A 288,358-nucleotide genomic window follows, 5' to 3' on the forward strand; every position below is an offset into this window, starting at 1 on the left:
ACCAATATGGAATAATTTCCATCAAGAAGTATTTCTTTCTCTCCTGGTTTTGTTTGTTCATTCATTCATTCATTCATTCATTCACCAAATATGTATCTCTGTGCCACATACTTTTCTAGGTGCTGGGAATTCAACAGTGGAATAAAACACACAAATCCTTGGGTATGTGGTGCTCACCTTAGAAATCCCTGCAATGGTTTAATTTAGTTGTTTTTAATTTACCATACATTAAAAACAAAACAAAACAAAGCCAAAGAACTTTCTGTAGGCTTTGGAGAATAGTTATCACTTGTTCAATAATTGATTGGATCCTCAATTTTTCTTTCCATGAAAGTGGGAATGCAATCCTGGAATGCTAGCAATGCCAGGTTTGAAAGAGTTCTGAAGGTATTTTTTTCTTTCTTTCTTTTTTACCCAGAAGGGTGTCCTGACCTGAGAACCACATAATCACAAATAAATGAAATCTGAATATTACAGACTGGAAATTATTATTTTCTTTCAATGGTCTTTTTCTTCTGGGAGCTATAGAAACCGTAGGGCACTCACTGAAAGGCAATTCACTTTATTTTTTAGAGTAAGTATCAAAAAATAAAAAAAAAATTTCCAAACAAAGCAAAGGAATAGGAAAAACAAATATCCTGAAATAACTTCCTTGCTTCCAATATGCTCCTACCATACCACAAGAAAATTAATGAACAGTAGTCACTTTAAATGGTTGAATTCACTTTAAAAGGTTGAATATACGCTTCTTGACATATTTATCTGCTCTCTGTAAAAGGCTGAGAAGCCTCCTTTGAGGACATTGAGAATGGAGTGGCATCTTTCTGGCCAGATAGACCAAGGACACTCTTGTTTGGAGGAGGGGATGGACGGAATGGAACCTGCAGACTGTCTTGGCTACTAGATGCTTAAATTCAGTGCACTCTGTTCTCTGGGAAAAGCATCATGAAAGCTCTGGAGAGTTTGGGCTCAGGAATCGTCCTGGCCGCTAGGGGGCATTCAGAACCTGATATTCCAACACCACCCGGTGATTGCCATTTTCTGCTGGGTTAGAGCCCGGCAGTTTCAAACAGTGTTGGTTTAATGATGTCCTCAAAGCAAGGTGGGTAGAGTCAAGAATCCCAGAATGCTAGAGCTGTAAGCAAATTGACAAACTTGGGCTCATCTCCCACAATAAAATGTGCAGGCCATTCATTGATTCCACAGATACTTATTGCATGCCATTTATGTACCAAGAGCTGAACTAGATTCTGGGAATACAACCTCCGACAATGTGAAGCCTTAGCTCTGCAGAAGCTCAGCTCGCTGTCTGGTTGTTTTTTTTTTTTCATAGACAAAAGGCAAATGGCAAGTTGTGCTGGTCCTACATGGTCCCAAATCCAGGGTCGTGAGGTTGTTTTCTTACAGTGAGGAGTAAGCTCTTGGAATTAATATCATAATATTGACAGTTTCAAATGAAAGAATATATGTCTCAGTGAATGGGATTTAGGAAAGTAGGCTTTTGATGCCTTTGAGATTATAGCTAAACTTTGGAACAGCACTGTGGAAGCAACTATGTAATGTCATGGTGAATCCTAAGCCACGAGTCACTATTTTGCTGTGTAAACTTGGAGGAATTGTTCAGCCTTTCTGGACTCAAGTTTCCTTGGTGGCTCTCAGAGTGGCCAGGACACTAAAACTGTTACCAATATGAAACTAAGTGAAATGGAAGGAAGTTATGTTATGGGGCATTTCACCAGTGCAGAATACCAATTGAGATTTTTTTGACCCCTTTTTTATGTCTTTACAACTAGTTGTTGTTTCATGTAGCTCCTCTGCCACTTCCCTTATTTTGAGACACAGGGTCTAGATTATGTTTAAAACTAATTTTGGATCCCAGAAGCGAATAATTATCCAACTGAAGGATCATAATTTTATTTTATTTCTCACAGTATTTTGGAGGAGTTGAGTGTGTAAGTGGATGGTATGTTACAGCTTGTTGCTTTCCAAAAAAAAAAAAAAAAGCAGAATTGGATGAGGGAAGAATTCTGGGACCCCTCCCTACCCACCTTCCCGACCCCAGCCCTACAGCCAGAAGGTGTCATTTATAGGACAAATTCAAAAAGTTTTGCAAGACTGCCTATGCTCCAAGGCGCTGAAGGGTAATGACCAGTTATAGACATACATCCCCTGGGATGTATGGGTATCTGCTAGGATGATTTGGGTTATTTCTAAATTGTTGAGCATTAATTCATGCAGGGAAATCCTGCCTCCCAATACTGATGCTGATCCAACCTAGCAATTTTTAGGTTCTTGTGCTTTCCTAGACTAGATCTTAGAAGAACAGAAGTACTCTCTGCTACAGCTGAACGTAGAATGCTTCTTCTAATCTCCAGGTAAAGTGCAGTATTTATTGTTTCAGAAGAATAGATGTGATAGGATAAGGACTGAGCTGGTCTATAATCTGCCCTCTTTTAAATTTTATCTGATATTTGCCCAGCAGCAGTGCTGATTAGAGTAATCTTTATCAAGAACCAAAGAAAGAAATTTGATTATATAATTTGAACACCCAGGCTTTGTGAGGTAGAAAAAAGACCTTTGAACTGGAATTAAATTGACCTGGGAAACAAAAAAAATAGAAGACCTGGGTTCCCAAAGCTATCATCGCCTTACTATGTAACTACCAGGCATGCACTTTTAATAATTATGATAATTTGGAAAGGGCACACCTGGCCGGAAATCCTATGCCCCTTGCTGTGCAACTTACGCAAGTCACATAATTTCCTTGATCCTGTTTTCTCATGTATAAAGTAACATTATACCTACCGTACTTCCCTTATTGGGTTGTTTTGGAAATCATATTGTTATCATGTGTAGATGTGTTGTTTAAATTATGTGCTGTATAGATGCAGGTTTTCATTATGGTAGTTTTGCCTTGTCTAATGAGATGAGATCAGATGAAATCTGTCTCACCTGATCTCTAAAATTCTCCATTCTCCTTGCCTTGACCCTGCTGAGCACTTGCTTTTGTCAGCTGGGACACTTCTGGTTTTATCTGCTTTGCCTGCCCTTCCCTGCCATGACATGCAGACAGGAGTTTCTGAGAATGAGATCCTATTGTCAATTTTGTGTGTGTGTGTGTGTGTGTGTGCCTTTGGTTTTAAAAATGCACTCATTGTCCAGGCCTCTTGGTGCTGAGTTACCATAACAAAGCCTAATTACCTATTGGCAGATATTTGAGACATGCTAGCTTGAAACTCAAGGATCTTTGCCTGCAGCTAACATGTCTTCCTGTAAACACCTACCTACCTGTGGGGATTGTTCATATGCCTTATTTCAACCTTCAAAGTTGGTGACTTAAGGACCTAAAAATATAGTTCTCAAACAACAACAAAACCCACAACAAACAAGCAGCCAAAATAAGAGGCTTTAGAACATTTACAATATTCTTGCTCCAACGGTGGTGTCCTCTTCCTTTCATTTTTGGTTAATAGTAGATCCTTGACCTACTCTCACTGCATTCCAATTAGTTTCAGACTGTAGTGCAGTTACTTTGTTGAGTCAGATGATCAGATTTTAGAAAGGGGTTCAGTCCAAACTTTCAGGACTCAAGCAACATAAGTTTTGAGGACAAGGAAAAGGGAGTTTATAGAAGCAGAAGAGATGGGTGGGTGGGTTGGTAAGAAAGAAAAGGGAAGAAATCTTACTGAGAAAAGAAGAAAAGAAAGAAATGGAGGAGGAAAAGGGGAATGAAAGAACCAGGATGGGGTAAGAGGGAGGAAGGGAAGTGTCCAGGGAGAAGCCTTTATCCCCAGCTCCCCACTGGGACTGAGCAGAAACAAATGTTTCAGAGCAAAGTCAGTATGCCTGGATGTCCCTTAGATGCTTCTACTGAGCGGGCTCTGGTACTGCCAGGAACTCAAGCCTCCAGAGTCACCAGTTTTCTACCTACACGAGGTCCAGTGAACCAACTTCCCGCTGCCATCAATGTTCCAAATGGCAGTGGCAGCCATGGCCTGCACCCCTAAAAGCAGTGCAGCCCACTTCTCCTCTTTTTGAGGGCTGGGGCATCACCTGCTTACTTAGGGTTTGAGGGAAGGCAAGGAAGTCCTATGAGGAAGATGCTGGCAAAGAGAACTTCCAGCTCCCTTTATCTAGGGAGAGGCTGTGATAGAGTGAAGTGGGCAGGGAACAAGTCATTAGAAGACATGAGTTCAGGTCCCCACTCTGCCACTTAGTTGCTGAGTGGCTTCGAGGCAAGGCTCAGTTTTCTTATCTGCAAGACAGATCGCCACCTTTGCACTAACTTCATGGCTTATTGTAATGGTTTATTGAGATATGGATGGAACGAACCCCTAGAGTGCCTTGTGTCCCTCTTAGAACACTGCCCGCTGCCTGAGGTTGAAATATTTGAAGAGCTTATCTCCTTTGGTCAGTGATGTGCTCATTGAGAGCAGGATACTTCAGATTTGTCATCTGGCATCATTCCCGACACATAGCAGGTATAAGTATCTACAATAAATATCTTATAAATAAATCAGTTTGGAATGTGAAGATTTTCTTTTAGCAATCCCAGTAGGTAGATCTCTAAAAATCCTAATGTCAGCTCTGGAACCGATCTGGCTACTATTTATGTTTGATGTGGCAAGTGTGAGCTTGGTGCTATATTGGCGTAATTTATATTCCCCCAGAGATTCAGAAACAGCCAGGGACTATTTGCACATCCCCAAGTTTTACATTTGAAATTAAGGAATGAATTTAATTTTAACTATTTTTTAGGTTAAGAACTATTATATTATTTTAAAAAACAATCCATTATTATGAAGAAATGAAATATATGATGATACCACTTAAATATATCATAGAAAATTACTTGTTCCGTATATCTACAAATATCCATATATGTACATCATATATGTAATATTGCAACTTACTAATGTGAAATTTCATTCCACTTCCAGCAAATGTATACAAAGGCAACCATATAGTACTTAAATGTACTATAGATTTATGTTTATATTTTTGAATAGTTCCATTTCTCCTTTGAGTGGGAATGCCATGATTTCCTTAGTCATTCTATTGTTCAACATTTTGGTTGTTGCTAACTTTTTACTGGTAAACAAACATTCTCTCTTGAGTAATAAAGTAATTATTATTGCTGTTTGAAAAAATAAAGCTAAAGCACTTCCTTGAGTGCCTATTACGTGCCAACGCTGTATCAGGCACTTTACCTACGGTGTTTCAGTTAATTTTCCCAGCCCATAAAGTGGGTGTTATTTCCTCTTCCTACACCAAGAAGCTGAAGGCTAGAGAAGTTAGCAGCTTGGCTGAGGTCACACAGCCAGTGAGTAGCAGAGCCAGGATTTTACTCAGGGTCTGCCTAACTCCAAAGCCCCTGCTCCTTCCAACCATGAAACTCTTGGGAGCAGGATTGTAAAGTCAAAAGGAATAACTAGCTTTAGGGCACTACCTACATTCTTCTGTGTTGCTTCCCTAAAGCTTTTTGCTTTTGTATAAAGCCCCACTCCCCTGACAATACTATTTTCCCCATAACTTTGTCTAACCTTATTTTTTATGCTGAGAAGCCTCAAAGACCCACATCCATTTTCTTCATTACCTTATCTGTGCTATTTTTAAAATCAAGTCCATCTTGAGCTTGAGCTATTCCCCACCTGAAAGAAGCATCGATTATAGCACAGTGTGCCCTGAGCTCGCCCGGGCTTGGATTGTCACCACTCACCTGAAGACGGATTGCAAATGTTTTCCTCATCCCTACCCTCCCGACCAGCAATGGAGAGAAATGACAGTCCCTACCTTAGTCCTCCCCCCGCCCCTCCCACACACTTTTTCCCATTCCTTTCAGCACTCTGAGAAAGGTAGCAAAGCGTATTCTGTCTAAATGAGAGCTCAGGGGCCTATGCTTTCTTTCAGATCTTCCCCATGTTTCCTTCATTGCATTAACGGCAGTGTCTAGGCAATGTTTTTGATTAGAGGATTGATCACAGGAAGGAAATGTAATCGGGGGCCAGGGGAATGATAGGAAGCCTTTTACAGTACTCAGGGACCATTTACACGTCCCAGTTTTTTCTTTTGAAATTAAGGAATGCATTTAGTCTTCTACTACACACATGGGAATGGATCAGAAAGTGAACATGGGGTTCACTTCAATTTGTCTTCTTTCCAAAGAGCTGCAGAACACATATGATGAAGGAGGCTCCTTCAGATTCTTCAATGCGTAGTTCTTTTCCTTGCATGTCTTTATTTTATTACTCGTCTAACCATACACTGGATAAAGAGGGTGACGGTCTCAAGGTTTTTACAATCACACAGTCATAAGATAAAAGCTATATAGTTATACAGTTATTATCAAAAATCAAGGCTATTGGGTTACAGTTCAACAATTTCAGGTATTTCTTCTAGTCATTCTAATACACTAGAAACTAAAAAGAAATATCTACATAATGATTCAGTAGTCATTATCATCTGTTAAATCACAACTTCTCAGTTGCAACTCCTCCCTCTCATTTGATCATTCTCTCAATCTTCAGTGATATTTGGGCAATGATCATTCTAACTTCTACATGCTGAAAAAGGGTGCCAACATTATGGGGTAGAAGAATGAAACTGGTTGATATTCTTGGAGAGACTGGTACCTCTGGGTTTCAGGGCTTATGTGGCATAGGAATAATCTGGAGGCTTTAAGTTTCTGAAAAAATAAACTTAATTAGTAAAACTTTTATAGAGTCTTAGATAGAGCCCAGGGTATTCTTTAGGGTTTTCAGGAATGCTATTGGTTGGGACTTGGCATACTGTGGCAATTTGCAATACCTGACTGACTGAAGCTTGCATAAGAGTAACCTTCAGAATGACCTCTTGACTCTATTTGAAATCTCTTAGCCATGGAAACTTCATGTTGTTTCACTTCTTTTCCCCCTTTTGGTCAAGAAAGCATTGTCAGTTCCACTATGCCAAGGCCAGTTTCATCCCTGGGAGTCATGTCCCACGTTGCCAAGGAGACTTGTGCCCCTGGGAGTGATGTCCCATTAGAGGGGAGGGTAGTGAGTTTATTTGCAGTTTGGCTTAGAGAGAGGCCATATCTGAGCAAAAAAGAGGTTTTCTGGGGATGACTCTTAAGCATAATAATAAGTAGGCTCAGCTTTGCCGTTACAGAAATAAGTTCCTTGAGAGCAAGACTCAAGATCGAAGGCTTGGCTTATCAAATTGGGAGTCCCTAATGTTTGAGAGAATACCAGGGATTCCCCAGGTGGGGAAGTTTAATAGTTCCACATTTTTCCTCCAGTCCCTCAAGGGATTTTGCAATTTTTTTTTTTTAATTTTTGGCCCAAATTACTCTGGAATTTATCAAGGTATTACATTAACCTGTGCAGAATAACAAGATCTCATTCCCTATTCTAGTTTCCATGTAATTAGGTTGTTTAAATAGACTGACCAGACAGGTTAAGTTAGATACTATGTGTATTGGTTAGGATTCTCTAGGAAAACAGAACCAACAAGAGATATTTGTAAATAAAAATTTTTTAAAAGTGTCTCATGCAACTGTTGGGATGCATGAGTCCAGATTCCATAGGGCAGGATGCATGAGTCCAAATTCTGTAGGGCAGGCAGTGAACTGGCAACTCCGATGAAGGTATTCGATGACCTCCTCAGGAAATTCTGCCTAGCCAAAGAAGAAGTGAAAGTTCTATCTCTTCTCCCTTAAAAGTTTTCAACCAATTGGATTGAATCCAGCTGACTAAATTCTCTCATTGTGGAAGACACACCCTTACTTGATGTAATCAGCCACAGATGCAGCCAATTGACTGATGATTTAATAAACCAGCCTTCTGGTTTATTAACCAGCCACAAATGTCGTTGTAGTAATGATTAGTCCAGTGCTTGTCTGACCAGACACCTGGGCACCATCACCTGACCAAGTTGATACATAAACCTAACCATCACAGTATGCCACAGAAAATTGAAATTTTGTATAAAATAAACATCTCTTCCTTTGATCTCACACAGAAGTTGAAGTTTTAAAATACAAACAATATCATCCTTTACCCTGTATTCTGATTTACCTTAGTCCAAACCAGATCTGCTTCGTTCATATCTCTAATTGACGTCTGATCTCTTTTTCAGCTTCTTTAACAGTTGCTGTATGAAGTAACACTGACTTTCAGAGCTGCAGAGCTCTAACTCTGAGTCTCAGGTGTCACACAGATACCCGAAGTTCCAGGAAACTATCAGGTTATACACAAGAGCCCAGCATCACAGAATTTAGAAATAACAGTTAAAACTCAGGAATAAATGTGACTGCTGTAAGAGCTTATAATCTAGGCCCTGATTTTCTTATAAGCATTTTCTAAATGAAGCTATTTTCAGAAATAAAAACATTTGACAGTTGACTTATATTGGGGTCATCAGCCACCAACCATAGCAGAAATTTGGTCCTGTCTAACCTTTACATATTTTCCAGGGTTATGTTAAGTACCAGTTAGGACATAATTTAAATGCTTGCCTTGCTTCTTTCTCTCTCTTTTATAAACAGTTTTGTTCACACACCATACAATCCATCCTAAGTGTACAATAAGTGGCTGTTGATAAAATCACATAGTTATGCATTCACCACTACAGTCAATATGAGAACATTCTCATTTCTTCCAAAGAAAACGCATAGGTCTTAACCTGAGAGGTAAACGGATCCTCCATGGGTAGACCTCCAGAGGTCATCCAGTGACCGCCCCCCCACTTCCCAACTTCCAAGAAGGGGGGCTGCTGCTCCATCAGAGATGCGGTAGTTCCTGATGGGAAGCAGTTCTCTGGCCTTCTCTGACTCACACTTTTCAGTTGAGTCTTCTGTAGTCTCATGGGTGGCTAGTATGCCAGAAAGGACTGTTTCTGCAGAACTAAGAGTAAGGAAAAAGTGATTGTTCTGAGAAGATATAGTTCAATTCAGCATTGTTCATCTCCAACCTTGTCTAATAAAAACAAGTGGATATTATTTGTGCAATGGGTGGCCTTAGAAAGGAAAACTTAGAAGAAAGTGTCAGTAGTCTTACGTATCTATTATTGTTATTATCACTATTATTATTATTATTTCTAGTACTTATTGAGCACTTACTGTGTGTGATAAGCTCTCTCCACACCTTATCTCATTGTATTCTTCCAACAACCTTCTGCGGTAGTAGGACCAGTTTTGCATATAGAGGCCTAACTCCTTCACTTATTGCAAAGCTTTTTTCACATATGACAAAGAATTAGGTCCCATGGATGACTTCATTATCTTCTCAATCAGTGTCCTGGAGAGCCAGGGTCTATTTGATCTTGGGATGAAGCTCTGTATTATCAATGTCCTGCAGGGCCAGTTAGGTCTTTGTCAAGTGAAGCTCCTTTTTATCTGTTAGGTCTTTGATCTGGGTGGGATGCACTTACCAGCCCATTAATTCTTCTGCCAAGATTCTTTTTGGGTAAATAAATGGCATTAGGTTCTCAGACACTTTAAAAAAAAACCTACTCAGCTCTTCCTTCTAATCTTTGTTTTAAAAATTTCACAGTAACTTTCCCTGTTAGACACCGTTTAATTAACTAACATTTGCTTTAAGTCTTCATCGGTGAAAGAGTGACTTTGAGGCTTGCTTTTAGTGTTTCTTATTTTGGCTCCATACTGCCTCAAGAATGTTCTAGCTATCGTGTACACATACATAGCCTCTGTGCAAAAACACATTATCTGCTATTACTGTAGCTCAGCCAAGGATTAAATTGGTATCTTATTACTGGGTTTTTAAAAATTTCCTATTGCATCAGTTTCTTAAAAGTTTTAGAAATAAATAAAAATGGTTTAACTTTGGCTCAAAGTGGATTTTCCCCTGCAGCTGATTTTAAAGTAATATATAGCTTAATATAAAAACTAGCATTCTGAATACAGTTAGTCTTCAAAGTGGATTAGGGTTGTTGTGCTTTGGGCATTTCCAAGGCATTTGTTACAGTACATTGCATTAGCTTTACCAGTTCCTTCCCCTGTAATGAAAGTGATGGAAAGATCACCACTTGAATAGAAGAACCAAATGCTATCTTTTAACTTCTTTTGAGTGTGATGGAGATGATAACTGAAGGGCAAAACCATTCCCATTGTAAGGAAGCAAGGAAGCATTCTCTAGTTCCTTTAGAAAAGGCAAGTACAGAAATCTGAGATGCTGACAAGCCCATCAGTTCTATTCATACTAGTCATAATTATAACAGTAATGATCATCGTTGTCCCAATTTTTACCATTTTCCACCCCCCCCTCTCTGCAGGCCTTAAAATAAACAAACCTGGAATTTAAGCTATTCACTTGACCTCAGTCTTTATCCACCTTTCTTTGTGAGGGGGGAACTCCTAAAATGATAAATGGATTTCATATATGCAGCCTCAGTGGCAGTATGGAAATAAAGGTGGATCTCTACAGCAAACCATGTTGTGTTCCTGATGTGTCCTCGTAACTAGACATCCGTGCTGCCTGGATGTATTAGTGATGAGTGTGTGATGCTTAGACATGTGAGTGCAGACCTAAAAAGAATACAACAGGGGACTTTTCTTAGCTTTTATGGTGTATGAGGGACTGTGCTAAGGGCTGTACGTGGATTATCTTCTCTCTGACAACAAGCCCATGAGATAAGTGCTATTGATATCAACCTGATTTTTCACACGGATTAGCAAATAATGGGCCCACTATTTGTGCCCAGGCATTCTGATTTTAGACCCTTGCTTTTAACTCATAGGGCATGCTGCCTCCCCATAAGTGAGGAAATAAATGAATATGACAAGCGTAATATAATTGAAAAGTACACCTAAGTGTCAGGAGCATACAAACATGTCTGCCAGCCTGAAAAGTTCATATATCCAGGTTTTATATCTGCATTTCTATATGTATCTTTATTTCCAACAGGCCATGTGACAGATATTAAGAATTCATGTTTGTACAACTAAGTGCTGATAATGTGAGATATGGATGGATTATGGAGGAGAAACCATATGCTATGTGAACTTAGGAACCCGTTACTTTATAAGACAAGTCCTTAATCCTGAGGCTTGCTCTTGTGAAACTTACGTTTGTAAAGGGGAGGCTATGCCTAGCAGTCACCTCAACAGAACCTCTTTTGTTGCTTAAATGTGGACTTCCTCTCTCTAAGCACAACTCTGCAAAAAAAAAAAAAAAAAAAAAAAAGAATCTATGTTTTTTTTGTGTGCAAGTCACAGGCAGTGGTTGTATGGAATAGGTGCATGAAGAGGTTATCATATCGTGTACTGAGATGTCAACATCAAAGACTGAGATAAACTCCACCCCAGAGGGGACGGAGCCAACTATGTGAGACCATAAGATCCGGGGTCAGATCATCCAGTTTGAAACCCAGCCCAGCTGCTCATTAATGTGTGTCTTTAAATGACCTTTCCAAGCTTCTTTTTTTTTTTTCATTTGAATATGAGGATAACAGCTAACTCACTGGGTTGATTTGAAGATTAATTTAGATAATGCCTGGTTCATAATGAGTGAGCAGTAAATGTTAGCTAGTCTTATTATTATTGTATTTGAGTATTGGTCTAATTTATAAATCCTTTCCTCACCTTCAGTGTAGAACCTGTGTATGTAAGTTGCTCTTTGTAACATTCCGCCTCAGAAAACAAGCGAATTGCTCCTGGAATCTGGGCCACACTTCTTCATTTATGGTCCTCCATGCCCATAAAATGAAAAACAAATTGTTTTGACAATGTGCTGTAGTCCCAGGTAGGGCATTAGAGGGTACTGTCAGTAAAACAGTAACAGAGGAAGGATGAAGTAGTTTGGCCTTTAAAAGTATGTAGTAACTTCTGTAAATCTAAAACTGCTAATCTATATATATAATATATATAATGTACTATATATAAAGGACACAGTGATGTTTCTGGATTAATTCAATCTGATCATTGTTTGTGCCAGACTAAGCAGGGTAACAAAAGTGGGCATAGAGTAGGACTTCTTGGGTCTATTTCCTCATCTATAGAATGCAGAGGTTGGCTTCCTCAAAGGTATTTTTCAGATTTGAAACTCGGACTGAATGAACAGACATGGAGGGGGAATTAAATATTGTCTTAATATCTGCTTTATAATCAGAATTAGCAGACATTCCTTAGGCAAATATAGAAGAGGATGGTTATTTTCTGGAGGGCTGGGCAGCACCAGAGCTCAAGTCTGGCTGAGTTTCCCAAAGGAAAGTTGTAGGTGAAAGAGGATTGACTAAAATCCAGTTCAGAGTATTTTCTTAAGAGTTAATAGATCAACAGCTGTTTCCAAGTGCATTTTTTTGTTCCTTCCTTTAATTGCTCCCTGAAGATCCATAGTCCAAACACCCTTACCTAAGAAACCTGAGCTTTTAGGTAATCAGGAATGAGTGTTCTGGGCAAAGAGCATTACAGTCCCAGGTTACTTCTCCTGAGACCTCCTATGTGATGTGGGCTGAGTGTGACATGCTAATCCAAGGGAAATTATGACCACAGTCAGGGTCCCTAGGGAAACTGCAGGGCTGTGGCAGATGATATTCTTCAGTCTTTGTCGCTCCAGAAGGGCTTTGCAGTAGAGGAGCAATCTCTAGAGAGTTTGAGGCTGGGAAGCTAATTACACTGGGTGCCTCTTCCAACCTGCCGACACTGTTCCCTGTTCTGCCCAGTCTCCCGCCTTCATTTTTCCTTTCATGGTCATTTACTGAGCATACATGTGATGTGAGCAGTGAGCTCAGGAACAGGATGACAAAAATGATTGGGGATGACAAAAATGAATGGGACATAAATCCTGCTTTTACAGCAGTTACCATCTAAGGCAAGGTGGAAAATGCATATTGATAATTATGATACAAGGTGAAAAATGATGCATTGGAAAGAGGTATTGGTAAAGTACTCTGAGGTTTTTTGTTTTTTTGCACTAGCAAAGATTGATTTAAATGAATATCAAGGACATTCTTAAAGAAGAGAAGTTGTGAAAGGCAATCAGAAGAGCAAGAGCATGTAGGGGAAAACTCATTAAACCTTAGACCTGCAAGTGCCTTCCAAGGTCATCTGGTCTCAACCTCATTGTCCTCAATGGGTTCAGTCTCTTCTTGAATACCTCCAGTGACGGGGAACTCACCATTTGTTTTTGTATTAACAGTGTTATCTCCTCAGAAACAATATAATATTAGATGTCTGGTCCCTGAAAGGAGTGGGGGATGGATCTCTAAGAATGGATGTGTATGCCTGTGTGTGTGTATGGGGCAGGGCAGTGGCCTGGATTTGAAATATTCTAGTGGGGATTTCCCTGAAGGACATATGGGACCAATGAGTGCTGACTGGTTGTTCTTTGAGTTAAGCTGGGCAGATTTTATTATGGTGGGGATGGAGCCTAATGTCCTGGTTCCAAGGTCCAAGGATACAGGAGGCAAACTTGCTCAGAATGAGATCACATGTGCAAGCCTTCAAGAAGGGAGACTTTGCTCTGGCTAGGAAGATTTAAGCTGCCGTGTCACTGAGTCCTGAAAACAAGTTAGATCTACCATCGGAAGCTAAATTAAAGCCTTAAGACCAGAGAGAAGCTACATTTAAAGGCCTTTTAGTGTTTACTAAGCTACAATTTCAGCAGGAGTTGGCAAGCCTCATTTTAAGCAAACCAACCTCGTAGACTCTTGTGCCAGCCCATTTGTAAAAGGCCAGCAGTTTCTCCTCTGTGTATTTGAAGCCCCTGCTTGGAGTGTGGACAATCTTCAGGAATAGGAACCTTGACGCGTCAGGATTACAGAGCTCAGCTGACTTGCCTCAGATCTACAGGTAGACTTCTTAACAGGTAAGAAGTATTAGAGGAATTAGGTAAAAAGTAGCAACAGGGCTACGCTTGTATCATTAGTTGAAAATGAGAAACTGCTTATGTGACCAGAACATGCCAGGAAAACGTATTTCCTGCTATAATTTCTAGCAAGGGAGTTCTAAATATTTGGGATAGCATTTCTTTTTAAAATATTTAGAATTCAAAAGGAACTCCCAAGGAAACTGGGATTAGCTTTGTGGTATGATTTGGTAAGGAACAAACAGAAATTGATTGAATTAAATAGGGAAACAAAGTATATCAGTTTGCAGAACTGCAGCCTCCAATAATAATATACCACAAATTACAAATCAAAGTTTTCACAAAAATAACGGAGAGAACCAGTTTGAATGGTAGCCGAAAAAAATATATTTTACAGAAAGTAGAGCTCAAATAATAGTGAAGTGGAGAGAACACTGGTTTCGGATTCAGAATACCTGGACTTAAACCACATCTCTGATGCCTAAAGTTCCTAATCTCTCTAAGTCTCAGTTTCCTCAACTGTAAAGTAGGAAAAAGTGACACTTACATCATCAGATTATTATGAGGCTTACATGAGAAACTATGATTCCTGGCTCCGTAAATCTTAGGTGAATCTGGAAAATTTTAGGACATTGAAACATTTTAATCAATGCCTGACTGAAGCAGATATTTCATTTGGTTCATGTCCTGGTTTTCACATATTTGTTTTGAACTGAAAGGATAAAAGCATGTAAGTTGGTTATTTACAGATATACTTTTATTAAGTAGTGGTGGTCTTGAAAAACTGTATGAATGAAGTAATATTTAAAATGCATATGGAGAAGAATTTCTCACATAAAGAAACTCTATTTGTGCAAAGCAAAAAGGCCTTTCTGAAAGCAAATAGCTGTTCTCTTATATCTTTTGTGCAATTCTTAATGTTCACATGTTGGGATTAGTTCTAGAGAGGCATTTGGGTTTGATTAACTTTGTGCTCTGTGTGGGCTTTGGCAGGAGTTAGGTGCACACAGAATGGATGTGGACAAAAGCCGAATGACAGGACTCCTAAGTGCAATTTGTTTTCTAATTATTCTTTGAGGTCAAGGTACTACTTCCAAATTCATAAAGGTAAGCATTAAGGTAGAGTTTCACTTACACAAAATAATTTCAGTTTCCACCTTCTGACCTTGGTCAAAGATTTATCCTGCTCACACCTCAGTTTCTCACCTGTGACAGACTGGAGGAAGGCTGGCCATTGGACTAAATATCTAATGTCCCTTCCAGGCCTATAATTCTGTCACCCAAGGAAGGCCTATTGCTTATAAAAATTTCTGTTTGTCAGAGAGAGTTAGTATGCTTTCCAAACATCCAGGGAGTGGGTGAAGATACAGAAAGTGGGGCTCACTTTTTTCCTGGAAATATGGAGAACAAGGTCACTCTGTGATCAGTGACTTTTTTCATGTGTGTTTGGAACCTCAGTTATTCAGTAGAAGGCTTCTTCATGGACTGTGCCTTATTCAAGTTTATAAATGGAATAAAAGTGTTTGTACATGTAAAGAAAATCTATTTTAATGAATCCCTTTTATAAAACAAATGATTTGTATTACATGAATGATCATTCCAAACTGATGTATTTTTAAGTCTGGATTTTCGTGAGAAAATGAGAGCAGTGGGCCAGAATCTCTTAGCACCTAGAAGAAGGGAGCTGGGGATCAAGCATGGATGCCTGCCACTTGGGACAGTTTCAGGGCAGAGTGCAGCCCCGGGACAGGCAAAACAGACTGTTCCTGAAAAGTGGAAACATCGGATAGTATGACTTTTATAGAGGCCAGAGCTCACGCCAAAAGTGGAATGGTATAGGGATGAATTATTGTCAGTTACTCCCTCCAGATGCATTCCTTGCAGAAAGATAAATGACTCATGAGGCCGTGGGTAGCTTTGCCCTGAGCTGGATTCCAGGGACAGCCAATGGAAATTCTCCTTGAACCCCAGCCTTCTTCAGTTCCTTCCTGTGTTATTACAAAACAATTTTTTTTTTTTTTTTTTTTTTTTTTTTTTTTTTTTTTTTGCTTGAAATGGTACCTAAAGGCTGAATATCCCTCTGGTGCTTGGCAAACACACTGTCATATCCCTTCATAATTGGCCAACCACTTCTAGTCTGACTTTGACAGTTTCAGCATTACTTCTCAGGGTAATAAGTGATCATGGTACTACTCAACCTTAGATGTGACTGGTGCACACTGCTGAAACATCTCTACCTCTCTGAATCTTGGTTTGCTTGTCTGTAAAAGGTGCCCACTGTTTTCTGATTAAGGAAGGTAGAATGGCCTGAGTTCCTGTCAGAAATAAAAACCGAAGGTGTTTGCTTTTTCAATTAAAAGGAATAATTTCCTAATGTCCTTCTCCTTGAGTGACCTAAACTTCCAGCTCTTTCTGTCTTGGTCTCTGCATCCAAAGACCTTTATAATCTGTGAAGCTTCACCTTTTTGTTATGTGATCTTAGTAAAAGATGTAGGTAGCATGTAGGTTCCCTGTGCCTCAATTTTCTAATCTGTGAAACAGAAGGAATGGGGTAGATAAAGTGATGGTTGCACCAGATCTTTGACATCTCCACTCCATCATTCTGGAATTTTGTGATCACAAGAATGTAAGGTCCTCAAGGGCACAGACTTCTTTTTGTGCCCCCACATTTTCCAGCGGCTAGAACAGAGTGTACCCCATAAATGTATGCTGACTAAATGAATGAAAGAAGATTTATAGTAGATACACTGTCTTCCACTTACCCCCCACCCAACTGAACGCTGTGCTCCAGTCAAACCATTCTTTTGGTAATTCCGAGAACACACCATGCTTGCTCTTACACCTCAGTGCCTTTGCTTGTGTGGTTCCCTCTGCCTGGAAACGTGCCCACCTTGGTCTATCTGGAAAACTCCACTCACCTTCAAACCTTCGCTGAGAACTGTATTGCCTGTGAAGTTCTCTGTAGATCAGGAGCATTCTTCTCTGTGTTCACACTGCATTTTGTGCCTCTTTCTATTGAAGTGGATTTTCTTACCAAATTGAACTTCTTGCGTTGGTTTTCTTCCACCATTCCCCTCCCTACCCAACCCTGGTGCAGATTTGATGCAACTGAAGCCAAGTTCATCTTTGATAGGCATTCAAAAAATGTTTTCAGGAATAAATGAATAGTTTTACCAGAAACTTTATAGAAACCCTTCAGTTTCATATTGTGCTTGAAGTCTGGGCATATGAAATACTTTTTAATTGATTTGCTAAATTACCAGGTACACTACCAAGCTTCAATTTTGTTAGTAGATACATGTAGAGCTCCATTTTAAGTGACATAATCACACAGTCACATTTTGTTTCTCTGACACAGAACATTGACCAACAATAAAACACACAAAGATTAAACACACACACACACACACACACACACACACACAAACCCTTATCCACGTCCTCCAAATGTCATTCACCACTATAACTCCTGGCCTTAGAACAGTGATGAGCACATAGTAGATGTTCAGTAACTATTTGAGAATGAATAAATTTCTCTCACTCCTTTCACTGCCTAATTTCTGGAAAGAGCAGTCTAATTTTGTGGACTCCATTTATTCATTCCCTATTTAATCTTTAACCCATAGCAATTTCATTTCTTCTCTTGCCACTCCACTGAAATTGTTCTCTTAAAGGTCATCATTGACTGTTCCGGTTTGCCAATGCTGCCATTATGCAAAATACCAGAAATGCATTGGCTTTTATAAAGGGGGTTTATTTGGCTACAAATTTACAGTTCTAAGGCCATCAACAAAATGATACCTTCACTGAAGGATGGCCGAAGGTGTCCGGAAAACCTCTGTTAGCTGGGAAAGCACATGGCTGGTGTCTGTTGATCCCGGGTTGTTTTCCAGCTCCCCTCTCAGCTCTTGTGTGTCTTTGGTTCTTTCTTCCGGGATGTTTCTCTCTAAATGCCTGGGGGGCCTGTTTTAGCATATCCCAGGGCAAACTCTCGGCTTCATCTCTTAGCTAAATGTCCTTCTGTCTGCATCTCCAAGTATCTCTAAGCATCAGTGACAGCAAGTGTCTGGGCCTGTGTGGCTCTTTTCAAAGGACTCCAGTAAACTAATCAAGACCCACCCTGAATGGGCGGGGCCACACCTCCATGGAAATTATCTAATCAAAGGTATTACCCACATTTGGGTGAGCCACATCTTCATGGAAACACTCAATCAAAATATTCCACCCAACAAGATTGGATTAAAAGATCATGGCTTTGTGGGGTCCATAATATATCCAAACCGGCACAACGACCTAATTATAAAATCTAATGGAATTATCTCAGTCTTCGTCCTGCCTGACTTCATTATGGCATTTGGCATCATTTATCTTTTTGAAATGTGGTATAATTGGAAAAGCATGTGTTGTAGAGTAAAGTAGAAAGTAGTTTAAATTTATGCTTCTCTTCCACTTACTAGCTGTGTTAACTTGGGTAAGTCCATTTTAAAGTCTCGTGCTCCTAAAATGGGACTTCTCTTCTGATAGCTATGTCTTAGGGCTGTTGTGGGGGTGGAATGGGATTTTATGCATGAAGCACTTAGCACGTTGCCTGGCTTACTGTAGCCATTCAATAATTTTGGCTCCTTTCCCCTCTTGACTTCTGAATCATTGCTCTCTCTTGATTTTCTTCCAACCCATCTCACTGAATAAAACTTTATAGGGCTCTTTACTCCCTCTTTTTTTCCTTGCCTGTTCCTCTCATCCCACATTTTTCCCTCGCCCCATTTCAGACTTTCTCTGTCTCTCACCTGACTATTTGCCATGCATATAGTTGATATTTAAAAAATATTGACTGAATGAATGGACAGTGCCTTAACTCGCCTCTGTACTTCCTATCCTCCACTTCTCCAGTATGTATTTTGCACTGTCAACAGAGTCGATGTCACTCAAATCAGGTCCATAATGCCACCTCCTACCCCGCCCCAAACAAAACAAAACCAAAAAGCCAAACTTGAATAACGTTCCTTTGTCTGAAGAATAAAATCTAAGACATTCAACACTCTCTACAATCTGACCCTCTTATTTGTCCAGCCTCATCTCCTATTATGTCCTTCCATGTGTCCTGACATCTTTCTCTCTTGCCAAAAACTCTCCACGAGGTTTCATTCCTCACTGCCTCGAATCATGCTGTTCTTTTATTCCAGAATGCCCTATTCTTCTTTTCTATTGAAATTCATACTTTAAGGCTTGACTTCATAAAGCCTGCCCAGACCATCTCTTTCTCTCCAGTTAAAATTTATCCATCTTTCTACTCATGGGTTATATTTTGCACTTATTTAATTCTGCCTTGTGAGAGTGTGTGTTCCAAGGCAGCAACTGGGTCTTATTTATCTTGCTATATCTCCAGCACTTCCCCGGTAAGGTGCCTTACAAACAGTGCTCCAGCTTAACAACTAGTTATAGAATTAAACCGAATTGAAAATTTTGTTTTCTATCAAGGGTATCATAAAGGAGACTTAATTAAGTATAATAATGGCCAACATTTATAGAGCACTATTCTAAGAGCCCTGCATGTATCAACTCATTTAATGCTGACCACAGCCCCAGGAGGAAGATGCTAGTGAAGATCTTGATTTTGATCAGGAAACCAAAGACTGAAAGTTAAGTAAGTTACCCCAAAGCAAGCAACTACTAAGTGGTGAAAGGGTTCTTAAACTGAGATTGAGTGGCTTTGGCCTGTGCACTTAATCACTAGTTCATAGGGCCTGATAATATTTGCAAAGCATCTGAGGAAAGCAGCATGAAACACAGAGCAGACTACCTGCCCTCCCTGGTATATTGGAAGCAAGGGGATGGATGGGGGTGACCTCGAGGTCTTTTCCAGCTCTGGTTTGCACAATGGCTGTCCTTGTAAGACATAGAGGACGAGATGATCTCTCTCTCTCTCTGTCTCAATATCCTGATTTCAATAACAGGGACAGTCAAGTGTTGTGCAAAACATTCTTAAGCCTCTGGATGAGCAGTTAAACTGGGGAGGCTTATCTGGTGACAGGCCTTCTTCTGCAGTGACGTCATTGCTCACCCTGGCCCCTGCCGAGGGCGAGCTGAACCTGAACGCTCCCCGACCTTGTGCCTTCCCCACAGCTGAGCGCTCTGTTCTCAGGAACTGAGGCACCATCAGAGTCTCATGGCGTTTTCTTCCTGTTCCCTCCAAAGGAGAAGCTGGACTTTGTGGCTGTTCAGCTGTGTTTTTTATTCAGATTGTGTTTAAGCAGCCGCAACCTCCTCCTCCACCCTCCTCCTGTAACCACACAACCTCAGTGGCGTTTTCCTCTGACACTTCTGAAGGAGCTAGTTCCTGCACAGGGAAATGACGTAGCGGTTAGTGAAAAGAATAGAAGGAGACCCAAAATTCAGGGGCTAATGCTCCTTCTCTCCAATTCTTTCTCCTGTCCCATCCTCCCCTCCACCTGTTTTCCCCATTTCCACTCTAGAGATTGATCCCTGTACTTCTCTTTCACCATGCAAGATATTAAACCTGTTTGTGGGTCTCAGGGAGTTGCTTAGTACCTGGTAATCAAAATGCCTGTAGTCAGAAATACTTCCGCCCAAATAGTCTTTGTTTTAGGCATAAGTGAATTGCTTTTGTTTTAAAGAGGGGCAGCCTGGACTTATGGACCTACAGTGGTAGAGTGGGGGACTGGGCCTTTAAGAGATAATCTCTTTCCTGCCACGGCCTCTAACTAGGCTCCAGTTACCTTTAAGGATCTGCAGAGAAAGCCATTCTAACCATCCTTGGCCATGCATTCCAGTCTTTAACTGGCCTTAGCCTTGGTAAATGTTTACCATTTACTCTGAGTCCCCACCCCCAACCCCCTGCCCTGTGGGCCCTGCACAAACTCATTTCCTTTTGTTCAGCACCTCAGCACCAGAAAGAGAGCCAGAGAGTACTATCTGGCCATCCTTCATTTTGTGTTTGATACAGTTAATAACCTTGCTCTCACAGCATCCTCCACTTTTCTATAGTAATTCTATAGTAATGCCCGCTGCCTGTTTTCTGTTTTTTTGTTTGTTTATTTTTGCCTTGTACATGGGTCAGTCCTGGTGTTTGGCCTTGAGAAAGAGATTTTGTGTCCCACCTTTGAGGCTGGGGACTCTCTGTTTTGTAGAGACACTCCGGCCTGTGCTCTCGGGGGTGGCCTGCCCCAGCATCCCTGGGGCAGGTGGGAAGGGTGCAGTCAGTGGGTGCTGGGGCATTCCACCTCCGGTTCATCTGGATATAAGCCCAGGAGAAATCCAGCCTCACAGCTGCTATTTTTCACTTACGTTCCCTCTAAGAAGTTTTGCTTGAATGATGGACTCCCAGTTTGCGGGTCTCTAGAAGTAATAGACAGGTGTTGGGTGTCTTGTGTCAATAGGAAAACGGAGCCGGACAGCCAAGAATAAAGAACAGTTGCTTGGTAATATGAGCTCATTTCATTTAAAGTCAGAGGCCTGGCTGTGGGGTGGGGAAAGGGGTGGCTTGGTGGTTCTGGCTACCTCTGTCTGGGGGGCCAAAGGTGAAGTCAGTTTCCCAGGGAACAGTGGAGTCCCCTGAGAACCAAGTATGGGAGAAAAGTGGAGAGGGGGGATTTGGGGAGAGAATACAATAGCTGCCATTCTGAAGGAGGTCAGCTTTTGTCCTGACCCCCAGACACCAGCTGCTCTGGGAAATTGTTTTTCAAAACTGCGCCTCCGTTTCCCCACCTGTAAGATAACTGAAGGAATTGAGTAGCTATATGTAACCCAACTGAAGTCAAGGCTGATAAATTTCTGGTGCTACAGGGGCCCTGCTTTTCAGAACTGATGCATTTGATTACAATTTGGTGACCTCTCACTGGCTTTCAGTTCTGACTTTGTCATTGATTAGCTCTGTGACCTTGGAGATATTACTGAATCTCTCTGTTTCTTACTTTAAACAATTATAAAATGAGGGTAGTAATGATAACATCAGTTCTACCTCACTCCTAGCATCACTGGGAAGATAAAATATTAAGTATGAAAGTCCTTTAAAAAAGTGTAAAGGTCACTGTACAATTAAAAAGTGCAGGATACTGGGCAGAATCAAAGGAGGGAGAGACTGGGTTTTTCCCTCATTGAGCTTACAGTCTTCACAGGAATGATAGTCTGCGGTTTGGGGCATTGCACTTTTCAAAGCACTGTGCTACTTATTGACTTACCTGATAGTGCCATAGTAAACAAGCGAATGGGACCTGCCAGGGGAGACTGGGGATGTGTTCTGAATAGGTCTTAATGGATGAAAAGGATCTGGCTGGATGGAAAGAAGGGCACTGGAGGCGGAAGTGAGCCAGGTCCCTGTCAGAGACCTCCCCAGGTGTCTGCTTCCCAATCAAGTGAGACCATTTCAGATTGGTTTGGAGGATGTTTTCCCTCAGGCCAGGTGAAATGTAAATGATCATTCTCAACCCACTGCTGTGCCCAAGGTTTAAATTAAATCTCATAGGATTTCAGGTCCAGAATCTACTGTGGGCGGGAAGAGTGGCTGGAGGAAAGTGTGTGGGAAGAGGGAGCCCATGGCTTTTCTTCCTTTTAAGAAACATACATTTAAATTCAGGGTGCCCACAGTAAACTGAAAAAGAGCTGCTCCCCTTGTTAAACCGCCCTTTAAACCCCAGAATATCCATCTCATCTTTTGGCCCTGGCCCTGTGGACCCTCTTTTCATTTATTTATTTGGCCTCCAAGTGACCATAGTGTCCCAGGTCCTTTTCCCTTTAAATTCGTGAAACCCTGGCTTCCTTCTTCAGCAGCCCACCCAGCAGGCGGCTCCTTGAACTGGGCAATTATCAGATCCTCTGCAAAGCCCTTGTCCTTGGAGGAAATCCAAGACAGTGAACAACTCTGTGAAGCCTTGGCTTAGCTCCGGATTCTGGAGTTTGGGGTTGTTGCCCAGTCTCCTCAGCAATTCCCTGGGCCGGAAGGGGTGTCCTGCTCCTCTGTTGCCAGGCCCGGCACCTGAGGTGAAGGGGTTTCCCCTTTCCTTGCTGCATCCGGGAGTTAAAATGGAGTGATACCAAACCAGCCCTGAGAGAGCCAGTGGCCGGATCTGGAGAAGAGCCAGAGACACGAAGGGTTCCAGGGAGTCATTTACGGGTGGACCTGGCCTTGGCTTCTTGGTCATGGTATCTCTCTCCCCGAGCAAGACTTAACTTCCGTCAGCTTCACGGCCACTTGGAGGTTGTGTAACATCAGGATGCCTTGAGCATTCTGTCCCCACTGTGGCCCCCTCCACCACCATGCGTCAGATGCAGGGCTGAGTCTATCAGACCTGATCTATCAGGGCCAACTGTCATGCTTGATATCTTGCTTGGGCTGTGGGGACACGTTTTCTTACGGTGAATTCTTGTGGTCTTTAGAGATGTGATTTTTCCTCAGCCTTCGAGAACTTGGGAAATGATCACCTGACCTTCATCCTAGCACAGGAGCTGGGCATAGGCACCCATCTAGAAATTTGACTCAGAGAGGGGGCAGAGAAGAGTAGGATTGTGAGCTTCATGGTGTCACCGTTTGCCTTTTCCTTTTTCACCGAAAATTTGTGTTCCTTCTGGAGTACTTGAAGGTTGCCTGCCCTACTTTGATTCCCTTTTGCTGAACTTACTGGAGAGATGAATGCCCTGGGCTGGGGATGGAAGAGGATGAGTGACTTAGCTTCTGTTCTGGAAGCTGGCTGACAGTGCCTCAGAAGAGTGGATCTGTTCTAGGTCCAACCTTGGTCTAGAGAGTGTGGGTTAGCACATCTTGGGTCACTCCTGGGATTGACCCAGCCTTTTTAGGTTCCATCATGTGGGGACACTCTGAAATTTTTGTTACCCAGTCCCTGCCCCTTGCAGGCCGAAGCAGAATTGAATCAGCCCCCAGGAACGTAAAGGGGTACTCACGACTCCCTGGGGTTTTGTTGGATGCATTTCCTTGTGGGTGCTCTCCCACACCTCTAGTTTCATTCTTTGCTTCGGAAAGGTTTATGGAATTGACAGGATCACTCAACATGTACAGATGTCCCTTTTCCTTACTGTTCCTGTTTGTCCTCTGTCTCTAGACCCTATCATCTGTCTGTCCTTGATATGTCATGTCTGGTGTCCTCAGCTTATTCCACCAGAGAACTGTCCTCTCTTGCTAGCTTGTCATTTTGGAAGCAGCCGCTGGGAACCTTGCCTTCTCTCCCTGACTATAATCCCTGCCTCCCCCTCCCCGCCCCCAACCTGCATTTCCAAATAATTCAAAGAAAGCACCTCTCCTAAGAGAAGAGATTCAGCAGAAAAGCCCCCTAGTTTGGGGGGGAGAGTGAAAACTAAATTCACCGACCTCCCCCCCCTACACCCTCCCCTCCGAGGAAGAAGCAGGGAGTTAGGCTATTGAGAGCTCCCTGGCCAATCATGGCTTTGAGAAAGTTTGGTTTGTGATCCTATTTCATTAGGCTGATTGGAGCAGCCTTTACTCAGAGGTAGAGCCCTCCCCCAAGGGATTCCGGGTACAGTTACACTCGCTGTGACCGTGCATGTTCTTTCTGCACAGAAATGACCTCCCCTTACCCCCCTGCTAGCCCCCTCGGCTCCTCCTCCTTTTTTTTTGTTTTTATCCAGTGTCTCGCTTCCTTTCTCTCTCTTTCCCTCTCCTTCCTCCTACTCTCTACTTCCCTGCAGCGCCAAGTCGGCTCCCCTACCTGGTCTGCCGAACGCAAACCGCTGAGAGTTTGCTGAGCTGCCCCTTGGGGCGCCGGGCTACCGAGTTCCGCTCAGGCAAAGACGCAAGCCAGCGAGGGAGCGCAGCGGAAGAAAAACAAGCAACAAGCGGGCGCGCAAGGGGAGCCCCAGGAGGGCAGCGGGTGGCTGGCAGGCGACTTGCGCCCAGCCCACGTGGCCTCGCCGGCTGCGGACCGGGCGAGCCGGCGCCAACAGCCGAGGACAACTGCCCAGGAAAGTTAGACGCCCCGCGCCGCCGCGCCGCGTACCCTCCCTTCCCTTCCCTTCCTCGCGGCGTTCCAGGAAAAGGAACTTGCTCTTCTTGTCGTTTGAACGCGTTTCCTAACGTGAGAGGGGAAGGAAGCGTGTGCAGCGGGCGAAGGGTGGGAAGGCGGAGACGCGAGCCGCACTGCTAGCGGAGCGAGCAAGAGGGAGCGCGGAGGCGCGGGGAACCCATGCCGGCCGCCAACATGATGGAGAACCTCCAGCCGCCCGCCCTGCAGGTGCCCGAGCTGCAGGGCGCGCCCGACGGCAGCCCGGTCTGGTCCAGCTCGTCGACTCCCACGCTCCGCCGCCGGCGATTCAAGATGCGCCGCATGAAGAACGTGCAGGAGCAGAGCCTGGAGGTTGGCCTCGCCCGGGATTTGCCCGGCGTCCTGGCCCCTGGCAAGGAGCTCCTGCAGCTGCCGTCAATCGAGATTACGCCCTCCAGCGACGAGGACACCCCGTGGTCCAACTGCTCCACACCCAGCGCTTCCCCGCGCCGAAAACGCTTCCTCCTCCGCAAGTGGCTGAGGGTGAGGGAGCGGAAAGAGTGCTGTGAAAGCAGGTACGTCCCTGGTCCGCCCCCTGCCTTCTTCCCTGTCCTTCCTCTCCGCTCCCGCAGAGCCGTCCAGGTCCCCAGGGCATCGTGGCGGGAAACCTCGGGGAGGAATGCCCAAGGCTTCCCCAGAGTCACATCTCTGCTCCGCGCTGGTACCAGGGCCAGGGGAGCCGTAGCTTCCACACTTGCCATCTATCTCCGCAACTCAGAACCAAGGGCCAGCGACTTACTATAAATGCATTTCATAGGGTTGCCCCTCATTTGATCTTCACAGCAAAATGAATAATAAAAATAGTAGTTGCTAGTCTTTGTTGAACCCTTACCATGTGCTGGCCACTGTACAGAGTCCTCACAAAAACTCTCCGAGGGTAGGTGCTATTGTTATTCCCATTTTACAGATAGAGATAGCAGACAGTGAGAGAGGTTAAGTAGCTCCTCGTTTAAAGTTGTATTTCTGGACTCCATCTCAATTTTTTTTTTCTTTTAACCTTTGGCCATCCCAGGTTGCCTTTCCTGGCATACATGTATAGACGAAGTGGTGGAGTGTTCACGTTAAGTGAGTGGGTTGCTACCACTGGACAGTCTTTAGGCATCTAGGGCCTGATCCACACCACTGTGGTTTGTGCCAGCTTCTTTTTTATTTTTTGCCTTGGTAAACGTGACACCTGAACAGCGGGGGAAGTTTGCTTTCCCTACAAAGAGGATTGGTATAGAAAATGATAGGGTGGTCCCACACAGCCTTGATCACAGTGGGGCTTCAGGGAGTTTGGTTTAATTGCCAAGCCCATGACCTGACTGGGGAGTTGGCTCATTGTTGTGGTGTGTCCTGTCCATTTACTTTTAGATGCCAGGACCCTGTCTCTGAACAACTCTGGTTTGTGCTCTTGTGTGGGAAAACTGAGCAATAGACCATCTTCCCCAGAACTCTTCCCATTCCATTCAGTTTCATTCACTTTGATTCAACAAGTATTTGTTGAATGTTCTTGTGAGCTTAGCCGGGAACTACCTAAAAGTGATGGTTGTTGAGGAGAGGGTGACGGGAGGGCTACATAGAGGGAGGGGATGTGGAAGTCGAGAAGGAGGATGGAAGGAAGATGTATAAGAAATGAAGACATGCGAGTTTCACTCTTATGAAAGTGATGGGACCATGGAAAGAATAATACCATGCCAGGTATACAAGAAACCAGGAGGCTGGAGAAGTGAAGACTTCTAGGAGGAAGAGGCTCAAACTATGAAAAATATACTTAGGTGGTCAAAATCAGCAGGAAAAGTATGGGATGAGTGGGATGAGATCAGTTAAGGGGGTCAGTATGGGCAAAGGGAAAGAAACAGGGTGAGCTGTGCATCTTTGAGGGGTGTGTGGGGGTCGGGGTGGGGGAGGATGTGGAAGAATTGGACCAGGAATGCAGAAGAACGTTCTAAGCCCTCGAGGGTTTCTCTTTTCTCGTTGCAATGACTGGATATGTATATCGCTGCAGGAACAGATCTAGAGCTTTGTTCTGGGATTTTTTCATGGACCTTTGGGATAACAGTTCTTTCTGATCTGGTAGTTCATCCTGCTGCCTTTTCCATAGAGAAGGCAAGCTTGGCGGGAGCTAATCTTGGACTAAAATAGTTTGTTATGATTTGCCAGCCTTCCTCAAGTATCAGAGACTCTGTAGGAGAATCTTCTGGCTGTGAGATTCTGCCATGTACATTGAGGGCAAAGTATGGGGAAATGAGCCTTGCCTTGCCAGCCAGGGTGGGGAGAGGGGTGAATTTCATTAGATTTAAGGAAGGTTTTCCTGGTTTGGGGAAGTGTCTAATGGTGTGGTGGAATCTTTTTTGTTGTTGTTGGGGGAGGGCATACCCTTAAAATCAGGATGAATTTTCTCCTAGGTATAGTTTAAGGCAGTTCTTCTAAATGGGCTTGTCAGATTTTAGAAGAATGTATATAGAGAGATGTAGAAAAAGCCAGACTCTTGATTCAAACCCAAATTTGTCTGACTCAGCTCTCCTCTTCACCATTATTTTATACTTCCTCCTGTTGGAAGTGATCTGTGTTGTGGCTAAAACAAAAACCCATCATTCTTAGGCATTAGAAATGGAAGGCTTCTCTTTTTGAAAGAAAAGAAGCAGTCAGGAATTGTATAAAAATGTAGCTTATGAGGGGTGACAGTGGGATTGGGAAAGCCATAAGGACCACACTCCCCTTTGTCTAGTTTATGGATGGATGAGTAGAAAAATAGGGGAAGGAAACAGACAGACAGACAGACAGACAAAGGTACCCAGTGTTCTTTTTTACTTTAATTGCTCTTTTTCACTGTAATTATTATTTTTGTTATTTTTGTGTGTGTGCTAATGAAGGTGTCAGGGATTGATTTAGGTGATGAATGTACAACTATGTAATGGTACTGTGAACAATCAAATGTACAATTTGTTTTGTAAAAAAAATAAATAGATAAAAAATAAAACCACCACAAACTAAAAAAAAAGAGGGAGTCAGGGGATCAGGTTCTTGTGGATGCCCAACAAGTTTGCCAGAGAAGCACTTACCATTTAGTGGCAGTAGAGTGAAAAGACTGTTGGCACTAAGGTCTGGAGATTTAGGTTTAAGTATGAGTTCTATCAGTTATTAGCTATGGAACTGGGTACACCTCACTTTACCTCTGTGAGTTTTGCCTTCGTCTGTGGAAGAGGATATCTGAGGGTTAACGTGAGGTCTAAAGGGTAATACATGTGAAAATGTTCTGTAAACGTCCCCTTGCTGTGTGAGGGTGAAGCATTACTGCCACTGTTCTGTCTGAGTGTCTCACTTGGAGTGGAGTGTGCTTGAGGATGAGGTTTGCATCCTCACGTGTCCTGGAGCAGCACCTGGGACTCCTCACACATCCCACTATTTGGAAATGAGCCCTGGAAAATGGCTCTGCTTCAGCTTCGGTGGGGGAGTGGGGGATTAGCATACCAGGCCCAGCAGGGCCTCTTTCCTTTTCATGATCCCCACCCCCAAATCTGCTCTCCACAACAGAGAAAAATACTTTTCCGGCTTGCCCTGGAATTCAATCAGATGTGGTAGAAGTCAAGGGGCCAAGAGGGGCAGATTTCCACCTGCAAAAAATTGAAAATATAAAGGGCATCAGGAGACTCCTTTCTTCTCCTTAACCCGAGAAAGGAGAGGAGAAAATGGTGAAGTCAGCAGGAGTGGGTTTGGAGATCCAAGGACCCAGGAGGACAGCACTGAAATGCTGTAAGACCGATCTTGTCTCGTTCATCTCTTAAAGCCCCTCAAGGTGATCCACCAGTGTTTGTTGACAAATAAAGTAATAATGTGTGAATGAGTGATGCCTTTTCTCTTCTGTCTGGAGTGGAATTCTCCTTATTCATGAGTCAAGGAAAATTTCCTGGAGGAGAGGAGTCCAGAGCTGAGTTTTCTTAGGAGAACCAAATGCCCATTTGTGACGCCATTCTAGGTGCGTGGGCTTGAAGATGGGGATGGATGACCAAGTGTGGTCTTGGTGTGGAATATGGAGAACGGAGGCAGTGAGCTGATGGGCTGACAGACTGATTGTGATTTATGCTGAGAAGTTTGAATTTCAATTAGTCAGTCAACAAAGGTATATTGAGACCCTATCTGGAGAGTGCTTCATATACAAGAAGGATTCAACTCAATGGGAAGCCACTGTAAGTTCCAGAACCTGGGAGAGACACGCCCAGGGTGGTATTTGAGGAAGATAATTCTTGCTGTTCTGTGTGAGCTGGATGGACATGTGACAGGGTGAAGACCAGCAACCTTGCACTGTCCTTCCAGTGCTCTAACTAGAAATTGTTGTCTTAGCCACCATTTACTGTAAGATGGCACAGTTTCTTGCTGACCATGTGGCCCTGCAAGCCCAGTGAATAATGGTGGATGAAGTTGATGGGACAAGTTCTTAGAATTAGTACCTGCATATCTCCCTAAGTCCTTGGCTATATAACTTGTGGTGATTGTTCAAAACCCAAACTGTGGACCAAAGCCCTCACGGACCAGCTGGATTATGATCAGAAGTCAGATATTGGACTGAGCCACATTTTCCCTGCAGGGAGAAGGGAAAGCAGACCAGGGACAAGTGGGTTGGTGCAGAAGACCCACTGCAGGTTCTCTTTCCAATGGTCAGGGAAGACCTCTTTGCTTCTCTCTCCCCAGGGGACTTCCTTATCATTGCCCTTTGCCCCCACCTTTCCCCCTAGCTGCTCGGGCCCCTATTGTGTATAACATCCTTACCCTATCATGACTGCTCGCAGTCCAGCAGGCTGGCAGCACGTGGGTGGGTATTTTCAACCTGGAGCCTCAGGCTTCTGCTTGGCTCCCCGTCTAGCCCCTCTCCCTGCCCAGTTCTGCCCAGCCTGGTAGGTGAGGTCATCTCTCTGGTGCCAGCCTAGCTGGCGTGTGGGTTTGCAGGTGATGAATATACATCATCAATATATTTAATCTTGCTCCTTCATCCTCTTCCTCTGACCTTTGGGGGGAGACTGGCTTCCGGTCTGAGCTCAGTTTCCAGGGCGCAGGGTGATTATACCCATTGGCAGATAGGTGGCTGTCCGTAGCTCCCTCCCCTAAGGGAGACCCTGGCACTTGGGAGTAGCACAGGGAGTGTGGGAGAAAGAAAACCCATTTCTTTCTTAACACAAAGCAACAAGCATATGCAAAAGAGAGCTGGGATTTGTCTGCACATTAAGACGTAATCTGCACTGCATAGGGTTAATTAGCTGAAAACTCTCCCAGACCCAGAGTTCCTGGAGGGCGGGGACTGCATCTTACCACAGCCAAGTTTACTGCCAGGCGCCTTCAATGCATTATTACATTTAATCCTCACAACAAACCCTTGAGGTAGATTTTATAGCCGAGGCACCTGATGTTTAGAGATTAACCTGCTCCAGGTCAAACAGCTAGTAAGAAGCAAGGCTGAGATTTGAATCATATTATTCTGATTGAAAAGCCTTCCGATTCCTTATGGGTAGGCTGTATTATCTGCACAGGGTCTGGAATCCTGGCCCTTTGGTGTTTGTGAATGTGCAGGTGTGGAAGGGGGAGCTTCTGAAGGCTGGTGGGGAACAGGGAAGGAGGGTGGGTGGCCCCAAGGAGAAGGGTGGCGGGTTGCAGGAAGTCACAGCGCTGAAGGCAATGCTGATTTGGCCTGGGTGGAATGCTCCATGAGAGGCCGTCAGCCTGTGGCTAGAGAGGTGGTTTCCTGAGTAAAACAACTTGTGGAAACTGAGAAGGTGGCGAGGTGGAGCCTGGTGGGCTGATTCACGCCATCCAGTTTCCTCTGTGGGAGCTGGTATTTGGAGAGTTTCCATAGTGTTTGTGCCCTCAGCAGGTACCAGTTCTGTGTGGGGCGAGACCGAGAGGAACACAGGGCGCGTTGACAGGTGATAATTCTGCCCTGCCTGGTTAGTTTCTCCCAGGTACTATCTCTCCGCCATTTGCTATGCTGGTCGCTGATAATTGCTTCTAGGGTAACTCAGAAGTTTTCATTAAGGCTTCTGGATGGCTAGACTGCTGGTGGGGAATTTCCTTCCTGACCTAGTGGAGGAGCTGCTGGGCCCTGAAACATGTGTTGCATGTGTTCAGATACAGAGCCAGGCTGGCCTGGGGAGCCCGGAGGTGGTTGCTGGGTTGCTGTGTGAACAAGAGCTTTATGAAGTCTGAGGGCTTTTCCTGGGGCCTCTTCCCTCTGGGGATTCTTTTCTCCATGGCCCAAATCAGTGGGTCGACTCGCCCAGGGGCTGTTGTAACTTGAAGTGAAGAAAGACACACCAGTGACGTTGGTGCCTGGAAGAAGCTTCCTTCTCTCAGAGGAGATGATAGAGCTTCCATCAGGAATCTGTAACAGAAAAATCATATGTGGGCTTTCAAGTTGGAGAAGGGAGGCAGGATGGAGATGTTTCGAATCGGTGAAAAGAGTTGTCAGGGAGTGGCCTACCACCCCTGCCCCCCACGCTGCAAGGACAGTCACAGGCCACCTCCTAAAGAGAGTTCTGATTTCAAATATTCTCCTCTGTGTTCAGATCATGCGTCTGGGCCTTCGTATCACATAATATGGTCCAAAATCATCACCTAGAATTTGTGGGTTGTTCCATTGATAAGACTCCAGTGGTGGAAGGAGAGAGGGACTGAGAAAACCAAGGCTTTTCATCTGAGGCCCTGATGCATATTTTTTGATTAATGGTGTGAAGCTCTTTCTTTTGCATCCTTCACACATACACTGATTGTGTGAAGACTTGGGTTGTGCCACCTGATTTGAGGATGAGATAAAGAAAGAAGGGGATTTGGCAAGTCACACCTCAGAGCTAGGTTACTGGCTGGAATTCAGGCCTTGGAGTAAGGTCTAGGCTGCCTTCTATGTAACCTCTCACATCTCTGGAGCATCCATCCCAGCCCATCGCTGCAGTAATCCTGTGTGCCTGTGCCAGCCTGGCACCTCTGACCATGGGCCTGGCTTTTCAGTCTTGCTGCTTCTGGTTGGCAAGTTTAGCCAGGAAATGAGGGGGCTTCATGAATAGTTAACAACCCATTTGTCTTTTTGCTTTTCTTTTGCAGCAACTGTGCAAAAAGAATTCACCTGGGGGCTCAGTTTGGGGTCAGGTGAGTGAGGGTAACCCTTGCAATATATGCCCCAACAATTAGGAAAATATGGAAAGATAATGGACTCTTAGTTTAGTGACACATTTTTAAGACTCTCCAAGGATCCTCCAGCTTGTTGTCTTAAAAATAACTTTTAAGTCAATGCATATTGTGTGTGTAGTAAAATAACTAGTTAATTTAAACATCTTGGATAGTAGGGAAGAGGAAAAAAAGTTCACAATTTTTTGAATGCCAACCCAACCATTCGTAGCATGTTTGGGGTATTAACTCCCCATATTTTTTTCTCTTTTAGAGTTCCTTTTTAATTGAGAGGCTTTTCTCTTTCGTTGCTCTTCTGTGCCTTGTATTCACAGAATATAAGGGAGAACCTAAGTCCGTAGGGTGAGGACAGATAAAGTCTGTGAAATAAAAGCGGAAAAAATGAATTTTAGAAACACCATTTCTGGATGAGCCATCAGGATGAGATGTGTCTGCAATGTGGGTATAAGACCCCTGTCAGGGTGTTTGAGCCCCTTAGCCTCATGGCTTATCTTCTCCAGCCCCCAAGTTTGTGAGATAATGACAAGCTGACCCCTCGGAGTAACCTGTCTTGATCCGGCGAGTGTGTGTTTTCTGTCTGGGTCATTACACTCTGAAGCTCTTTCTGACCTTTTTGCTGATTCTCAGGGTCGGTTGGAATGGCAGCAATAAAGGTTTCTCTGAACAGGGTGGAGCTTCTCCAGGGGACAGTATGCCCTTAGCTTGGGTTCAACATGTGCTTTCTCTACCCGTGTCCTTGATGAACCGTGGCTTCCCGACATGTGAAAATCTCATTTTTTTTAGAGACCCCTAGAAAAGAGGTTTTCCCCACCCCTCTAGGCCACTTCTTTCCACATTTTCAACCCCATGGTATTGAGAAAGTTCTACCTGTGATCTAGCTGTCATCCCCCACTGTACAATTCAAGCTCATTTTCTCTTGTTTGGTCCTCAGTGAAGGTGGAAGAGTAGCTGGTCATAATCCTTTGAGAATATTCCTTCAGAGACTCATTTTTAGTAACTTGGGCTGTTGCTTCCAATTCTGGGGAGCGTCCTGAGTTTGTACTGGCCAGTCCTTGAGTCTGGCTCCAGTGGGGTCTGCGGAACCCTGCAGACTTATTGGATGAGGTGTCAGCCAGTACCTTAGAGGATGGAGCGAGTCTTCGAGTTGGCAGAGTGGAAAGCGGCCTGCCTATTTCTAGTTATTAGAAACACTGAAAGATCCCTCTCTTTTTGAAGTGCCTCCTTCTTGCTTGGATTGCTTCCTAAAATGCCTCTACCAGTCAGCATGCCTTTTGTTTCACAGCCAGAGAGATGAGGCTGAAAAAGGAGATAACTCAGAGGAGGTCATTCTCACAGTTCAACAAATATTTATTGGGCACCTCCAAGGAGTCTGACCCCGTGCTAAGTGTTTGGATGCAAAAGACCCTTCCTTTGAGAAGCTCACAGCCTAATGTGGGAGATCAGTAGAATCTAGTATTCACACTAAAACATTAAAAAAAAAAAAAAAATCTCAGGAAAGGATATGCTGGGAGGGAGAGAAGAGAAAGTTCCCTTAGGTTTCACCAGTGTATGTATTACCTTCACTTTACTCAGCTGCCACCTGTCAGCTTCTCCAGTTGTGGTTTGCATCTGTCTCAGAGAATCCAGTCTTCAGGGTGGGTGGGATTTGTGAGGTCATTTCACCCATGAGGAAGAGGAGGACTCCAAGGCCACGAGGCTGGTCAGGGTAGAGAAGGATCTAGAATGCAAGTCTCTTGCGACCCGAGTAAGTGTTCAGTCCACCATATGTCCTGGGAGCCCATCTTTGCCCAGATCTTCCATCATTGAGCCCAGGTAGCACAAGGAGGGCCTTGGCCACCAGAGCTGCTCTAAGCTGTGGTCTGAGGAACCCTGGATGAAGGCTCTGGGTCTACTGACTTTCTTGCTGTGTGTTTCTGGGCTGGTTACTTGATCTCTCTGGACCTCCCTGTCTTTCCCTTTGGTAAAATGGAGAGTTTAAATCACTTCTTCATTTTGTCAGGCAAAATTAAGTAGCAGTCCAGGAAGTGTTATGCTAACATTGTTATTAGTTAATAGAAGTAAAGAGCATTTTAGAGGTTTTGGAGGTCTCCAAGTCTCCTCTGGTCAGTGTAAGCTGGAACACTGGGTCTTTGCTTCTCTGATTATTTATGAGCTGTCACCTTTCTGATCTATTGATGGGTCCTGAAAAACGGCACATAAACCTAGTTTTTATAATTTATGGGCTTCTCTTCTCTCTCTGTCCCTTCACTGTTGGTCTGCCTAAGTTCTGATGCCAGGTTTCTTATTTATCCTTTTTGTCCTCCTCCTTCTTACTTACTATCCTTTGGTTATTTCATCCACTCTCAAGGCTTTAATTATTCCTGTATGATGATGACTCTCATATTTATACCTCAAACCTCATCTCTTTCCTAAGCCTTAGGCACCCAGCACCAGCTGGCTAATGGGCATTTCTAATGGAATGTTCTTTAAAACTCAGCCTGTCCATCCACAATTGAGCTCATCATCTTTTCCTCCAAACCAGCTTCTCCCACTGTCTGTTGCACTGGGGGGATTGGGAACCCTCCTTTCCACAAGGCTTTCTTCCCCTGGGAGAGAATGTTCTTCAGGCCTGTCTTCTCATCTCCGTGCCCCTCTCCAGGCCTGTCTGTTACACAGGCATCCTCCTCATTCACCTCCCTGGTGACATTTGCAGCCAGGGTGGTCTTTGTGATCTCACTTCTGCTTCCACCTCCTGCTTCATTTATTGCTGCTCCTTCGACTCTTTGCCTCCACCCAGATTAACCTTGCAGTTCCTTGAAGGGGATGCTGTCTTTGATCTCCGGGTTCTTCACACTCATGGTTCCTTCAGACTGATTCCCCTTTTATAACAATGATCCACTTTGCCACCCTGAGTCCTTCTTCCCCTTTGGGTCTCCTCTTAGTTACCCTTTCCTCTGGGAAGTAGTTCCTGACTCATCTATTTATTCTACCCATGCTAGCATCCTGCACTGAATTGGGGTCCTTGGCCACATTGTCTACCCTACTAGATCCTAAACTGGGAAGGCAAGGCCAGTGTTTGTTTTGTTCAGTGCCTGCTAAGCTCTGGGTATGGAACAGAGTAGTAGCTCAGTAAACAAGCATTCAGGGAATGAATGGAAAGTCAAATGAAGGGAATCTGATTTTCATGGAATTCTATTTGTAAGTTACTTTGCGAAGCAAGAAGCCCCCTTGAAGCTGAATAATTATCCCCTTGTGTGCCAGTTAAGTAAATCTGGGTTATTATTTATTGACTTTTTTGTCTGTTAATTAAGCCTGTTAGTTTCTTTTCTGTGTTTTTCTTTGTGCTGTGTTTCCCTATCAGACTGAAGTGCTTAGAGACCAGACACTATGCTATTCTTCTAAGGGTGGTTTCTATTCATTGGAGCTGATTTTGGCATAGTCAGGTGGAGAGTAACTGACCTTCTTCAAAAGGAGGCTCCAGAGAGCCCGGGCACATTGGGAACAATATTTTGACTGATGATTGACCCAGGAGCCTGGTACGGTCTGCAGATAGTAGTTAGCCTCTCCCCTCCAGAAGCTCCCCCAAAGACCTCTGGCAGCTTTAAAGGATGCTTTTATTTTTGGAGCTGTGGTTGCCATAACAACACAAACCTTTTTCTAGCCTTCTGATTCCAGGTCAGGGCAACAGTTGTTCCTCCTGCAGGAGAGGATTTTGGGGTAGATATCTCCTTCCACCCTGTTTTTTTTCTTTTTTTTAATTAGTATTGTTAATCCAACAAATACTTACTGACCACATACCATGTCTGGTACTGTTCTAGAAGCCAGAAACAAGAGTAAACAAAATCAATAGTTTCTACCCTACTAGAGCTTACATCCTAGTGGGCATGGACGGACAGGAAACAAATTAACAATGCAATGTGGCTCCCCATTTATTTAAAAGCTAAAGTTATTTGGGCACATCCCTGAAATGGAATTAGTTTGTTTTCTAACAATCAGGAGTTGTAGAGATAGTGTCTTCTACCCTGCTTTGGAGACAGAGATGGGATGAGGGAGGGTTTAGCGGCTGAATGTTGGGAAACTGTCTCCCCTCGTCCCCTGCCTCCCATTGGAGTGGACATTTTGGAATGCAGATTCATGTGTTCCTCTGACATCTTGCAAGACCTTGGGAGACTGTGGTATTTAGCCCTGTCTCTGCCTGCAGCTGTCAGATGCCAGAGCAGTTGTTGTGGTGTTTCGCTTCTTCCCCTGCTTGGCCCCAGGAGAAGCCAGGAGCCAAAGGGCTGCCCACAGAAATGGCCCTTTATTGTCCATTGTAATGACAGCCTTGAAGTCAGGCAGCAAATAACTGTTTATTGCATCACCATATATTGTGGAGCCTTGAACTAGTTCAAGGCGGGGGTGTGGGGAGTGGGAGGACAGAGGAAAGAGGTGACAGTGACACCTGCTTTTGAGAGCTTAAGTCAAGTGGCAGGGAATGGTCATTGCCCACATGGACACAAATGAAAACAATGCTTACAATAGCAGTTTATCATGATCTCTTAATTTAGGCAACACTTTATCCTTTTTAAAGTGCTTTTTCCAGGCTATGGGCTCCTGGAGGCAGGGACAGAATATAATTATTCTTTGTATTTTCCCCAGCACTTAACACAGTGCCAGTCACATTCCAGGCCTTCCAATAACTTGTTTATGTCATGACAATTCATTACCGCATTTGTTCCTGCATCCTATGGGGGAGATGTAATGAGTGTGTCCATTTGGCACATAAGGAAATTGAAACTCTGAAACATGCCTACATTCATGAAAAAATAAGGAATTATAGAAGTGACTCAAAAAGAAGTTGTGCCATGTCACTTTAAATTCAGGACTTTTTCTATACTGTACAGTACATGTATATATCTGACACTATGCCAAAGTTTATATGTTGGTGCTGACAATTTGGGTAATTAAAATCCACAGGAAATGGAAAATAAAAGACCAAACACTATAACCAGCTATTTCAACATGTCTTCCCTTCTTCCCTCTTTTACAGCTGCAGGTCCTGTGAAAAGCTTTGACTGGATTTTGCTTTTCCGTATTTCCTCTTCCCATTCTTGGAAGGGACAAATTAAACGTCAAAGCTGCAGAGAGAGGAGGGGACAGATTTGGCAAATACTTATTGCTTGTCTACCACATCCTGACCCCTGAGCTTTGGCTGGCCTTTGCCCTTGAAGTGCTTGGTCTAGTTCATTTATTGTTCATTCGTTCATCTGTTCAACAATACATTTTATTGAGCATCTATTAGGCAATCAACCCAAATCCTACAAATAAATGTAAAATTTAAAAAATGTGACCAGTGCATTCAAAGAGAGGAGAGCAATAACTTGTATTTGGTGATCCTGGTAGTTGGCCTGATCTAATTGTGAAGGGCATCCTCTCTACTAGAAGACCTTCCTTAGTAAGTGGAGTTGGGTGGACATTTCATCTTGGAAAGCAGAAGCTGTTTATTCTCAAAACAGGGCCTAGTTCATTCATTTCAACAGCATGGGCACAGATGGCCTGTGTTTTGTTGAATGGAGAATCACAGGATAACCGTGTCTTTCTCTTTTCTTCTTTCTGGTAGATGAGGGACCATTTAACTTCCTGTAGTTTCCCCAGCAGAGGACAGGCAGGGGAAAGAAAAGCAGTAGCCTGGGAGGATTAATATGAAACAGTTGGGACCAAATAACTCCACCCTGCCACCCTACCCCCCCACTCCCACCCCCTAATCCAGGGTGCAGAAATGCACACACACACACACACACACACACACACATATATTATACAAATTCTTTTTAAACCTGGCTATCTCTAGGGGCAAGGACAGGCTAGGTGCTTTTTGGTCATGGGATAGTGACTTCCACTCTAAATCAGCAAGAAATTCATATTTGCCTACTGAATATCGATATTTTTCTTGAGGTCAACAACTTGTCTTGATGTCAGATCTGTCTGCCTCACCTCAGGAAGACTTACTGACTTTGCCTGCTCTATTTTAGGTGAGGATGAGGTAAACCCAGCTAGGGATGAGTAATGGGGCATCTAGAGGCCCATGTGGCCACTGATTATGAATTTGAGAGTGATTGGGAACAGTTGAGAAACAGAATCTGCCTCTGCCTCTTACTGCCAGGGCATTTGCAAAATGCGTTCATCACCTAACCCTACCTCTAACAAGAGCGGTGTCAATGAATTCCCGGCCGCTGAGTGTGACTTCTATTCCAGCACGATTTCAGCCTGCTTCCGTGGAGCAGAGTTCCGCCTGGAACATGTTTTCTTCCCTCAGGCTGCTTTGCATCATCAGTTTCCTCCTATGTAAGTCGGGGATCATGATAATACCTACCTTGTAGGTTGGTTTGAAGATGAAATAATAAAGGGCTACACTGTCTCAAAGGGCCTGGTGCACGGTAGCTGCATGGTGTTTTTGTTGTTTCCTTTTATTCTCCCCTTTAAATGTAAAGGACTGTTGTATTTTTGTACTGGTGTCACTGGAGAGCCAGAGCTTATCTGATCTGTGGGATAGACTCTGGGGTTTGCAATTGGCTCTCCTTATCAGCCCCTTTGCTGGGATTGGTGGATCTGGAAAATAAATAGTGGTTCAGAGAGTGTTTGGGCTGTGTGTGATCAACTAAGGCAGCTGGTGCAGGCTCCCCAGGGCACTTCTGGAGCCTGATCCCACCTCTCCCATGGGTATGGGAGGGTGATGTGTAACCAGCCATGGGGGTGTTGCACACGTCTTGCCGGATGCTGAATTTCCTGTGATATGGCTTCATGAATCTTTAGTTTCTGCTCAGTCACTACTGCAGTAATGTTCTGTGGGTGGACTTTAAATGAAAGGAGGGGAGAATCATTTTCTGAGTTTGAGATGAGTGACATTCCTTGGCATGAGGTGTAATTAGGAGTGAAGATGCTCTTGGTGCTAAGGAGAAGATGCTGAGTGAGAACTTCTGGAAAAATGAGAAGAACTTGTAAAACAGAACCAAGGGAAGATTTAAAGACAGTCTTTAAGAGATGGTTATGGCAAGATGGCGGCATAAGGCAGTGTGGAATTTTGTTAGTCCCCTAGAACAACTAGAAAATAGCCAGGAACACCTAGTAAATAATCTGGAACAAATGTTAGGGGGACTTCTGTGACCAGACAACATCGTACACCTGTCTGGAATGGGTGGAATGGCTGAGATCACAGCATAGAACTGTAAGTAAAGCTCCCTAAACTGCATAGATGCCACCCCTCCCACACTGGCATGGCTGCTTTGCCTCATCAGTTTCTTCCTATATACATCAGGGATCATGATTTGGAACATGTGGGGAAAAGAAACAGTCCCTGCAGGGAGTACAGGAATGTAACTCAACTGTGCTCCAACTGCAGTTTTAATTAACAAATTTGGACTACTGAATACAAGCTACGAGCACAGATAAATCCAGAGCAAGCAGGAAAGGAACCCGGAGGTTTCTCCCGGCAGAGAGGAGGCAGGGGTGATGGTAAAAAAAGTACATAAATAAATAAAAACAGAGGCTTTTGGAGTTGCCTGAGCTCAGACCACTAGAAAAGGGCTGTATCCTAAGAAGGGGGCACATACAACTGGGCACCAACTCCAGTTCTTGCCTGATGAACTGGAGGTCTGGGGACTGGCTCCGAAAGGGGACTTCTTGCTTTTCTGCTGTTTTTCTCTCATTCTAAGTAGCTCATTAGAGAAAGTCTCTGGCAGTGTCAGCACTGACCCAGGCAAGGGTGGAGTTAAGATAGAGAGTTAAAGGAAAAATTCAAGAATAGGAGATAATTCCATGAAGGGATTATTTTCCTAAGAAAAGGAGGGGCAGTGGGGCCCAGCTAAAGTGGCAGCCCTCCCTCAGAGAACTCAGACCCCAGGACCTGGGGAAAAAAAAAAAAAAAAGAGTTTAAGCTTGGCTTCTGACACCCTTGGCCCCTGGCTGGGACAAGGTCCGCTGAAAATTAAAGGCACCACACTTCTTTATGCCAATGGGGAGCTGCGGGCTGACAAGCACCACCTGCTGGGCAGGAAAGGAAAAGCACAGACTCTACAGGCCTCACAGTAGTCTGACAACTGACTGGATCTCATCCTCAGGGAAACCTGATATAGATTACACCCTCCTGAGACCAGGGCCCATCTGGTCTGGGAAAATCTAATTGGGGTAAACAAGGAAACCAGATGCCTAGACAACAAAAAATTATGAATAACACTAAGAAAAATGAAGCTATGGCTCAGTCAAAGGAACAAGCTTACGATTCAAATGAGATACAGGAGTTGAAACAGCCAATTAAAGATCTTCAAACAGATATGCTAAATCAATTCAAAAATCAAATCAACGAGTTGAGGGAAGATATGGCAAAAGAGATGAAGGATGCAAAGAAGACATTGGGTGAACGTAAGAAAGAACTCGAAAGTTTGAAAAAACAGAACTTTTGGGAAAGAAAGGCACAATACAAGAGATGAAAAACAAAATGGAGACATACAACAGCAGATTTGAAGAAGCAGAAGAAAGTATTCATGAACTAGATAACAGGACATCTGAAATCCTACACACAAAAGAACATATAAGGAAAAGAATGAAAAAATATGAACAGGGTCTCAGGGAATTGAATGACAACATAAAGTATATGAATGTATGTGTTGTGGGTGTCCCAGAAGGAGAAGAGAAGGGGAAAGGGGCAGAAAGAATAATGGAGGAAATAATCACTGAAAATTTCCCATCTCTTGTGAAAGACATAAAATTACAGATCCAAGAAGCACAGCATACCCTAAACAGAATAGATCTGAGTAGACCAACTCCAAGACACTTAATAATCAGATTTTCAAATGTCAAAGACAAAGAGAGAATTTTGAAAGCAGCAAGAGAAAAGCAATCCATCACATACAAAGGAAGCTTGAGAAGACTAGGTGCGGATTTCTCAGTAGAAACCATGGAGGCAAGAAGGCAGTGGTATGATATATTTAAGATACTGAAAGAGAAGAACTGCCAACCAAGAATTCTATATCTGGCAAAACTGTCCTTTAAAAATGAGGGAGAATTTTAAATATTTTCAGACAGACAGACGCAAACAGAGAGAGTTTGTGGACAAGATACCTGCTCTGCAAGAAATACTAAAAGAAGCACTACAGGCAGATAGGAAAAGACAGGAGAGAAAGGTTTGAAGAAGAGTGTAGAAATAATATTAGTAAGGGTAAAAAGAAGGAGAAAGGAAAAAAATAATAAAATATGACATATAAAATCCAAAAGACAAAATGGTAGACAGTAGAAATTATGTTGAGTGAAAATTAGCCAGAAACAAAAGGATGGATACTGTATGGTTGCACTAATATGAACTAATATTGATGAGCAAAATTTGAGAGTTGAGATCACAGGTTCTCAGGAGATAGAAAGAGGTTGGAGATCGGTCATTTGATGCTGAAGGAGTACATAAAGTTCAACAGGATTGACTGTATAGATCCAGAATTAGAATGGCTAGCATAATACTGTGTGATGGTAGCAGAATATTGTAAGTACTCTGAACAAAGATGAGTGTGAGTATGGTTAAAAGAGGAAGGCTAGGGGCAGAAGGAAAGATAGGAGATAAAGACTGGAATTATGTAACTTAGTGAAAACTAGAGTGGTCAGTGATGGTGATTAAATGAACAAATATAAGAATGTTTTTAAATGAGGGAGAACTAATGAATGTTAACATTGCAAGATGTTGAAAATTGGATGGTATAGGGGAAAATACAATCAATGCAAACTATGGTATATAGTTAATGGTAACATTGTAAGATGCTTCCACTAATTGTAACAGACAATACACCAAAGCTAAATGTCTATAAGAGGGGGATATAAGGGAGTGATATGGGATTCTTGGTGGTGATGTTGTCTGACCTTTTCATTGTGTTTTATTTTATTTTTATTTCTCTTCTATCTTTTATATTTTTATTCTTTATTTGTTTTCTTCTTTTCCTCTTTCTTTGCAGAAGAAATGGAAATGTCCTCATATAGATTGTGGTGGTGAATGCATAATTATGTGATCATACCAGGAATCATTGATTGTTTACTTAGGATGGATTATATGGTGTGTGAATAAAATTGTTTAAAAAATAAACAGAGGGATACAAGTGCTGGAGAAAATGTGGAGAGAGGGATGTACCTATTCCCTGTTGGTAGGAAGTAGAATGGCACAGCCCAGCTGGAGGGCAGTGTGGTGGTTCCACAGGAAGCTAACTATGGGGTTTTCATAAGGTCCTGCAACCCTGTTATTGGGTATATACTTGGACATGAGTGGACATTGCATATTGGTATTTATGGCAGTCATGTTCACCATTCGTTGATGGATGGAGGTGGCCTAAAGGTACATTGACTGATAAATGGAATGGTCAATTGTAGTGTAGTCATGCAATGAAATACTGAGCGGCAGCAAGATGAAATGAAATCGTGAGGTATGCACCTAGGTGAATGGACCTTGAGAACAGTATGTTGAGTGAAATAAGCCAGAATCAAAAAGACAGCGGACTAACTATTGTGCAGACTCTTGAGAATTGAATCTGAGAGCATGGGTTATCAGGGGAAGACTTATGTTAAAGATTCCTAGATTTTAAGCTCTTACAGTAGTCTCATTTATTTATGAGTTGTAATGGTTCTCTCTAAATTCTGAGATGCTGAGCTGTTTGTCTGTAAACCTGGTCTGTCCCTGGAACTTTGGGTATCTGTGTGATGCCTGAGACTCAGAGCTGGAGTTCGACAGCTGTGAATATCAGTATTACCCCATACAGCAACTGTTGAAGAGAGTGAGAAAGAGATCAGACTTCAATTAGAGATATGAGTGAAATGGACTTGATTAGAACTAAGGTAAACCAAACTAAAGGGAAAAGGATGATATTGACTGTGTTCTAAAACCTCAGCTTCTGAGGACTTTTATTTTGTCAGGGACTGGATCCGGGGGTAGCCTGCCACTAGAGTGGGAGATGGGCACCAGTCTCAGCAGCATGGAGAGAACTACTCATGGATCTTCACCTCAGGCCGGTCCAGGTGCCAACAACCTCAAGATTCTTGAATCCATATGTAGTAGGTTCCATCATTTTCACAGGGGTGGTGATCCTGGCAGTGACCATAGCTCTACTTATCCACCTTTTAGCTTTTGATAGAAAACCTTATGTTTACTGTAGCAGCGTTCAAATCCTAAATGTTAACTGTAGCACTCAGTTAAATTCACCGGCTACATAAGAATACAAGAATTTGAGTGGAAAAATTGAATCTGTGGCAAGAGGGTAGTGATGTGATAGCAGATATTGTCATGATGTTTCGAGTCACTAGAAGTAACAGTGGAGCAGCACTGAAAAGCAGAATTGAATCTATTTTGCACCAAGGGCTAAATAACTTTGGAAGTTTGGAAGTAAACCCTTCAACTGAGTTAACATCAATTACTGTCCAAGATGCAGCAAATATTTTCACCAGTGAATGTGGGGCTGGCCCAGACCTAATGACATTTTCTGAGCAGAGTATCATAGGAGGCACTGATGCTGGGGAAGGAGACTGGCCGTGGCAAGTCAGTTTGCAGCGCAATGACATTCAGGTCTGTGGAGGCTCCCTGATCAGTAACATGTGGATCCTGACAGCTGCTCACTGCTTCAAAAGCTCCTCTAATCCTCGTCAATGGATTGTCGCCTTTGGTATTTCCACAATAACTCATACTATGAGAATAAGAGTAAGGAGAATTGTGATCCATGACAATTATTATCCTACAACTCGTGAAAATGATATTGCACTAATGCAACTTGACAGAATAGTCACCTTTACCAGAAATATCCATACGGTGTGTCTCCCAGTGGCTACCCAAAATATTCAACCTGGTTCTATCGCTTACGTAACAGGATGGGGATCTCAAGAATATGGTGGCAACACAGTTACAGACTTACAGCAAGTACAGGTCAGAATAATAAGTAGTAGTGTATGTAATGCACCAACTAGTTATAATGGAGGCATCTTGCCTGGAATGCTGTGTGCTGGATTACCTAATGGTGGAGCAGATGCTTGCCAGGGTGATTCTGATGGCCCACTAGTGCAAGAAGACTCCCGGCGGCTTTGGTTCCAAGTGGGGGTAGTAAGCTGGGGGTTCCAGTGTGGTCTGCCTCATAGGCCAGGAGCGTACACACGAGTGACTCCCTACCATAACTGGATTAACCAGCAAACTGGGATCTAGTTCAATAAATGCAACTCTGTTGCAAAGTCTGAATGCAGGTGTGCTAAAATGCCAAAGATTTACTTTTCAACTGAAACAGACAGTGAATTGTCTTGTTACAACAGCCTGTTGCATAAATGTTGTTTATAAAACTCCATTTAATCTTTCTTTATTATTACGGCTCTTAGGTTTTCTTGAGATGCTGTATGAATGTTGCACAGTACTGTGACTGTGTAATAGGGGAAACATATTAAGCTGGTTACAGAATTAGCAATTTTATTATAGTTGTGATAAGTGCTAGTAGTGAGAAAAACAGGTTCCTTAAGAGTGTATATTAGAAGAAGCTGGACAAATCCAAAAGGTCAGAGGAGTCTTCTTGAGGAAGAACTGAGGAAAGCGCAGAAACTTGCCAAGGAAGAAGTGGAGAATATCATTCAAGACAGAAAGGAAACCATGAAGCAAGAAAAATGCTATTTATCCAAGCTACTGGTTGCTCAATATTTTATAGGTGGTGTGAATCCTAAAAATAGTTACGGGAAATCATTGTACAGTCTTATAGCAATATTAATTACACATACAACACACTTACATAGAACTAACTGATGAATCTTGGCTATTTAAGTTCAAAGCTAAAATAGTTTACTCCTCAACTGAGACTTGAATAATTATAAATAGCTTCATGATGAGTTTTATCAAAAATATCCTTCTTATATAAAAAGGAGAAAAATTCGTCTCCTCCGTGGCAATGCTGAGGAAGTAACCTACAGAACCTTCTCAGGGACCTTACAACTACATTAGGTTCTTTTTAAGGACCCAATAATAATAAATTTAAGAACTAAAGAATCTATCATTTCTGGAAGAATTCCCAAAACCAACTTCCTGCCAGAGGCAGTAATTTAGAAAATTTGAGGAAACTCAAAAGTGAAATCCGAATAATGAATTGAAAGTTAATGAGGAAAAAAATAGAAAAAAAGGAAGCTTTGGTTTAAAGAAATCAATTAAATAGTTTAATGTCAATAAAATTTTCTTGAAGAGAGAAGGAACTTTCTTTTCTTACACAAATACACACCCCAAAGAGCATAAATTAAATAAAATCCATTAAAATTTAATGGCACAACAATTTATATAGCCTGAATCATCAGTGTTACTGAGTTTAATGGGATCCTAACACAGCTAAAGCTGAGTTATACACGGTCATGTATGTGTCAGGGCTTCCTCCTTCTAAAAGTTAACTCACTATACCTGAGGATCTGAATAGCTATTATAATGAAATTTCTTGTATTTCATAATTTAAAATTGTGAAGAGATGCACACTGAAGCCATTCTCTTTTAAGGAAAAGAAGTTGTACATTTAACTCTTGGTGAGATGTAGAAATTAATCTTTGATACACTTTATTTCAAATAAAACTCTTTTAAAATGTTTAAAACAACAACAACAACCACCACCTCAGCTTCTGTGTGAGACCAAAGGAAGTGATGTTTATTTGATGCAAAATCTGTATTTTCTGTAGCACACTATATAATTTAAATTGTATGTTCAGTTTATTCAAACACCATGATTACATGGAACCTTGAATAGGGGGTGAAATCTGGTTGGTTTGTACAGGTTAGTGTGAAACCCTGATATATCCCTGAGTAATCTGGGCAGAGAATAAAACGTATTTGCAAAGTCCCCTTGAGGGACTTGGTAAAAATGTGGAAATATTAAACTTCCTTGCCTGGGGAATTCCTGATTTTCTTGCAAGTATTGGGGAATACAGTTGTAGTAGGCCAAGCCTTCAATCCTGGGGCTTGCCCTTATGAACCTTGTTACTGCAAAGGAGAGGCTAAGTCTCACCACCTAAGAGTCACTGCCAGAGAACCTCTTTTGTTGCTCAGATGTGGCCTCTCTAAGCCCACTCAGCTGGTAAACTCACTGCCCTCCCTGATATGCGGGGTGTGACTCCCAGGGATGAGCCTGGACCTGGCATCATGGGATTGAGAAGGTCTTCCTGACCAAAAAGGGGAAGAGAAATGAAACAAAATAAAGTTTCAGTGGCTGAGAGATTTGAAATGGAATCAAGAGGTCATTCTGGAGGTTATTCTTATGTGTTATATAAATATCCCTTTTTAGTTTTTAGGGTATTAGAATAGTTAGAAGGAAATATCTGAAATTTGAACTGCAATCCAGTATCCTTGATTCTTGAAGATTATCATATAACTATATAGCTTATATGGTGTGACTCTGTGATTGTGAAAACCTTGTGGCTCTTATTCCCTTTATCTAGTGTATGGACAGATGAGTAGAAAGAAGGGGGACAAAAAGTAAATGAATAATTGGGGGGGAAGGAGTATAAGAGTTTTGAGTGTTCCTTTTTACTTTTATTTTTATTCTTATTATTTTTATTATTTCTGGGGGTAATTAGAATATTCAAAAAATTGATTGTTGTGAGGACGAGGACTGTGCAAATATATGATGATACTGTGAGCAATTGATTGTATACTTTGGATGATTTTATGGTATGTGACTATTATACCAATGAGATTGCATAAAAATTTTTAAAAAAGAAAAAAAAAGTGGTAGTTACGAGGCACTGGTGGGATTTGGATTGGTTTTTGGTGCCCTCTGCAATACTTATTCCATCTTTGGTGGGACTGCATTTATAGGTACATGCAATTCTTATGTCTTGAGAAGTGCTTTAATTTTCTATATTGAAATAATATTTTATGGGCAGTTAGTCTTTTACTCTATAGAGCATTGTGATCTGTTTTTATCCCTATCACCATCAACAATGTGCCAGTTTGAATGTATCATGTCCCCCAAAACACCATTATCTTTGATGCAATCTTGTGTGGGCAGACCTATTAGTGTTGATTAGATTGTAATTCTTTGATTGTTTCCATGGAGATGCGACCCACCCAACTGTAGGTGATAACTTTGATTAGATAATTTCCATGGAGGTGTGGCCCTGCCCATTCAGTGTGGTCCTTGATTAGTTTACTGGAGCACTATATAAGCTCAGACAGAAGGAGGGAGCTTGCTACAGCCAAGAGAGACACATTGAAGAATGCACAAGAGCTGAGAGAGAAGCTGCAGTTTATAGAAACGTTTTGGAGACGGCCTTTGAAAGCAGACTTTTGCTCCAGAGAAGCTAAGAAAGGATACAATGCCCCAAGAGCAACAAAGAGTGACATTTTTGAGGAGCTGCAGTCTAGAGAGGAACGTCCTGGGAGAATGCCATTTTGAAACCAGAACTCTGGAGCAGACACCAGCCATGTGCCTTCCCAGCTAAGAGGTTTTCCAGACACCATTGGCCATCCTCCAGTGAAGGTACCCAATTGCTGATGTGTTACCTTGGACACTTAATGGTCTTAAGACTGTAACTGTGTAACCAAATAAACCCCCTTTATAAAAGCCAGTCCATCTCTGGTGTTTTGCCAACAGCAGCATTAGCAAACCACGACAATTTTGGTACCAGAGAAGTGGGGTGCTGCTAAGTTTGCAAATACCAAACATGCTGGAATGGCTTTTTAAATGGATAAGGGGAAGATTCTGGAAGAATTGTGAGGAGCTTGATAGAAAAGGCCTAGAGTGCCTGGAAGAGACTGTTCATAGAAATATGGCCTCTAAAGATGCTTCTAATGAGGCCTTGAGCAGATGTGTCATTGCCATCTGGAAGAAAGGTGATCTTTGTTTTAAAGTGGCAGAGAATTTGGCAAAATTGAGTCCTGGTGTTGGATGGAAGGCAGAATTTGAAAACAATGACCTGGGATACTTAGCTGAAGCGATTTCGAGAACTAAATATCTAAAGTGTGGCCTGGCTTCTCCTTGAAGCTTATAGTAAAATGTGAGCAGAGAGACAAACTTAGAACTCAACTCTTGTGTACAAAGAAACCAGAAATTGATGGCCTGAAAAACTCTGGGCTTCTAGGTGGTGGAACCCCAGAGGTTATAGCCCCACATGAGGATTTAACCAGACAGGGAACTTGGCCGCCATTTCAGTACAAGCCAGGATTGGAAATGGAGTTATCCAGAAAGGATTTGTGGAAAGTCCTACTGTCTGACGGTTTTGACCCCGAGTGCTTCATGCCAAGCCAACGAGATTTTTGAGAGAACTCAGTAGCCAGTAGACTGGAGGGGACAGAGGAACAAATTGAAGGAAAAATGTCTTCAGAGACAGAACCATGGAGATTGAGGTCTGTAGTCAAGAAGTCTTAGGCAGCGAGAGCGGAGTGGCCCACATGTTTGGAAAGGGTGAGTTTGCCCTGGAGATCAAGGGCGGGCCTTCCGCCTGGATGCTCACAAAGAGTGTTGCCACCCCAGGCCTCAGAGATGGTGGAGCACATTCCCCAGGTATTAGGGAGAGCCTGGCCACCACCCCACTGTTCAGAGAGGGTAGAGCCTTTGCCCCAGAGAGGTAGAGTCTGGGTGGCACCCCGATGTTTGAGGAGGATGGGGCTGAGAAGAAGGTGGTCTCCCCAATGTGTGGATATGTTGGAGCACTCCCTCCAGCATTTGGAGAGAAAAGGTCTGCTGCAAAGGCCCTCGGGAAGTCTGGGAAAGCCATTCTCTCAAGCCTCAAGGATGCAACGTTGTTCTGTAAATGACTCTCAGACTTTGAAATCTAATGGAGTTTGCCCTGTGGGTTTTAGGAATTGTTTTGGTCGCTTAAACCCTGTTTTCCTTACGGCAATGGGAATGTTTATCTTGTGAATGTCCCTCCTTTGTATATTGGCAGCAGATAATGGTGTTCTGAGTTTCACAGTTCCTCAGCTAGAGGGAATTTTGCCTTAGGACAGACCACACCTGTAACTGATTTGATAGTTACTGAAAGCATTTTAATTTCTGTGATATCATGATGGGATGAATGTATATTGTATATGGAAAGATCATGTCATTTTGGGGTCCAGGGGGTGGAATGTGCCAGTTTGAATGTATTATGTCACCCAGAATGCCATTATCTTTGATGCAGTCTTGTGTGGACAGACATATTAGTGTTGATTAGATTGTAATTCTTTGATTGAGTGTTTCCATGGAGATGTGACCCACCCAACTGTAGGTGATAACTCTGATTAGATAATTTCCTTGGAGGTGTGGCCCTGCCCATTCAGTGTGGTCCTTGATTAGTTTACTGGAGCACTATATAAGCTCAGACAGAAGGAGTGAGCTTGCTACAGCCAAGAGGGACACTTTGAAGACACGGGAGCTGAGAGAGACTGCAGCTTACAGAAACATTTTGGAGATGGCCTTTGAAAGCATACTTCTGCTCCGGAGAAGCTAAGAAAGGATAAAATGCACCAAGAGCAAGAAAGAGTGACATTTTTGAGGAGCTGCAGCCTAGAGAGGAACGTCTTGGGAGAAAGCCATTTTGAAACCAGAATCTGGAGCAGATGCCAGCCACATACCTTACCAGCTAAGAGGTTTTCCAGACGCCCATTGGCCATCCTCCAGTGAAGGTACCTTGTTGATATGTTACCTTGGACTCTTTATGGCCTTAAGACTGTAACTGTGTAACCAAATAAACCCCCTTTTATAAAAGCCAATCCATCTCTGGTGTTTTGCAAATGGCAGCATTAGCAAACTGAACAAACAATCACTATTTTTTAAATTTGTGCTGAGCATAAGATGTGTAAAAGCCGTTCTTAATATTTCAGAAAGTAAAAAAGGAAACATTTAAGTTCACTCCTCTTCCAATAGATTAAGATATAGAATGAAGCAAAAAGATATTTGACTAAACTATAATCTGTGTTTTCCTTATGATGAGTTAGAGACTAATTTCAAAGATTTCTTTAGCATCTTCTTCTGAATTCTCTTCTAAATGAAAAATATGCTGTGGACCTTTCTGATTAATGCATTCACACTCGCACAGTTGTTGTTCTGTAAGTATTTGTTATGCATTCAGTCATTGTGGTGTAGTTGGTAAGGTCATGGACTCTTGTGTGAGCTACGTGGGTTCAGGTCCCAACCCTGACACTTACATTAGTGTGAACCTAACGTGTTATTTAGCTTTTTGAGACTCTTCTCCTTTGCCCTCGGTTTTATTGTCTTCATAGTACTTTTTACTTTTGAAATGATCCTATTCTTTTATTTATGATCTTTCTCCTATCTCTGCATCCCTCCTGCTAAGTCACAAGCATTCAAGGTCCTTGGGAGCAGGGGCCTTGCCTTTTCTGTTCACTACTATATCCCCAGTGCTTATAACAGAGCCCGGTTCATGGAAAGTACTGGGAAACAGAACACGGGACATGCATTTTACGGGATGGATAGCCATTAGCAGTTATCTTCATCAAGAGCAGTAGCGCCAGGGGGGCTAAGAAAAAAATTTAAGATGCCTTCTCTATTCTCTAGGAGTCCACGTTCTTGTCCCAGAAGGGCAGCCCGGTGTTGTGGGACAAGCGAGGCTGAGGGTCGGCCAACTTGAGCATTATTCTTTGCCGTGCTTTCTATGGCCTTTGGTTTCCTGTTCTGAAAGGGAAAGAATTTGACCAGATAATCTTTTAGGCCACTCCTTGTTCTAAGGGTTGGTTTGATCCATGATTTTATTAATAGAGTTATAGACTCATAAAATGTTAGAGTCTGGAACCAGGATGGCAATAAAAGGCAGCTGGGGTCAAAAAGAGCTATGCAGGAGGTAAGCCAGGAAGCCACATTCGTGTATCTCTCTGCCTGTTAATTGCCTTTCCAGGCCTCTAAACCACATTTGTTATCAGGTTGTCACTCTCCCCTCACCCCACCCCACCCATGTCCAGCCAGTGCCTCCTCACTGGTTCAATTCTCACATCTTAGGGCAGCCGTCAGCTCTCTTCTCTGCCAGTCTGTGAGTCTTCCACTTTCCTTTCAAACTCATTTTCCTGGAAGAGTTCCTCTTAGCTTCATTGCATGTTTAAGGGTAGAAGCAGCCTTTGAGTTAGTCTAGCACTCTGTCCATTTGACAGATAAGCAAACTGAGGTTCAGAATGATGAAATGACTTGCTCTGTGTCCTACAGAGTCAGTGGCAGAACCAGAGCTAGATCCACACTTTCTGGCCCTGGCTCCAGTGCTATGGCTCACTGCACTCTATTTTCCACATATTTTTATTTTTAATAGATGAGTGCTCCCTTATGCGTGACTCCAAGATGAGTATATACGTATTCTATCTAGAAGCCAGTGGGAGTTTCCTGAACTTATGCCCAGGGCTTTTCTTTCCTTCGTCATTCACTCCAGCAACCCTCCTGCTCTCATCCCAAGGTACAAGGTTCACTGGAGATTTGCTATAGACTTGTCTTACCATTAAGTGATGATGGTGGTAGTAATTAACCCATCAGCCGGTATTTATTACTTACCTAACATTGTTTTATACTGTGCTGAGGTTGTGGGGTTACCAAAGAAGAAGACAGAACTTCCCACAAGAGCTGGTAAGCAGAAGAGGTAGAACACCCTGGATTTCTCTCTCTCCTTCCCCACCATCCTGTATAGTCAGGCACCTCCTAAGTTCCTCCCTTGTTGGTTCTCTGCGTCCTCAGACCTTTACCTTAGCTGGTGCCTTCATCATCTCTGCTCTTTTGAGAAAGCTTCTTTATTGGCCTCCCTCTTACCCCTCTAGTTTCTTTTAATAAGCACATCAACCCCCTGTTCCAATTTCTTCTGGGCCTCCTCATCACCTACAGGCTGAAGTCTAATCCTATCTCTGGGACACACGAGGCCATTCATGATGCAGACTTTGCTTACTTGTCCACAGTCGTCTCTTGCCATTGCCACCTCAGCCTGTACCCCTAGCAATATGGAGCTCATGGTCCTTGACTCACATGCATCGCTTTCCACGCTTCTGTTTCTTGGCATTTGGAATGTTATCTGCCTAGTAAAATTTTACTCATTGTTTAAATCTCACCTCAAATGCTTCCTCTTCTGTGAAGCCCTATAGAGTTTCCTACAGAGGCAGGTGTTCTTTCTCTGTTCTGTCTACTGTCCTTTGTATATACATTTCTCCTTCCTACCCTCAGGAAGCAATTATTGAACTGTATGTAATCCTATTATTTAATTAAATGTCTCTTTCTTCACTAGAGAGTAAACTCCTTAAGGATGGAATGATATCTTTCTCTCTCCCTTTTGAAATCTTTTGTTTCCCCTCAAATGAAGCCTGGCACATAGTAGGTGCTTCATAAATGCTTGTTGAATGAGAGGTGTGATCTCATTAAGTACTATTTTAAAATTAAGCCAAGATTTGTTTGTACAGGTTAGTGTGAAGCCCTGATATATCCCAGAGTAATGGGGGCAGAGAATAAAAAAGTATTAGCAAAGCCCCCTTGAGGGACTGGGGGAAAGTGTGGAAATATTAAACTTACCCTCCTGGGGAATTCCTTATATTCTCACAAGCATTGGGGGCTACCAATTTAGTAGGCCGAATCCTCAATCTTGGGGCTTGCCCTTATGAAGTTTGTTACTGCAAAGGAGAGGCTAAGCTTACTTACAATTGTGCCTAAGAGTCACCCCCAGAGAACCTCTTTTGTTGCTCAGATTTGGCCCTCTCTTTCTCTGTAAGCCCACGTGGTAGGTGGACTCACTGCCCTCCCCCCTATATGGGACATGACTCCCAGGGGTGTAAATCTCCCTGGCAATGTGGAACATAACTTCCGGGATGAGTCTGGACCCAGCATCGTGGGATTGAGAAAGCCTTCTTGGACCAAAAGAGGCAAGAAAAATGAAACAAAATAAAGCTTCAGTGGCTGAGAGATTTCAAATGGAATTGAGAGGTCTTTCTGGTGATTATTCTTATGCATTATATAGATATCGCACTTTAGTTTTTAGTGTGTTGCAATAGCTAGAAGGTAATACCTGAAACTGCTGAACTGCAATCCAGTAGCCTTGATTCTTGAAGATGATTACATAACTATGTAGCTTACATGGGGTGATGATGTGATTGTGAAAACCTTATAGCTCCCACTCCCTTTATCTAGTGTATGCACAAATGAGTAGAAAAATGGGGACAAAAAAATAAATGAATAATAGGTGGGAATGGAGGGGATGAGATGTTTTTGATGTTCTTTTGTACTTTTATTTTTATTATTTTTTTGGAGTAATGAAAATGTTCAAAAATTGTTGTGATGACTGCACAGCTATATGATGATACCGTGAACAACTGATTGTACACTTTGGATGATTGTATGGTATGTGACTATATCTCAATAAAATTGCACAAAAAAAATTAAGCCAAGAGAGGAATGCTTCTTTTTTCCTCCAAAGAGGAGGAATCATTTCAAATGCTGTAGAAATGTCAGAAAGAATTAGGGTTGGAAATAAAGGACATTAGGCAGTCATTGGTGACGTTTGATAAGGGAGCTGTTTGTGTCGAGCAGTAGAGATGGAAGCTTGATTGCAGGGAATGAAGAAGTGAATAGAGAGGAAATAGGTGCAGCTTGTGTAGATCACTAGTTTGAGAAGTGGGGTAATGAAAGGCAGGAAGAAAAGGCGAGTAACTTTAAGACTGGAAATATGATGAAACCAGAAATAGCTGCCCTCTTGGGAAACTGGCCATCACAAACACCAGCTTACCTTATCGAAATGAGACATCGCTCACCCACCTGAGGTCAGGAATGGAGCCTGGCCATCCCAATATCATTCATTACCTTCTCACTAAAATTGTCCTTGAGAAGGAAATGGACATAAAGAAGAGTTTGAAGGAAATCACTCTTTTAATCTATAGGATGCACGGTATCCTAGATAAGGAAACAGTAATAGGCCAGTGTTTCTTCCTTCTCATCATACCCGAGTTACTACCGAAATGTGAATAATGAGCAGAAAAATCAGAAGAGAAAGGGAGCTTTTGAGTGATAAGGACATGTAGGGTGGGCTACTTTTTTTTTTTGGTTATAACTTTTTTTAAAATTCAGTTTTACTGAGATATATTCACATACCATACAATTATCCATGGTGTACAATCAGCTGTTCACAGTACCATCGTATAGTTATGCATACATCACCCCAATCTATTTTTGAACATTTTCCTTATACCAGAAAGAATCAGAATCAGAATAAAAAATAAAAATAAAAAAGAACACTCTAATCATCCCCCCCATTCCACCCTATTTTTCATTTAGTTTTTGTCCCCATTTTTCTACTCATCCATCCACACACTCGATAAAGGGGGTGCGATCCACAAGGTTTTCACAATCACACTGTCACCCCTTGTAAGCTAAATTTTTATACATTCGTCTTCAAGAGTCGAGGCTACTGGGTTGGAGTTTGGTAGTTTCAGGTATTTACTTCCAGCTATTCCAATACATTAAAACCTAAAAAGTGTTATCTATATAGTGTGTAAGAATGTCCACCAGAGTGACCTCTCGACTCCATTTGGAATCTCTCAGCCACTGAAGCTTTATTTCGTTTCATTTCACTTCCCCCTTTTGGTCAAGAAGATGTTCTCAATCCAACGATGCTGGGTCCAGATTGATCCCCGGGAGTCATATCTTGCATTGCCAGGGAGATTTACACCCCTGGGAGTCAGGTTGAGTGGGATACTATTAAGTTTCAACTTTGCAGGCAATTACAGTTAGGGAATTGGTGATTGAAGTGAAGTTTCTTCTGCCTCGTCCTCTGTGGTTTCATAATTTCCCCCCAACTCTGAGTCAGCTCCCTTAGCCCGTGTTACCCACAGACAATCACGCTGATGTTCTTAGCCCAGCAGGGGTAATGCAGAGCATTCAGACAACACACCAGTGCATGTGCCTGCTTGGCCATGAACTTGGAAAAGGACTTGCTGGCGGTCATATTAAGGGAGACTGTTCAGGTTGGCAAGAACACGACTTCGTAGATTGATGATTACAGTCATCTGCCCTCGGAGTTAAGTGAGGGATATTTGGTTACAACAAATGGTATACTTGTATTCTGTATATAAAGAAATCGAGAAGAGCAGAATGAAGTTTGAATAAAAAAAAAGAAGAATATTATTTTCCTTAAATACTGACTTACAGTGCAATAGTATGGGGAAAATATAGTAGATGCTCAGTAGATGTTAGTTTCTCTTTCCTCTGTCATAGGAACACTTGATTATTCCTAAATATCTCTAGACTTTAAGTCCTATCCCTAAACAGACGTTAAGATTCCCAAGGGCAGGACTAGGTTTTAGGCTCCTCTGTGTCCCCTGGCTTCCAGCATAGCACCTGGCTCACCCAAAACTTGCTTGTCTCATCTTTTCTCTGTGTACCGGCTGCAATTCAGTAAGTGTTCTTTGAATAGATTTTGAGTGAATCAATTATCTACTTTGGGGATCATCAAAGTCTTTTTTATGCCATTGTTCATCTGGGTTGGTCTCAATCTGTTGATATTAAAGCTGAACTTGAAAAGAGTTAACTGTAAATTGGGCAGGAGTGTGATTGGGGATATACATATATGTGTGTGTCTGTGCATTTCATTAACATGTTTAAACCCCAAGTAATTGATTTGTGGATTATTCAATTTGTTTTCTTTTGTTCCGTTTTCCAGTACCTGAGGCCTTCATGCTAAATAAAGCTGATGGCGAATGATACATACCTTATCAGAAAGTTGTCATAGGGCTTGACAGAGAAGAGAAGGTGTTTGGGTCTGTGTGGAAACTGGAATAGTGGAAGGAGATCAGGTTTTTACCCCCAGATGCCCTGACTCCAAGTCCAGGCCATGCTGTTGTTTCTTCCCAGGCCCCTGAGGGGCTCTCTGTGAGTTGGTAAATGACCAGAATTCTTGTTTAGGACTGTTTTTATTTTTTCTAATTGGAAAAACACACACACACACACAACAAGATAACAATTTTACCATAAACCTGTTTTTCCTAGAGTAAGGGTAAATGAATTTGGACAGGCGCTGGGGGGTGGGGAGGTGTGGGAGGTGGGAGTGTGGCAGGGAAGAGGGAAGTAGGACAGCTGAAAAGACTCTCCAGAAAACAGCACAGCCTGCAGTCTGTTTGTCCTTGAGATCCGTGGTCCCTGGAGACATGTGTCTGTGATACTAGGCTTCTGCCTAAATACCCACGCTGGCTCCCCACCCTATGTTTCATTTGTCTGTTGGGACCCAAGAACTGAACTCTCTTTCCAGATGCATCAGCTTCTCCTCTCCTTGAGTTCCTCTCTCCCTAGTCCTTTTGGGGCAGAGTATAAGGCTTTTTGTATCTTCCCTACCTCGTTCCTTTCAGGACTCAACCTTTGCAGATTTTAGTTTTGACTTCTAACTAGAGAGAAACAGACAGATGATGACAGAGTTAACTACCAGTTGGGAAGTTTAGTCACAAAAAATCTTGAAAACATATTTGTCCTTAATTCAGTTTGGTCTTCAATCAGACGTAAATATCACTTTTTCTTAGTCTTCTTCTAAAAGGTTCTTATAGGAGTTCAGTTGTTGTTTCTGTGGAATCAGCCATCCCGTTCTACTCTAGGTTGGCTACTTAGCTGAGCTGCTCTGAATTCAGCTGACAATAGAATCGAGTTGGCACTGCCACTAGGTCTGTTTCCCAAACTTCTTTCTGTGAAGAGGCCCTTGAGTCACTCTGCACCTGGCTGGCCTCGCCCTCGTGAGTCCTGCCTTCAAGCCTGGGTGGGAGGGTGCTCTCTTCTCTGATCCCCAAAGACTCCCCTCTGGCTGCACACTCATCCTTCATTGGCCTCCTAGAAGTCCCTCTAGCTTTGGCTCTAGCCCTTGGAAGTCTTGCCCTCTCCCCTGGCACGTTTCTCTGTCTTATTTGGCTTGTCTATAGCCTTTTCATCAGCTGGTTATTGAAGCAGTTCTCTTAGGCATAGGATTTTTTTTGTTTTTTAATTATTTCATTCTTTATTTGTTTTTAGCTATGATCAAAAATGTGTTTATTTCTATGACCTCAGTGGAAGATGCCGTTGTCTGGCAAACTCTTGTCTTATGTCAGTGCTCTTTGACTGGTCAGGTTGGACTTGTGCCACTTCTTGTTTCAAAGTTTCTGCTGCACTGGACTTCCCAGATGTTCTTGGTTTCTGGCTGGGAGGTGCATTTTCAGCAGAATAACCATTCCAGCTCTTCCCAGCCTGCCCCACTCAAGTTTATCACTGGGTCGTTCCAGCCACCTACCCCTTCCCAGCTCCAGGTGAATGCTTTGGTCTAGCACTGTAGTGTGTGGTCAAGATGAAATGGAGAACAGAGATTCAGGGTCAGAAACCCTGGATTGAAATCCTCCTCCCTGAACTTACCAACAGTTTGGTCTTAGACATGACATGTAATCTATTAAGCTTCATTTTCTTCATCTTTAAAACAGTAGAGTATGAATATTTCTTATCTACTTTATGAAGTTGGAAAGATCAAATGGGAGAATGTATGTAGAAGCACTTTGTAGACTGGAAAGCACTGTTTAAATGTGCAGGTTTATTATTAGTATTTAATGCAACATATTATTACCCACAATCAATATATTTTGAATACATTGAGAACAGCAAGCATTTATACTAAAGGAGGTTTGCTCTCGGGCTGCCAATAGTTTCTCTCTCTGAGACATACACAGAGCTACAAAATCACTGGTGACAACTGCTCAGGCTTGGATTTGTCATTGTTCTGTGGCTTAAAGGGAGCAGAGCTCTGGGATTAGGCAGGAAAATGAATTAATCCCTAAATACACCAGAGGGAAGAGAAGGCCAAGTTTCCATGTGACCTGGGGCTCAGTTGGCCAGGGTGGAAGATGCAGTTATTGGGGTGAAGCCATGGAATTCAGACACACAGAAAGAAAGCCACAGGAAGCGAGAAGCCGAAATAAAACCCAGAAGAGAAGGGAGAGACCAGCAGACCCCTCTGTGTGCCCTTGCCATGTGAAAGAGGAGCCAAGGTTTGCTGGCAGTCAGCCCCAGAACGCTGGTCTTTGGGAAGAAAGGATCACCTTGATGATGCCTTGATTTGGATATTTTTCCCAGCCTCAAAACTATAAGCTAATATATTCCCATTGTTTAAGCCAAACTATTTCATGGTATTTGCTTAAGCAGCCTAGGAAACTGAAACATGGGCTTAGGTGGAACTTTCTGCAGGGAAAATGGAGAAGTTGGGAGGGGAAGTTGGTTTCATGTTGTAAGGCCTTGTGGGTCAGACAGAGGACTTTGTGCTGTATCCTGTAATATTATTGGAAACCATCAAAGAGTTTTAAGCTGGGAAGAGGCAGGGTTGGGGCTGCTTTTGAAGGTAACAGGTGGCAGTCTAGGTGCATCGGTGTGCTGAGCTGGCTTGCATCAGCTTGTAAGAACTGATTGTGCACATCACTTCCCAACTCTGATTTAGTAATATCACACTGGTAGCTTGAAATGATTGTTGTGGGAGTATTTACACCACAGAAATTGGCAAATGTTACTAATCTGTCCTCTCACTCAGCCAGCTGGTTGTTAAACATTTACTGGCACAGTTAAGGGGCCATTTCAATAGGGTGGGACTTCAGTAGTTTTCAAAGCTGGGATGCATGTTAAAAAATCCTTCAGGCTCCACCCCAAGCCCTTGAATCAGAATTTAGTTGTGAGCAAGGGTAAGAACCTATTTTGTAGAACAATGTTCCCCAGGAGATTCTTTTGCAGCAATCTGGTACTTGTCATCAGAGCACTACAGGGGCAGTAGGGATAGAGAGGAGAAGATGGATGTGAAAGACATTTCAGTAGTAGGAGCAACAGAACTCATTAACAGATTGGTAATATGGCGTGGAAGAGAGGGAACTGCCCAGACTATTTGTGAGTTTCCTTGGACAACTAAGTGGATGGGTGGTGATGCAGGTGGCTGAGCAAAGGAAGGCTCAGAGATGAGTTGCTTGGCGAAAAGGTGAAGATGTAGTAGGGAAGAATGATTAGTTTTGGACATGTTTGCCGAGCCAAAGGAGGCAAGGTTTTAGTGATTCCTGTTAACAGTTGGATACAGAGAAGTGGAACTTGGTAGAAGAGGTGGAGCTGGAAATACAGTTTGGGAGTCAACATATGGGTTGTAGTTGAAGCCATGGTTTTGGATGACATTGTCGGGAGAGACTATTAATAGTGAGAAGAGAAGGGGGCTGTGAACAAAACTCTAGGAACAACATTTCAGAGGTTGTCAGAGGAAGAGAAGCCAAGATGAGATCAAGAAAACAGTGGTTTGTATATTGATTAACAAGGTCAGTGGGTCCTTGGAGGCAGGGGTTTCTTTAGGTGTTTTCAACATTTCCAAACACCTAACCACACATGGATTTTTCTGTAATAAGACGACCTAAAACATTAAGTTCCTTTTAGTTTGACTTAGTCAACCCAGTGCGGTGAGACATGTTATTGGATGCTCACCTGAAGTTCTAAATGGTAGCTGTGTCTTTGATTTAGAACACACACATTAATAAAGAGACAGATAATGTTTAGTCATTTGTATCTGTCAAAACGTAGTGGTTGGGGAATATAACTTAAGGGTTCTTGGTGGGAAGAAAGTTGGGAGGTTGTAGGGAACAGAAGCATAAACCTTATGCTTGTCCTGGGGAAGTTTTCTGACTTGTCCCTGTGAGAGAGAATCAGTGGAGAAGGAACTTTAACTCCTTATTTTAAGCATTTTGGATAAAGGGGCCAGGATCCAGTTGAAATGCCCAAAATAATGTTTTGGGTTACCTGTGGATACAGTGGCTTCTGGGTTGCATTAGGTTTGAGAATTCTCTGTAGCTTCTTAGCATTTCCTTCCCTACTGTGAAAGCTCTGGATTGGGAGGCAAGGGATTTTCCAAAGGTGAGGAGGGGCACAGTTTGTAGGGGAAGGAGGAAAGGCAAGGACGGAAGAGCTGGCCTTTGAGACTCATTGCTCAAGACCTTGACCCGTCATCACAGATGTCAAGTTCTGGGGAGCCATTCGGTTGTCATATTTATCTCCTGAGTAAATTAAGTGACCTGGTTCATTGTATTCACTCTCTTTAGAGTGCCTAAGATTTCACTGTGGAGCTAAGTAGTGACTGGGGCCAAGGAGCTACTCAGATGTAGGAAACTAGAAAAGAGCAGAGTGGGGGAGGAGGGGAATGAAATGTTTTAGATGTTCCTTTTTATTTTAATTTTATTTTTATTTTTTGGAGTAATGAAAATGTTCAAAGATTGTGGCGATGAATACACAACTATATGATGATACTATGAACAACTGATTGTACACTTTGGAGGATTGTCTGTTACGTGAATATATCTCAATCAAATTGCGTTTAAAGAAAAAAAGAAAGAAAAGAGCAGAGTGCTCCTTTAGCTTAGAGCAAGCAATTAAAGAAACTTTAAGCTGCAATAATTCTCCTTGCTCAGTTTCTTCAGAACCCATTTGAGGAATGTAGTGGTGTGCCGGTTTGTGTATATTGTGTCCCCCAGAAAAAGCCATTATCTTTGATGTAATATTGTGTGGGCAGACGTATCAGTGTTGATTAAATTGTAATCCTTTGAGTGTTTCTGTGGAGATGTGACCCACCCAACTGTAGGTGATAATTCTGATGAGATAATTTCCGTGGAGGCATGGCCCCACCCATTCAGTGTGAGCCTTGATTACTGGAGCACTATATAAGCTCAGACAGAAGAAGGGAGCTTGCTACAGTCAAGAGGGACACTGTGAAGAGTGCACTGGAACTGAGGGAGGAGCTTCAGCTTACAAAGACATTTTGGAGACGGCCTTTGAAAGCAGACTTTTGCTCCGGAGAAGCTAAGAGAGGACAAACACCCCAAGAGCAACTGAGAGTGACATTTTGGCGAGAAACTGAAGCCTAAGAGAGGAATGTCCTGGGAGAAAGCCATTTTGAAACCAGAACTCTGGAGCAGACACCAGCCATGTGCTTTCCCAACTAACAGAGGTTTTCTGGACAACATTGGCCATCCTCCAGTGAAGGTACCCGATTGTTGATGCCTTACCTTGGACACTTTATGGCCTTAAGACTGTGACTGTGTAACCAAATAAACCCCCTTTATAAAAGCCAATCCATTTCTGGCGTTTTGCATCCCGGTAGCATTAGCAAACTAGAACAAGTGGGGTTAAGTATAATTCTTTGAATTGTATGTGATGAGAGGCCTATGGTTTTATTGTGGGTGTGGGATTCTTTACCCTTTGTAAAAAACATCTCAGAACAGGCCATTGGAGAGAAGGAATTTTTTTCCGTGTTCATTAGAACCCAAGGGTTGGCATGAAGATTGAAACTCATAGCTAATTCAGAGAAAAAAATCATAGCCTTGGGCTTTAAAGTCTCTTCCTACTAGCCCTTTCACCCACAATGTCTAATTGGAGAGCCATGTCCTTTCCTGCCCATGATGGAGGTACTGCCAAGCATGAGCTGCAGTTTTCTCACACTGGATAACTGAGAGTTGGACAAGAACTTTTTTTTTTCCCTAAGATTTTATTTGGAAATAATTTCAAGCTTACAGAAAGATTGCAAAAATAATACAAAATCCATACAGAGGACTCCAACATATCCCCCCCAGATTCCAGATGCACCAATTTTAATGTTTCGTCACATTTGCAGTATCATCCTCTCTCCATCCATCTTTCTATCAATCTATTTGTCTATCTATCCACCCCCCCCATTAATCTATTTTCTAAACACTTGAGAGAGGTTGCATACATCATAATCCTTGAACACATAATACTTCCATGGACATTTCCTATGGATATTCAATTGTGTAATCACCCTAAGCACAGTTATCAAGTTAAAGAACTTTCACATTGATATAAAACTTATAGGCAATATTCCAAATTTTTCATATGTCCCTGTAAGGTCCTTTTAGGCCTTTTCTCCTCCATTATTAGATATAGTCCAGGATCATGTATTGCCTTTAATTGTCATTATCTCTTTAGTTGCTCTTTTTAAAAAAAAAAAGAATTGTGGCAGCATAATCTTTCACAACATAACCTTTCCTATCTCAGTCACTCCCAAGTGTACCATTCAGTGGGATTTATCACATTCACAGTGCTGTGCTGCCCTCACCATGTTCCTTTAGCAGAATTTTCCCATCACTCCAAACAGAAACCTCACACCCATTATGCATTAACTCCACAATCCTCCTCCCCTCCCCTCTACCTTCCCCTGTTAACCTGTACTCTACTTTCTATCTTTTTGATTTTACATGTACTAGCTATTATGCACATAAGTGGAGCCATGCAATAGCTTTCCCTTTGTGTTTGACTTACTTCATTCAACATGATGTCTTCGAGGTTCATCCACCATGTAGTGGCATGTATCAGAACTTCATTCCTTTTTTAAGGCTGAGTAGTATTCCATTGCATGTATATTCCACATTTTGTTTTTCCATTCATCAGCTGAGGTGGACATTTGGGTGGTTTCCACCTTTTGCTGTTGTTAAAAATGCTGCTCTGAACATTGGGTACAAATAACTTTCCTAGTCCCTGCTTTCAATTCTTTTGGGTATATACCTAGAAATGGTATTGCCAGGTCACATGGTAGTTCTATGTTTAACTTTTTAAGGAACTGCCAAACTGGTTTCCACAGTGGCTATACCACTTTACATTTCCATCAACACTATATGAGGGTATCAGCACTTGATCTTTTCTGTTTTTCTAATAACAGACATTCTAGTGGGTGTGAAGTGGTATCTCATTGTGGTTTTTTTTTTTTTTTTTTTTAAATCTTCATTTTATTGAGATATATTCACATACCACGCAGTCATACAAAACAAAATGTACTTTCGATTGTTTACAGTACCATTACATAGTGGTACATTCATCACCCAAATCAATCCCTGTCACCTTCATTAGCACACACACAAAAATAACAAGAATAATAATTAGAGTGAAAAAGAGCAATTGAAGTAAAAAAGAACACTGGGTACCTTTGTCTGTTTGTTTCCTTCCCCTATTTTTCTACTCATCCATCCATAAACTAGACAAAGTGGAGTGTGGTCCTTATGGCTTTCCCAATCCCATTGTCACCCCTCATAAGCTACATTTTTATACAACTGTCTTCGAGATTCATGGGTTCTGGGTTGTAGTTTGATAGTTTCAGGTATCCACCACCAGCTACCCCAATTCTTTAGAACCTAAAAAGGGTTGTCTAAAGTGTGCATAAGAGTGCCCACCAGAGTGACCTCTCGGCTCCTTTTGGAATCTCTCTGCCACTGAAGCTTATTTCATTTCCTTTCACATCCCCCTTTTGGTCAAGAAGATGTTCTCCGTCCCACGATGCCAGGTCTACATTCCTCCCCGGGAGTCATATTCCACGTTGCCAGGGAGATTCACTCCCCTGGGTGTCTGATCCCACGTAGGGGGGAGGGCAGTGATTTCACCTTTCAAGTTGGCTTAGCTAGAGAGACAGGGCCACATCTGAGCAACAAAGAGGCATTCGGGAGGAGGCTCTTAGGCACAATTATAGGGAGGCCTAGCCTCTCCTTTGCAGCAACCGTCTTCCCAAGGGTAAAACCTGTGGTAGAGGGCTCAACCTATCAAACCACCAGTCCCCTATGTCTGTGGTCATGTTAGCAACCATGGAGGTGGAGCAGGCGAATACCCCTGCATTCTCCACAGGCTCCTCAAGGGGGCACTACATCTTTTTTTTTTCTGTGTTTTTCTTTTCTTTTTTTTTTTTTTTAACTTTCCCTTCTTTTTTAAATCAACTGTATGAAAAAAAAGTTAAAAAGAAAACAAACATACAATAAAAGAACATTTCAAAGAGACCATAACAGGGGAGTAAGAAAAAGACAACTAACCTAAGATAACTGCTTAACTTCCAACATGTTCCTACTTTACCCCAAGAAAGTTACCTAATATAGCAACATTTCTGTGAACTTGTTCCCACTATATCCATCAGAAATTAACAGACCATAGTCATTCCTGGGCATCCCCAGAACGTTAAATAGCTTATCTGTTCTTCTTGGATTATTGTTCCCCCTTCCTTAATTGCTCTCTATTGCTAGTTCCCCTACATTCTACATTATAAACCATTTGTTTTACATTTTTCAAAGTTCACATTAGTGGTAGCATATAATATTTCTCTTTTTGTGCCTGGCTTATTTCGCTCAGCATTATGTCTTCAAGGTTCATCCATGTTGTCATGTTTCACGAGATCGTTCCTTCTTACTGCTGCATAGTATTCCATCGTGTGTATATACCACATTTTATTTATCCACTCATCTGTTGAAGGACATTTGGGTTGTTTCCATCTCTTGGCAATTGTGAATAATGCTGCTATGAACATTGGCGTGCATATATCTGTTCGTGTCACTGCTTTCCGACCTTCCGGGTATATACCGAGAAGTGCAATCGCTGGATCGAATGGTAACTCTATATCTAGTTTTCTAAGGAACTGCCAGACTGACTTCCAGAGTGGCTGAACCATTATACAGTCCCACCAACAATGAATAAGAGTTCCAATTTCTCCACATCCCCTCCAGCATTTGTAGTTTCCTGTTTGTTTAATGGCAGCCATTCTAACCGGTGTTAGATGGTATCTCATTGTGGTCTTAATTTGCATCTCTCTAATAGCTAGTGAAGCTGAACATTTTTTCATGTGTTTCTTGACCATTTGTATTTCCTCTTCAGAGAACTGTCTTTTCATCTCTTTTGCCCATTTTATAATTGGGCTGACTGTACTATTGTCATTCAGTTGTAGGATTTCTTTATATATGCAAGATATCAGTCTTTTGTCGAATACATGGTTTCCAAAAATTTTTTCCCATTGAGTTGGCTGCCTCTTTACCTTTTTGAGAAATTCCTTTGAGGTGCAGAAACTTCTAAGCTTGAGGAGTTCCCATTTATCTATTTTCTCTTTTGTTGCTTGTGCTTTGGGTATAAAGTCTAGGAAGTGGCCGCCTAATACAAGGTCTTGAAGATGTTTTCCTACATTATCTTCTAGGAGTTTTATGGTACATTCTTTTATATTGAGATCTTTGGTCCATTTTGAGTTAATTTTTGTGTAGGGGGTGAGGTAGGGGTCCTCTTTCATTCTTTTGGATATGGATATCCAACTCTCCCAGCCCCATTTGTTGAAAAGACCATTATGACTCAGTTCAGTGACTTTGGGGGCCTTATCAAAGATCAGTCGGCCATAGATCTGAGGGTCTATCTCTGAATTCTCAATTTGATTCCATGGATCTATATGTCTATCTTTGTGCCAGTACCATGCTGTTTTGGCAACTGTGGCTTTGTAATAAGCTTCAAAGTCAGGGAGTGTAAGTCCTCCCACTTCGTTTTTCTTTTTTAGAGTGTCTTTAACAATTTGAGGCATCTTCCCTTGCTAAATAAATTTGATAACTAGCTTTTCCAAGTCTGCAAAGTAGGTTGTTGGAATTTTGATTGGGATTGCATTGAATCTGTAGATGAGTTTGGGTAGAATGGACATCTTAATGACATTTAGCCTTCCTATCCATGAACATGGAATATTTTTCCATCTTTTAAGGTCCCCTTCTATTTCTGTTAGTAGAGTTATGTAGTTTTCTTTGTATAGGTCTTTTACATCTTTGGTTAAGTTTATTCCTAGGTACTTGATTTTTTTAGTTGCTATTCAAAATGGTATCTTTTTTTTGAGTGTCTCTTCAGTTTGTTCATTTCTAGCATATAGAAACATTACTGACTTATGTGCATTAACCTTGTATCCCGCTACTTTGCTAAATTTGTTTATTAGCTCTAGTAGCTGTATCGTCGATTTCTCAGGGTTTTCTAGATATAAGATCATATCATCTGCAAACAATGACAGTTTTACTTCTTCTTTTCCAATTTGGATGCCTTTTATTTCTTTGTCTTGCCGGATTGCCCTGGCTAGCACTTCCAGCACAATGTTGAATAACAGTGGTGACAGCGGGCATCCTTGTCTTGTTCCTGATCTTAGAGGGAAGGCTTTCAGTCTCTCTCCATTGAGTACTATGCTGGCTGTGGGTTTTTCATATATGCTCTTTATCACGTTGAGGAAGTTTCCTTCAATTCCTACCTTTTGAAGTGTTTTTATCAAAAAGGGATGTTGGATTTTGTCAAATGCTTTTTCAGCATCTATTGAGATGATCAATTGATTTTTCCCTTTCGAGTTTTTAATGTGTTGTAATACATTGATTGATTTTCTTATGTTGAACCATCCTTGCATGCCTGGAATAAACCCCACTTGGTCATGGTGTATGATTTTTTTAATGTGTCTTTGGATTCGATTTGCAAGTATTTTGTTGAGGATTTTTGCATCTATATTCATTAGGGAGATTGGCCGGTAGTTTTCCTTTTTTGTAGCATCTTTGCCTGGTTTTGGTATTAGATTGATGTTAGCTTCATAAAATGAGTTAGGTAGTATTCCATTTTCTTCAAAGTTTTGAAAGAGTTTGAGTAAGATTGGTGTCAGTTCTTTCTGGAAAGTTTGGTAGAATTCCCCTGTGAAGCCATCTGGCCCTGGGCATTTATTTGTGGGAAGATTTTTGATGACTGATTGGATCTCTTTGCTTGTGATGGGTTGGTTGAGGTCTTCTATTTCTTCTCTGGTCAGTCTAGGTTGTTCATATGTTTCCAGGAAATTGTCCATTTCCTCTACATTATCCAGTTTGTTGCCACACAGTTGTTCATAGTATCCTCTTATAATTTTTTTAATTTCTTCAGGATCTGCAGTTATGTCACCTTTTTCATTCATTATTTTGTTTATATGGGTCTTCTCTCTTTTTGATTTTGTCAGTCTAGCTAGGGGCTTGTCAATCTTGTTGATCTTCTCAAAGAACCAACTTTTCGTGATATTTATCCTCTCTATTGTTTTTTTGTTCTCTAAGTCATTTATTTCTGCTTTAATCCTTGTTATTTCTTTTCTTCTACTTGGTTTAGGATTGGTTTGCTGTTCATTTTCTAGCTTCTTCAGTTGATCCATTAGTTCTTTGATTTTGGCTCTTTCTTCCTTTTTAATATATGCATTTAGTGCTATAAATTTCCCCCTTAGCACTGCTTTTGCTGCATCCCATAGGTTTTGGTATGTTGTGTTCTCATTTTCATTCGTTTCTATATATTTAGCAATTTCTCTTGCTATTTCTTCTTTAACGCACTGATTGTTTAGGAGTGTGTTGTTTAACCTCCAGGTATTTGTGAATTTTCTAAGTCTCTGATGGTTATTGACTTCTAATTGTATTCCATTGTGGTCAGAGAATGTGCTTTGAATAATTTGAATCTTTTTAAATTTATTGAGGCTTGTTTTATGTCCCAGCATGTGATCTATTCTGGAGAAAGTTCCGTGAGCACTAGAAAAGTATGTGCATCCTGGTGATTTGGGATGTAATATCCTGTATATGTCTGTTAAATCTAATTCATTTATCAGATTGTTTAGGTTTTCAATTTCCTTATTGGTCTTCTGTCTGGTTGATCTATCTATAGGAGAGAGTGATGTGTTGAAGTCTCCCACGATTATTGTGGAAATATCAATTGCTTCCTTTAGTTTTGCCAGTGTTTCTCTCATGTATTTTGTGGCACCTTGATTGGGTGCATAGACATTTACGATTATTTCTTCTTGCTGAATTGGCCCTTTTATTAGTATGTAGTGGCCTTCTTTGTCTCTCAAAAATCCCTGCATTTGAAGTCTATTTTATCTGAGATTAATATTGCTACACCTGCTTTCTTTTGGCTGTAGCTTGCATGAAATATTTTTTTCCATCCTTTCACTTTCAGTTTCTTTGTGTCCCTGTGTCTAAGATGAGTCTCTTGTATGCAACATATTGGTGGTTCATTTTTTTTGATCCATTCTGCGAATCTATATCTTTTAATTGGGGAGTTTAATCCATTTACATTCAACGTTATAACCGTGAAGGCATTTCTTGAATCAGCCATCTTGTCCTTTGGTTTATGTTTGTCATATTTTTCCCCTCTGTCTATTAATATCCTTTATTGTACCCATACCGAATCTCTTTAGTACTGAACCTTTCTCCAAGTCTCTCTGTCCTGTCTTTGTTTCTCTGTGTGTAGGGCTCCCTTTAGTGTCTCCAGTAGGGCAGGTCTCTTGTTAGCAAATTCTCTCAGCATTTGTTTGTCTGTGAAAAATTTAAGCTCTCCCTCAAATTTGAAGGAGAGCTTTGCTGGATAAAGTATTCTTGGCTGGAAATTTTTCTCACTCAGAATTTTAAATATATCGTGCCACTGCCTTCTCGCCTCCATGGTGGCTGCTGAGTAGTCACTACTTAGTCTTATGCTGTTTCCTTTGTATGTGGTGAATTGCTTTTCTCTTGCTGCTTTCAGAACTTGCTCCTTGTCTTCTGTGTTTGACAGTGTGATCAGTATATATCTCGGAGTGGGTTTATTTGGATTTATTCTATTTGGGGTTCGCTGAGCATTTATGATTTGTGTATTTATGTTGTTTAGAAGATTTGGGAAGTTTTCCCCAACAATTTCTTTGAATAGTCTTCCTAGACCTTTACCCTTTTCTTCCCCTTCTGGGACACCAATGAGTCTTATATTTGGACATTTCATATTATCTATCATATCCCTGAGGTCCATTTCGATTTTTTCAATTTTTTTCCCCATTCTTTCTTTTATGCTTTCATTTTCCATTCTGTCATCTTCCAGGTCACTGATTCATTGTTCAACTTCCTCTAGTCTTGTACTATGAGTGTCCAGAATCTTTTTAATTTGGTCAACAGTTTCTTTAATTTCCATAAGATCATCCATTTTTTTATTTAGTCTTGCAATGTCTTCTTTATGCTCTTCTAGGATCTTCTTGATTTCCTTTATCTCCCGTACTATGGTCTCATTGTTCATCTTTAGTTCTTTGAGTAGCTGCTCTAGGTGCTGTGTCTCTTCTGGTCTTTTGATTTGGGTGCTTGGGCTTGGGTTATCCATATCGTCTGGTTTTTTCATATGCTTTATAATTTTCTGTTGTTTTTGGCCTCGTGGCATTTGCTGAACTTGATAGGGTTCTTTTAGGATTTGTACACCAATTGAAGTCCTTATCTCTAATTTATCAGATCTACAGCTTCGTGGAGTACACTTTCTCTAACTAACCAGCAGGTGTCGTCCACGAGCCACCTGTTCTCCACAAGCCAGTTCTCCCCTGCTTAGCCTTTTTGGTGAGTGGGGGAGTGAGTCTTGTGGGGTCCAATTGGTGTACCAAGCTTGCGTGTGTAGTTGGTGTTGCCTGCCCTGTATATGGGGCGTGTTTCTGGGCAGTCAGGGAGTGGGGGGTGGCTCTAACAATCAAATCTCCCTGGTGACCCTAGAGTTTTAAAGCTGCTGCAATAGTCTAATCCTTCAGTTCAGTCCTGCCACAGTTTGTCTCTGCCACTGACCCACAAGTCCTTGGTATTGGCGTATGGCTCCTGAGACTTGCAAGTGGGCCCCTCTTCCAGGCCGTGCACCCTGGGTCCTCTGTTGAGGGATGACTGTGCTATGTCACAGGTGAGTGCCGTCCCCCCAGGGCAGTTCTGGGCTGCTGGGCTGTGTAGGGAGGCTCCCAGTCTGCTGAAATGATGGCTGAATGGGGCTTTGTTAATTCACACTGCTCTACCTTCCCAACTCTGGGACAATCAGCTGAGGTTGCAGGGAAGGTTAATGTCCACGCCCAGTTTTGTGGTGTGTGCCTGTTATTTGAAGCACTTCCGTCACACTGGGTTGTCTGGGGCAGTTCTGGGCTATGGGGCTGGCGATGGGCAGGAGTGTTTCCTGTCCACCAGGATGATGGCTGTGAGCGGACACCCCCCTTTTCTTGGGAAGTTGTGGTGTTTAGTGAATTTTCGCAGCCACTGGATTATTGCGTTTTGTCTCAGAGCTCTCCTAGTTCTGCTCTTGACTTGACCTGCCCAAATAGCAAGTCTTTGAAGCTTTCTGTATTGGGCTTCTTAGAGTAATTGTTTTAGAAAAAGAAAAAAGGATTAAAAAAAAAAAAAAAAAAAAAAAAGGGCCCTCCTCAGAGATCTAATGGGTTATTGAAATGCTAAGAGACAAAGCAACCAGGGCCATTAAGGAAAGGTCCACAGGGCAGAGAGATCAGCTTTTCTTCGGGATTTGCATATGCACCTCAGGGCCCTTCCCCTTTCTATGTTCACCAGAACTCCAAAAATCCTCCGCTTTTATTTTGGAGTTTTTCGTGTTGTTGTTTTTCTATGCCTGTCTCCTCTCTGCTGGGCTGGCTGCTCTCAGATTCTCTGGTGTCTGGTCTCCGTCTATAGATTTCATTGATCTCAGCAGTTCCACGTTTTCATGAGTGTTGTATGAAGTATGCCCAAAGTCAGATTGCTCTGTGGTGTCCAGTCCACGCAGTCCCTGGCTTTCTACCTACTTTCCTGGAGGAGTAACCCAGTGCCCTTCGGGCTCCTCTTTCGTACCCCCCGCCCTCCGGGCGGTCGCGCCGCACCCCCTGGGACTTGTAGTCTCTCTGCCGTCCCAGCGCACGGTGCCAGGGATTGTGACTCCCAAAGGAAAAAGGAAATATTTTTTGATGAGTAGGAAGGGAAAGTGTGATCTGTGCTGATTTGAGAGTCCTCAGCAAGGTGTCTTTCTGGACTGGCCAGGGAGGACTCAATGGCAGTGGAGACCTGGCTTTATATGTACAGCAAGAGAGGGCACTATCAGGTGGGTACCAGCAGCCAAGGAAGACTTCCCTGAGAAGGTAATACTTTTGAAGGAAGTTAAAGCATTGAGTATCTACTCAGTGCTAGATATTTATCTAAGTATTGGATGGGTGTTAATTTATTTAATCCTCAAAATACCCCAATGATACAGATACTATTATAATCATCTTATAGAGACGGAAATTGAATAGGGTAGATGGGAGAGCAAGATTTGAATCCAGGTAGTAGTTTAAAACTAGAGCCCCTGATGCTTAATCCCTATGCTATTCTTTCTTCCTCATGGGAATTAATGAAACCAAAAAGGGTATAGAGAAAAATATATGCCAGGTATGGAGAATGGCATATTCAAAGGCAGAGAAAGGCTGTAGGGCTGGAGTGAGGTCCTGGAGTGGAAGGTGGGAGACGAAGGAGCTGGAAAGGCATAGAGCAGTCAGATCAGGAAGGCTTTTGTTGCTTAGCTGAGGGATTTGACCTTTGTTTTGCAATTGTGGGAAGCCTGAATGATCTTAAGCAGGAGGGATACGTTCAAATCTGCCTTTCATTGTATCAGTGTAGAGGATAAACTGGAGTGGGGCCAGATTGGCAACAGGAAAAGCAGTTAAGAGCCTATTAAAGTAATCCCAGCTAGAAGTGATGAGAGCTTGGCAGTGGCAATAGGGGTGATGAAGGGAGATGGATGGGTTTGGAGATGGTAAGGAAGTAGAATCTGTAGGACTTAGAGTGAAATTGGATGTGGGGGTGCATTTCTAGTTTGATTGACTCTTTCCTTTTGGAGTACAAGGAGAGGAGAGAAAGATGATGAATTCAAGTATTGGACATGTTGAGTATGAGATTCTCTTGGGACAGTCAAGGGAACTCAGCAACACTGAAAATTTATAATAATAATAATAATAGTAACAATAAACAAGTATTAACATTATAACTTGCTAAGCATTCTGTTAGGGGCTTTATATTAATTATCTCATTTAATCCTCATAACAGATGAGGGAACAGGGATGTAGAGAAAGGTTTAGGAACCTGCTCTGAGTTACTCAGACAGCAGAGCCGAAACTCACATCCTGGGTTTGATCTTGAAACTTCTAATGTCAACACGGTTCAATAAAACTTTCTGCGATGATAGAAATATTTTGAATCTGCACTGTCAAATATGGAAGCCACTAGCCACATGTGGCTACTGAGTACTTGAAATGTGACTCCTGTGATTAAGGAACTGAATTTTTGATGAATTTAAATTTAAATAGCCATCTATGCCTATGTATTGGATAGCTCGGCTCTCTGCTGTGTTTAGAAATCATCAGCATATCCATCATAGTCGAAGCTTTGAGTGTGGGTGAGATCCCCAAAGAGTATGTGTTGCAGTGGAATTGAAACTTTTATGGGTTTATTTGAGAATTGAATGAGAGCTCTCCCTTCTCACCTCCCATTAATGTACAGTATTGCACAATATTTAATAATATTTCAGAGGTCCAGGGACCTTAGATTAAGGAATCTTGCTATAAAGCTGGAAGAGTATGGAACCTGATAGAATGTGTAGTCCATGAGAGCAGAGACCTTGTCTTTGTGTTTACTCCTCTGTACCCTGCATCTAGATTCTAGAACAATGCCTAGTAGGTAGTTTATAAAATGAGTGGCCGACTGACCCCGGGGAAACATTTAAGGGTCAAGAAGCAGAGTTCATGAAGCTCTCTACAAAAGAAGAGAAAAACAGAGATGTAGAAGAAAAAAACAAACAAACGGAAAACAAGAACAAAAGAAGGTGGTGTCGTAGAAGGCAAGAAGAGTGAGGTTTCAAGAATGGAAATAGTCATCCATGTCAGATCTGCCTGGATGGTTGTTTCAGTTTGCTAGGCTGCCAAAATGCAATAAACCAGAAATGGTTTGGTTTTACTGTGGGGGTTTATTAGCTTACGAGCTTACGGTACTGAGGGCTTGAAAATGTCCAAATCGAGGCATTATCAGGCAATGCTCTCTCCCCAAAGACCGGCTGCGGGTGATCCTGGACCCCTCTGTCACATGACAATGCACATGGCTGCATCTGCTGGTCTCCGCCTTCTCTTCTGGGTCTCATTGCTTTCAGTTTCTGGCTTCAGTGGCTTCCTCTCTGTTTCTGTGGCTTTCTCTTTCAGTCTCTGTGGTTTTCTCCCTATTTGTTTGAATTTCATTCTCTTACATAGCTCTCCAGTAAAAGGATTGAAGACCTACTCTGAATGAGTTGGGTCACTACTCACCAAAAGATCCTACTTACTATAGTTGCACACCCACAGGAATGGATTAAGTTTAAGAACATACTTTTCCAGGGACCATAAAGCCTTCAATGGTTAAAGAAGTTTAGGATTTAACAGTTGTCATTCGCTTTGGCGGGAAAGGAGGTCCTTGGTGATAAAACCAAGGAGTGGTGGAGTTGGGGCTCAGATTGCAGTGGGTGAATGGGCAAGGATGTAGACACATTGAGTGTAAAGTCCAGTGGGTCTCATTCCTTACAATCACCAGGAAGCTTTTTAAAAAATACGCATTCCTGGAAAGGTTCAGATTCTGATTAAGTGAGGTTGGAGAAGGGCCAAGGAATCTGCTTATGAACTTATTCTGATATGATTTTTGACTGATGTTTGGCAATCACCAAGTAGTGTATTCTTGTATTCTTTCAATAAAATAGGGCCATGAAGGGAAGAAAATATAAAGGAGTTGAAGGGGCATTTTTTTTTAAAACAAGAGACATAGGCATGTTTAGAGACAAAAGAACTATTGCATAGAGAAGTATTAGTAAGTTGTAGTGAGTTAGAGATATTTAATAGGATTCTGAATCCCTGAATCTTTGACCACTTGCTCACCCCTTTGCAGGATCCCCAGGGAGCCATTAAGCAGAAGCAGTCCTGCTAACTTTGAAGACAAATGATCATTTTTCACCCTTGAGCTGTTGTTTCCTAAGTAGTATTTGAGAATATTCCAGACAGGTGCTGTAAGAAGTTGGGAGTCATTGGCATTGCCCCAAATCACATCTGTCTGTTTACTTATTTGCTGTTATTAGACTTTCTCATAGTTTTTTGCCAGGTGACAAACAAAAGTTACTCACCTTTATTCCCTGGTTTCTTTGCTACCTGCCTTCTGCATCCCAACCCCAGCCACCTTTCCTTAAACTGAAATTGTAAATTCCAGAGTCATCTTAAGTGTAGAAATAATTCAGCATGAAAACTCAGCCTTCTCAGTGATTGTATGGCCGTCCTTTCAGCAGATCTTAGACCAGGTCATTGTCTCCCAGCATTTTTGCCACTGCGGATCTCTTCTAGTGTCTTCCTAGTGTCTGCCAGAGTTATATATGTGTATAGTGAGTGCTGTAGCTATTTCATTGTCTATGGTTCACCTACCAAGGGCCAGGCACTGCCCTGGATACTTTCTATCTATCATTTCACCATTTCTGATCCTCAGTGGAATCTTTTAAGGCGTGTGCTGTTACCCGCATGTGGCACTTAGTGAAGTTATATAATTTGCCCAGTAACATCCAGCTAAGTGGCAGAGTGAGGACTAGGGCTTGTATCTTCCTGACTCCAAATCCTGAGCTCAGATCCTAGGATTGGATTACTCACAACTTAATCCTCAACGCAGTTCTAAAAACTGGTATTTCATTGTACCCATTTTTCAGATGAGGACACTGAGAGTGGGAGACGACAAGTGTCTTGGCTGAGGTTATAGGGCCACTAAGAAGCAGAGCCAGAGTTCAGACCCAGGCTGGTCTGTCTTCATGCCATTTCTACTATGTCCCAGTGCCGAAAAGAATTTATTTTCCCGTTTTTATTAATCAAAGACTCATATAATCGCCACTCTGAGTCTTTTGAAGCTTCCAGTTTACATTACATAATTGCTAGTAGCAATTATGTACTAGATGGCTCTGATTACAGCCAAAGCAAAGAAAGGTGATAAATTAACCTACATGGCCTTCTATGGGTAAATGTACAATTTCCATCAAACTCTGGAAATACTGAATTACAGCTTGGAGCCAATCGCCTCTTTCAACACCCCTTCTAGAAGGCTGTGATCTTTTTCAGGTTGGCTGGGAGAGAAAGAGCTGTTTCTGTTTATGAAGCACTTACTGGGAAAACTTGCCCAATTCAGTCTCCCTAGCAATAAAGCTGTGCCTTCCGGAGGGCAAAAGGACACCTTCGTGGTGGCTTGTGGCTTAGCTTTAACTTTCTGCACTTGTCCCTTTGGGTAGGGGGAGGGGGAATAGAGCTCAGTGGAGTCGTGGAGATTTAACCAGTCTGCATGGCGGAGCCTCTTGGATATTGCCTGGAGATTTTCTACATTGTGGGGTGTGATTTGGCTCAGATTACAAACTTTTTTTTCCCCAGCCCTTCCCAATGTTGTTGGTATCAATGTGACCTTCTGGGATAAGCTCAGAGCACTGGCATGCTGGTGGAAAACCAAACCAGGTTTCCGGATTAGATTCGCTTCAGCTGGTTTCCCTCAGGAGCATCCCTGAATTTAAAGAAGAGCTTCCCTACTTTATTTGGTAACATAGTCTAGTATTTCAAAATTTACCTGATACAGTGATTTCTATCTGGTGTTGAATTTATAACTGGAGGGATTTAAGTCATCCTATTTCTTTCTCTAGCTGTCTTGGTGGAAGAGAAAACAGTTGCTTATAAAAGCCCAATTCCCTTCATTGCAGTGAAGCCATCTTTTGGTCATCTGGTGCTCAAACTAAGTCATTCCAAATCCTTATTTAGAGGTTTTTGGTTTTTTGTTTTTGTTTTTTTTTTTTAAATCAGGCTCTCAAACAGACAGTCTCATATTTTAATCTCCTCTCCTGGAGTTCCTCCGAGTTCTTCTCAACTTCCTTAAGCTGGAGAGCCCAGACTGGACGCCGTGTCCCACCCGGGCCCTGACTAATACGGAGTGGAAGAGGATGTTTCTGTGGCATCCTGGCATTCCACATTCCTCTAGAAACACCCTACGGTGGTGGCTCTGAAGACTGGCAGATCCATAGGGATCAGGGAGAGCTGCCCGGTGCCTGGCTGGCCTGTATCATCCAAAAAGGCTCAAATGAGGAAAAAATTGAAAGGATTTATATGAGAGGATGAAGCAATGTCTGAATCTCTGCAAACTGGGCTCAACAATATTGTTTCATGGGATTGAGTAGAGGAGTGGTTGGCATCCTTCTAACTTAAAATTTAAGAGGGTGTAAGAACAAGTCTAAAAAGTGGGAGGAGAAAACTGGAGGAAGGATCCCTGCCTGCTGCCACCGTGGATTTACCTGCAGTCCCTTTTGCTCAGCGTTGACATCTCTTTTGAAATGTTTCCTGAGCCCCCCAACAGAGGTGTCCGTCACCTGCACCTTGTCTGTCCTTCTAGTGTTGACGCATCACAGCACGTGGTGAACACTTGTGCCCTCAGGATGGTGAGCTCCTTGCTGGGAGGGACCATGTCTTCATCACTTTCCATGCCCGCTCCAAACACAGTGCCTGGTACATGACAAACATTTTTTAAATGAAGCTGAACTAGGCTGCCTTTTCTTCTCATTTCTGCTTGTCCTGAATCTATCTTAATTTCAAGTGTCAGCGCAAAAACCTTGTTGTCGAGATGGTCTGTTCTCACTGGCCCAGAAGGAAGTGATCTTTCTCTATTCTCTGTGTAGCAATTTTTAAAAAACTTGACAACCAGTGGCTTTTTTTAGATAGGGGGCTATTAATTTTACATGATAAGAAGCCTTGAGATACCTAGTCCAAGTCCAGTTACTCAAGAACCTAGAAGCTAGGTTCCTTTTAACTTCCTTCTGGGCCATTCTTAGCAGGTGATTTTCTATTCTTGGCTGCAAGATGACTGCTGTCCCTCCAGCCATCAATATTCTTTCCAACTGGAAGACAGAGGTAGGACCCAAAGCTTTGTCTTTGTAGTTGGGAAGGGAAATCCTTCCCGGGAGACTTCCATGTACAACCATTGACCAGAATCGTGTCCCATGTCCTCTAAAGCTGAAAGGGAGTTAGAAGAGGATTTGGAAGGGCATTGGCTCAGCCAACGAATGGTTTCTGCCACAGTTCTTTTGCTTGTTTTAGTTAGTTTAATCACTGTTATCACAGTACATGTTTCGGAACTGAGGCTTAGAGATTTTAAGTAAATTACTTGAAGTCAGCCAGCAAAATAAGTCATAGAACCTGGGTTCAGATCTAGCACTTCTCCAACTGAAGACTATGCGCTTCCAATCTCTCCTTGCTGTACTTCCTTGCACCTTAAAAAAAAAAAATTCTAGACCAAATAACAGAGAAAATACAACCCTTGAAGACATAATTGTCTCCTGTTGTTCCAGTTTTATTTCATAGTAAAATCTTAGGAGAAAGAGATATTGGTGGTGAACCAATGTAACAAGAAGAGTTAAAAAAAAAAAATAGTAGTTGTGTTTAGAATCAGTGGACAACTCTGGAGAGAAAAAATTGTCTCTCTGCTAAAAAATAAAAAAAAGCAATATGGGGGAAATGGGAGCTTTTCCTGTGACACTTAATATGTACTTCTTAGAGTTATCATTTTTTACTTTTAAATGTAGTTTGTTTATATTGAATCTTACTATCCAGATTTAAATACCTTGAGAGCAGAGTCCTTGTCTGATTCATGCCTTTATTTTTCATAACTCCCCCAACAATGCCTTGTGTATAATATTGATAGCTATCATTATGCAGCATTTGATATGTGCCAGGCACTGTTCTCCAAACTTCACCTATGTTAGTTCTTTAACCCTTACAACAGCCTAACCAGGTAAGAACTGTAATTAAGGGAATAACTATCATTTTTTAGGTAAGGAAAGTGATGTTAGGCTTTCAAACCCAGGGAGCATGTTGCAGCATCTAGGCTCTTAACCCCTGCCTCGATGCTGCCTCTTGTTGGTACACATGCACACAGTGGCATTATAAAAATATTCGGGGAATGTACTCAGGTTGATATTTCTTCATTACGTAAAACAAGTAAACAGTTTGAAGGTGATCCATTGTGGCATTCAACTCCATCTGAACTGTTTTCTAAGCGGTGGGAAAGCCAGAAGGGGAAGCAAGAAGGTTGGTCCTCAATCTGGTTTCTGCAGCTCTGGGTTGGTTTGCCTGGTTACGTGTGGTTCTGGTTTGGAAGCCCACAGTGCCATCTAGTGGGATAACTTACTAATATCAGCTCGAATCATTTTTCAGAAACCTTGGTAGATTGTTGTTTGGTTCTGGGAGCACTGCTTATCAACTCAGGTTTAAGGTTTTAATTGCTGAAGGGAGGGTAAGATAGTAGGAAGGACCAGCCCATCCTGACTCCAATGGAGTCAAATTTGACCTCTCGATTGGAGAAGAGACTCTAACGCTGACCATGGTCATTGGGTTGGTTGAGCCCCATTAGCTGTAGATGGTGTAAAACACGGGGATCCCAGATACCCTCCTCCTTCTTCACTCTCCATGTGCTGCCAGTGGTATAGACTGGCTTTCCTCTCTCAGTGCTTGCCTCTGGAGCTGGGTCTGCATTTGAGTTCCAATATTCCGTGGATTGCCTACTGTGATATATTTATCCCAGGCTGTGTATCTAAGAGGTTTGCTTGATATGTGGAACAGTTCAGTCCTATTGTAAGAAATCCCATAAGTCAGCAAAATCATAGAGAAATTTTGTTATAAGGAGCTTTAACTTGGCAAATCTCTTAGAACCAGCCAAGTAAAAGTGACAGGCATTACTCCATAACAAACAAGAAGCAAAGACGTGTTTTGTGGGTTGCACATCTCTTAAAGGAACGAGGAAGAGATAGTGTATAAGTTCTGCGAAGCAACTGGAGGCTTTGTGTATGGAGCTGCTCTGATGTCTGGTGTGTGTGTTGGAAATGTTGATATATATTGATTCTAAGATCATTTACTTCTTGTTGAAGGACATAAAAGCATGTTTATGAGCATGACCACAAAAAATCATGAGCGTTTTTGGTTGAGAGCATACAGGCACTGGAAGGCACTTACCCTAGAAGATTGTTCAAAGAGTTTGCAGTCTACTGGGGATCTAATCTAAGGAATATACTCAATAGAGATCAATACAACTTATTGTGGTGGACAATTTACCAAGAGGAGGAAACAATTTTGGTTACACTTGAGCCTTGATTATACAGACATTTATTATTAATAGAATCTATAAAGCAGAGGTCAGCAGAATTTGAATGCCATATCATTTTCATGTGTCACAAAATATTTTTCTTTTAAAATATTTTTCAGCCATTTAGAAATGTTAAAATCATTCTTAGCTCAAGGGGCTGTACATAGGTGGCTCCAGATCTGATCCTTGGGTTGTAGTTTACTGACTCCTGATTGAAACTATCAGATGCATGGAGTAGTTAATAATTAGCAACTAATGAAAGTATTTGTTCATTAGCCATATGATCAGTTAGTGTAATGAGGTATCCAAACAGCTTTTACTTCTCTCTAGGGAGCCTAGAGTGAAGATGGAAGACAGTTAAATTCCACATTACCAAAATGTAAGGCAGATTGAAGAACTTGTGGTTGTGAACCTATGCTCCATGATCATCTTCCTAAAGGACTTTAAGGAGTAGAGGGGTTCTACCCTCTGCTCCCTTTAACCTGTCACCCTCCTCAGCCTTCTATGGAGGCAGAGAAACAGACCAGTCAACCCCACCCCAGCAAGTTTTTTGCCTTACTGGGATTTCCTTCCCTGCCGCTGAATCTGCATCCTGTGCATGAGTCACTGGGCATAATGGGTGAGTTTGAGGAAGAACGGGATTGCTCTCCTGTCGTGGATTAAGAGGCCCAGGGACACAGAAGGCAGGAGACATTCTCATTGAGGTGTGGCCAGGGAAGAACACGCTAATAGGTCAGGATCTAACTCTTCTGTCTGGCTAACAACAGACGGTAGTTAGAGGATGAGTGGGATCTTCACCAGATTTGTGTCATCTCCCATGTCTGCTGTCTGTCAGTACACTCTATATGCTAAATTTACTTGGGGGAACATGTATCTCTAAAATGTTGTAACCGTATTTCTTTGTCTAGTTGAAGTCTAAATGACACCCCCCCGCCCAGGGTTGAGAAAGAAGCTGAACGTTAACGGTTCATATCCTGTGTCTTTCCTCAGCAGCCAGCAGAGCAGCCAGCAGAGCCAGCAGAGCAGCCATGACGATGATTCCAGCCGGTTCCTGAGCCCTCGAGTGCGGGAAGAAAGGTAGAGTCAAATGAGGAGGGAGAGCATGGAAGCAAAGATGACAGGGACTGGGTTGAAATGTGGGATTAGGACAACACTCCTATCAGGTGCCTGATCTGTGGGCAACTGGAGAGAAATAGGAAAGCGTCAGACCTCTGGGCTGGCAGCCTGGTTGGCAAGACATGATGTCCACCCAGGAAAGAGAGGAAGCAACACAGAGGGTCCAGTTCTAAAGGTTTTGGGAGTTCAGCAAGGGAAGAAGTCGGTATGTGGGAAACCAGATGTGTTGGGAAGATTTCATAGTGGGCTTAGGACATAAGGGTCGGTGTGGTCTGGGTCAGGCGGGAAAAGGGTGTTTTATGCCTGAAGAAAGGTGTGTGGCCTGGGATGGCAAATGAAGCATTGGATGGCACCAGAACACCAGCCTGACTGGATGGGAGTGGACTGTATGTGTTAGAGACGAAAGGAGAATGAGGTTGGGGGTGTAGAGTGCAAGGAGAATATGGAGGCTACTGAATGCTAGCTTGAGGAGCTGAAGCACTGAGGATACCAGGGCAGCCAGCGCCTGCTTCCTGGAGTGCCTGTGAGATGCCAGGAAGTGTTAGAGAGCGGTAGAGAGAGGTAAATCTGTTGTAGCAAGTTCAGCTCTGTACCCAAAGAAGGTTGACTATTCTGACATTATGTGACTAAAAGGAAGTCTCAATGGGTATACCACAGAGATCAGCGTTTTGGTCTAGCCCTGTTTACCATTTTCATCAGCAAATTGGATGAAAAAGTGAAAGGGACTTTTACCACATTTATTGTATTTATGGTGGACACCCAGTTGAGAGGGAGGAGAGAAGACCTTGAATGACAGAATCAAGATTTTATATCATTTCAAATAGAACAATGGGTACAAACCAACAAGGAGATATTCTTTTAAAACTGAAATGTGATTACTAAATATTTATAGTAGAAAGGATTCATTTCTCAAGTGTAGGATTGTCAAGGGGAGCCTAATCTGACAGGATTTCATGTGAAAAAGAACTTGTGGGTATTATTCATCAGCCAATTATAAGCCAGTAATATGACACAGGTCCCCAACACTCTATGAAAGTGTTGAGTTAATTACTGGGGGTGTGGTGTGTGGGTTAAAAAAAAAAACAAGCAGATTTCATTCTAGTCTCTAATAGTGTGATCATACCTGGTGGATTATATCCAGTTCTTTGGAAATGGATATTGATAGAGTCCAGAAAAGAGTGATTAAGATGACTATATCATTAAAAAGATTGGTCAAAGGAAAGGGGTTTAGCATGGAAAGAGAAGATAAGGCTGACTATAACAGCACTCTTTAAATATCTGAAAGGCTAAGAGATAGAATTAGAGGGATAGAAGTCATAGTGAAAAGGATTTTCAGCTCAAGATAAGGAAGACGTTTTCTGGGATTAGAGCCATACTGCAAAGTCCTTGCAAAGTCACCTACAATCCCCTCCATACAAGTGTTTGAGCAAAAGCCAGATGGTGTGTCATAAAAGCAAGTCTTCCCTTAGATGAGAGAGTGGGACCTTTCTACCTTTATCTCTTTAGATTATAAAGTTTGGTGACTTCCTCCATACTTCTCATTTTGTGCCCATCGTTAACCAAAATTAACAGGTCAACTCATCAATTCAGAGAGAGACATAGAGCTCCCAAGGGGCAGAGAGTAGTCATTCTTATGGAGATGCTTAGTGGATTATCATCTGATCAACAGCAGCTCCCTTAGTCCCTAGAGTGGACCACACTCTCTTGAAATGCTTTCTGGATTTCAGCAACCATACTCTTAATGTAGAAGGGCCACAGAGTTCCCTCAGTACAGCTCTCTTCCCAGATCTTCCCTGCCAGACATCTCCAGTAAGTGTTCCAGCCATTTCTGATCACGATGCCTTTGGTTGCTCCTCTTCTATCAGCCCGATGATTTCCAGCCTCTCCACTCATTCTGTATTATCTCAGCTTCTTGGGACATTCTTGGGCAAGAGGAACAAGTGCTCAATTGCACATACCCTAATCTGTATTTCCCAATGCAACTTCAGCTATTACTCTAGGATTTGGCTGCTTGCTAACTGGAAAGAGCCCGCCTTTTGTTTGCTATTTGGGATTGTCCATTCTTATAACTTATACGCTAGCCCCTTCTCTGCTGACTCACTCAACTAAATGAAATGTTACGAAGGATCCTCCATCCAAACCTTTGTCCAGAGAAACTGTCTCGATTCCTTGCTGGGTCCTTTCTTCTCGTCCTGGCTCCCTTCACAGTCCCTAATCTCTCCATGGTAGACGTAGATGTTGATTTGCATCGGCTCGCTTTGGGCAGTGTGGGGAGCAGAGAGGGGCCCTCCTCCCAGGAACTTGGGATTGCTGTGTGTTCACCATGGCCTTTCTGAATGAAGTCTTTCTTCCTTTCTCAGCCAGTGGGTTCCTTCTCCTGGAGAGAACAAGATGTCCCCAGAGCGCTAATTAATCACCCAGGCTCTGCTCAGAACAAACCCTTACACTCTGCACCTAATCCTTCCTCTAATATGTTTCCACCCAATTAAGTGTCTCTCTGGGGCGTTTCAGATGTTGGTCTGTGATGTCCCAGCCTGGGGCAAGTGGTGAGACGTGAACCCTGGGGAGATGGTGGTGATCAGCCTCCGGCTTCCCAATCTGGGACCAAATTTAGCAGGCAAGGCACCTGGACAGTAAGGCGGCATTTCCTGCCCTGGCGAGGCCTCCGTGCAGTCATCTCATTTACCCTTAGCTGCTTGCTCAGAGGCTAGTAGAACAGGTATTTGGTTGTTATGGACAGAAAATGGTCATGTCTCAGTGGGTAACGTGGGCCCTTTTCTGTGGCTGCTCGTAATTCTCAAACCACACGGTCAGTTTATATGATGGAAGGTAGTCGTATAGAGCAGGCCAAAACGCAACATGGATTTCTTCTTTTTTAAAAAATCAAAATGATACTCCTTCAGCATAAAATGCACTGTCAGCTGGTTGACTATAAAACATTGATTTTTCTTTTTCTTGTCCCTGCACAAGGTTCAGAATTGATATAATATTTAGAGACAAAATAGCTTCCTTATGCTAGCCTGAAAAATGTCCACATTACAGCAGTGGGTGAAGTGGCCCAATACGGTGTCTGAACCTAAGGCTTTCTAAAAAATAAATGTGTTTTTTTCTTTCGTCAATGTTCTGTCCTGAAGGAAAGCCTTTGGTACCCTGGCAGGGGCCGAGGGTAGGTGGGTACAGAGGTGATTGTTTCCTGAGCAGGCGTGGCATCAGGGAGAAGTGTTGATTTTACATGAAGAATCAGTTTACTGGAAAATGCCAATTTTCTCAGACAAAGGAGTAATCTCCGCCAGGTTACCAGTAGGAAGGTAAAATAGGTAACTTGCCCATAGTGTGTTGTGTGTGTGTGTGTGTGTGTGTGTGTGTATTGAAACAGGGGACATTAATCCATTTCCATGCTGTAGATGGAGCCAGAGGGATACTTACAAAACACGAGCTCCCAGGTTCAGCCTGAACTGGACCAATTGTTAGGGTCTTTCAAAGCCCCCCAAATCTTTATTTAGTGTATTCACCTGATGGCAGGAGTTTTCAAAGTCAGAGCTATAGAAAAAGGAGCTGTTTGGCCAAGGGCCTTTGATGCATGCGGTGTGAGTTTCCACGGAAGTGTGGTCTAAGTTGACCAGGACGCCTTTTAGTGGCAGGAACATTGAGTCCCAGAAGCTTGGCAGGCAGGGGCACCGTGGTTCTTGGACCAGAGCCTGCATTCACAAGTCCATTCCTGCAGGCAGATGTGTCGGCCACAGCTATTCGTTAAAATGTCTGCACGGTACTGGGGAGCCTGCTAGAGTCCAGACTACAAAGATGAATAGGAGTTCACTGTCTGCTGGTGAGCACTGTGGTATATTGGACGGAGCAAAAAGCTCTTGAGGTGGACAACCTTGGTTTTGAATACCTTTGTTGTTCCTTTTTTTTTTTAAATGCAATTTTATTGAGATATATTCACATACCATACAGTCATTCAAAGTGTACAACAGTTGTTTACAGTATCATCATATAGCTGTGCATTTATCACCACAATAAATTTTTGAATATTTTCATTACTTCAAAAAATAAAAATAAAAGTGAGAATAAAAATAAAAGTAAAAAAGGACACCCAAAACATCCCATACCCCTTGTTTCTGGTTTGCTAGAACTGCCGTTACACAAAATACCAGAAATGGATTGATTTTTATAATAGGGGTTGGTTAGGTTACAAATTTACAGTTCTGAGGTCATAAAAACGTCCAAACTAAGGCGTCAATAAGAGGATAGCTTCACTGAAGAATGGCCGATGGCGTCCGCAACACCTCTGTCAGCTGGGAAGATACAGAGCCAGCGTCTGCTTGTTCTTTGCTCCCTAGTTGTGTTTCAAAATGGCTTTCACCAAAATGTCTCTGAGTATCTCTCTTAGCTCCTCTCTCTTAGCTTCTGTGCATCCTTGCTTCTTTCTCCCAGGACATTTCTCTGTAAGCATCTGGGGGTCTTCTCTTAGCTTCTCGGGGGTGCTGTTCCTCATTAACGTATTTTAAAAAGCAATTTCCTCAACTTCCCTCGACCTTGGTCGCCTCATTTGTAAAATGCCAAGGTCTGTCATATTCTTGTAAGGAATAAAGGAGATAACGTATGCAAAGTACCTGGTACATAATAGGTGCCTAATACATGGTAGCTGCTGGTAGTCTGATGGTCATAGCTATCGTGAGATTTTGCTCTCAATTTCTCAGCAGATCTGCACGATTCTGTCCTGAAGAAGCATAGACAGTAAGAATGTGCAGACTATTGCACACCTTCAAAATGTCAAGTATAGACTCTAAGGATGAATAGATCAAGATGTGGTGTTCTCCCTCAAGAGCCTGTTGTCTTATGGTGAGGCATACCTGCACTGCTCACAAAGTAAAAATGTTGTTTACTAAGTGCTTACTGTGTACCCCAAACCCTGTGCAATGGATCTTTTTTTTTTAATTAGAGAAGTTATAGGCTTACAGAAAAATCATGCAGATAATATGGAGTTCCCATATACCACACCCCCCCCATTATTAACACCTTGCATTATTATGGTGCACTGCGCAATGCATCTTGCATACACTTTTAAATCTAATCCTCTCAAAAACCTCATCAAGTAGAAAAATGGGGGAAGGAAAACAAACAAACAAACAAAGGCACCCAGTGTTCTTTTTTACTTTAATTGCCCTTTTTCACTTTAATTATTATTCTTGTTAATTTTGTGTGTGTGGTAATGAAGGTGTCAGGGATTGATTTTGGTGATGAATGCACAACTGTGTAATGGTACTGTCAACAATTGAATGTACGCTTTGTTTTGTATGACTGCATGGTATGTGAATATATCTCAATAAAATGAATTTAAAAAAAAAAACACACCTCATCAAGTAGATGCTATTGTTATCCCCAGGTTAGAGTTTAGGGAACTGAGGCTTAGTGGTGTTCATAAACTTGCCCAGGGAAAACATACCAACTCTGCTTGGGGCTGGGGTGGGGGTGGGGGTGTGTTTCAGCTGGGAGCTGCAAGATGAGTAGGAGTCTGTCACACGGACAGGCGAGGGAGCAAGATGTACGTAAGCGTGGAGGCATGCGAAAGCAAGGCATGCTCAGGAACCACAGCTACTTCAGTGTTGCTGGAGCAGAATGTCCCAGGAGGGGGCGGAGGTTGGCAAGTGACCGGAAGTCATATTTGGACAGGTGGGTAGGAGCCTGTCCATGGTAAGGAGTGGGTTTTATTCAGAAACAGTGGGGAATCGCTAAAGGAGTTGGAGAACATGGGTACCCAGGTCACACCCGGATTTTCTCATGGGCAAAATCACCTTGGTCTCAGTGGGGGTGATGGATTTAAGGGATAAAGACTGGAAGCAGGTAGACAATGGGCTAACACTTTGCCCATTCATTTCCTCATTGAACAGGTATTTGTTGGGCACATATGGTATGTTAGGCACTCTGCAGGTGCAGCTGTGAACAAGAACAAGCTAATCACTATGCCTCCTCTCGTGCTTACTTTCTAGTGAGCGGAGATGGACAATAAACAAACAAATAAGAAACGTCAAGTTGTAGTATGTGCTAATGAGAAAACTTAGGGGGATGTGGTGGCCCATAGCTTGGGGGTACTCTAGATTGGGCTTCCTGATGCGGTGACTTTAAGCTGAGACCAGAACAATGAATCTCTGAATTATGGTGGTAGCAGAGAAGACAGAAAATAAGGAACCAGTCAAAGATACTTGGGAAGTTGATTTGACAGGCTTTAGATCTGGGTTTAAGGAGGTTGTCTAGTGTGAACCTCAGGTTTCTAGCCTGGGTAGCACATAAAGGTGTTGTTGTCTAGAGGTTAAGTGCCTGCCTGGGTTGTGGTTCTGTTTGCCACGTGCTCTGTGATCTTGGGCAAGTCACTTCACCTCAATGCCTCATTCTCTTCATCTATAAAATGGGTGTAATAACAGTACATACCTCATAGGTTGTTGAGAGGGTTGAGTGTGTGTGTGTATAATCATTAGAATAGGTAGAGTGCCTGGCACATGGCTAGTATTACACATATGCTTTCTATTATTATTATTATTATTATTATTATTAAAATAGTGGGTAAAGGAAGAAGAAGGGCAGATTTGAAGAGCAGGGATAGTGGTAAGTTTGATTTAGACATGTTGAGTCTAAAGTACCCTCGGAACATGTTGGGGAGAGATATACCAGGTAGTTGGCTCTACCTGTTTGAAGCTCAGAAGACAGGAGTCAAGCTACTTGTTTGGAAATGATTACTGTGGAAGAGCCCATCAATAAGAATGTAGTTGAGGCAAGAGTCTTGGGATTAGTGAAGTTTAGCAGAAGGTAAAGGAAGGAGGAATTTGCAACAGCTTGCCCATTGAAGCCAGAAGTAGGAGGGAGTTCTGTCATAGAAGCAAGAAAGGAGATAGGCAAGAGAAGGACTAAAAGGGATCCTCTGAAGTAGTAATTAAGAGGTCATTGTTGACTGTAAAGGAGTTTTGAGAGAGTTTGTCTGAGGTGAGGGAGAAGAGATTGAACATTGAGAGTTCATTCTAGAGGTTTACCTGGGAAGAAAAGGTACAGGGAGGATACCTGGAGGAGAAGGCAAGGGTGATTGGGGAGACATTGTATTTTAATGTGGAGAGACATAAGTACTTTTATAATCTCTGGAGTAGAAACCGATAGAGCGGTTAAGGCTGAGAATTGCTGAGAGCATATAATTCATTTGTTCATTGAACAAACATTTGTCAGTTATGTACTGTGTACTCACGGAATTTCCAACCCAGTTGAGAGGACAATATTAACACAATTGAGTGTATGACAGAGAAAATACAAACTTGGATATGTGCATTAAAATAAGGAAACATGATTCTATGAGGGAGGGTCTCAGAGAAATTGGACCTGGCTGAGGGGAGGTGAAGAAGGCTGTAATGCTTAAGCTAAGATCAGAAAGATGAGTTGGAAGCAGTGAGATGAGATGAGGCAGGAGCTTGGTTGGCCGTGACAAGATTTGCGTGTTTATTCTGAGAGCATCAGCAAACCACCAAAGGCCTTTAAGAAGGGAGGTGACCAGATCAGATTTGCATTCTGAAAAGATGGCTTGAATTGCAATGTGGAGAAAGGATGGAGGCTGCCCTGGTGGGTAGAGAGAGATCAGCCGGGGCAGTTAAGAGGCCATTACAATAGTTCAGGCAAGGGATAGTGGCCGATTGGATGGTGGTAGTGAAAAAAAAAAAGAAGCAGATGAGTCCCGGATACATTTTGGAGATAAAATAGCCAGGACTCTGGTGAGGAAGAAGAGAGGTCTCCAAAGTTGAGTCCTAGGATTCAGGATCAAGGTGAAAGAATTAACCTTGAATAGGAGATAATAATTGGATGTGGATACAGGTAAGTTCATAGGTGATAGAGGAGGGAGGGGAGGAGATTAGTAAGCAGCAGGATCTATTTTCTCTGAGTAATTGGACCATCTCCTAAGATCATCTAAAATCAAGGAAGGTGGAATGGGAATAAAATTAATTTGGGGAATTTTTGTATCATTTTTTTTTCTCTGAGCAGGTTAAAAGACATTCATGCCTCTCAGGAACTTAATGAGATTTCTTCCAGTTGTGGTAGGGAGGGCAAGTATTCTAACACTTATTTTTTAGGTATAGTCCTAGGCTTGTTGTTTGGTTTACTTATGGGTCCCCACCACCATCATCATCAGCCCATGAGACCCAGTGAGACCCTGGAAGACAGGAACTGTCTCTCTTGTATCTGGCACAGAGTAAGTGGTCAAGAAGTGTTTGTGGAAGTCATGGATGAATGAATGGAGAATGAACTATTGGCATTTGGGGTCAAATGGCAAGTGTCTGGAGTGAGGCAGGACTGGAATCCAGGCCCAACATATGGCTTCCTATTAGAAGGAAAGATATTTTCAATTCTGTTTATTCTATCCCAACAGTTGTCCCCAAATAGCCTATTTCCAGAGCACTGCATAAAGCTCCATCTACCTGCCCCTGTGGACACTCAGGTGATCTCTCCAGGCAGCTCCCTCCTTGAGGAAGGAGCCCAGGAACAAACCCTCTGGGAGCCCTGGCGGCACTCCCCCTCCTCCTAGCCCCAGCAGCTGACATCGCCTGCAGGTTCATCTCCATCCTCCTGTCTGAGGACAAAGGAGGAAAGGAAAGTCACCCACTTCCCAGAGTGCTGCCAGACGCGGAAAGATGGAGGAGGGCTCTGCTTAGAGCTGTGACTTGGGCAGAGGGCAGAGGGGATCCTAGTAATTTGGAAGCTGAGGCTCTCCCACCCTGGGCTCTCCACCTGCCCGCATTTGGTATTGAATGGCAGGCAGGGAGAGCTTATGTGCAGGAGCCCACAGTCGACAGCTGGGGAGACTGCAGTGACAGCACCTCTGCACAGCTCCAGACAGAGCCCCCAGCCCTTGAGGTCCAGGGTGCCATGGGCCCAGCCCTGCCCTGAGCCCAGCATGATCCAGAATGTGCACGCCAAGACCATCTCTTGCAGCACAGCTGTCAAGCAGGCCTGTCACTACCACATCTCCTCCCTGAGGAAGAAGCTGTCCTTTCTCCGAGCCAAGTAGGTGGCAGGGGTCCTTGGATCAGGGCACAAGGACTTTTGCCCTTGGCTGGTTTGGGATCACTTGGAGCTCTCCACAGAGGAAGGATTGGCTCCTATATTTGGAGGTTTTGTAGTTCCTGCCAAGTGATGGTACCCAAAAGGGAGACAGTGAGCTGTTGGAAGAGGCTGAAGATAAAGGGTGAAGGGGGTCCAGCCGAGTGAAGCTGTGCAGCCTGTGGTGTGGAGGGAATGCTGGACTGGGAGATTCTGTCTGCCTCTCCGTGCACCTCCCCAGAAGGAGACTTGGCTCTCCGGGACCTCCTTCCTAACTGCCCAGGGATAATTCTTTTCCTCTCCTATGGCAAAATGCTTCAATTGGCAAAGAACTTGGAGGTCCCCAAGGAAAGGTGCCTTCCACCTGGTTTAAGGTCTCTGGCTGGTGTGCTTGCAGGTATAGCTGGTGATAGGGAACCTAAGAGGGAGGTTTTGGGAGGTGTTGACTTGGTGTCTTCACTTCTCATATGCACTGGTTTGACCACTTTGTGCTGATACCAGAGATGCTGGAGCGGGCTGCGGGGACTGTGAGCATAAACCAGCTGTGGGAGCTTCGACCTAATGTGGGGAGTGGGCCACCAAGCGGGCAGGATCATGGGGCGGTGCTAGACGCTCTGTGTCCTGGCCTCTGTGAGAAGCAGCAGGAGGAGATTTCCTGGAGGAGGAAGGTACTCCAGCCCCTAGGGTCTGAGTTAAATTTGGAAGCTGGAGAGAGGGGCAGGTAAGCTTATGGGCAGCTGTTTTTGTGCATGAAGAGAAAGCAAGCAGTGAGAAAAAGAAAAGGAAGGCAAAAGAAAAGTACAGTGACACTGGAGGTAGTAGGTGACTTGATCTTGAATCTCTCTGTGTCTCTCTCTCAAAACACACACACACACACACACAGGCTTAGATGCTGACAGGCTTAGATTGTTTAGCGAACAACAGTTCTCTCCCCAGGGGCATTCTCAGGGCAGAAATTTCAAGGCTGGTGAACAGGGGCTGATTCCTCACTCTTGAGTAGATGAAGACATCTCAGGCACCCAGGGCAGCGTCTTGCAAAGGGACTCAACAGGTGACAGCAGAATTGGGTCCCACCATACAATGCTGGTGGCAGGGACAGGATTCTGCCAGCAGTGCTTGTGTGGAACTCAGAAATACTTTGAAGACCCAGCGGCCTCAGTTTAAATTCTTGTGCAATCCCTTCTGTAGTGTTATTGGAAAATCATTTTATCCTCTCTGAACCTGTTTCCTTCCTTGGAAAATGAAGATAATTAAAGCTACTTCGTGGAGTAACTGCGGGAATCAAAATGAGCTCAACTAGGAAAAGCACTTAGCACCGTGTCTGGCACATAGGAAGCACGCAGTGAATGGTAGCTTTTGTTATTATTATTATTACTATCAGCAAACACTAGGCTTAGGCTAAGCCTGCCCGGAAAGGGGAGGGTGAGTTTTGAGCTCCTAGAGAACTGGAGTTTGAGAACTTGGTATGGGTAAACCGCAAGTCAGTCCACTGATTTGCATTTGATGATATCTTAGTTGCCAGGGGAAGCCGGTCATGTCAACTGTCCTCACTTTCCCGGTGAACGGCAGCTGCTTGAGGGTGGGGTAGAGAACCCACCAAACTGAGGGCATGTGGAAGTGCCTCTCCATGCACAGGTGGCCCTGCCGGGGCTCTGTGGGGAGCACAGACTAAGAGGCGCTGCCTCAGCTGCTTCAGAAGAGCCCCAGTTTTGGAAAAGGCTCACTTCAGTCAAATGCTGCAGCGGATGCATTTCATCGTACATAACTCCTAAAGGGGTCCCGGGTGTTCTCACTGTAAAGTTAGGGCAGCGTGGTGCCGGAGGGAGCACAAGCAGAGCGCAAATCGCCCAGCAGGACCCAAGCTCTGCCTTCCTCTCTGTTAGCGACATGCCGCTCATGCCTCAGTTTCCCCACTTGTAAGCTGTCATCGTCTCAGAGGCCTTCTCTCTCCACCCTGTCCCGGGAGGTTTTCTCCCCCTCACTTGCACCACCACACTGGGTTACTTTCTGTCTCGGTACTTACCACATGTTATAAATATGTCTGTTTGCTGACTTGATGTTGTCTGTCTCCTGCAGTCATCCTTAAGCTTTATGAGAACAGGAAGTTGGGTACACACTTCACTAGTGTGTACCCAACACGTAGCACATGCCTGACACATGGTAGGGGCTCAGTAAATGTTTGCGCAGTGAGAAATGAACAACTGAATAACTCAGGGTGTGTTTTTTCCTAGCCTTGGCATTCTGTGATCATGGGATTCTGTGACAATGACCCAAATTGAGGGCCACCGACTAGCCCTTATACAGCTATTAATCTTTGTGAGATTTCCCTGGTAACAGATGTAGTTTGATCTGTGACTGCCCCTCATGTTTTCCCCTTCTTCTGATCTAAACATGCAGCCGCTTAGGTGGGGCAAATGGTCTTGTGGAAGACAGTGTATCCGGCCTGCGGAGAGTAGAGGAATAGGACGTTTTTCAGGTCTGGGCTAAGCTCTGACTTTGGGGTGCAGGGCGGAGAAGCAAATAGGCACTTCTGTCTGTTCCCTCCCTCCTGGAGTTCTCCATTTATAGCTCCTTTCTGGCAATCCTGCTTTTGCTGTCAGCAGAACTGTCTGCAGGTGTAACCATCACCTGCTCTGTGTTTCTCTTACCCTGGCATTTCTTCTTTTCTGCCTGAGAAAGGGAGGTGGTGGGGGGTGTTATTAGTTACAACTCAGCAAACTACTCCCTCTCTGCTGATGCTGTAGTTGGGATTTCTGTTTGGACAATGGGCAGGGTGGATGGTGAAGTTCATTCCCCAGCTGATTCCCTACTTCCAGAGGGAGAGATCCCGTCATCCCACGAGCCAGGGGGAAGAGGGCATGTGAGTGGGTGACAATTCAGGGGTTCAAGGCAGAGAATTCAAGCTCAGCCAGCCCTGCTTTGTACTGCAGTCTTTGCCTCCCTCTTCCTCCAGGGTTGAGATGCAGTCGGGGTCCAGAACCCCTGAGTTCTCTTCGCAACACCTCGCTGATTAATAAGGTAACCTTAGAGTGGCCGTTTGTGGGACCCACTCCTTGCTTTCTCACTTAGGTGTTGAAGAAGTCTTTGCACCAGGAATCGATACTCCAGCTTGGTTGCAAACCCCTGTCAGTAAAAATGTTTTGAGCATGTACTGCCAAAAGAGATGTACAAATTTATTTTATACATAACTATTGTACAAAACATTTTGCATAATGTATGATGTACTTAAATTTTTAAAGGATGAGATAAAAATAAATATAAACATATAAGTTCTGATACGTGTTTTCTGCACTGCCATGGAGAATTGTACATGCTCCTTTGGAAATGAGCGGCCTCCTGGGGAGACCATGGTTCTAAGGCAGTGGTCCTCAACCTTTTAATGTGCTTCAGAATCATCTGCAGAGCATAACCAGTATGCAGATTCCTGGGCCCCACGCTCAAATTCTGAGTTGTGTGGACTGGAGTTGGCCGTGTCCCAGGTGATTCTGACCAAGGTGGTCTTGGACCAAGCTTTGAGGAACAGGCCATGTAGCCCCAAAGCCTTCTATGATCCCTGTTTCAGTTGGTGTCAAACACACCATTTCCCAAGGCTGGAGCAGGGAAGGGCCCAGGTGTCCCTCCCATTCCTGGCCTGTGACATCAATTTTAGGGAGCCTCTGGTGTCTGTTTATGCCCAGCCTGGGGACACTCATATGAGTGCACAGCTTCTCTTTTTCCCTTACCTGTCTTCTCGGAAGCCCGAGTCACCATTCTACAGCAAGGAGAAAGGTGGTTAGGTGTGTAATTAAATTAACCATTCCATCTTATCTGTCACCAGTCATGCAGGTTGCTCAATGCTTCTTTTCTTCTTATCCTCAGGCATGGGAGCCACAAGTAATTAACTGCTGGGTTCTCTCCCATTCCTCTTTAGGCTGAAGGTGAAACTTCCATGGGGAGGCAAAGAACCTATCATGGTAACCCTGGTTAAAAATGGCCCAGGGGTGTGGGGTGAGGGGTTGAGGTGGTGGACAGTGTTTGTGAGTTCACACCTGCCTACTCCTCCCCTACCCACCAAAACAAAACCTCCCTGTGTCACTCTTTATACGAGCAAGATGGGTAAGTTAGTAAATAGAATTTAGGGTTGGACTTTTGAAACTCCTGCTTCATTCATTTGATCCCACCACAGACTTGCTGTGATATCCACAAAGTGAACAATTCTAGCTGCTCAGCTCCCTGTTCGCTAGAAATGAAATATCTGTGACCCGTGTTTCCTTTTCTGGGCATCTTAAACAGTGGGGTGGAGTCACATCTGACTGACGGTACAGGACAGAGACCTACAGACGGGGCAGTTAAGAAGGAACTCAAGGAGGCATCTATTCTGTATTCCTTCCTAACTCATGAATTTCTTCTTCAGTTCCTATTCAAATGGTCATTTGCCTCTCTGTGAATAACTTCCATTGTGGGAAATTTGCTAAAGAAATTAATTGAGCAAAGGAATCTACGAGCACATACCTTGAGGTGTGAAACCAAGACACTGTGACGTGACTGTGTGCTTAGTTCGTGGAAACAATCTGAGTTCTGAGGTATTATTTGTTATTTATAGTAATAACTACTACTTTGAGGGCTTATTTTGTTCTAGACACTGTGCTTTACATGTGCAATCTTATTTAATCACAATAGCAACCCATTTTCTGGATAAGGTAACGGAGGCTTGGATTGTCTCCTGCTCCAGAGCTTGTAAGTGGCAAGCTGGGATTCAACTCCAGAGCCCAGGTTCTTAGTTACAACGTTCAGTTGACTTCCCTTTGAGCAAAGACACGTGGTTATAGGAGCGCTTGGGATCCAGTGTAGAACCTTCCACTTTTCCTTGGATCTGATGGTACTTTCTTTGCCAAATTCCTCACACAGAAACTCCAGATATGGAGGTGTGTGAGAGATTCTAAGAATCTACAGTGAAGCTTACCCCTTGGAAAGTTTCAAGCCCAGGGAGTTTAGGAAAGAATCAACAAGAAGAGAGTAGGACCTCATTGATTCTGAACTTCAAATCCTGTTAAGTATGGCTTAGGGCCAAGTAGTTTTTTTGTTGTTGTTGTTGTTTAATCTTTTCATCAACTTTGTTGATTTTGAGAAGTGCCTTAGGATTTTAACAAGCTGTGTGCAAGAAAGTTCCAGTACGTCTCTTTCTTTGACAACATCTCTTTCTTTTTGGTTTCATGATTATGCCCAAGCCCCAGAACTGAGCTGTTGTTACTCTTATCTCTCTGCAGGTACCAGGGGGAGTCCCCTTTCCTTATTCCCCTTAGGTATTTTCATGAGTGGCAAAGTATTCCACCTTTCTTTTTCTTTCTCCATGGGGCTTCCCAGCACCCCTGATTGAGCCCGGACAGGAGGGAGTGGACACCTGAGTCAGCAGGCAGAAGGCAAGGGCAGCAACCCTGGGGATGGGGGTGCAGGGGTGTCTTCTGGCAGGACGACTCCCACTTAGCCTTGTAGGAAGACAGGAGGCTTGGAGGAGGGATCTGCCAAAGAAAAGGAAGACTTGCTGGTTGGAGGAGCTGTGCCTATGGATTTGTGAGTTCTTCTTATCTCCTCCCCTCAGATTCCTCTGGGGCCAGTGATTTCTTCCTTGGACATTTAAACAGCATTTTCCTTGGCCCGTATTTACCTTCCTACCCAAGGGCTAAGTGCACCTAAGTGCCGTAGCGACAAGACTTCCAAGCCAGGGCTGGTATCCCTAGGAAGAATGCTCTGGAAGCATTCCCCTCCGCATTTTCTTCTGTGTGTTGCTGGCTCTGCATCTCCTTTGCAGTCACAGGTCCAGGGCTTGGCAGAGACCCGTAGCTGCATCTTTCAACCTTGTTCCCAATAATCTAGAAGAGACGTGAGCGCTAAAGGACAAGACTCTTGACTTGGAGGCTTTCCCAGTTTCCCACTTACCTTTCCCATGTACTGTACTGGTGGCTACAGAGAAAGGACGGGAGAAGGAAACCACTCTCCCCCAGCAGGACTCCTGAGGCCACTGCTTCGTACTGGACTGTCCAGGGATCAGTGAGCATAGTCTGTCCCCTGTCTTATCATATTTTTTCTCAGCTGGATCAGTACATAGAGGGTGTCCCCAGTGGCCTGCACCCAGTGATGTCCCAATGGCATCTTCCGTCCTGACTCTGCCCCCAGCACCTGCCTCCCCAGTCGGCAGGAGCCTGTTTACTGGTGAGATGGCTTCGTGTGTGCACGTAAAAGGTCCAGGCAGTGTCATCAGTCCCATCCCCTTCCCTGCTGATCCCCTGCCCAGTTCATCCTGTGGCTTCTCATGTAGTCTCATCCCGACCCCCTGTGTGATAAGCTCGGAAGTCATCTGCAGCCCGGCTGTGGGACTTTTGTGAAAATTGGTATAGGCAAAAGGGTATACTGCTATGGCAGGGAGTGGGAGAATTATCTGCCTTATGCTTCTGTGACCCTTTCCATTTTTGAAGTGCTGTCACAAATTTGTCATTTAGAATTACAGTACAGGGACCAGCTGCTGGCTGGAGGGGGTGTGACTGGGCCTGGAGATGGTAGGTAAGAGAAGGAGATCAGACCAGAGCTCACTTTGCATTTGCCCCCAGTGCAGGTGTAGGAGGATGGGACGATAACATTATTTTTGTTAACATTCATTGAATGCCTATTATATGTCAGTCACTGTGCTCTCGTTTAAATTTCACCCTTTCTCCATGAAATGTTATTCTGAAATATTATTATTATTATTACCTCCATTTTATAGATGAAAAAGCTGAGGCTTAGAGATGTTCCGTAACTTGCATAAGATCATGCTGCTATTAAATGGTGGAGCTGGAATTTGGATCCAGGCGCGTGACCCTAGATTTCAACCACTGTGCTACCCTGCCCTCTCCTGTTCCAGAGGCTGATGTCAAAGGTTGTATCACTAACATTCTTATTGCTTGTGTGGTCTCAGGGAGGGCTGGTGGTTAAGAGGATGGGGCTCCCCTTTGCCTTTCTTACTGTTTTACCCTAAGGAACTCAGGCATGGACAAGCACTGATATTAGCAAAGACCCTCAAAATGTTCAAGGTAAGAGCATCCGGAAGCAACCCACTGTGGGAAGCTGATGGCCTCCCATTCCCCGTTTGTCAGTGCAGCCACGAGTTGCACCTGAGCAGCCCTTCTGCTCTTCTTTAATGTCTCCCTACAGCTAAGGGTGCACCATTCCAGGCGACTGGCCCCTAAGACTTAGTGATTTTCTTTTCTTAATCCTCACTTCCCATCTCACTCCCTCCTTGTCCTGACAGCATCAGAAACTCTTCCCATGCTCCCCACTGCACCCGACTTCTCCAGAGATCGTTTTAGCTTGGCAAGGCCAATTCTGACATGAACTCTCCAGCATTAACCCCTGGCTCTCTAGCTTTCCTCACGTTGGGTAGTTTTTATTCATCCACAGCTTCTCTCAGACCCTTCAATAAGATCTTCTTACTGAAATGCCCACTCTCAGTCTTTAGTTGCCATCTCTTTTCTCCTCCCATTTCCAACCCTATCAATTTCTGTAATTTTCTTCGTGACCTTTCTTTCCATCTTTGGTCTCGTTCTAACTGTTCTTCGTTGACTCAAGTTCCCCCACATGTCCATCTGAATGTCCACTACCATTCAGTACTACGCCAAATTGTCTCTGGTTATAATTGTTTGCCCAGATCCTCAGCCTTTTCTTTATTCTAATGACTGCCTTGCCCCACCTTTTCAATGCCATTCTTTACCTACTGTTGTAGGTGTTTTTGTCTTCTGCCCCTTATATACCTCTGCCATCATGAACTCTCCGGGAGATTTAAAATTTCCTGCTCCAGTGTCACGTGGATTAGGGGAAGACTGGAAGTGACTCACTGAATGACACACACAAAAAAGCTCCTAACACTTGTGTTGTACTTGTTGTGTGCCGGACACAGTTCTAAGGCCCTTACATACAGGTTATCTCTGTTCATCTTTGTAGTAGCCCATGAGTGAGTGATACTGTGATCTGGTCTTAGATCAGGAAACGGGGTGGGGGGCACAGAGAGGCTAAGTAACTTGTCCAACGACAGTCACACAGTGGTCGAGTCAGAATTCAAGCCTGAGTGGTCGAGCTTGAGAAGCATGCTCATCACCATTGTGCTCCACGACCCCTTGAAGCAAAAGACAAGTGAGGTCACCTTCCAGTCACTCGATCAGGCAACGTGCACACGTCTAGGAACAGGCACACGCTCCCCTCTTGCTCCTTCACACTCCCTCTCTTTCTGTCTTCTGTCTCACTCTTCCGCTCTCGAGAGAAGCTGTCATTTTCTGTATGTACACCATGTGGCCTCTCAAGGTCTTCCTTTTATCTAGTCTCCTGCAGTTCAGTGAATCCCTCCCTGTTTCTTTGTCATCTTTTCAGTTTACAGTCAGCACCTGGACTCTAGAGAGAAGGGGTTTTACCTGTCTGAGAAAGAGGAATCTGACATATGCATGTAGGCTGTGGACAGGCACTGAGACCCAAGGTGCACTCTGTGTAGTAAAGCAAACATGGCCGCACGACTGCCTTTACTCAGAGAACTACATATCCCATGGTGCAGCAGAGGGGAGTGTATCTGACCAGGGTTTGAAACAGCCTGACTTGGTTTCCTTGCAGCTCTTCCCACCATGAGGCGGCTGCCAGGGAAGCTCTTCTTCCTAAAGAAGCAGGTGCTGTGTCAGTGTCCGGCCTCTGAGCTGTCCTCTGAGAACCAGCACGAGTACTCCCTTCTCCCCTTTTTCCACTCCCCTGTCGAAACTCACTCTAGCCTCTTTTAAAGCATCTGTTTTTGTTTTTTCCTCAACTTGGTGCATAAGTCCAGTGATTAAAGAGTAACCAAACAATACCTATGGTAAAGTAACTAGGACAATAATTGCCCTGGAGAAGAGAATGATGAGGCATTTTTTGTTCTCTTTCCCTTTCTTTCTCTCTATTTACTAAACATTAGGCAAAATGGAATGAGCTGAAATTGCAGGAGAGGGAACTTCTGCTCTCTAATTCAAAAAGCATGTGTAGAATACACCAAGGAGATATTTATCTTATAAGGAAGTATTTAAAGTCCTTTCTGATAAAGCAGTGGAGGTATGGACTTCATGGCTTCTTAGACACTTTGCATCAAGTCTTCTTTCCTTTTCCCCTTCAGTGTCGTTCCCTTTTCTGTCTTCCTGGAATTTTCTTTGGGCTCTGGGGGAATATATTCCTTCCCCCCTTTCTCATTAAAGCCTCGTATTGTCCCCCTTTTACCCCTGCCCCATCGTCTATTCTATAGCTGGTAGCTCTCTCCCTACTGCTTTGAGGTCAAGACATACAGATTGCTTTGTAAAATCTATGCAGGTGCTTCTGGCTCAGCCGCTCTCCTACCACTGTCAGCTTGTGTTCACCATGCAAGGCTGGGTCACACAGGCCTTGTGCCTTGAAGAACAGGGAAGGCGGAAGTTTTTGGTCATTTGGGGGGCTGCCTTGGAACTGGGTGGACTCCTGTTAACAGGTCGGATTTCTGTGAGACTGATGAAATCACAGCATCCTCCTTCACGGTTACCTGCCTTCTGCTCGCCATCTGTTTGCACGTTTGACTGTCAGCCCAGGAACAGAGAGGACAGCAGGCCACTGCAGTAGCCAGAAGGAAAATTCCAGGCCTTTGAGCAGAAAAGCTGACATGCGGGAAATTGGCTCTGCCTCCACACCTTTGTTTTATCGTGGGATATGATGGAATACCTCTAGAGTAGTGCTTGCAAAGCCTCAGATCCTTTACAAGTTGATCACGTCTGTGACCTTACTCTAGAGCTTATAGAAACCAGGCAATGAGTCAAGGAAAACTAGTCCTTTGGCCTAAATGAGACTCTGCTGCTCCCATACTTGCCCTGTTTTATATGGTTTTATGGAACTCAGTGCTCCTTTCTTTGTGTGGTAGTTGAAGCTGTATGTACCCCAGAAGAGATCATGTTCTGAAAAGATCAGCTAATCCATTCCTGTGGGTGTAAACCTATTGTGGGTGTGGACCCATTGTAAGTAGCATCTTTTAGTGAGTTGGATCTTAAGTTGAGATGTGACCCACCTCATTTGGGGTGGGTATTAATCCTTTTACTGGAGTCCTTTATAAGAGGATAAAAGAACACACAGAAAAAAGGCCCCAGAGAAGCTCAGAGAGGAAGCCACTGAAGCCAGAAGCTGGAAGCACTGAAACCCGACAGAGAACAGAGAGACCAGCAGACATCGCCATGTGCCTGGCCATGGGACAGAGGAGCTGAGGATGGCCAGTAGCCAGTCTTTGAGGAGAAAGCATTGCCTGCTCATGCCTTGATTTGGATGTTTTCATGGCCTAAGAACTGTAAGCTTGTAAGTTAATGAATTCCCATTGTAAAAACCAACCCATTTCTGGTATGTTGCATTTCATCAGCTTTAGCAAAACTAAAACACTTTGTTAATAGAGTAAAATGAGATTGGAAAGGGAGAAATGATAAACTCTTTGCTTATCATGGCTGGGAAAAAATACTTCCAGGAACCAGGATGCAAATCCTCTCTTTTCCCCCCTTTATTTTAATCTTGGTAGTTGACCGATTTGATAGGGTGGCTTGCTCTACTTTTTTGCCTTAGTAAATCGAATAAATGAACATAAGTAAATCTTTGATGATTCTTGTTAAAGGCAGTTTTCACTATGCTTTTTTTTTTTTCGCTGTGCACATAGGGACTAACCTGTGGGTAGTCCCAAGATTTTTTCCTGATGCTTAATAATGCATTTTTTTTCTAATTTGCCTTCTTAAAAAAAAATGGGTCCACAGGGAAATATAAAATTAATTGAGGTTTTATATTCTCTGTGTCTAGAGTAATGGGGAGCAGGGTTGGGAACAGATTGAGGAGGAAAGAAGTGAAGTGATGAGAAATTTGGTAGTTTGATGTTTATGGAAGGAATTTGGAGTTCCCTGCTGTGTTGTACTGAATGTGTGACCTTGGGCAAGTCATTTAAATTCTCTGAATCTCAGTTCTATTACCTTCAAAGTGGGGAAAACAATACTCACCTCACAGAGTTACAATTCATATCAAAAGAAGTAACGGATTTTAAAATGCTTTGTAAATTATGGAGCTCTGTACGAATCTGAGTTATTTATTATTGTTTCTGTCATCAAGCCAGATCCATGAATGCTGCATAAACTGGTAGAATTGTTGTTGTCATTCATTAGGAAAACTCTCTCCTAGTCTCTGTCAGTCTACCTCAATGAGAGGTTTTGTTGTAAAGTCAGGCTTGAACAGAAGCAGAAAAGAATGAGGGGAAATGTAGGTGGAAAAGGATGTGAGATCACTCATCACTGCCTTTTTATTCCTTTATGTTTTAATCTATTTAACCCTTGCTCTGCTTGGTTTTCTGCACTCCAGGGGCTGGGTTGGGAGAGTGGTGGGGAGAGGAAGGTAGGGGGAAATGAGGAGAGATCATTTCTCTCTGGATCTCTCCATTTCTGAAGAAAAATGCCATGTAGAAAGAGGGAGATGGAGTCCATGCTTTGACCCTGTGGCTTTTTTTTTTTTTTTCTTGGGCCTTAGTTGCCTCATCTGTAATATGGAGCTGAAATTAAAGGTCCCATCCACCTCTAACTTTTGGGATCTGAAAACATAGGCCTGAAGGAATGAATGTCCTTAGCAGGGAGCCCAGATTAGCATGTTAGAAGAGCTGGTGGCGCTGGAGATGAGGGAGGGGAAGATGATAGGAGGGAAGATTCTTTAGGGATATCCAAGTATGCTGATCTATTTTTCCATAGGTTATTCTTCCTGATCGAGAGACAGATGTCCAGAGAGTCAAAGGGTGTTTATTTTTAATTCACTGGCAGGAAGATCAGGGGTTCAGTAAAGCATAAAACCTCGTTTCCTTGCTGATTTCCAGGAGAGGCATTGTTCTTTAGTATTTATGCCGGCTCGCACCAGCAAATGCATGCAGCAAATGTATACACTGTTTTTTTAGTATATAGTCCTTGCACTTTCCCAGAAATGTCAGCAGCTCATTGTCCTGTTCTCTCTAGGGCCTGGTGGGGTGCTCTGATTCCATCCCCTGGCTGCCCCTGATGGACCCAGCCTATCCCAGGCTGCCTGGGTAAAGTAGGCCAGAGAGGATGCTGGAGCCACTGCAAGCAGCACGGCCTGTCCCTGCTGGGCAGGAAACCTAGAGTGATGAATGGGGCTGGATGAAGTCATCCTGCTCCTCCAATCAGGCTGCTCTGAGAGAGCCCGGGGCCTCTGCAGATCCAGCCGGGCTGCCGGCTGCTCTCATGTACCTTTAAACAGAGGCTGTGAGTCTCTGGGAGTGGAGTGTTGGGGGGGCTGTGAACCGCCCGCTCTTGGCTCCTGTGTAGGCCTCAGTCAGTCTGAATGTTATTGCAAGGTGAGTGGCTTCACCCGGCAAATTCCTCTCCCTCCGCATTCTCGACCTTGCCATGCGGGGCTCCGGCGTCTCCTTGCACAGCAGCTTTCTTGCTTCCATCTGAGTGCCTGCACCTTCTTCTTGAGGTTCTTATGCCCGCTCCCTCATCAACCCCTGGCCTTCCCCCTCCCTGCTTACCCCCAGCACTTGCTTAGCCACTGCCAGCTGGCTCTTCCCACATGTTCCCTTCTTTCCCACCGGTGGGTACCAGTTGGCCGGGCAATGGGAGGGCAGGGCCTCGATCTCCGCACCTTCTCCCCCCAGCAGGGGGAGCCCTGGTGAGACCCACACTCGCTGCCTGAGAAGTACAAGGCTGTGGGGAGATGCCCCCCGACTCAGGCTGATGGGCCCCCGGGGGGTGCCACAGCAGGCCCGGGGCTTGCTGGGGACCTCAAGACTCTTTCCTGTCCTCCCAACAGAGGAGGGCCCAGGGGGTGAGGTCCCTCATTCCCCCCCACCTTCCAGAGGGGTGGTCTGTCCTTTCCCAGTGGCCCTGTGTGACTCTGCCTTTTCTCTCTGGATGATCCCGTCGCTCCTTAGGCCAAGCAGGGATCATGGAGCCGGCTGATATGGCGACAGCAAAGGTAGGATGGAAATGCTGCCGGCCGCACTGTGCGTAAGTGGCTTTGCTCGGCAAGTTCTGCCTTCAGTTCACTTTTCTCTCCCCTCCTCTCCCTCAGCACATCCCTCCCCTGAGATCCAGGGGCTGTGTCAGAGTGGAGGGACGTGCTGTCATCGTCCAAGACCCCAGGAGAGGGGAAGCGAGTGCCGGGCCCCGAAAGCCCTCTCCACCTTTAGGTGCTTTGTGGTCTGAGTGGGTGGCAAGGGGCTATGGGGAGGGCTTGTTATCTGTAGCTTTGGTCTGGGCTGATTTCTATGTCTGTCTGTCTCTTTAGCTTTGCCTTGTATTCCACGTATCTTTCTCCTGCCTCTTTTTTTCCTCTCTCTCTTCCTGGCCCCTCCTGCACTCCAGTGCTTTAGTAATCTACCTTTGCCATCTCCATCCTCCCTTTTCACCTTCTGCGTTCTTCTCTTTTGCCTTCTTCCTGCTGTATAAGGAGTGGGTGGGGTCGGTGCCGGCTGGACGGTCTTGAAAGCAGAGACTGCCTCTCATTCTGCAGCAGATGTTGGCCTTGGGATTGGTGGGGAGTTTGTCTCTGAGTGGCAGGTCCTGCCGTTGTCCCCTCCCACCGCTCGTCTCATGCCCCAGTGAAAGCGCGGGTCCCGGCACCCCCCCTAGGGAATGGTGCCTGGGTGCTGCCTCGCTTGGACCTGTAGGCACACTAGAGGGCGTTCCTGAGATAGGTTTCCAAACTCTCCTGAATCCTACTGGCAAATTGAAAGTCATTTTTCTGTGCATTTTCCAGACAAGGAGCTTGAGCCATTGTGAGTGAATGGGGATGAGTCTGTAGTCCTTACCCCAGCCCTGTGAGCAGGGAAGAGACCTGTTATCCTTCCAGAATAGCTCAGCCCTTGGTTTGGGGGCTTTCCTTTCTGGACAGATGGCAGGGTCTCCTTTCTCCCAGAGGTGGAGGACTGGATGTAGCTCGGACTCCTGGAGCAGATTGAGTTCCCTGTGTGCTGTCTGGGAGACAGAATGAGGCAGGAGGCCCAAGCAGCAAAGGTCCAGCGGGCAGTAATGTGGCATAAGTGGCTCAGCTGTGTCCCCGGGAATCACCAGTGTGGCTTCGCTGCCCCTTTCTCCCACACACACCCACATGCTTTGTGATCTGATCCAAATTATGGAATTCCTCCTACTCTGCAAAATGGTGAAAATTATATACCTCTGTTGCTTTAGCCAGTTTAGATCTGTTGAAATACTTAATTTTCTTTGAAGACAGGAGCTAGGAAGAGCAAAACTAAATGAGAACGCGTTTCCCTGGACTCCTCCCCTCCTCTCCCTTTTCCCACCTTCCACAAACATTTGAGAACCCACTTTGATCAAGAGCTGATGCACAGCACTGTACCCTTTGGCAGTGTGTGGTGGCAGCCGTGGGAGCAGACATCTGCAACTATGTTTGGATCCAAAACAGTTTGCTGCAAGCAGTTTGCAGCCTGGCTGTAACGCTGCTGTCTGTGTTGCCGGGTGTTGTCCCTTGCCAGGGCCTACCTTTTGCTGACCTGCTAATGTGTTAGTTTTTGAAACGTAAGGGGTTTGGTATCAAAAGGGAATGGCATTGGTGAGTGCATTGGGAAAAGCGTGGTTTTGGGGGATTGGAAAGTTATCCTGCAGGTAGTTTAGGGATAAGTGTTTATGTCTGCATTTGTATACGGAGGTAGAAGCAGAGCAGCTTTGATTTTTTTAGGCCCTTGGCGTCCCTTAGTCCAAGCTGCAAATTATCTAATCAAGCGTAGACTCAGACCTTGGAGCTGGACCATTCTCAGGTTAGCATTTGCTTTCAGGACCTTGATCACAAAAGTAAATCTGATTGGTTGTGGAAACAGATTCCATTTAATGCCAGGACTGTGATTCTTTTTCTCTAACTTCTTCAATCCAAACGCTTCAGAGAGAGAGTTTAGCTGAGAGGTTTTTAATCTGGGCCCAGGAATCATTCAGGTCTGTGGACCAGCTTTAGGAGATGGTCCACGAGCCTCTATCATTTGGTATCTCTGTCAATTTTTCTGGGAAGAGTATGCATGGTTTCGTCAGATTTCCAGAAGGCTTGTAACTCAAAAAAGGTTAAGCACCTTTAACTGATTGAGATGCTCCCAGTAAGAGCCTGTTTGCATTTTGTTGCCCAGTTTCAAAGAGAACTTCCATGTTATGGTTGATGTACTGAATCCCTGAAAATGTGTAAAAGCAGCTGAACCATTAAGTAGCAATTCACGTTGTGAATTACATACGATTTGGCTGTCATTTATTTAATGTCTAAATACATGTAAGTGCACCCCCCTCTTGCCTTAATCTTCCCTCTTTTTTTCTGATGCTGTTCCGAGAATTTCTCTGAAGCCTCAATGTTTTGGGCTAAATCACCCCAGCGTGAGACAGCTTTTGGTTGGAGGTGTGGTCAGTCTTGATGACACTGCCTGTTTCGATTCCTGGCGGAGGGCTTTAGGGGGCGCGACTCCATCTCCAGGCGTCTGGATTTTGAACCTCTAGTATTGTATTGCCATGGTACTACTTTTTTTTTTTTAAGTTGCAGTTAGAGACTGGGGACCCATCTGATGTTCTAAGATATAGAAGTGTCAAATTATGTCTATTTCAACTTTGAGAAAGGTTGGGAGGCATTCATTAAACCATCCATTCAAGAAATGTTTAATAATTGCCTATTATATGCCAGCAGAGAGTGCAGTATGGAGATTTCAGAGATGGACAGCACATGATGGCCACCTGGCAGGTGCTCACAGGTTCTTGTGGAAGACAGAGGAGTAAACATATTATGACAGCGCAGTGTAATAAGGGTTGTAATAGGCATGCACGTCTCAAGGGAAGCACGGAAGAACGACTTAACATTGTCTGGGCAGGCCATGAATGTTTCTGAAGGAAGTGGCATTGGATCTGTGACCTGAAGCGTGCCTGGATGGGGATAGGAGATGGATAGGAGGGAAGGGTAATCTAGCCACAAGCTGCTGTTGGACATGTCTGGGTTCAAACGCTGGCTCTGTCACCCTCCGTAGATGGTTAGTAGACAGAAGCTGCTGGTGATGAGGGCTGCTAGGCAGGCAAGGGGACGGCCTGCCAGAGGGGTCGACGGCCTTGGGGAAGTCAGAGAACTACAAGTAGTAGGATGCACATGGAAGGCGGGTGGCAGGTGGTGGAATGAAGGGAATTAGAAAATCCTGAAACACTGAAACACTTGTGCACTACTTAAATCGGGTAACTACTGGGATCAGGTGAAGGATTTTTAAGATGCCATCAGATTTGCTTTTGAACAAGTACTCTCTGTCTGCAAGGTAGATAAATAATGGATAATTTCCTTATGTTGAGGCATCTCTGACACTTTATTTTTTTTAATGTGTCTGTCTTCCCCATCTGGACTATAAGCTCCTTGAGGGCAGGGGTTATGTGTTTTTGTTGTTTGTTTGTTTTAAATCCACAAAGCCCCTCGCATATAGTATTACTTGGCATATGATAAGTGTGCAATAAATACTCAGTGGATGAACCAATAGGTGGGAGAGGGCAAGTCTCACTGCAAATCTAAAGGCAGTAACAGTAAAACCGATAGCAGGGGACAAATGTCATATTTACGGAGCTAGAATTGACATGACTTGGTACCTAATTAAATGGGAGGGAAAAGAGGAAGAATCTAAGATCAAGTCCTGCTTTCTGACTGGGTGATTTGTTAGTTGCTGGTGTCAGGGACAGAAGGGGATGTGGAAGGATAATGAGGAGTATCGTTTATTCATGCTGGTTTTGAGGTACCCATGAACATCAAGGTGTAGTTGTTCAGGAACAATTGGAAATTTGTGTCTGAGTTTAGGAGATTAGTATCGATTGTTCATACGCATTGAGAACTGCATATGTGGCACCAGCATCTCCAAGGCACAATGAAAACATTCGAGAATAGATTGGAAACATCTATGACCCACAGGACCTCTGAAAAACAAGGGAGTGGGCTGGAGGAGCCCTTCAGATTGCCCCATCAGAGCAGTTATGAGGTGGAGACTCTCCTTTGAGTGGAGCCCGAGACCTTAGACCTGAGAAGACCTTCTTCACAGGGGAGTCTGGACTTCTGGATTTTGTGGAGAAACTGGAAAAATTGGGGACTGATACAGTATTGCCTGATACTTATTTTACTCCTAAAAGATAACAAAACACAACTAAAATATAGAATGAACACCATCGTTGTTTTATTTAAAGACTATTTTAATGCAAAATTGGAAAGGGTATGTTATCAAAAAATAGAAATTGAATGTATTTAGGCTTTCCAAAGATCACCACATTGCCCTTATTTTTCTCAGTTTTCCATGGATCCCTGTAAAAACTCTACCATGGTACAGTACCAGCATTCAGGTATCCCTGAACCATCCAAGGTAGATGGTGGCTCGGTGTGGAACGAGAAAGGTGCACTTAAAACATTGTTTTCAACCTTAAGGCACTCACTGCTGAGAACATGTCCTGATAGTTTTGAAGCTTTTCAAAATCCAAACCAGTAGACGCAGTTCTGCTCCATTCACATAAACTTGTTTTTATCGGTGGTGGTAGTAGCAATAGGTTCCCAAGGCATATTCCTGTCGTGCAAGTAGGAGTGCTTGTCTCTGTAAAGGATAATGAAAAATACTGCATCCTTTCTCTGGCTGACTCTTGTGTATTAAGGCCAGAAAAACCAAGAAATAATTATCACCAACAGAATTAATATAGGTTGGCTGAGAATATTCACCATTACCTGCCAGTTGATAGAAAAACTGGAATAATATTTACAAGTCTGTGCCCAGTTTGGAAAACAGAAGTGATCTGTCCTTTTGATTATCTGTTCCTCCCTTATGAAACTTATTTATACTTCGTTAGAGTTGTTTAATATAGTTATTTAATGCCCATGTCTTACCTTCCTTCTTAAATTATAGGCTTCCAGAGATTAAGAAGAAAATCAGATTTGTCCTTGAAATATCACCGTGATTTGCCTGGGTCATGAACTTATGAGGCCCTCTATTAATATTGTTATTGTTGAATAAATAAATAGCTGACTAACCTAACAGAAGTAACACATGCACACAAACAAACCCACATAGGAAAAATTTAAAACTTTGTTTCATTGAAGGTTAAAAAAGTAGATTGGGATGCATAGAAAAGGAGCCCATAGTTTTATTGTATGCTGTGGCCATACCATGGTTGGAAATAATAATAATAGTGGTTAAAATATATTGCGCACTTGCTCAGTGTTATGCCATGTGTTGTGTTGTTGACTTCTCTTAACAACCCCATGGGTTGTTGTCTCATCATCACCTTTTTATAGATGAAGGAGCCTGGGCTTATAGAAATCAAGTAATGTGCTCAAGGTCATACAACTTTTCAGTGTGGATTTGAACTCAAGTCTAATCGCAGAATCCCCTGCTAAACCACAACGCACACCTCTGGGACTGGGGTCCTGCCTGTGTGGGTTAAGAATGCGGTTTTTCTAGACCTCTCATAACAGCAAGCAGTTTCTCTGCCAACAATAGATTATTGTCTTGTGTCCTTGGCCAGGAGACTTTCACTGTTAAAATGAGCTGGCACTTAATTCATCCACGTGTTTAATGGTAATACTCACACGCGCTTTAGTTGGGAGAGGAGAAATCCCCGTTGGGTGGGAGGAGAGCACGAAGCAGCTGGCAGGGGGTGATTGGGTGCTCCTTTTGAGAGAGGACCTGAGCTTATAAGTGCCCTCCTGGGTCCCTAATGCCCCCAGTCACCCTGAGAGTCTCCTGAGAATAAATCCAGAGGAGCACGGGGGTAATTAGAAATCTGCTGTGTTTCTTCTGTCCGGCAGGAGACATGTTTTCTTGTGCTGTGCATGTAATTAGAATGATGAGTGACATCGGGCAGCGTCCACCTCTCCTGCTTGGTGGGGTTCTCTGGGGCATGTGTGTCTTGCAGGACAATAGGGCTTTTACTACAAGCAGAAGGGGTTTTGTCATCCAGGACACACGGATGAACAAGACATACAGATAAACCCACACTGAGTCAGGCAGTCAAGTATTCTGGAAATGGGGGCAATGATTAGGGAGGTGAAGGGAAAGGGGGAGGTCCAAGTAGGATAGAGAGGGGGAGTCCTCTTTGGGAGTTCCATGGCCAGACAGAGCATGGCTGCGAAAACCCTTGTCCTCTCAGCAAGCCAGAAAGTCCCCATGGAGAAGGGATGTCAAGAACTGCTTACACAGCGGGGAGAGAACAAACTTACCTGGGGTCTGTGCTGAGACAAGTAAAGCAGGTAATCCCAATTTAGGAGCTGGCTAAGAAGGCGGTTCCTAGACCAGAATGACATGAGGAGGATTATGATACCAGGGCAGAACGTTCCTTCACCTTTTCTCTTTTCCTCTTTTCACCATCTCCTGCCATATCTAGTGGCCAGTAGTTGTGATGCAACTGGGGAGAGAACTGGGTCTCTCTAAGCTCGGTTTCTTCATCCGTAAAATGTGGTTTAATAACACCTCACTGGGTTGTTGTGAGAATCATAGGACACAGTGTGTGTGAGACCACTTTAGACCCTCAAATGGACAAAGACACCATCTGTGGGAGCCCTGGCTGCCTCCGCCCCATCTCTTCCTCCCTGTCTGTCAACTCTGTTGGCCCAGCAATTGTGGGCAGGTTGGAGCTAACTGGAGCTTGGCTTTGACCTTGCCCAGCCTGTTGGTTGCCTGAAGGCACTTTCTGGATTTGCAGATTGTGAAGCAGGCCAGGATGAGGGGGGGGGGGGGGAGGTGATCTTATCTTTTTGTTTGTTTGTTTACTCCAGCACCATAAGTAAATGCCTGGGGCCACAGGGCACATGCCTCTCGACCACAGCTACTCTGTGACTGGTTGCCTGCCTGTTGCCTCTCATCTCCTGAAAGTGCTGTTTCCCTGGGGCCGTGGGGATGGGGGACAATGGGGGACGGTGTATGCATGCCATTGGAATGACAGGAGGGGCGGCGCCATGCTGGGAGCTGACACAGATGAACTGACCAGAAGGCCAGGCCAATGCCTGCAGCCCACACCATCACCCCCAACCAGTGACTAATAGTGGCAGAGGGTGGGGAGAGGAGAGTGCCCGGGGGAGGGAGGGGACAGGGAAGCGCTGGGGAGCACCTGACCAGACTTGCTCTGGCCATCTGCCGGTCCCCTCACACAGGCGCTATTGACTGCAGTTTGGGAGTTTGGGAGAGGATTCTGGCCGGAGGACGAAGCGGAGGCTTGTTGTTGAAATGGAGTGTTTCTCCAAGGCTGCTCCCTCCCTCGCTGCTCCTCTCTCTAGCTTCCTGACCTCCAAAATGCTCCTTAAATATAACACTCGCAGCGCCTGACGACTCCCCTGCCTGAGGTTGGAGCTTTGAGTCCCCAACGTGTGACTGCAGCACTGCTCTGCCCCAGTTTTACCAGCAACTAGGGGCGTACAGCTCCTCCCTGATCCTGCAACCCTCTTTTCCTCAAGAGAATGGAGGGTGGGAGCAGAGGGAGGGCTGCACAGAATCTGGAACTTGAGATAGGAGAACCTCAAGGATCCTGCCTTCCATCATCTATTTTCTGCTCCAGATATGGAGCCAGAGGCTGGGGAGTGACTTATCCAAGGTCATGAGGAGGCATCAACTTCTCTGTAGCGGAAAGAGCCACAGATGGGGTGGTGGGAGTTAGGAGGGCTGGATTCTCCCCTGTGCGCTGCCACTAGTTGGCTGATTTGGGGGTTCACCACTTCTCAGGTTTCCCTGAGCCTGGGAGCCTTGGGTGTCTGCCTGCTGGGTCACCAGCAGCGCGATGTGGTTGAATGACCTTGCTCGTCTTTCCAGTCCCTTCTGATGGATGAGGTCTTTTTGTTATTGTTGGATTGGGAAAGGAACAAGACCAGGGTGAGTGAGACCTTCAGGCTTGTGGGAAGCCCAGAGAAAGTCACAGCAGCTAAAATCATAAAGGAACTTTTTCCAGCCTTCATTCCACAGCCAGCAAAGTTTGGAAGAAACCATTGTAGCAAGAGGCATAGAGTAATACAAAGCCAACCTTAGGTTAATCGAGCCTTGTAAACACAACAAACGTATGAATCTTCATGGGCTGGGAAGGAAGGCCAGTTTTCCTAAACGGAGATTTTTGAAAATGCAGTATCACAAGGCGTTATCATGGTCAAGCCATCCAAGCCCTTTTCATGACGTCTGCTCACCAAAAAGACCCAAAAGAGAATTGGCGTTGGGTTGCTTTCTTAATGACATTGCTTAATTTAAAATTGTTTTTGTTAAGTATTGAATAGACACAAAATAATATTTATAAAAGATGTGTTAAGCATAAAGAAAGAAGAAACAAATGTGGGCATATGTCCCACCCAAGTGTAAGGAGATGCACACTGACATCACCCCAGAAGCCTCCTGCTAATTCCGTCCTTTTTTCCTGCTCAGCTTCCTGAAAGTTGAGTTCATCATTCCCTTCCTTTATTAATTAATTAATTAATTTAAAAAAGTAAATAAGTGTATTCTGTATATGTGTGTGTCCTAAACAATATGTCAAAAGAACTGCTACTGCAAATAGAAAGAAGAGAGCTTTATTAACAGTGTAACAATTTGGGAATTGGGCAACACCAAGTAAAAGCAGGTGTTCCAAAGTATTGGTTGGGGGTTGGATTTAGAGTCCAAAAAAAAAAAAAGGGAGGGAAGGAATGGCAGTTGTCAGGTGAGCTCTGTTCTAGCAGCTTGGTGGGACATTGAGGCAGAAGGACTCTTGTCCGAAACTGATGGGTCAGAGCTTGGGCATCTTTTTCTTGTCCTGTTTCCTGAAGTCTGACGGCTTCGGCATGGGGTGTCCACCTTGTGCATCTCCTTGGCCAGGGGCCATTTGGTAACCGGGGCCTGGAGGTCGATTTAGAGTTCCCTTCACAAATATATGGTTTGGTTTTATGTGTTCCTTCCCCTCTATGTATGCGGAATCATAGTCTGTGTGTTCTCTACTGACTCACATTCTGCATCCAGCACTGTGGCTGAGATGTCACCCACTTTGTTGCATATGGCAGTAATTTCAAAATTTTACCAAACCCATGGGTGTGAATTGGCATCACACTGGGGTTTCAATTAGCATTTCCTGACTACTAGTGAGGTTGAGCACCTTTATATAAGTTTATTGATCATTCGGGTTTCCTCTTCCAAAAGTGCTTGCTCATGAACCATTTGTCTGTTTTTCTAATTGTCTCTCTTTTTCTCATTGTTCAGTAGGATTTATTTTTCTTTTTTTGTAAATTATGTGAACAATTCATTTTTCCAGTTACATATGTTACAAATATCTTCTCCCAGGAAAGCATTTCTTTTTTATCTCTCTTTATGATCTCTTTTGATGATCAGAAGTTCTTAATTTTACTGTGGTTGAATTTATCAGTCTTTTCCTTTATGGATGTTGCTTTTTTTCTGAGTTGTTTAGGATGTTCTCAGGCTATAAACTGGGTGAGGATCAATTTGTAATTATGATTTAGCAAGAGGGATTTTTTCCCCCTTTCATTCAATTCCCAGGTTTAAGACTGGCAATTTTCCTTTTAGTTCCTTGGGTAGCATTTGCTAGTTTATTTCAAGATCATCCTTGTTGTGAGGCTGTAGCCTGTGGGTCCTGCTTTATGAGGAGGCTTATTAACCTCTCACCTTTAGTGGGCTTTGGCATGTCTTGTGGTCTTGTCGACCATGCTCCGTGAGGCCATAAATACTTGAAGCTTTGTTCTACCGGTCCTGCAAGAACCTTCTCTGGGAAACTTGTCCCTAAGGCTCTCCATAAGTTTCTGGGTTTCTGTCCTCACTAAATTTTTGGCCTCTAAATATTCCATACTTTTTGGATGACTCATCAAGCATTCTAGAAGAATTTCTTTTTTTTGTTTTTTTTCTAAATGCTTTGTTTCCTCTAGCATTTGTGGTTGTTTTTACTAGGAAGGTCCATCAGAATATCTGGTCTGCCATATTGCTAGAGATGGAAGTCTTAGGATATAGTTTTCCCCAAATAATTCTTCTTGAAATACGAATATCAAGAAGCTGCCAGATTTCAGATAGTCATGCAGAAGCGTGATAAAGGAGTGCATCTGTATGATCGTTAATCTGTGTATCCCCCACCCCCCCTACTCCTCCAGAGTGGTCTAGAGCATGCTAATGGTTTACCAGTCAAGGAACTTCTCAAACAGTACAAAACAGTCTGCCCTCAATGAGAAGATCAAAGAGGGAGGGAAATAAATTAAATGAGCCTTGTTCCTCCATTTGGCTTGGTCTTAATCTTTCTCTGGGCCCAGGGAAAGAGCAGTGGTCCCATGGCCCTCCAAAGCCATGTTTGCGTGGTACATTGAGATTTTCTTTATGAACTACAAAAGTGGTTTGTGAGGAGCCCTAGTTTCCAAAATGAGCAAGAGTCAAGAGGAATTCGAGGCAGATGATTGTCTCCCAGTGTTCTGGGCTCTCTCCTTGCTTCCCTTTCTGTGCTCATCACACACACACACACACACACACACACACACACACACACATATGCACACACACACACTGACACTCAGTATTCTAGCCAGCCAACTCACTGGGCCAACTTGATTTAGTTTCTTTTTTTACCTTTTGCTGGGTTCCTTTTACCCTGGGAGCATGTGCACCTTTAAATCAGCCTGTCTGATAAAGTAGGAGCTGGCTTGTAATCATACACAGTGATGAAGAGAATGGGTTTTGGAGTTGGACATGCCTCCATTCAAATCCCTAACATGCAGCTTGCTGGTTGGCATTAGGCAAATCAAGACACTACACTCTTTAATCTCCAGCTGCATTATCTGTAAAATAATGGGTTACTACCTCATAATGTAAATGTGAGAATTAAATGAGATAATGCATGCAAAATGCTTCATATGTTGCCTGACATAAGCCCTCCATAAATTAGTATTAATAGTCATGGAGGAGAGTTTGTTGTTTTTTTAAGGGGTAGAGTAAAAGCCAAAGAATTCTGACATTGAAAATAATGTGGCAATAATGTAGTATTTGGAAAGCCTTGCTCCAGGTTTTATGTGTTGTCTGTGATAGGAACTGTTGGAGTGGCAAGCAGTAGAATTGCATCATGAGAATATTCACAGCTACCTGGAGTACAAAGTGACATTTGCCTAGGGACTGGATCATATGATCTGGGAGGCCCTTTGCGTGAATTATCTAGATCCTAAAGGATAAATCCGTGCACTCCTGGAATCTGTTGCATCTCTGCCATATGTATGCTGAAAGTATATCCACTTTTAAAGTTTAAAGAACTTTAAAAACATACCTACAGATGCATTTAGAAGTCAGCATCTGAGTGTTGTCTGGCCTGGGCTGCTTTGGGATTGGATCTCTGAAAGCTCAGCAGTGCTTTAAAGAGTGTTTCTGCCAGCCCATTGGACTCTGGGGGAGTGCTTTAGTTAGGTTTGAATAAGGTCACTTCAATTAAACCCCTATTATATGCAAGCACTCTTCATCAGTGGTGTGTAGAGCTGAACCAGACACACAGTCTCTGCCTCCACAGAGCTGTCTAAAGAGGAAAGCAGAGGATAAGCAAGTAATTCCAGGCACCTGCCTGTTACCTGGGGCTCTGTACTCCGGTTTTTCTGAAGGACCATGGCTTTAGACGATCAGGTATAGATGATGTGCATACAACACACATGGGATGTCTGTAGATTGTTTGGGGGCAAGTTTCGGGGTAAAGGCTTATTGTGGTTCAGTTGAAGGTCGCTATTTCATAATTAATCTCCTCTTTGTTGATTCTCACCCATCCGCATTACTGACCCAGATAGCCAGTAATGCAGGGGAGGACAGAAAGGAACCACACAAGCCGGAACATTGTTGGGGCTGGAACTCCTGGGCTTGGAACAGACAGCCCAGTACATTGGGAGACAGTCATCTGCTTGGAGGGTTTTATATGAGGAGCCACTTGTCCCCGCCCAGTGAAGGTGAAAATCTTAGCCCCTCTTCTCTCAATGCAGCACCTGGGCTGAATTCTCTGGGAGCCCTTGTTTTGGTGAGAAGATGCTGCTTAAATCCTAAGCCAAGCCTGGAAAGACTCCCCAGTCCCAGGTGACCGCAGGCGCTGCTCTGCCACCGTAAGTTGCTGGCTCACCACCCGCCCCAGAAGTCGTGGCAGTTTCCAGCAGGGGGAGAGAACTGTGTGTTCTGTGAACTGCGAACTGCCAGGGATCTCGCAGCTGAGCTCGCCCCGCCTTAAGGGGAGAGGGTGAGGATTCTATTTAAGGTGGTCGCCCGCGGCCTCCTTCGGATACCCAGGGCGCGCCCCGCAAGGGCTCTTTCAGGTCAGCTCTGCTTAGGATTCCCGAGGTTTGCCGAGAATGTGGGGTCAAGTCTCCCCTCCCCCTCCCAAGGGGGTGGGGGCTGGGCAGGTTTTAACCCTTTGGGGGCTGCCTATGCAATGCTCGTCTTTCAGAGCTGCCTGCCCTTCTCCCCTTCCTTCGCTGGCACTGCACTCCTCACCCACCCTTTCTCCGCCGTTCTATCCCATCCTGGGACAAAACATGTGCTGTATCTTTAAATGGGCGGAAGTGGCTGACAGTGCTTTGCTTGGGCTGCATTGATTAGGAGATTATATGGAGCTGCGGGAGCTGCCGCCTGGGGGAAGAGAGGTGCAGGTTCTGCTAGGTTTTCGCTCTCTTCCCGGCTCTCCTTAGGTTCTTGCCCCAAGGCTGCTCTGAGCCGGTGGTGCGAGGTGAGGGTGGGTGGCTGGCCGGCCAGCCGGCCTGCAGACAGCAACTCCAGAGCTTGTTTGGCAGTCCTGCCAGCATTACCCATCCTCATCAGAAACTGGCAGTGGCAGCAGCAGCTCGGGCAGGGAGCTCCAGCCCTGGGCTGGGTTTCCCGGAGCTGCCCGTCGTCTCTGAGCCCAGCTCTCAGCTGGTAGAGGGGGAAGAAGAGGAAGCAGCAGCGGCAGCAGTAGCTCTTCTCTTCTGGCTTGTGCTTTCTCCCTCTCTCTCTCCCTCTTTTCTCTCTCTTTTTGGGTTCAAGTCACATTACATGGGATTCTGTTCTTTGGGGACTTCGTCATCTTTTCAAATATGTCCTGGGACCTCTGGAGCTGTTACGGGGATGCTGAGGACATGGTCAGTGGATTATCGTGGCTGTACTAATGAAAGGATTCAAGCTCTCCTGGTAAGTAGAGAAGGGATGATGCGCCCTCTTCTTCTGTTGTCTTTCCTCACCCTGTGTGCCACCCACCTCCTCAGCATCCTTCAGAGGTCTCACCTTCAGAAAGGCCCATGTCACTCAAGGGGTAGCGTTAAGATGGGGGCTGCACACACTGCAAAGTCAGGTTGCCCTCCCTGGCTCACCCGTTTCTGCACTGCTGCAGTGATTGCTGGCAGCACCTTCATTGGGTGCAGGAGCTTTGTGGAAGTTGGGGGTTGGGGAGAGAATCAAACTGGAGCTGAAAAGATGACCCAACTTTGAGGGGGATGGGAATTGAGGGGTGGTGCACAGCAAGGGGACGTTATATAGAAAGATCCCTTCACAAGGCACCTTTCTTCTGCATCAGGCTGACGGTGTGATTGTACCTCCTTAGCCCAACTGACATCCTGCAGGGGCCCTTATCACTTCTGCTCCTAGAGCCCCTCGACCCCGGTGGCCAGTCTCTGGCTTCCTAGAGGCTTCTCTCCAAGAGAGAGTAATGAAGGCCAGGCTCCTTCTTTTAGGATACTCAGTGTTCAGAGGCAGGTGGAGTCCCTCCCCCCACCCCACCACCACCACCACAGGCACACATCTTGGGACTTTGCAAATGCCTCTCCCTGTGTTTGATACTGGGATGTCAAAGGCACCTCTTGCTCAGGGGTGAGAGTAGCTGTATTCTAGCTGCAGATGTAGTCAGAATATTTTTACTTTCCATTTTAAAAATAAACCCTCACCTTTCCCTCTTCTCTCTTGACCCAGTGGTGATCAGACGAGTGGGTGAACTGACTTTTTATCTGGTTGAGAAGCCATGGATTTTCCTTGGAAAACTTTGCCATTCAGGAGAGGGCTCTGGTACTCCTGCAGGGCGACCAGTGTGGCTGCTGGAGGAGAACGACTCCTTGGGCTGGGGTGGAGCTTTCTCTCCTTGGAGGGGGTACCAGTGGGAAGAGGGGAAGTGCTTGGGAGAGGCTCCTTGCTGGGCTGTGTCCTGCCTAGGTCACCCCTCTGGATTTGAGGGTGGTTTTCAGCCTTGGAGGTGGGTATCAGGCAGTTTAACCCATGGAGTCCTAGGCTGGCTTTTGGCCACATCTGGTTTTCCAGAAAATGCCTAACCTAGACTAAAGACATGCAGATTTAATCTAGCCAGCCCTCCTCCCCTAGGCAGGAGAGTCCTTTAGTGGAAGGGAAAGGGAGGATCTTAATTCCTGCAAGCTTAACTCTTGGAAACAGAGGTCTCCAGAAGTGAGGATCAGTGCCTACTTTGCCTGTAGCTTCTTTTCCCCAAAATTTGTTATGTGCTCCCTCTAACATTTAGCCTTTGGGCAGAAGGCCCTTCTCTGGGTTTGGGAAGGGGAGGGGGAGGTACACGATGCCATCCCTGCCCTTGCTTTTCAGGGCCAGGTACTCGGTTCCTTCTGGCTTGAGGAGTGTTAGCAAAGCCTGTTGTCGCTGGGAATTCTGGATTGAATCCTAGACGAAGCTGTCCCCTCACTCCTCAGCAGAACTGAGCTGGGTCTGCGACTTGGGTGAGGCTTCCAAGGAAAGCCCAGGAGCTGCAGGGAGAGCAGGGACACTGGGCTCCTCATCACAAATCACTCAGCATCCCCCTGCTCCCTGCCGTCAGCACACCCAGCCTGGGACAGAGGGGTAGCTTGGCTGTCGTTCAGGATGAGACATCACTTGAAAACAGAACACTTGTGGTTCTCCGCCTGGCTGGGTCCCTCAGGGACGTGCCGGGATGTTGGCCTTTAAAAATCTGCCCTGAGTATCCTGCTGCATTTCAACAAGGAGAATGGCATTAAGCTGGGAACGGTAATTGGGGAAACTTTGTCCTCTTTTGCCAAATAAAATTTTACAAAAATGGGAGAACTGTATCTTTAATATCTGCCTGTTAGATCCTGCGATTCACTGTCTCATAGTTGTATTGTGGATGCTTTGATTTGACATGCAGCAAACTTTGGTGTTATTACATGTTAGGATACCCCCCACTCTCCCAAGAGAGGCTTGGTAGGAACAAGATGATCGAATACATTGGCTGCCTTGTTCTGAATAGCTCTATCTGCGTATTGAAGAGGGGGGACTTGATTAACTTTCTAATGTTTGAATCATCTCTGGAAACATTTCTAGAATACCTGCGATATGAGAAAATGAATGATGATAATGCTGATAAAAATTAGAATAATGGGAGTTGACATTTATTGAGTACTTACTAAGTGTCAGGCACCGTATTAAACATTAAAGCATTAACTCACGTAATGTTTACAGCATTATGATGAAGATCCCCATTTTACAGATCGGGAAACTGAGGCCCACAGAAGTTAAATGACCTGCATGAGGGCATACAGATAGGAATCAGGCTTTGGACGTGAAGTTAGGTAATTCTCCCCAGCAGTTCATCTGTCCTGGGTCACTCTTCTATAATGCACTTTTCCCTTTAGATGATACCATACCATATATTGGCCTTTTTCTGCTCTGCTGCCTCTTTACCTTCTATTCATTCGGTTAATGAATTAGACTTTTAAAAGTGTGTAGAATTGCATTATCTCATCTGATCCTTAATGTAACCTTGTGAAGCAGCTGGAATCACCATCTTAGAGTGAGGGTAACTGAGGGACAGAGCAGTAAAGTGTTTTTCCTAAATTCATGCAGTTAATTAGTGAAAGAGGCAGGATTCAAATTCCTGTGACTTGACCATAATTTCCTTGTTGGGACTGTGACAGCAACATGGAATGTCTGTGGTAGACACACTTTTCCCAGAGAGCGGGACCAAGGTCTCACACCCATTTATTAACATCGATCCTTCCATTGTACAAATGCCGATCAAGTATTTATTATTTCCACGGTCTTGTGTCTCAGCATTGTGGGAATTAAAAAAAAAATGTAAAAGACATTGCCTTGACTTTCTAGAGACTGGTAGCCTCACAGATGGAATAACCCCCCCACACACACACACACGTGCTTGCACATGTGCACACACACATGCACACACACACAACCTACAAGGCAAGTCCATAAATGTGAAGGGACAGACAAGTGCAATGAACAGCAAGAACTCTGGAAATTCAGAGGAGGTTAAGATATCCTTTTCAGCTGGGGTAGCAGAGAGCCTTCTTGGAGCAGTTGGCCCTTGAGTGGGGGTCTGGAAGGCTGGCAGGAGGGCAGAGGCAGTGCTTCGTAGAGCTGCAGCTCATGCACTCATGTGCTTAGCACAGCAGATACTTTGGGATGAAGATGACCCTGATGTGTGTCGGTGCTTGACAGTGTCCAGATTGTGAGATAGGAATCCTCCTCCCATTTCAACCTCCCCCTCATTCGGGCAGGGGCTTTAAAGATGATTCCGTCTTCTGATAACCTGTTGAGCAAGGTAGGGGCAGCAGTGGAGGTGGTCAAGAGAGGAGGAGGCACATCCAGACAGATAGGGCTGTGGCCAAAGCAGAGCCGTGCATCATGTCGCACTTGGGAAACCAAGTAAGTGTTTTTTAAAAGAACAATTCACCAGTCCTCTTTAGAGGTAATAGGTCATTTTTTTTTTCTTTTGATAATATAAAGAGATTGCTCATTCCAGCACAGCCCCAGACCCTCCAATTCTCAGAAGGCCTCCTATTTTGCGGGGCTGCTCCCTCTGCAGATGGTTGTGGACCTGACAGGACTTGGCCGGCGTGTGTGGCGTCTGTCTTAATTCTCTCTCCCAGGGCTCCTGGCCCCCATGTCTGTTGGAGTTGGTAGTACTGTCTCCACACAGCCGGGGGACTGCAAGAGACTTTCAGGAAAGTCAGTGTGCTGAAAAAATTTGATTCTGTGAAAAAAGAATAAATAGAGCTGAGAGTCTGGTTCCTGCTACATAGTGGGAAGTGGGGGGTTTCTGAGCTAAGATCTGAGTGTGCAGAGGAGAGAAGTTTTGAGTTTCCCTTTGTGGATGAGTGAGAAGAAGTACATTTTTAAGCTGTTTATTGAGGAAGATGAACACTGCGTGAGAGAACCTGCTCACTTATGTTCTTGCCAGGTCACTGCCTACTGTTCGTTTTTAGCGCCCCTCCATATTTCGTTGCAATTAGTGGTCAGCCTTATGTTATTTGATACGAAAGGCCCATTGTCCAGTGCACTTATCCCTTCAAATCTATTAAGCAATGAAGCTGTGCTCCTTCTTCAGCCCTGGTTTAGGCCAAAGGAAGAAGAAATGGCTCAGGTTGTAGCGGGAGGAATTTAAATCAGATAGCAGGAAAAAGCTCGGAATTTCTTTCTGAAATGTTAAGATCAGGACTTAAAGATCAGGTCCATCTTTGGAGGTTCTTTTCTGTGAAGGGTTTACTCTGGAAGAGGAGGAAGCCCATGGGGAGCCCGGCTGCCGAGCTGTTGAAATGTGTAGCAGAAGATGAGCGTCAGAGGGGGCTGGGGTTTCTCAGGGGCTTGAGATTCTGGGGAGAGGACTCCTGAATCGGAATTTTGCAACCACCTTTCGACCTGCTCTGTGGTCTTGGCAGGTGACTTCTCCTCCCTTGGGCGGTGGTGGTTTTGAAAGTGGGATTAAGAAACAGTGCCAGGCAGATCAGTGGGTCTCTCAGCTTCCTTTTCACTAGTGGTTTAGCAAAAGCCACGGTTCTGACAGAGCGGGTCACTTGCAATGTGGACTGTCCTTCTTTAGCCAGCAGGAGACACTAAAAATAAACCTTCATTTGAAAATATTAAATATTCATTAATAAACATCCCCTCCTGGTAACAGTGCGAGATTTACTTTATTGCTCAGAGGGGTGGGAATCTGAGTTTTCCCATGGTCCGGTAAATCCAGGGCACTGAGTGTTGGTCATCTAAGCATTTAAATCCCTTGAGTGAGCCAAGCAGCTCAGGGCAAGGATCAAAACTTCTGACTCTACAGAGCTTTTAAAAGCAGAGACCTTTCCCCCTGCTCATCCAGTTTCTACTTTGGGAAACAGTACCTGGCTTGAAATAAGCAGCAATAAACACTGGTTGCTTTGTTTTGTTATTCTTGTCACTGTCGTCATTACTTTAGGAAGGAACAGATTCAATGTATTAGAATGTAGGCTTCTTGATGGCAGAGATTGGGTTAATCAAACCAGCTTATGAATTTTTGAGGTTCTTTGGTGCTGCTGATCAGGAGCCCTTCTTCCTGACCATTATGAGACTCACTGTCACAGAATTTTATTGCTTGAACAGATGTTTAGAGTTTCCAAGGATAGAGCTTGAAGAAGAGAACACTTTTTATCTCTTGCTGAATTCTAAGAGATGGGCTATAGAGTCTCTTACTGGCTCTACTGTGCCCACCACCCCTGGTCTAAGGTCACTTAAGGTCATTCATGATATCACAAATTAAAGCCTTTATTCTACAGTTAGGAAGACATCGACAGATTTAAAGAAGGGGAGTGAACCCATGCCCACATGTCCAAAAAAGCAGCTACAGAAGGCTGTAGATTGGGGTGTATATTGTTCTCTAAATGAGTTTTTAAGGTGAAGAGATAGGATAAACTAAGTATTGCTAGATGTTTTTCTGTTTCTTCATTCTTAATGCTATTCTTTGGTTTATTTTTGCAAAAAAGATGTTGAATGAAACTGGGTAGGCTAGGTTATGCCATGGTAAAACCCACCGCCCTGCCTGCATCCCCAGACTCAGTTGCTTCATTTATTTCTTGATCACTTGAAATCCTCTGAGGTTCCAGGAAATTCTCCAGGGAAGCCATCCTCCATGTGGTAACTCAAGTGATCCAAGCTATACCGAATTGTAGTACCTTCTCCGTACTCCACCCAGGGCAGGAGAGCCTGGCTGTTAAAGGTTTCTCTTGGAAGTGGTTCAGCATCATGACACTTCAGCACATTGGCCAGGACTAGTTACATGACTGCTTAACCATGGGAAAGCTGGGAATTGTAGGCTTCTGAATGGCAGAAGTTGAAGAGGACTGGAATATTGCTGAATATCTGTAATGTCTATCCAGCTGCTTTTTTGGACGTGTGGGCATGGGTTCATACCCCTTTTTAAAATCTGTCCATGTCTTCCTGCCTGTGGAATAAAGGCCTTAATCTGTGACATCATGAAAGGCCTTAAGTGACCTTAGATCAGGGGTGGGCACACTAGAGCCAGTGGACCAAATCTGGCCTGCTCCCTGTTTTTTGTATAGTTTGCAAGCTAAGAATTTTGTTTGTTTGTTTGTTTACATTTTTTAATGGTTGAAAAAAAAATCAAAGAATAATATTTTATGATTTTTTTAAATTCAATTTTATTGAGATACATTCACATACCATGCAGCCATACAAAGTGTATGTTCAGCTGTTCACAGTACCATCATATAGTTGTGCATTCATCAACAAAATTAATTTTTGAACATTTTCATTACCACACACACAAAAATAATAAGAATAAACATTAAAGTGAAAAAGAACAATTAAGTAAAAAAGAACACTGGGTGCCTTCCCCCCCCCCCCCCATTTTTCTACTCATCCATCCATACGCTGGACAAAGTGGAGTGTGGTCCTTATGGCTTTCCCCATCACTTTGTCACCCCTCATAAGCTACGTTTTTATACAATTGTCTTCAAGATTCAAGGGTTCTGGGTTGTAGTTTGATAGTTTCAGGTATTTACTGCTAGCTATTCCAATTCATTAGAACCTAAAAAGGGTTGTCTATATTGTGCGTAAGAGTGCCCACCAGAGTGACCTCTCGGCTCCTTTTGGAATCTCTCTGCCACTGAAGTTATTTCCTTTCACATCCCCCTTTTGGTCAAGAAGATGTTCTCTATCCCACGATGCCAGGTCTATATTCCTCCCCAGGAGTCATATTCCACGTTGCCAGGGAGATTTACTCCCCTGGGTAGTTTGTGATTTTTGAAAATTATATGGCCTTTAGGCTTCAGTGTCCATAAATAAAGTTTTATTGGAACATAGCTACACTTATTTGTTTGTAGATTGTCTATAGCTTCTTTTCATGCTACAGCAGCAGAGATGAATCATTGTAACAGAGACTGTATGGCCTGCAAACCTGAAATATTAATTATTTGGCCCCTTACTGAAAAAGTTTGCCTTCACCTGTCTCCTCAGCCTCATTTCTCCTTGTCTAACACTTGCCTTACCTTTTTACAACAGCAACATCATATTGTTGATTCCACTAAACCATAAACCCCTTAAGGGATATTCATTCCCTTATTCATCTTTGTGTCATCAGTTACTTGGTGTCCAGTGGGTTGTCAATGAATATCTGTTGAAGAAAACGAGTAAATTAGTTTAGGCCAGACATCAGCAAGCTACAGCCACTGGGCAAAATCTGGCCTGCCACCTTTTTTGTAAATAAAGTTTTATGAGAACATGGCCACACACATTTGTTTATGAATTGCCCATGGCTGCTTTTGAGCTACAATGGCAGAGTTGAGTAGTTCTGACAGAGACCTATGACCCACAAAGCTAAAATATCTGCCCTTTACAGAAAGTTTGCTGCTCCCCAGTTTAGGCAAATGGAGTTACTTCTCAGGTGCAACAAAGTGATAAGTTCTTAGTGGATCCCTCTTAGCTAGTAGTCCTGGTTTGGGCACTGTAATAGTAACGGCATTGATAATAAAGAAATTAATAATAATTGCTAATACTTAATAACAACTCACTGTGTGACAGGTATATTCTAAATGTTTTTTATATACTAACTTGCAGCACTTTTTTGAGCTAAATACTATTATTATATAGCTTTTCCAGATGAGTAAATTAAAGCACAGAGAGGTTAAGAAATCTGCCCAAGATGACACAGCTAGAAAGTGTTAGAGATGTCAGTCTTAACACTGATCTCAACCACAATAACCACCAAGCAAATGGAAGACAGTCTTTGCCCATGAGAGGAGAAGAGAATAATACCCCTGGGAAGTTAAGAGAAATGTTCTCGGACAATTCATAAAGACAGTACTTAACGATACAAATTATAAATGCCAAAGATGTGCAAAAACAGAGAGCAGGAGAAAGTAGTACTGGGCAAAATAAATCAAGGTCTAGTTGGAGGAGGTGGGACATGAGTTGATCCTTCAAGGACGGACACGAGATTTTAAGAAGGGATGGGGGGTTCAAGATTGACAGGCTCCCGGGTGGAGAAGGAGCAGGAACTGGACTACAGAAACCAAAACAAGAGCCATGAGGAAAGGGGAGAGCTGAGAAGCCTGATCGAAATAGAGGGCTATGTGGGATGCTGGGGTGGAAATTTAAACAGTTGACTGGACTTGTTCACAGTCTCAAGGCTTGCAGGACTCGGCAGTGAGAAGCCCTCAGACTCAGGGTGTTCCAAGAGCTTGGAAATGTACATTCCCACTCGGCAAGCTGCTCTGGGGTGGGAGAACTGGAGTCAGTGCAGTTTGGGAATATTTGTGAAGAGTAGCCTTAGAAATGACAGTATGGATGCCTGTATGGGCAAGTGTGAAAAGAGTGCTTATTTAGTAGAAATCTGGGTCTTTAAAATCAACACTTCAGAAGAGGTTTGCAGAAGAGCTGGAATAATTTTTCTGGATGCTGGGACTTACTGTCCCCCAGTGGGTGCACAAAGAGCGTATATAATGTACCTGAACAGTTTAAAGAGGAATAATTAGACATTGTTTTCTCTCCAGTTAAGCATTAGAACATTACTTACATCTTGGAAGCGGTTCAGGTTTCATTTTTAAGATTTATGAAAACATTCAAAGGCTGGGAAGACAAGCCCCAGAGAATACAATTCTGGGGTACCGAGCATTCACTGGGTTCTTGAGAGTGGGCTTGGGACTCTCCCACCTGGGAGAAATAGGTGACACATCTCTGCCTTCCCTCCAGCTGGAGCCTCTTTGTTCTAACACTGGTGTAGACGACCATGTCATAACCTGCAGCTCCTTCCCTTTACAGTCTGCCCCAATAGACAGATGCAAATATACGAATCTGGGCAAGTTACTTACTTTCCCAAACCTTGATTTTCTCATTATAAAATGGGGCTCATAAGTGGTCAGGCTAAGGAGAAGTAAATGAGTGGATGCACTTAGAAGGAGTCCTGGCACATCACTGTCACCTACATGTTAGTCACTTTTAAAATCTTTAATGTTTTATGTTTGGTGTTGGACAAAGAGAATTTGGTCATTGTTTTGGCCCTTCTGACACTTAAAAGCCACTGTTGTTTCTCTTGTCCTATATGGATCATTATCTTATCAGGAAGGCAGTTTGATCCTTCCTTTCAAATTAACAACCTCCCAGTCAGGTGTGTTGGACTCATCACGGGATTTCTTTCCCCCCTCACCCCACCCAGGAATGGTAGGTCACTTGATCACTCAACTGCAGACTTGGTTCTATCACTGGGCAAGTCACCAGTGCCCTCATCTCTAAGCTGATAGGTGAGGTTAGAGCAGTGGGTTTGATCTCCTCAACCTTCGTGGACTTCAGGCTAAGGGTCTCTGGTGTAGACGACCTCTAATATTCTTCCCAGGTTACTGCTGGATTCTTCCTATTCACGTATTCATTGGTTTACTCAACATGCATTTCCTGAGCACTCCCTGGACTAGGAAGTGGGAATGCTAAGTAAGACCAGACCTGGTTCTTGCCCTAGAGGGGTGCCTGCTCTAGGCGGTTGAGGTGGGGAGCCAGAACTGGACCACCCCTTAAGGAGAGGGTCTCCCCAGTGCTGCAAATTATAGGAAAATTCCACTGGAGGGGCTCAGATGCCTCTCCTCCTGTAGTAGTGTCAGTAGATTTATCTTCCACTTAAGATCTTTTTCTCCTGAGACTAGCAGCCTTGTTGTTTCATAATAACCTCCCTAAAGTGACTTCAACTTTTTACCCTTACTGAATGGTCATAGTTTATATCCAGGGGCCTTATGAAGAGTCATGCAAAACCTCTTTGTTTATTAGAGGCTTAACTCGACAAACCTCAAGATGCAAATTTTGGGAGCTGTGACCATCAGACTTCTGAAGATGATCTGCTTTGTTGGTTGCACATTATTTTTCTTCATTCATCTTTTTGGTCTAAAATGTACCTTTTTGTTTGTTTGTTTGATTGTTTTGCATCTATAAACTCTGGCATGTTCAAATAATTTTTTTTTTTCAGTTTTACCCATGGATATCATTAACCAAGTGATTCTGTTTCATGTTCTTGCCTTCTTTGACATCAGCAATCAAAGGGAATCTCTACTCCTGTGAAGCCCACTGGTAATAGGAGCTAACCACTGCCATTCAGCTATCGAGTAATCTTTGTGTTTTGTTTAGAGCAGTAATGACAGTACTCCTTTTCATAAAAATCTGTCCCTGGGGCAGTAAGTACTTGGTTCTGTTAAATGCAGAGAGTCCGGTTTTTCTTGCTTGTTTCCATCTTGACTTCTTCCCCTGGCTCAATTGTCCTAGATCTGTTTCTAGGCTTTAAGTTAGGACCATCTCTGAGCTAGTCATTAGTGCTAAGTGTAATTAGTAATTGTTACCACTGGGCACAAAGTACCCTCTGCTAGGAGTCCAGATCTGCACCCCTTTCTGTTCTTAGGCATGAAAAACAAATGTATAATAGTCTCCCATCCAATTTTCTCTATACCTGCTGCTCTTTCCCAGTTACTCACCTAGGAAACTTTGCGTGCCGTTTTTGATTTGTTCTTCCTCATTCCCCACATGGTCAGTTCTGCCTCCTCAGGGTCTCTTTGATCTGTTCTCTTCCCTTCCCCGTAACTGCTGCCACTGCCTTAATTCGTAGCCTTCTAAGCTTGTTTGGCCTGCTGCAGTGGCCACTTGACTGATCTCTTTCAACTTTCAGGTCCATTTTTTCACGCTGTCATACAGGTGAGATCATGCCTCCCAAAACTGAAATTTTTGCCCACAAAAATACAGTGGACACCTTGGCATGTCATTCAAGACCTTCTCCAGTCTGGCTTCATCCTGACTGCCTGGTCTTACATCTACTGCTCCTTCCAGAAGCCCCATCATCCCAGCCTCTGATACACTCATCTTTCTCAAGTATGTCATGAACCATTTTTTGTTTTTTTTTTATCATTGAAGTCTTTGCCTTTGCTTCCGTTTTCTCTGCCTAAGGAAATCCCACTGATCCTTCAGAATTTAGCTTCAATATCATCTCCTTGAAGAAATCTTCCCAGATCTTCTTCATCCCCATGTAGAAAAGTAATTAGTCCTTTTTCATTCCCTAAACACTTTTCTTAATTCCCGTAATTTCATTGTCTTTTATTAAAGACCACTCTGTCTTTTGTAACACATTAGATCTTCTCCAAAGGTAGGGAGTCATCCTGATTTTTATTTTATTTTCTCATTGTACATTCTACAGGGCTTTACACAGAGTTGGTGCTAAAAAGATATTTGCTGTATGATTGAACTCTTAGATAGTCCTGTTTTTTTGCTTTGCAAAGTTCTTTCACATATTTCTTCTTTGAAAATCGAAATTAAAGGGCTTTTTGAAGAAAAAATTTTCAATAATGTTACTTTTCTTGGATGTATGTTTATTTTTGTGACACAAGTTCCCTTATGGACATTGTAGAAAATTAGAAACTACAAAGGGTCAAAAGAAAAATTAGCCAGAATACCACCACTCAAAAATAATCACTATTGACATTTTGGTTTATATCTTTCAAGCTATTTATATATATATATATTTTACATGGGAGCTATAGATAGATAAAATTTATAACTCATTCTGTATATTGTTCTGAAACTCATAATATTCGACCTCCCTATATCAATAAATACTGATTTCTGTAATTGCTTTTATGGGTAGCATTGCAAGTGTGCATTATTTATTGGTCTAATCTATTTTGTTTTCAACATATAGGTTATTTCTAAGTTTTCAATATTAAAAACAACATCATAACTCACATCCTTCATATAAAAATTTAGAAGCCAGATTTCTGGTCAGACTCTTTCTTTCTTTCTTTCTTTCTTTCTTTCTTTCTTTCTTTCTTTCTTTCTGTCTGTCTGTCTTTCTGTCTTTATGTCTTTCTTTATGTCTTTATGTCTTTCTTTCTTTCTCTTTTTTTTGTCTTCTTTTTTAATGGGTCAAAGACTTTTGATATGTATTGCCAAGTTCCCTTTTGGAAAGTTTGTTCCAGTTTCCATACCCACCAGCAAGTTATGAGAGTGCTGATTTCCTCCTCTTGTCCTTGCTTGCCTTGGTATTATTCATTTTAGTCTGAGCCAATCTGATATTCCAGAAGTGATATCTCAGAGTTGCATTAATTTGCATTTCTTTGATCACTGGTGATATGCTTTTAATTTCCTTATTTACCATTTATGTTTCTTCCACAAGTTGCCTTTTTAGTCCTTTGCCCACTTTCTGGTCAAGGTGTTTTCTGTTTCCTTGCTCAGAACGCTTTACTATAATCAGGATATTAACTTTAGTCATACGTATTGCAAGTATTTTTTCCCCAGAGTTCCTTTAGTCTTTTAGCTTCTGGCCAGTTTTTGGTGCACAGAAATTTGTTTGTTTTTAATATGATCAGGTCAATCTGCTTTCCCTTTATTGTTGCTGCATTTTGAATTATTCACAGAAAGTTCCTCCCTGTCCCTAAGTGTATACCTGCTCACCTGTGCTTTCTCTGAGTCCTTCTGTGATTTTGGTTTTTTACATTTCATACACTGGTCCATTTTTATATAAAATTATATCTATTTTATGTAACTCCAGTGACTAAATTTTCATGATGGGACTAGGAGGCATTGTGACAGGCCAGATCCGTTTTCCCCGTATAGAGCACCCAGGCAAACGAGCACCTCTTTTCGAGTTTGATGGCCTCTTCCCATCCACTGCCCCCATTTCCAGGAAGCCCTTCCAAAATCACCTCTGGTATTGCTTACCAGCTACATGTCGATAATACCTATCTCCTAAGTCAGTTTGAGGATTGAATGATTTTGTAAATGAAATATATGACGATCTGCTGCGTGCTACTTGGCACACGCACACTCCACGTGTTTTGTTGAATGTATGAATGAATGGCAGCGTGAACAGTGGGAGTGGGCCACTGAGGCTGTTGTAAGATAGCAGCAGCTCCTCTTTAGAAGCAGGAACTTGGTTGGACAGTGGTGTAGGGAGAGCCTTTGCCAGTTACCAGCCCCATGGGGAAACGTGGAAGGAAGGAAAAAGCAAGGTTTGGATTTTGAGAAGGCAATAGCCTAAGAGTTAGGAAAGAGCCCAGAGTCTCTCACAGACCATGGTAAAGGCACATTCGATTAAGATACATAAGCAAGTGTGAGCTGTACTGGAGAATTCCTAAGGATGCTGGAGAGTTCGAGTAATCTCTGGGATTTTATCAGGGAAGCTGTGAGTTGAGAGTAGAGCTGTGAAAGAAGGCTGTGACCAAGTAGGATGGATTTGAAGAATGAGGTCATTCTATGCAGAGAGAAGGACAGGATTTAATGTGCCTGCAAGGGACCACTAGAGCAGGGAGGTCTCTGCTGGTCAGGGCTTTGTAGCCCATATTCAGACAGCAATTTTGTGCTTCTGCCCTTGGTAAACAAGCAATTATTTTTTCTTATTTGAAATAGTGATTTTATTTTTTCTTTTTTATTTTTTTGCTTCTCTGTCCACCTCCTTTGCTTTGGATTTCACTGTTCCCTCATTCTCAGCTTTTCTTGTCCTTCCTGCTTTTATTGCCATTTGGAAATTGTCATTATAAAAGTCATTAGTACAGTTGAGAAAGTTAGTTTTGCAGTGCTTGAGCTCTTGGATACAGACACATGGGAGCAGGAAATAAATACCACTTAGAGTGATATTGTGAGAGTACTGTAATCTATCTACCTCTCTCCCAACACTCCAACTTCAGCTGAGGCCAAGGTGAAATTGTCTTTGGCAGGATTTACCTGCACATAGTAGGCACTTCCCTATTTAAATGAGTCCATGAAGGAGCAAAGATGTGCATGGATTACTTGAGATTTGTAGCTGTTCAGAGAGCTGGTAAAGTACAGACCTGAGGATCACAACCTTCTGTAGCCTGGGAAGCTGGGGTGGGGGGGTGGTGGTTGGTGGTAGAAGATTTTGCTGTGAAGGATGCTGGGATGGATGCCTTGAGGGATGGTCTGTCAGTCATATCTTGCTGTCTGCTAAAGTGGGAGACTGCTCCCTGGGAGCTCCCTATCTAAAGGATCAAAAGAAGTGCAGAATAAGGGAAAGAAACCTTTGAGGTATGGAGGTGTGCAGTTGGCTGGTGTTAGCTAAAGGCTTCCTTTGGAACTCGTCGTGGGGCTAAATACTCACAGACCCAAGATACAAGAGCAAGAAATAGGCTTCTGCCTCCAGATCTTTTATTCCATCTCCTAGAATTCACCGTTTCCCCCTTTATTTCAGGGGTCGGCAGACTACGACCTATAGGCCAAATTCAGCCTGCCACCCGTTTTGTAAATAAAGTTTTATAGGAACACGGTCACGTTCATCCGTTCACATATTGTCTGTGACTGCTTTTGCACTATAACAGAGTTCATTTGGGAGTTAAGACAGAGACTGTGTGGCCTGCAAAGCTCAAAGTATTTGTCATCTGGCCCTTTACAGAAAATATTTGCCAAGTCCTGCTTTATATTGCCAGCAGACAGCTAACTTCGAGTTGTTTTCCCATGAGAATCATAGTTTGTGCCGGCCCATGGAGTTTTCTTAATGAGCACCCCTTTTCTTCAGGGCACATATTTGGAAGATGACTTACTGGAACTAGGGGTATGGTCTGGATTCAGGCCTCTGGAGGACATTATCTGAACTGCCTGTGAGACCCACACATGGTGACCAGCACCCTAATCACAGACCTTATTCATTTCTAATATTTTTCTGCCGTTCCACATATGCCGATTTATAGAGAAACCGAGGCTCAGTGAAGTTAGGAAAGGGGCCCAAGGTCACATCACATGGTAGGATTTGAGCCTGTAGAATAAAAGCCCTTGCTGCAACCACTGCCCTGCATTGCCAGCTGTGCCCTCCGCCACCCTGTCCTCCCAACCTCCCTTCCACTCGCTACTCCCTCCTCTTTGTGATTTCTGCATCAATCATCAGTCAGCCCAGACTCTTCTGGTTAAAGTATCTTGTTCTTGTAGCATCCATTCCTAGGCCACTTTTTATTTTGACCCCTGCCCTCCTCCTGTGCAGACACTCTTTCTGACCCTGCCCTCCAAGCCCAGCCTCTCTGCTCACCTCCCCGGGAGGGAGTTTTTGAGAAGCAGATGGGCACGTGACCATCCCCACATGGGCACCTGTACAGAGCCTGGCCCTGAGGAGCAGGTGCTGCCAGGTGCTCCGCCTCCTTTAGAGGACAGCAGGTGCCCAGAGAGAACCAGCTGGAAGGGGGAGCCTCGGTCCAGGGCCCCGGGGCACCAAAGTGGCAAAAAGGCAGCTGCTGGCCAGGCTTTCCTGGCATTTCTGACCTTTGTGGAGAGAAGGCGTCCTTAAAGGGACAGGGGACCCTTTTTTCCCCTGCTGGCTAACTGCCAGTTCGGATGCCAGGGATTTGAAGAGGCCATTGTTCCAGCAAGGGGAGACGGGCCCCAGACCGCCCAGTCTTTTTTGCTTTTCCCGTTACCAGCCGCGTGTCCCCCTCTTACGCAAAGCAAGTCAAGCACAGAAGGACGGTGAGCTCCCCCTGGTCAGCCCCCCTCATTCCCCCACACCGTCTCCAGGCGGCCTTGTCACCAAGGCTGAAGAACAGAGTGGCCCTCACATGGCTCCCGGCTACTCCTCCACCGAGTGGCTGCTCCAGCAGGAGAATGAATGGCCTCTGCAGGCTGCAGTGAGTTGCCCCAGTGAGTTGTTTATTTGCCCCAGGTGAGTGGGGTTTCCTCCACGTGCTGTTCATGGACCACGTGCATTAGAATCACCTTAGGTTCACTGTTAAAAGGGTGGTTTTTTAGTTCCAGTGCCGGCCCTCTGGAGCCCAGGAATCTGGATGAGCATACCATAGTTTGAGAACCCTTGATTTATTCATTAATTCCCAAATCTAGCTGGCCACAGACTCATGTGGGGACCTACAGAATCAGAATCTCTGAGCGGGGCCCCTGATTTTGAGCGAGGCAGCTCCAGTACCCTGGAGCCAGCCTACTGGGTTTGACTCCTGGCCCCACCAGGTGACATCTATCTGGTCTTGGATAAGTTTCTCAAGCTCTTGGTGCCTCCATTTTCTCACTTGTAAAACAGGGATAATGATAGTACCTACTGAGTAGGGTTGTTATGATGATTAAAAAGTTGTATTTATAAAGTTCTTAGAATGGAATTGGCGTGGTGATACAGCATGGTGTATGTTTTCTTAAAGTCTTTGGGTTTTTTTCTTTTTCTTCCTTTTTTTGGTTTTGGTCAACTCATCATCCACATTGGAAATCACTATCTGAATAATCTTTTGGTGGCATGGTCCCCTAGCTCTGCTGGCTTTGGAAAGGCAAGGCTGATGTGCCTTAGCAAAGGGCCAGCCATTCTTTGTGCAGAGCCCAAATCCGGTCCTCAGGTGAGTCTCCGTGACTTGCTCTGAGCGGGTAGTCCCACCATTTGTCCTCCCTGTCTCTTGGTCTGTAGAGTGAGAAGAAAAGTCCCTGCTTGATTTCCACCTCCACGTATTGTGGTGTTGATGGACATTGGAACGGCTGTCACAGGAAGGACCGGGAGCCACATCTCTAAGGCTAACCCACTACTTCAGAGAGAATTGAAGGGAGAGAAAACAAGCTGCAAGCCAGAAATAGCTAGGCATAAGTACAAGGTATTATAATTACTATCCACACCCAACTCGATCCCCTGAGCTAAATTTAACCCTCTGCACAGCCTTCCTGACTTCAAGGAAGGAGGACACACAGAAGTGTCTGTGTGGGGTTGGGGGGTGGTGGTGGGGTGTAACCAAGAGTGCTCATGTGGGGTTATCCTCAGAGGCTCTGTTGAGCCAAATTGCTACAGTTCAGCATGCATCGAGGTTTTTATTATAACTTCTTGGTTTTGCTCAACCCTTACTTTTCTGAAAACTATCCTGTTGGACTAAATTTTTCCATGTTTGGTATCCAGCAGAAGGCTTCTTTTTCTTCCTGTGCTCTCTAATTTTTCTTTGCTTCGTTGCTCAGGAGTCACTTTTGTCCAGCCGCTATGGACATGGGGAAGACTGGGAGAGAGACATCCAGTCTTTTGGAACCTGGGAGGACTGAGATGTTTGTTTTTTCTACCTGCCCCTAAGGCGTTCTGGGAAATAATTCTGGTCAAAAGGCCGTTGGTCAACTAGAGAACTCTAGTGCCACATACCAGGCAACGATATTGCATATATCCTGATTATCAGGCAAATGCTAGATTATTTAGAAGAAAACAAGCCAGTCCTCCAGGGCACGTCGCATGGATATTTTCCATCTTGATTACAAATGTCAGCATACAGTGAGTCCAACAGTGGGCACAGTTTCCCTAGCATCCACTCACTCCCACTGGAGCATATTTTACAAGATTTCCAGGAAGCTTCACAGGAGCATTTCTGTTCTTGGTGTTGGTGGTGAGGGGCGGTTATACCTTTGGCTGTTTTGAGACCCAAGGTGATGGGCAGGACCTGGACCCCAGGGGACTGAGAACCAAGAAAATGATTGGCTAAATGCCCTATTAGTTATGAATATTGATTCACTGTTTTGGAGGCTAAAGGAAAAGATACCTTCTTCTTTCCTAATTTTATTACCTTCTTTTTGGGGGAAGCTGCAGAAGAAATCACTGCTTTGGGTGGGAATTGGGCTGGGTAAGATCAAAAGTTCTTTCTACTTTGGAGATTTTTGAAGTTGGTAGATATATTTCTGGCCCCTGACCAGAGACGGAGGACCTTATATCTCAGTGTGGAGGAGAAGGTTCCGGGAGTAGAAAGAAGCAGGTGGAGACCCTAGTAGTTTTCAGTACAAAAATCCAAGTCCCTGTGCTAATTCCTACACAGGAAATTCACTTTGTGTCATCTGTTACTGGACACTGTTCAGCCCCAGATGATGTCTCAGAGTTGGAAGGCTTTGTAGAAGTTGTCTGGACCAACCTGGATTTGGGAATGTGAAACCATCCTCTTGGCTAGGAGCTCCCCACCTACAAGCTAGCTTCTTAACCATGTTTGGCTGTCCACATTTTTAGAAAATTCTCTATTATTTCAAACCTTGGTTATGCCATCTGTTAACTTCCCTTTGGAGAAACACAAAAATAAGCCTCTCCTCTCCTTTGGTTTTCTCTCGTCTTCTCCTCAAACAGTTGACATCCTCTTTACTTTAAGACATTGCTCCTTTAGTCTAAACATCCCTCGTTACTTTAAAGATTCACAAAGGCATGCTTTCCAGACCCACATTGTCTTACTTATCTACCTCATAAAGTGTGTTGTACTTACAGCTGGACGCTAAATTCTAGACATGCTCCTAACCAGCATTATTTGTAGTGGGATTATCACCTCCTTTCACTCATTCGGTTAATGAGGTCCAAATGTACTTTAGCTACATTCACAGCTGCATTATAGTTTAGGTCCATGCCGAGCTCTGTGGTCTTTGCCCTCCGGTAACCAGACTCCTAAATTCCTTCCAGCTTTGCAGAACAAAGTTCCTTACCAAGGGTCCAGGGCTTATTCTGCAGCACCCTCTACATAAAGTGGATTCCAGAGTCTGGGCTGCCAGAGGCATGGCTGAATGATCAATAGTGTTTGGACTGTGGGGAGGGAATTTGATTTTGATTTGAGCCACGTGAGCCATGGTGTGGCGAGAGTTGGAGTGGAAGGTGTGGGGCTGCCACGATGTCACAGCATATGTACGTGGGTGAGTCAGCGTCCCCAGCTCCTCCGTCAGCTCTCTCCTGTCCCTGCTTGTTCCCTTCCAGCCCCCTTCCAGTTTTGACTGAGTCAGGCCATGCCAAAACCCTCTAATGGCATTGGCTTAGGGTTTGGAAGGAGAAAGTTTGGTGTAGCTGCCATGCTGGTGTTTTAACTCTTCTCTGGAGACACAGGAGATGCAGAGGTGGGGAAGAGGAGAGGCAGTTAGCAGGAGGCAAGGATTTGGTCAGAGGAGAGAAAGTAGAAAGCTCAAGGCCAGGGTCACTGGTCCTGCTTGTGTGGTCAGCATTGCTGCGTTTCTCTGCCTCACTTCCTTTAGCCATAGAGCTCATCTTTCTTGCTCCTTATTAGCACTGGTGAGAGGTGTGAGATGAAGACTAATCATGGACTTTTAGAACAGGAAATAACCCAGGGGGGTCATCTAGGCCAACCCCTTCTTATAATGGAGGCGGGAAACTGGGGCCCAGAGAGAGGGTGGGATGTGTTCAAGGTCACACGTCAGTGTCACCCAGGTGCCTGCACCCCATGACAGTGGATGCCGTCTTGTAAAAGTGAGTTTAGGGTTGCTACATGTCAATAACTACTCCATTAGGTGAATCATCCCCATCAGGAGACAAGTACATATCGCGTCCCTAATTGGGAGGGGGCCTCGTTTGGGAATGAAACAGGCAGTCCATGTGCTGCCCTTGGGGAGTTGACTGAGCAGATCACCTGCCATGGCTGGACCTGCAGGGGGACAATGGACACTGGATAAAGATGTCAATAGATGTGATATTCTACATCATATAGAAGTCCAAGCAGGGCCGGACGACCTCTCAAAGCAGCTGGGCACATCTGCGAAAGACAGGCACTAGGCCGCACGTTCGGGAGTTCTGGCCTATGGAAAGAGGAATCGTGGATGTTTCCTTGGTACCTGCATAAGAGCCCCCCCAGTTAGCCTCTGGGAGTCCAGTCAGAATTAAAGAGGACCACCCACCTAGGCTGTGGTCAGTCGAGGCTAGTGGAATTTCTCTCTGGGTCAGGATGCTTGAAAATGAGCTCTGGCACTTGTTCTCTGCAGACCTGGGTTTTCTGTCCTGGCCCCTCCGGAGATATGGGACACGTGGGCATGTGGCACGGGGCCCGGAGGCAACAGCAGTCTCCCTGGCACACACCAAGGGCCCCCAACTGGGGACAGGGTCATTTCTTTGGCTAGGATTCCTTCCCAACACCTCATGATCTCCGCACACCCCCTCCCTCTTCCACCACACTCTTCTGCTCCCTTCCTCACCACCTGCCAGGGCAGGGGCCTACGGTGGTATTTGCACGATGTGAGCTCTGTTAGCCACCAAAGCTAGCAGATTCCCTGCGGGTTAAAGGAAGAAGAGTGGACACGGGGATACCCAAAAGGACACGTACTGTATGATTCCACTCATGTGAAACACCTAAAATATGCAAATTCATAGGGACAGAAAGTAGATTACAGATTACCAGGGGCGGGTGGGGGTGGGAGGGGAGAATGAGGAGTTACTGCTTAATGGGTCTGGGGACTGTTTGGAGTGCTGGGAGAGTTTTGGTAATGCATAGTGGTGATGAAAGCACAACATTGTGAATGTGATTAAAGCCACTGGATTGTATGCTTCAAAGTGGTGGAAGTGGGAAGTTGTGTTTTATATAGATGTTACCACAATAAAAATTTAAAAGAGGTGGGCATGGGGTGGAGTGAGGTGGAGGGGAGGGTCCTGTTGGCCCAAGCTTGGGGCCAGTGACAGGAGGAGTTCAAGATCTGTCCTCAAGTACAACGTGTCAACATCTTAACTGGGGCACCCAGCAAGCAGGCTTCCCTCTTTAAGACCTTAATCCAGGATTACAGAGAGGTCAATTATGTCTGCAAAGAGGGGGCTTAGTCTCTCCCATATCCCGAAATGGGCAACAGGAGTAGAAGCTGTAGCGTGATTATCTGCATATCTCAGGGGGCCAGAAATTCCTGTGTTGTACTGAATTCCTGAGCCCGAAATGTGGCTTTTTTCTTAAACTTAGCAACATGTCCTCCCTCCTCCCTATTCACCCACATTCCTTGATGGCAGTGAGTATATGTCAACCTAAGACATGTACTCTATGAGACTCTGTGAAAAACCCTGTGACAGATTTACAGGCAGGACGTTTATTGGGGAATGCTCTTAGGAGCAATACTTGTAAGGGAGCGAGGGAGTCAGGAGTGGGCAGAGGGAGATGTGGAACTTTGATGCAACCGCAATAGTCCTCAGCCAATTGCACAGAATATTCTGGAGCTGGAATGTCCCTGCAGGGTTATCCCACATTGAGGAGTAGGGGCAGATGTTTTGTATCTTCTCGTGGACTAGTCATTGGATGTGGTCTGTCCCCAGGGAGGGACATACTCTTGAGTGAGGCCGTTCGCTTTGGTCAAGGGCTGTTCCCAAAGAGGGGTTCAGTTGCAGCCGGTAAGCAGCTGTTTCTCCGGGCAGCTGGGGAAACCAGCACCTCATCCTGAAGGAAGCGGCTTGCCATGGTAACTACTACACATTTGTCTAGGACCTTAGGGTGTTGAACTTGTCACAACCTTTCTGCGTGCCTTATATCTTTTGATCCTTGCAGTCACCCTCCTGGAGCAGGTGGTATCTCTCTTTGATGGAGAGAACTTCCCCTGAGGTGGAGTCATGTATGGGAAGTCAGAGAGTAGTTAGTGGCAGACCTTACATAGTGCTGGGGGGTGGAAAGAACAATGGACTAAGTTGTTTATGTAATTATTTAATCCCCTTCCATATTAGTCCTTGGATTGTGAGCAGGTTAAATACTCTCATTTGCATAATTTAGGCTTAGATTAAACCAGGTTTTAAAGGTCTCCGGCCCCGTTTTTAGCCACCTTCCTGAAAGGTTCTGGTTCAGGGTCATTCTGTTTGGGCAGTTGTGATTGTCTAGAAAGAGGACAACTAGCCCTTGGCCGTTCCCCTTGGAGTGGGACCCTGAGTTCTTCCCTGAGTCCCCCACTTCCCTCTGTCATCCTCTCACTCTTTCCTTTTCTACTCTCATTTCTCTATGCCCCTCTGCAGCTCCTGGGCTCCACATTCACTCCTGCTACCCACCTGCTTCCCAGAGAGTCATGACCATAGATTATTTGACTTATCCTTATTATCCCGAATCCCTTTTTTTCATCCCCAGGAATCAACTCCAGTCCCTTGTCCAGTCCTTTGCCTGATGAGGCCATTCTGTTCCTATCGCTTATGAACACTGTGCGTTCTACTCTGGGGCACAGCATCCTCCGTTCCTGCCATCTTGTGCCCTCTGGCTGTGGGGCCCCCATTCTTACCCTGAAGATGTAGGAAAGAAATGAAGTTTCATTCTCTTTTCATTGCATTTCAGAATCTCCCCACACTTACCTACGTGAAGTTGTCTTGTCTTTCAAAGAGAGCAATTTTCAAAACAAAAAGTGTGGAGCAAATGTGTTTGGGTCAGATTAATACCCAAAGATTGGGGGAAAGATGGCATAGGAGCATTTAACCATTTTCAATTTATTAAAGTCTCTCATCCCTTATGAATTACATCTCAGTGTACATAATTGCAGATGTGCATAATGTCTCTGACTCGATTTTCTGTTCTTTGAAATTAGAATAAGATTAAATGAGATATAACCCAATGTCTCCTTCATGAAGTACCTGGGCCCAAGCCTGGTGCACAGTTCTCAATGAGCATTAGCTTTGATTATTATATGGGAAATCATAAAAAGAGAAGAAAAATGTCTTGGAATAGAAAAAAAAAATTGACTTCTAGAAAATATAGATCACTAGACTGATATTACTTTCAGAAGTAATTTCCATACTATGTTACTTGGAGAATTAAGATGAAAATTGTGTAGATTAGTGGTTCCTAAGCTTTGCTACACATTACAGTCACCTGGGGAATCTTTAAAAAGTACTGATGAATAAGATAAGGAGAAAAAAGTACTGATGCCTGCACCCACCCCCAGACATTCTGATTTAATTGGTGTGGGTGCAGCCTGGGCATTGGGATGTGTAAAAATTCCCAGGTGATTCTAAAGTGCAGTAAAGGTTGAGAACCACTGGTATAGACCAGGGGTTGATCCTGGTTGAAAATCTAGAATTGGTGGTTGAGAACATTTAGAAAGAAAAGGTGATACCTATGAACCAATACACACTTACCAAGAGATAGTTATGCCACATGAACCTAATTGTTCTGTTTGAATAAGGTTACAGGAGAACGGGGGAGAGAGTTGGCCTGTAGGTGAAATAGGCTTTAGCTAATGTAGAAGGAACCCTAACCCCACCAAGCTATGAGGTCAAATCTTTTCATCCTGCTGAGCTGGGTTTGGCCCCAGGGAAGGCTTTTATGCCTACATATCTGGAATACATGCTAAAGTTTGACCTAAAGAGTGGGCTCCTGGAGGGGCTGCCATATTGGTGTGCCATAGAGTGAGTCTGTTGGAGCCACCGGAGTCCTCACCTCCTTCTCCCCCCATCCTTATGGCCTTTTCTTGCTTCAGGTTTTAATTATGTAGACATCGCTGGTCCTCATGTGAGAGATGCAGTATTAATGAGAGGTCTTGGGTTACAGCTGGGTCAGAGGCAATCAGTATATCCATTCGGACATCTCCGACCCAGCTTCTGTGGATTAGAGTCTGGGATGGAGAACCCAGAGAGGGCAGACTGGAAACCTGTGGGACTTCGGTTCTCTTGCATTAATGGTTCATAATTGGTGAGATTTGATCATTGGTTCTGGAAAACTTATGTAATAGGGTCTCCAGAGTCCGTGATGACCTGGATATACCAACTGGTTTACATTGCAGGGACTGAATTAAAAGACCTTTAAGGCCCCTTCTTGCCCTCTGAATTTTGTGGATATATGTGCAACTGTCTGGCTAACAATTTAGCTCCTCCCCTCTTCCAAACTTCCCAAAAGACTGTGTGTCTCCATGTTGCACCTCTGCTTCCTTGAGCCTGTTTCACTGTTTAACTGACTGTAGCCCGTTGATGAAGACAACATTATAGACTGACTGAAAATGGACATTGGAGTCAGGCTGCTGGGAGACAGAGCCTGCTTTCTTTGTTTACTATCTCTGTGATCTGGGGCAAATTATTTAATTCCCGCAATAACTCAGTTTCCTCATCTCTAAAGTAGGGCCGAGGTGAGTACCGAAGGAGGGAATGCATATTAAATGTATGTGCCTGGCTCATAGTATATTCTAGATGGTTTTAACCATTTTACTATTATGGAATAACTTCTGGGCGGGGCTGATGTCTTACTCACCTGAGCTTCTTTTTTACTCCTCTTTATAGTAGTATATCAGTGAAGGTCCAGGCAGGAGACAGAAACCACACCAATAGTTGGAACAGGGAAAATTGAATATGTGCAACTATTAACATGGGAAAGAGTACAGGGACCACTAAACAAGGCAAGAAGAGCAGATGTAGGGAGCAGGCACTGCCTTGGGGACTGAGGCAGGGTGCCCGGTGAAGCCCTTGCGAAAGGGCTCCTTGGCCAAGGCTACGATTCAGAGCTCGTTGGAGAGGACACGGCTGTGACCCACTGCACAGCACAGAAGGTTCCTGAGGTGCAGCAGGCTGGGGGCAGATAGGCAGGAGCTACCCACTGGGGTGCCAGTGAGACTCACTGGGAGGCTGGCAACTACTAGAAACTACTAGGAAAACACCAGAACCAGGATGAAAAGCCTCTTCCACTTGCCCTCTGCTGACATGGCCTAGCACTGCGCCAGCTGGCCAAGGAGAAATGCTGACAGGGTGCAGCTCCAGCATCACAAGGCCAGGCAGAGAAGGGTGGATTTGGAGCTGCAGGGCAGTACTTGATAACTGGCTCAAAAAGGAACAGTGGAAATTACCTTGCTAGCAATGCTCCTTTTAATATGATTGTGACAGGTTATGATTAAATGCAATAACTTGTTAAGTGCCTACGACTTGGTAGTTGTTTATTTACGGAAGTAGATTGGCTTAGTGAAAACGTGTGACCTTGGGCCACATTAGGGTTTTGAGCCTCAGTTTCCTCTTGTGTTTGATGACATAAAAGTTTTATAAGAGCATAAAATAAAATAATGTATGCAAATGCACCTATCACTGTGCCTGGCCTCAGTAAATGTTAGATCTCTGTTTCTCTGCCTTCTTTGCCATTCCCCCCACAATCCAGAAATCTCCAAGATTTGTGTGTTTTATAAAAGCATCCATGGTTTCAACGATGGTATTGATATAACCAGGCTCACTTTTGCCTGCCATTCACCATGATTCAACAAATTCAGATTCAGTTAAAATGTTTGAAGTACTTGCTATATAAAACGTCTTTTGTTTTCACTGACATGGGAGAAGGGTTCGAAGATAAAATAAGACCTTATTCTTTACCATCACCAACTCCCCTCCTTGACAACAACGGTTATTAAGCACTTGATATGTACAGGATCCTGTGTAAACACCGGCCTTCCTGTAATAAGATGTGATTGGACAGGGCTGGGTTGAATGGGACCATTGGGTTCAATTGGATTTGCAAGTATTCCTTAACTTCTCTTTCTCTCCCCCAGATTCCTCTAGGGTGCTCTTTGGAAAGTGCTTTTGATACTGCACAGAAATCTCAGAAACCTTTTCCTTTCAAAAATAGAAGCTAATAGCAGTTTTCCTTATCTCTAAGGGAAATGTTTAATTCAGGAAACGATTACCTATTTTTACCTCAATTTCCCAAATTCATTTACACAGAAGAGCAGTTTGGGAATTGAGGCACCCACAGCTCACCTGTTAAGAATGGGGAGGTTGAGGACAGTGGCATCATTTCATCTGGGGAAGTCCAGGTAGTGTGGTCACGGTCAAAGAGGGCACTCCTGGATGCAGCCGGCCCCCTCAGAGTTTGTGCTGTTAACTTTCTAAAGGACCAGGAGAGGAAGGAAGGGTGACCCAGTGCAAACCTATAAACACTTAGGAAGGAAAAGGCCCACACCGTACTGATGACAGGTTAGCACCTCCTTTCTCCATTTGCAATGGAGTGGTTAAGAGCAGGACTCAGGTGAGGCAGACTGGGTTTCAGACACATGCTCCACTGTTTATTAACCACGTCCTAGAGAAAAGCCGTTCAACTCTCAACCCCTTAGTTTCCTTGTTTGAAAAACGAGGATAACAAGTACCTGTTGCTTAATGTTACTAGTAAGATTAAGTTATATCAGGGGCTTAGCAAATCACACTGCACATCCTAAGTACTCTTCTGCTACTATCAGGGTAATTTGGTTTTATGTAGCTAAAGTGAGGCGTTTGTAATCCGAAAAGAAAGGCTTACATTTTATAACACAGTAGGCACAGTCCTGACTCACTGATTTGTTTGTTCTGTAACTTTCTTATTAGTTAATAAGGTCCAATTTGGGAGGAACAGGTAAACCTTTGTTTTGTTTTTTATCATATTTTCTTATTGTGAAATATATATACATAGAAGTGATAACTTTCCAACTGCAATAACAAGTAGTTAGAGAGCAAATTGCAAAGAATGCTATGGGTTACAATTCCACCATTTCAGTTATTTCCTTTTTGTGAAATGTGGCATATATGCAAAAAGGTAATAACTTTCAAAGTATGCTTTAACAGTTAGTTATATAGGAAATTTCCCCAAAATATTATGAGTTACAGTACCATAGTTTCAGTTATTTCCTTATTGAGAAATATAACATACACAAAAAGGTGATAACTTTCTAATTACAATTTAACAAGTAGCTAGAGAGCAAATTTCAAAGAATGCTGTGGGTTACAGTTCCACCATTTCAGTTTTTTCCTTCTAGCTATTCTAGTACCCTAGCAGCTAAGAAAAAGTAAAGCATATAGAGATTCAGTATTTATAATCCTTTGTTGAATTCTATCTTGCCTGTTGTTATCTCTTCCTCTAGTTTAATCGCTTTCCTGATCTTCAGGGATGTCTAAGCAGTGACCACCCTAACTTGTTCATGTTGAAAAGGGGTGTTGGCATTATGGGAAAGGGGCATGCATCTGGTTGATCTTGAAGGCTATTGCCTCTGGATTTTGAGACTTAGCTGGTATAGGAGCTCTCTGGTGGATTTAAGCTTCTGAGAAATAAACTTAGTGAGTGAAACTTTTATAGGGTCTCAGATAGGGATCCGGGTATTATTTTGGGTTTTTGGGACTAATGTTGACTTGGGCTTATCATACTGTGACCATTTGATATGTCTAGCTGAAGCTTCCATGGGAGTAACCTCCAGGACAGCCTCTCGACTTTATTTGAAAGCTCTTAGCCACTGAAACCTTATTTTGTGGCTTTTCTTTTCCCCCTTTTGGTCAAAAAGGCATTCTGAACTCCTCGATGTCAGGGTTAGGCTCATTCCTGGACTCCATGTCCCATGTTGCCAGGGAGACTCATTCACCGGGGGTGGTGGTGGGGGGTCCTGTCCCACATCGGGGGGGGAGGGTGTTGAATTTATTTGCAGATTTGGGCTTAGAGAGAGAAAGTCCTCATTTGAGCAACAAAAGAGGTTTTCTGGGGGTGGCTCCTAGGCATAATTATAGCCTCCCCTTCACAACCGTAAGTTTCACCCAAGCAAGCCTCAAGATCAAGGGCTTGACTTATAAAGTAGGAGGTTCCTAACTTGATTTAGCATATGTTCTGTCCACGATAACCCATCCTTATGTCACATTGTTATCATTTAGTTGTACTATTCTCATCAGTCTCCATTTTAAACAATTCTCGTGACCCAAAACACTCCATAGCTCTTTTCAGCCCTTAATTATTTGTCTCTAGTATTTGTGTGGTACTAGTAAGGTATTCCTATTAATTTTAGTCCCTAGTATGCTATAGGTAGATTTTTCCCTATACCATTCTGTTTTCAACTCTCTGTACCAATGTCATACCTTGAAGTATATCATGCAAGCACCTATCTATATTTGTAGTGCTGATCTGTGAGATACATGCCTTAATTTAAACAACCCCTTTCAATCCTGTTTGCCTTCAGTGCAGCTCTGATACTTATAATCCCATCAAACAATCATCATCCCATCCATTCCCATACCTTTGAATTCACCCTCATTAACATATCTGGACATATTAGATTATCATCCCCCCCCTTCTATCATAGGTCTCCAATATTCTACATTATAAAACATTGATTTTCCATTGTTCAGGGAGTTCACAGTAGTGGTAATATATAATATTTCTCCTTTTGTGTCTAACTTATTTCACTCAGAATTATGTCTTCAAGGTTCATCCATGTTATCATATGTTTCAGGACCTCGTTCCTTCTTACTGCTGCATAGTATTCCATTGTGTGTATAGACCACATTTTGTTTATCCACTTGTCTGTTGAAGGACACCTGGATTGTGTCCATCTCTTGGCAATTATGAACAATGCCGCTATGAACATTGGAGTACAAATAAATGTCTGTTCATGTCACTGCTTTCAGATCTTCTGGCTATATACCAAGGTTAACATTTTATAACTGAGAAAATACTCAGGTACTACCTCATACGACCTAAGGAACTAAAACTTTCTTAGGTCCAGAATCAAAGCCGTCCAAATACCACGAGACTGTATCTTTCATTGCGTTTTTCAACAAGAGCTGTTCTCTTTGATCAATATTGATAATAACACTAGATCTCATTTACTGGGCAGATGCATACTTGGTATCAGATACAGTGATAAGCGTGCTGTATGTATTTACCTCATTTAATCCTCACACAATCCACTGAGGTGCTGTGCTATTTTTTGTGACAGTTTTCAAAGATTAAGAAGTCTGAAGCTTAGGTTTATTTTTCAATGGTCATGAAATTAGTATTTGCTTTCAGGGCTGTCTGATCACTGATCCTGGAGTTTTAACCCGTTGCTATCAATCTAAACCATACAGGGCTCTGTAGAGCTGTTTTAGAGGAAGGATGAACCTGTGTATTTTATAGTAGAAGAGGCAAAATCCCTGAAAAGTTAGCATGATTTGTCCAAAGTCACACAGTAAGTGGGTGGGGAAGCCAGCATGAGGACAATGCCGTTTCGCTCCACCAGTCCAGGTCTCCTGTCTTAATGGAGAACAGGACAATCTGTGCAAAGATGTTTACTGAAAACCTGTGCTGTACCCACAACTCCTCCATACTGGAGGGACATCAGAGAAATAGCCCACAGTCTTCTTAAGGATAAAATCAACAGAGAGAACAACCAAGTCTACAATTAAGTTCTAAATTGTGTGCTGTAGTCTTAAGGGAAATGGCAAGGTAGTCAGCTTTCCTTGGGTGCTTTCACATGCCTTATTTTGTTTAGTCATCTTTTTGACAGTGGTATGGGAGAAAAGGCAGTATTATTGCCTGTTCAGTTGGAGAAATTGAGTCTGAGATGGGGGTGGGGTGGGGGAGGGTGGGTAACTTACTCTCAGGGTCAGAGAGCCGCAAGGCAGCAAAGCTTATTAGCTTTGAATACAGAGCTGACTCCCAAGTCTGAGATCTTCCCACGGAGCAACAGAGAAGGGGCTGATAGAGTGTGCTAAGTAGGAAGGCATTTCAGAAGTGGTGGGACTTGAGCCAGTCCAGTAAGGATGGTAGAATTGGGGCAGCGTGTTTCCCAGGACATTGCCAGTATACCTTTCTTGGGAGCTGGGGTTCCCTTAGGTAACCAAGGTGGGGCCAGAGAGCCCAAGCCTGTCTGCCCCAAGGAGCCCTGAGACTGCTGTTCTACCCGCAGGCTGCAGACAGAAACCATCTTGGAAAAACCTTTCAAGATGAGCCTGCTGGGTTTGGCACCCCAAGAATGAGACTTTTTGCCCACAGATGCCCAAGAAGTATTAGCTCTCAGAAGAGTTGGGGGAGCAGGTAGAGATGACATCACTGGATTATAATTATTTTTCACCTTCACTTTGTTACCCTGTGTGGCTGCAGCAGACAGATAAAAGTGTCTTTTAGGAACATCTAACCCTTCACTGTTCAAATCATCCTCCTGGAACAGCAACACAGGCCTTGCCTAGGCCTGCGGTAGAGCTGCTAAATCAGAATCTGCATTTTAACACGATCCCCAGGTGATTAAAGTTTGAGAGGCACTGAGCTAACCACATCACTCTTGTTTTTTGTTTTTGTTTTGGTTGTGGTGGTGGTTTGTCTGCTCCCCTCAAAAGGTGGCAGTGGCTCTCCAAAAACTCACAAGCACACTCAGGCCATTAGGCAGTTAATTATCATGGGATGTTCTGGGAGACCCAGTCCAGCCACTTGGTAGCTGGAAGACTTTCTGCTTTCCCAGGGCTCACATTCTTACCTGTTAGATGGTGTCAATAGTTGGTGGTTGTGGGAGATCAAATTAGTTAATGAGTGAAATGCTTCCTAAAGCCTAAACGGCTTTCCAAGTACTAATTAATATCACTGCTGAATGAAATACCTCTCACCTGATGGAACACTCGTTTGGGGCTGTCTGTTTCAGTTCCAGTACTGCTTCAGTGAATAGACAGGAGTTAAAAAGCAATCTCCAGAGGCCTGGCTTAGAGTTTGAAAACTCCTATGATCCTGCTTTGTCATAAATGTACGTGCTTTTTCCTTGCATGTCATTTTTCTCATCTGTAAGAGTCTGACCAGCTTAAGAAGTGAGTGTCACTGTCTGCTGCGTTAGATGCCTGGTGGCTGCTACCCTAAAGAACCCTTCAGCCATTTTCTTTTGCAGATTTTGGTCTCCAGTGCCGCCATCCTCTTTCCCACTGTTCTCATGGCTCTGGGAGTGAGAGCATCTGTCATCCTTTGAGAGACACAAGCCTCTATTTTGAGCCCCATGCCTGTGTTTTTATTTAGGGACACCTCCCCTGATGCCCATCGACCTGATAGGCAACACCTGGGAAATAATTGGCGGCAGCAAAGGGAGCAAAATCTCCCGGGAGCATCATGTACTGTTTTGTCAGATTCAGGGATGCAGAGGAACTAACGCCTGCAGCCCCCGCGGCTCAGTCCTCCAAGCTGCCATGAATAATTGAGAGCCGGCAAGCCGACTGCACCAAAGAGTTGCATTATGTAAACGGGCAGGCGGCAGGGTGTGTGCGCGCGCGTGTGTGCGTGTGTGCGCCTGAGCGCAAGAGGGGCGCGTGTCTGAGTGTGTCTGTGCGCCTGTGCGCCTGCGTGCACAAGCTGCCTGAACAGCTGTGTGCGAAGGAGAGGGGGAAGAGAGAGAGAGAAAGGGAGCAAGGGCGAGGGAGAGAGGGACGTCTGTGCGGCTGCACGACCACACCAAATAGCCGCAGAGGGAGGTGGGAGCAAAGAAAATAAAGGGGAGTCGCGCTTAAAATTCCAGAGCTGTGCGGAGTAGCAGAGAAAGGAAGCTCCCCCCAGCTTCTGAGCACCCTGCCCCCACTCCCTTCCCCCCGTTAGACACAGGGCTTTGAGATGGTCATGGAGGTGAGTGCCCTCCAAGCTCCTCAGGGCCCCCGATCCCCGCCCCCGCCCCCCTCTGCCCCCTGCATGAATGAATGAGTTCCTCCCTGCACTGCACTCTGCTACCGCTCCTAATGGCTTCCAGGTTAGTGCTCACTCGTGCTGACGCTTGTGTGTGTGTGTGTATGAGTCAGTCTATCTTTGTTTCCTCGGGGGAGATTTTTTATTTATTTATTTATTTATGTTTTTGGGGGGGAAGGGGTGGCTCTGTCTGGGGTAGGGTTGGGGCCCTGGGAGGCTGTAGCCAGGACCCTTGTGCCTGGCCGTGTGCCAGCTGGCGCAGGCTGCTCAGAGCTGCCGAGAACACCGGCCTTCAAGGCAGAGTAAATCCGGAGTCCATGTTGTTTGCTTCTGTTCTCTGCTGGGGGATCTGAAAGCAGCCAGCGTGACATCATGCTGCAGAGATGCCACATTCTTTTCCCTCCCTAGCTTTTTCTCTTTTCCTCCCTGCCTCCATGCCTTCCCACAGTAGCACTGCTTCAACTGAGCTTTGGAGCAGCCAAGGGTGGGCCCGGGGTGGGTTGGAGGGAGGGGTTGGGTTGGCACTGATGGGGTCCCCTTGGCCAGCAAGACTTACTCGGCCCTCCAACTTGGAGAAAGAAGGGCAGAGGATTGAATTAGTGGAGCAACATGGAGAGCCGGCCGGGAGCTTCTGGGGGAGGTATGGACAGGCCATGTGCTCCTGTTCCCCACCCACCCACTTCACCCTGGTGGGTAAGAGGAGGCCAGAGCACTGTTAGGGAGGGAGGGGAGGCAGGGTTTGGAGAGAGACGAGCAGGCCTCTCTCTTGGATCTGGACAGACAGGCTTCCCTCAACAGGGAGAGGAACCATGGATGGATGATGGATCTGGCTAGCGGAAGGAGGAGAGAAGGAAAGAGGAAGTTGATAGCTACCCTGTCTCAGAGACATAAAGGGATTTGTTTATTCTTTGGCTTAGCCTGCATTTGGCTCTGAGATTTGCCATGTGCTCTGAGAAAATGGACACCCAGTGGCTGGGCCTCACCTCCCACACACACCTCCTTGCATTGTTGATTATTTGCTCGGTTTAGGGAAGTGGAGGGGTGAGGGTGGACTTGGAGCTCTCTCGGTCTCCCTGGGGACTCAGCCAAGCGCTCAGTAGAACCTCCTCTGACCCTTGGCAGCAAACTCTGCTTCTGTGGATGCTCCCCCTCACTCCTTTGCCTCCCTCCTCTCCTCTCTCCCCAGCTAGCCTCGAATGGGGGACATATGTCCAGCCTTTGTCTTGGGCAGCACTCCACAAGTTAGAGAAGTGTGGATGAAAAAGCTAGTAGGGAGAAGGGCCTGCATGCACGGTAGGGAAGGGGGTGTGGGGGCAGCTGTCCCTGGCGGTGGAGTGTCAGAGTCGAGGCCATAGAAGGTAGAACCCAGAAGAAGTGAGAGTGGGTGGCCAGCGGAGGATCAGCCAGTCTGGTTACCTTCTTAGGCATTTAAACAACCGCAGAATCACCCACTGGAGAGAGAATGAAGGAATGGGAAAGCTGTCATCATCCTACCTGGGTGAAAACCAAGCTCTCCTTCCTCTCTTCCCTCGCCCTTCAAATTGCACCTGCTGGTGGGAGCCAGCCCACGGCCCCTTCCCCCACCCGGGCTGTATGGGAGGAGGCAGCACAGCTTCCTCGTGTGTAGAACCCAAACACCCTCCGCTCGACCTGACGGAGGAAGGACAGGCTCCCAGAAAAGACTTCTTCGGGGTCAGACGTTGTTAGAGCAGCGGTGGGCAAACTTCTCTGGTAAAGGGCCAGCTATAAATATTTCAGGCCTTGTTGGCTTTCAGGTCTCAGTTCGCAGCCCCTCAGCTCTGCTATTGTAGAGCGAAAGCATCCACAGACAGTCTAGAAATGAACGAGCTTAGCTGTGTTCCAATAAAACTTTATTTATAGTCTCTGAAATGTGGATTTCATGCCATCTTCACGTGTCTCAAATATTATTATTTTGATTTTTTTTATTCAACTGTTTAAAAAATGTAAAAACCATTCTCACCTTGTGGGTTGCACAGCAATGGGCAGCGGGTGGATTTAGCCTGTGGGCTGGGGTTTGCTGACCCCTGGATTGGACAGTAAAGTCCTGAAGTTCCCCTGGGCCCACCTTAGATGAATTTGAAGGGCGGGTGCAGGCGGCCTTCGCTGTGTACACACGTGTATGCACACACACACCCTTGGACGGCCCAGTCACTGACAATAAGGGGCTGGACTTGGTTTTCAGGAGGACCGGGGCACCTCCTAGTATTGCTTCCTCCTGGCCGGTCAGGCCCTACCTCAGTCTCTCTGTAAATCAGGCAAGCAGGAAGTGTCCCAGGCACACATGGCAGAACTAGGAGGGAAGACATTTGCTAAAGCCTTGACATTCCCAGATAAGAATCTCAAAGGGCTGTGGTTTTGCATCTGCCCTAGAGATATTAGTGTCAATGTTCAGAATTGCAGTATAACGTGAGTTGGGGTAAGGGCTGGATGGATTCTTCATGATCCCACCAGAGCTCAGGTTTGGCTGGCTGGGGGTAGGGGTGGGTGGGTGTGGTCCTCATAGGGGTGTGCATACAGATGTCACACTCTCCGTGAAGGTTGAGACTTATGAGAGAACCGTGACTAATTCCAGATTCCCCTGATTCCAAGGATGACTCCAAAAATAATAGGTTTAAATGCTGATTTCTGAAGTGCACGGTGTGATGATTCTGCTCTATTCTGAGCTGATCAAATCAGTTCTCTGCAGTGTTCTGATCATTTCTGAGCTCCACAGTTTAAGGAGGGTTGAAGCAAACTGGACTCCATTCAGAGGAGAGTGGACACAGTGGCTGATGCCACCTTGAGCCATGTTGTGTGGGGAGTAACTGAAGGGACCAGCTCGTCTGGAAATGAAAAGACAGAGGGGAATGAGGCCCATGTTCAGATAACATGTGGGAGAGGAATTAGATTTGTTCTGTGGCCCCCAAGGGGACAGAAATAGGACCTGTGATAGGAAGCCCGAGGAGGCAGTTTGAACTTGAAATAAAACCATCAGTGTTGTCCAAAGTGGAATGAGCTACATGGTCAGGTAATGAGTTCTCTGTTGCTTGAGGTACAAGAGCTCAGTTTAAACAAAGAATCCGTGGAGATGTAGGAGAAATGATTTTTAACCTATGAAAAGAGATTTGAGGAATTAGAATGCTTTCACTGGTAGAAGGGAGGATAGCAATGCAGACGGGCTGAGCAGGGAACTGGCCTCACGTCAGAGAAAGATGGACTAAAAGACAATGGTATCGAGCGCAACATACTGGATTTTTTTTTTTTTTTCCCTTTTAAATCAAAAACAAGAACTTCCTGACAGTAGCAGGAGACAATGAGAAAGGTCTCAGGAAGGCCCAGAAATTTCCTTCCCTGAATCTATTTTAAATTAGGCTAATGCCTACTTTGGGTATTGAAGCCAGGCAGAGTGGCTGACCTTTTAGGATCCTCTTTATTCTAGACTTTCTGTGATTTTAGCATGATGATTATTCTTCTGCTGCCTTTAGTTTAGTCTCTAGATAGAGTTTGGCTCTCTAGGGGTGGGGCAGGGATTGGCCACCCTTAAAGACCCTACCTAATTGGGGTAGGGGGGATGCACTGAATACTGAGTTTACTTCTCACCTGCCTCTGCATCCCTTGTCCCACTGCCCTGCTTGCTGCAGCAACCTCCTGGGGCTGAGGGTGATGTGGCCCTGACCAGGGGGAAAGCTAGAGAGGCTGCAGTCACCACATTGCCTGGTTCTTGTTTCTGGATCCTTTCCCTAATATAAATTTGAGTCCTTCTGTCTCAGATCTGCCATTTCCCTCAGTATGGATCCTTTATGTGCTTGCCGTCATCCTCATCTTAGGACTTTGAGGGGTCAGGCGGCGTTTCACTCTTATTCTTCTCATGTCATAAAAGTCAAAGCTCAGAGATGAGTGGTTTGTCCCAGATCATGCACAGGTGAGGGGTTGAGTCAGGAAAGCCAACTTGTTCTGATTCCCCAACTCTTAGTTGTCTCTTCCCCCGTCCCTGGCCACCATCCTTTGACAGGTGGTGGGGGGAGAGATTTTGGTTGAACCCATGGTGCTCTTATCACATGGTGTTAGTTGGTTAATTGTATGCCTGTCTATCCCACCGATTGTAAATTCCTTAAAATTAGAGACTGTATCTCTGATGCCTGGAACATTCCCTGACACAGAGAGTAGTCCTCATCAAATATTTGTTGGATGGATGGGTGGATGGATGGATGGATGGACAGATCCTGCACAAATTCCTTTCAGTTTAAGTAGCAACCTTTCTCTTGCTCTAAAGATGGGGGAGGGGCCCCTGATGAGCAAACCTGAAAGATGCTGGAAGTTCTGTTCAGTTGAACTTCTGGTCTTGCTCCAGGGGCTTGTGGCCTCCAAGTGGATTGGAAATCTTATTCAAGGAAGGGGCTTCCTGGGATAGCGTAGCGCCTCTCTGCTTTTGCCAAGGTCCTGTTTCCATTAGCGTCGAAGCTCCTGAAATACATTGTGGGGGTTTTACTTAGATTTGACTGAGATCGGTAGTTTAAAAATATTTATTACGTCCCTACTGCATGCCCAATGTCATATTTAATATTGTGTGGATACAAAGGGCCGTGACATGATCTCTGCCCTGTGGGGCCCTCAGGAAGGATGTGAATTACAAAGTTGGGGGCACATAGTATGTGCTCACTACATGCTTGTTAAGTTACATTGATTCAGCAAGTTTGGCTTAGTTTCTATAGACTGTTAAGCTGAGAGAGAGGTGGTCTGATAATGATCACTGACAATTGTGGATAAATAAGCACTGTGGCCCTTAGAGATCCCTTCAGAGCTGTCCAAACATGCATAAAGACACCTAGTGAGCACTCTGTCATTGGAGATATCCAGCAGGCGCTGGGTGGCTGTTCTCAGGGCCATTGTAGAGGGGACTCCTGTGTCCACTGGAAGATTGGATGACATGACCACAAATGTCCCTTCCGAACTGCAGACTGTCATGGTAGATCAGCTCAGCCAACATCCTGCCTGCCAACCCAGCAGGATGGGCCCTCAATTGTTAAGTGTGTGTCCTGTTGGGTACAGTCTCAGGAGAAAAGTCTCAACACCAGTAAGTTCCTATTTCAATTTTAGTATCTCCTGCTTTATCTTAAGTCTTATCTTTCCAGCCCTGTGGAAGTAGGGAAGTAGCTGACGATGTAAATAGCAACAATCTACATTCTCATCCTGTGTCTTTGCCAGGCGGAAAGGACAGAATTTAGAGACGGGATATAGTTTCTTAACTGGGAATTCGCCTCCTACTTCTAACACTTTTGCACTCCCTAAGCAATTTATAGGAAGTCCTTTACTTTTGAGACGCACTGTCTAATTAGGTTTATTCTTTTTAAGATTTTGCCCCTCATCCCAATAAGGTAGGTTGTTATCATTTGGGCACAGGTGTACAGAAAGATAAAGTGATTTTTCTCAAGGGCACAAAACAACTGAGGATTTAAACTCGTATGCCCTGATGTCTTGACCAAGTGACCAGGCCCAGGAGAGAGTCTGGAAGTGATATTATATTTCCCATGGCTCCAGAAGTCAGAATTAAGGACCAAGGGGTGTTCTGAGAAGACAGGTTTGGGGCCAACTTAAGAAAGAACTGTCTAACAGAGAGGCTGAACAATGGAATGAAAGACCTTAAGACGAGCTCATTCCTTTATTCATGCAGTACATATCTGGAATCCCAGTGTCTGCCAGTCTTTGTGCTGGAGGACCTGGGCAACCAGGAGAAATGCAGTAGACAAGGCCCCCACCCCAAGGAGCTTTCGGTCTAGTGGTAAGCAACTAAACAACCACAAAAATGATCATTTTGGCTCCTGATCAGTGCTGTTAAGAGAAAAAAGGGGTGACACGATGGGGTATGGTAGGGAGGCCACATTAGATAGAGTCCCAGAGAAGGGGGCATTTGAGCTTTGATCTGAAGGATGGAAGTTGCCAGCCATTCAAAACTCTAGAGTGAGAGTGCCAGGCAGAGGGGACACATGCAAATGTCCTGGGGCAGGGATGAACTCAGTATATTCAAGAAACAGAAAGACCCACGAGGCTAGTATACAGTGAGGGGAGTAGTCTCCTAAGTTTGGATTCCAGAAGCAATTGGATACCCAGTCGTCAAAGTACTTCTCTTATAGGAGATGAACCTTCCCTCCAGAAAGTTAGGAAAATTAAGCGTGATATTTAGTGCAGCCTAGAAGCCCTTCTGGTAAAACAGCTTGTGTCTGACTTCTGAAACTGGTGCTGTAGCATCCTCAGCATTTTCAAAGGCTGTGATAACTTGTTCCTCTCCAAAATACCCACCCAGATAACAGGAGCTCTGGCTCCTCCCCCAACTCTCGCAGGACCCAGACGAACTTACTTTGTTTTTGAAGGAAGGGGGGAAAAGTGGGTCAGGCTGTTTGGGCATTTCAGGCAGGGAGTCCTGATTCTATTGCAAGCCCCGGTCTCCATGGAAATGAAAAATAGTGTTTGTCGTGCCTGTTCCTGGATGGAATTCCAAACTCTGGGGCTGAACAGAAGCTGCAGAAAAGCCAGGGAAGGGGCCACTGGGATGGATGGAGTGTCCGGCCATTGCGGTGAGGGGTCTCTTGTCTTTGGTTTGAGTAGGAAAGACAAACACCTTTGCCCCATCTCCAGCCCCCTCTCCACCCGTCACCGTGCCCCATCTTCAGCCCCCTCTCCACCCGTCACCGCCCTGGACCTAGAATTCCTGTAGAAGGGTCACCGAAATTCTGCTTTTCTCTGGTTGACCAAAGACTTTCCATGGACCCTCCCCTCACACTAATTAATAAATTTATCAACACCTGAAGTCACTGCTAGGTCTTTCCCCCACCACAAGTAATTCCTTCCAGGCTTAAGTAGATCCCTAATGAGAATATGCTAGGTATTAAATCAGGCAGCTGGCTTACTTGTTTTGGATGGTCTCTGCTTCTTTCAAGCCCCCTCGTAAGATTTAAAAAATTTTTTTCTTTAACATCCAAGAGAGATTTGAGCTAGATAGGGAAGGAAGAGTGAGGGATTGGAGCTTGTTAGTATAGGAAGTGTCCTGAGCCATCCACAGAATATCTGCAGAGATGGGGACCACTGAGGGGTGGAGTGCAGAAAGGAGGAGGTGCTTGGATTGGTGTGGACAGTGTGAGCAAATATTTGGAGGATCGCTGGCTAGTTAATGAGTCTGGAGAGTTGTCTGGCTTCCATTGGAAGGTATCTGGGCCAGTGGTTCTGGACATGGCAACAGACCAGTTCCACCTTCTTGGTTCCAGATTTCAGAATGAACCTGTCCCTGAACACCTTGCATCCTTCACCCTAAGGTCTAATTTGGAAAGTCTAGGGAATTTCAGCAAGTTCGGGACACCACTACCCATTCAGAGAAGGAACAAGATGTTCATCTCTGTCAAATCTCACTCTTGCAGCAATTGGGGGAGACTTGCTGTCAGGATCTGCAGGTGGCATTTGTGTGAGCTGTGGATAGTAAAGAAAGACTATCCTGGGAGCCTTCTCCCTTCCTACCCACTTGCTGCTAATGCAACATGCTGCTAAATCCAGGCCGGGGGGAGGCACTCTGGGACCAGGCTGGAACCCAGCTTTAGTGTAAGATCAGGATGAGACCCTCTCCTCAGTTAAAACAAACAAACAAACCAAAAACCACACCTCTTCTAGAAGCTGCCTCATCACTTCAACCAGGTCATCACTGTTTTGGTACAAAAGGCAAAAGGCCCAGCTGGCTTTCTGCTTTAGAGCAGAAACTACACCCAGTGGCAGTACGTTATCCCCAAGTTTACATTCCAAGGGTTAGGCACACAAAAAGAGGGGTTCCCTTCATGGTCATGGAGAACTACTCCTTAAACAACAGTGTATTTCTCATCCTTTTGAATCCCCATCCCATCCAGTATCCTTAAAGGGTGAGGAAAAAGAAGCCACTGAGACTTGCAATGCTTAGCAGTCTGGGTCTGGGTGGTAAAGGAGCAGAGACATCCAGCTGCCTGTTAATTTCTTGGTGAACAAATCATTTCATCTCTCTGGACCTGTATTCCTATCTGTAACAGGAAAAGGATGTGATTCTTTTTCTATGATCCAGTGATCTCAGGGATTGTGGTTTTATTTTTGTGGGTAAAGGTGGCTGAGATCAAGAACTCCAGGAGGATTATGATGAGTGAAGCAAGACATGGGAAGATTTTGTTAAGTGACTCAGCATCCTGCTATCTAAGGAGAATTTGGGACCCTGCTCAGATTTGTGACATTGGCGCCATTCTCTGCCATTCATGGATTTGTGACTTTGGCCTTCATTCTCTATAAGGTTCTGGCTGGGTCTCCCTTTTCCACTGACCATGTTGTGATTTTTTGAGAGTACAGAGGAACTGAGACACTGCTAAGAGATGAACAAGAATATAGAGAGGAATTGAAAAAAATAACTGTCTTCGGGGGTCCTAACAAACTCTGGATTTGGAACTGATTGGTATAGACAGAGTTATGAAAGGAGGCATTTGCAGGCAGCATATAAATTTCATGCAAATATTATGCAGATACACCCATGGTCTTCATATCTCAGACACTTGAGCTTATGTTACAGGAATATTCAAAGTGGAGCTGGCTAATTTGCATGGATGTTTGTGGTGTTGTCATCAGGCACTTGGAGGCTTGCTGATGAATCTTCGCAATTAGCATGGGATGGTGTGTGACTGTTAGGAGTTAGGGACCACCAGATATCAGAAATAGCAGGTGCTATAAAAAACAGGAAGGAATGAGGGGCTGGTCATATGGCTGTGGGTTTGGGCTCTGATGATCATTGCCAAGGTCCTGCAGCTAAAAGAAGGTGACATGGTCCTGTCACATACTGAATTGCGACCTCACTGTCACTTTCAGCCACATCCTCACACTCACTCCCATCTGCTCAACTTCAGACTGGTCCTATGAGAAACCCAAATGATTTTACCATTCTAGTAAGTCCCCCCACCCCCAGGGGGGACAGCTACATCACCAGGCTGCACAGCCAGTACACGGAAGGCATTCTAAGCAGGCCCTTCTTAACGTCAAGCAGAGATGTCACATCCCTTGATTCTTATAGGACGGTTCCTTCGGAATAGTGGCTCTCAAATTTGAGTCCATCAGAACCCCCTGTAGTGCTGGTTCGGAATGCAGAGTCTTCAGACGGTCCCCTGCAAATTTCAGCTCATTGGTTGAGGGGGCTGGGATGCTGTCCTGGAAGGAAGCACCCCAGGGGTCCTGGGCCCACTCGGGGAGGCCCTGGTGGAGAGGGAAGCGGGCGAGGATATTTATTCCACATTCAGCAGAGAGGAGCAGGAGCCTTCTTAATAAACACTCCAGCAGCAATTTATTGAGCACTTGTTAAATGCTAGGTATGGTGCTGACTGTTGTACTTAGGATATTGCACAGGACACAACAATCCAGGGCTACTTTGCAGATAAGAGGTGGAGCTGGGATTCAGCTGGGCCGGTGGACACCAAAGACAGGTGGCAAATCTTGACCGGGTACTGCCAGAGGAGGCCCTCAGCAGTCAGATGTTGGTTTTGAAACAGGCTTTTCAGGTTTCTAATGCACTGCTCTTTCTCTGAAGTGGCAGTGCCCTGGAAAATATGAGAGCCTTCCTTTTTAAAAATGGCCAGTTTGGGATCATCTAAACGGAGACCAACGGGCTAATGCTAAATATAGTTTTTTTTCACTGTAAGAGAAAAAATTAACAGTGACCCTGGCACGGAACCTGTTACAGCCATACATTTGGTCCTCCAGGTGCCTGCTTGGCTGGGGTGAACATGTCCAGGGTGCTGGGAAGGAGGGGTGGGAATCTGATGGCGGGAGAGCCGGGTGGAGACAGGGGTCTAGGATGACAAGTTCATCTTTTGCAATCTCTGGGGCAGAAATGATTGATGTCTCTGAAGGTCAGCATGTTCACTTGAATGAGGAACACCAAAACACCAGTGGACTGTTCTGCTCTGCTCCGGGTTCTAAGAAATGTACGGGTGACTAATCAGGGCGCTGGCTTGCTGACAAGTGTGCCCGTCTGCAGGGCACTCCAGGGATAAGGAAGGGAAAAGAAAGCCGGGCAAAGTGGTGCAGCAGCCACCGTGTCTCGAGGTGGGGGTGGGAGAGGCTGCAAAGCATGTCACTGCAGAAAGCCGAAAGGGCCTCTGTCCTCTTTCCACATTTCCCTGTTTCTCAGCGCCTTCCTGCAGACCTAACTATACGAAGCAGGATCAAACTGTAGCATGAGGTGTTGGGGTCAGACTTCGGGAAGCACTATTTATTAGCAAACTAACCAGGAAAGGAGTGAAATAGTTTTCGCAGGAGGTGTTAAAAATAGGAGGGCTGGAGAAATGAGTGAATAATCTCTGGGAGCCCTGCAGTGGGTTGCTAGTGACTGGTGGGGGTTTCACTGGGCAGATTATGGGAGAGAGTTGATTACAGGAATCGCTTAAGCATCCGCTTAAGTGCACTCTGCTTCAATAGCACATCGTTGCTGGTAATGTTCTGTATATCCCAGGCTATTTTATGCCTTCACACCTCTGTTCATGATGTTTTGTTTTTCTGGAATGTTCTCTTTCCGTCTACCAATGTGCCCACCCCTCTCTCCCATTCTCTTCACCTGGCTAACTGTAACACAGTTTTCAGAACCCAAATCAAGTGGCATAGGCTCAAGGAAGGAGGCCTTGAGTCTGGCTTGGGAGACCTCAGTCTCTCCCCACCCTCCCACACAACCCATTGTGCATATTAAGATGAGAGGAATGCATGTCTAGTTCTTTGTGTGTGTTTGGGAGTGTGAGGAAATGGACTTTATCAATCTTACGTCCCATGACAGAGTCACACAGATGGTCAGTTGTGGAGGAGAGAAAGACCAGATCTCAGATGCCAGGGTTCTCTTTTGACTAACACTAAGATACTGAGTGTCCTTCTAATCCATTCTTTTTTTTTTTCCCCATTTTTTTTTTTTTATTAGAGCAGCTATAGGTTTAGGTTTACAGAAATGTCATGCAGAAAGTACAGAGTTCCCATATACCACCCTCCACAGTTTTCCCTACTATTAACATTTTGCATTAGTGTGGTGCCACCTTCGTTACAATTTATGAATCAATATTATTATTATTATATTATTAACTATAGTCCATAATTTACATTAGTTATTTACATTATGTTGTACAGTTTATGTTCTTTTTTTTATTTTTAATCTGGAAACATATATACAACATCAAATTTCCCTTTTTAACCACTTTCAAGTATAAAGTTCAGTGATGTTAATGACATTTACAATGGTGTGCTACCATCACCAAAACCTTTTCATCACCCCAAACAGAAACTCTGGACCAGTGAAGCATTACCTCCCCCTAGCCCTACCATACCCCAGCCCCTGAGAACCTGTCTTCCAATTTCTGATTCTATGAATTTGAATATTCTAGATATTTCATATACGTGGAACAATACAATATCTGTCCTTTTGTGTCTGGCTCATTACTCAACATGATATCTTCAGGGTTCATTCATATCGTCACATGTAACAGAACTTCATTCCTTTTTAGTGCTGCATAATATTCCATTGTATGTGCACATCACTTTTTGTTTATCCATTCCACAGTCGGACACTTGGGTTGCTTCCATGTTTGGGCAATTGTGAATAATGCCACTGTGAACATGGGTGTGCAAATATCTGTTCAAGTCCCGCTTTCAGTTCTTTTGTGTACATATCTAGAAGTGGGATTGCTGGGTTATATGGTAATTCTATACCGAACTTTCTGAGGAAATGCCAAACTGTCTTCCACGGAAGCTGCACCATTTTGTGTTTCTACCGGCAATGTATGAGTGTTCCTGTTTCTCCACATTCTCACCAACACTTGTTGTTTTATGGTTTTTTAATTGTAGCCGTTCTAGTGGGTGTGAAGTGGTGTCCTGTCTGCTCTTCCCGACTGTAAGTGTCCCGAGCACAAGCATCCTGTCTTGCTCACCAGTATGACCTCAAAAGCCTAGCGTTATGCCTCGTGCTTTGTAAACATTTGGGGAACTGAAGGGTTGGATATGAAGTCTCATCACCTTGAACAGGCACCCTGACCCCCCTGTTTCTCAGGTTTCTCATATGTGAGGTTGAGAGTTAGGTGTACTAACCCTAAAAAACAATAGTGCACCCAATGTCAATCTCCCTTCCCGTCTTTACTGTAAATCTAAAGCCTGTTTAGCTTTAAATCTCAAGATTTTGAAATATAATGCAATGCTTTTAATAATAACGGTGGCAGGAGCAGGTTAGTGGCATACCGTTGAGTATCATATATGATACATAGGAATTGATTTCATTTACTCATCAGGACACTGAAATCTATGGGATTTGGAGGTGTCTTTTAAAACTGTGGGACTGAGCAAGTCCAGTAGTGATTTGCTGAGTTAGAACTATAGTTCTAAGCATTTCTTTTTGTACAGTGAAGGATCAGAGGTGGAACATGGGAGAGTAAGGGGGATGCTTGGGCTTAGTCTTGAAGTGTAAACATTGTTAGTTGAGCAATTGAAGGAGGCAATGATGCTCCGTAAGGAGAGAAGTATAAGACATGGAAGAGGAGGAGAGTGTGGCTAAAGGATCTGTAAACAGGCCTTGAGGGCTGAGGCAGAGGGTGGCTACAAAGATTAAACAAAGATAATTGAGGAACTTACATGCCATGGTTTGGAGATCAGGTTTTATTCTACAGGGGTAGGAAACCATGAGATGACTTTAACCAGGGGAGAGGAATGATCAGAAATGTCAAATTCACTCTTTAGAACTAGAAAGCTCATTTTGATAGCAAAGTAGAGAATGGATTGGAGGCTAGAGGCAAGAAGGTGATTCCTTCCTTCTTTCCACCCACCCAGCTACCCACCCATCCATCCATCCATACGTCCATCCATCCAACCTTCCATCCATCCATCCATCCATCCATCCACCCAGCAAATAAACATTATTGAATGCGTGGTTCCAAGAATAGGCTGTATAAGTAGATAGGCCTACATGTGGAATCCTTTCCTGCTACTTACCCATTTGTGTGACTTTGGAGGAATTACTTAATCTGTCAAGAATTAAGTGGTATCACCGGTAACATAGGATTAATAATATCCATTAATACTGCATAGGTTGGTTGGGAGAAATAAATGTGATAGTGCTTGGCATGGTGCCAGGAGCTCATACACATTCAATAACTGTTAGCCATCTTTACGAATATTAATAAGTTGGAGGTGCAGATTCGGAAGCTGTCATGATACTGGGGACTAAAGCCATTGGGTGTGAGGACCTTCGGTCGGGTGGGATTGAATTCAGCAGACACTGAGCACGTTGTACAGACAGCGCAGTGCTGGGTGGTGAGGGACATCTGTACAATGTGCAGACTGCAGGATTTTGCAGCCCAGGAGGAAAGTCTTAATTTTAATGCAGGCAGAATGTGTTCAGTGTTTAACTCACTCGGTGGTGGGTGTCTAACAAAGCTCCTTGGAGAAGGTGTGATTTGAGATGGGTCTTGAAGTATAAACAGGAATCCAGTAGGTAGATACGGAGGGTCAGGGCTCTCCAGGCACAAGTGGAGAGTTGTGTGAAAGTCTGGGGACAGGAGAAGGAGATGAATATTAAGAAAACTGGGGAAGAGAGGCAGGTCTAGAATATTAGAACTCTTTTAGAGAACGTAGTGGAGATGAAGTATTGAATATAGACAGGTGTCACATTGTGTTCAGTAGAGAACTTAGAATTCCATGCTGGGGATTTGGCGTTTTAACATGAGTGCTAGTGGGGAGCAGAGAGATACCATCAGGCTTGCTTAAAGATACAAATACAGGGGTGTGACTATGAAAATGGAAGAGGAAAAGGGGATGAGGAGACCACCTAGAAGGCTCTCAGAATAGTCTAGAGGCATTGAGAACCTGAACTGGGGCCATGGGCATGGAAAGGAAGAATGGGTTGAGAAGCTTTATGGAAATGGAACTGACAGGAGTCAGTGGCTTAGTTTTGGTCGGGGGAGATGGAGGAGATGGGTTTGCAGCCTGAGAGACTAAGAAACGGTGACGCCTTTGAGAATGAGGGCGGTCGTGGGAGGAGAGTTTGGGAGGAAAGACGGCAAGCTCTGTTTGGGATCTGAGGTGCTAGTGAGGCACCCATCTGGAGGAAATGTCCACTTGGCAGCCGGCTGTTGGGCTGAAGCGAGCAAGTGTGATCGGCACTGGAAGCAGAGGCGTCCTCTGCTTAGACATGTTGTTGAAATTGTGGAAAAGCAGAAGATAGCCGTGAGAGGTGAAGGACTAAATTTCAGGCAGGGTAGTGAGAGAGGAGCCAGTGGCCAACCAGAAGAGGATCAGAAGAGAGGAGAGAGTTTCTAGAAGGAAGAAGGTGATCAGCCTTAAAAGCACAGAGAGATTGAAGTTGCAGGTAACAGGTAATGGTGTAAGTTTATTTTATTGACTGATGGGTCGAAGGGTGGGCTTGAGTGGGACCACTAGGAGATGAGGAGCTCTTATCACCATTTCACTCATTTCGTGTGAGATTCCTGTTGTTCTGGATACCTGGCATTTCCTTCAGGTTAGAATTATTGTGCCCCCTCTGCTTGAGCCCCTCCTCGACAGCCAGTTATCACTAGGGATTCAGGGCTTGGAGAATGATAACGGGATCTCCCTTTATCTCCACTCCATGGCCTGGAATTGCCTTGTGTGATGAAGAGACACTGGGTGTGCTGTGGGGTAATTGTATCACGTCAGCACGTGCTGGGTTGTCATCCACACTCTTGTACTTTTTGAGCAAACCAGTTGGGATTGGGGTGGAGTTTCTGGCTGCTCCACAGGAAAGTAATCCTAGAAGATAGTTTAAACCTTGCAATACTTGGCCTTGGGCTGGAATTGGCCGAGAGAAAGGAGGCTCAGCCTGGAAAGGTGAACACCCAAGTCTGATGTTCAGGAGCTTCCCGAGGCTTCCCCCGAGGATCTGATCCCAGGGATCTCCTGCCACCATTCCTAAGGCTCAGCTTTTCCAACTGAGGATTGGGGATCCAATTTCCTATTCCAGAACCAAATGAGTTCAGAGCATCAGTGGATAAAGGATGGTGGAGGATGTGGTGAGAAATTGAAGAACCAATTTTGAAAGAGGCATCTGAGGCTCCCCTAAATAACAGTTAATGTTGGTGTTATAAATGAGACTCTAAGTGTGAATTCTGTTTTGGGGTGAAGAGAAGCATTGGGCCTTAACTTTTCTCCATCCTCTGGGCACATTTTTCTTCCCTTTCTCTGGTCTTCCTTTTGTCGTCTTCCACTGGTTTCTTTTTGAAACTTTACAGCATCCCCACCCCCACCCCCACCCCTGCCTCTCCATCATCCCCCTGCTTGCTGGCTTTAGCTTTGTTCCCTTTCTCTCTGCTGGGGATCCCCAGGTGGATGGTTTTGCTGAAAGGGGCTTGGTTTTCATTGCACCTGTGTCCAATGGGACATCAGAGGTTGCAGTGTTGTCTTCCTGCAAATGACAGTGTTCCCATCCATTCCCTGAGGGAAGGCTGGGATGAAGCTTCCTGAGAGTGCTTGCAGGGCCCTTCGGAAGCTCTGCTGGGTTGTCCCCTAGGCCTGGCCCCACTTGGTAGGTGGGACATGTGGCTTCTCACCGTCTCACCCTTGGGCTCCTTTTGCTTTCCAGTCTCATACTTACTTCCTTCTTATTTCCCTTGCCTCTTTCCTTCTTAACCTTTTCCTTTTTCCATCTCTCTCCTTTCTCCATTTTCTCAAAGAAAAGCAAACACTTGTTAGAATGTACCTGCATTCAGTTTGCTTCTATTTTCTTCTTGCCTCCATTTCTTCTTCTATTCTCCTTGTAGTCTGTTAACAACACAAGCTAAAAATCAATGAGTATATTTGTACAGGTTATAAGCCTTTCATGTACATGGATTTGGTATGGTGGAAAGCATCAGGGTCCTGTCAGAAATGAATTTGGGGAAATGGAATATGGAATGGGAAGTCCTCTGATGGGTTCATCCTTACCCCAGACAGGGGAAGCAGGAACCAGTATGTCTAAGTCCTCTGTGATTGGAGGGCACTTAGCATCTCTCTGCCACGTATTGGTCCTCATTATAAAAAGAGGGATTTTGACACTTTTCATTCCTACCTCAACGGTGTGTTTTAAGAACCCAGTGAAATAATATGCATGTGTATGCTTTGAAAAGAAGCAGTATTACCATTATTCCTATGGACAAAAATGTCCAAAACAAAACTTAGAAACTTTGGATTTGCAGCATTTATTAAATGAGCTGGTAGTATTCGAAGATCTCTAATGAATCTTTCAGTTCTTGGATTCTGTGTGCCCAGGACAGTCTCCGGAACATAACAGGAGCTCAGACAATATTTGGACAGATGGATGGATGGATGGGTGGAGGGACGGACATCTAAATGTCTAACTGCCCTCCCCCTTTTTCCTATTTCTATTTCATGTTGGCACCACCGCCCTCTCCTGGCCGGCAGCGGTATTACGGTGCAGATAAGTCCGTAGCTGGGTCCCTTCCTCCCTGTTTCTCCCCAGCCCTGGCTCCCTGAGCTGGCTTCTTTGGCTCCATCTTTGGCCTTCGGTCACTAACTACCTGTCTCTCCCCTTGATCCCTCTCCCACCCCATCCCTCTGTCCATCTGCCCCTGCAGTACTGCCAGTAACTCCAACCGCAGCACGCCGGCCTGCTCGCCCATCCTCCGGAAGCGCTCTCGCTCGCCCACCCCACAGAACGCCGACGGCGACACCATGGTGGAGAAGGGCTCCGATCACTCCTCCGACAAGTCCCCGTCCACACCGGAGCAGGGGGTGCAGCGCAGCTGCTCCTCGCAGTCTGCCCGCAGCGGTGGCAAAAATTCCAAGGTGAGCCGCACCCCCCTGGAAGCTCACAACTTCCCCTCTTCCCCTTTGGCTGGCTGTGGGGACCTTATCTAGTTGAGCGGCCCTGGTTTCCCAGAGAGTCTTTGTGCAACAAGGCAAGGGTGGGGCAGGCCGGGGAGACCCTCCTTAAATATCCTCCCAGCTGAGCAACCTGAGAGAGGCCCCATCAGCTAGTGAAATGATTCCACAACTCAGACTGGCTATCTATATGTAGGAGCTAGGGAGGGTCACCTGCCTTGAAATTTGGAGGAGGGATGCACTGGGGGTCAGGAGGGTTATCTCTTTATCACTGCTCCCTTTTCCAAATTTGGTCCCTAGGGCTGGGGTGGGAAAGGAACTTTACTTGGAATAACCGTCCTGCAGAAAAAGTCCTCAGGGAACTTCGTGGAATCCTATTTCTAACCTCCTCCTTGTCCATCACTCTGCGTTGTCTTTGGTAACAATCTGCCGGGCCCCTCCATCCCTCCCAGCTATGTCAGAACTCCCACCTCAGCACTAGGGCCTTTGGCCTAAGGATATCCTAAAACAAGCCCCCAAGGGGCATGAGAAGGCCCTGAGCCACTTATGGTTCTCCAAAGATTTTCTTCTGCCATGTCAGTCCTTTGGGGAGCAGAAGATATTTAGCCTAAATGTTCCTTCAAGAAGCTTCTTTTTGTCCCTGTACTCACAGGCCCTGGAGAAGGGGTGGGGAGAGGCTTGGGAGCTGGCTTCCCACTTGAATATGTCTTTTGACTTCTTGTTCTTCCTTTTCTTCCCCACCATTTCCCCAAACACCTTCTGTGCATGCTTGTTCTTAGTCTCACAAGCGCCTCTCAAAAGTAAGCCATCTTTGTCTCTGTCTTTTTGTCTCCCTCTAGTGTGGAATTGTCCGTAGTGCTCAGCATCCCCTACCTTCCCTCCGCCCCCTCCCAGTTCTGGCCCAGCTGTCTTGCTTCGTCCCTTTGGCAGAAGGGCCGTCCCCACTGCCACCCTGGCAGGTTGGCTTGAAGTCACTGAGGGACCGACCATTCCTACTGCACCCCAAGTCAGAGAACAGACCTGCCTCCCCTCCCCGTGTCTCTGCCTGCTCCCCAAACACTGCCTCTAGCTAGAAATTGTGATTTTTGTTTGTTTGTTCATTTGTTTTTTGTTTTTTATTCCCTCTTTACATGGTGCCATCTAGAAGCAGAGTCCTGCCAAGGGTTAGTTTCATTGCTCTGGGGGAAGGGAGGCCCCTTCTAGTCACATCCTGCAGGTCCCCATTTCCCCTTCAAGGGGTGAACTTTGAGTCTCTAGCAGTAGTGATTGGGGATCCGTAGGAAGGGCGAGTTGATGGAGGGTGGTGAATTCTAGTAGGTGAGATCCTTCGTGCTTGTTCCGTAGCAGTGGCCTGGAGGACTCTACCTGCCCCACTCCTTCCACCCACCCTCCTAGAGCCACTCAGCTTGAGCCCCCGTTACTGCTTCCACCCCACCGCCCAGCCCAGGGGGATCAAGGTGTTCTTGGTATCCTGGGTCCTGATCAGAGAGTGGAACATTCTACCAGAGGGCCTGGTGCCAATGCCTGGAGGTTGGGAAACGGGTACACTAGCCCCCGCCAAGCCCTGTGGAGATGTCAGCAGGTCAGGGAGGCATTGCCAGAGTTGCCAGAGACCCCGGGATTGCAGGGGGCTGAGGAGAACTCAGAAGAGGTGGAGGGTGAGCAGTGGGTATGTTAGAATGGGAGGGTTCAGGAAATAATACCCGCGGGGTAAGGGGGTGGCTGTAGCCTGAAGAAGAGAAAGCTGAGGGATGGTGTAATAATAGTCTCAAGCCTCTGAAAACGTTTGGGGGAGGAGGAGGGTGAACAGCTGTTCTCTTCCCTGAAGGACGTACAAGAGGCTCCAGGGCTAATCCTAGAGTCTGTGACCTTCAGGCTAAAAGCACATCTTGACTTCTGAGAATTTGCACTGACTGTTAACTGGCGGTGGACAGGGTGGGATAGACTCGCTGCCTGCACTGATGAGGCAGCAGTTCTCCGTGGTTCATGTGGCCCAGGTGCAGGCTTACCTGGAGAAGGGGGTTTTGAGGTGGCCTCTGTCAGCCCCTCCTGAGCCTGCCACGACGCGGGCTTGGCTGACATGGGGACTGGGAGGTGCTAGCGGCCCCAGCTTGGGAGCAAACAGAGATTGCCTGACATGGGAATCAGGTTATACCCGCTCTCTGCCTCTGTCCAGGGTCTTTGCACACTTTTCCTTCCTAAGGTGAAATTCTCAGCTTTCTTACTCTTACCCCACGTCTAACAAGGCACTGAGTCAGTTTCCAGTGAGCTTCTAGAATGATACTTACTTAAGGTTGTTAGTCACCACTTGTAGATAGAGCCGGCTTTGGTCAGGTGATGGGGTTAGGTGAATACCCAGGAATGAGGATTTTTTTGGTAGGTCTTCTTGGGGAGACGGGAGTTCAAAGACCAGATCCCTGCCCCCAGTCAACTTTCTGTCTAGAAGGGAGAGAAGAAAAGTGCCCAGATTATCTACAGACCAAATCTGTCTTCAGAAGCACATGAGTCGCTCTGGATTTTAAGTGGATTGAGAGCCAAGAGAAACCGCTTATGAATGAGTGGGCTAGCCAGGAAACGTTTTGGGGGCAGGTGGCTCTGAGCCAGGCTGGAAGTCTGAGTGGGATTTTGGAGAGGCAAACATCTCTCCAAGAGCTGAGTGGGAATAGAGAGTTGATCTTGGCCCCCATTGGCGAGGAGCTACCAAGGGAGGTAATTGAAGGAGTTGATGTTTTCTTCCCATTTGAAGAGATTGGCATGAGGTGATGTCCATCCCCAGGACGCTCATCTCTGAGTCCCCTGGCTTTAGATACACATTTGCATTCTTGTCAGTCATTCCCATCAGCACCACCACCACCGTCCTCCAAACACACTTAAAATGGGACCAACTTGGCGGCAGGGAGGGGCACTGTGCCATCCCAGATGGAACCGGAAGCAGCGGTCACAGGTCTGGGACATGCATGCACAGGATTCACGGACTTCAGAAGAGAAACACAGGAATCACTATAGGAATTAAGCTCCATATAGGGCAGGGCTTAGGGCAGAGAGTGAGGGGAAGCTGCAGAGGCAGGGTGAGGAGGGGAGGAGGGTATGCTAGTGTAGAGGGGATATTGCCCCCTGCTATGGAACATTGTGTCAGGTCGACAAAGTGTATCCTTGACAAAGCCTCTACCAGCCAGAGCTATTTTTTTAGCCAGGTCCCTTCGCCCCTTGGTTCCTGCCCACCTCCTCAAGGAAGCATGCTGTTCTATTTTTTCAGGCAAGCTGGAGAATTCCTCTCCTTCCCTCTGGCAGAGCCCTAGAGTCCGGTCTCATGCACAGCGACTCGCTTCCCTTCTCATTTTTTAGTATGTGGGGGTTGGACCAGGTGATCACCAAGCTGCCACTCCTGTGACTCTGTGACTGTCTTGCTGAGGCTGGCCCTTGCAAGGTGCAGCCCTGCCCAGAGAGTGGACTAGTAGAAGGTCAGGTTTAGTTCCCCTACCCAGGACACCTGGAGTCTTTGCCACCACCGGGCGTCTGCTCTCCGGTGATGGCTTCTGGCCACGAGAGGGAGTCGTTGCCCTGCTCCCATCATCTCCTGAAGTAGGACCCAGCCCTCCAGTATAGGTCCAGGTGCTATGGCATGTCCTTGGCTTACACCTAGCCGTATGCCTGGTTCTGTACCACTGTCGCTCCTTATCCCCTCTGTTTGGTTTGTCCCCCTTTTTTCTCCAATTCTAATGTTTGTGGCTTTCTTTCCAGTATGACAGACTTAACCTGATCAAAGTAAGATGTTTCTTTTTCTTACTCCCACTAGACTCCAAGCTCCTCTGGTCCTCTGATCCCACCCCCCACCCCCTTCCCTGCCCATCTTCCAGACCCCCCCAGCCTTTGCACTGGGAGATCCATTTATACTTGGCGGTGGGGGTGGGGGTGGGGAGCAGGAAACCACCTCAGAGTAACTTGGATCTGTTTCCAGGGCCCTCGCCTTCCGCCAGGGGCTGGCTCCTCCCACCTCCTCTAGGACGGTCTTCTGCTCAACTCCCAGTTCCAACAGCTCTGCCTTTGATGTCGTTTTCCTGACTCCCTCCTCCCCTCCCCTTTTAGCCAAATCCATTTATAACCAGTCCCAGTGCCCATCACCCCCCTCCTAGATCTGTTCTTCCTTCCCTCTGGCCCTCTCCAGAGGTTGGGGAACCCTGGCTTCTTACAGGGGTGGACAGCCTCCCCTCTCTCCCTCAGACACCACCTCTGACTTCCCCGCCCGCGGCAAGACTAGCTCTCACGTTGGCAGCTCCTTTAGGACTTAGTCCCGGGAAAGTGGTGCCACGAGGAACAACTTAGCCTCCAACAGGCTGGTCGAAGTTCAGGGATTCCTGCTGATAGTGGCTATTCTCAGGGGAACACACATGGATTTGCCTGGAGAGGTGGGGGCCCATTTTTCCCCATAGCACCCTCAGTGGGGGCAGCTGAGAAGTGGCCCAGATAGCTGGTTAGGTATAGAGTCTCAAGTTGAGGGATGAGACAAAAGTCCTTGCTCTTGAATAGTATGTTTCACATTTCTTTCCAGCACTTTAGATCACATATTCTCATCTCCCTTTAAAAATGAGCACGTTACATACAAAGGTGTCATACAGTTGGTTAGTGACAGGACAGGGGTTCTCTGGCTGAGGCTCTTTCCCTGTCACCTTGAAGTCATTTGTTTCCAATAGAGTCAGAAAGGACAAACTTCCCTGTGCCAGGACATGGAAGGGGAGGGTCTGCTTCTGTGTAGCTGAGGTAGGAGGAGAGCACCCTGCGGGAGTCATCATAAAGGATCTTGGGCCAAGTTCCTGTTGCCCCTTTCCCCTTCGGGTCCTACGTGAAGGCCAGCACAGTGGGGAGAGTGGGGCAGGGAGTTTTTTTTTTTTTAGCTCAGAAGCAGGTATCTGATGACCTGGCTTTGGTCTGATGACATGCAGGGAAACCGTGGGGCATTTGAGCCTGACAGCTTCCCCAGCGCCTCCTTCCCACCGTGGGGAGAGGTACATGATCTGTCAGCACAGCCTCCTGCCCTGCCATCTCAGTTGCACACAGAGTCAGGGCTTCTGTGTGAGGACCCAAGAAGTACGACATCCCAAAGTGCAGATGGAGTCAGATGCATCCTCCTTGCTCCACCCACCCACCTCCAGGCATGGGCAAGCCTTGTCTGAAACACAAGAGGTGGCTGGAGCTCCCTCAACGATTAAAAAAAAGTTGGTTTTGAATATTTGGATTTTCCTTTGCCTTCTAAGAGCCTCCAGATTGGAGGGGAGGTTGTGCCTTCTGGATGGGGCCATGCTTGGTTGGGAAGCGACCATGGAGGCCATCCTGCTGCCGGGGGCTGGGAATCTGCCTTGCCCTCTGCTCCACTGGCCAATTTCTGGCCAGAGAGATCAGGAGTGAGGGTGAAACAAACCCACTCAGCATCTGCCCACTCCACTCCACCCCCCGCAACTCCCTGCTTCCAGCTCCCTCAGTTTGCTGGTAGAAGATCTCTACAGAGTTCTGGTGGGCCTGAGGTCAGAGGTCACACACTCAGGTACACGTCCTGCAGACATCCTGAGACAGCAGCTACCTCTTCTTCCCTTGCAGTTGGGGCCCCTTAGGACCAGGTGGAGGGGATAAATGTTGCTGATTGTTCTAGGATCCACACCTTGGGGTGGAGCTAAGGTGTTGACCCACAAGCAGTCTCTTTTACCCAGTAATTCTCCACCTTGATGCACTTGGGAAGCTTTTTAAATTTAAAAATGAAAATAGCCTAGTCTCAATCCAAACCTATTGGATCAGTACCTCGAGGGATGGGCCTTAGACAAGTGTGTGTGTGTGTGTGTGTGTGTGTTTCTATCACGTGAATATATGTATGTATCTATCTATCTACATCTGTCTATCCATCTATCTATCCAACTATTCATCTATCTGTCATCTTCCAAGTGGGATGTGCCTAAGGGACTCCTGGCCATAGAGATCAGAAGCTGACAAGGCATAGTCTTAGCTATCCCTCCCCTTTCCCTAAGAAACTTTCAGTTACTTTGAAGGCAAGTCACCTTTGCCCAGGGCTGGGAATGGAGAACACCTGAATTCTGGAGTGGGCGTGGAGTCTGGTTTGGCTGGATTGACTTAGGGAATGGAAGAGTTGGAAAGGGCCCTTAGAGATGATGTGCTTCCACCTCCCTCCCAGTGCAGAACCCCAGCCACCCTCCCTGCCATCATGGAGTAAGTGATCAGCCAGTTGTTGGTGCAGAAGGAGGGATCTACTCACCTGCTCGCTGAGAGCAAGGTTGGAGGACATTTTTAGGCAGACCCTTTTCTTCCCCCGCCTCCAAGCATCCCATCCCTGGTCCTGCCTTCTTCAGAGGGGCTGCCTTGGGGCAGAAGGCTGGGGTGGTCTCTGTCTGTATTTTGCTTCTGGTCAGGGCCCATTTGGGGACAGGGTCTTGGATGCCTGCGGCGCATCCCTTCCCCCCATCAGAAGACCCTTGTGATGGGGCTCCCACTCCCTTCCAGCTGAGCTGGAGCTGGTGCTGCTGCTGCCTGCCGCCCCCACCGCGGTGGGGCTTTCAGCATGGATTGCTCCCCGGGCCTCCTTTCTGGAGCTGTCTTGAGAAAGGAGGACCCTCCTGAGCAGCAACGAGGGAAGCATTCAGCTGCCTTGGGACTCCTCCTCCCTGCCTGTCCTCCGCTGTCTGTGTAACCCGCCCTCTGGAGCCAGGGGTACTCTGGCCATTCCTGCCACCTCTTCCCTGACTAATTTTACCTTCTCTTTTATTTTGTCCTTTCAGAAAAGCCAGAGTTGGTATAACGTAAGTATTCTTGTTTCTCTTCTTGCCGGGTTGCTTGTGCAGTGGGTGGGGATGTGGAGGTGGGCAGGGGAATGGAGAGGGGTGGAGGGCAGTTTGGCCCCTGCTGTGGGCTTGAGCAAATTGACAGGATAAGGAAGGCAGGATTTCCTCTCACCAGCCCTCTCCCTAAAAAAACGGATGAACTGATTATCTTCTGTAGCAGCCCCAGTCAGCCGTGCTGGGGGCTGATGTGTTGTAGGGGAGTGGGGAGGACTAGCCCTTCTTTTCCCGCACCCCACCTAGACTCCCAGGCAAGGCTCTTCCAGCCCTGAAGGAGGACAGCAGCTGGAGGAACAGTGGGCGTTCCCAGCCCAGGCAGAATTCTCGGACTGGGGCAGCCCTGGGGCCTGAACTCAGGAGCAGAGCTTCCTGCCCTTGATCTAGACATTTTGGGGGGAGACCCAGCTGGAAAGCTTTCCCCCATTAGTAGAGAGGCTGTCCTATTTAATGGAATTTGACTTCTGTCCGCAGCACCCCCTTCATAGTCCCAAAGGCATCTCCTTCTAGAAGGTCTCGGGGACCTTTCCTGGGTTGTCCTTGGGGGCTGCTTCCGCCAGCTGCTCCGTGCCCAGCAACCACATGTTGGATAAGCAGTCCCTGTCAAGGCCATGTCCTCTCGTCAATCAGACTGTTTTGGGATTTTGCACTTTTCCCCTGGAGAACAGCTGGCCCCCTGCCACGCTGTGCCCTGTCCTCTGGGGCTGCCCAGGAGAGGGTTTGGGGTTTTTCAACCACGACCTCAGATGTCTTCTTTCCTTCTCTGAGACTGCGGTTCTCCCCACTTGCTTCTGATTGAGCAGGAAGATGCCATAGCTCCCTCCCACCCCCCAACACCAGGCTCTACTTCAGTGGGAGGAATGAACGTGGAGAAAGGCTGATAGCCACTGGCTGTGAGTGAGCAGATGTTGAGAAGGACTCTCCAGTCAAGGGGAAGGCTTGAGTTTAATGTGGGGGGTAGGGTGGGGGCTTGGGGCAGAATCACATGTGTGTGTGTGGAGGGGGGGAGAGGTGGTTCCCATATGGTGCACAGTGATCCCCCAAAATTGGGCACATTTTGTCAGCCCTGTGCCTTCGGACCTCCTGCTGCACAGTGGCCTGCCAATCCTGGGTGCTGTGGATCGATCTGCCAGCCTCAACCCCACCCAGCACCAAACAAGGCAGACATTGGTGGGCTGAGCTGATAGGAGGGGAGTGGAGGGCTGAGGTGGCCTGGGTGGGAGAGAAGCCACAGATTCCTCGCTCCTTGCCCCAACCCCTTATTCCCCACAGTCTTCACCTGGCCTCCTGGTCTACCTGCCTGCTTAGAAACTCCTTGTGGATGGAAGGGAATCTGCCTTCTTGGGAGTTGCCCCAGGCCAGCGTCTTTTGGGGAAGCCAGAATCCTTTGCCTAACAATCCCCTCTACTCCTCTCCCCGCCTTTTGATCAGCAGTGCAAAAATTTAGTGCTTCCAAAGGGAAACAGAAAATACTAGGCCTCAGGCTTATTAGACAATTGAAATACCCTGGCTGGACACATTTCTCCTCTTCCTTATTGCTAATCTCCTGCCTCTTCACCTTGTCTCTCTTTCCCTTTAGATCAGACTTTCCTGCTGCTTCTCCCTTTTCCTTATAGTCTCCCCTACCCTTTGCACTCTGATTCCTTCTTTTTTTCTTTTCTACCCTCTCCAGCTTTCCTCCCCGTTCTCTGATTTCCATTCTCCCACATGGCTTTTCTTTTTCTCTTTCTCTCTGATTCTGACAGGTTTTTACTCTCTCTCTCTCCTTTTACTTTCTCCCTTCCTTTGCAGCCCTAATTTCTTCTCCCTCAGTCCCAAGCACACACGGGGCAGAACTGGTGTCAGCACATGGCATCAGGATAGGTGAGCAAGAGGTGCTGCTTCTTGGTTGGGGGATGGCAACAGGCCAGCGGCCATGTGAGGCCAGGAGTCACGGGCTCCGATGCACCGATGTGGAGAGGTGGCCGAGGGGCGAGGCCTGGCTCCTGCTTCCCCAGCTGGTCCCACCTTCCTGCAGGAGGCTTTAGCCATCAAACCTCATTGATGCTGCAAATCGTCTTACACGATCGTCCTCCAGAAACCACTCCCCTCCCAGGTCTTTCCTACCTCTCACCCTCTGCCTGTTGTAGATTGTCTCATTTCACCATCCACCCTCATCCCCAGTGAATTACAAAAACAGTAATGACTGTCCACCCACTAACTTGCCGAGGGCCAGTGCACAGGGACTCTTGGCTGAGCAGTGTTCAGTGATTCCCTCATGACCACCCCTCTCCTGGAATTGGATGTTCACACGGGATTCTCCCAGAAACTTCATGGGGCCTAGCCACAAATGTCGCCCGGCTGCTCCCTGTCCCTCCATGCCCCTCCCAGAGTCGCCAGGCAGCCCCTACTCTGCCTGCTGATACCAGTTCCTGTGTCTGACCCCCATCGCCATGGGCTGCCCTCTCCTTGTCCTCCTAAACTTCCAGGGCAAATGTCCTGACTCAGGGCTGGGATGGGAACAGAAGGGAACGAGTATGGAGGAGGGAGATGGAAATGGCAGGTAGACTTTAGGAGGAAGAGCCAGGGGTAGGCAAGTGGTGGGAAGCTGGGAGCTGGCAGGCTCCCCTGCTAGCCAGCCTGCCCTACAGTCACCAGGCTGCTGCTGGCCCGTGTCTGGGATTTCACAGCTGAACCACTCTCACTTTTCCTTCCATTTTTTCCTTCACGTGTTTTCTGCCCGAGAGGCAGCACATGTGGAGAGTAACCAGCAACTGCCGCCTTTATATTTGCCAGAGAGCCCTGAGAGGCACAGGGAATTGGGCAGCTCACAAGAGAGACCACTCCCTCCTCTCCCAGAGGAAACCTGCCTGCCCTTGCTCAAAGCCAGCACGGATGCCTGGGCTCTGGGCTTGTCCAGTGTTGGGACACTGGAGGAAGCAAGACCTGGCCTGTTGCACCCAGCAAAAGTCGTCCCCATATCCATCCACTCTGATGTCGGTGCACTGCTCTCCTGGGCATGGTCTCCTGGCCAGCTCGGGAAGCCCCAAGCTGGGAATTTCCTCAGAACCACCTGGATAGGTGCACGGGGAGGGTGCGCCCTGGTAGTCCCAGCGCTTGCACCTTCAGGTACCTGGACACCCTGCTCCTTTGGTGCCCTGAATGCTTTCCCTTCCTAGGTGTGTGTTGCGTCTTGCTCTCACATTCCAAGGCCCCACCAGGAAGCTCCAGTTTAATTCCCTCACTTCCCAGCACTGCCCCCCAGCAGTCAGAGACCCTTGCCCTGGGCCTGTTGCTTTGAGCTGGTTTCCTAGTTTCCCTAAGCTCAGGCTGCTTTGCCCTTCTCTGTGGCCATCAGGAAGGACACCCTGTCTCCCCAGCTATTTCGATGCCTGAGGCTCCGTCATTGCACTAGAATCCTTCACATGGGTTAAGGCTTTGCAGTCCCCAAAACTAGGGGCGGTCACCCCAGCCAGATTCAGAACAGTGAGGGTCAGTGCTCTGCAGAGTTGCTGAAGGCTGCGAAAGCATCTCAGGACCATTGGAGAGGAGTGGGGGGAGCCCGGGCCTGTTATGAGAGGAAGCCCATCCCCCAACTTCCTGCCCCCCCACACACACACCCCACCCTTTCTCGCCTGCCTTTCTTTTCTCCAGAAGACAAAACCTTCCTCCTTTTACCCATTTAGCCAGGGGGGATCCTGGGAAGGTCTCATCATGATGACAGTCTACCTCGAACTAAAGAGGGGGCCACACAGAGGGAAGTGGCTGCATCTCAGGGACACCTGAAAGGCTGAGATGAAAGAGCTTCTGGTCCCTGGCCAAGAATGGGATTTGAAGGCCGTGCCATCTACAATTGCCCTGAGATCCTGCCAATTGCATCTACTCCCTTTTATTCACCCCCGACTCTTTTATTTTTTAAATTCGGTTTTATTGAGATATATTCACATACCATACAGTCATCCATGGTATGCAATCAACTGTTCACAGTACCGTCTCATATTTGTGCATTCATGACCCCAATCTATTTTTGAACATTTTCCTTACACCAGAAAGAATAAAAATAGAAATAAAAAATAAAAGTAAAAAAGAACACCCAAATCATCCTCCCAGTCCCACCTTATTTTTCATTTAGTTTTTGTCCCCATTTTTCTACTCATCCATCCATACACTGGATAAAGGAAGTGCAGTGCAATCCACAAGGTTTTCACAGTCAACTGTCACCCCATGTAAGCTGCATAGTTATATAATCATTGCAGTGTGGTAGTTTCAGGTATTCACTTCTAACTATTCCAATGCCTTAAAACCTAAAAAGGGTTATCTATATAGTGCATAAGAATGCCCACCAGAGTGACCTCTCGACTCCATTTGAAATCTCTCAGCCACTGAAGCTTTATTTTGTTTCATTTCACTCCCCATTTAGTCAAGATGTTCTCAATCCCACGATGCCGGGTCCAGATTCATCCCTGGGAGTCATATCCTGTGTTGCCAGGGGGATTTACACCCCTGGGAGTCGAGTCTCAACATAGTGGGGAGGGCAGTGATTTCAGCTGCTGAGTTGGCTTAGCTAGAGAGAGAGGGCCACATCTGAGCAACAAAAAGGCACTCTGGACTCACCCCCTACTCTTGCCCCCACTTTCATTCATCAAGTCCCCAAGCATGGGATCGCAGCCCTGTAGACGTGAGATGGAGGGGTATCAGAAGCAGGGCTCTCACTTCAGCAGGGAGCCACGGGGAGAGTCAGCGGTGGCCCGTCGTGGGGTCCCATCCATGCCCCACTGAAGGCGGCTTCTACCTAGGCATGGTGGACTCATACCTTAGGTGAAGCACTTGGTTAGAAAAGTCTCACCCCTGATGCCTCGGGGAGGGCAGATGTATTCTCATCTACCTTAAATCTCTTTCCTCTGGGTCAGTCGTTTCCATGGCGACCCAGGGAAGGAGCACCCCTGAGAGTAGAGGCTAGATGCCCAGACCCTGGCAGCTTCCAGACACTTAGCACCCACGTTCCCTGACGTCTCCGGGTAGGGATGCGGTTTATAGAGAGCGGGCAGGGCTGATGCCAACCCCGTGGAATGACTGAGCGGGTCTGGCTGGCATTATTAGCCTCAGAGCATAAGCCTGTAGTGAGGGGATACAGTGTCGGGGTGAGGGGCAGTGAGCAGAGTGGGGGTGCTGAAAGGGAAGCAGCTGATGCCAACCTTTTTTTTTAAACTTTCCTGGGAGCTGACTGTGCCCTCTACCCCGTCCATCACTCCTTTATTATTTACCCACTAACTTGAACATTTTTCCTGACCCCCACTTACTCCGACCCACGCCCATTCTTAACTTTTTCTGAAGAGTTGTCCCATCTCCCTGTTGAGACCTGACTCCCAATTCTACTCCTTTCTCTACCTTTCTTATTACACCCGCCCCCCACAACTCCCCCCTTTCTTTGCTCTGTCACCTCCCCCTCTCTCTGCTGTCCCCTTATCCCACACTTGGCTTCTCTCCACCCAGATTTGGCTGCGAGGGTCTTATTGGTTTCCTCCTAAGTCAATGCTCTGCCAAAATCCGTTTTTCTCCTGGGCTCCGCCACCCCTCCCTTCTTCCTGCTCTACCCTGGAGGGAGTACCACTTGGTCCCAGCGCCCCGTGTTTGCTGTAGAGTTAATATTTAACCCAGGGCCAGTTCCCTCTCTCCAGGCTCAAACTCCCTGGTGCCCTGCCCTCCCCACCCCTTAGGGAGTGGGTGTGGGAGACAAAGGCTGATGCACACTGAAACTCATCTCATCTCCGGGGGTTATCTCTTTGGGTGTACCCAGCCCTTATCTCCTGCCAGCACAGCCCAAACAGTCATCAGTTTGTTGAGACTGTTAACAATACTCAGCTCTTTCTGGGGAATGACTGTAGGGATCCAGGGCCTCTTCAGTCTATAAACTTCCACCACTTGGACCTCTTAACCTCCACCATCTAGATCTCAGAGTCTGGCATGGCTGGGAGAGAGTCATTCAGATTACCCTGGAAAGTGGAATTCCTGCTCAGGATAGGCCTGCCCCATGCAGGGGGCAAGGGGCTGGGATGTGTGCTGGCAAATGCTGGCAGGGACAGCATTCCATATATACAAAATGAGGGATCTGTGAATGAATGAGTGTACACACGTAAGGTGCAATGCAGATAGGAACAGGTGCAGATGTATGTAAGAAATGTATTCATTTGGCAAATAATTTTTGAGCCCCTGATATTGGACACGCATCATGCTAAGTGCTGTAGAAGCTGGAGGGCTGCTTAAGACATCCGTCTTTCCTGGAGAAGATGGCAGTCCGATGGAGTAAGTTACTTGACATAATGAGCAGAGGTGGCCTTGGCCTCAGGGCATGTATGTCTACAAAGGATGGAGAGTTGGCTAGGAGAGGGTTTGTGGGGATTCAGACTCTTCTTTATCTACTTTCTCCAACACCATTTACCTGGGAGACCCCACGTTCCTCTGAATCAGTATCTTTGGGTTTGAGGCCCAGGAATCTACATTTTCTTTTTTTAAAACATGCACACTAGGTCACTTTTAAGTATACTAAAGTTTGAGTGCTGCTGCATTAGATTACTTACTGATACTCCTAGGAAGAAAGCACCTGTTTTCATGACGTGCATGCCTGGGACCCTCCTGGCGAAGTGAGCATAGACCCAGAGGGAAGGGGCCCCATTTTGTGTCAAGAATCTGATTTTTCCTGGGAGTCAGCTCTGGGAACAGCCTAAGAGTCCTTATCTCACCAGCCTTGGCACTGTCTAATCCTTGTGCCGAGCTTCTATATCTGCAGCTGGTTTCACCCCCGTTCCTCTCCCAGAGACCTCAGCTTCCCTGGATTTGGCGGTTTCTTTCTGACCAGGGAGGGGAGGGTGCAAATTCTCTGCTCCCAGCATTGCTATTTTGCCCCCATGGTCTGAGCAGCTGCCTGGGAATCCTTTTGGCTTTGATCTGCGCCCACCCCCTGCCCCTCTGGCTGGTGCTGTAGGTGTGGCTGGCTGGGGCCCTGCAAAAAGGAAGGAGGGGCCTCAGCCCCTGAAGCTGTTGCCCTCATCTCCTCCAAAGGATCTCCCCCAACTTCTCCCACTAGCCTGTCTGAAACCAGATCCTATAAATTCCCAGGTCTCCTGTTGCTGCCAGGGGAAACTGGCGGATAGATTGTGTCTCCAAAGAAGTCCCTGGCCATTTGGGTTTCAGATTTCAGATTTCATCATAACAGCAGTGCCCCTGGCACCTCCTCCTCCCCTCCCCCATCCCCCACCGAGCTGTGGCCAGCAACTTTCCATTGCAGGAAACATCTGCTGGGGGCGGCCAGGCTCAGCCAGGGGTTACTGGAGGACATTGGCCGGGACCATCACCCAGATCCTGTAACTTGAAGCATGTCTCGGGCCTAGGCCCTGCCCACCCACCAGCCCTGCTTCCCTCCCTCCTGCCCTGGGTGACTCTAACAAAGTTGTTTGCTGGTCAGCGAGAGGAGCACGGGCTGGGAGGAAACAGGAGTGTGCAGGGGGTGGTGAAGGGGGTGCAGGCCCTGTTGCCACCGCCGGTGGTGGCCTCTGCCAGGGCAAGGGCTGTGAGTCACAGCTGCCAGTATCCGCCTGGGGTAGGAGATTGCTTGGTGAGTGAACACGCCGTTCAATGGGGCAGGTCAGAGCTGGGCAGCTGGGCGTTTGATTTCCCTCTCTGGGGTTTCAGACTGAGTCACCTCGCTGTGTGTGAGTAACCAGGGGGGTGCCAGACCTCTGGACCCTGCTGTGGGGTCACCCTCTCCTGCATAAACGTTGCCTGGTCCTGCTTTGGAGCGGCTGTCTGTCCTGATCGGGAGGAGGTGCTGCTCACCACACCCCCCTGGGGTGCCCACACTGTCGGTGCTGGGGCAGACGCAGCAGAGCCTGACCTGGCCATGGGAGACCAGTTGGCCAGCTCTCCCCAAGCACCATGCTGACCTCGTGAGGTGTCGTGCTGGGCCCCGAGCTCTGGGAGAGGAAAGGAGGTCAGACGAGATCGCTGCAGACCCTCTGCCTACAAGCTGGAGGTGGCCCTTCCGTGTTGAGCCCGGGCAAGACTGACGTGTTTCCTCCTTTGGGGATCGTGGGGACTCAGCTGCCCAGGAGCTGGGTTCCTTTGGGTGGGGAAGCCGTGGGGAGCAATGGAATCCCTGACGGAGTCTGGGGTCCTCTGGAGCCTCCTGCTGGAGCTGGAAAGTCAGTCTTTGCTGTGGTACCTGAAGAAGTTGAATGACTTACCTGCTGGTACCGAACACTGTTGCGGCCACGGATCTGAAGAAATCCCAGCCGTGAGTGTGCGACCTGAATTCTCTGTGTCTGTGTGACAGTTCTGCTGGCCCTTGTTCTTCCCCGTTTTGCTCTGCTGCCCAAAAGGGCCCGAGAACCAAAATTCTTTGGCAGTTTTCAGTTACCGCAGGTGGGCATGCCTCCCCTCTGGAGGAGATTGCTTTAAGAGCGTGGGCGTGGGCAGGCAAGGATTCATGAGGTCTCTTGCATCAAGAGACGGTTGGTGGATCTCGGAACCTCATACTCTCCGGTGAGGAAAGGCAGACCCCGCACTCCATGCTTGGCAGCCCAGTAGAGGAAGGGTTTATTGACAAGCCTGAACTGAGGCATCTCTACACCCAAGCCATCCCTGTGGGACTGGCTGACAACTGAGACCAGGTCAGATTTGGCCTCTGCTTCCCTCAGAGGAGAGGAGAAGGGCTGTTGCCTTGATTTGCCTGCGGTTTGGTGAATATGGCCAGGCTCCCTGCTCCTCCACCTCTGTGGATGTCTGAATTTGTTGCTCATTGTATATGAGAGAAGCCAAGGTGAGGGGCCAGTATGGAGAGAAAATTAGATATAGGATCAGGGGGACTCAAAGGCTTTATTAAGAGGCCAGAGGGTCATCTGGTCGGAATCTCAGTACCATCCTGAGACTAATAATACATGGCCAGAGGAATTCTGTGTTCTGAGGTCTTTTCTAGCCATAGGTGTCATGGGACAGGCTGGCTTTCAGATATCCAAAAGCTGATCCTCGGGCTGATAATGGAACTTTATGAAGACCCTGTAGGGGCGTAGATAGCTGTTGGGGCTCCCAGAGCAGGTGAACATCTCATCCCAAAGATAGTGTGCTCTTCTGGAACATCCATGTTGTTTCCATCTTGGCACAAGGACCGTGAGCAGCTCCTCTCCGGAGGCACCCTACGGTCAGTCAAGACCAGGAGCTCCGGTCGGTCTGCCTTGGTTCACATTCTTCTCCCACGCAGTCCCGATGCACTTAGGGCAGGCCGTTAACTTCTCTGTGCCTCAGTTTTCTCATGTGTAAGATGGAGTAACAAAAGCAACCCTGTGATAGGATGAAATGATGTTGCAAATGGCTCAGTCTGGTGGGTGCATGGTACATAGTCACTGCTTGTCACACGCCTGCTGAGTTGCAGCGCTAGGAGGTTAGACACAATAACTTACTGATCGCCATCAGGTGTGAAGTCTGTTGGAAGAGCCCCGGGGGTCATCTGGTCGGATATCTCAGTACCAGCCTGAAACTCATACGTGGCCAGAGGAATGTTGTGTTCTGACGTCTTCTCTAGTCATAGGTGTCATGGGACAAGCTGGCTTTCAGATATCCACTCCCAATGGCCCTGATACTTGGCTTGAAAAAAATGGCCAGCAATTTTTGGAGTTTGGGGTTTGATTACACTGTGGTATTCCTTTGGGGAGGCAACAGGGCCCCCACCATTGTGAGTGTCACTTGTTTTATAAATAAGCCAAGAACAAGAGTTTAAAATTCAAAGTAACTAGAGACAAAGTGCCTGAAAGCACCATCTTCTCTCTCCCCTGGAAAACCTCCCCAGACTAAAGGCATGCCTTTTTCTCTTGCTCTAACTTTCTGGGATACTCCTGTTTCCCAAAGCTCCAAAAAACCATTGTGCCACTGGGCTCAGGAGGTCAGTGCATGCTACTCATGTGGTCGAGGCCATGGCCTCCGCTTCCTCGTGGGCCATTTAGCTTTGCAGGAATCTCATTCGACTGTCACACAGCTGCATGCCAGCGGAGACCCGGGGAAGAGGGCAAGAAAGTGTAAATGGCCATCACCCCTCAGGGACCTCCCGAAGACAGCCCTTTTGCCTCATGTGCTCCTCTGGAGGGTCAGCTACAGAATCTGTGTAGAAGGAGTCGGCCCAGGCCCGAGGGCAGAGCAGGTGTCTCTCTTCCGTCAGGTTGTGGCAGTTCCTGGGCTGTGCATTTGTTTTAAGTATCATCCTTGGGTGCCACGGGGCATGCATCCTTTTTTATTCAAATTACAAGATTAGAGAGGGCAGAGTTCCTGTCTGTTCAACTGGTTCACGACATTTCCAAGGAAGATTTGCTAAGGCAGGCTGTGGGTAGAAGAATCTGCACCGAGGCACCCATAAAAAGCTAGGTGGGCAGAGGGGGACTTCTGGCAGCTTAGCAGCTGGGGCAGGTGAGCACAGCACTGGAACTCAGATCTGGATTCAAGTTCTGGCTCTGCCGCCGACCAGCAGGGCAACCTGGGCCAGGTGGCTTCTCTCCGGCCTTAGTTTCTCATCAGTAACATAAGGGTCGGGATTCAATAATCTTGTAAGGATGGGGATGGAATGATGGTTAGTGCTTCCAGGGTGCCAGGTGCGCTTTTAAATCCTCCACCTGTGTGTTTAGTTGAGTACTAGTTTTATGTACTTGTTCTTTTTCTTTTTTTTTAATGACATCTTTTACACACAGTCAAGTGTTCCTCGTGTTAGGCATGGCAATGACTTTTTCCGATGGGTGCCCTGGACACCATCCTTGCTGGGGTCTAGCTGAGGGGCTGGGGGAGCCCCTGGAACCACTGCTTTCCTGTCCAGGTGGGGCTGCCTGCTGGCAGAGGTCAGGGGAGCGGTAGCTGACGTGATGGGCCCCAGGAAGCTCCCTGGAGGGATTCTTCCTTCCTTTCTCTTCTTAGGATGCGATGTGGGTCCCTTTGATGGCTACTGGATACGAAGCCCTTTGCAGTATCACGTTCTCCACTCAGTTGTTCCGTCCCAACCCCCTTTGCCCATCCCGGCCCCCTAGCACCTGTGGGTTAACCAAGCCTCCTCTTTGCCTTTCAAACACTCAAGCCCCTCCCGTCCACACCTGCCTCCCTAACCTCTCAGAACCTGGGTGCATCCTGCTAAACTTGGCCATTGTCACGCAGGTATTAAGCCCCACTTACAAGCAGAGAAATGAAGACTTCAGAAAGCTCTTTAAGCAACTTCCAGACACGGAGCGCCTCATTGTTGGTGAGCTGGGTGACCTCTAAGGGGGCGCCCCCTCCCCCCATCTCATCAAGCATATTTTGCATCCTTCACATTCCTGCTCTTGAGTTGCTGGGGACTTCCTTGGCCGCCATTCAAGTGTCTCATACCCTTTGTCAGCTGTGGACGATCAGGCCCCCCCGGGTGCTGGCGGGAGGGGGACGTGCTCAGTAGGCTGTGGTTTGCTGAAAACACTTCTGCCCCTGAGCGCTTGCTCCTGTCCTCATCCTACCACAGATTACTCATGTGCACTCCAAAGAGACATTCTTCTTCAGGGCCGCCTCTACCTCTCTGAAAATTGGATCTGCTTCTACAGCAACATCTTCCGCTGGGAAACTCTGGTAAAGAGCTGGGGTGCATGCTCCCTTGGACTGTCCCCTGGGTTGAGGCTGCGGCTGAGCAAGCTGCCCCCCACTTTCTCCCTTTGGCTGACTTCATGCTCTACCTCAGGTGAACAGAAACACATTCCTGAGTCTTGCAGGGTACCCAGTTCTGAGCCTCAATAACGGAATCTTGTCTGCCGTGTCTTCCCCTCCCTCCCTCTTGAGTGTGGAAGGGAGCGTTGACAGCAATTGCTTTTGGAAAATGCTGGAGAAAATTTGGCAAGGGTCACAGCAGAAGGTGGCATAGCCGAGGAGAAAGGATATTGGCCTTGGGACTCAGAAGGACTGGCTTGTCTGCTTAATGGATTCTGCAGCTAATTAGCTGCATGATTTTAGGATAGTCTTTTCTTCTTTGCCAGTGTTTCCCAATCTTATAAAACAGGGGGAGAGATCAAAGTAATGACTTTTATGGTCCCCTCCAGCACCAGAGTTCTGAGATTCTAGAAGTGGCAAATAATTGTGGGACCTCTGCATGTAGAAATGAGAAAGCTCCCTGAACCAAGAATCAAAATACCCTTGGCTCTACATGAGGCTCCGTCACTACCTAGCTCTGGGAAATAAGGAGTTAAACCCGATGAGCTCTAAGGAGGTCTCTTGTAGGTATAGAAATATGTGAACTGTGATCTGATTTCCTCTGTCTCACCTGGTGCCATGAGAACACTGCCTGACTCTACTAATGCCCCCTCTTGCTTGTTATCCATTCCCTGTCCCTGTGGGGATGCCAGCTGACAGTCCGCTTGAAAGACATCTGCTCCATGACTAAAGAGAAAACAGCTCGCCTCATTCCCAATGCCATCCAAGTTTGCACTGATTCAGAAAAGGTAAGTGGAGCCCCCCACACCCCACTCCCTTACATTGCATTGATACTGAGACCTAGAGGATTGGGATGTTGCAGATTGTGGGAATCCGCTTCCTGGTGGACAGGGCGGACACAGTCTGAGCAGGGGTCGGGGCAGAGGGGCAGAACACCTGGATTTGTGTCCTGCGGCTCTAGGCATGCCGGGTATGCCGGGTAACCTCTCTAAGCCTCAGTTTTCTCATGCATAGAGTAGAGCCAGTGATCCCTGTTTAACAGGGTCTTGGAATGACACCATCTGTTTGGAAACATAAGATTGGAAAGTTCTCTATGAATATAAATCGTTTATCATTATGTATCAGTCTAGCTGGTTATATAGCTCAAGAGAGATAAAGGGTTTGATAGGAAATGGATTGACCAGATCATATGGGGACAATATGGTAGGCAAAATTTAGGACAGAAAAATCGCTGTGATTTTCAACCTCTATCCAGACATGGAGATTTTAGATTCTGGATTCAGGGTTGACAAGGTTTCTGCTGATGACATGGTCTGCAGTTCTCTGGACTTGAGCAGTTCGCTGGCGAGAACTGTGGGACTCTGGGGTTAGATAGTCTTTGGGGTGAATTCTAGCTCCTGCACTAACAAGCTCTGTGAAAATACAAGTTGCCATAGCTTGCCAGCTTCTGTTTCCCTTTATCATGTGTTGGCAATTTTGTATACTTTCTGAGGCTTTTGCATGGTTCCCATGAAACAGTGTTTGTAAAACACCTGGTACCTGCTCCGGCTCAGCCAGGTCTTGGTTTCCCTTGCCTTCTTCCTGCAAACCATAAACAGCTGCCACTCGTGACCACTTTCTATTTTGTTTACTGATTTCACCACCCACATAGAAAAGTGCTAATATTCAAATATTTGTTGAATTAATGAAGGAAAGGGTCCATGGGTTTGTCTTCTCCATTCCCTTTATGCTAGATGACAGCTCACTGCTTACCCCGTTCAATAGGTAGCTGAATGGGATTTTTTTATGGAGGTGAAAATTTCAAAAAAGAGAGAGGATCACTGAGGACAGCGTGGGTGAGGGCTGTGGGGACTTGGCTATCCCAGTTCCCTAGGCCCCCAGTGCACTGACAGGCCTGTGCTGTGATCCCTGGTCACTGAGAGTCAATGGCATTTTAGGATGAAATCAGTAGATTTTCTTAAAGAAAGGAGCACCGTATTTCCATTGTAAGTCTGAACAGGCATCTCTTAACTTTTCTTTTCCAATCTAGCACTTTTTCACTTCATTTGGGGCCCGAGATAGGACATACATGATGATGTTCCGGCTCTGGCAGAATGCTCTCCTTGAAAAGGTAAGTACTGCCCAGCTCCTTCCTTCAGCCTCAGGGCGCACATCCCCCCACAGTGACCGTTCCCTTTGGGCGTGGCAGTCAGTGGTGCCAAATAAAGTCATGTCCCCTCCGGGTTCTAGAAATCCCAAGACTTGGGGTGGGTTACTCACCCTCATACCATTGGTAGTGGCCCAGGTCCTGAAAGTAGCATGTCCTCTTACGTGAAGGGCCTCTGAGCTGCCAAGAGTAAGGCACTCATCCACCAGGCACCTCTGGGCACCAATTGACTGCTTGGGTGTTTGAAGACACTGTGAGGAGACACAGATGGAGGACGCACCTGGTCCCTGCCTTGACGAGCTCCCAGTCAGATGGGGTGGGGGTGCAGGCAGCAGTCTCCAAGCCAGAAAAAGAGATGGAGAAAGATGCGTGTGTGCATGTGTGTGTACGTATATATGTATATATACACGTGAGCATGTATGTATATGTCTACATATGATATAGATGAAATGACGTATATATTTGCTTAAATACATACATGTCATTTCATATATGCATGTATCTGCTTTGACTATAGCCCAAATGCATTACTAGCTAAAGAAACTTGAGTAGATTCATTATCTAGAATTTCTTCTAACCTGAGAGCCTAGAGCTTTGTTATAAATTCTGATAACTTATTTGAGCTAAGATCTTCTGCCTGTATTAGCCATCAAGAATGGTAAAATAGTAAAAGTGTTTGAGTCTCCACTGGCAGGTTAGAATTTTCAGTTCACAACTACTGTCATTTCTAAATAAGACATAGGATCATCCATGTGGTTCCCAAGTGCCCTCACAAAAGAACTATCCAAATTCTGCCTGGTGAACATTCTTTAAGTTTGATGTTTTTAGAAAAAGATATTGGCTGCTCCTGTTTTTATTAATGTTCTTGCCCTCTTTTGGATATACTTCTCCCTGTCACCTCTTCCTTTCCTTCCAATTCAAGACCCATTCATCATCTCCACCTCTGATCTCAATTCTTTGCTGGAAACTCCGAATCTCATATGAGCTAAATCACAGTGGGAAAGGCAGACAGTGCTTTCGTGGAGGCCGTGTAGACACCCAATGTAATCAGGAAAACAACAGAACTGATGAGCAGAACCACAGGCAAACTGATGCTATTTGAGAAGAAAGAAGAAAGTATTCGGGTGCTTGAGACAGGGTTGGATGAGATGACTTTTGGAGCCCATTAAACTGGGAGAATGTAGGACTCTTTCCAATGGTCATGGAATGTGCCACCTTTGAGGTTGAACCTCATTCCCAGAAGGGATCCAGCAGGGATCTGTGTGGCTATATAGCTACCGGCAGTAGAGAAGATTTCTGAGTTGGGGAAGAGTGGGAGACGGAGTCCAGATCAGAAGTTCCGTGATCACTTTTGCCCCCCTACAATTTCCCTTTGGCCCCAGGTTTATGCCCTTTAACGTACCTCATGAATAGGAGCAAAAGATGGGGCAGTTACCACCCTCAGAGGTCCAATTGGTCATTGAGTTCAGGCAAAGAAAGACCAAGTTCCTGGCTTTGCTAGAATCCATATTCCTAGGGAGAAGATTGGTGTCTTGAGGAGAGGGAAGGAGAGGCAGGTGAGGTTGTCATGGAGGCAGCTGCTCTCCTCGTGGTCCTGCGAGGGAGACTTAAGTTTGAGTATTGCCAGGAGAAGTGAGTCCAGCTCAGGGCTTCTGCATGGAGAGGGAGGATGTGAAGGGGGAAGGCTCAGCGTCATCTCCCTTCTCTCCCCTGTAGCCTCTGTGTCCCAAGGAGCTCTGGCACTTTGTTCACCAGTGTTATGGGAACGAGTTGGGCCTGACCAGTGATGATGAGGACTACGTGCCTCCTGACGATGACTTCAACACGATGGGGTGAGCGAGGGCTGGGGCTGGGCCACCCAGGGATTCGGGAAGCCCCCTCGGATGAGGGCCTCCCCCGAGGAGGGGGTGGGATGGCAGTGGGGCCTCATTGGGAGGTGACGTCCAAGTAAGGGCATGAAGGAAGTGAGGGAATGGGCCATGGGAGCTCCTTGGGGAGGAACATTCCAGACAGAAGGAAGAGTAGGCTGGCCGATGTGGCCGCACAGAAACGAAAAGAGAAAGTGGTAGGAGATGCAGTGTGAGAGTAGACAGACCAGATCCTAAGGGCCTGTGGGCCATTGTGATGATTGGCTTTTCCTCGGAGTGAGATGGGAAGCCTTGGGAAGGTTTGGAGTGCCTAACTGAAAAGATCTGACTTAGCATTTTAACAGGATCACTCTGGCTTCTTTGTTGAAAATAGAGTGAAGGAGAAAAAAGGCAGAATCAGGGAGACTGGCTAAGAGGCTGCTGAATAATTTAGATAACTTAGATGAGACATGCTGATGGTTTGGACCAGGAGGGTCATGGTAGAAATGGTGACAGCAGTCAGTTTCCATGTTTTGAAGATAAAACCAGAAATGTTTTGAAGGATTTGCTGGTGGATCAGATGTGTGGGATGTGAGAGAAAGGAAGGAACCAAGCCTGACTTTAAGTTTTTGGTTAGTTTCACCATCTGGAAGGATGGAGTTGCGCCAAGTGGAGATGGACAATTCTGTGGGCAGATTTAGGGGGAGATCAGGAGCTTGGTTTTAGGCAAGTTGAGATTGAGATGATTGTTAAACAGTCAAGTGCAGAGTTAAGTGGGCAGTTGGTGTATGAGTGTGGAGAAGTCTGGGCTGGAGACATAAATTTGGGAATTATTAATAGATAGCCACAACTGGCTAAAATCACCAAGTAGTTGAGTGAATATGAAAAGAAGTCCAACTAATGAAAATGTTCTAAAATTGATTGTGGTGATGAATGCACAACTATGTGATGACGCTGTGAGCCACTGATTGTATACTTTGGATGGATTGTATGGTGTGTGAATATATCTCAATAAAATTAAATTTAAAAAAAAATAAGTCAAGGACTGGGTCAGGTGACACTCCAATGAGAGGAAGAAGTGGCAGAGGAGATCATGAAAGAACATCCAGTGAGGTAGGAGGAGCACCAGGAGAATTCAGTATCCTGAAAGCCAAGGGAAGGAGGTTGTACGGAGAAGGAGGTATTCTGTTACATGGTATTGTTTTAAGGAGATGGAGCTGCTGTTTTAAGTTCTGAAGAGAAGGGAGCTCAACTGTATCACATGCTGTTGATAGATAAGAAAGATGGGGCCTGTGACTTGACTGACAGAAAGCATGCTTGAGGTTGGAAAGGTAGGCCAAGTCCTGTTGGGAGTGCGAGACATAGAGGGGAAGGAAAGGAACAAAAGAGGAAGTACAGAGACCTGGGCTCAGGTATGAATTCTGATACTTGATGGTGGTATCACTTAACCTCCATGCATATCTGATTATCTCTAGAATCTCTGGAATGCACATAATGATTTGCTCAGAGTTGTTGTGTATCCGGATGAGGTAATGTAATAGCAGAGTATTGTAAAGTATAAGTGAGATATTGAGGACGATGACAACAGTGATAAGGATGATAGTGAGCTGCACCACCTTCATCTGGAGGAGAATTTTTCCTCAGAATTTAAAGAATTATGACCCAGAATCTGGACAGTTACCTCCAGCAGAGCGCACTGTATTGACTCTTGTCCTCCTCACTGTGTAGGAGATAGAACATGTGCTCAGAGCCCAGAGGTTTGATTCCAATGATCAGGTTGGGATGGACACCAAGAGAGAAAAATAGTTGAAGAGGAGTAATGGTCAGCTCAGGTAGAGACAAGTTCAAGGAGGGTGCTGAAGGAGATTTCAGGGGAGCAAGAAAGGAGAAATTTGGGATAAGAGGAGAATCATGCAAAGCAAGGAAGCAGGAAAACCTATGGTTCTAGATGGGTAGACAGGCTGAGGTTCTTAGAATAGCTGGCAGTCTTGACCACTTAGGTTCACGTAGACCCACTGGTGTCTTCTCTCCCATTGCCCTGCCCACCTCTCAGCTACTGCGAGGAGATCCCCGTGGAAGAGAATGAAGTCAATGACAGCTCATCCAAAAGCAGCATAGAGACCAAGCCGGACGCCAGTCCGCAGCTGCCAAAGAAATCCATCACCAACAGCACACTGACATCCACAGGGAGCAGCGAAGCCCCTGTCTCGGTAGGAGCAGTTGGTCCTGTGCTTCCACCTCCCAGCACAGGGGCCAGTGTTTCCTACCTCAGTTAACCACACGAGGGCCCAACGTGGGGCATGGGTGGTGCAGTCAGCTTCTTCAAGGAGGTATCCTGGAGCACGTGAGCTTGCTGCCGTCTAATAGTGTCCCAAGGTCCAGAGGTGGGTTCTAGGTGCTTGGGATATGAGATTTTGTTGGACTTCTGAGCAGATGAAAGCCATTCCAGAAGGCTTCTCCCTTCCCCTTGCTCTATATAGCTTTTGAGTTTGTGGTCCCTGCTCAGGCCAATCCCCATTTTCCTTTTCATTCTCCTTGTCTAATGTAGAGGAAGGGGTCTAGAGTTCGGCTGTTATATCCAGAATCCCTGACCCAAGACTGATATGTTAGCTGTGCTCTGGGTGGGCTACTCCAAATCAGCCCATCTGGTGGAGAACTACTCCAGGTGGCTTTTTTTCCCACTGCTTTGATCTAAAGTCAATACTGTACATGATTATAGAACTGTAAAACCACCTATTATTTGTTTATTTGCTCTTTCAATAAATATTCACTGAGTTCCTAGTATATGCACTCGGATTTATTTTCCCACTGTGCAGGCGAGTGGAAGAGTGGGTGGGGTTCCCAGAAAAGGGAGCCTCATAGTCCAGTGGCTTAGGAGTCAGACCACCTGGCCTTAGAATGAAAACATCTGAGTCTGACCTCTCATCTCCATTTCGTCTCTCTGAGGTTATCCTTAAAGTGGGAAGGTTTGTATCTGCTCCCTTCCAAAGCTCATGGGAAAATGGGTCCAAAAATGCTTATGAAGCCTTTTGAGCTCTTAGAATTAAAAGGTACTGCCTGGAGGCAGGCTGGTGTTGTTACAGCATGGTGGAGGTGTGGCTCCAGGAAAGGGCTGTGATTGAAGGAGCTAACTCCCTGGACTTGTGAGGCTTGGTGTGCTGCTTCCGTGGCCAGCCAGAGAAAGACAGGACCTCAGCCCTGCTCCTTGGCACCTGTGTTTTGAATATATGAGCTCCCGAGGCCAGATGTGCCCTCATCTCCCTTGGGAGAGTAGATCCAGATGAGCTTTCTACTGTTGGATGACTCCTCTGTCTCCTCTGCAGTTTGACGGCCTGCCCCTGGAGGAGGAGGTGCTGGACGGCGATGGGTCCCTGGAGAAGGAGCTCGCCATTGACAACATCATAGGGGAGAAGATGGAAATCATCGCACCTGTGAACTCCCCTTCGTTGGATTTCAATGACAACGAAGACATCCCCACCGAGCTCAGTGACTCCTCTGATACCCACGATGAAGGTAGGCATTTTAAAACAGGTGCAGAGTGGTCCTTTCTCACTCTGTTGTGAAGGCTAAAAGGATGTCCCTCTCTGGGGACCAGAGTCACTCTCTCTAGGTTCCTGGTGGAAGGATGGGCAACAGAAATTTAAGAAAAAAAAGGTACATTTTGTTATTAGCAAACATCCCTTTTTCCAGGTACTCGCTACAGGATCCTCATCATTCTGTATTTGTCTTTCCTTGCTCAACAGATAATGATTTGTCCTGCCATCCAGTCTCGTTACTAAGCGTACCCCCTGTTAGCATTGCCTTGCCTTGCATCTCGGTCCCTCATAGAGATGCAAGGGAAGGCAATCTCCTTATGCCACAAGGAAAGTGCCAGGCAGCTGCTCCCTGGAAATAATTAGATTTTAATGGAAACTTCCTGAAGATAGCTGCAGAACTCATTAGTGACTCCAGCATGGGGTTTTTAGGCTATGCTAGCCGAAAAGATGTTGCTAGGTCAGACAGACTTTGGAGCCATCATTTCTCTCTAATTATTCTAAGTAGACAGCTTCATAGTTGACTCCTGCCTGGGGTCAGCTTCTAGGACCTCACACAGGAAAACGCTGCTTCTTACATACCATGGAGGGAAGCCAAATTCTCAGAGTACTCATTAAATTGGTTGACAGCTTACCTCCATTGAAGTGGCGCTAGTTCCGGCAAGTGAGTCCAAGCCAACAGTGCTCACTTACTCATCCCTGGACAATTGCTACACCTGGAGTGGTTTGCTAAGCTTTGCTTGGTTTCCCAACGCCCATCTAGGATCCAGGACCAGTGCAGTGACAGTACAGATTGCAGAGTAGCAGAGGGTGCCATTCATATAAAGATGTGACTTTTCCCCCGACCTGTACAGTCATAAGTACTGGCCCTGTAGGAAACTCATGAGCTCTTCTTGGCCCCCTCAGCATTGTAGGCTGCCAGAAATGTCAGGGTCCTCCTGGCCTTCAGATACACCCATGCGAGGGCAGAAACTGGGCCCAGGGCTGCTGAGGGTGGAGAGAAGTACTGGGCCTGAGCCACTTGCCTCCGAGCTCAGACACATGCTCTGGTAGTGGAGAGGAAATCCAGAGAATTAAAGGTTACTGAATCCTAGGGGAAAGAAGCAGCCTTCTGGGAGGAGAGCAGGGCTTGTGTACTGAGGGATCTCTACCCATTGTGTCATCCCAGCCTTAGAAGCTTTTATATTTCAGTATTGCAGATGAGCCATGTCCCCTGAACATGCCTATGTCAGAGACCACAGTGCCACTTGTTGTCAATGGTGGTTGATGTCCAGATGTTTGATAACTGAGACTTGCGTTCAGGCAGGCTCAGGAAGTCATCATTTACTTGATTTTTAGTCCAAGGTCAGCTTAGTTAGGAAGGTTTGAAAGTGTAAAAGCGAATAGAGCATCCGCAAACTCTCTGTAAAGGATGAATGAATAGAATGCAAGCAAGAGGGATTTGTGTGCATCCCAGGGAAGGAAAGAACTGAAGCAAAGTCACCAAGAGCTGGGGCCATGAGCCCAGCTGCCCCTTCCATGGCCTCCCTCTGCCCTCGGCCACTGTTCCCGCCCTAACCAGAGACAGATGTGTTCTGGGGGATTGATCCTGGGGTCAGTTGCCCCCTGCCCCCACCTCCACTGTCTGACTCCTCACCCTTTGTTCTGTGCAGGGGAGGTCCAGGCCTTCTATGATGACCTGAGTGGCCGCCAGTACGTGAACGAAGTCTTCAGCTTCAGCGTGGACAAGCTCTACGACCTCCTCTTCACCGACTCACCCTTCCAGAGAGAATTCATGGAGCAGCGGCGCTTTTCCGGTCCGTGCGGCCTGGGGCAGCTCCTCCCGTCCCATCCTGTTCTGTCTACCCTCTTCCCTTTCTACTTTTCCTCCCTCCCTCTTCCCTTCTCTTCCCTCTTCTCCAGCACCTTCCTTTCCCAGGCCATCTGATGGCACAGGGCCCCAGTTTTCTGCCTTAGCTGATGCCAAGCTCCCCGAGAGCTCTGCCTGCCCACTCCTCCCACAAATGCGGTGTCTTTGCTGCTTGCTTGTTGTGCACCCAACCCTTGGTGCTGGGCCCCAAAGACTCACCAGTGAGCAAGACCTGCCTGGTTGCTGCCTTCACAGAGCTTACTACTCCCTAAAGAATAGCAGCTCCTGCTTCCTGGGAGGCGCCCCCCATATGCCATCTACCTTACATTATCTCATTTCATCCTCACGTGCGGTAGGGGCTGTGACTCCCAGGGACCCGCAAGAAAACTGACTCTCAGAGAGACTCTGGCCACTTGTCCGAGGTCATACGGCTCAGTAGTACCTGAGCCAGGACTCGAATCCAGGAGCTTGTGCTTCTAGCCTCCCTCCGTGCCCCGTCTCCTCCCCATGATGCCCCATGGCAGGGACTGTGGCTCTGACCGAGCAGAGCCGCTTAGCACCCTCCTCAGTGAAAACCCATCTGGGCATCAGCAGACCCTGTGCAGGAGGAGTGGACATGTGAGGGCACTGGGAGGTCATGCCTTAGAGGAGAGGACTTGTTCCCAAGGGATCTGGGCCCTTGTCACAGTAGCTCCAGTGTTGCCAGAAGCCCCGTAGGCAGCGCTGGGACCTCCTGCCCCAGCCCCAGGAACAATCAGCATTCTGGAGCTCTGTGTAGAATTTCGGCAATGCTACAATAAGCCTCTTTCAGCTTTGACTCCCCTTCCTCCCACCCCACGCCCCTGCCCTCCTCCGCCACGCTGCCCCTCCCCTGGCCCTCAGGCGTCCACTGGCTTCCTTTTGGGGCAGTCAGCACAGTCAAAGGAAGCTCATTTGGAGGGGAAATTCAGAAGTGGGGAGGGGTTGCCACTTCCACTCTCTCATTCCAAGGCTCCTCTCCACCCTCAGATATCATCTTCCATCCATGGAAGAAAGAAGAGAACGGAAACCAGAGCCGAGTGATTCTTTACACCATCACCCTTACCAACCCACTGGCTCCCAAAACCGCCACCGTCAGGGAGACACAGGTAAGTACAAGGTAGAGGCAGATAAGTGCAGGCCGGAAGATGCTAGAAGCTCTGGATGCGAGTGTCGGGTGGCCCGGAAATGGCAGCATCCCGCAGTCTTCAGCACAGCTCCTGCCAGTGGCTCAGAAGTCCTGGGTGGGTGAGGGAGATGGGAGGAGGAGGGGCCTTTCCCATCTGGCCTCGCCTCGGTTCTGTCCTCCGGACCTTCCCTCCTCACAGACCATGTACAAGGCTAGCCAGGAGAGCGAATGTTACGTGGTTGATGCCGAGGTCCTGACCCACGACGTGCCGTACCACGACTATTTCTACACCATCAATCGCTACACCCTCACCCGCGTGGCTCGGAACAAGAGTCGACTCAGGTGCAGAGTCTGGGGGGCCTGAGGGGGTGCAAAAGAGGTTCTTGGTGTGTATCAGGGGCTTTCCCTTAGAGAACAGCCATTTGCTCCTGAAGAGGATGGAGGAGGTTGGGTATATGCTGCCCGCTGGCTCATTCTTTCTTCCACCTCTTCCTCTCTGAAACTTCTGGGACTCCTCTACCTCCCTGTCATGATGGAGTTAATTATTCTCTCTACCGAGTGTTCCCCTTTCCACTCTTCAGGACACCTCTTTGGTAAAACTTGCTGCTGTTTATTGTCCGTGGTCTGCCAAGTACTGCATAAATGCTTTACTTGCATTAGCTGGGATCTTCAGAATGACCCGGCAAGACGGATTTCATCCCCATTTTTTAGATAAGAGAACTGAGGCTCATGCATGTTAAATAACTTAGCCAGGAATCACGTCCCACCAAGTACTGTAACCTGGGTCTTAGAAACGCACACCCATGCCCGTGCCACCGTGCCATCTGGTGGTGTGATTTGCCTTTTGTCTCCCCTGTTGGACAAGGGGAGCTCCTGGAGAGCAGGAATCCCATGTTGTTCTCTGCTTTATTCCCAGTACCCAGCCCAGTGCCTGCACATTTTAGAGTCCAGGAATGTTGACTGAGGGAATAATTATAATGCCATCTGCAGGGAGGGTTCTGTCCTGTACTCTAGGATGCACATTCAAAGGAAGAAATTTAGACCCTGATTTCAGAAAGCGTGTTGTCAGTTGAAAAATCAGGACAAACTCTCCCCTGAAAATAATTGGATTGCCTGTTTGTATCTTAGACCAAGTTCTTTCGGTTGCAAGAAGCAGAAATGCACTCAAGTAGTGCAAATAAAATAGGGGTTTAAGGAAAGGCAACAGAGAGGTCTCTCTGGAATTGGGAAGAGTTGGGTCACCACACTTCGAAAAGGGCCTGCCTCTTTTTCATCCTTTTAATATATTTTGGATTCTGTGTTGCTCTCTGAGCATCTGCGCCTCCTCTCCCTCTCCCTTCTCTCTATCCTTTGTTCCTTTCTTTCCCTCCCTTCTCTCTTTTCCCTTCTATTTCCCCTACCCTTTCTCCCCAGTTCTCTAGGTTTCTCTACTCCAGAGTCCCAAGAGAACCTTCCAGCTGCTTGTCTTTTCTCCCCAGTCCACATAAAGGTAGCAAGGTGACCTTGGATAGACCCTTATAGCAGTGCCCGCCTCAGCCAGTAAGTGGTTGTTGGGTCGGGGAGAGAGGCGGCCCCCAGTGTGGGCACACTGACATCAGAGGCACCCATCAGAGAGTGGGTGGAGGCTGTGTCCTCTGGGGCAGGACAGTCAGCCCTAGACATGGAAAGAATAAGGTGGGAGACTGTATTGACAGGTAGAAACGAACTTAAGGAGGAGACAGAAAGGAGGGCTGCCGTGTAGGAGAGGCGTTGCTGAGACTGCAGGAGATATGGGCAGTGGAGAGACCAGTGATTGGGAGAGAGGATCCTTGGCAAGAGCAAGAGCTGGCAGGGTTTGTGGGATAGTGAAGAGGTGAAAGTGATGGAACCCTGGAGCCTGACTTAGACTTAAAAGCCTCTGGAGAAGGAGAGAAGAACCCTGCCAAATGGATGGGCCATGCTGCTTTCCTTTCAGCGTCAGTTGCTCAAAAGGGATTTGACTTCAGGCTAGGGCTCTTCCTTGGCCGCTGGCAAGCTGCTCAGAACCATCCGGAGCCCTCTGGAGAGGAGGCAGTATGTTGCCATAAGGACAATTCTGGGCTTGGAGTCAGGAGCTCTTGTCAATGGCCTTTGGTCTGCTTGAATATTCTAAACCTCAGCTTTCTCATCTATAAAATGGGAATAAATCCACCTGTTCTACCATCCTCCAGGGTGGTCAGGAAGATCATGTAACATGAGAGGACATATTATCTGTCTAGTGCAGTACAGATGTGGAGCTGTTCTGGCCTTAAACCTGAATTTCTCTTTTTCCACCAGAGGAGGGTCCCAACCAAGGAAATGACTGATCTTGTTTCTGGCTCGTTCCTCAGGGTCTCCACAGAGCTGCGTTATCGAAAACAGCCCTGGGGATTGGTGAAAACCTTCATCGAGAAGAACTTCTGGAGTGGGCTGGAGGACTACTTCCGCCATTTAGGTGGGCAGGACAGTCATCACTGCCGGTGGAACTGGAGAAACGAGTGAACCGTACATGGGAGACCTGGAAAGTGGGGAGGGGGACTTAGACAATGAATTAGTCGCATTCATGGAGTCCTGAAGCCTGCCCCACAAATGAATACAAAATGTGGGGTGTATGTGAACATGTGTATTTTCTAAGGTTAATTTTTGTGTAGGGTGGGAGATAGGGATCCAACTTGCATGCGTGCGTGTGTGTGGGGGGTTGTCCAGTTTTCCCAGCACCATTTGTTGAAAAGACTGTTTTTTTACCCATTGGTCGAAAATCAACGGGCCATAGATGAATGGGTTTATTTCTGGACCTTCAGTTCTATTCCATTTGTCTGTATGTCTGTCCTTGTGCCATTACCGCACTGTTTTGATTACTGTAGCTTTGTAGCAAGTTTTGAAGTCAGGAAATGTGAGACTTCCAACTTTGCTCTTACTTTACCAAGATTGTTTTGACTGTCCAGGACCCCTACCCATTCCATATGAAATTGAGGATCAGCTTTTCCATTTCTACAAATATCACTGCTGGAATATTGATAGGGATTGCATAGTTGGGTTGGATAAGTGTGATTCTGTGATGACTTTGGGTAGTATTGACATCTTAACATAATATTGGCATCTAACAATATTAAGTCTTCCAATCCATGAACCCAGGATGTCTTGCCTATTTATTTAGGTCTACTTTAGTTTCCTCCAACAATGTTTTAGTTTTCAGTGTACAAGTCTTTCACGTCCTTGTTTAAATTTATTCCTAGAACATTTTTCTAAAGAATATGTCTGTAACTTTTGGGAACATCATTAAGGGATCTGTGACCCCCAAAATACTGTAATATATCTACTACAGTAATCTGTTATGTGAAGGATCTGCAAATAGCCTGTGAATGCATCTATTAGGAAGCATGTGCTGTGCTCCAAATTGTATATATGAGGGGCAGATGTTGGGAACATATGCGATGCTGAACAACCCAGAAGAGAGTTGGGCTGGCTTGGGTCCCAGAAATACTTCCTGGGGCTCACGGGCATCCCTGAGGGGCCTCTGCCCTCCCAGTCAATGCCCTGGTGCACACTATGGGAAAATGGTGCCCATCAAGGTCTTGATTAAAGCAGAGGGAGAGTCGTCTCTGAGGCCCACACCTTGGGTTGAAGGGATGGGAAGATGGCCTCTGACGTGGCCCTTTTGGCTCTGACAGAGAGCGAGCTGACCAAGACGGAGAGCACCTACCTGGCCGAGATGCACAGACAGTCTCCCAAAGAGAAGGCCAGCAAGCCCTCCACAGTGCGCAGAAGGAAGCGTCCCCACGCCCACCTGCGGGTCCCTCACCTGGAGGAGGTGATGAGCCCCGTCACCACGCCCACTGACGAGGACGTGGGCCACAGGATCAAGCATGTGGCAGGTGGGTGCCAGGTGGGGCTGGGGGTGGGGCTGGAGGAGGGCTTTAGGCTGGAGCTTCATGTCTGTGTCAAGGCACACACACACTGGGTTTGCACCTTCAGTAAGTTTGCATATAATTTGTACATGATTCATTTTACCTGAGACTTCCAGTGCTCTTTCTAGTTTTCTCTGCCCATTTAAGTCCTTCAGCCCCTGCTAAATCCATGTGTATGCTCTGCTTAGCCAAAGTTGCCTTCAGGTTTATACCTCCATGTTTCCCATGCTCCATGGCTGTCTGCATAGGCTCGAGTATGCAGCTTCCGGATCCTTGGGAAATGCACCAGGGAGAAGCCCACCCAGACCCCGGGGATTACCCTGAAACACAAAGGTCAGGGAGTCCAAGGCAGCGCTACTTCACATGGCCCCAATGGGCCCACCAAGGGCCTGCCTTCCCTGGCACTAGATTCCTGGCTATTTCTTCTCATCCAGCCACGCATAGCTCCTTGTATAGGGGGATGTAAACTCCTCATCATTCGGTCATGGCTTTGCCCAGTCTGGGGCTCCAAGGGCTTTAAAGACTAACCAAGCCAGTGGTTTTCAAACTGTGCTCTGCACCTCCCTGGCAGTTCTTTTACCCTAGATAGGGACAAGGGAGGAGGCAGGAGAAGAGGAGGAGAGTGTAAGCTTCTGAGTCCCTTTCCCCAGCCTTAACTAGAATGCTCCCATGTTTGTGTTTTACTTAAGGGATTTCTGAGTAATGTTGCATTTGAACAAAGTCTTCACTTCAGTCCAACCCCTTTGTTCTACCCAAGAGAAAACTGACTCTCAGTGAGGTTAAGGGATTTGCCCCATGTCATACAGCTGTCATGGATAGAGCCAGGGCCACAAGCTGCTGTCTCTGGTCCTGGGCCAGCAGTTTCCCCTTCCGTAGCTGCAGACCACATCGTCCTGCATCTGTATGTCCCAGCTACATGTCTGTTGATTGACTCATTTGTTCAGTGACTCCTTAACGTCTGCTTTGCCTGACCCAGCCCTTGCCCTTGCCCTTGAGGAGCTCTCTTTTGGAGGGCTCTCGCATCATCACAGCATTGGAGCGGTGGTGTCAGGGATGGTGTCTTGCTCATTTCCTGGAGCTCTCTGCATGGCCAATGTCACCTCAGCCATTGGCAGCCTTGTGGGCCACGGTGGTGACGGCCTCTCTATTCTCCCCACAGGCTCCACGCAGACGCGGCATATCCCTGAGGACGCCCCCAATGGTTTCCACCTGCAGAGCGTGTCCAAGCTGCTGCTGGTTATCAGCTGTGTGTAAGGGATTCCAGGCTCTTCTCCCCACCCTGCCGCCTTCCCTCCCCACCTCTCGAGGCCACTGGGACCCCCATTACCATTGCCTCTGGTTTTGCTTCTCTGACATCTACTCTTCTCACCTTAGATGGGTTGCTCTGTCTTTGTTTCCTTACTTCCTTGCATCTTCTTTTTCCATTTTATTCAGTACTTATTCTATGGTGGGTCTTTGGGATGCAAAAGAAAATGCCACAGCATCCAACCCTGTCAGAAACTCAGTTTCAAGTGGGTGAGACAGACAAGAAACTCAACATTATACACGATGGGACAAATGCTAAAATAGAGATGTTAGCAGTTTGCTCACCCATTTACCGGACACGCTGTGGCAGGCACGAGTAACTGGTACCCCACACTCAAAGGGCCCACACTTTGGCGGAGGAGCCAGACAAAATCAATGACAACAGTCCAGGCCAACTATGTGTTTACTTAAATGTAATTTACAATAATTGCCACAACATCTTTAAACATTAGGCCAAATTACTGGCAATGGTAGATGCTGGGTTAGGGAGAAAGGGAGTTGAAAGAGGTGAAGGTGGAAGCCAGGACACATGTGTCTCTGAAGTGCAGGTCCATGCTGTGGCCTGCCGAGGACTTTTCTAAACTGCTTGAAGCAGGAAGCAGCTAGGACAGCTCAGAACAGACCGCTCTTCTCCTTGGTTCAGCCCATTGCCTGGAGTCTCACCCCTTGTGCAGACAGGGGAAGGGAGGGAAGCATTGGGGGCAGGCAGCACCAGGCACTGGACTCTTTAGTTCAGTCCTGGGTCCAAGACCCAGCCTTCACTGAAGCGTTTTCAGCAAAGCAGAGCCAAGGGGGCACAGCCTTACCCAGGAAACACCAGGAAATTCCAAAGGAAGCCCAGGCCCAAAGTGGACAGAATTGCAGTAAAAAAAAAAAAAAAAAAAAATCACTCTGATGGTAGTCTGATGAGCAGAGAGAAGGAAGGGTGCAGGCAGGGAGTTCAGTGGGGTGAACCCAGGGATTTGCAATCTCAGCGTCGCTGTCAGGCCTGAGATGAGGGAACAGAGCCGAGAGACACTCGTCGGTAAAGGCTCATTGACCGTTTGGGTACATAGCTAAGGAAGACAAATTACTGATTTGTGCAACCATAGATGGTTGGATCATGAACAGAAATCTGGAACTTAGCAAGAAGTTGTCGGAGAGGCCAGCTTGCTCTAGGTTCCAGATGGTTGTGTCTGCATCGCCATGGGTTATCCAGGTGGAGGCGACAAGCAGACACTTGGAGACGTGGACCTGGACGTTAGGTGAGAAGTGCAGGCTGAAGCTGCGTGAAAGCCCTGGGCGTGAGAAAGAAGACAGGGCTGAGGGTGGCCTCTGAGGCTCCAATGTGAGGAACATGCAAGCCCTGTTTCCTCAGCCCCTATCTTTTTAAAGTGTCTCTCAAATTTAATAATGTACAGACCCCTGTCAAAGAGAAAACTTGACTCCCAGGTGCCCCTCTCCCCATCCGTTGTTGATGGCAGGTATTTTTTTTATTAAAACCTTACTTGAATATGTAACTTAAAAGGAGATTTAAAATTCTTCTGATGATAGCCTAAGAAACCAAGCTCTTTAGACAAATTAGATACAAAGTCAACCATAAAACCAGTAAAATCCATATTTAGCAACATCAACTGAACGTGATTCATGCTGTTTGGTTAAAACTAAATCTCTGATGTTGGGTTACATAGGTAGAAATCTCTAACCTCAGGTTAGTCCTGTATTTAAGTTCTTTCTACATTTTGTCTTTAATTAAGTAGAGACAGCCTGTTCACCTAAGCCACTTGTATAGAACGGCATTTACTAACTTTAGGACTTGGCTAGCTTTGGATACTCCAACCTTAGAATTAAACCCCACAGGATGCAGGCAGGGGATGTGCTGACGGGGCGCATGTGGGGTAGACTCTTTCCGCCCGGGTGACCCTATGTCTGGCAGCCCCGTGGGGCCATAAGCCTGCCGTGGTGACTCAGCCCGCTCACCGCTTTTCCCCATTTAGACCGACATGGTTCCTTTGCTGAGACAGCACACGGGTGTCCTTGACCTTCACTTGGCACAGATGGGCGTGCAAACACGTGCCCCTGCAAAGGCACTGAGATCTCATGCAGCACAATGTCACAGAGGTGGTTGTACAGACTGTTCGGTGTGCGTGTATACAATTAAAGACAGCACCATCGGAATTCTACACAAAACTTAAAAATTCCTGCAGAGAACCTGGAGACCCCCGAGAACACTACTGAGTAGCCCCAGGGATTTGCGGCTGCCAGTTGAAGGAGTACTGACTTACCATAGTGCCAGATTACAAAGGAGTCAAACAGGATCTCACACACACACATACACACATATACACACACACACTGAAAGATCTAAGACACTGTATAAGCTTCTCTTTCTTTGCTTTTCCTTCTTCCATCTGTTTGTTTTATCTTCCATTTTGGTCAACTTCTTTTTTCCTCTGTGTGCCTATTCCTCCTCTTTTAATTAAATAACCACCCCTGATGGAGGACCTACTCTTTAAGCCACGAAACAACCCCGGTTGGTAGGTATTGCTGTCCCTGTTGAGGAAACTGGGTTTCAGAGAAGTCAAGAAACTTGATCAAGAGTGAAGAGGTGTTTCAATGGTGAGCCAGGATTTATACCAAGTTCTGTGTCTCTGGAACCTCCCTTCACCTGTATCTTTATCTCTCCATCCCGTGAACTTCTTTCATAAAATGATGTTTGGCAGCCACTGAGGTGGAGAGCAGATGAGCATTTCCCAGACTCGCAGTGAGTCTCCTCACTGGGTCCTCCAGCCCCTGGGTTATTCTGCTGCCTCCCTGTCCGATTCAGCTCTGGCCCAGACCCTCAGAAACCTTAGCTGGTCCTCGTGTCCCCTGCGGGATGGAGGGAGGTGTAGGGAGAATGAGACTTTGCAATTTAAGGAAGTTTTGCTAACATCTGTGAGGCACAAACCAGGGGCTGAGCTGGGGATCCCACTGGAATTTCTCCCTGTATCCTGAAGTTGCGTTGGTGGGAGGAATCTTACCTAAATTTAGCACCCACGAAATACGAAGCCTGTTGACAGTGGCTTCCTCTTGCTACTCCCTTGCTGGATCTCCTCTTCCATTGTATCTTTGCTTCTAGAATCTCTTCGTCATCTCCCCTCACTATCTTCCTGGCTTGACTTACCTACAGTTTTCCCCTTGTCTGCACTTGTCTGTTTCTAACCTCTGCCTCCTCCCGTTTTTCTTCCTTGCTCCCATTAGGATCTGTTTCAGGTACTGGCTCTATGATTACTTCTTTTACCTCCTCATCTCTTTCCCTCTCCGTCTTACCTCTCTTTTACCCAGGCACCCAGATACTGGATGACATTTCTGTGCTCCTCCTTTCCAATTCCTTCACCCCACACCCCTCTCCATGGCTTCTCTGCTGTGTTCTGGCACCTCCAGTTTAAGCTGCTTCTCTCTCTCTCTCTCTCTCTCTCTCCCCCTCTCCCTCTCTCCCTCCCCGTCTCCCCCCTTACCCCGTGACCCCCTGCTACATCCCTCTGTATTATTCACTCACTGCAGTGCTTCTGATGACCCAGCAGTCAGGGACCACAGCCTCTGGGGGGGCGGGTCTGCCTGGCTCTTAGAGGGACCGTGCTTTGTCAGCTCCTGTCTCATTGCTGTGTGTGTCCCCCTCTGTCTCCTTCCTAGTCTGGTGCTGCTGGTCATCCTTAACATGATGCTCTTCTACAAACTCTGGATGTTGGAATACACCACCCAGACCCTCACTGCCTGGCAGGGTCTGCGGCTCCAAGAAAGGTAACCCTGGCTTCTTCCCCTTGCCCCGCAGTTCCAGCCCAACCCCCCACCTGGGCCCTGGCTCCTGCTTCCCTGGCCCAGGGAGTGGGCAGCTCTAAGAGTCTGTCCCTCGAGTTTCAGTCCACTTCGGATTTGGGGGACAGGGAACTGGTGAGCAGAGGACAAAGCACTCTGATGCACCTCTCTGTCCTTTAGGGGTCTGGGAGCACAGGACAGTCCGCTGAGTGTAACTCCGGCTGCTGGGGTGCCCCTTCTTCTACCCCACAGGTTACCCCAATCTCAGACAGAATGGGCCCAACTCTTAGAGTCCCAACAAAAGTACCACGATACGGAGCTCCAGAAATGGAGGGAGATCATCAAATCCTCGGTGATGCTTCTTGACCAGGTGAGACGCCCCATGTTCTCTCCCTGCCCCAGTCTTCCAGAGAAGGAGCTCCTTTCCTGTGCTCTGAGAAGGTTCACCATCTGCATCACTGCCCGTCAGCCCTCACCTTCCCGTGCATTCTTCTCCCAGGATGTCCACTGTTGCCATTTTGAAGCCATCTTAGAATGGGTTCTTGGAAACACAGGTGTACTCCCTTTCACCAAACTCAGAATAATCAAACATCATACTGGATTTGCAGCTGTAAGTTAGATAGAAGGAAGAATTTGTTTTATTTTGTTTGGGTAGCACATAGCCATCTGACAGGCATTTAAAGAGAGCCCCCTTTATACAGAGCTTTGTCTTCCCAGAGGGCATGTTTTCTACTCCCTTTTGATGTTACCAGCCCCTCTCCCTGCCCTTAAATGACTTACCCATCCAGGACACTGCTCCTCCCCAAAGGCACCACACTACTTTTCTGGGAACGTGACCGTACTTGTGTCTTTATTTCATAACATTTTTGCAGGAGAGCTGCCTATATTCCCCTTAACCAGATGCTGCTACTTAAGAAAATCAGCCTGGGGCAAAATCAATAATGAATATTTTTAATGGTGGGAGGTGGCTTCCTACTCCCCCCATCAAGAACTTAACATCTTATAAAAAGTGCCCCCACATGGTTGCCAAGACAACAGGAACCTACCTTTGCAGAATTAAAGAGATAATAGACCCAGAATTTGTCCCATTACATTGAAATTCTCCTCCTAAAGAGGTGACTTTCTTGCAGTCAGCCAGACCCAAAATGGGATCCTAATCTCAGCACTGACTAGTTTTGTGACCTTTAAAGGGACTTAATATTAATGAACTTCAGTTTCTTCATTTATATAATGGGAATTATCAGCATTGTCCCATAGGATCACTGTTGGAATGTGATGGCACTCATAATATTAAGTTTAATATCCCCTTTGATCTTAGCACTAAATTAAGAAGGAATCCTAATGCAACCATCAGGATCTAGTTTGATATGTTTAGAAAATCATATTTAGCTTTGGAACCACATTTAAGAAGGGAATTTTTTAACCAGAGGAGGGTAAACTGTATAAGAGGGGTTTGGAAACCCTGTCCAGTCAAGAAAGGTTGAAGGAATTAAAGATAAAACTCTTTAGAAGAGATGACTGAAGTGAGGGGTGGTTGCAAAATAGGCTTTGGACATTGAGGTCCATCAGGTAGAAGAAGGGTTAGACTTACTGTAAAATTCCAAAAGGCTGAACCAGAACCCAGGGTGCTAGAAGTTATAGGGAATTAGATTTTTGAGTCATCAAATAAAAACACAGACAACTTGTGGTTAGAGCTGTCCAACAGTAGAATGGGCTGCTCTGGAGGCCTGAGATCCCATCATTGGAAGTCTTCAAGGGATCACGAGATGATGTTTAAATGAGGGACAGTTAGACTGAATGACTCAGAGGTCTCTTCCAATTCTAGAATTCTATTTCAGGGTGGACCCCTTAATTGGATCTTGGAGCTATCAGATTTATGTCATGGTAGGCAACCCTACAAGCATTAAGATCTTTTTTTTCTTACTCCCTTTAAAAGTAACTTTTAAGAGCAACAGCAGCGGGCCACTGATCCCTACCGAGTAGAGGATTTGGAAGAAAAGAACCAGAGAGAAAAATGTGGTAGATTAGGGAGAGAGACCAAAGGTTCTCAAAGTGCATAACCATTTACTCGTGAAATGTTAATTGTCTCGTGTCATAACAGAGCAGCTTACCTTGAGGCAATATTTAAATGTGTGATGGTATGATGGGCCACTTTAGGATTCTACACTGGAACTGCCCCATTCTGACTTAGAAAACGTGAATGCGTCCATTTCTTAAAGGAGGCTTAGTTAATTCAGTGATGGGGATACCAACTCGTTCTCTGCTTGGCACCTCTGGGGGTTTAAGGGAAAGATAAGGCACATTTCCTTTACCAACAAAGATGAGACAAAGCAAATAAAGATTCTTGCAGTCAAGAGCCACAGTGTGCGCTATAGAGAAAGATGATTATGAGCCAGAGAAAGTTTGGATTTGTTCTGGGTCTTAACAGATGGATGAAACTGGAATACACAAGAGAGAAAAAAATCTCAGGCTCAGAGAACAATGTGGCAAAACGTACAAAGATAGGATCAAGGGAGAAACCAAATTGGCATGAGTAGTGTTCTTTTTTGGAAACAAGCATAAATGGAAGTGAATGCACTGATGTCCTTAAATAAATGACACCAGGGCCACAAATCCCTGAGACACAGCGAGCCCTGCCCTAGGGGTTCCCCATGACAGTTTGGCCATTCCCTTGCTGCCTGAGATGTTGCCCCTCAAGAGCTAGCCTCATTGATTGGCCTTGGCTGTCTGACATGGTAGGGGACCTGCCCTGGGCTGGTGTGTCAGGGGCCGCTGGATGGAGAAGCCCACTGAAGGCCCAAACTCGGGGTCGGGGTGGGGTTGCCTGTCTTCCAGATGAAGGACTCACTCATCAACCTCCAGAACGGCATCAGGTCCCGTGACTACACATCAGAAAGCGAAGAGAAGAGGAACCACTATCATTGACAAGGCAGGAGCAGGGGTGGCTGCGAAAGGCCTGTGCAATATATGTACATAAACCATATAAATATATATATATATAAATATATATATATATACAGATTATAAATATATATATATATTATATACAGATTTTAAAAAGAGATAATGCCTATGTACCAGGGAGAAGGAGCGGGACCGTCTCCTGTGCTGGCCGGAGAAAAGTTTTCCTTTGGTGGAGGGGCTGAGGAGGGCAGGGATGGCCTCTCAGCCCCGACCGCCCCCAAGCCTCTTGTCCCCACCGTCCCCCGTTTCCCACCCTTTCCCTTGCCAGCCATTCTTGGCTCTTGGAAGGGAAATGTCGTTGAGCCAAAGTTATGCCTGTGAAGACCCTGGAGTCTTGAAAAGAAGTCTCAAGGGGGCATTGCTAAGGTGCTTCATACCCTAATCCCCTTTTGATTTGTTTCCAAAATAAAGGGTAACCTTTTCGGCCCCACGCTTTGCTTCCCCAAGTGTTCTCTTGTGAACAGGAAGCTTCGAGGGCAGAAGGAGCCCAACCTAAACTCGGCCATATAAAGCCACCCACTTTATATGGACTGTCCCCTGAGTCAGGTGGAGAGGACTGTTGGAAAGTTTAGGAAGGCTGCGTTTGTCTGGTTGGGCTTTGTAACTGCGGGCTCCTGAGGACTCGCATTCTGAAAGATCTCCTCAGTCACCCCCTGCATCTTCCTCTAACTTGTACAGGGTTTGGACCCAATAAGGGCTGGGAATTTCTTACATTCCCACCCTCTTTCTCTCTGGTCTTTGCCCAGGCTGGATCTGGGTGAAGTGTCACTTTTTAGTGCCTAAACTCCTATTGTTTCTGTGCCCTAAGAGCACATTGGTTATTAGCCAGGGTGGGAGCATCTTTGATCTTGTTAAATCTCTTTTAGTGGTGACTAAGCCAGTCAGGTCTGTGGCTCTGATTCCTTCACTTTGAGCTGTCAGTGTGATTGCCAAGATGAATCAGAGTCCCAGGCCCTCCAGGATTTGAGAGGGCAATTGCCCTGGTGACCTACGGACTGTACATCTGACCAGAGAACACTGCCTGAGCAATCTTGGCAGTGAGCACCGATAGCCACATCACTCCACTGGGTGCCGGCATCACTTACTCTCAGTGGAGAAACAACTGTAGTCAAGGGAGACAATCTCTGAGACACTTTGCACATGGAAGAGCTAAGCCGGTGGAGACAATGGATTGGGCCGGAGTCCTGCCCTATGGAGGCCACTTCTCCAGTTCTCAGCCTTGGGGATGGGGGTTCTAGCAGGGGGAGGAAAGCCTTCTTTGGTCGCTGGACCCAGAGAGAGATAAGATCATGAAAGAGTAGAAAGAAATTGATTTAGAAAAGTGAGTCATCTAGGGCCCTTCCGGGTTGGTCCACTAGGACCTGTGCATGTTCTTCATCCTTTATGCACTAACTACTTTTTCTCCATATAATGATCAAAGGAGTCTTGCCAGCCCCAGGCAGAATTCATGGGAGATTTATTGATCAGGAAAGGATCATAGCCAATTTGGCAAGGAGAGCTCTTCAAGCTTGCTGGCTCTTCTCCTGGGCCCTCTTGATACAGGGAATGTCCCAGAACATCAGCAGGAAGAAAGGAAGTTTTTGTCACTGTTCTACCCCAAAGTATAGCAAGCTGTGTTCTTTCCTTGGAGTCGCCTGAACATCCCACTTTAGCAATTTAAGAAACATTTTCGACTTTTCAGTCTGTCTGAGAATACGGCCTTGGTTTTGACCTGAGGGCAGGATGAGAAGACAGCAAGATGCATGTCCAGGATGCCCCCTGGGGAGTGGGATGAAAGGCTTCGGGTGGCCAACTAGAATTGATATCTCCCTCCTACAAAATGAGCCGTAAGGAAATTGAATTAAGTGTAATCCTGCAAAGGGTGCATATGCCCACTGGCCAGTCGGTTACTACTCAGTTCTCCACCAGGACTTTGAGGGAGAGACAATGAGGGTGGACGCTCATGGGCCCCCTTTGGAGTAGCCAGAAACCAAAGAGATTCCTAAAAAGTTTTGAAAGCAAAAATCATAAATTCTCTAGTTCATTCCAGACATAATCATTTATTTAAATTATTAAATTTTAAAGGCCCTGTGGTGGGACTTTTGGGATGGCTTCAAAAAGGTTCTTTGCTAGGAATAAATTGATCACAGTAGTCCAGGCTACAGAGGGGTTTTCTGCTTTAGCTTTATCTCTCTGGAGAGGGTGGGGTGTGTGTGTGAGTGGAGGCACTTTGTATGTCAGAGGAACCCTTAAGTTTTCTGGTGATCTGAACCCAGGAGACAGTGTATACACATAATGAATGTCCTGCAGCCCACCTCATTTCTACCAATCAGGGATCTCTTGTGAGCTCTCTGCTCTAGTAATTTTTTGACTCTGAAGCTAGGAGAAAACCAACAACTCTGTTCACTCCCAACAAAAGCTCTTCCCCCTTATTCATTAGTCTCTGAAAGAGAAGGGAGCTCACCCTTGCAGATAAGTCCAGGAGTGAGACAAATAAGTAGCATTGTAAATTGTAACTCATGGCCAGTTACCCGGGCTGATACTGTCTGCAAGGGAACATCAAAACCACCACCTCTTGGGTTATTTCCTCTAGCCAGAGCTTTTTTTTTTTTTTTCCTTTTTTTTCCCCTTTGGTTCAGATAAGAACTCTGGAATCACATGAGAGTCTTTTTGCAAAGATTCATGTGGTAATACATTTGAGCGCTTACACTCACTTTCAAAGAATTTGCAAAGCTTCTCACTAGGTGAAGAACAGCTAAAGGGTCTAAACTTGACTCCAACTTACTGTAGAGGAACTGATAAGATTGGCCTCAGAGAAGCCAACCATGCCTGCAACTCTCCCTTCTTCCCTGCTCCCAACTTGGGACAAGGGATAACACCCTCAGCTGGTAAGATCAGCAGCCTGTCGCTCTCTGTAGGAGCACTGGACTGAGTCCTGGCTATGCCATTGACTGCATCTGTAGCTATAGACAAGTCACTCCCTCCACCTCTGGGCTTCAGAATCCTCATCTGTAACAGGAGGGGGTTGGGTTAGATTATCTCTAGGGTAGGTTCTAGCTTTGGCATTGGCTTGAGGATGATAGGCCAGAGGCTGGCAAGACTGGGCTTTCTCAGACTTAGAAAGTACCCTACCAGGAGGAAACAATCCTTGTGGGCTAATCTCTTTGGTATTCAGACGAGTAGCAGGGCAGGGTCTGGGTTCCCAGGAAATCCAGAGTAGTTAAACTTCTTTACAGGGTAAGAGGGCTGTGGAAGCCCGGAGAGAGAGAGAGACAGAGAAAGACAAGAGCCAGATCAGCCTTGCTGCCTTGCTCAGTATTAACTTAAGAGGGTGTTTCTTCCTTCTTTGGCCAAGTCTTTGGGCAGGGACGTTTCTTTGGACTTCTCCAAGCTAAGGAGAAGGAAGAAAATAGCAAGAAGGGCCCCATCTTAGATTCAGCCCATCTCCTGTGCCAGGCTATGAAGTCTTTCATCTATCCATCCTTCTTCCTTGCCAGAGGAAACACTGGAGAGAAAGCTTTCTGGTTCTAGCACTTCTCTATTGGCTCAGACAAAACCCCATTAGGGGTTGGGTTAAGGTGTGAAGCTTTGGCTGGAATCTTTGGGTTTCCTTAGAGCACTGACACCAAGAACCTGGGGTCACGAAGGATGAGAAAGACTAAGGAAGACCCAGAGACCTCATGAGGAAGGCTTTCTTTTCTCTTTGTGCCTCTTCCTCCCGCTCCCTGAGCTTAGACAGTGCCTGAAACAAACTAAAGGCAGCATCTATAGGCTGAGGTGGTGGAGAAAGGACCAGGGAAAGAATCTTTCTGAACTGTGTGTGGTCCCAGAAGGATCTTTCTGTGCCATACCATGGCCACGTTAGCCCTGAGGGCAGCCAAGCCAGCCCTAACTCCCTATGTCCCCCACCCCTTGGAAGAAATAACACTCTTCTGTCTTCCCCCAGGTAGCAGGACAGAGGTCTCCCTCCCTACATACTGTACCCCACTGCCCACTCCTATAAGAAACTCCAGAACCTTCCTTCCGGACTCTCCCCTCCCTCACCCCTTGTCTCTAGGCTGTGGGACAATCATCCCATTCTCCCCTTGTCCCCCAACGGGCTGGTCCTACTCCCCTCCACCTCTTTGTTTTCTTCCAGAAGATGCATTTTGGGTCTGAGAGGAGCGTTTTTCTGGAAGGCCGTCTTTTAACGCCCCTGCTTTCCTGATGTGGAGGCAGGAATTTGCACACGGTGTAGAGAGCTCTCTTTCCCTCCTCTCTGCCCAGCCTTGTTACCTCACTTCTGCTCCAGCCATGGCTGCAATGGCCCCACCAGCTCCCTGTTTTTGGTGTGGTGTGTGCCAGCTCAGGGGTCTTGGGCATTGTTCTCTGTCATGACTCGAGGTCCACAGCAGACTGGGAGCCCAGATCAGAGCTTTGGCTGCTGGTGAGAAGCATCTCGCCTACCAAGAGGAGCTGACGCCAGACGATATCCACGACACGTGAAGGCTTAAAGAACATTGCCGTGTCTTCCCTTCGGCCCTCCCTGCTTCTCTCAGCACAGTGGGACACTTTGCAGAAGCAAAATGGCAGCCTCTGCTCCAGGCAAGACAGCTGGCTCTGTCTGGGGAGTTGGCTCTGGGCTTGGGAGGCATGGGCTGAGATTGCACAGTAAAAAACAAACATTTTTTGCCAACAATAGTGTGTGGTTCTCCATATTTCCCTGTCCTGCACTCGGGGGCCAGACCACTCTGCATGGACCGGACCTTCTTCCCAAACCCATGGTGCTTTTATTTCCCCCCACTCAACCTAGTCTCCAAGGTGGGAAGGGAAGGGTCAGAGGCTTTTGTAGTGGCCCCTGGATACTCCTGACATGGGGTGGGGTGGGGTGAGGCAGAGGGAATAGTCCCGGCACCTGCACTGGGCTACACATGGGAAGGAACCCAGGTTGACTGCAGTCGAGTTGTCTGGCTGTCTGTATTTGGATCTATGACTGTACTTTGCCTGGCGCTGTGCGCAAGGTCTGAAAACTTAACTACTAGTACCTAGAAACATACAAGGCTACCCAGCCAAATCTCAATGTAAAGTAGCTAGAGCCATGAAAGTACAGTATGGATTAAAAGAAAAAAAAAAAAAAAAAAAAGTATTGAACTACAAATAACAAATGGTGTGCGTCTTTATTGCTTGATTCTTGAGTGCCCGTCATCCTCAGTGTTTCTCGTCTTCCCAGATGGGGTCACAGCAGGTCCTAAGATCGTGTGTGTTTATCCTCACTCATCCACAAAGGCACAGACATCACCCAGCTTCTGCTTTCCCAGGGCAGGGAGGCGACCTCATCAAGTGGAATGGGTAAGAAGTGTTGCAATCAGACTTGAGTACAAGGCACAGCATCACTGTTCACTGGCTGTGTCACCTCAAGGTGCCCTCATCCATCACTCCAAGGCTGAGTGTTTTTAGAGATAACATTAATAAAGGTGTGTGTATTTCTTAGCTAGTGGTTAGTACTGGACTACAATAATTTTAAAAATTAACTTCAGTATCCATCAGCACCCATGGTTATTATAGGAGATTATCGTGGAATGTGAATCCAAATGACAATCTCTTGTGGAACTTTTTTTCCCTTTTGGGGTCTTCACTTCCAGGAGGATGGACATTGGGAGACAGCCTTGCCTTATTTATTGCCTTATGTTACCTGAACCAATAGAGCTGGGAGCCGGTTGGGCACCTCCCCTTATTAGGTTTTCCTTGGATTTAGCTCCTCGCCACCTGGTTAGGAAAGTCAGTTGATAGCAGATGATGGGTGGAGCACATGTGTCACTTGTTTGTCTTGTAGCCCTTTGATCTGGGGAGGGGCGAGGGTGTACACACCTTTAGTGTATGTTTAATTATAGGCTTTTCGATGTATCTTTCATTCTGTGGGTATACATCCACTGATTGTGGGCTCAGGAATTCAGGCAGGCTGGGGTGGTGGGTGGGAGCCAGTCTGAGACTTAAAAAGCCTCGGAGAAGCTATTTGTGGCATTCACACATAGCATACATAGCAGATGCACATACTAAGTAGAGCAAAACCAGAGCAAGCAGTTTTTTAGAGACACTTTATTGGCATGGACAGGGTGTTTATTTAAAAACACTACATACAGGCATTGGGTTGTCGAGGGCGTTGGTGGTCAGTTACAACATTGCTAGAGGTCAGAAAAAGATTGGCTGTGGAAAAAGCAAGAAAAGCAACATGAAGGTGATTTCATGTGGAAAAGAGTTCCATCAGTTGCAAGGCTGTTGGAGTTTTGCTGATTGTGTTTGATGTTTCACATCCCTGCAAGCACTTGGCCTTTAGTGGTCTCTGTCCCCATATCACACACACTGTGCATCAGATACAGCTCTTGCCAAGTGATGTTGTGGGGAGAAAGGATAGAGTATTACAGCTTTGAGGTTTAGCTGGCCTGGGAAAGAGGCTGAGTCTGATCTATAACTCAACGTTGCCTAGAAGTGCTTATCTATTGGTCCTATAAATTCAAGAAACTAAAGAGAACTAAACTAAACTCGAGGAAGGGGGAAAACTAAACAGAAGAAGCTACCAGGTTAGAGTAATAGAGATTAGGAAAGGTTTAGATGATGACATTTTTCAGACCTAAGACCCTGGGGCACACTGAGGGTTTAGACAAGTGCTTGACACAGAGTGGGTGTTGAAAATGTTCATGGAATGAATGGATGATCAGATTAATGAACACAGCAAGTACTATTCAGATACATTTTCAGGGACTACATGAATTCACTGGATTAGGGACTTTTCATTTACAGAAGGAAGTGAGAGGAAGGTGCTTTTTTCCCCTGACCCCTTGCGTTTCCATGTTAAATTGGGAAAGGGGACCCAAGATATATTCTGAATTGTGTCCAGCTCTTGCTTCTCCCTCTTTCTGGAAAGGTACAATTGCACAGTCTTTTCCCTCTGAGTTAAGTCAAGTAGGTTCACAGATTCCGAGATGAGTATTCTTTTTGATCTAGTAGTTTGTGGGGTTTGTAGAGAGGAGAGGAAGCTACTGTCTCATAACTATTCACTTCTCTATTTATTTCCCAGCATTTTCCTGCTTTGAAAAATTCCTTTCCTACTAATATTTCTAGTTTCACAGCTAAGGAGAAACCAGAAACTCAGAGAAGATTTAGTCTGGATATGTGGGTGTTTAGGGAGGGAAAAACTAAAGGATAGTGCTTTTAAACCGACTGAGATGAAAGGAACAAACTGACAGAGTGTTTCCAGGCAGGACTTGGGGCTGTGATGTGAGATTCCGAGTTCAGCAGGGCACAGTGCTTACGGGGCCAACTGGGTTGAGCAATCAAGTTCATGGCTGTTAAGCGGTAGGAAAGGGAAGATGAGACCCAGCCTGGCTTGGCCTGTAAGTGAATTGTGTTTTTGAGGATGTAGTCATGGGAAATATCCAGCACCAAGACAACAGATGGGGTTTCTAAAGTGGTAATAGCCCTTAGGAACTCTTCCAAGCCCTTTAAGAAGCAACAGCATGCCAGATAAAGCTCCCAGAGCAATGCAGATTTAGTTTGGGTAACATTTTGAAGGAATATGGGGGAAACAGGGAGGTGGGTGAGGATTTAAAGTTGGCTGGTGATCACAGTACCATATGTCACAGTCAAGTCTACCAGGAAGAAGTTCAACTGCAGTTCAGAAGAAATAGTTATGCACAAACCAACCAGAAAGGGAGAACCAATATGAAACTGACTCTCAAAAGCACATTTCTAGCATCCACCAAGAATCAAAATTCTGGTGCTGTTGAGTGGAATTAGGAGTGAGAGAAGATGTTGAACACCTCAGGACAAACAAGAGAGACAAAGATGAGATAGAAGTTAAAAAATAACAGGAAGCAGTTGTGGTCTAAGTGGAAAGAGAACTCAACTAGGACTTGGAAGACCTGGATCCCAGTTCTCCACTTACCAGCCATGTGACATGATTTGGTAAACCCACTTAACCTCAGAGAGCCTCTGTTTCTCCATTTGCAACATGGATATTAATATTACCCATCTCATGGGGCTAGTTGTGGAGAAGAAATAAGACAACGGAAATGAAAATGTTTTGTAAACCGCACAGCCCTAATGAAAGGTATTAAGGATGAGAGTAGAGAAGTCAGAAAATAAGGAAAGAATAGAGAAGAAAAGAACTTGTAGAAGATAAATAAGAAATGATGGTATGGTACAGTTCAGCTTCATTACAGATCATTAAGGAAGCATCAAATGAGTTTGGGCTTGTTTAAAAAGGAAAATTTAAAAAGCTATCATACATACTACTTGATTACATGTTTTGTGCATGCTCCACTGGAACCCAGAGGAAAGTTGAGTCATCATAAGTAGCTTGCTTCTACTGCACGCTCTGCCAATGGTCAGCCATGTGACTGCAGAAAACCTCTCACTAATCCAGGCCTATTTCCTTAACTATAGAATAAGAAAAAATATCTATATTCTGTCTTTTATTATAGAGGGATTGTCTAGGAAATTACCAATGAGAAGAACCTTGAATTTACTGAAAGAAGATATTTTCTTCAATAATATCTGACTCTTGAATATATGTTCAAGGACTTGTTTCAAGTATTTCCCCACAGATGAGAGAGATGAAAAAATGAGCTTGTCATGTCAGCCCCAAAGCCAGTGGAGTATGGTCTTTCCCCATAATCTCCCCAAATCCATGGGACAGCTCTGTGACCAAACCCCAGGGAGAAGTCACGTCCATCTTCTCATAGCCCATAAAGCATTCTTTCCCTCTCATCACCAGGACACAGAACAATCAATTAAAATGCATGAGATATTAATTCAATTTCTTCCCAGTGTTCCCTTGCTCTCCTAAAATCTAGAGAGAGAAAAAAAGAACTGGACATTATGGATTCACAGGTGAAATACTCAGAAGTCATGTAGCCCATCCCTCCTCTCTCATTTCACTCAATTGCTTTTCATCTGTTTCAGACTGAAAAGCATTTTTCTTAGTTTAAATCTCATTCTCAGATGAACTCTCCTGGAGGATGTTTCAGATCCACAAATCTTTAAGGAAATTCTTCAAGTCTACCTCATATCCTTTTCTGACCTGTTTCTAGTTACTTGAACCTATCCATTCTCGTCTCTGCTTGTGAAAGTGCATGGCCATAGCCAAGCTCAATTTCAAAGTCTTTGCAAAAACAAAACTTTCCCATTTGGGGAAGTGTAAACTGGGCAGCACCTTAGGTTCACCTCAGCTCAGTTCATCCTCTTAAGTCCTCATTCAGTTGAGCCCTGAGTCTCAGTTGCCTCCTGTAAAATAAGGAATACTGCTGATCCACTGAAAGTTTGAGAGAAGGAACTTAGGAAGTTCAGTCACAAGGCCCATAGGGGAAAAAATGCCTCCCATCTATCCTCATGGCAGTATGCTCCCAGAAGAGCACATACACATATTATTCCAACAGGATCAGGAACATGTTGTTTGACTTTTAAGAGCCACTTAAATTGCTATTATTTCTTCCCAAGTCCCCTATCCTTGACTTCTTGGAAGGACTGGGTCCAACCCAGGATTTAATTACTTACTGGGGTCCCTAAACCCTAGGACCTGGGGTACCAGGCTCCAGAGAGCATTTTTGTCCAAGCTTACTGACCTTTCTCTTGTTGGAGGACCAAGAGGGGCATGCTTTCCTCTGATGCTGAAGCCAGATGGGCCAGGAACTTGGAAAAAGTGACTTCAAGGAATCCTAGTTCGTGACACTCTTTTGTCTTGATCTGAACTAATCACTCATGCTTCTTTCCATTAAGACATGCACTCTCTTGCAGCAGTGGAGAATGAGCTATTTCCAACCAGGTCGGGGTAGAGGGAGGTGCTATCTCCAGCACTTACACAAAGTCATTTGGAGCACGGGGAAGAAGTCCAGTTGGCATGGGAGCTGCTTGCTTGAAAGAGAGGACAGGGTGAAGTTGAGCCCATGTGGAAATGATGGCTCCTCACTTCTGGCAAAGCCTTAGGATTTGCAGGAGTCTGATGGAGTCAGGAAGTCAGAGGGGAAAGTTCAGTGGTGGGTGGATATATGGATGAATGGATAGAAGGATGGATGCATAAAGGGAAGCAATGTGGCCCCAGGGGCACCCTCCTGATGCTGTTGACATCATCGAACCTGGGATATTCTGTCCCTCGGTATTCAGGCCACCTACCAATGATAAAACAATTCACTGAGAATTCCCAGCCCAGCCCAGCCCAATCCAGCTCAGCCCAAAGACTGACCAAAACCATGATCCTTACAAATGAGGGAATGGGCAGGTGCTATGTTTTTGTCACCATGAGTAAGGAGTTCGAGGTGCCCCAAAGCTCAGATCACAGCACCCCACCTTCGAAAGGCTTGATGTTATATAGAGCTTTATGACTTGGGCTTCAATTTAAAGAAGTGCCCTGAGGATGGGATCCTTGAGTAGGGTAGAAATTGACCTAAATGTCCAAACTTAAAGCCACTTTCATTGTGGATAACAGCAACTCCGTAAAGCCTGCCACCCATATTACTTCCCCCTCCCAAGACCCTGTACATCACCTCAAGGCACATCCTCTAGCTTCTATTCTTCAACTGGAACCACAGAATTCTCTTTGTTCTCTGATGGGATGGCAAGGTAGTCAGACCTGTAGGATAGATGGGGGAAGAGAATCAGTGCTTTAGTACCCAGTGGTGGGGACACAGAGAAAAATCCTGGATCAGGGACGTCTACAGAACAGCTTGGCATTACTTCTAGCTCTGCTTCCCAAGGGAAAACTAGAATGCACCTTTCAGCAGATTAGAACAATGGCCTTATTTTTGTATTTGTATATGAACCTTCCTATCAGTAGTGTATGAGTCTTTTCTTTTATCCACATTGTCCTCAGAACTTAGTATTGTTAGATTAAAATTGTGGCCAAACTGATGAGCATTAAACTATATGTTATAGTTGCATTAAAGCAACTATCGTGTATTTCCCTGATTACTGACAAAGTTGAGCATCTTTTCATATGTCTATAGGCTATTTGGGTTTCTACTTCTGTAATTTGAGTGTTCATCTGCATTGTCTGTTTTTCTTCCGAGATTTTTTTCTCGATTTTTCTTTGATGGTTTTTTGTTGAAAATATCTTCTCTCAGTCTATTGTTTACCTCTAAACTTTGTAGTCTTGTAGTGAACAAATTAGTTAACCTGTAATGCAATCAAAAGTACCATTTTTTCCTTTTGATTTCTGCCTTTTGTATCTTGTTTAGGACATCCTCTCTATTCCAAGATAATAAAGATATTATGCTGTAGTCCCTTCATAGAAATTTGAAGTTTTGCATTCTACTTTGTCTTTAAAGCCACTCACAATTTATTTTTGTTTATTGTGAGAGACAGGGAATATATTTTTTTTTCTCTACTGATAAGGAATTTTCCTTATACCACTTATTAAACAGTTAATTATTCTTTCAATGATTGCAATGCCATCTATGTCACATGTTATGTTTTTATATGTGCATGAATCTATTTGGGGGCTTTCTTTTTTGTCTCTTTTAAATGCCTATCTTTTACTCTGATAGGTCTATAAGAAATCTTCAAACCTTATTAGGCAAGTACTATACCAAACCACATCATCCAAACATCTTGTTTTTCCTTTGAAGTGGTTTAGACCAGGGGTTGGCACACTATGGTCCACAAACCAAGTTCCAACCTGTTTTTGTGTGACGACCCATGAGCTAAGAGTGGTTTTTACATGTTGTTGGAGGTTAAATCAGGCCCCCCACAAAAGGCATGTTCAGGTCCCAACCCCTGGTCCTGTGGGTGCAAACCTATTTGTAAAAAGGCCCTCTGAAAATGTTATCATCAGGTAAGGTATGTCCAAACTGCACGAAGATGGGCCTTAGTCCAATGTGCCTGAAGTCCTTGTAAGCAAGAAAATTGGACACAGAGAACACCATGGAAAGAAGCTGAAAGTCAACAGAACCCAAAGGAGAAAGGAGAAGACGTCACCATGTACATTGCCATGTGACAGAAAAGCCAAGCACCAAAGATCACCAGCAGCCAGCCCCAGAATACCAAAGTCTTTGGGAAGAAAGCATCACCTGCTGACACCTCGATTTTGGACTTTCCCTAGCCTCAAAACCATGAGCCAATAATCCCCCATTGCTTAAGCCAACCCATTGTATGGTATTTGTTTTAGCAGCTGGGAAGCCAACATATTTTAAAGGGTTGTAAGCAAAGAAACAAATGAAAACAACGAATATGCAACAGAGACCCTATGTGGCCCATAAAGCCCAACATATTTACAATCTGGCTATCCCTTAGTTTAGCTATTCTTGGCTCTTTGGCCTTCCATGAACCGTTTAAGATCAGCTCATCAAATTCCTTGAAAAATCCAATGGGGAGGCCCTGCCCTGATCAAGATGGTGGAGTGTGATGCTTCAGGGCTCCTTCCTCCCATGGAAGCTTTGAACAACCAGCAAGAACTGGCAAAAACATCTTTCTCAAAGCTCCAGAAAACAGTTGAAGGACTGCAGTAACAGGGCAAGTGCCAAATCAAGAAAAAGGTACTTAAAAGCAGTAGAATCTCGTGGCACACTGGTGTGCCCCTCTGCCACCCCTCATTGGCTTAGTGTGGAACTGGCCTGTGCTCCCAGTATGGATTCCTGGCTTTGGTGCTTGAGGGAGTGGAGTAACCCTCATGCACATACTGGGAGCATTTATGTCTGGTCTAACTCACCATTCCAGAACTTACCATGCATGTAGAAAGAAATTCACAGAATGCTACAGAAAACTGTGGGAGAGTAGACAAGTCATGTTGACTAGGGCAAGGGATTGCTGGCTGTAGGACATACTTTACAGTGCCTGGAACCATGAGGAAACTGTTTCCTAGGGGAAGAGGGAACATTCAGAACCGTGTAAATGGGAGAACTCCTAGGGCCATAAATGTAGGCCCAAGACAAAAAGCATGTGCAGAAAGGCTCAGAGAGGCCCCTGTTCTTTGGCCTGGAGCTATTCTCTAAACTGAGTATATGGATAAGCCCTGAAGAAGAGTACTCACACAGGCCAATCTGCAAAGGCTAGGATACTGTTTTCTTTTGTCCTTCTGCTTCTTTTTTGTTAGCTCATGCCATTCAAGGACAGCTTTATCATAATACTGACTAGATACAAGCTTAAGGAATAGATACCTCAGAGTCTAAATCCAGTAATAACCCATTAAAATATCAAAATATACAGGTTTCAATGAAAGGTTACAGACAAAGGAGATTAAAGCATCAGAAATCATCAATGAGGAGGATCAGACCTGGAATATACCAGACAATGACTTTAGCTCAAAGAGCTAAAGGAAAATATGGATAAAGGAAATCAGGAAAATGATAGATAAACACAAAAAGAATATAAATAAAGAGAAGGAAATTATGAAAAGGAACCAAACAGAGCTAAAGACCATAGTAGCAGAAATTTAAAAATCCCTTGAGGGGTTCAACAGCAGATTGGAGCTGGGAGAAAAAAGAATCAGAGAACTTGAAGATAAGACTATTGAGATCATTCAGTCGGAAGGTGGAAAGAAGAAAGAATGAAGAAATGTGATCAGAGCCTGAGGAACCTGTGGGACACAATCAAACATACCAATATATGCATAGTGGGAGTCCCAGAAGGAGAAGAGAGAAAGGGGCAGAAGGAATAATCAAAGAAATATGGGTAAAAACTTCCCAAATTTAATTAAAAAAACATGAATATACACATCCAAGATGCTCAGCGAACTCCAAACAAGACAAACCCAAATAGACCTACACCACGGTATATAAAGTCAAACTGTGGAATGCCAAAGATAAAGAGAGAATCCTTAATGTTGCAAGAGAGAAGCCGTGTGTCATAGCGAACTTCAATAAGAGTAAGTGCTGATTTCTCATTGGAAACAATGGAGGCATTGAAGGCAAGAAGGCAATGGGATGACATATTTAAAGTTCTGAAAGCAAAAAATTTGCCAGCCAAGAATTCTATATCTGGCAAAACTTTCTTTGAAAAATGAGGGAGAGATTAAGACATACTCAGATAATCAAAAGCTGAAGAAGTCTGTCACTCGTATACAAGCCCTACAAGAGATCCTACAGAAAATTTTAAAGGTCAGAAGGAAAGGATAATAGGAAACAGATCCAAGTCACATGAAGAAATAAAGATCCCCAGTGAGGGTAATGACATGGGTAAATATAAATGCCAATACTATTGTATTTTAGGTTTGTATCTCCACTTTTTACTTCCTACAGGATCTAAGAGGCAAATGCATAAAATGTAATGATAAATCAGTGGTTTTGGATTCATAATGTATAAATATCAGAGAATATGCTATGTCATAGAGACAGAAAAGAGAGTACAGGTTGCCAGGGGTATGGGGGTAGGGTTTCAGTTTGGGGAGATGGGAAAGTTTTAGTAATGGAAGGTGGTGAGTGTACTGCAGTACTATGAATGGTTGAGATGGGAAGGTTTATTTTTGTATATGTACCCTCAATTAAAAACAAGGGAGGGAGAGAGGGAGGAGCAGCTAAAGGGACAATAACAATTACATACAATACATGATTCCAGATGGGATCTAGCAAGGGAGGAGGAAAGGTTGAAAGAGACATTATTGAGACAAATGAAAAAATTGGAATATAAACTAAAATCTTTATAGCAATATTAAATTTTCCGAACTTGATGATTGCACTTACAATGGTTACATAAGTGAATATCCTTATTTTTAGGGAATGTACCTGGCAGTATTAATGTTCAAAGAACATGATGTATACAACTTAAACTCAAGAAAACAGATTGATAAATAGATAGACCAATAGATGGATGGATGGATGGATGGATAGAATGATACAGCAAATGTGGCAGAATGTTAAAATTGGTGGATCTGGGTATCTGGTGGGATAGAGGTATATTGGAATTCTCTGTGTAGGGTTTGTATTTTTTTGTAACTGTCCTATAAGTTTGAAAGTATTTCAAAATAAAGTTTTTTAAAAATTCAATGGGGATTTCGATCAAAGTTTCATTAAATTTGCAGATTAATTTGGGAGAGAATTGCTGACTTCATAATAGTAGGGTTTTAGTCTCCATTTATTTAAGTTTTTACTTATGTCTTTCAGTCAGGTTTTGTAATTTTCTCCTTAAAGGTCTTGCACATTTTTGCCAATTTATTCGCAGGTAACCTGAGCATTTGTTGCTATCATATTTTTTTTAATTAATGTTTTAAATACTTAAATGCTTTCCTAAATGTTTGTCGATAGAAAACAGGTGATTTTTATATTTTGATTTGTATTTACAAATATTCTTACTAATTTTAATAGCTTGCCTGTAGATCCTTAGATTTCCTATGTAGATAATCATATTGGCTGTGAATAATGATAATTTAGTTTCTTCCTTTCCAATTCTTATACTTATTTCTTTGTATTAATTTAGTACACTGCCTAGGATCTGCAACACGATATTGAATAAAAGCAGGGAGAGCTGACATCCTTATCATATTTCTAACATACAGGCATTTCTCTGAAGTTTTTTCCAGAATACACACGATGTTAGGTTATCTTAGTAGCAAAGCTGCTATTTTTCAACTTAAGGATGGTTAATGTTTAGGTTTAGATTTTTTTGGTATTTATCCTGCTCAGGCCCTGTTGTACTTCCTAAATCTGAAGAGTTAGGCCTTTCCTGTATATTTGAACATCATTCTCCATTCTTTCTGTTCTATTTTGATGAATTTCTCATTTTTTCATTCATATTCTTTTGTTATATTCCATCGTTTCCTATCTTTGTGCTTTATTCAATGCAAGTTTCTCACATCTATCTTCTACTTATGTGTATCTAATATTCTGTTGAACCAATCCATGGAGTTTTAAATTTTATTGACAATATTTTTCATTTCTAGATTTTTTTGTTTCCTATTCAATCCACCTGTTATTTTTTCTTAGCTTATGCTATTCTAATGCTTCTGCCTTCTTCTTTTATTGCCTTAACTGTTTTAAACAAACTTGTTTTCTATAATCTTTTATGTCCTTCTGGTATCTGAAGTTCCTGGGATTTAATCTGCCATTGGTTATATCTCTAAATCATGCTGGATTGTTTTCCACTGTGTCTGTTAGTTTTGGTTTGAACTGGGGAATCAGTTTTAGCAATGCTCTATCTTGGAGAATCCTGTTAAGCCTCAGTGGAGGGTGGGTTCCTTCAGAATGGTTTTTTATTTGCTTCTACAAGACTGTCACGATTATCACTGACAAGGGACTAATTTTTTAATGAATTGCTCAGCTTAGGGGTTCTGGATCATCTAGACAGTATACATTATATGGTGCAAGCAGGCTTTGTGATTAAGAATTCTCAAGACTCTTTTTAAAAGTGTTTCTACTTGGAGCCAGGCCGAGGTGGATAAGCTTCCCTGGCTTCTCCCTCAGCTGGTGGGCTGATGTTTTTTGTTCTACCCTTTGCCTGAGTTGTAGCCCTCTGAGGATCCTGGCTCTCTTGGAGTCTCAGTTCCAACTCTGTCCCTTATCCAGGCCCATACGTGTGGGCACCGAAAACCCCAGCACCTGGATCACCAGGAATGCACAGCACTTCCTTCTATCCTCATATCTGGTCAGCTGTAACCCCCCACCCCACCCCGGATCATAGATCTCATGCAAACATTTCTAGGTGGTAATAGCCTAGGGTTTTTAGGTTATGTCCTCAGCAATATTGCTAACACTGTAAATCTATGAGGTTCTTTTCTATCTTTCATCTCCCCAAATAACAGGCCCAGTGGGTCTCTTTGACACCCAGACCCCATCATTTCTCACATGTGCTCACTCTTGAGGTGTGCAGGGTCTTGGTGACAACAGCCACGCTACAGGCTAGACTCTAGAGGAGAACTCCTACTGTGGGTTGCCAATTGCTGCCAGGCTGAGGGGTAGGAGAGCATGTCCCTTATTGTTCTCCACCTACTAAAGGGCAGTACCCTGGTGGCCTGATGAGCTCCATGGCATAGAGCAAATAGCTGAGGATGACAGAAAAACCATGGGCATTAGGGATAGAGGGACCTGGTTTAAATTCCAGCCTCTTCTCTCACTTTTCAGTGTGGCCTTGGGCAAGCCACATCTCTATGAGCCTGCCTCAGTATCTATCAAATGGTAATGGAAATGCTAAATTCATGGCCTTGTGGTGGCAGCTAGTGGGCTTCGCCTTGGTGGTTAAGAGTGCAGGCCCGCAGTCAGCAGGCCTACACGCCAACCTTGTTTTGCCTCTTATAGTGGCATTGGGCAAACGCTCCTGGCCTCGGTTTTCTCATCTGTAAAACGGGTATAATAGAGGTGCTGACCTCATGGGATGGTGGGAGGAAGAAGGTAGAGGATGTATGTAAATGGCTTAGCACCTCAGCGAGTTTTAGCTGTCCTCATCACTTGGCACCTTGGACTTACGCGTTTTCTTGGGCCACCTCTTCGGCTTTCGAGACCTTCCTGTAGCAATATATCATCTCGATGAGCAGCCACAAGGTAAGGAAGACGAGCAGGATGTACATCATGATTTCTGAGACCACAGATGTGAAGTCCTCTCCAGCTGCAGGGGGGAGAATGAGCCTCAGAGTGGGTGTGTCATCCAGGTCAGCAGGCAACGGGGCCCCTTTTTAGGTATGGCTTAAGGCACTGGGGTCTAGAGGAACTCAAAAAGGTGTCAAAGGAATTTCACATCCTCTGACTCTCTTGCCTGTCAGTTTTCCCACTGACTCTCATCAGATGTTCTAAGAGAGGAAAGAGGGGGAAGGATGGGTGAAAGAAGAGCCATGGAAGGAACTCTGGAATCAGAGCCACACAAATACAGTTGGGTCCCTGGTGTCTGAACAGTCATTTCCCTTATTTGAGACTCAGTTTCTTAATCTGTAAAATGAGAATAATAATTCCCACCTGTCAGAGTTGTTGTGGATATTGTGGATTTTACATTACCTAACGTACTTAGGGATATCTTGTGCAATGCAAAAGTGCACACAGATGTAAGGAACATGCCTTAATTCAACCACCTATAAGGGTAGTGAGCCTACGAAGGGTAGTGGAGGGTGGTATCTCTAGGGAAAGGGCAGTGGAAAATGTATGCAGAGCCAGCACAGTCTGCCCACCCAGTGATTTGGGCATGTTCTCTACGAGGCTGGATTAAAACAGCAAAGCTCATGAGCAAGAACCTTCCCTGTTCCTAATCCTTCCAGGTCAGAGGACAAGAGTCACATTCATCCCAACCCCAAACCGAAATGTGTGTTGGAGAAGCCAGTGTACAAAGCAGGTAGTCCTCAGAGTTCTACTTCTGAAAAACAGAGCTGATCCTGACTCTTCCCTGCTTAAAACCCAACAGAGTTCCATGCTACCCTCAGGATAAAGCCCAAACTCTATGTAAGTGACATACGAGGCCCCTCACAATCCAGCCATTCCAGCAAACCTTCTCACTCTTCTCATACATATACACTGTGGTCTTTTGAAAGTTGTAGACGTTTCTTCTTCCAATTTCCCCTTCTTAGATTGTACCTCACACCCCACTGCCCCCTCTGTTCCAACATCCTCTCCTGCATTTCCAACTCCCTATCATTCTTCTAGACTCCACTGAAGTCCCCTCCTCTGTGAAACCTTCCTGTGTTTATGTCTCTTCTCTGACTGTGTGCTTATTGAGAACAATCTTATTTATTTCTAAATTACCAGCCTGCAGTCTAATCCTGGAATATAACTATTTGTTGAAAGAATGAGTATAAATATTGGCCGCCTTTGTTTCATGACCAACAAAAATGGCAATTAAAACATGGTATGTGGCAAATGTCCTGACTCTACTCCTTCCTGGTGGGGGGAAGGGGAGGTACATTGCAGCCTCCTTCTCCTCATCAGCTCCCAATAGCAAATGAGCTTCGTGGCCCTAGGTTGTCCATAGGGCCCAAATCATCCTCCAGGGCTTGCTCATCAGAAGCACAGCCCAGCTGGCCATGACCTTCAGCTCAGAGAAGCAGCCTCCAGGATCATCCAGGTTTCCTAGCTGGACTGGAGGTCACGGATGCAGCTTGGGGCCCAGGAGAAGTGCCACATGCTTCCCATGTTTTCTCATGAGCTTACTGTATTTGATCCATAGTTTGTGATGTGTTTGCTTTACACCGTGCTCTCTCTTTTAAAATGCAATAGCCCGTAAGTAGTGACACAGGAAGCTGTCCTCTATTTTTAGTCATCTCTAGCTGAAGAGGCCTCAGATCCCTATTTCAGAGCCCGGAGGTGAGAATCTAGGCTGGGACAGGTTCAGCTTAGAAAGAGAGAACTGGGGGCAGTAGTCCTGGGACCTAATGAATGGAGAATGGAGTGTGTTATGGTGAAGGGTGTAGCTCTGAGCAATTTAAAAGTACTGAGTATCTCGAGGAGGGCTGCCAAGGGGTCAAAGAAGCAAACAACAACAACAAAAAGAGCGGCAAAGGTGGGAATGGTGGAAAGACATGATGCAATGGAAATTCTGCTAGCTCAGTAAGCAGAATAACTGGATTCTCAGCCCACTTCTGGTGTTAATTTGCTTCCTGACCCTAATACGCAAGCCCCTTGCTCTTCCAGAGTTCTGCTCGCCCATCCACAAAATGAGCTGCACCCTCCAATCACCTGGGGAGTCATTTCAACTTACATGTGCCAGACCTCACCCCAAACCTATTGCACTCATACCTGCAAGGAGGATGCAGAGTCCCACTGAGCGATTCTGATGCGTACTCTTTTCTCAGAACCACTGAACTCGATATCCAAGCTTCCTTCCAGCACTTACACCCTAGAGTCTACATGGCTCTGATAACAAAGTTGTTTTTCTTCTATTCTTACCGAAGTCTTGCACTGGTACCCAGAGGGCAGACTGGCTCAGCTCTGCCATACTTTCCTGTGGCTTCTCACGAGGGTCTCTGGAGGCAAAAGCCTGAGATAGCTCCAAGTGGAGACAGAAGCAGCCTCCTACTGTGGGGCAGTTGCCAGCTGACAGTTCCTACCTGTGGCCAGGAGAGGGCGCCAGGCTCCCTTTTCCCCAGGGAGGGGAGGTGTGTAAACAAAGACAATGGAACTTCTGAACAGAAAGGTACCTTAGAGATCTTGCAGCCCAGCCCCTTGGTTGGACACAGGCTCAGAGAGGGACATGACTCATCAGGTCTCAATTCAGGTGGCCCGAGAGTGCTCTTGCACTTTCAGAACGGATCTACTTCCCATTTTAGTCCTGCTATTCTGATCTTACATCTCTTTGTCTGTTGTTTTCTCTGTTTCTCTGTTGTTCTCTCTCAAGTTTGTTCCAGTAACTCATGATAAAAAATAAATACACTTGTGGACTGGCAGTCAGGATTCCTAGCATCAATTTTCCAGGAAGGGCCCTGCTCTTCTTTGACTTGACCTCTTCTCTCATGCCCGACACCTTTACCCGCTCACCCCCCTGCATCTTGGGGCAGTGATAATCCTAAGAAACTGTTGGAAACAGACTGAGAAAGTCTAAATAAATGGAATTATTATTTAGCCTGGATGAGAAATCACAAAGGGAGATGCATGGCTCATTCTTCTGACGTGTGAAGGAGGACCACTTTCGAGGGGGTAGGAGCAGTAGTTCTCTGAGTCCACTGAAAGTAAAGCAGGAGCAGTGTACAAGTTCCCTCTACACCCACCCTCAAGACTTGGAGGCAGATTGCAGCAGAAACATGTGCATTTGATTGCTGAAAGGTCTTCCCACCCTAATAAGAAACTAGCTGTGGGAGTCAAAAGGTTTTAAACTAAAGACTAGAGAGCTATCAATTCATCCGCCTCTCCCAGAGGAGAATGAGGTGACGGAATGAGAGAGACCACAGATGGGAAGGGGTTGCATGTGGGATTATTATGGGGGAAGACAAAAGCCTGTCAAACTTTGGTTTCCAGCAGTGATTCTCCAAGTGTGGCCCCACCCAGCGGCAGCAGCAACATCTGGGAATTTGCTAGACATGTCAATTCCCTATCTCCACCCCAAACCAACAGAATCAGAAAGTCTGGGCTTTAAGAAGCCCCGCAGGAGATTGTTGAGGCTCAGTAAAGTTTGGGATCCACTGGTTTTGAGCCTTACAGACAGAAGAACAGATGACCTCTAGATAATCTCATGAGAATTTTCTGATCTCACTGCACTGAGTCAGAGATTCAGCATGGGCCAGAGAAGAAAGGGTAACTGAGTTGGTGGTTTTAAGCTTTGTGGAGGTGATACTCTTTCTTTAAGGATGAGGGTCAAGGGACCAGGAAGAGGTCACTAGGCTATCATCTCCAACTCTTTCTGCTTTGAGGAAAGGAGCAGAAAGCCAAGATGGTGGGGCAGTTTGCAGGGAGCTGGCCACAAAAGCGAGATGGATCAATGATGACTTTTTAGATATTACCTCTCCAAATGCATGGGTTTTTGCACTCTCCAAGGGTCCCACGTGTATGAAAACTCACTGTCCCTCCTTCCCCAAGAGCAGGGGACCCTAGGGACCTGGACTCACCCTCCTCGGTGACTCGGAGAGGGATGAGCCGCGTAGTCTTCACAAAGGGGCGATGGGCCTCAAACTCAAACTCCCGGGACACGTTGCAGGTGTAGAGGCCAGAGTCATTCAGGGTCACGTTGAGCACGGTGATGGACACGTCCTGCAGGTCCTTGCTCCCGTTCCACTGCAGGCGTCCCTGGAAGGGGCTCTCCACCTCCTGGTGGCCATTCCGATACTCGTAGATCTGCAGGCAGAGAAGCAGAGGAGGGCAGGGCCAGGAGAGAGGATTGCGCATGTGGAGAGAGGAGAGGGGAGAAGGTCGCCGGGACACCAGGTATGTGGGGGTGGGATGAAGAGGGACAGAGGAAGGCAGGGAAGAGGAGGAAGGCAGAGAAAGATGGGCGGAGGCAAACAAGTATCGGGGCACATGGACATAGCAAGGGAAAGGAGGTGGAAAGAGAGGGAACAAAGGAAAGTGGACGAAACACACAGCAGACCAGGAGGGGAAAATTGAGAGAAAGAAGGGATTGGAAGGAGACAAGGAGAGAACAAGAAAGAATATGATAAGTCATGGGGGCAGTCGTGAGCAAACGAGAAGCAGAGACTAAGAGAGGCGATTTCATTAGAAATGAAGACACTCGCATGCCCTGGTCTCAAAGCTTGACTCTCAGAGCTGGGACTCATTGAGGGGATGTGGAGGGATGTGGGGGAGTCGGGGCCAGGCCACAGGCAGGAGACTCTAAAAGCTACAGTGTCGTAGATGAGATGCCAGATCAGATGTTTTGCTTTGGGGCCAATTATAACTGAAATCTGGTCTCTAAATTTCTTTTCTTGGACACTTCCACCCACTGATACGCCTCCTTTTATTCTGTTGTTTTCCTGTCCATTCTGGTTGCAACTAGCTACATGGGGCTATTTCAAACAGCATTTAAATCTCTAGAAATTAAATAAAATTAAAAATTCAGTTCCTCAGTTGCACCAGCCACATTTCAAATGCCTCAAAGCCAAATGTGGCTGTTGGCTGCTGTCTTGGGCAGTGTAGGTATAGAACATTTCTATTTTAGCAGTAAGGCACTGATAGCTCTGCTCTGTAGCTCCACTATAATTTTTTAAGTTTCTTTTCCTCCTTCTGAGTCACCTTCTCCTCACTTTGGGAGGACCTGGAGGTAGTGTAGGCAGCTGGTGAATTATCAGTCATGAGGCCCACAGAGGCTTTCACATCTGGCCCAGAAATCTAGGACCCCTTAGCTTGGAGTCCAGTCTGGCTTCAGTCTCAGCTTATCTGATGTGTCGCAGTCAAGCCTCCTGAGCCAGGCTGTGAGAAGTCTCTGTTGGGCCCAGTCTCAGTGCCTCATTGGAGCAAACCTACGTTGGAATGGGACATACAGCTCAGAGTTAAAAATGAGTGCAGCTCTAGGAAAGGTACAAATAAGAGCAAGGGAACAGAGCAAATTTCATCTCGCTGTTGTCTCCATTTAAAATCTCCATAGAAGAGGAACTTGCCTCCAGGAAGGCAAGGTGGTACAGTAATAAGTGCCTTATATCTATTGTCAGATGACCTGGTTCAAATGTAAAGTCTCTTACTAGCTGATTGGCTTTGAACTAACTTCTTTGAGCCTCGGTTTCCTCATTTATGTATATATAATTTTTTCTCCAGCAAACACATATAATGCTTGCTACATTCCAAGAACTCTTCTCAATGCATCAAAAAATCATAGCTCATGAACTCTCATGACAGCCCAACGAAGCTTCATAGCTATGGTTTATATCCCCATTTTAGAGGCACAGAGAAGTTAAGTAAGTTGTCCAAGGACACAGAGCTAATAAGTTGTAGAGTCAAAAATCAAACCCAGGTAACCTGGCTCCAGAGTCAGTGAAAGTGTGAATAATGGTAATCCCCAAGGTGGCATTCAAGATATTTAAGAACCATTTCAACACTGGTGCCAACCAATCAGAACTGACATTAGCAGAGTCTTTGAGGCTCCCTGCTCTGCCAGGGGCTAATCCCTTAGCCTCTAGGTCACGGGGAGGTGTGGGCAGGAATATGGCAGTGGGGCCACTTGGGTGACTTGGCACAGCAAATATCCACCAACTGCTACAGAACTATCTCAACATCTTACCCACTGGTGAGAGTTTACTGGATATACCAGTTGGGTTTCAGGTATGGTCATCCCTGCCATTCTTATTTCACTGGGATTGTGAAATTTAAGTAGGACAAACTATGTTGTCTCATCTAACAATGCCTAATACTATCTCAATTTCTCTACCAATTTAACCCATCTAATCAGTGGTCCAGAAGATTAAGTGAAAACATCTGCAATGTGCCTAGTAGGATGCCTCGCACGTAGTAGGTTCTAAATACTGTTTATCTCCTTCTCTTCCTTACCCTTGCTTGGAAGCTGTGGTGCTTGCATCTGGCTGAGTGCCCTTCCTTTCACTGAGGCTGGGCTAAACTAAACCTGTCAGTTACCAGCTGAAGAGCTGTCAGTGCCTCCAGGAGAAAGCAGTGTTTGTCAGATGGGCATCGCCCCAGACTCTCAGGAGCCAGGCATATCACAGCAGAGGTCAGCAAAAGAAAACCAGAGTCAGCAGTCACACATACAAGGAAATCTTTACCGCCCTCAGGCCTGTAGAACCACTCCACCACGGTGGTGGCCTCCACCTCCTCCCTCTTCATGCAGGAGATGCAGCGGAGCTTCATGGGGTTGCCCTGAACGGCCTCCGTCTCCGAGGGCACCTCCACACACACAGGGGAGCAGGTGCTGACTGGAGAGAGCACGATGACAAGGTAGGAATAGGAGATGTTGGGGAGAGAGGCATTGGAGAACAAGGAGGGGAGGGAGGAGAAACAAGAAGGAAGAATAATGAGGCAGACTTGAAAATAGCCAAGTACATGTCTCTACACCTTCACCCCGTGCTCCCCATGTATAGGCTGTGGGTAGAGTCCTCTCAGAACAGGCACAGAGAAGCAGGAGACATGAATGAGCCTCAGACAGTCATTGAAGCCTCCCCTAGAAGCAGGGTAGATATGGCACAGTACATAATTGAGCACTGCACTCAAAGACATAGGGTCTTGGTGGTAAGAAAGGACATCCATCAACCAACCTTCCATCAACCGACCATCCATCAACCAACCATCCGTCCATCCTTACCTTCAACAAACATTCCTGAAAATCCACTCTATGCCAGGACTTATCCTAGGCTAGAGACACAAAGATGAACAAAGCACTAACCAGGCCCTACAGGCACGTAGAGTCTAGCAGAAGCACACACCCTCCTATTGACAATTAAACAAGGCGGCACACGTGACATACTGGTGATGAGTTCTGTTCACACAGGGACAGCATCGACTTCCGGTTGGGCTCGGGAGAGAGAAGAGGAGGATGGTGGGACCTGGGGCTACGAGGCAGAAAGGACCCATACTGTGGACAATAGGAGATATCAAAGGTTTTGAAGCCAGGGAGACAGGTAATCATATCTGTGTGATATGAAAATTGTAGGCAATTCTGACATGGGGAGGAGGATGGAGCAGCAATGAGGAAAACAGGGAGCTGATCTGGAGGAGTTACAAATCTGGAGGGAGGTGAGACGGTAGGACACCTGGCATGCCACGTGGAGGTTTGGACTTCTCGTTCCTGCCCTCCAGAAGCTAGTGGCCCATTAAAAAGGCGAGCATGTCAGGTTGCAAATTCAGAATGAATCAAAAGGGGGACAAGGCTGCCAACCAGACAAGTACAAGTGTGGGCTGCAGTAACAGATGTAGCGTGCAGAATGAAGGAGGAACGGTTCCTCCGCACTGTTCAGAACAAATCTGGACTATCCTGATGAGCTCAGGGCACATTTTCCAAAAGGAAGTGGTTGAATGAGTGCATGCTCGGCGGGGAGCAAGATGGTGGGGAGTCTCAGGACGATGTCTGGGAAGGAACTACGGGGGGCACTGGGAGGTTTAGTTGCGAGACAGAACGTATCTGTCTTCAAATATTTGAAGGGCAGCCTGTGGAAGAGAAGTTAGATTCTGTCTAACTCCAAAAGTTCCAAAAGTGTCAGTATAGCTTAATAAAAAAAGAACTTTCTGGGACTAGAGCTGTTGACACCTCATTGTTTGAAAGATTCAGAAGTAAGAAGACCACCAAGTATTCTTTTTTCAGGACCTCTGACACTCCTGACATTAATTTCTAGTGAACTAATAATTAGAATAGAACCCCTTAAAAAATAAAACATGACGCATTTGTTATTTAAATTCTAATCCACTGTAAATGGTCAGCCTGTTCATCTATGGCAGTCAAGTTCTCACTCAAAGCCAAGGAAAACTTGATTTAGAAATTAAAATGAGACTGACATAAAGTCGTCTTGAGTAAAAACAATTTAATATTGTATTTGATTGACTTTGGAGGCAAAAAATTTCATTTTAAAACTCTGAGTTTAAAAGCTCGTGTCAGCATAATTAACTTAGTGTTTTAAGCATCAAGGTAAAATAAATTTACTTGCTTTTAAAACTCTCAGGCAAGCTGGGGCTGATCTTATCTGCAGTCCACGAGGGCCTCCTACTTCTGCATAGGGCCCTTCTCCCAATAGAGACAGGGTCACATCTAGGGAGAACTCATCAGAAACATCTTCAGCATGTGATGAGTTTGAAATCTTGATTATAGATCTCGTAAAAAAGAAGGTGTGACCTACCCAAAAGTTTGGGAGAGAACAGAAGGGGTAGACAGTGTTCAGAGAGAACTCTCATATTTAATGAAAGATAGTAAAGACAAGTTAGTTCAACAATGATGACGCTGAATGCAAAACAGGAAAAATGTTCCAGAGAATGAATAGTTACAGTTATAGTGGCAGGAGGAAGACGGTATTTGGCAACTGAAGGCCTGGGTTTGATCTACGATTTAATCTCTCTGAGCCTCCATTTATTCATCGACAAAAATGCTGAAAATATTATCTAATATTATCTTATATTGTGAGAATTCTATGGAATAATTTCTCTGAGCATGCTTTATACAAATGTCACTTGTCAGTGTTATTCTTATCCTTCATTTATTTGTTCATTTATTTGTCATTTCATTCGACAAATATACTGAGTGTGCAATGTGCACCAGACACTGTTCTAGGCCCTGGGAATACAGCAGGGGACAATCCAGAAGCCATCCCTGCTCTCAGGAAGACAACCTCCCAGTGAAGGGAGAGAGAAAATGATCAATATTAAATGGTAATAAGTGCTATGAGGAAAAATAAAGCAGAGGAGAGGAGAGAGAGAGACAGTGCACCAGGTCATCGGAGAAGGCCTCACTGAGAAGGTGACATTGAGCAGACACTGAAGGAAAGAAAGGAGGGAGCGAGCCGTATGAACAGGTGAAGACAGGCCAAGCAGAGGAAACCACAACTCAGGGACCCTAGGGTGGGAGTGTGTTTGTCATGTCCAAGAGATAGCAAGGAGCCCAATGTGTAAAGTACAGAGAACAGAGTGAGAACAGAAGGAGGTGAGAGAGGAGAACAGGGCCTGGGCCAGGTCATAGAGGGCCTTGTAAGCTATGGTTAGGACTTTGGCTTTTGCCAAAGCACTGGAGGGTATTGAACGGAAGAATGGCATGACCTGATTTATATAAAATTATACGATCTGACTGCTGTGTTGTGTATAAACTGAAGGGGTGGAGGGGGACCAGGGCGGAAGCAAGGAGAGCAATTACGGTGCTGGTACGGTGATCGGATTGAGAGATGATTTCGCTTGGATGAAGGTGGTAGTGGAGGCGAGTAGCATTAAAGGGAATAATTTTCTGGATTACAGTCCTTGAGTGGGTGAGAGGAGGTGTGCCCTGGTGCACAAGAGGAGAAACCATCTGTCCACAGTAAAAGGAGGGAAGGTGGAATACGTGCAGTCAGGACGGTGAATGGGGTACAGCAGCAGGTAGAGGAGCCTCTCTCTTTCCTGAGTTGCCCCTGAGGTGACAAGAATCCAAAGCATCACCAGAGAGCAAGCTCCACTCCTTCCCTTCTCCTAGTCAAAATCCAGTTTCAAGGGGGGAGATCTCTGCTCATGAAGTCTTGGATAGTACATTGCAAAATGGCCACAAATCCCCCCATCCCTGTGTGCACACCCTTGCAGCATGACTTTCCGCTTCTTGGGATCTTAGGGTTGGTCATGCTACTTGGTTTGGCTGGGGGGACATGAGGAGATGTGATGCCAGCAGAGGCTTGCAAAGTGCTCGCATTTGAGGATGCTCTCTCCTGTTGTTGGGTCCTGGCCGCCAACCGTGGGAGGAAGCCTGGGCTGCTCTGCTGGAGGGTGAGAGACCACGTGGACTGAAGCCCCAGCTGCCCCAGCTGCTCCAGCTGACGCTCCAGACATGGGAGCCCAGTTCCAGCTGAGCCAGAACAGACCAGAAGAAACTCCTCGCTGACCCACAGGCTCATGAGAAATTAAAATGTTTATGGTTTCAAGTTATTAAGTTCTGAGGTAACTGTTGTGCAGCTATAGAAAACAGATACAGCCGTTTCAGCCCTTTTCCCCATCCTTCTCCCACAGCCACACTTACTGAGAATAAGAGACGCCAGTCCTGAAATCAGCACTCTCCAACCTCTCTCTCAAAATTATTCCCCTCACCCTCTCCATCTTCCCTCCACTCTCAGCCCTGATGACAGTCATAATCTACATGAGCTTATTACTATGAATAGTAGCTACTATCTATTGAGACTTTCCTATAAAAAGACCCCTTAGCAAACATTATCTCACTATTTATAATAAACTGGCACTATTATCCCATTTTAGGTAAGGAAACCGAGTCTCAATGAGATTAAGTAACTGTCCCAAAACCATATATATTTGAATCTAAGACAGCCTGACTCCAAAAGTTGTGTTCTATTTTCTACACCCTGCTGGAACACTTGGATTTGTTTCTGTCCTTCTTGGCTTATGTTCTTATGTGCTTCTCACAAGCATATTTTTAATTCTTACTCTTTTTTTGTAACGAAGCCAATACTGTTGCCCCTATTCAGTGATGCCCTGATGAATGTTTTATAGTCAGCTCTCTGGGGGCAAAAAAAAAACAAACCCTGATTTGTAGCATTTGCCTCTCTCAGTGGCACAAGCACTCCCACCATAGCTGACTTAAGCCACCAACTTGACTGAAAGTAGAACTGGGAAGAGATGCATACTTAGCTTTCACAGGCTGTGTGAGCCCGTGCAGCTGGCTCTAGCACAGTCTGCTTCCATTTCTACGGAATCCTCTAGGTATACAAGAAAAGGTTGTACATATGGCAGGCACTCAATCAACAATGCTGATTGAAAATGATAGATTTCTGGAATAATCATGACCAAGTCATCTGATGTTTCGTTTCCTCTTCAATTTCTATAGTAAAAATAGAGAAACTTAATGAGGAAGAAAAAGAATATGACGTTATAATGATGGTCATATCTAACTAAGGAGTAGCATCAAACTACTATGAGGTGATTACTAACATACATTGAACTAACTCCTCTAGCACCCCCAAATCTTTCTCTTCTTTCGGCACTACCAAATAGCCCCTCCTGAACTTGCTCCAAGTGCTTTCCCTTGCACTCAGATAATGAAGGCTTTGGTTAGAATATAAATACTTTCTAAAAGGAGTTAATAAATGAAGCTATTTTTAGATATTAACACTCTGAAATAACTTGCTCTATTGGATTAGCCAGTGACTTAGCAAGGCATGGAAGGAATGGGATGCAGGAAGGGCTACTGGGGAAAGAGAGGAAAACATTCCCAAACACAGGGGACAGCTGGGAGGGAAAACCTGGAAACACTTAGAGAGGAAGAGCCAAGAAGGCACTAGAAGCCTAAAGGGTGGATAAGGGCCTAGGAAACGGGGTGTGGTGGGGGCAGTCGGGATGATGGGAGCAGCTCAGAAGGAAGATGAGAGGCCAGATGCCCACTGGGCCATCCTATAAGTATGTCATGAGCAGCATTTGTATTATGAGATGTGCTAGAACGAGCTCTGGAAAACTGAAATCAGGAGACATGGGTTCTCTAGCAAGTCCTTTATTCTTTATTTCCTCATCTCTAAACTGGAAACAATACTACTTCCTCCTGACTGCCACAAGTTTGTTATGGGGATTGAAAGAATAGATTGAAAATTGCTCTGTAAACTACAGAGCACTAGGCAAGTTTAAGTTGTTGCTGTTATTATATGCTTTATTAGAGGAAATAGGGAACTTTTTTCAATACGTGCAGAAAATAAAAGCATGGAGAAGATTCTTTCCATTTATTGGGCATCATGTGAAAAACCAACTTAGGAAGGGGGAACATATCCAAGATAAGTGCTTTCCAATACTGGAATTCCATGCCGATAAAATGAAATGGCGCTATGAAGCAAGGCTCCCTCTTACATTCAACAACCAAGTTTTCCTGAATCACCCCTATTTTCCTCTGTAGCTTTTCAGTTTGGTAAACTGATGTTCAGATTACAAAGCATCTGAGATTGAGCAATGATGAGTGTAATGCACACACTTCTCCCAAAGGTTTTTTTGTTTTTGTTTTTGTTTTTGTTTTTGGGGGGAGGGGAGTACAGGGCTGATGAGTAGGTTGGAGACTGGTCACTCTGCCAATTCCAGCAATATTCCATAATTATTTCCCTACCATTCAGTAGTGAAGCTGAAAAGGATGTTAGAGATCATGTCCTCCAATGTCTTCACTTTACCTATGAGCAACCTGGGACTGAGGTTGTTATATAGTGAGATAGGGGCAGAGCTAGGGCTCCAACCCAGCCTTCTGAAGCCCCAGAAGAAAGGTCCTTGGACTATACCATGCTATGCCCTTCCCAAGAATTCAGACGGGGGTTCCAAAAACCTAGATTAGGAAATATTGGAGAGGATATTCAAGTCTCTGAAGAATCTTACCCAACCCATCTCTACAACTTCCTCTCCCACTGCCTTCCCCATACACTCACCTACCCAGCCAGACCTAGCCCTCCCAGGCTTCATATCCCCCGTCTTGGCTTACCCTGAGAAAACCTCAGCCTTAAATCCTCATGGTAGGTGAGATCATTGGCAACCTATTATGTCTGCTTCATCTCCAGGCTTGATCTACTCTACAGGGGATGGATGGCGGTGAGTCTGCCCTTGGGACTGGAATTACTTTCCCTCGTCCTTTCTAGCCTGTCTCATCAGGCATTTTGTTCAACAGGAAGCTTGGCTCTGCCTTCGGTCACATGAAAAATCCAGATGATGCTGGCAGCCAGAGTCAGTCCTGGAAGCTTGACAAAGTAATACTATGGTAAAGAGGTGTTTCCCATCAGTATGTCTGCCACTGCACAGGCAGAATGGATTTCATACCAATCATGGGAGCACAATCCTACATGCTTGGTTTCAACAACATTGGTTATTGATTTTAGAATGGAGTAAGGTAGCTACGATCACATAAAGCAATATATCAACCGGAAAGCACCTATATTTGATATGAGGATCAAATCAGAGATACCAAGGCAGAGATGCCCAGACGTACACACACACACACACACACACATTATCTTACCCTCACCATTGCATTAGATGTGCTCAGACACACTTGTACACATCAGACACTGAGAGATACACTGGCACAATAAAACATTCGCTCTATCACATGTTCAGACACCACTATCACATAAACTCATTCAGTCCCTTTTACAGGCATTCAGGCACCCCACTCCAAGCCCATCTCTGACACCACCCCAGCTTAGCTTTACTGTTGCAAGTGCAGGACTTCCTTATTTGGAGGGAGAAGGTCACCTCAGTCCCTCACAGCAGATAAGCAAGAGTCTATTCATCTTCAAAGGCAAACAACCCAACTCCACAAACATCAAATCACCTTGGTTCTGCATGTTCATGGGAAAAAAACAAACAAACAAAAAAAAAACTATAGAATTCCCAGTTCCCTGTTTATCAAATGCATAACAGCAAATAGCTGAAACCTGTTTTCCTCCCATTCACTATTAAAATTAAGCAGGCGGATCAATAACTAAAGTATTTTCACTCTCAGAATGCATGCCTTTAGCTATCTAGCTTATATTTATATTTATAAATAAAGAGAAACTATTTTGAAGATTCAGTAATGTTTTCAGGAGTATGGACTCCTCATTAAGAATAAGATGTAACTGCAGCAGAAATTTTTGACAATGGATGTGACTGCATTCCCTTTCAGCAAAGAGAAAGGAAAAAAAATCCTTTGGAATGGTCGGGAAACTGGAGGAGGGGTGAAAACCACTAAGGGAGGCTCTGGAATAAAACGGCAAGAGTGGAGGGGGTGGGGGCATCTTTCCAATCTCAAAATCCCAGCTCTCAAGGAATCCCTGTGGTCTCCATGTCTGGCAAGGATGCACCGAGACAAGCCAACAACGGCTCCTTTTTGTCATCAACGACATCAATGAGCGTTATTATTGTGAACATTATTACTGTTATCTGCATCTGGCACGGCAGGGTGCTGGTACTTACCCCAGTAGAGAAGCACCAGGGAAGCCAGGGGAAACAATCTGTTGAAGGCAGGCATCTTTTTTGGCTGGAGGCTTCCGAGGCTAAACAGAGAGATTCCCTCGGTCAAGGACTGAGCCCTCTCAGATACTTTCGAGGAAACCCTTTGGGACGAACTGCCCCAAGGGGGCGACTCTCTGACTGAAAAAAGGGTCAAGCGCCCGTGACTGGGGAGGCTCTGCAGGCTTCTGGAGTCGGGTTGGGGGGAGTGGGTGGGGGCGGTTTCAGCTTGAAGCTACCCTAGCAGGCCGCCCCAATTCGAAGGGGCGGATCAGCAGCTCCGCGCGCGCGCGCGCGCGCTCTCTCTCTTGCTGTCTCTCTCGCTCTCTGCCTCTCTCCCGCGAGCCCGTTGCTGGGATCCGGCTCAGCACCACGGACAGTATCTACACCTCCGACCCCGGAACTTCACATTCCAGTTAGCTCCCCAGTCTCTATCCTGTTTGCGCCTCGCGGCAAGCTCCGCTCGGAAGTGAGTAGCTCCGCTGGCTCTAGGCGACCGGGCTGTCGAAGGGGTCCATGTTTATCCACCTCTCGCCTCCCCTAGGTACAGCCACGCTGCGACCAGGATCCTCCAAGACCCCGGGAGCTCCGGCTCCCTCTGCTCTGACCGGCTTCTCCAGTTGGGCGTGTCCCCCACACCCGAAGCCACCGAAGCCGCGCGTGGGAGCTGGAGAATTTCTTCCACGTCGGTCCCGTCCACGCCTGTCCTCAGCTTCCCGGGGAGATCCGGAGGGCTCGGCAAGGAGGCGGAAGCTGCCGTTCGGCCTGCGATCTCAGGGGTGGTGGTGGGTGGGAAGTGCGAGTCCCTTCCCGGGAGCGCGCCCCCGGACTGTGCGGGGCCCCGACCCTGGGTGGCGGGTGAGCAGCTGCCCCTCCAGAGGCCCCCCGGTCATGTGCGCTCTGTCAGCCTTGACATGCGCAGGCGGCTCTGCGCCCGCACGGCCACCATGGGCCCACCCCCTCGTGCACACACTCCCCACCCGCCAGCGGGCGTGCCCCTCCCAGGACCGAGCGCGGCGCCGAGCCGGGGCGGAGCCGGGAGCGGCGCAAACGCCTCCGGCACTTGCAGTTTTCCGACTCGCTAGCTCGCGCGCGCTTTCCAGGTCTTCCTCTCACGCCTCCACGCCTTTCCCGAGCACTCGCACACCTCCTTGCACAAATTCACACCCTCCAGCAACCCCACTCCGGCTCCCGCACAGCCTTGCTGGCCCCCGGCTCCGGGAAGGGGAGGGCCAAATCGCTTTCAGTCAATGATGTCATCTGCAGTGTACACAGCACAGGGCCCCGCGCTCTCTCCTCCGCGACCCGGTTCCGTCCTGTCCCCCTGCTCTATCTTTTGTGTAGCTTTGATTAATTGGTCCCGGGCACACCGAACGCAGCAAGATGATCCCTGCTTAGGGGAAGTGGGGGTAGGAGTGGGGCGCACCTGTTCCTATGTTTACCTCAACACTCAGTGAGGGGATCCAAATGCCAGCCCAAGAGGGGCGTGGGGGTGGGGGCAAAAGAGGGCGCCTCTTCCTCCCCCTGGGTCTTTGCAGGCCTCCCACTTGCTCTAAGCTTTTATTTTATTTTATTTTTCTTTTAATTTAAATGCAGATAGATTGTGGTTTGGCCTCTTCCAACTGTTACCCACTCCTCGGTCCTAACAGCTGTTTCGGTGACACCCGCCCTCTCCCGTTCCACCCCATCTCTGACGGGAAAGCCTGAACATTTAAATCCAGTTATAAACTCAGATTGACGAAACCGTTGAGGAATGCCTGGAACTGAAGTGATTAATAAAAGAGTCTCTCTTTCCCTCTTCTCCCACCCCTATGCTCCCTTTCTAAAAGGGGTAGCTTAACGCCGGTATTCCAAAGGGAACCGCCGAGTAACAGCTGGCCGTAAGTGAACCAGCGACAGGAAATTCTCCCTTCTAATGTATCACAGGGCAAAAAAAGTCCCCGAGATGAGATCTTCCTCCCCGGGGGACTAGCTACCAGAACACTCTGTGTTCCTTTGAAGACCAGCCTTCGAAGTATACTGTATTACTAGACTTGGATGAAAAATTAAAGTTGACAACCTCCTTTCCAAGTCCTGGATCCCCCAACAACATTCCTGAGGCGTGGGCTTGACTCTGTTCCAGTGATGAGCAGTTACCACTTCATAAGAGTCCCTTTCTTGTTCAACGAAGTTTTTTTTATATTCAACTGAATTCTGTACAGCCTTCCTCCCAAAACTCCCTTAAGGAATCCTCATACTGTTTTCTGGAGTGAACTACAACTTGTATCTCTTAGAAAAACTATGCTTCCTTACTCCCCACCCCAAGATTTTTTTATTTAGGGCTAAGCTTCATAAGTTTTTTCCAGTGTATTTCTTAGTGGTTTCTAAACCTTAGTCACCCTAGTTGCTTTCTCAGGAGGATTTTTAGTTTGCCAGCATGATTCTTAAAGAATGGTGGCCACTCTTGCTTTAGAGGGTGTGCTGGTTTGGATATATTATGTCCCACAGAAGCCATATTGTTTAATGCAAGCTCGTGGGCACAAATGTATTAGTGTTGATTAGGTTGGAATCTTTTAATTGAGTGTTTCCATGGAGATGCAACTCAATCAACTGTGGGCTAAAGGTTTGATTAAATTATTTCCATGGAGATATGGATCCCACCCATCAGGGTGGATCTGGATTTAATCACTGGAGTCCTATAAAACAGCTCACAATCAGAAGTAGCTCAGAGCAGCTGAGAGGGACATTTTGGAGAGAAGCTAAGAACTGATACTGATGCTGACACTTGGAGATGCTTGGAAATGTTTGGAGATACTAGCCAAGAGTTTGCCCTGGAGAAGCTAAGAGAGGACCCTGATGCTTAGATGCATAGGAACTGAAGAAGCCAAGAGAGACCCACAGACATTTTGGAGAAAGACGTTTTGAAATGCAACCTGGGAGCAAAGGAACAGCAGATGCCAGCCATGTGCCTTCCCAGCTGACAGAGGTGTTCTGGATGAAACAGGCCATTCTTCAGTGATGGTATCGTCTTGTTGATGCCTTAGTTTGGATATTTTTATGGCCTCAGAACTGTAAATTTGTAACTTAATAAATCTCCTTTATGAAAGCCAATCCATTTCTGGTATTTTGCATTCTGGCAGCATTAGCAAATCGAAACAGAGGGTATGTCTGTTTAAATGCAGTTACCACCACATCTCACTCATAATGAGCTTCTGGTCACTTAAAATCTAAGGATTTTTCACTTGACCTGTTGCAGAGTCATTTTGTACTTAATACAGCAAGTTTTGGAAACCTTATGAAACTCTGCATTTATTGCTGTTAAAATTTTCTTGTTTCAAACAATTTTCACATCCTGTTAATCCTTTTATTGAATCCCAGATTCAACACCCCACCTCACTCTCTTCAGCCTTGTTTCAACTCTAGGCTTGACAACTACTGATCCAAACATAGGTTTTTAAAAATGAACAGCAAAAAAAAAAAAAGCCAGGGTCCTTTGGCAAGTTTTCAGGTATCTCCCTCTAGCTCCTCAACAATGAGCTACTAATTAGATTTCTTTAGTGTGGTGGCTCAATCATAAATAAATACCCAAACACATCTCCCTAGCTTCCATATATATATATGTACACACACACACACACACACACACACACACACACACACACACACAGAGTGACGCATTCCAAAAAACAAAGAGCCGTTATGTAAGAGGAATTAGACTTAACAATAATCTCAAGAAAAGAAGTAGAAATAATGGTTTACATTTACATGGAAACAGATTTACAGCAATATATTTCAAACCATTCCAACAGGGAATGAATTACCTTTAATTATGTTCAAGCAGGTGTTATCCAACCAATTATTGGGATTTTGTAGGGAAAAAAATTTCTATGGCTTAGTAATTTGGAATAAATTATTGATAAAATTCCAGTCATTTTTGAGATTCTATGATTTTTTGAAAGTCTTGCCAAATTTGAGATGCATGGAGTGATCGAGATATTTTCAGGCCAAGAATTCTGACAACCTTCACCACCACCACAACTACCACAGAAGGAATTTGGCTTAGTTTTGCCTAAGTTTTTCTTAGGTTTTATCTATGCTGATTCATAATAATAATATTGCCTATTTCTAAATGTTTACTAGCCCCATTTAAAATAACTCAATTTGAGGATTTTACATGAGGTTTTAGGGAAAATGTACTTGCCTCTAGTATCCCCAAGCACCTTCCCACTCTTCTCCTCTATTGAAAACAGGAGCATTCACTGTCCTCAGTCTTCTGATGTTTCCCTTGATTTTTGGCAGTGGCTCCCAGTCACTTTTGCAAGTTCCTTAAGTTCCCTGAAATACATTTAGGCTTCTTATGAGAGTCTTTAACTCGTAGAAATTAAGTCATCCCTTCCTCTTTTCTGCCATTTTAGCTTCAATTCCTTCTTTCTTATGTCTGCCTGACCCTTTCCAATTTAATGATCACCTCCCCTTATAGTTGATGGGTGAAACCATCCATTCCGTTCTCCAAACAGTAGCCAGAGCAATCTTTATATTCTGTAAGATCATGTATTTTTCTTGCTTAAAGTCCTTCAACAGCATCCCACTGCACTTAAAATAAAATCCAAACTTCTCACCATGGCCTACCAAGGCCTCCCCTGACCCCTGGCTAGCTCTCCACACTCATGTCCACCACTCCCTACCTTGTCCACAATATTCCAGATGCAGTTATTTTTTTTTTTAAATGCTCCTCAAAATTATCTGGCTTTTCCCCATCATAGAGCCTTAGCACTAGATACCCCCTCTGCTCAGAATGCTCATCATCCCATGTCTGGCTCCTAATCATTCAGGCTCCCAGTCACTTTTGCAAGTTCCTTAAGTTCCCTGAAATATGTTTAGGCTTCTTCTGAGAGTCTTTAACTCATTGAAATCAAGTAATCAAATGACTTCTCCTTACAGGGGCACTCCCCGGTCACCATTTCTAAACTGGTTTCCTGCCCACCCACCTCAACCTGAAGTTGTTTTCTATCTCACCACCCTGTTTCTTTTTCTTTGTATCTTTGATCACTATTCAAAATAACTTATTTTTACTTTATGTACTTGCTTACTTTCTGTCCCCTCCTACCAGATACAGAAACTATGAAAGCAGGAGCCTTGTTTGACCTGTTCACCACTGTATCTCTGTGTCTAGATTGTTGCCAGGCAGATATAGGATCCTCTATGAATCCAGGATGAAAAAATAAGTAAGTGGATGAAGACGTGAGAATAAGAAGTGGGAAGAGCAAATAGTTGAAGCCAGAATCAATACAAGAAACAGAAAAAGAATAGTCAGAAAAATAGAAGATCCAGAAAATTGCAGTGCCACAGTGGACAAGGGAAGAAAAAGTCTCAAGACTCGAGGGGCACTCCTCCTTAAAGGGGGCTCCAGCTAACTGTGCTCAGAGTTGAGGAAGAGGTTGAGAGTATGGGACCTGTTCTGGTTTGCTAATGCTGCCCAAATGCAAAATACCAGAAATGGATTGCTTTTATAAAGGGGGTTTATTTGGCTACAAGTTTACAGTCCTAAGGCCATAAAAGTGTCCAAGCTAAGGCATCAACAAGAGGAAACCTTCACTGAAGAATGGCCAATGGCATCCAGAGCACCTCTGTCAGCTGGGAAGGAACGTGACTGGCATCTGCTTGTCCTTTGCTCCTGGGTTGCATTTCAAAATGGCTTTCTCCCAAATGTGTCTGGGCTTGTCTCTCTTAGCTTCTCCGGAGCAAATTCTGGGCTAGCCTCTCCAAATGTCTCCAAGCATCTGCTTTCAACGGCTGGCTCCAAAATGTCTCTCTCAGCTGCTCTTGGACATTTTGTCCTCTCTTAGCTCCTGTGCATCCTTAGCTAAGCATCTCCAAATGTCCTTCTGTCTGCAACTCCAGGCATCTCTAAGCATCTCTAAGCATTAGCAGCGTCTGGGCCTGGAGTTCTTTTAAAAGGACCCCAGTAAAGTAATCAAGACCCACCCTGAATAGTTGGAGCCAAATCTCCATGGAAATAGTCAATCAAGAGGTCACACCCTAATTAAAAAGATTAATCAATCTTCCACCACAAGATTGCTTTAAAGAATATGGCTTTTTTTGGGGGGGACATAATATATACAAACAAGCACAGGACCTGAGATCTTCAGAGACATTGAGTGGAGGGGAAGGAAAGACTCTAGTGAAGGAAGAAGGAATGGCATCTGAGATATGAAGTGGGAGGTTAGGTTTCCTGAAGAAAGAAACCCATTTCACTAAGACTGTGGGGAGGAATTAGAGACAGCAGTACTGACAGTGACATTGTGAGTAAAGATAAAGTATTGGGGACTTTAAGACACATATATTGATCTTAGCAAAGCAGGTGGCAAAATTATCCCCTGAGAACAGGAGTTGGAGAGGAACAGGGAACTTAGGGACAAGGGAAAAGGTCTGGAATCATCATGGGCTATTTTGATGCACAGAAGAAAGCCAAGAAAATGTGAAATAAAGCATTTCAAGACGAACATATGCCTGAAGTAAGAGTTAAGGTGCAGAAATCAGAACCAAATGTAGGCAAGTCAAATGACCTGCTTTTGCTGCTTTAAGTGGGTTTTGAAAAATAGTGCACAACCCATGGGATGAGGAGAGGGGAGAAACATGTTTATTTTAAACTGTGACCAAAGAGCACAAAGACTGAGAGATGTCAGACTCCCCCAGATCAATCCCTTATCCTGTCTACCAGCTGGGTGGTTGCTGTCACCAGCCAAGGGAAGTTTGGAATTAGAACAGGAAGTGGTGACATGATGACCAGACTATACAATCTCTTCCTGGACCTGCTCACTGCAGAGAAACTGGCAAGTAAAATGGGGCTAAAAATGTTTGTTGCGTTGAATTGAATTCCATCTGAATGCCCCACCTCCACCCAAACACCACCTGGTATATACAAAAGAAGCCCATGTCACGGTGCCGCCAAGCAATCTCCAGGGAGCCCATAGATTTGCCCCTAAGGAGAAAGCCACCAATAGGTAGTTATGATAATCCAAACATTTGAATGGGAGTAAAGAAGATATAACTGATATGGTGCTTCAAGCTCTTCAGAAGTAAAATTATAACAATATTTCAAGAATTGCTATTAGTGTGTGCATGGTATAATGAAAAAGTTGGCTGGTCTTTGCCCCCAGTTCCTGGGGAGGGCACTTCTGAATCTTTGGAATTTCCCATAATAGGAATGCCTTTTTTTCTTCTTGGTGAACCTAGGACCACACTTGATAGTCCATATGCTAATGAGAGGACAAGGAGGGGCTAGCCACACCTGCAGCCTTAGGGTGGGGGTTGGCTGCACCTGAGAGACCAACCAGGTGATTAGGGGGTTGAGGCTTGGAGCCCCGTATCAGCCCCACCCTCTCCTGACCTCTGGGAAGGGAGGGAGACTGCAGATTAAGCTCATCCATGAGGGCAGTGATTCTATCAGTCATGTCTGTGTAAAAGTAAAGAGATCGCATATAAATTCAGGGAACTTCCATGATTGCGAAAATACATTTCTGTTCCAGGAGAGTGATGCATTCTAACGTCAGGTGGAGAGGAAATGTGGAGAAGTTTGCCTTTGAGACCCTCCCAGACCTCATCCTATGTGTTGCTTCTTTTTGTAAGTATAGGGCTTTTGGGGAGTTCTGTGGGCCTTTTTAGTGAATTACTGAACCCGAAGGGGTGGTGGGAACCTCCAGATTTGTAGCCAGTTGGCCAGAAGTGGTGGCCTGGGCCTCCGAACTGGTGACTGGTGCCTGAAGTGCAATCTTCTAGAGGATTCCTCCAAGGAAGGTCTCTTGGAGAAGTGTCACTATTGTTTTTACTGCTGGTCTAAATATGATGGTTGTTCAGATATTTGGAACAGAAGCAACAGTTGGGCTGCCTGATTCAATGCTCATCAGAAACTTTATTGAAGAAGGAGAAAAAGAAACCACCCAATGAGTTCTAGGTATGCCCCATGCCTAGTTCTGCTCCAAGGTAATCCCGACCTTTTCATTTAACCCCTGAACCAATTCTTCACCTCTAGTTATCTGCTTCCCAGAGTTGCTGTGAGGCTAAATAATGCACGTGGAAGTGTTTTGGGTCTCGTCAAGTCCTGTAAAGCCAAAAGGTGTTACACTTCTATTTGGATTATTTCTTTAATCCTCATAGAGATATGCTCAGCTGTTAACCTCAGCATGATGAGAAATAATCAGCTTTTCATGACTTATGAGCATCCTCATTATCATTTTCATTATCATCTTCAACATCATAATCATATTTGAGGGCATGCTTTGGCCCCAGCACAATGTGATGCATTTTATGTGGATTAACTCATTTAATTCTCCCAACAATCTAAAAGAGTAGGCTCTGTTATTATCCTTATTTTTTAAATAAAAAAACTAAATACAAGAGGAGTTAAATGACTTGGTTACTTAACTTGTGTGTAGCAGAAGGAGGACACTTAATTCTTTGATTTTTCATTTTTTGACTCTCACTCACCACTCTCAGGGACACAGATTTCCCCTACAGCCCGTGGCCCTAAGGGCTCAACACACTCAGGACTTGAAGGAGAATAGGGAAAACCTCTATAACCAGACCATCTGAAGCAATAAGTAATTTGAAAAAGTTAGGCTGTATTGTATTTCTGTGAGTATTTGCAAGAGAATGTAACCATGCCTACAGTTTGGGAAAAGCATGTGTTCCAGAATGATCAATGAAGTCACACTGAGAAAACCCAACTGAGCTGAGTAGTTTCCAAGTCCCACCATCCTATCCTCAGGCCTGTTTTTCCCTATTCCCATGGATCCCACACCACACACTTCTACCACTGCTCTTGAGGGATAGCATCATAACTGGGTACTTTGGGGCCTGCCTCCACCGCCAGTCTGTGGCTTGTCCCTCAAGGACAACGATTTGCCTTCAGAATTCCAACTTGGGTATTCAGGAACACACTTCCCCTTGCCATTGTGGGAAAGATGGCCCCACTTTCTCTATATTCTCCACTCTTTAGGGAGTGGTAACAGGAACTCAGTCCCCTTCTGGGAGAATGAGAAAACTGCATAATGGAATGGGGAAAGAAACATAAATGTAGGTTTCCTGGGGTAAGGATTTTTTTAATTTCTCAGGGAAATTAGGAAGAATTTTTCTTCATCTTTGAAACTGCAGAAACTAACATGGTACTTGGAGAATAACATTAAGGACATTCACAATCTATAGTGAGAATAGGACATCAGTGGTAAGAAGGTGTTGCCTTCACAAATAGTTATGATACAAAGCAGATTAAGAGTAAGCTATAGGGGATCAGAAGAAAGGTAGGCTATATCCCAAACAGGAAGAAAGTGCATTTGAAACAGACCTTGAAACAAAGATAGGATTTCAACAGGAAGTGATTGATTGCATAGCATTCTTAACAGGAAAACAACATGAACAAAAGCACAGAGATAGGCACATTTTAGGCCTGAGGTGAGGAAAGTGAATGAGTTAGTTTATTTGAATACAGGACACCTTTTGAGAAATAGTAGTGGATAATGCTGGAAGGTAAGTTAAGTAAATAGCCTTGAATGTTTATTAAAGAGTCTGGACTTAGTTTGATAGATAACTGGGAGTTGTTGAAGACTTAAAGGCATGTGAGTAAGATGATCTGAAAAATGGGTTTAGGAAAATTAACCCAGCAGAATAAGAAGCATAGAATGGAAAAAAATAGGAATAACGATTAAAATAATTATAATGAGAGAGATGGGTTTGACATCGGGCATTGCCAGTGTGAGATGACTAAGTCTGGAGAAAATGGGAAGCTCTCTGATATACTGGACTTGGCAAATGACAAGACATGGGGGAAGGGAGGAAACTTCACTCCAGTCGTGGTAGAGGGGGATGATTTTTTATACCATTAGAAGTTATGGAGACGATTAGATGGGCCTTGGATCTTGTTTGGTATATTTGTGTTTCAAAGACTGATAGTTTGTCTTGAAATTTAAGTCTGGTCCTCAGAGGAGATAATGGGTTGGCAATCAAGATTTCAGAGTCATCCTCATAGAGCAATAATTGAAGTAATGGAGATGGATGATATTTAGATGAAAGAGTATGAAGAGATCTGAAGATATCTAAATTTAGGAGGGTAGAGGAAGCAGTGGAGCCAGATGGAAAACGAATGGTCAAAGTGATAGCAGGAGACAAAAATAGCACTGTACAAGGGAGTAAAGAGAGAGAATGTTTCATGTCAACAGTGAGGGCTACAGCAGAGAATTGATTGGAATAAACACTGACTGGGATACTTGGCAATTAGGAAATCACTGATTACCTCTAAGAGGAGTTTCAGTAGAGGGGAGAGAGGGGCCAAGGAACAATGAAAGAAGCTAAGCAAAACTTGTTGGTGCAAAACTGGTAGATGTGATTGACTCTACTTTCAAAATATTTGGTAGTGAGGATGAGAGGATAGGAAACTGATGAGAGAAGACTTCAGGATAAAGAGGGGTTTTCTTAGAGAAGGTCAGATGGGCAAAAGCTGAGAAGTCAACTCAGAGGGAAAGATTGAAGATGCAAGAGAAAGGAGTTGACTGATGGAGGAGCCTGGTACCCAGGAGGGAGGAGGGGCTTGGATCAGGAGCACTGACTGAGGGGTTGACCTCAGATTTAGGAGAGGAGTTGGAGAACCTAGAGGGATACACAGAGATGCTGAAGTAGAAAGAAAAGAATTTGGAGTTACTCAAATGAGAGAGATTATATCTCATGAAACAGGCATGAGGTCAGCTGCTGTGAGAGGAACTGGACAGAACTGGGGTATTGAGGAGAATAAAAGAGTTATGGAAAATTCTCCAGGAAATCGGATGGTGAATTAATAAAAGGTGAATGAAAACAGACGCGAATGCCAGTAGACTGGACCAAGAATGAATTTGTGGTGGCTTCAGTCCAAATGGCTTCAAGGTTTTCTCCAATCCCACTTGGCAACTGTTTCCAAAGGCTAGGCAATGGAAAGGTGGAGCAGGAGAAGTTTAAGGTGCTAAGGCATCCTGAGGTGGTAGTGAGTATGCTTGTAAAACAGTGAATCATATGCCAAGTCTCAGTGAAATCAAGTGGAAATAGAAAAGGAGAACGGAAAATCATAGAGTGACTGGAGGTGACAATAAGAATAGGAAGAAATTTCAGAGGTTGCAAGCCATTGAGAAAGGAGGAAGAGCAGTAGATGTTTGTCAGAGGGGACATTTCGAGGATTGGCATCTTGAATATGGAAGTCTCATTATGGAGGTCCTGCTAAGTGACCGAGGTATTTTGCAGATGGAGGGCATTGGACATAAGCAAATCAGGACTCTGTTAGTTCTTTACTTATACCCCTCTGTATGAATCCAGATTATTTTTTCAATGAGCAAATATTCAGCCAGAATTTTTTAAAACAGCAATGAAAGCAAAGCATAAAGTTAAAGCACTTAAAGAAACAAAAAAGAGGGAGAAATGTCAGGTTTACATCCAGATGAATAAGTCGGTAATTCTTTACCAAATTTTCCTAATGTTGAGCCGGACTTAACTCAAGTTCGGTGGATGTTTGGCAGATCTCAGGAATCAAAAAGAAAGAAAAGACCATGTGGGGTCAAAATACGAGAAGCATTTTCAGCATGGATTATTAACATCCCAAGTGGTGATGATGGGGGATGAGTACAGAGAACAGCCGTGCTTCAATGAACTCACTGAATAGAGAGGCAAATTGCGTTGCAGTTGGTACAGAACTTTGAAGAGGATGCAAAGAGACGGACAAAGCAAATTGTATGAGCTGTGTAAGGAAGAACTAGTTGGGTTACATGGATATGAGGATGACCCGGATATGGCCATGGGAAGCAAGGATAATGAATGCTTCTCACTCTGGGGAGCAGAAGCAGATTTTGCATGATGTAGCCTCCTTGGGAAAGGATTACGAGGGATTTGCTGTTGTTGTTGAGGGATGGGGGTGTAAGAAAAGGCTCAGTTAATGGAAAAACAGGACATAATAGTCAGAATTATGGGGAGAGGTTGTTCATGAAAGGACAAAGCTGAGTTCTAATATCATTAAGTCTCACCTGGCATTAATGATGCATAAATATAACTCAAATAAATAAACAACTGTGAACTGTCAGCGGTCCCTTGGGACTTTGAAGGCCTTAAGGGTAGAATTAAATCTCAGAGGAGAAGGCATTTCTGGCTTTTATGCAGGAAGGAAGACACATTTCCTTAGCCCTGTGTGTGTGTGTGTGTGTGTGTGTGTGTGTGTGTGTGTAGCAGCAGTGGAAACTAGAAGTTAGGAGTCTGCATCTTCTTTAAATCTCACCACTAATGTTTCCACTGCTTTGACCTTGTCTTTGTACCAAAGAGAAAAGAGTTAAAAGGATTCCAGAACTTTTTTGAGGCTAACCAAGTGGAGAATAATTTAGAGTTTTAGGTAAATTGACAAAAGAGCTTAGAGTCCTTTAAATTCCACTTTCAGTAATCTCATTTAACCCTTACAACAACCCTAACAGGGAGGTGTTATTATTATGCTCATTTTACTTATGAGGGAACAGAAACACAGAGAGGCAAGTTCAAGTCCACAAAGTCATGTCATTAGTAAGTGTAGAATCTGGGATTCAAACTCAGGATTGTCTGACTCCAGAAGCAGAGTGCTTGCCTTCTATCCTACACACCACTTTTCCTTATATCAAGAAACTATCCCTCAGAGGAAGTGAACACAAGAGGAGGCTAAATGGCATTTGGAGAAACTTGGGTTGGAGCTAAGAAAGAACTTTCTGAGGGCCCCAAAGACACTGGAAATCAGGTATACATACATCTTCCTGGTGTGTGTGGTTTTAGGTCTCTCTCTCTCTCTCTCTCTCCAGCAGGAAAGAGAGGAACAATAGCTAGAACTCTACTCCAACTGATGCAATCTATTTGTTTTGTTTCACAACATGGAGTTGAGAAGCCCCAATTTCCACTTTTCAGCTCCCAGGCTTGTTGCCTTGAACCCCTCAGTGGGATGTGCCCCAACACACCCGTAGCTTTCCTAGAAGATTCTGTCCCCTGCCTGACATTCACTGTAATCAGGTGAGGTAAACTGAGCGTTCCGAACAGCTGCCAGGGTTGAGAGCTTTATTTAGATTCTTAAAATAAAAGGCATTTCCTGATAGCAGTTTGAAATGAGTATCTGTTCCCAACCAAACAAGGCTGTGGCTGGAGGACACCCCTTGAACCCTGGACCTGGCCCAGATTGGAGCGCACCTTTGCAGGCTGAGCTCATAACTGCAGCTGAGAACATTTTGACAGCAGCACCAAATCCTCCAGTGGGAATATTTCTTAGGACGCAGCTTGGCAACTCCTCGCCTGAATCAGTCCCTACTTAGCTGTTGGCCTTTGCTCAGCTCTGGGTTTGTAACCCCCAGCTGGCAGCGTCATCTCAGCCGGGCTACTCTTTACTCATCGCGGTGTTGCTTCTCTTGGCAGCCAGTCAGATGGAGGCACCCTTTCAAGAGTCCAGGAGGTGGAGGGAGGTACGAAAGTGGACAAGCACCTATACACAGGAGGCCTAGAATAATGGCCCAATATTTTTGGTTTTCATACAGCAAGAACAAGAAGAAAGGGAGGTTACATTGTAAAGGAAATTTAGGTCAGATATGCTGTAAAAGCTTTTTACTCTCAGGTTATTTTTTTTTAATTCAGTTTTACTGAGATATATTCACATACCATACAATCATCCACGGTGTACAATCAACTGTTCACAGTACCATCATATAGTTGTGCACTCATCACCCCAATCTATTTTTGAACATTTTCCTTATACTAGAAAGAATCAGGATAAGAATAAAAAATAAAAATAAAAAAGAACACCTAAATCATCCCCCCATCCTACCCTATTTCTCATTTAGTTTTTGTCCCCATTTTTCTACTCATCCATCCACACACTAGATAAAGGGAGTGTGATCCACAGGGTTTTCACAATCACACTGTTATCCCTTGTAATCTACATTGTTGTACAATCATCTTCAAGAGTCAAGGCTACTGGGTTGGAGTTTGATGGCTTCAGGTATTTACTTCTAGCTATTCCAGTACATTAAAACCTAAAAACTGTTATCTATATAGTCATAAGAATGTCCACCAGAGTGACCTCTCAACTCCATTTGAAACCTCTCAGCCACTGAAACTTTATTTCATCTCATTTCGCATCCCCCTTTTGGTTCAGAAGATGTTCTCAATCCGGATTCATTCTTAGGTTATTTTTAAAAATTCACTTGAATCTACTTTGGGTGAATGCAACCATATTCTAGAGCAGTGTGTAAATAGCCTTACTTTCCTACTTTTTAATACTTTTACACATTTTCCAAAGTTTGAACAAGGAGAATGTATCTCTCTGAAATCAGAAAAAATGTTCAAATAAAAAAAGATAAATTCTAAAGTGCAGCTTAATGCAGACCTGGGTGCCAGGCCTTTTGCAGCCTGTAAAGTTGCTTCACTGTGAAGGGGGCTTGGAACCCTCTGGGGAGCAGGTGGATTAGAGCTGAGAAGGGGGGAGTGGGGGAGGGGAGGGAGCTGCAGGGGCTGCACTGGGGCATTGGGCACCTTCTCTCCACTCTACAGATGTGGGGGGTAAGGACCCATTCTCTGGAGGAAAGTCTATTTCTGAGATGACTTGTCCATTGGAAATGAAGATTTTTTGTTTGTTTGTTTGAAGCACAGGCCTGAAGAAACACGTGCAGACACAGGATAGCAAACTTTTATCTGTACTCCAGAAAACCTATCTGAATAGCCCTAAAGAAATTCAGCCGTGATAACATTTATTGAGGGCTACTTATATTCTGGGCAGATAATATTGTTTTATTTAACCTTAGTACCAACCCTGCCCGGGAAATGTCCTCATTATGATGTCCATTTTACAGACGAGGAAAATGAGGGTGAAGGAGATTGAGTAATTGGCTTAAGTCTCATAGTTGACAAGGGTTAAAGTGGGTCCTGTCTGATCACAGTCATACCCAACCACTCTACCACTCTCCTCTCTTGGGGTTGAAAGGGGCCAGATTCCCCCATCAGATGTTGAAGTCTCTGAAATATTTCCTTCAAATAATCCAGATTATAGTTAACGCACTGGATACCAAGGTGGCCTGTATTATGTTGTTTGTCTACTTTAAAGGAATTCCTGGAAAGTGATATAACACATCTTTATAGATAAAAGCTTTAATCTGCTCTTTTGTGGTGCATTAAACTTGGATCCACCATACACCTTTATTTCTGGACGTATTTATTCAGTGCCTAATACGGAAACAGCATTGTGTAATTATTGTGGCTAGGGCTAAAGGAATGTAAAACATGTTCTTTGTTCTCAAGGATCTTACAATGTGGTTGGGGAAACAAAGCTAATAAACCTAAACTTTTATCATATCATCCTCCTGCTTAAAATCCTTCAATGGTTTCCCATTGTAATTAGAATAAAATTTAAACACTAATGTGTCCAATAAGGCTTCCTTGCTTCTCTTCCCCAGTATTCTCCACTTTTACTTCTACAAGTTGAAGGCTGCATCCTGTGTATATCTATAAATTTCTGCTGCTGGCTTGTTTTTCCAACCATGGAGTGTGCTAGGCCTGCACAGGGCAAGCCAGAAGTGCCAGAGAAGTAACGTCTTAAAGAATACAGAAACTTGGCTGATCAAAAGCCCAGCTTCCTTGACTCCTGGTGCGTATTCTATATATATTGTCTCCTGGAGTTTCCCAGTGGTGACCTGTTTAATAACTCAGGCTTTATTAGCTTCATTTTCTCCCCTCTCTCACTTTCCCACACCTCCTTTTGGGATTACCTTCTAAATAAATTGTAGTTGCTCAAAGACTTGTTTCTGAATTTGCTTCTGGGAGAATCTAACCCAAGTCAAAGGACCTTCATGGTCTGGTCCAGCCTCTCCATCCTCTTTCAGGCCACACCTGCTTCATTCATTATATTCCAGTCACACTGGCCTTTCCAAGTATTTATATCCCCCTGTCAGGGTTTACACACTTGCTGCTCCATCTCAGCAGCATGTTGTTTTCCCATATTTACACGACTGGGTCTTTCTGATTCTTCATGTCCCTGGTTAAATCTCACTCCAAGGAGAACATCCTTCACCTCCCAAGCTAAACTCAGTCTTCCATGTAGCAACTTGATCTTTGACTTCACAGCGTTTATCACTCTTTGTTAATGTACATTTATCTGGTGTTAATTGGGGTGTGGTCTGCTTTCCACATGATTGTAAGATCTTGAGGGTAAGAACAAATATGTTTTCTTCACTGTTTTGTATCCCAAGTCTAGTGCAGAGTCTGAAAAAATAGTTTGTGCTCACTATATATTTGTTGAATAAATGAAAATGAACAGAATATAAAACAATTCAGGAATAATTAAGGATGCTCTGAGTGGTACTGGGTAGATGTGAGAGTGGAAAAATGAGAGCATTTAGGGAGGTTTTGGAGCTGCTCAGCCTTGAAGAACCAGTAGGATTTAAAGATGAAAAATGTCATTTGTTGAGCACCTTATGTGTGCCAGGCATTGTACTAGGCACTCAATATCAATCCTATAATATCATCTTTACAGCCTTGCAAGGTAGGTGTTATGGTGCCACTTTTTTAGATGGAAGAACTAAAGAGCACAGAGATTCAATAAACTTGTCCATAGCCACAAAGTGAGTAAGCAGTTGAGGCATTCTTCAAACCTAGGTCTCTTACTGGAGCATATTCTCTTTTTAGTACTAACTCATAACGTGTCTTTGGTCATATGGGCTGCCAGTTGATGAGGGAGGGATGAAGTAGAGCAAACTATCATCACTGCTGGAAAATAATCAAAAAGGCATCTGATCCAGCAGCCGTAATCAGTTGCATAATTTCTGTTGCATCATGAGTGATGAACTGAAAGAGCTCTGGGAACAGCAAGTTGTTTAAAGTCCAGAGACCAAGTTCCCGTATCTGTGAACATGGTGGTTATGACTTCAACCTTGCCCATTTCATTGAATTGTTCTGAGACCCAAATGTGAAAACCTTTGAAAGTGCTGTGCAAATTTCAAAATTCCCCACACATGCAAGTTGTTTTGACTATGTTCTACCTTGTCACGTACCAGCTAAAATCACACTGCATGCACATGTTAGGAAATAGGAATGAAACAGTTTCATGCTTAAGTAAAATTATAGAATGAGGTGCAAAAGGGACTTCGAGAAGTAATTTAGTTTATACCTGATTCCATGATTCCTCAAAGAGCTACTAAAATCCAATCAGAAAAGAAGCTCAAGAACAGTGCTTTAATAAATTATGTGAAGAAAATTTCTTAATACTGAATATTCTTTATAGTAAAAAGACTCATAGAATTTTATAGATAATAGAGTTAGAGTAATAATGTTTAGTGAATCTATCCTGAGAGTAGATTCTTTGGGGATTAGCTGAGTTGTAACTTTCCATTCTCCTTGCCCTTTGAGTCATAAATATTTAAAATGTGGGGCAGGGAGACACCTAACCCAATACCTGTTAAGGGAGAAGGGAGCAGTGATAAATCTCAGCTTTTAAAACCTCAGATCCACAGATAAAAGCTATATACCAGGCAATTCTCATCACATGTTTGATCCAGTCTCTCAGCAGGTTGTATGGTTCTTTGTGTATCTCCACATTCTTTTCTGAGTTTGTATTTAATGTCACTTGCTTCCAATTGCATACTCCTAGAGAGCTGTGCTAGATTGTGCTGTTAGCTTGATCGAGCTGGAATCTGTATTTCTCAGAATTCCCTACCTGTAGAGCTTGAAGGATGGGAATCTGGAATTACTTCTCTGATCTGGTTAGATTTAAAACTTCAATGACTGTGTTGTCACTAGTAAGTAGGATTCTAGCCAAGAACAAGTAGTGGCAAAACAGTTACTTTTATTACCTGGAGTTCCCTGGAGTCAGGTGTTTATAGAAGGCATGGCTCTGAATTATCATGTCCATGTTGCCACAGAATATTTAAATAGAATAAACAGACTGTGGGCTTGATTGGTTTCTTCCAAGTTCACCAGAGGACTCAAAGAAAGAAAATAGTGAAAGTATAGGCAAAAACAAAACAAACAAAAACCCCAAAACAAATCAGAGTTTCTGTGACTTCACCGATATAAATCTTATCTCCTGTAGCCTCAGGGTTGAGATTTCTGAAAATCAAACCCAAAGTCTAATTCTGTAAGTGGCTAGATAACAATAGAAATTGCATTTACAGCCCCACAGAATCTTTCTTGATACAGTTAGGGCATTGATCTGGAAGACCAGGGACCCTGAAAATTAGGATGGAGACATATGGGCAGATTCTAATGAAGCTGAGAATCGTGAATCCAAAAATCCTTGCCAGTAAGACATAGCCTTTCCTCCCCTATCTGAGGAAGTTCATTTACTTTGCCTTAATGGCCTGTAATGACCTCTCCTGAGGTAATTGTCTTGCTTGAGAGCACTGGTCCTCCTCAGGAATCACCGTAACCTCTTCTCATTGCTTCAAAACCTCTAAACAGACTCAAGTTCTGGCAAGTTTCAGGGGGTCAGGTACAAGGGAAACCCATGAGAAGGTGCCATACATACAAAAAGAATTGCAAGATTTTTTTTTTTTTTAATCTTCATTTTATTGAGATATATTCACATACCACGCAGTCATATAAAACAAATCGTACTTTCGATTGTTCACAGCACCATTACATAGTGGTACATTCATCACCCAAATCAATCCCTGACACCTTCATTAGCACACACACAAAAATAACAAGAATAATAATTAGAGTGAAAAAGAGCAATTGAAGTAAAAAAGAACACTGGGTACCTTTGTCTGTTTGTTTCCTTCCCCTATTTTTCTACTCATCCATCCATAAACTAGACAAAGTGGAGTGTGGTCCTTATGGCTTTCCCAATCCCATTGTCACCCCTCATAAGCTACATTTTTATACAACTGTCTTCAAGATTCATGGGTTCTGGGTTGTAGTTTGATAGTTTCAGGTATGAACCACCAGCTACCCCAATTCTTTAGAACCTAAAAAGGGTTGTCTAAAGTGTGCGTAAGAGTGCCCACCAGAGTGACCTCTCGGCTCCTTGTGCATTCTCTCTGCCACTGAAGCTTATTTCATTTCCTTTCACATCCCCCTTTTGGTCAAGAAGATGTTCTCCGTCCCACGATGCCGGGTCTACATTCCTCCCCGGGAGTCATATTCCACGTTGCCAGGGAGATTCACTCCCCTGGGTGTCTGATCCCACGTAGGGGGGAGGGCAGTGATTTCACCTTTCAAGTTGGCTTAACCAGAGAGAGAGGGCCACATCTGAGCAACAAAGAGGCATTCGGGAGGAGGCTCTTAGCTACAACCATAGGGAGGCCTAGCCTCTCCTTTGCAGCAACCGTCTTCCCAAGGGTAAAACCTGTGGTAGAGGGCTCAACCCATCAAACCACCAGTCCCCTATGTCTGTGGTCATGTTAGAAACCATGGAGGTGGGGTAGGCGAATACCCCTGCATTCTCCACAGGCTCCTCAAGGGGGCACTACATCTTTTTTTCCTTGTTTTTCTTTTTTTTTTTTTTTAACTTTCCCTTCTTTTTTAAATCAACTGTATGAGAAAAAAGTTAAAAAGAAAACAAACATACAATAAAAGAGCATTTCAAAGAGACCATAACAAGGGAGTAAGAAAAAGACAACTAACCTAAGATAACTGCTTAACTTCCAACATGTTCCTACTTTACCCCAAGAAAGTTACCTAATATAGCAACATTTCTGTGAACTTGTTCCTACTATATCCATCAGAAATTAACAGACCATAGTCATTCCTGGGCATCCCCAGAACGTTAAATAGCTTATCTGTTCTTCTTGGATTATTGTTCCACCTTCCTTAATTGCTCTCTATTGCTAGTTCCCCTACATTCTACATTATAAGCCATTTGTTTTACATTTTTCAAAGTTCACATTAGTGGTAGCATATAATATTTCTCTTTTTGTGCCTGGCTTATTTCGCTTAGCATTATGTCCTCAAGGTTCATCCATGTTGTCATATGTTTCACGAGATCGTTCCTTCTTACTGCCGCGTAGTATTCCATCGTGTGTATATACCACATTTTATTTATCCACTCATCTGTTGAAGGACATTTGGGTTGTTTCCATCTCTTGGCAATTGTGAATAATGCTGCTATGAACATTGGCGTGCAGATATCTGTTCGTGTCACTGCTTTCCGACCTTCCGGGTATATACCGAGAAGTGCAATCGCTGGATCGAATGGTAACTCTATATCTAGTTTTCTAAGGAACTGCCAGACTGACTTCCAGCGTGGCTGAACCATTATACAGTCCCACCAACAGTGAATAAGAGTTCCAATTTCTCCACATTCCCTCCAGCATTTGTAGTTTTCTGTTTGTTTAATGGCAGCCATTCTAACCGGTGTTAGATGGTATCTCATTGTGGTCTTAATTTGCATCTCTCTAATAGCTAGTGAAGCTGAACATTTTTTCATGTGTTTCTTGGCCATTTGTATTTCCTCTTCAGAGAACTGTCTTTTCATATCTTTTGCCCATTTTATAATTGGGCCGACTGTACTATTGTCATTGAGTTGTAGGATTTCTTTATATATGCAAGATATCAGTCTTTTGTCAGATACATGATTTCCAAAAATTTTTCCCATCGAGTTGGCTGCCTCTTTACCTTTTTGAGAAATTCCTTTGAGGTGCAGAAACTTCTAAGCTTGAGGAGTTCCCATTTATCTATTTTTTCTTTTGTTGCTTGTGCTTTGGGTGTAAAGTCTAGGAAGTGGCTGCCTAATACAAGGTCTTGAAGATGTTTTCCTACATTATCTTCTAGGAGTTTTATGGTACTTTCTTTTATATTGAGATCTTTGGTCCATTTTGAGCTAATTTTTGTGTAGGGGGTGAGGTAGGGGTCCTCTTTCATTCTTTTGGATATGGATATCCAACTCTCCCAGCCCCATTTGTTGAAAAGACCATTATGACTCAGTTCAGTGACTTTGGGGGCCTTATCAAAGATCAGTCGGCCATAGATCTGAGGGTCTATATCCAAATTCTCAATTCGATTCCATTGATCTATATGTCTATCTTTGTGCCAGTACCATGCTGTTTTGGCAACTGTGGGTTTATAATAAGCTTCAAAGTCAGGGAGTGTAAGTCCTCCCACTTCGTTTTTCTTTTTTAGAGTGTCTTTAGCAATTCGAGGCATCTTCCCTTTCCAAATAAATTTGATAACTAGCTTTTCCAAGTCTGCAAAGTAGGTTGTTGGAATTTTGATTGGGATTGCATTGAATCTGTAGATGAGTTTGGGTAGAATGGACATCTTAATGATATTTAGCCTTCCTATCCATGAACATGGAATATTTTTCCATCTTTTAAGGTCCCCTTCTATTTCTTTTAGTAGAGTTATGTAGTTTTCTTTGTATAGGTCTTTTACATCTTTGGTTAAGTTTATTCCTAGGTACTTGATTTTTTTAGTTGCTATTGAAAATGGTATCTTTTTCTTGAGTGTCTCTTCAGTTTGTTCATTTCTAGCATATAGAAACATTACTGACTTATGTGCATTAACCTTGTATCCCGCTACTTTGCTAAATTTGTTTATTAGCTCTAGTAGCTGTATCATCGATTTCTCAGGGTTTTCTAGATAGAAGATCATATCATCTGCAAACAATGACAGTTTTACTTCTTCTTTTCCAATTTGGATGCCTTTTATTTCTTTGTCTTGCTGGATTGCCCTGGCTAGCACTTCCAGCACAATGTTGAATAACAGTGGTGACAGCGGGCATCCTTGTCTTGTTCCTGATCTTAGGGGGAAGGCTTTCAGTCTCTCACCATTGAGTACTATGCTGGCTGTGGGTTTTTCATATATGCTCTTTATCATGTTGAGGAAGTTTCCTTCAATTCCTACCTTTTGAAGTGTTTTTATCAAAAAGGGATGTTGGATTTTCTCAAATGCTTTTTCAGCATCTATTGAGATGATCAATTGATTTTTCCCTTTTGACTTGTTAATGTGTTGTAATACATTGATTGATTTTCTTATGTTGAACCATCCTTGCATGCCTGGAATGAACCCCACTTGGTCATGGTGTATGATTTTTTTAATGTGTCTTTGGATTCGATTTGCAAGTATTTTGTTGAGGATTTTTGCATCTATATTCATTAGGGAGATTGGCCGGTAGTTTTCCTTTTTTGTAGCATCTTTGCCTGGTTTTGGTATTAGATTGATGTTAGCTTCATAAAATGAGTTAGGTAGTGTTCCATTTTCTTCAATGTTTTGAAAGAGTTTGAGTAAGATTGGTGTCAGTTCTTTCTGGAAAGTTTGGTAGAATTCCCCTGTGAAGCCATCTGGCCCTGGGCATTTATTTGTGGGAAGATTTTTGATGACTGATTGGATCTCTTTGCTTGTGATGGGTTGGTTGAGGTCTTCTATTTCTTCTCTGGTCAGTCTAGGTTGTTCATATGTTTCCAGGAAATTGTCCATTTCCTCTACATTATCCAGTTTGTTGCCATACAGTTGTTCATAGTATCCTCTTATAATTTTTTTAATTTCTTCAGGATCCGCAGTTATGTCACCTTTTTCATTCATTATTTTGTTTATATGGGTCTTCTCTCTTTTTGATTTTGTCAGTCTAGCTAGGGGCTTGTCAATCTTGTTGATCTTCTCAAAGAACCAACTTTTGGTGATATTTATCCTCTCTATTGTTTTTTTGTTCTCTATGTCATTTATTTCTGCTTTAATCCTTGTTATTTCTTTTCTTCTACTTGGTTTAGGATTGGTTCGCTGTTCATTTTCTAGCTTCTTCAGTTGATCCATTAGTTCTTTGATTTTGGCTCTTTCTTCCTTTTTAATATATGCGTTTAGTGCTATAAATTTCCCCCTTAGCACTGCTTTTGCTGCATCCCATAGGTTTTGGTATGTTGTGTTCTCATTTTCATTCGTCTCTATATATTTAGCAATTTCTCTTGCTATTTCTTCTTTAACCCACTGATTGTTTAGGAGTGTGTTGTTTAACCTCCAGGTATTTGTGAATTTTCTAAGTCTCTGATGGTTATTGACTTCTAATTGTATTCCATTGTGGTCAGAGAATGTGCTTTGAATAATTTCAATCTTTTTCGATTTATTGAGGCTTGTTTTATGTCCCAGCATATGATCTATTCTGGAGAAAGTTCCATGAGCACTAGAAAAGTATGTGTATCCTGGTGATTTGGGATGTAATGTCCTGTATATGTCTGTTAAATCTAATTCATTTATCAGATTGTTTAGGTTTTCAATTTCCTTATTGGTCTTCTGTCTGGTTGATCTATCTATAGGAGAGAGTGATGTGTTGAAGTCTCCCACAATTATTGTGGAAACATCAATTGCTTCCTTTAGTTTTGCCAGTGTTTCTCTCATGTATTTTGTGGCATAGACATTTACGATTGTTATTTCTTCTTGCTGAATTGCCCCTTTTATTAGTACGTAGTGGCCTTCTTTGTCTCTCAAAACATCCCTGCATTTGAAGTCTATTTTATCTGAGATTAATATTGCTACACCTGCTTTCTTTTGGCTGTAGCTTGCATGAAATATTTTTTTCCATCCTTTCACTTTCAGTTTCTTTGTGTCCCTGTGTCTAAGATGAGTCTCTTGTATGCAACATATTGGTGGTTCATTTTTTTTGATCCATTCTGCGAATCTATATCTTTTAACTGGGGAGTTTAATCCATTTACATTCAACGTTATAACCGTGAAGGCATTTCTTGAATCAGCCATCTTATCCTTTGGTTTATGTTTGTCATATTTTTCCCCTCTGTCTATTAATATCCTTTATTGTACCCATACCGAATCTCTTTAGTACTGAACCTTTCTCCAAGTCTCTCTTTCCTTTCTTTGTTTCTCTGTCTGTAGGGCTCCCTTTAGTATCTCCAGTAGGGCAGGTCTCTTGTTAGCAAATTCTCTCAGCATTTGTTTGTCTGTGAAAAATTTAAGCTCTCTCTCAAATTTGAAGGTGAGCTTTGCTGGATAAAGTATTCTTGGCTGGAAATTTTTCTCCCTCAGAATTTTAAATATATCGTGCCACTGCCTTCTCACCTCCATGGTGGCTGCTGAGTAGTCACTACTTAGTCTTATGCTGTTTCCTTTGTATGTGGTGAATTGCTTTTCTCTTGCTGCTTTCAGAACTTGCTCCTTCTCTTCTGTGTTTGACAGTGTGATCAGTATATGTCTCGGAGTGGGTTTATTTGGATTTATTCTATTTGGAGTTCGCTGAGCATTTATGATTTGTGTATTTATGTTGTTTAGAAGATTTGGGAAGTTTTCCCCAACAATTTCTTTGAATACTCTTCCTAGACCTTTACCCTTTTCTTCCCCTTCTGGGACACCAATGAGTCTTATATTGGGACGTTTTATATTATCTATCATATCCCTGAGGTCCATTTCGATTTTTTCAATTTTTTTCCCCATTCTTTCTTTTATGCTTTCATTTTCCATCCTGTCATCTTCGAGGTCACTGATTCGTTGTTCAACTTCCTCTAGTCTTGTACTATGAGTGTCCAGAATCTTTTTAATTTGGTCAACAGTTTCTTTAATTTCCATAAGATCATCCATTTTTTTATTTAGTCTTGCAATGTCTTCTTTATCCTCTTCTAGGGTCTTCTTGATTTCCTTTGTCTCCCGTACTACGGTCTCATTGTTCATCTTTAGTTCTTTGAGTAGCTGCTCTAGGTGCTGTGTCTCTTCTGGTCTTTTGATTTGGGTGCTTGGGCTTGGGTTATCCATATCGTCTGTTTTTTTCATATGCTTTATAATTTTCTGTTGTTTTTGGCCTCGTGGCATTTGCTGAACTTGATAGGGTTCTTTTAGGATTTGTAGACCAATTGAAGTCCTTATCTCTAATTTATCAGATCTACAGCTTCGTGGAGTACACTTTCTCTAACTAACCAGCAGGTGGCGTCCACGAGCCACCTGTTCTCCACAAGCCAGTTCTCCCCTGCTTAGCCTTTTTGGTGAGTGGGGGAGTGAGTCTTGTGGGGCCCAATTGGTGTACCAAGCTTGCGTGTGTAGTTGGTGTTGCCTGCCCTGTATGTGGGGCGTGTTTCTGGGCAGTCGGGGAGGGGGGGTGGCTCTAACAATCAAATCTCCCTGGTGATCCTAGAGTTTTAAAGCTGCTGCAATAGTCTAATCCTTCAGTTCAGTCCTGCCACAGTTTGTCTCTGCCACTGACCCACAAGTCCTTGGTATTGGCGTATGGCTCCTGAGACTTGCAAGTGGGCCCCTCTTCCAGGCTGTGCACCCCGGGTCCTCTGTTGAGGGATGACTGTGCTATGTCACAGGTGAGTGCCGTCCCCCCAGGGCAGTTCTGGGCTGCTGGGCTGTGTAGGGAGGCTCCCAGTCTGCTGAAATGATGGCTGAATGGGGCTTTGTTAATTCACACTGCTGTACCTTCCCAACTCTGGGGCAATCAGCTGAGGTTGCAGGGAAGGCTAATGTCCACGCCCAGTTTTGTGGTGTGTGCCTGTTATTTGAAGCACTTCCGTCACACTGGGTTGTCTGGGGCAGTTCTGGGCTATGGGGCTGGCGATGGGCAGGAGTGTTTCCTGTCCACCAGGATGATGGCTGTGAGTGGACACCCCCTTTTCTTGGGAATTTGTGGTGTTTAGTGAATTTTCTCAGCCACTGGATTATTGTGTTTTGTCTCAGAGCTCTCCTAGTTCTGCTCTTGACTTGATCTGCCCAAATAGCAAGTCCTTGAAGCTTTCTGTATTGGGCTTCTTAGAGTAATTGTTTTAGAAAAAGAAAAAAGGATTAAAAAAAAAAAAAAAAAAAAAAGGGCCCTCCTCAGAGATCTAATGGGTTATTGAAATGCTAAGAGACAAAGCAACCAGGGCCATTAAGGAAAGGTCCACAGGGCAGAGAGATCAGCTTTTCTTCGGGATTTGCATATGCACCTTAGGGCCCTTCCCCTTTCTATGTTCACCAGAACTCCAAAAATCCTCCGCTTTTATTTTGGTGTTTTCTGTGTTGTTTTTTTTCTATGCCTGTCTCCTCTCTGCTGGGCTGGCTGCTCTCAGATTCTCTGGTGTCTGGTCTCAGTCTATCTATGGTTGGAGTTTGGATCAGTAGAATGAGTTTCCGATAAGGGCTGCCACTGCAGTTCTCCCTTCTCCTTCCCGGAGCTGACAGCCCCTCCTCCCACGGGACTGAGCCTGGCAGGGAGGGGCGCGGGTCCCCTGGCCACAAAAACTTACAGATTTCGCTGATCTCAGCAGTTCCACGTTTTCATGAGTTTTGTATGAAGTATGCCCAAAGTCAGATTGCTCTGTGGTGTCCAGTCCACGCAGTTCCTGGCTTTCTACCTACTTTCCTAGAGGAGTATCTAAAACATACAGCTCACCAGTCTGCCATCTTGCCCCGCCCAAGAATTGCAAGATTTTGATATTTTTATTGAAAAAAATTCAATAAATGGAAATGGATCCTAAGATGGTTGGACCAGGGTGAATTTACTGATATGGGTGCACTGACCGGAGATTCCGTCTTCAATGTTTTGGCTTGAGTGGCTCAGAGTGACACTGTTTGCTTTGACGGTTGACTTCTTGACCTGTGCAAAAGGCAGATGGATCTTGATGAATGGTGATGGGTTATTGTAAACTTAATCAGGTGGGAACTTCAAGTGCAGCTGCTGTTTCAGATGTGGACTCATTACTGGAGTAAATCGACATATCTCCTAGCATTTGGTAGGCCGGTATTAATCTGGCAAATGCTTTACTTCCTTTAGAGTTGCTAGTAAAAACCACCAGAGGCAGCCTATCAATTTACAAACCAAGATTTTATTGAGCATGCAGCACATAATCTTATAATTTGAACAATTAGATTCTATTTGATGATGAAGGAGGAGGAGAAAGGAGAGAGAGGAAGAAGAGAAGAAAAGGAAGGGGAAGAGGAAAAAGAGCTTTGAGCTAAGGTTATGGCAAAGGAAGCACGAGAGAAAAGAAATTGAGTCATCATGTTAGGTACACTGACATTTGAGTAGGTGATAATTTAAAAAAATCTCTTAATGTGATTTTCTTTTTCACACTTTTTTTTTAAATTCAGTTTTATTGAGATATATTCACATTCCATACAATCATCCATGGTGTACAGTCAACTTTTCACAGTACCATTATATAGTTTTGAATTCATCACCCCAATCTATTTTTTGAATGTTTTCCTTATACCAGAAAAAGTAAAAATAAGAATACAAAATAAAAATAAAAAAGAATACCCAAGTCATTCCCCCATCCCACCCTATTTTTCATTTAGTTTTTGTCCCCATTTTTCCACTCATCTGTTCATACACTGGATAAACAGAGTGTGATCCACAAAGATTTCAGAATCACAGTCACCCCTTGTAAGGTACATTGTTATACAATCATCTTCAAGAGTCAAGGCAACTGGGTTGCAGTTTGATAGTTTCAGGTATTTACTTCTAGCTATTCTAGTACATTAAAACCTAAAAGTGGATATGTATATAGTGCATAAGAATGCCCACCAGTGACCTCTCGACTCCATTTGGAATCTCTCAGCCACTGAAACTTTATTTTGTTTCATTTCGCAACACCTTTTGGTCAAGAAGATGTTCTCAATCCTACAACGTCGGGTCCGGATTCATCCCCGGGAGTCATATCCTGCATTGCCAGGGAGATTTACACCCCTGGGAGCCAGGTCACATGTAGGGGGGAGGGCAGCGAGATCACCTCCTGAGGTGGCTTAGTTAAGAGAGAGAGAGGGCCACATCTGAGCAACAAAGAGGTACTCAGGGGGAGACTCTTAGGCACTGTTGTAAGCAGGTTTAGCCTCTCTCACTTCCTTTTATGGGACATCCCTCTTATATATCTAGAGTATCTGTAGCCTTGACAAGAATTAGAATTTTCCATTAAGGATTTGTAAAGAAAGAACTCAAGTTATGAGAGGTTCCCACTCATCAAGGAGCCTCTCCAGGACTGGGGTGTGTGGATGGGGTGGGAGAGAAAGAGACAGAGACACAGGAAAACAGAGAGACAGAGAGACACAGAGGGTGAAAGAGAAGGAAGAAAAAGAGCAAGGCACTGTGGTCAGATGTAAGTGTCTGGCTCCTGCCCTTGTAGTTAAATCTCTTTGGGGACAGGAATAGGGAGTATTAAGGATGTTAGAAATACCCAGACAAGGAAAGGAATGTCCAGTACAGGGGGCTCCTCATATAACAGGTTTGAAGTGTGTGATGTTCAGAGGTGACTGGAAATGCTGAAACCACAACTGAGGTGTGGCATTTGTCACAAGTAGTGGACATGTGGAACAAGGTGAAAACTTAGCATACTTTAAAAAGTTATCAGCCGACTTCTCATCTTGTCTCTACCAATAATATGGTTTGTATCCTTGGGTAGGTTACTATTACCTTCCTGGGAGTCATTTCTAGGAGTGACTGTTAGATTATTTCTTGGCCCTTCCTGTTCTAACATTCTTTCATTCAATAAGTCCAATGGCTGCACAGCAGGCACTGCATTGGCCCTGAGGATACAATGACAGACAAGAAAGAACCTTTGCTTTCAAGGAGATCATAATCAAACTGAAGTGACATAATTTAAAAAAAAACTGCACAGTATGATGAAAGAGGTACAAAAAATTTACAAAGGTGGTATAAGGTAGGGAAGAGAACTGGGTTCTAGAACCAGATATAAATTGTATTTGCTCTATTTCTCTTGGGCTCAGAAGTATCTATAATCCAACAATATTTGAAAAACAAAGGATTCAGAATCAGACATTAAATCTTCATAGAATTCTTGGAGAAGGATTGGTTATCTCAGTAGTGAGCTGGTAAAAAAGAAAAATGCCCTGATTCATAGCACTTGCCAATATCTGTGGTGTAAATTCTCCCACCATGACTAATTCCAAACAACCAAATGATGTCCCTGAGTATGGAATTGGGAAAAGATACGCACACTGGATCTTGTGAACCCATTCAAGCCAGATCCAGCACACCAGTGCTCCTAACTCTATTCTGGGTTTTCCAGCCAACCTAAGAAGGGGCTAGGGAAGGTCAGCCTTCAGGGCTCTGCTTGGACACTGATCTTTTGGGGGCACACTCCACATCTCAGGGTATGGGAAATCTAGGAGTAGAGCGGATGGAGAGTTTTCTGAGTCCAAAGCATCCTTATTCTTGTCTGGGAGTGGCTGGTCTGTTTTAGCCTCTGTTTCAGTCACAGCATTATAAAGAGAGATACTGCTTCCCCTGAAAGAGTTTCTATGGCAACCTCACCCAGCAGGCAAAGCACAGCACTGGAAGATCCAGACAGAGGTTGGGGGATAAAAATAAATTCTGAATAATCCAGGACCCATGTATGACTAAGACTCAGGAATTACCTGAAAAAAAATCCAGTCAGCGTGCAATTTGCATATTTTCCTTTCCTTTCTTAAGAAAAATAAAACCCACAATCAAATGAAGGGATGCTTTTCCTTTATCATCGTGGGTCCTTGAAAAGCAGAGCTCTTTCTCCCAGGCTGGATTTTGCTCGTAGCTTTTCTTTCCAAATTTCTCATTTTCTGTACATCATATTGCAAGACAGTCCATGGACTAGGAGTTGACATGGTCTAATAGGAACATTTTTTAAATGTAGTGAACACTCAATTCATATTTCAGAGTTGATTGTCTCAGCCGAGGGACCTGAAACCGAGCACGGTATCTATTCCATGTGAGTTGGTGAAACCTCTGTATTCTTTCATTTTCTAATTTAAAAAACAAACAAGAAAAAAAAAAAAAACAACAACCTTCCCTCAAAATGTATGATGGGCTCAAATGCTCAAATGAGGTCATCGATACGAAATGTTTTTGAAAAAAAATGTAAAAATTCCATGCCCTTGCCGGTTGTGTTGATGACTATTATTATTAGGCTTTGGGCTCAGGTGTAGGGTGGAATGAGAGAGCAAGCAGAGCTCCTGCCATCTACAGCAGCGGGGGCTGCGGTACTCTTAGCAAGGGGTTAATTCATTGTCAGACAGTGTTCACAGGACCGGACAGCCATCTCTGCGGCACCTGAAGCCAACACTTCGTTATCCCCCGGAAGTGATGTTGGTCTTCCGGTGTCATCCCATCCAGCCTCACGGAGATGCTCTCCTCCTCCCACTGCAACGTCCGTACCCCAGGTTTGCTGCGGCCGTCTGTCCCTGTTACTTTCTCTGTGCTCGGGTGTTAATGAACACAGCCTCCTTCTATTACAATTCTGTGGTCCACTTCTTTGCTCAGGGCATATTATTTTTCTCCTCTTGGTCCCAGGGATTTGGCCTCCTCCCCTCTGTTCTCTCTAGCTGTCGCCTCCCATTTGCACTTTCTTTCCAGGCCCACATGTATCATAAGTGTAGGGAGAAGACTCCTTCACAGTTGTTAAAGAAGACACGGAGGCCTTTAAAATTTTGGAGAGGTGGAGTAGTTGGGGTGTGTGTGTATTTATTTATTTGTTTGTGTACTTAGTTTTAAATTTCCATGTTGTTTTATTTTAAAACAATTATAAACTCAAAGGAAGTTGCAAAACTAGTTCAAGAGGTCCCCTGTCCTCTTCGCCCAGCTTTCCCCACTGGTGACCTCATGTACAGCAGTAGTACAATATTGAAACCAGGAAGTTGATATTGGTACCTTAGTGTTAACTAGACCAGAGACTTCATTCAGTTCCCACCAGGATTTTAAATTGCACGCCTTTATGTGTGTGCATGTATAGTTCTATGCAGCATCATCCTGCGTGTAGATTCATAAACCACCCCCACAATTAAGATACAGAGCTGTTCCATCACCACAAAAGATCTTCCTCGAGCTACTTCTTTGTATGAACACTGCACCCCACCTAACTCCCCTTTGTCATTTCTAGAATGATCTATAAATGGTATCCTACCAGGTAACCTTTTGAGATGGACTTTTCTCACTAAGCATAATGCCCTTGAGTTTCCTCCATGTATTGATAGTTCATTCCTTTTTATTGATGAATAGTATTCCACTGGATATACCAGTTCGTTCAGACATTCACTCTGAGAAAACTTCTGAGGTGTTACCAGTATTTTACTATCATGAATAAAGCTGCAACAAGCATTTGTGTACAGGTTTCCATGTAAACATAAATTTTCAGTACTCTGGGATAAATACCAGAAAGAAAAATTGCAAGGTTATACCATTATTATATGCTTCATCTAATAAGAAATGGCCAGTTTTCCAGAGTGGCTGTAATATTTCACTCCCCCACCAGCAGTCTATGAGTAATCCACTTTCTCTGCTGTTTTTTTATTTTAGCTGTTCTAAAAGGTGTATAGTGATATCTCATTGTGGTTTTATTTTGCCGTTTCCTAATGGCTAATGGTGTTGAATGTCTTTTCATGTGCGTATCTGCCATTCATAGCTCCTCTTTGGTGAAATATATGTTCATGTCTTCTGTACAGTTTATAATTGCTTTGTTTTTTTACTGTTGAGTTTTGAGAACTTTTTATATATTCTAGATATGAGGCCTTTGTTGAATATGCATTTTACAAATATTTTCTTCCAGTCTGTTGCCTGTCTTCTTATCCTATTAAGAGATCTTTCAGAGTGCAAAAGTTATTTTGACAAGCTTATTACAGTATTTTCTTTTTCATAAGTGCTTTAGTTATTCTATTATTCTGCCTGTCCATATAAATTTTTTAATAAGCTTGTCTATGTCTACAAAAATCTTGCTGCAGTTTTGATAGGAATGGCATTAAACCTATAGAAATCTCTCAGCCACTGAAACTATTTCGTCTCATTTTGCATCCCAGTTCTGGTCAAGAAGATACTCTCAGTCCCACGATGCCAGGTCCACATTCATCCCCGGGAGTCATATTCTGCATTGCCAGGGAGATTTACACCCCTGGGAGTCAGGTCCCACGTAGTGGGGAGGGCAGTGAGTTCATCTGTCGAGATTGGCCATTGGTTTTTACAGATTGTTTTATGAAGTTCAGGAAGTTCCCCTCTATTCCTAATTTCTGGAGAGTTTTCATCAGAATCCTTTTCTGCATCAGTTGATATGGCGGATTACACTGATTGACTTTCCTATATCAAACCAGCCTTGCTGATTTATTCCAGGCTTTGCACCATTGGTAGTGGTGTATAATTCTTTTTATGTATTGCTGGATTTAATTTGTTGGCATTTAAAAAAAATTTGCATCCAGATTCATAAGAAATATTATGAAAAAATATGAATTTTTTTTGGTACTGTATCTGTCTGGTTTTGGTATTAGGGTAGTACTGGCCTCATAAAATGAGTTGGGAGGTGTTTTCTCCTCTTCTGTTTTCTGGAAGAGCTTGTGTAGAATTTTTTGCTAATTCTTTTAAAAAATGTTTTGTAAACTTCTCCAGTGAAAACCAGTGAAACCACCTGGACATGAAGATTTCTTTTTTGAAAGCTTTTAAATTATCAATTCGATTTTTAAATAGTTATAGGACTATTTAAAAAATATTTTTTAAATATTTAAACTATTTAAAAAATAGTGATTTTAAAAAATCAATTTGATTTTAAATAGTTATAGGACTATAACTATACAACTATGATCTGTCTTATATTGAGTAAGGTCTTTAACTCTTTTTGAATACCACGTGACATCAAGCAGGAATGGCTGCTTGATTACACGAGATCTCCCAAGCTAAAAAATGACCAGTTTGTCACAACAGTTTCTCTGGGGTAGGAAGAGGGAAGAATTTATCCATCTGCATCTATTTTCCACTGGCCAGAAGTCTGTCACATAGAGCTCATTGCTCCCACACTTCTGAGTGACTCTCATGTAACTGCTCAACTTGTCCAGCAGTGTGTCACCCCAGTGTCAGTTGGGAATCTGCTGGACAAGAGCTAAGTGGTACCAGCTCAGGAATGAGGCAAAGCAAAAATCAAACTGTGCCTGCATGAAGTTGGTCAGAGGGGTAGTTAACAATGAGCAGAACTGGAACTGGCTGTCCAGGATCCGAGTTGGTGGGCTGAGAGGATAGTTAAGTGGTGCAGAAGAGGTGTCTGAAGCCGTTAAAAAGCAAGAAAAAGGGGTTTAGGAAAAAGCCAATAACTGGGTAAGTTTCAAAAAAAATCTAAAACAGTCCCCTGATGGTTGTATCTCATCTTCACTTGCAGTGTAAATGGAATGAGATCTGATTTTCTCACAGAAACTTCCTTCCCTTGGTACAATTTAATTTCATCTTTTGTATGTGGTGTTCCAGTTTGCTACTGCTGCCATTATGCAAAATACCAGAAATGGATTAGCTTTTATAAAGAGGGTTTATTTGGTTACAAATTAACAGCCTGAAGGCCATGAAAATGTCCAAATTAAGGCATCAACACAACTATACCTTCACCGAAGGAAGGCCAATGGCACCCAGAATACTGTTAGCTGGGAAGGCACATGGCTGGCATCTGCTTTGGGGTTCTGGTTTCAAAATTGCATTTTCCTCTCTCAGCTTCTCTAGAGCAAAGTGTTAGCAAAAGTCTGCTTTCAATGGCTGTCTCCAAAATGTGTCTCTCAGCTGCAGCAACGAGCTTCTTCTGTCTGAGCTCTTATAGGGCCCCAGTAAACTAATCAAGACCCATGCTGAATGGTTGGGGCCACACCTCCATGGAAATAATCTAATCAAAAGCAGTACCCACAGTTGGGTGGGTCACATCTCCATGGAAACAACCTAATCCAAAGATTCCAACCTAATCAACACTAACACGTCTGACCCCACAAGATTGTGTTAAAAGATCATGGCTTTTGGGGGGACATAATACATCCAGACCAGCACAGGGGGGTGGAGTTAATCAGTCTTCCTCTTTCCTCAGAGAGGCTCCCTTCCCTCTAAGACACTTTGTGTCTCTCTCTGCATAAAGGAGTCCTCTGACTGCACATTGGCCTGCTATAGAAGTGCCGCACAAGTAGACAGTGTAGGCCAATCAGATACTTCCAGAATCAGCGGATCCTTCAGAATTGTGGGTGGTGCCAGACAGGTGTCCCTTCTTCTGTCTTACATGGGAAAGTCAACTTAGGTCTTCCCTGCAACTAAATATTCCTACTTCCATGGTCCTTGGCCTAGAAGGCCCCTTTTAAGAATTATCAGATTATGCTTCTGTTTCCAGGAAGGACAAGCTTGAATAATCCTAAAATGATGAACTTTAATTAAAATTTTAAATTGTGTTATTATTATTGTTTTTTTTTTCTTATCAGCTTAATACATGTACATTGTTTTAAAGCCAAATAGTCACAAGGCTTACAGGAATGAAGACTCTCTGCTGCTTTATCACTCTCCACTCTTAAGTCCCATCCCCTCAGGGCAGCCAGTTTAATTTCTATTAGCTATTTCTTGTGATCTTTGCCTCCATATTTCAAAACAATATGCTTGGGCTGCTATATCTCTCTTCCTTAATTTTAGATACATGTATCAATTTCCTATTACAGCAGAAGAGGGTTTAGCACATTCACACTCTGATTTCCACTTCTCCATCCTCCCACTCTGGTTCCAGAGGTGATTTTCCAAATATTTAGTAACTGCTGGGAAACACACAGAATACTTGCTGGCTGCCCTGCCATACCGATGCCTGTTGGATAAATATCACATTTTTTGTTTAAATCAGTAAACAGCACAGGGTAGTAGGTAAAAGCTTAGATTCTGGAGCCAGAATTCTTGGGTTCAAATCCTGCTTCTGCCACTTCTAGTGGTGCAACCTCAGTCAAATTACTTGATATTTCTGTGCCTTTTCTGAGGATGGTAAATGAGTTAACATAGGTAAAACACTTAGAATAGTGCTATAATGAACTACATATGTGTGTTTGGTAGTCTCATTACTGTGTAATACTCTCTTCTTGAATCAAGGGTGTGTGGTAACTATATTTCCTCTCTTGTACAATTTTTCTTTTTTTCTGATGTTAATTGTCTCATTTTAAAATTTGCTAACTTTTTTATAACCTTATCACCAAATCTTCCCACTCTTCAAAAGAACTGTAAATCCCTGTCTCAAAGCTGTTTTCCATATAGTTAAATTCAGGTATTAGTACAGTTGCATTTTTTTTTTTCCTCCTGGGGTTATATTGTTCCTTTGTCTTCCTTTTCCAGTCTAGACTGGCTGTTCTCTAGACCCTGTAAAACTGGGGTGTCCCTTTGCAACTCCGCTGTGTTGGAGATCTTATTCCCTGATGAGCTCTTACTTGAATCCAGGGTTTCTCAGCCTCTGAACATTTTGAGTGAGTTAAGTTCTTGTTGTTGAGGCTGTCTTGTGCATTGCAGGATGTTTAGCAGCATCCCTGGGTTCTACCCACTAGTTACCAGTAGCACCCTTCCTCCCCTTAAGTTGTGACAACCAAAAATGTCTCCAACTATCCCTTGGGGAGCAAAATCACCCCCTACTGAAAATTTCTGGTTTAATCCTTCATTTTGGTGACTCACATATGCCAATAGCTCCCTGAGATGGGTATCATAGGAGGTAAATTTTTTGAGACCCTATGTGTCTGAAATCTCCTTTATTCCGTCTCTCATTTGATTGCTAATTTTGCTGAATTCAAAATTCTAAATTGGAATAATCCTCCCCACCCTCCAGCTTTTCAAGCTATTGTTCCACTGTCTTTTCGCTTTCAGTGTTATTAAGAAATCTGATGCCATTCAAAAAGTCAATTTTTTTTTTTTTTTAATTTTGGCAACTATTTTAGTTAACTGTTACATGACACACTGATTTAATTTCCTTGGCTGTTCAAGCAAATACCATTCAATGGTTTGGCTTAAACAATGGGAATTTATTCATTCATAGTTTTGAGGGGAATAAATTCACTCAAAAGCATCAAGATGATGCTTTCTTTCCAAAGGCTGTGGCATTCTGGATCTGGCTGCTGGCGATCCTTGGTCCTTAGCTTGTCACGTGGCAAGGCACATGATGGCATCTCCTGGTCTCTCCCTTCTCTTCTGGGTTCTGTTGACATTCACTTTCTAGCTGTTCTCTATGTGGCTTTCTCTCTCTCTCTCTCTCTCTCTCTCTCTCTCTCTCTCTCTCTCTCTCTCTGAGTTTCATTCTGCTTATAAAGACTCCACTAATAGGATTAAGCCCATCCTCCTTTAGGTGGGCCACACCTTAACTGAAGTAACCTCACCAAAAAGTCCTACTTACAATGGGTTCATGCCCATAGGAATGGATTATGTTTAAGAACATGTTTTTCTGGGAACATACAGCTCCAAACCACCACACACACCATCCATACCTTAATGGGTTAAAACAGCAAACGTTTAAAAATGTTTCATGATTCTGTGGGTTGACTGGGGCAGAGCTGTTTCACTTGGGGTCTCTCGTGTGGTCTTGGGGCAGATGGGGCTGGAATAGTCAACGTGGCTTCATTCATTTATCTGGTGTCTTGGCTGCACAGCTGGAAGACTGGGCTCGGCTGGGATGTGGTGATGACTGGGCATCTTGAAGAAGTCTCAGAGCCTCTCACTGCCCTCATGATCTCTCAATCTTGTCTCTCCACATGCTCTTTCCATCAGGAGAGCTGGACTACGTGGCAGCTTGGGGCTTCCCAAAGCACAAAAGCAGAAGCTGCCAGGTGTTCCTAGGGGCCAGGCCCAAAACTGATGTAGCATTGCTCCTCCCCATTCTAGTTGTCAGAGTGAGTCTTGGGGCAGGGGGTACAGGGGGGCAGGGATGTTGGGAAGCACAGGTCACTGGAGTTCATCTTTGGAGACTAGGCACCAAAGCTATCATATTTTTGTTTCCCAAGAACTCCTTCTTGTTTTCTGATGGTTTATTATTTATTTTTTAGTCTTAATTTAAAAAAAAAAACAACTTTGTGTTGTGGTAACATATATAGTGTTTTATTTTTTATAGCTTCCTATTCTTTTTTTATGTTTTAAGTTTTTTTAAATTCAGTTTTATTGAGATATATTCACATATCACACAGTCATCCACAGTGTACAATCAGTTGCTCACAGTTTCATTGTATAGTTGTGCTTCATCACCACAATCAATTTTTGAACATTTTCATTACTCGAAAAAATAAAAATAAGAATAAAAATAAAAGTAAAAAAGAACACCCAAATCATTCCATCCTCTCCATTCCACACTATTTTTCAATTAATTTTTGTTCCTATTTTTCTACTCATCTGTTCATACACTGGATAAAGGGAGTGCGAGCCACAAGGTTTTCACAATCACATAGTCACACTGTGTAAGATACGTAGTTATACAATCATCTTCAAGAATCAAGGCTACTGGGTTGCAGTTCAACAGTCCCAGATATTTCCTTCTAGCTATTCCAATGCACCAAAAACTACAAAGGGATAGCTACATAGTGCGTAAAAATAACCTCCAGAATGACTTCTCAACTCCATTTGAAGTCTCTTAGCCACTGAAACTTTATTTTGTTTCATTTCGCTTCCCCCTTTTGATCAAGAAGATTTCCTTAACCCCACGATGCCGGGTTCAAGTTCATCCCCGGGAGTCATGTCCCATGTTGCCAGGGGGATTTACACCCCTGGGAGTCATGTCCCGTGTAGTGGGGAAGTACAGCCTCCTGTTCTTGTTTCATGGATGCAGTATCCTCTTTTCTCTCTGAGTACATTAATTATAAATTTTAAATCTTTTTGTTGCTATTTCCTTTGGCTTCTGTGTCTTCTGTATGGCTTTTTGGTAAGTGGATGGAAACTTTCTTCAAGTATCTGGAGATCCTTAGCTATCCATTCAGAGCAGGCCTCTGGAAAGCTGATCAGAATCTCAGAAATGATCCATGTGGCTTGTCAGACTGCTGCCTTCACTGTGAGGTGACAAGGCAGGGAACCAGTTGTGTGTGTTCCAAATGTCCTCTTCTGCAGGTGTTTATCCTGAGACTTTTCAATTTCTACAGAGAGGGGCCTTAAGCAAGAGAAGAATTTATTTGACAGTCTGTATTCTTGAGGCTGAGCAGCTGAAGAGGGCTGGGTACCCAAAGCTGATTGTCTAGACTTCTACCAAATCCCCCTCTTTATAGTTATGGTGCCTCTTTCCTATCTTCTGCTATGCTTGATTCTTGTCTGAAGACTCTTCATTTGGTTTCTCTAGAGAATAACCTGGCTTTTTCCATTATGGGGGGTGCGGGGATCACCTGGCTTTCATATGGAGAGAGGGGACCTGAGGACTAACTGCCCATTATACAGACTTGCAACCTAATCTTCCTGTTTTCTAGTCCACCCCTCTGACCCATCTTTGTCAGTATCTTGTGTTTGCAATTGCTGAGCCTTTTCAAGGATTCTTTGAGTACACATCAGCTTGATTCTCATCTGCATTTTCCTCTGTAAACACTTAGGTTTTAAATTTTCTAGCCCTGTGAAGTCAGTTTCTATTCCTGTTTGCGTCCCATTTTCCAAAAATTTGTTGGTCTTTCTTGCTTGTTGTTTTCTCCTCTCTGTTCTCTGTTCTTATGGGTTTACAACTTTTACTCTCATTTTATTGGGGACTCAAGAGGGAGGGGTGATAAACTCAGATTTCATTCACTATGTAAGACTCAAAGACTTTCTTTTTTTTTTCTAAAGTCCAGAAAATGATATTTATAAATTGGCTTAGTTTAAGATCAAACAACTTCATAAATGGTAAATTCTGTCTTCAATTCGACCTGCTGCAATGCATCACCCTGTGGTTCTCAGCTATGTCTGCATAAAAGAATCATCTATGCAGCTCTGAAAAATGCTGATGCCTATACTTCACCCCAGGTCAAATGAATCAGAATCTCTGAGGTGGGCATGTACTCAAAATAATAGGAATTTCTGATGCATAGCCAGGGCTGAGACTCAATAGCATGGTTGGGGGCAGGGAAAAGAGAGTGGGGAGGGGGCTGAGGCAGTAGTGTCTGAATTCTTAGCATTTGACTTCCAAGTCTCATCACTCTTACACATACACACACTCACATACACACAAACACATTCTTTCATTGGCTTCTTTGCAAGGTTGTCCATGCCTAGGTTTGGGAAATGAAGCCTTTGGGAGTGTTGCTACCTGACCTGATTTTTACTTTCCTGTTCAATTCAGTAATACTAGGGGTGAGCATGTACAGAATCCGAATTCCAGTGACTGATGGGATATCTCAATTTCAGTTCTTCTCCTGCACTGACATTAGTCCGTGCTAAAAAGAGACCCCAGGGTGCAGATATAGCAACTCAGAGCAAGTTGTGGAGGAAAAGGAAAAATTGAAACTGGATGATCTCTCAAGTACTCCTCGGACTTCAGAAATTTGATCTTTCTCAGTCTTCACATAGGTATTTTAAATAAGGTGATGCACATGAAGAGTCTCTGAAAAGTGTCATGTGCTAATAGCTATTTTCAAAAAATCTAAAGTGTGTAATTTTATGAGGGCTCACAAAAAGGTGACAAATTAACCATCAAGTCAGCAAGTCAGGTAAAATATTTTTTAAGTTTAGCCTAAGAAATAAAGTAACAAAACAGTAATTTAACCAGACCCTGGAACCTGATGGTGGGATGCCCATGATCATGGTATAATTACATTTTAAGATGTTGAAATTCTTTGGCTGCTCAGTCTAAATATCACATCAGATGTTCTTATAATTTCCATTACTTACTTGGTTGTTTTCTCAAATTTTAAGATTTTCCTAAACTAAATATATTCATAATGTTCTGGACATGACATTTAGATATAAGGCACAAATGTCATTAAATGTTTTCTTTCCAACTGTAGGTGTGTTAAACATAACATCTACAAAATTAGTCATCTCCAGGTCTAACAAATGTATATGCTATGTATGTGTTTCCCTTGCATGAGAAACTGTCTGCTCTTCCATCATCAGTTGCATAAGTTTGTTATGAATACATAGTGGGAAAGTATCCATTCATTCATTTGAAAAATAGTTATTGAGCACCTACTGTGTGCCTGGAACTCTTCCAGGTGATGAGAATAAGTTAGTGAAGAAAACAAACAAAAATCCCTCCCCTTCATGAGCTTACATTCTAAAGAGGTCTAAATGTGTGGTTTGTATAAGTTTGTAACCTCCACTGCCTGTCTACGTTAGGACCCTTGACAAAATAACAAGGCAGGCCACCAGAATACCTAATGGAATGAAGACTCAAGACTTTATTGTACAATAACAGCAAAACTACTTTTGGTTGGGCCCCTGAGATACTAAGATGTATGTTCCTAAACAAAAAGAAAAGGCTTCCTGCAACTTCTTGAGTTAAATCCATCAAATAAACTTTTTAAAAGAAAGAGCCGTATTCAAAAGTCAAATTCAGCTTTTAAAAGCTATTCTCACTCTGTGAGGTTAGCCTTATCATTGTTTATTGTTCTTTTATGCTGTCAAGATCAGGGAGAGTTAACTGCACTGTAGATATGTTATCCCCTGGTCTCCAACATCCCAGATACTGATCACATCCGTCCTCAAAGATGGAGTGGGCAACAGGACAGTTGGAACAGGATATTCGCTGATTATGTGGCAATTCCCTTCTGGGAATAGTCTGGAAATGAAGGGATATGGATTGTCTCTGTAAAGGGATATTTCTGGCCTCTTTTGAAGAAGTTCAGAGGAGAATTGGGTTCTGGTTTTGGGCGTTCTTTAGTAGGAGATCCAAGGAAAAAGGACTATGGCTTTCGGAGTGTGTGTGGGTAGCAGAGAGCATATGTTCTGCCCCCTTCTTCACCCAAAACCCAGAAACCTGGGAACACAGCTTCCTGAAGATGGATGAGCAGGCTGGTGGGAATGTGTGTTATTTACTTCCTGATGCCTGCTATCCCCTTATAAATGGACTGTTTTTTTTCCCAAGGTGAAGCATCAGTGCAAATGACCACTAAGTATTTCACAACCCACGAATGGATTTTACTGGCTTGCCCTTTCCTGAGTAGCATCTGGGGAATAAATCACATAGAACTAGCCTTCCTGATCTTTCTCTAAAGCAGAAAACATTAATCAGTCCAGGTTACTATTTACAAATCCCAGTCAAACATTTTTAGACCCATGTAACTTGTTCTGTTTTCTACTGCCTTGATGATATATTTTCAGTCTTGAAATTTCATTTAAAATTTATACCATCCTCCAAAACTGGGAACTGATATGGCAATATGGGTGGTTCCTGCATCCACGTTATATAAGCGTCTTTGTAGGGGCCAGAATTAAAAAATTTCTAGGCAACTAATGCACTTCAAAAAGAGGAATTTCCAGCAACAGTGACACTGGCACACTGCCTCTGCTTTGCCCCCAACTATTCACAACCCTCCCGCATGCTTTATTTTACTTAGACTTCACTATAACTCTGAGAGAGAGCCTTATCCCCTCCTGTTTTACAGATGAAAGCATTGAAGCTTGGAATGTTTAAATGAGCAGATCCAGTTGCTCACTGCTAGCAGCAGTTTGAGATTAGGCGTGAAACCTCTGTCTTCTGACTGCAAGCCCAGTGCTGATCATACAGCAATGCAGAAACTACACCACATCATGCCAACCACAGCTGCCCACAGAAGACATGTGAGGAGCCATCACAGAAATGTGAGCCTGAACCTATTGGGCTCCTCGATCCCTGATCAGGATGATTCCATAGATGAAAATGGTAACCTATCTGTGGTAATGTGTGGTATCTATGGCACTGTGCCTTGAGTATTGCTTTCCTCCTGTACTGTATCCACTGGCTACTTCTACTAGTGTTGGCAAATGAGATCTCCTGTTGAATTCCAAAGCTAGCTTCCAAAATCTTCCTGAACAACAGAAGCTCAGGGTAAAAAGCTATCCTCAATAATAAATTATCTTAGATGAATAAAAGCTGGACATATTAAAGAAGTTCTGATATATCCAGATACAAAGTCTTTTGAAAGGGGTTTGGAAATAAGGGTTTCTGAGGGCTTTTAGAAGTGAAAGATGGATGCTTATAGTGTAGCTTTGTATGGACATAGAGGGCCTGGTCATTTTGATACATCTCTATCCAATAAGTCTCTGATCTTGCCTTCCCACCCTTTTCCAGAACAGATTCCTTAATAGCCTCTGTTCCGGTTTGCTAATGCTGCCATTATGCAAAACCTGAGAAATGGGTTGGCTTTTATAAAGGGGGGTTATTTGGTTACAAAGTTACAGTCTTAAAGCCATAAAAATGTCCAAACCAAGGCGTAAACATGAGTATGCCTTCACTGGAGAAAGGCTATTGGTGTTCAGAAAACCTCTGTTAGCTGGGAAGGCACGTTGCTGCCACCTGCTTGCTCCCAGGTTGCGCTTCAAAATGGCATTCTCCAAGATGTCGGTGTCAGCTTTCAATGGCCATCTTCAAAATTCTCTAAGCTGCAGTAGCCCTGAGTTCCTTCTGTCTGAGCTTTTATAAGGCTCCAGTAAATGAATCAAGACCCACGCTGAATGGGCAGGGCCACATCTCCATGGAAATAATCTGATCAAAGGTATTACCCATAGTTGAGTGGGTCACATCTCCATGGAAACAACTTAATCCAAATATCCCACAAGATTGGATTAAAAGATCATGGCTTTTTCTTGGGGGGTAGAATATAGCCAAACCGGCACAGCCTCCAAGAGGTGAAGGAGAGATAAAGTTAGACTGGCTTCATCAGCATATTAAAGACTTTGAATTTAACCTTGGCCCGTATTCTTGGCAGAGAATAATTTCTGCGTTTCCCATGCATGGGAAGAGAAAGGGCTTTGGGCAACCGACTGCTCTCTGCACCACTGGAAGCTTTTTTCTATTTAGATGAGTGAGGACAGAGGAAATATCTTGTTTTACTGGCTCATATTGATTTTCTGGTCATGCCTGTTACCTGCCTGTGGATAGACTTAATGGCTGCAGATAGAGGAGGCTCAGCTAGTGGAAGGAAAGCTGGAAAAAAAATATCTTGAAAATGCATGGCTTAAGTGGGGCTAACAAAAAAGAACGTGGCTTTTTTAGGCTGCAGTTCATCATGCCCCAGCCAGGCTAGGCACTGAGGAAAACTTAAGTTAGACTCACTGGACTCCTGATTGGTGTGTGAAAGGCTTAGGGTCGTGCATAGTGGGGGCAGGAATAGGATTCTGCTATTACGTGACGTGAACTAGAAGGTGAAATGGTACTCCACAAAGCTGCTCTGCCACCTTGACCTCTTTGGTAAGTTCAATTTGTACCCTTATTGGGCGCCCTTTAATTCTGGGCTACTGGGCTTGTGGCAGATGGTAAACAGGGACTGTTTGGGAGTCACTTGATCACAATACTCAATTCTCTCCCTGGTGTTAGGCCCTAATGCTGGACCTGTACTGCAGAATACATGCTTGTGCCACTCAGTCATCTCTCAGCGTGCATGAGCTTGCCTTTCTTTTCCCATGTTCTGTCTGCCAACAAGATTGCAAACCCTTTGGATGCAGCGACCAGGTCTCATACTCTGTGTGTCCTCAGGAGTCTCCCCATTGTGTCATATGCATGAGCAGGGCTAGGTATGATCTAGTTAAGACAGCAGGAAAGGACAGCAGGGCAGGGCAGGGACCTGGCACTAGAACCCTCTGGGAATGGGGAAGGGACTGAGGGGACAAACTTAGCTGAAGGAGCAAGGAGCAGTATGGTCTAGTAGGCAGAATGTGACATATGACTGGTAAGGGAGCACAGGCCGTGGGGTCATTCAGAAAAGTGCTTTTCATCAGGGAGATCTGTTCTAGTTTGCTAATGCTGCTGGAATGCAAAACACCAGAAATGGACTGGCTTTTATAAAGGGGGTTTATTTGGTTACACAGTTACAGTCTTAAGGCCATAAAGTGTCCATCAACAAAGGGTACCTTCACTGGAGAAAGGCCATTGGCATCCAGAAAACCTCTGTTAGCTGGGAAGGCATATGGCTGGCATCTGCTTGCTTCCAGGTTGCAAAATGGCATTCTCCAAAATGTCTGCATCACCTTCCGATGGCCATCCTCAAACTGTCTGTCTCAGTTCCAGCCAGCTATGAGCTCCTTCTGTCTGAGCTTATATAGTGCTCCAGTAAACTAAACAAGGCCCGTGCTGAATGGCAGGGCCACGCCTCCCTGGAAATTATCCAATTAGAATTATCACGTACAGTTGGGTGGGTCATATCTCCATGGACCCTGAACCATAGGTTCCAACCCAATCCACACTAACACATCTGCCCCACAAGAATGCATTAAAGAATATGGCTTTTTCTGGGGGACATAAATATACAAACTGGCACAAGATCCAACAGGAGTGGTAGGGTGGGAGACCCTTGGACAGACAGGACATAGTGATAGAGAAACTGGGAATAAGCCAGAGTCAGGGACTCAAACAGACCAAAGGAGCAATCAGGGCTTTCCCACAGCAGGCAGCAGGAGCTTAGCCACTGCTTAGGGGTCAGGGACTGGGTCCCAGACCTTGGGGATTGGGCATGTGAGCTCTGGAATTATACTCCCTGGTTTGTATCCTGGCTTTACCATTTACTGGCTGTATTACGTTTATGAATTTACTAAACTTCTGAGCCTCAGTTGCTTCTTTTGACACATGGGGAGGATAATAGTATATATTTAATAGGGCTATAAAACAAAATGCATAATCTGTGTCAACCAAAACCAACAGTGTCTGGCACAGAAGCATTACATAAATGTTGGGTGCAATTTTTTTATCACAAGTTTTGCTATTACATTGAGCCCTTTGAAATTGCTGAGATATAATTGTTTTTGGCCTACGAAAATTGACAATTTCTTGTGATAAACCTAATATCAGTCAAGTTACCTAGACAGATAATCAGGCATAAGGTTGCCAGGATTCTCTAGCATTTGTTCTATGGTAATCCTTTTAGCTGTACAAGGCACATAAGATTAGATCCATTTGACAGAGAACAGTAAGGCTTAGAGAATTAAACATAAGGTCTGACTCCTGCCCAGCTGGGAGTTTCCTCCTAGATCAGACATTGGTCACCAGATAAGAGAACCAACAATGAAAGACTACACTGTTAGCCCACACACTAAAATATATTTAGTTATGGATAGAAAGTGGGGAAGCACGTATTATGGGGCACATGGAGATCCATGGTAACTTCCTGTTTAAAGAGAGAGAAGGCAGTACTCCTAATAGTAAAAATTTAAAAAAAAATACAATATTTATTAAGAGTTTACTTTGCCTCAGAGATTTGTATAAGTGCTTTACATATACCATTCATTTACTCTCACAATATCCCTGTGAGAGAGATAATATTATATCCCCATTTTACAGATGAGAAAACTGAGGCGGGGGGGGTCACACTGCTAGTGATGGGCAAGCAGGGATTTGAACCAGACAGAATGATTCGTCAGTTGTAAGCGCCTGTCAGAAGCAAGGCTCTCAGAACACGTGAAGGAGAACTCACAGGCAGTTCCAGGTGTGTGGGTGGTGATCCAAGAGAGCTGTGTGTTTTGCCGTTGTTTTTTAATTCATGTAAGTTTTGGTAATATGGCATCACCGTTCAGCTTAAATGAGGAGCTTTAAAGGATAGGGAACGAATGAGAGGTCCCACAAAGGCCGCACGGGCTCCGTGATCCTCCAAGGTACTTTGCGGTTTCTCTTTCTTCCACCTCCAGATTTTCTGCTGTGCAGCAGGCGGAGCGGCCACCTGCCCGAGGTGTTCTGCTAGGAGGGGCCGGGGAGCAGGCAGTTTGGAGGTCACACGTAATGGATCGGGGAAGGAAAATTAGAGCGCCAGGGCGGGATGGGGGCGGGCGGAGGAGTCGTCGGAGGCCTCGTGGGGCTGTGGCGGAGTCTGAGCTCATCCGCTGTTAACAGCCGAGCCTTTACCGTGTGGTTTGAGGCCTGGGCGGTGGTGGGAGCAGAGGGCGTACACTGGCTGCCGAGAACCCCGTGGAGGCGCAGACCCGGGTGACAGCAGTGCAGGGTGACAGCGAGCCCGCGGGCCCGGGAGCCCGAGTTCTCCTTTCAGCATTAACCAGCTGTGGGGTTCTGGGCAAATCCGTTCTATTTTCTCGGCCCATTTCCTTATTTGTAAAATGCAAATAGTGGCCTCCCTAGAGCTGGCTGGTCATGCCCCAATGCCAGCCATGTCATAGAAAAAGGGATAGGCGTTGTCTTGGTTTTATGGATAAAGAAATTGATATAAATTGGGAATCGAAATCCAGGCTTGCTTCTAAAATCTAGGTGTGCATTAATGTATTATTCTGCCTCTCTCCTTCAAATGGATCTCTAGCCATCCCTGGGCAAATTCCAATTTTCCTTGGGGGTTGTGGGAGTGCCCAGATACCAGGCACTCACTGGATCCAAGTGGGGCATCAAATGAGGCCTTCCCTGCTAAGAACTTAAAGAGAATCCCAACAGGTAACAGCTTATTTTATTTTTTAACAAATAGCATTTGCATGTACAGTGATCGCTGCAACACAAAAACAGTCCATCATTAGCTCTGCTCTCCTTGGTTGTTTTTTCCGCCTCCTGGCTTCTCTGCCCACCCTCTTTGGTTGCTGGTCAAAAAGCTGAGACACGGGTGGCTGCAGGTGCTGCCTGCAGAGCTGGCATTCAGCTGGTGCGGGCAGGGGTGTTCAAGCTGGCAGGAAGCACAGCCTCCGTTGTGTGAGGTGGTGGTCAGGAGTGGGGGAGGGTCCTTTTCTGTCCCAGCTGCCTGCCTCCTGCAATCTCTCAATTGCTACATCCTTTTTCCAATATGTGTTTAACATGTTCCTCTTCTGGGTCAGACACTGTTTTCTAGGCACTAGAGATCCAGTGGTGAACAGAAGAGGCACATTCTCTGCTCTCAGAAAACAAATATTTTAGTGGGGGAGATAGAAATTAAGCAATTAGACAAATAAACACATAGTATAATATTAGGTAGTGTTCTTGCTTGCTAGAGCTGCCGTTATGCAGAACACCAGAAATGGATTGGCTATTATAACAGAGGTTCATTTGGCTGCAAATTTACAGTTCTAAGGCCATAGAAGTGTCCAAACTAAGGCATCAACAAGAGAACACCTTCACTGAAGAACAGCCGATGGCATCCGGAACACCTTTCTCAGCTGGGAAGGCACGCGGCTGGTGTTTGCTGGTCCTTTGCTACCAGGTTGTGTTTCAAAATGCCTTTCTCCAAAAGGTCTCTGGGCTGGTCTCTCTTAGGTTCTCGGGAGCAAACTGTGAACTAGCATCTCCAAACGTCCTTCTGTCCGCATCTCCAAGAATCTGTAGGCATCAGCAGACATCTAGGTCAGCTTCTTCTGTCTGTGAGCCCTTACAGGACTCCAGTGATTTAATTAAGGCCCACCTTGAATGGGTGGGGTCCACATCTCCATGGAAATAATTTAATCAAACGTTTCCACCCTAATCAACAGACTATTTTATCTGCCCCCACAAGATTGCATTAAAGAATATGGCTTTTGGGGGGACATAATATATCCAAACCAGCACAATGTCTTAAAGAAAATTAAATTATGGATGGGGCTAGAGAGTGACAGGAAGCCTATTTTAAGTCCTCCCTGGGGCAAGGATAGTTGAATGGAGATTTGGCTGCAGTGAGGGAGCAAGCTGGAGAAATGTCTGGGGAAGAGGAGGGAACAGAAAGCGTAAGACCCTGAGGCAGGAACATGAATGGCAAATTTGAAGAGCAGCTGGGAAGACAATGTGTCTTGAGTACAGGAGCAAGGAGAGAAGTGATAAGGAATGAGGTTAGAGGGGCATCAGGGACCATGGGGGAGGATTTTGGGTTTTATTCTAGACACCATGGGAAGCTGTTGGAATACTTTCAGCAGGGAAATGGCATGAAAAGGTTTACATGTAAAATGATCTCCGTGGCCATATAGATTGTAAGGATGCCTGCTCAGGGGATTTATAATGGTCCTGGCAAGAGGGGATGGTGATTTAGGGTAGGTGGCAGAGGTCCAGGTAGGCAGAAACAGGAGTCAGGATTTTTTTCAAAGATAGAACTGACAGTATTTGCTGACAGATTGATGTAGGATATTTGAGAGAGTCAAGGATGGCTGCCAGGTTTTGGTCTGAGCGACTAGGTCTTCTACTGAGCTAGGGAATGCTGGGGAAAGAGGGTGGGGGGGTGGAATAAAGAGTTTGGTTTGGGACATGTCAGGATTGACATTCAAGTGGAGATGTAAAGTGGGCATTTCCCTTTTATAGGAAAGTTAGAGGTTTTGAGGAAAGCTAAGGATGGAGATGTAAGCTTGGAATTACTAATAGTAATTACCAGTTGGCTTGGGAATTGCTAGTGTAATGGTGACTTTAAAGCTTGGGGGCTGGGAGTGCGAGTAGAAGAAGGAAGGAGTTCCAAGGACTGAGCCCTGGTCACTCGGATGTTTAGAAGGTGAATTGAAGGTCACTGAAAAGGAGTCATCAGCAGAGTAGGAGGAGATGCAGGGGAGGGTAGCTTTAAGGAGGAAGTGCATGTTTCAAGGGGGAAATGCTCAACTGTGTCAAACGCTGAGGAGGGTTTGAATAGGATGACAACTGAGAAATGATCACTGTATTTGGCAGCATGGGACAAACAGGTTTTTTCAGGGTTGATGGGGACAAAAGCCTGATTGAAAAGGGATCAGGGAACTTCTTAATGATGACTATATTTTAGTGGGTGGTTAAAGGAGCTTTTTCCTTTTGAAACTTAGCTTTCTGTAATTCCATGACTTAGAACCTGTAATAGGTTGAATAATGGCCACCCAAAGATGTTGAATCTAATCCCTGGAACTTGTAAATGTTACTTTTTTTGGAAAGAGTGAATATTATCTGATATGGCAATGTGGGATTAAGTTAAGGATCTTGTCATGAGATTTTCCAGTGTTGTCTGGGTGGGCCCTGTATGCTGTCACAGTGTCCTTATAAGAGGAAAGCAACACACTCCCCTTATCCAGTGTATGGACAGATGAGTGTAAAAATGGGGACAAAAATTAGATGAAGAATAGGGTGGGATGAAGGGGATGGAAAGATTTAGATGTTCTTTTTTGCTTTTGTTTTTATTTTGGAGTAAGGAAAAGATTCCCAAATTGATTCTGGTGATGAACGCACAAATGTATGATGGTGCTGTGAATAATTGATTGTACACTATGGATGACTGTAGGGTAAGTGAATATATCTCAATAAAACTGTATTTTAAAAAAGTAAATGAACAATGTGGGAAGAGGAGGGGAATGGGATGTTTTGGGTGTTCTTTTTTATTTTAATCTTTATTTTATTTTTTGGATAATGAAAATGCTCAAATTTGTGGTGATGAATGCACAACTACATGACGATACTATGAACAACTGATTGTACACTTTGAATGACTGTATGTTATGTAAATATATCTCGATAAAATTGCATTTAAAAAAAAAGAGGAGAGGAAAAGGAGATGAGATAGACCCACAGAAGAGAAGGTGACGTGGAGACGGAGGCAGGGACTGGAGAGATGTATCTCCAAGTCCGGGAAGGCCGGCAGCCATCATAGCTGGAAGAAACAGGGAACAGATTCTCCCCTCGAGCCCCTGGAGGGAGCAGGGCCCTGTGACACCCTGATTTTGGTCTTCCGGCCTCCAGGACTGTGATAGAATAAAGTTTTGTTGTTTGAAGCCACCAAGTTTGTGGTAATTTGTTATAGCAGCCACAGGAAACTAATAAGGAAACCAATGCAGGAAAAGACTCAGCCATGAGGACCAAAATGAAGGCCATCCATGTATTAGACCCCTGACAAATGTAATGCAGCACTGAGAGGTGGGCGAGGAGGGCAGAGGTCATGGAAGAAGGAGAGAGGAATGGCAGTGGGGGAGGAGCAGGGCAGACAGAAGAAGTGGAGAGTGGGTGAGGCTGGGATGGGCTCTCTAATCTGGGCTGTGGCGCCTTTGCCAGATAAGCATCTTAGTCCAGCGCTGAGACGGGCCTAGCAATTCAATCTAAATTGGATTTTTTATGCCTTAATTGAGCTTTGCTGAAACCGTGCTTTTCTTCCACTGGGTCTAAAGTAAGGTCTTGAAAAGATCTCTTGGTTTAAATCTGGTGGTTTTGTATTGCTGCTTTCTTTCTGCTCAAGGTTGACTTTGAATGGCTGGCAATTCCCAATTGTCCGTCTAATTTGTTTGCGTTTGGACTTGGCCTGATTCCATATGGCAGGTCTTCCTGTCACTCTGTCTGTCTGCCTCTCCACTGCCCACCAGCTCGCCCCAAGCCCTTCTCAGTGTTCTTATATTCTGGGGTTTAAGGCCTCTTTATATATTTGAGTGTACCATGATGGTTTTCATTCCTGCTTTTCAGATCCATTTATCCTATTCAAACAGCAAAGTGTTCTTGATTTTTAAATAGCTATTGTGTTGAACTTCCTGAAATGTCATTGTGGTTTCTGTTTCTTAAAGAAATGGATAGCAAAATATAGCATTTAACAGGTAACTAGTACTACACATTTTTCACAGATTATTTTTTAATCACTATGAAAACTTTGCAGAAGAGGTATTATTATTCTGAATTTATAAGGAGGAAACTCAAGCTCTCTGAGGTCAAGGGACTCCTTGAAGTTCACTCTGGGACAAGTCTTTGGGTTCCGAATCAGTGCTCCCTCCATTACTCCAGAGTTGTTTCTTTAGGCAAAGAGCCCCTCTAGCTTGACCAGGGGATGGCCCTGATATTTGCTTCAAAAATCCCCTCCTTCTGAATTTGCTCTTCTTTGGCATCTGTTTCTCTATCCCTCTCCCAGTTGACTGTGTCCACGCCAGTCTCCTAATTTACCCAGTCAGCATCCTGATCTGTAAACTGGGGTTAGCCATTGAACAAGCCTCATAGAACTACTGTGGTGACCATATTGACTAAATGTCTTGTACCTAATAAACATTCAGTAGATAGCTATTATCTCATTTACTTGTTTATTGAGGATGAATACATTCTGCAAAATCTATGAATCTTATACAGCTCAATGAATTTTTACATATGTATATGCCTGTGTAGCAACTCCCAGATTTGGGGGCTAAAGTCTCAAGTAATTGTCTAGCACAACAGAAAGCTCACTTTTGCCTACTTGTGGTCAATATCCACTTCTCCCCACACCAAAGCAATCAATATGCTGACCTCTATCACCATAGATGAGTTTTACTTGTTCTTGAATTTCACATAAAGAACGTTACATGGTATGTGTTCTTTATGGTCTGACTTCTACCATTCAGTGTTATGTTTGGTGAGATCCATCCATGTTGCTGTAAGAAACAGTGTTCGGTCCTTCAGTGCTGTGTAATACTCCATTTATTGCATATATTGTGCATATACCACAGTTTATTTATTCACTGGACTAGTAATGGACATTGGATTTGTTTCCATTTTTTACTATTATAAAAAAGCTTCTATGAACATATTTGAACATGTCTTTGGTAACATAAGCCTTCATTTCTGTTGGCATATACCCAAAACTGGAATTACAAGCAGTTCTCCACATGGTTGGACCAGTTTGTATTCCTCCCAGCAGTGTGTGACATTTCCAGTTCTCGACAGCCTCATCATTACTTGCTTTTCTGAGTTCTTTTCATTTTAGACATTCTAGTGGGGATATAGTAGTATCTCATTTAGCTTTTAATTTACATTTCCCTAGTGATTAATAATACTAATCTCTTTTTCTTGTGCTTATGGTGCATTTGGATATCCTCCATTGTGAAGCATCTTTCGATCTTTTGCCCCTTAAAAATGTTAGCTATTATTTTGTCTCATCATTATTGCACTTTTTAATTATATGTGTAACTATCTTCTTTTGTCCCATTAGATTGTAATTGCTTTGATGTCAAAATATGTCATTCATTTATGAATTTTTAGTGCCTAGTGTAACACCTTCCAGTACACATTTGCTGAGTAAATTAACAAATGTCCAGATTGCGATAAAATGTCGCCATCTGGTGTTGATAGGGTGGAAGAGAAGTGGAGAATGCAAAGCCAAGCGACTGGATAATTGATGAGGCTTTCTATTTGAGCTTTCTCTTATATATGAATTTTCTTTTGGCATGTTACTTTGTCATAGTTAATTTTTTTTCTTTTTAAATTTGCCATATGCACTTTCCTTTCCATAAATCTATTTAGAGTTTAGACTTGTGGGACTTTAACTTCTTCGGTGCTTGTTTATGTTTTCAAATGTTGACTGTGGAATTCATAGGTAAAACAGTTTATCAGTGCTTACTATATTCCAGCCTTGTGGTAGGTGCTAAAGGTATCCAGAGACTTGAGTTGCTCAGAGGATAGTAAGGGAGAAACAAAAAACCAGAGTGAAGTAATGTGATCAGTGCCTTCAAACAGGTAGTTTATTTCAATTCATTCATTCATTCATTCAACACATATTTATTGAGCACTTACAATATGCTAGGCACTGTTACAGGTACAAAAAACCACAGAGGTGTGTACTATAAAACCCAACTGCTCTATAAAAACCTTTAATAAAAATATGTATTATTTTTCAAGAACTCTGGATTTAGATACGTTTTCCCTTTGAATGGTAATGCTGGTAGGCCATGTGATACCTCAGTCTTTATTACCAATACATTGATGGTCCCGGTAAAGTACTTTGCCACGAGACATGCGGAGGTAGGGAGGGGCTTGTGCCCTGTGGTAGCGAGATTCTCCATCTGCATATTGTCTAAGTCTGGTGGCTGGGAAGAGGGGAGGTGATGAAGTTCACTGCTCTTCTCAACTCTTCTTCCCCTCTACTCACACCTTCAGTCCACTGCTAAGAAGGAGAAAGGGTGCAATGGGTTTGTCAGGTTTAGGTTACAGTGCCCCTTTGCCTGTGGGTGAAGTCTGTCCAGGTTACTAGCTCACATAGGTGGTCTTCTCCATCACCGCCACATTGTTAGATGACATAGACCTGGGTAGCAAATACATTTGAGAAAGACTGACAACAGGTGTCTGCAGCCTGCTCTATT

General features: G+C 44.7%; 2 protein-coding genes and 1 pseudogene across 16 annotated transcripts; 2 read left to right on the forward strand and 1 right to left on the reverse strand.

Annotated features, from left to right (window-relative positions):
* Positions 1-13,475: 13,475 nt before the first annotated feature.
* On the forward strand, positions 13,476-208,538 carry GRAMD1B (GRAM domain containing 1B). 11 transcript variants are annotated; one of them, XM_037841778.1, is made up of 21 exons: positions 24,423-25,350; positions 79,614-79,700; positions 162,650-162,860; positions 169,676-169,696; positions 180,893-180,977; positions 181,230-181,333; positions 182,101-182,196; positions 183,438-183,518; positions 185,271-185,386; positions 187,455-187,611; positions 188,725-188,914; positions 190,587-190,730; positions 191,792-191,910; positions 192,130-192,272; positions 194,279-194,382; positions 195,599-195,802; positions 196,995-197,085; positions 200,795-200,902; positions 201,170-201,287; positions 203,753-203,846; positions 203,999-208,538. In XM_037841778.1, the coding sequence occupies exons 1-20, from the start codon at positions 24,977-24,979 to the stop codon at positions 203,840-203,842; spliced, it is 2,643 nt and encodes an 880-aa protein (XP_037697706.1). In that variant the 5' UTR covers positions 24,423-24,976; the 3' UTR covers positions 203,843-203,846; positions 203,999-208,538. The 11 variants fall into 11 exon arrangements, 10 of the variants coding, with proteins under 10 accessions (XP_037697710.1, XP_037697714.1, XP_037697715.1 ...); XM_037841779.1 differs by having other exon boundaries at positions 207,999-208,538; XM_037841782.1 differs by lacking the exon at positions 24,423-25,350 and adding an exon at positions 13,476-13,805 and having other exon boundaries at positions 203,753-208,538.
* LOC119538648 lies at positions 42,731-45,651 on the forward strand (annotated as a pseudogene).
* On the reverse strand, positions 201,499-236,761 carry SCN3B (sodium voltage-gated channel beta subunit 3). Of its 5 annotated transcripts, XR_005217607.1 has the most exons (8): positions 235,690-235,748; positions 235,067-235,073; positions 227,857-228,020; positions 225,273-225,498; positions 221,221-221,359; positions 214,378-214,463; positions 213,460-214,002; positions 209,929-210,043 (listed from the first exon to the last, which is right to left on the reverse strand). XR_005217607.1 is itself a non-coding variant. In XM_037841788.1 (6 exons), the coding sequence occupies exons 1-5, from the start codon at positions 235,742-235,744 to the stop codon at positions 214,400-214,402; spliced, it is 648 nt and encodes a 215-aa protein (XP_037697716.1). In that variant the 5' UTR covers positions 235,745-236,761; the 3' UTR covers positions 209,929-210,043; positions 214,378-214,399. The 5 variants fall into 5 exon arrangements, 1 of the variants encoding a protein (XP_037697716.1); XR_005217605.1 differs by lacking the exons at positions 209,929-210,043; positions 235,067-235,073 and adding an exon at positions 201,499-201,525 and having other exon boundaries at positions 235,690-236,751; XR_005217606.1 differs by lacking the exon at positions 235,067-235,073 and having other exon boundaries at positions 213,460-213,833; positions 235,690-236,761.
* Positions 236,762-288,358: the final 51,597 nt, after the last annotated feature.

The sequence above is a fragment of the Choloepus didactylus genome, chromosome 6 (genome assembly GCF_015220235.1).
Source record: "Choloepus didactylus isolate mChoDid1 chromosome 6, mChoDid1.pri, whole genome shotgun sequence".
NCBI lineage: Eukaryota > Metazoa > Chordata > Mammalia > Pilosa > Megalonychidae > Choloepus > Choloepus didactylus.

Excerpts from the sequence above, each read along its gene's own strand:
- GRAMD1B (XM_037841777.1), top strand. The coding sequence starts at position 24,977 with ATGCCGGCCGCCAACATGATGGAGAACCTCCAGCCGCCCGCCCTGCAG. Across the intron at positions 25,351-79,613 it reads AAAGAGTGCTGTGAAAGCAG|CAGCCAGCAGAGCAGCCAGC; the intron begins GTACGTCCCTGG and ends GTCTTTCCTCAG. Across the intron at positions 187,612-188,724 it reads GCAGCGAAGCCCCTGTCTCG|TTTGACGGCCTGCCCCTGGA; the intron begins GTAGGAGCAGTT and ends TCTCCTCTGCAG.
- SCN3B (XM_037841788.1), bottom strand. The coding sequence starts at position 235,744 with ATGCCTGCCTTCAACAGATTGTTTCCCCTGGCTTCCCTGGTGCTTCTC. Across the intron at positions 225,499-227,856 it reads AGGGCGGTAAAGATTTCCTT|ATCTACGAGTATCGGAATGG; the intron begins GTATGTGTGACT and ends CTCTGCCTGCAG. Across the intron at positions 221,360-225,272 it reads TCTCCGAGTCACCGAGGAGG|CTGGAGAGGACTTCACATCT; the intron begins GTGAGTCCAGGT and ends TCCCCCCTGCAG.